Below are 220957 nucleotides of genomic sequence, written 5' to 3' on the forward strand. Positions count from 1 at the left end.
CATTGCTTTGGGGTCCGTGCATACTTCTAAAGAGACTCATTGACCTAAGTGGTGCATGCAAGCCCACTACAGTGCACCTTTGTGGAGCCTGTTTCTCATAAGCTTTCATTCGATCCTCATTTACTTGGAGACATGCCCATTTCCACACACCAGCCTGCAGGGAAGTTCCCTTCGCAGGCTCACAAAACTTATTGAACAGCAAATTTGACTTCATTCATTCAATCATCATTTACTTGGAGACATGCCCACTTCCACACACCAGCCTGCAGGGAAGTTCCCTTCCCAGGCTCACAAAGCTTATTGAACAGCAAATTTGATTAAGAATTGAAGAATTCAAATTTGGACGAACTCAAATTCAAAAGCATTCAAATCCATCCCTACAGACCGGCGCTGCCGAGCTGCAGGGGGGGGAGCGCCTGGCTGGCAGGCAGGTCATAACCCGGCAGCGTGGTGCAGCGTGCTCCGATTATGCTGTCTTTGCCAAACCATGAATTGTCCTGGTGGATAACGAGCTGCCCGTCCTTGCGATATGTTCCCAGGTGGCAGAACACAATCGCGTTGCGCCCCACAATCACTCCGTCCTCGGCCAGGGGCAGGTCAAAATCGTTGTGCGCCATGCTGCGTGCACAGAAGAACAGTGTGGGTTAGTCATCATTGGTAAAGCAGTAGTAACCCTCCTAATAAGTATGGCGCTTGCATGCCTAGTTGCAATGCAAAAAAGGATCACAGCAAGTGTGTGACACGAAGATTTCCAAAAGGCTGCTGGCGGCTTACCATGAGTCTGCAAACACCTCTTTCCCAACAGTCATGCCCCAGATGCGGCCAGAGACATTGTGCCAGAACGAGCCCCTGATTGCCTCAGCCTGCAGCAGTTACCCAAACATACTTATTAGCACCTTATCTGAGAATGCATTCTGCACTCATCAATTTCTGTGCAGCCGCCTCCTCAGAAAATTGACGATACTGTCAGGCACGCAGCCCTGCTAGCAATAGTTCTGGCAAGCCAACAGGCACGCTGTTCTCTGTACCTCATATAAGCTTGTCCACTTTGAAAGAGCAGGGTCAGAAGACTGAGCTTTCAACCTGAACACTACTGACTGTCACAAAGCAAAGAAGAATTTTGATTGAAATACGAGGGAGAGAGATGCTTACAAAGGTGTGGCTGAGGGGGATTTGGCTCATGAGCACAAGGGTGCGTTGCAGATTGTAGGCCTCGTTTTTCTTCCACACCCTTCCAGGCTGCAGCTTGCCCACCAGCAGGGCCTTGCACCCAGCAATCAAAAGAATCTGCAGCACACAGATACACTCAATCAGAAGCGCGCATCCAAATGCTTCAGCAGGATATGCAGCAACCATAGAGGCTGTGAGAAGGCGGGGCCAGTGAGCAATGTCCGTAGCAGCAGGAAAACAATTTGGACAATGCTCTAGAGGACAGAGAATCCCTCTCAGAGGACAAACCAACATTTTGACTGACAAGGTGAGATTAGCCCTCCTTCAACCTGCCCAGCAGCTTTCGAAAAATCCAAAGCTCACGCAGGATAGAGTTTCCAGGCTTTTAGAGCCAGTAATCATGGTTAGTATTCACCAAAAGATGAGTCACCTGGCCTGCCCCGAAGGCAGTGTACACAAGCGGTGCGAGCGCCAGAGCCACGTTGGGAGAATAAGCCAGAGCCGCGACGGCCGCTGCCAGAATCGAGGCAGCATGCGCTGCAATTGTGACAACCAGGAATGCGAGCAGCGGCTGCAGCAGGGGAGCGAACGCGAAGCGCAGCTTCTCGCCGGGAGTCGTCGCAGGGTCCATCACCTGAGATAGATAAAAATATTCTGCATGAGCCAATTGAGTTTGTATTTTGAAGTGGCGGCGTACATGTGCAGGCGCACCGGCCTTTCATTTCATGGAATATGTGTTGGGATGTCCGGACCTGTTCGTAGCCAAAGCTGTGCATTTGCAAGCAGCACACTCATGTAACTGGTAGAACCTTGACAAGCTACCTTGAACAAGCTGCAAAGCAGGCTCCAGAAGAAAACATGCGCAATGCCACTTGCACAGGGCATCTGGATATGAGGAATTTGCTGCAATCAAGGACCAGCCGAGAGCTGCCGATTTGCAATGACATTGAAGCAGCAAGGGAATGAGTGCGGCGGGCAAAATATACAAGGACACAACGCCATTGTAGCTGTAGTGCCATTTGATAGATTTGCATGGGTGCTTACCCCCAGGCGGACGGCGGTCTTGAACAGGGCAGTGGCGGGTGTTCCAAAGTAGAGCATCTGAGCCATGAGGTCAGCGCCCGGTTCGGCCGAGGCCTGTCCTCCCAACACAACTCCCTTGCCCACCCGAGTTGCTGGGCACAGCACGGACGCCAATCCCAGCATTGCCTGCACGAAACAAAGAAAATTCATTTCCAAATTCAAATTTAAATTTGAACATTAAAATTTACATTCAAATTTTCAAATGGGACGCATAAAGCTCAAGGGTGCAAACGGCTTTGATGCGGGCGCTGAAAAGGGGCGTATACATTTCCAGGGGTTTCAGGGTGCAGCTATTAGGGTTCAGGGGTCACAAGACAGCAAGTATCAATTGTCGGAAATTTGCATTTGAGTTTTTAATATTAGGGCAGGGCAAGCGCACCTGCTGCCCGATATCAACCTTGCCAACGAGGACTCGGTCTGCATCCAGCGCCATGGAAGTCAAAATGTTGGCCGTATCGCCGATGTGCACCCTGCAAATTTTTAACTTCAAACACCAGTTTAGTCGCATTCAGAATGCGCCTTGCGCATGCATATGCAAGCTTGCAGCACTGCATGCCTATATACCCTGCATGAGAAGCTTTTAAACATGCGCAACGTTCTTTTCAGGCAAGCAAGGGCAGTACAACAGTGAGAGCCGGAGCAACATTGAATATAAGCACCGTAAACCCTGCATCACGTCCCCTAACCTGACATCATATGAAGAAATGCGTTCCTCACCCTTCGGCAATGTCGAGCATGTCTGGGGTGAGCATCATATTGCCGAAGCGGATGTTGACCTCCTTTGCGATCTTGGCGCCCATGGCTCTGAGGTACACATTGATCGCCCACGTGCCCCTGCATGCCATCATCATATTCAAGATCTAAATTCAAATTAAAAAAAAACCCTCGACAGACACGAATTTGGTGCCTGGGAAGTTAAGCAGCCAGGTTTGCTGCATGTATGGCCACTCTGACAGGAGAGAGGATTGTGCTTGAGAAAGCGATTTGCCTTATGCTGAGACAGAAAATAAGGCGATGAATTACTGGCCCTGCTGGGGAGTGAAAGTAAGCAAAAGGGGATGGAAAAAATCACAATCATCGTATCATTGTAAGAATATTTGTTGTCGTTTTAGGAGGGATGACTTACATGCACATGATGGCGAAACGCTTGTAGCCCATCTCGACCGCCCTCTGGGCCAGCCAAAATCGCAGCCCATACTCCGACAGCCGCCTGCAGCCATCACGTAATTGCTTTTAGATACAAGTATCTGTTGCTTTCTTCTCGTGCGCAACACCCAGCAAAGACAACTCTCTTCTCAGCGAAGAAGTAATGCAGTGTCCTGGCAGTGTGTGGGTATAAGGATTACTGAAACTGTGTAGTGACAAGAAGCCTGAGGATAGGGCACCGGGAGCACACCTATGCCACCATGGCAAGCATATATATGCAAGCCCGTGAAGTGACTTCCGTTTGAGGAGAGCGCAAGGGTCCAAACCTTACCCGCATCATGGTAAGGTTGTACTCCCTGATCTCAGCACGAATCCTACACTTCCTTTGCAAAAACGCGCAATTCTGGAAGTCATGTGATGTCAGGATTCATAAGTCACTCGGGATGAAGACCCCACCTGTGAGTGCCAGGTTTGGCACAGCCCAGAGCGGCCCACTTGATGGCGACCATGGCAGTGCACAGCAGTACGCCGAAGATGACGTAGGCGACAGGCACAAGGGGCACGAACAGAAGCGCCGTTGCCGGGTGAAGGAGTGCTGCCAGAGCCCCGGCCTCGGCCTGCAAAACAGCTCATGATTCTATCTTCAAGTTCATCAATATTTGACTGGGTAGAGTGCAGGGATGCTGTGAGAATACGCTTTCCGGCAGTGCCAAGAAGAGCATGGGCTTCACAGGACGTACCCAACTTCATGACCGTTGATAATATGGTGCTGAAAAGCTGAGCCACTTACCGGCAGCGCCAGGAAGAGCATGGGGATGAAGAGCGGGGAGACCATGGCGGTCAGAGCGGCGACAGCGTAGACGGCAGGGGAAGTCATGAAGGGAAGCTGGAGTCCCAGGAACGCCATCGTGCGGGCGATGACAAACAGCGCTGAGTAGACCGCAGGCGCCGTCACCAGGGCGATGGTGTACATGCCCGCGACCTGTGCAGCACAGAACGTTGGCCATGTTTTGGCTGTGATTATCGGCTGTTTTCTTGCCGATGACTTGCTGGAAGCTGGGTCCGTGAAAAGTGCAGTGACCAGGATTGGTGATGCATTACAATCTCGCGACCTGGTCGAATACAGGAGGTTGCTCCAGGATGCCACATTTGCCTGCCACTTTTGAAGGCCATCTCTGCAGATTGCTCATAATGGAGTGACCGCTCAAATCTGGATCTGCGCAAAGTGTTGCAGTGCTTTGGATTTCCAATGCTCGAGGGCCCCATTCTCACACCAAGTGTGGTTCAAAAACTCGCTTCAAATTGTTGGAGTTTGACTTGACTCGATTTCAAATGTAGGAATCTGACTTATTGACTCGCCTGCAGCAGGGAGTGGGCAGTCGCCGATACAGCAGGGCTCTCGATGAGAGTCAGTGCCTCAACCATATGCGGCGACTGCTGCGCGGCGGCTGCCGGTCCCTTTGTCTTCCTGACGGGGGCGGCCTTGCGAGGCTTTGTGGCGAGCGCCGGCAGCTGCTCTCCCTTGAGAAGAGTCAGTCCCGGGCCTGCCAGGCTGAAAGGGTCCAGCCGGCACCCGTCCCCAATGTCCACCTGCAGATGCAAACATTTGTCATATTAGAAACATTACCGGTAACCTTGCGAATGGCCTTTCCTGCGAAAACGGGCAACCTGCAGTTCAAAGCTATCAGAATCCCATCGCTGGGTGAATTCGTTAAATTTTACCCGCTCTTCTGTGGGAACTGTGCTCAGTGTTCATACCCCCTTAGCAGATAGGGTTCATACTATTATTAAATTATCATTGGTATTACTGTTATTGCTACATGCTTCAGCTGCCAAGAGGGTACGTCTGCAGACAAGCTGCTGCCAAACATTTCCAAAAAATCAACTTTTTGATGACTCGCCTAGTGTTACCAAGACCCACGGTGCTCGGTACTTATACCAGCCTCCGCCAGCCGGGGCTATGGTTTATGTGTCATCATTATTGTTACCATTACACGCTGTTCCTGCCAGGGGCAAGGTGCGTCTGCAAATAAGTCCCATGTGAAGGCTGCCACATACTTTCCCACTGTGCATGTAAGGTTAAGTGTTATTGTGAGGCATGCATCACCTCGTCAAAGTGCAAGAAGCCGTCTCTGTAGTAGTGGCCCATGACGGTGGCGCCTTCACCGATCGCCACGTTGTCTCCGATGCTGATCAGGTCAAAGTCCGTCACATCCAGGGTGTCAATCACAACGTTCTCCCCAATGCGCGCACCCTACACGGCCAAAAAAAGAATTGTGAATATCAAACCTTCTTTAGTATGCCCCCAAACCTCTGAAACCCTACAGGGAGGGATTCTAATCATCTAATAGGGCAGGCTGCCGGTTGAGGCATTGCACAGCATGCTGGGTTGCAGGGTTGTTGAGGCTAGCAGTAAATCAGGGAATTTAACAAGGCGCCAAGACAAGTTCAATGTGTGGCGTGAGTTTTCTACATGCCAGTGGCAGGAAAGCAGATGGTAGCGTTTTGTACCATTGCTCGCAGCCAGGAGACGAGCAAGCCTGTGCTGCGCAGCTGGTCGGCAAAGATCATTGTTGTCACGCCCACCATCCTGTTCACCTGCATCAATGAATACAGGTTTGAATTCTTCTCTCAACAGCTGCTGTAGTGCCTCACAGCAATGCTTTACCCATAAACGAGCAGACACATCCAGCAAGCCCTTAGTGCAGGTAAAGACTCAGCATAGGGCAGCCACACGCACCAGCCAGCATCGCTCAATCAGCAAGTGCACTGCAGACCCTCTTCTTGAGCTGGCATGAAGGCACCGAGAAACATAATGTGGTATAAAATTTCAAGATTCGAGTTTGAAGCTGATCACTCACCAGCCACCAGCGAGCAAAGTCGCCGGAGAACATTTTGATGGGGTGGCGGGGGGACAGTTGAGGTCCGATATTGCGCTTGGTCAGCACGCATGCAAAGCAGAGGCCGAATCCGAGCGCCAACCAGACCATAGGAATGAGCGGCAGAGCCGCCCAGATGCCCAGCTTTACTCCAACTCCGGCGGCGGCGGCGAAGCAGGGAACTCCCACGGACATGAGCACGCATCCTGTGACACACCCATGCGTCATAAAGTCAGTCATGCATGCAGAATTGATAGCTGCAAAATGAGCGGCCAAGACAGGCCTGTACCAAGCGCGCCGGCGAAACAGGGGAATGCAAAATAACTGCTGGCCATGCTACTATGCAAAGATGAGATGGAATTATTTCTGAATTGCAATCCAAGCTACAGTGCTCTTCAAATTCAATTGGATCCTTCGGGCCAACCCGGCGTGCAATGCGACAGCATTCAGAACTTTTTAACATGTGAAAGAAGCATGCCATAGAACGTTGCAGGCAAAATCCTTCATATTTTCCCAAGAATTCTGTGCAGGGTGGTTTGGAGGTACACCCACCAATGTACAGAACGCCGATGAAAGTTGAGACGGCCCACTTGGCCTCACGCTGCCAGGGGCGCTCATCGGCGGCGGCTGCGGCGGCCGCCGTTGCTGCGGCGGGGGCCGGGCCCGGGGCGGTTTTTTGCGCGGCGGATTTTGGCGCAACGGCCGGGACCGGGATCTCTGAGTCAAAGGCAGAGTCCGTTGATAGGCTGCGAGCCGACCTCTTCCCGTCGTACGCCTGCAGAAATAAGACCAGAGTTGAAACACCCAGACGGTGCTGCAAACCTGTGGCGCGCAGCATTCCAGTTTCCGTGTATTACTTTTTGCAGGGGATGAGCGAACGAGAAGAAATTTCTCCATGCCGCTGTGATGCGCTCTACAGCGACAGCTAGCCAGTGTTATCGGCTAATTGGCAGCCGAACAATTCGATACATGCATGCTGCCCTAGGGTGAGCTGCACTGCTGAGATGAGCCATTGCGCGTGTTGCGCATGCGTTTCGCACCTTGACTGGCTTGGCCACAACCGGAGTTGTCAGCGCAGTCGGCGATGGTGGACGGGGAATGTTGGGCAGGCTCTGGCGGTCAGGTGTGCGCGGAGCAATCTCCTCTTTCTCTAGCGGCGGGGTGCTTGGGCGTGCGTCATCAGCGGGAAGCTTCAAGGCAGCTGCCACGGCAGCTTCCTGCGGCTCCTCAGCGGCCGACGGCTCGGCCGCCTCAGCCGGCGCGGTCTTCGACTCCCCGGCCTCCTCGGCCAACTCCCTCAGGCCCGCGAGGGTCAGCGTCCCGATCTGCAAACAGTCATTGAAAGGAGTCATTCACCCGTCATTGAAACAATATACCATATCGCTGACTTGCACACCAAACGATGCAGGAATAATGCTGATGCCCACTCTTGCACATCTCCCAAAGACCCACACTCTCCACAAAAGCCTGACATCTGCAAGTTCTGCGGTACTGCACAAGGCCAGAACCACAGTTCAGAAGTTTATAGGTGACAATTTTGGCAGGAAGTCTGTCCACTTAGCAGCTCAATGAAGGGGAGTGAAGGTATAAGAGTGCAGGGCTGCGAGTGCGTGCCTGCTCAAGAGGCAGAGGCCGTCCAATGGCGGTCTGGACCTTGGAGCGGATCTCAACCAGCTGCAGGGAATCCAGGCCCAGATCTGCCAGGCTGTCGTTCTCTCCAACTTCCCCCTCCTTCAGGCCCATCAGCCCCAGCACCGACGCCACCAGGCCCTGCCAGGATTTGAACGTGCTTTTTGGAATATTTTTCCAGATTTTTTTTTTCTGGTTTCTTTTTCTCTGGAAATATACACATGGGACAAGGCCCTGACACATGCGCACGTGTGTAGTCTGAGCCACACCGGACAGCTCTCTTCGAGGTCGATAGAAGTTCAGGGCGCCCAGCAACGATGTTTGAAAAGGGCAACTGGTCAGCGCACTGACGGCGACTGCGCAGGCAGGAAACTGGAACGGAAACATACAAAAGTGAAGACATAGGGAAAAAGTAGTGTTGAGGAATTTCTTACCTTGTCACTGTCACCGCCGGTGTTGCTGTACAGCTCGGTCAGAGTGGCATTGCAGCCCTGCACAGAGCCACTCTTCTTAGCTTATAGCTTATCTTTAGGGTCTAGGGGTATATTCTGGGTTTGGGGTTCAGCCAACAGATGCAAAAGCGCCTTCCCTTTCACAAGAAAAGTCCAATGCAGACCTCACATTGACAAAATTTGAGCTTGTTCCAAGAGTATTTTTGTGCCTTGATGGCGATAAAGAGACACTTGTTTCTGCTGAGGTTCTGGAAGAGGCAATGTATACGCACCATCATGGAGCTGATGCCAGGGCCTCCGCAGAGGAACTTGCCCAGAGCAACGAGGCAGTCCTCGATCGGCTGCGGCGGATTGATCTCAAACTTGCGTCCGATGATCTTGCCCTGAAATTCCAAGCACACAAGTGATGATACAACAAGTACCAATCAAAAATGCTCGCTGTCATTCCGCCCACAGCAGGCTGCAGTTTTCCAGCAGATGAAAAGTGGCGCCCACATTTCTAAAACAGGCAATGAAGTCACAATCTGGCATGAAATGGCCTACTGATTGCATGGCTCGTTGAGATCACCGTGATTCACTCCATGCCGATGCACGCATCAGGTCATCTTTTTGCAAAGACGATCAGTGCTGACTGGTCCTAGATACAAAGGTAATTGAACGGGCAGGTGCAATGATCATGACTCACATGCATGATCTCTTCGATGTACCCAACACCGGCCACTGCGCCCCAGGAGATGGCGAGGCCTGGCAGACCCACTCTCCTGCGCGACTCGCACAGCATCTCGCCCACCATATTCGCCCACGCGTAGTTGCCCTGGCCTGCAGGATTCAAGATTCCGTTCAAATTCAAGGCCTGCAAATTTTAAATTCGGGGTGTCCAAATTCCCCTTTCTTCGGACTGCAAAAAGGAGAGTCAGTCTCACAACACTCAAAACTTTCTGGTAGCACCATGCCAACAAACTGCATGCGTCCTGCCACCACTCATTGTAAATATCAGGCTGCAGCGGGGTTGTATATTGCATCACCCCTAAAACAATACCCGAGAAGTGTATACGAGCGAATGAAAAATGCCTCCTCTAGCCGAGCGTAAAGGGCGTCACTTCGTCTGTCTGTCAATGCATACTGCCGACGTTCCACCGTCATCAAATCTGCAATTGCATCTGAATTCGAAGTCACAACAGCGGCGCACCTTCGTTGCCGACCCACGCGACCTGGGAGCTGTATATGACAAAGTGCTCCAGGTGAGTCAGCCCCTGGCAGGCCATATCCAGGTGCAGCGCCCCCTGCGCCTTGCACTCCACCACCTTCTGCCAGCTCTCGCCAGTCTGCGATTTTAGACAAACAGAATGATCAGTAACCCTTTGTGCGTAGTAATTTGTCCCCTGACCAGAGCGCATGCCAAACAAGCATACTGCCTAAACCATTAAGGCATCGCTGTTTGTGCCCTTGCTAATTTGCATCTCAAGCATGCACACTCCTTTCCCGCCAATTGACAGTCTACTTTCTCCTGCTTAGCATTCCCACTTTCAGGTCCTGTCCCCTTATCAAAGCACTTCTGTGCGCACCAGAGTGCAAGTATTCTATGCACTAGAACCAGCTCAAACGCTCTCCCCTCCTAACCCAGGACTTCCTGACAGTACAAATTTCCAGGAGCACAACCAGGACATTTATGATGCCTGTAGTAACTGCAGTTTAATCGGCTGCACCTGGTTGGTCAGGAAGCGGTCGCTCAGGATCATGGCGAGGTGGAAAACGCCGCCGACAGGCGCCTGGCTGTCTGCGAGCTTGATCAGTGCATGCGCCTCGTTGTGGTTTGCCACGTCCAAGGTTGACACCGCCACCTGCATGCATGCATTGCTCAGGCTTCACGCACGGGAAAGGTAATGCATAGGATCAATTGCATGTGTTTCCCAATTCCCAGGACTAGATACGTCAAGCAGCAACTGAATGCTTTCTTCTGCGGGCTCGCTTGTTCTTGCACACCTCGCCCGTTCTTGCACACCTCTCCCAGACCGAATTTGCAAGACCAGTTTCTGTTATTCTTATACGCTTTCCGGCCGAAGGCAAGGTACATCATGCAGATTACATCAATTGCCTCGAGGGAATGCCTCATGCAGATATTGAAAACCCCAGCCAAGTGGTGACTTTCACACTCCCCAGCTTCCCTTCTTGAGCCGACCAAGGACCCATTCCTGCTGCACCAAAGTATTTCACATCAACATCTAATTAGCTGATGATCGATTACCTTGGCGCCAAAGCTGTCGCGCAGTCTCTGCACGCAGGCAGCCTGCTCGCCCGTGCGCATGCCTCGCTTGGAAGTCAGCACCAAACTGCGAGCGCCCTTTTCGGCCATCCAGGTCGCCATCGCCAAGCCAAAGCCACCCAGTCCTCCAGTGATCACATACGTCCTGTCGGGCCTGCAGCACGATAGCAAAAGTTGCTCAGATGCTCACACAGCGGTTTGTCTGAGTCTCTGATAAGTTATAGTCCTCCGCTATAAAAGAAAAGAAAGGCTGCCGGCGCTCACAGGCTTTCATGCAGCATACACTTGAGGCGTATTTGGGCAAACTTAGGGTGTTTTTGGGTATTGGCAGCGAAAGCATCCCCTGACACAAGCAAAGGAAAGTACTCTGTCAGGACAAGGCTCTGGCAGTGAGTTTTCAAGACGTGCAGGAGTAAGGGGCGAGAGCGATGTCTCACCTGAAGCTGATCTGAGGCACTGCACTGAGCTCTGAAGAGGGAGCCACCTCATCTGTCCCTAAGGTTGGCTGCACCAGGACCTTCCCGATATGTGTGCCTGGGAATAGACACACAGGGGCTTGGACTCTGACTCACAAGGAGACTCTTTTGGCGTAATAAATAAAATGTACAGTGTGGCCCTAATTCCTGATCATCATGATGCGTTCCATGTGTGGCTTTATGTGCAGTCGCACATGGCAGACGGTTCTGCTGTAGCAGAGGAGGTACTGGTAAAATTGACAATGAGATTTTGCCCTTTGCTGTTTGCTGTCGCCATCGCTAATTCTATCCCAAACACTAATTGCTTTTTTTTTCTGAAAACAAGGTGCAGTTGCAAAGAGAGGTGTCATCTCAAGACCATCTTGGACCGTCATTGGGCCACTACGAGATGTACCTAGATCAAAGATATCTGGGAACTACAATATATAAGAGATGGTGATAAGAATGATGGGCCCGCACCTGAGGCCATGTAGCGGAAGGCGGAAGGTACATCATCCGCCTTGTAGACCTTGAATGGCAGCGGCTGCACCTCGCCTGTGCGGATGCCCTCATTGACAAGAACGCTCAGTTCCGCCATCTGTGCAGACCGAAGCATCACACACGTTAGTGGCTCTGATGTATCATCAGGGCTGCCAATCAACTTCAGACTACATTTTTCATATCTTTTACTTGTATGAGAAATACAATTTTTTAGTAATCTTAATGGAAAGAGTAGAAGCCTTGTAGCTGTAGATTTGTAAGCTTACAAAACTGGAGTGCGAATGCAGGAGCAGACAGCAGAGCAATGGGCCTCTGATTTTGCAACTTTCTTCATAGGTTCAGGCTCAGGACCGTCGTAAAGTCTACGAATTTATCTTTTGAGTCTCCACCATCATCATGATGGCGTTGAATCAATGGCATTGAACACGCAAGCCAATGATTTGCAGCAGCAGTGAGATATGTTTTCAGGTTCTAGGCAAATTTAATGTTTGGAACTCGGTTTGTAGGGAGTTAGTCACCTGCGCGGGGTCCTCGCCATCGTTGAAAACGCGGTCGAGATCGATCCCATGGAATTCAATGTTGCGCAGCAGTGGCCGCATGGAGAGTCCGGTGCCCTTCAGGATGTCATACTTGCCGATCTCCAGCAGCTTGCCGTAGCTAGCAATGCACCGTACGCTCGCCTGCAGACAGGTTTCATAATGTTTACTCTATGACCCCTGATAATGAGGCGATTGACACACCCTACATGAAGCACAGCATGCAAATGCATTGTGCGATAATGACAAGTCTTCTCACAGCGGCACTGTGTGCGGTAGTCAAACTTGTTGTTAGCTCAAAATTTTCCAGCCCCAATTTTCAGGTTAGCTCCCTATACACGGCTTGCATTGCAAAAGCTTGTTGCCTGGTCATCGCCATTGCCTGGATTCTTGTCTCTTACACTGACACTGACAACTGCCAAAGTCTACAATGCCAAGTACACTTCGAGTTTCTGGAGCCACCCAGATTTTAAGTCAACAAAAGTATTCATGTTTTCAAACTCCCATTATCATATTTGAAGCGCCAGAAATCTTACCTGCAGCTTGTCGCCTGCCAGGGAGTTGAGCACCATGTGAACGCCGGCCCCCTTGGTGGCGCGCAGGACGAGTGCCTCGAAGGAAGTAGAGCGGCTGTCGCCAATGTGGTCTTCCTTGAGCGCCGGGAACCTCTCCATCATGAATGCCTTCTTCTCTGCAGAGCCGCACGTCACAAACACCTGCATGCGTCATTACACCCCCTTCAGCCTGATAAACTTGTGATGTTGGGGCCCCAGCTGGCAGGGGCAGTAAAAAGGCAAACGTAAACACCTGCATGCGTCATTAAACATCCTTCAGCCCTGATGTCGTGCCGGTGCCAATATATTTTTTCCAGTCAACAATGATCAAATGTGCAGTCTGCAACGAAACTGTGGCTGTACCGTACTACGGTAGCTAGCCAGGAATCGCAAGGGCAAGAAAACAAGGAAATAGTGGCAAACGGGTGAAACATGCAGCTTTGCCAGGATTGCTCAGCACATGTCGCGCAGACTGCAGCCTTGCTGTCATACCTGAATTTTGAATATATCTACACGCTTTCCCTGCCAAGGATCCGAAGCCACGAAAAGTTCTACCAAGTTAAGATGAATTATATAACGACCCAGTTTTGCTTACCTCGCAGCCGCGGTGCAGGCAGATAGCGATGGCCGCCAATCCCACGGCGCCGCTGCCGGAGTGTATCAGCACGCGCTGGCCGGGGCGGAGCCGGCCGCGCATGACTAAGGAATAGTAAGCGGTGCAGTAAGCCACGGGCACGGTCGCGGCCTGGGCAGCTGTCCAGTCAGCCGGGTAGTCCCATAGCAGCTCGCCACGTGTCGCCAGGCGAGTGGCTATCGCGTTCTGGCCCACGCCCATCACGCGGCGTTCCCCAACCTGCAACATTGGTACTAGTCAGCAAGCGCTTGCATGCAAATTGAGCGATGACCCTTGTTGCTGCATGACAAGTGACATTGCTAGTACAGGCTAGAAGGCATGCTGGAGTCTCTAGCACTTGAGAAGCTTCGTCTCAAAATGAGATGAGCAGATTTCCCATGCAAATTGTGATGTAGTGGACAGAATAGGAGTGTTTGACTCTCATCAGCAACACCTAAACCACGGGTTTGGTCTGCCTTGTCGGTCAACTTCGGGTCAGATACATTGGAATTTGATACAAGAAAGAGATTTGAATCAGTATTCATACCTTGCCGGAGAATTCGAGGCCGATGTAGTCACCCCCGCCCTGGCCGTTCTTGCCATGCGCCATCAGGTCGCGGCTCAGCTTTCCATACGCAAGCATCACATCGCGGAAATTGAGCGCGCCTGCGCAGCAGCCGCCGCTTGTTATGACTTGCCAGTAAAGCCGCGGCAGGCATGACACTAATCTTTGACTTTCAGCTGTGAATCACATGTGCCAGACGCATGCGATGCTGTTGAAAGCAGACACTTGAAACACAGACAGGCTCTTAAAATAAAACCACTGGCCGGGGATGATTGCACCGTTACCACTGAAGTCAAATAATAGAAATCCCTAGGAAATTGGTTTACTTTCTTTGAACGCACCGTAGTCAACGTCGCAGACCACATAGCCGTCTGCTGAGGAGGGCAGAGGCAGGTTCTGCACCCAGCGCATGGAATTGAGGTCCCCATAAGTCTGCACCTGCAGATGCGCGCCCTGAGGCACCCCCGCCCTTGCTGACAGCTTGTCCCATCTGTCAGCCTGCACGCAGCACCAGAATTAGATATACAGTCAATTTAGGGCGGGAGCTGACACGCGTGGTGGGATACCCTAGATTGAATTTTATACTGAATCCTTGGTTCTGATTTCGAAGTGGAAATCGTACCGGCATGGGAATTAAGCGGTAGGCGCCGTGGCGGCCGTCTACAAAGACATTGAAGGTCAGGTCCAGCTGGCGGGCTCGCTCGACCAGAGGCGCCAGGTCAGCATCGCCATCGCCGACATCACCGCGCCTGTGACATCAGCAGAACCAATACAATTGGTGCTTGCTTAAGGGGAAAGCAGAGACGGAGTCCGTGAAGTCCTGCTCCGAGCACGTGGCTCACATGATTATAACAGACAGTTCTGTGTTGCAGTTGGGATTATAATGCACCATAAGGCAGCACAGAGCATCCCTGACTCAGGCTCAGTGATATTTGGCACTACTTTGATTACCACGCCCCATCTCTGTGGTCTAAACAGAAGATAAGCAGTAATTGTGTGCACCTGTCGCCGGTGTGCAGGCTGTACTTGGAGGAGGCATCCATAACACAGCGCAGGGCACCGCCCCGGGGCTCGGCTCTTGCGCACTTCATGAGACCAAGGATTCCTGCGTTGCTCTGCAGCGTCCCTGTCAGCCACAGCCGGCCGGCCGCCGCCGGCTCCTGCGCGTCAAAAGAAAGAATTCAAATATAAATTACGTTATTCATCTGCTTGAATGCTCGTAAATGACCCCTGTCTCTCGTGAGCCTTGCCCACATGTGATGGGCGTTGCTGACATCAGCGCTGCACAAAATTAGGACCTACACTTACCATTATTCATCCCCGTAATGACCAGGAGAAGTGGGATTACTGACGGCGTCGGGTGCAGGCGTTACCTCTTCCTTGGGGCCGCCCGTAGCAGGCATCCCGCGCTCTGCTCCTGCCACGCTGTCGAGTGAGTCAGTGTAGTCATGCAGCCAGGTGTCCATGGCAGCCTCTGAGGCGCCGATGCGTGGCGCCCTCAGGATTATGTCATTACGGGCTGCCATGTCCGGCTTGCGGTAAAGGAACATGCACCCGCTCGCGTCAGGGCACCTGCGAACACATATTTTGTGTTCGACTATAAAATGCCGTTCTTGCGAGATATCTGCAGATAAGTTGCAGGACTGGCAATATCTTTGCAGTTTGGATAGACCGTAATATACTCCCTGGAAACCCTCCCAAGGCGAGGGGAAACGGCAAGAAATGTTACTAGCGCACAAGTGCTCGGAGACCATGATAAATCAGATAGCTGTCAGCTGCGCGGCATATCAGCAAATGTGCAACAATTTTTACTGTGCTGCAAAAGAGGGTTTGCACATCACATGCCTGCTCCCGACTTGGTATTCGAGCCAGGGCACTGGGATCACAGCATCTTTTTAGAAGGGCATCTTCATAACTTCGTGAAAAGGTCGACACAAGTTGATTTCAAGACGGATGCAAGTTGATTTCAAGACGGATGCAAGATGAACCAAAGACTGGACTGCACAGCTTCAAGATGGGTCTAAGAACGGTATAGGGTGAGTGCCGCTGCCTGTGCATACAAAATCCAGCCAACAGTTGAGGGTGGCATATTTGGGAACGCACGTGTGCTCGGAGACCATGACTAGGCCGGCGGCTGCCAGCTCTGCATGCCAGCGCTGAGGACTCATCCAGAGCCCGTACTCGCGCTCGTCTGTGAAGTTCCAGGACACCTTGTCCAGGCCCCAGGCAAGGGCTGGCAGCGGCCGAGTCCCTTCGAACGCCAACAGGAAGCCGCCGGGCGCCAGCTGCTCGGTGATGTTGGCCAGGCCCACTGCATTTCAAAATTAAATACAAAATTACGACATTGTAAGTCACAAAACTTTGGCAGCCAGCCGCCCGGCGCCAGGTGAGCCGTGATATTTGTCAGGCCGGCTCCAACTTAAAGTAGGGATTTTGGAATCCAGAAGTTCGAACACAAAAAAATCCCGGGCATTGAGAGATCCAAAGCCAGCTGCACATGATATATTTTTGAGCTCAGATTCAGAGCCGGCCAGGGTATTGCCACGAGGCAGCGCTCTGTGGGTGTGGCTGCACGGCAAGGGAGGGTTTCTTGTGTATTCAAAGGTTCATCTTCAGATATGCGGTCTCATGCAAGAAGCAAGAAGGGTGCTTGCATGCAACCTGCCATTCAGAACCTTGCCTGCTATGTTGTCACAGGTGTGAATTGCGTTGGATGCCAGGATGAGGTCAAAGGGGCCCTCCAGCTCTTTGCCTGCCGGCTTGTTGATATCCCAGACCTGCAAAAAGGCAAGCACTCAATTTAGATAGGCATGGAATCCAGTCCTTTTATACCGCTGTTACTGGTATTGCAGGTCTCTTCCTGCGAAGAGGTCAGATGCGTTTGCAGACAAGCTGCAGCAGAAGGCTGACACAGGGGTAAAGTGCATCTGCAGACAACCTATGCAGATGAAAGTTTGTATCCCCAACAGACTGACCCAAAGATATACAGGAGACCCGAAAATGAGCTCACCTTGAACTCCAGGGCCGGGACCTTGAGGCTCTTTGTGAGAGCGGCGCCCCAGCTGGCAGACACGTCTGTGGCCACATACTTGAGCAGCTGCGAGTAGGGGCAGCGATCCAGCTCATCGATCACCTAAGCGCATTGCACATCCCTCTGTCAGATTGTCTCTTCGAGAGAATTCTGCAACCACAAGAATGCGCGCGTGGGCTTGATCAGCTTGCCAAGGACCTGTGCAAGCACAAGGGCAGCATTCTACAATGCTCCTTGTCTTCTGGAACCAAAGGCCGGCAGCGGAAATTCAATGCAATGCGCGTTTCATAATGTGGAAAAATGCATTTTAGAGCTCAATGGGGTCTGCAAAGCACCTACTGCTTGCTTATTTGTTGAGGCTAGACCTAGAACCATAGAACAAAGTGACCCAGAATTATAATCTACATATGAAGCCCTGTAGGGGTGACGACCTGTCAACAAATGACTAATGTGGGCCCTGACCCTGTGAGGAGAGTGATGACCAACCTGCCGGGTGAATCCGCCGGTGCCGGCGCCGACCTCGGCGCAGCGGAAGCCGTCGGTGGAAACATTTTCTTCGACAATGTCTAGCATGACTATCAGCACCTCCTTCTCAAAGCCCCTCAAAATGGCATCATTTGCATACAGATCCTTGTGCTCAGGGTGCTGCACAATCGCCTTGTTGGGATCCTGCAGACGCAGAATAATGTCAAGAATTGGGTGCAGTTTATGTTATTTCCACAGAAAGAATATGCTTTCAAATCACGAGCACGGTCCCTGTGCTCTCGAGTGCTGCACGATTGCCATGTTGGGGTCCTACGGAGTTGCTGACTCATCAAGCAAGCATGTGTTTAACACCTAACTCCCTGAACCTAAAATTGAATGCTTTCTGACCCGAGTGCGGTCCTTCTGCTCTGGGCAAAGCCATCAGTTGCCGTCTGTAATGAATCGTTTCATCACATGCAACCACATGCACATGCCAGACTTGAGGCACCCGGAGATCCCATCACTCTGCGTGATCAGAACCCCTAGATACACCACTGGCACCACGAATAAAATTCCCTGAAAAAACAGGAATGCAACGTGCACGTACCGCCAGGGTGGCCTTGGCAGTCTCCTCGTCCTTGAACAGGTCCCTGTAGAGGCGGGCCAAGATGTGGCATGGTTCTGCCAGGAAGGCTTCCTCCTCTTCTGCGCTCGGAGGCTCATATGGCACCGCATTCACCAGCTTCAACACCTGCGCAGAACAGATTCAAAATGCTCAGGATTATCTGTGTGTTGTAGACGCAAGAGATGAGAGGGGAGATCCGCAGAATGTATCTGCGATTCTGGGGGATGCATCTGCCAAATCACGTGCCCGCTTGCCAACTTGCCCGTTGTGGCGTGCTGACAGTGGAAGAAACACTGGGAGTGCTTGACAAAGAGCATGAGCCGCAATGAATGATCAGCAGCAACCCCGTGTTCCAGAGCGTGGAAGTCTTGTTTGGTCAGGGTAATTATTCCTGCTCTCGCCCAAGCAAGCTCTCCTATGCTGTGCAGAACCTTCCAGCGGCAGGTACAGCATTTGTTCAAAATCTGATATAAAACTAGACATCAGAAAAGCATGGGGCACACCTTCTGCAGGTGATCAGGCAGGCCCTCCTCACTAGCTTGCATGGCGACCAGGTGGGGCCTGATGGTGGCTGCCAGGAATCCCTCCAGCTTACGGTAGTAGGCCAACCTCTCTGTGTCCTCGCTCACCTGCCAGCATCAAGGGTCATCAGTGATACCACTTCATGTTTCTGCACTCATTGTCATTGTACTTTCGGATGGAGAGTTACGGGAGGGTCTGCAGTTCAGGAAGGACAGAGAATTTACGCACAGCCTTTAGATGCCCATCCACCAAGTAGCATTCTAATTGCAACCCTGCAAAGAGCGCTGAATCTATTGCTGTGCTGGCATTTGCACCAGAGGGGCTCACTTGCTACTCAGTACTCACAACAAATGATCATGAACGATCAGATAAGAGGATAAACAAAGAGCTTGCCTGCACGTCGTAGGGCACGAATCCAGACTGTGTTGAGACTGGGAGACTAGACTTCGTGCGTTGAATCCTTTACCCCAAAGGCGGAAAAAGAACAGGTGAAAAGGGCTTGCCTGGACACCATAGGGCACGAATCTGGCTTGGCGCTCGACGGTGTGGAAGTTGGGGGGCCTCAGGGGCGCGACGCCAAGCTCAACCCCAGAAATGTCCGCCATGGCGCAAGTTGTCAGGCCCAGCACTGAGTCAACCTCCACCGCCACTGCAGCACAGGATACAGGAACTTTCAGATTCGAGATGTGTATACGAGATATTGGAAAGTGGGTTTCACAATTGCCTGCCATGATCCCAGACTGGGCAACAGCTGTGCTAAGCACTGTCCATGCCTTGAATGGTGTTGTAGGGGCTGTCAACCTACGTCCACTGGTGTACACATCCTAACAGCGCAAGCCTGGCTCGAAACAGCTTGCCACACAACACTCGTGTGGCGCATGTAGAGCCCAGTCCAAACAACCTCCCTGCTTACACATGAGAAGGGGCTCCAGCCTAAACAAGACTAATTCTCTTGCAAAGCACAAAAGCTACCGAGTACTTTCCACACCTGTGCTCTGAACCCGCCACAAATATGAGTCCACAATAAGTTCCCCCTCCTGAACATATTTCATTGAACATACAAGCATCGGCAGCGCGCCTTCTGAGCCGGTGATTGAGGCTGGGTTGGCATCCTTGATGAGAAGGCGGCGGATGCCTGTGGGCACTCGCAGCTGCGTGTCGGTTGCGTTCAGCGCCCCTGCCTGCAGGAGACCGTCCAGCAGGCGGATGAAGCATGCGTCCCACCTGCGCGCACATGCCGGCACATGCATCAGTAATATTTCTTCATCGACCCTAATAAATTGGGCCAAAGAAATGATTTCTGTGCACCACTTGGGGCCTGTTTCTGCGTGCTGTCTTGCTCTCAGCTGTCCATACCTCTGCTGTCCTTCACCGGCCGAGCAGGATAGCATGCACAAACATGCTTTCAAGATTATTTGGAAATACTTCACAGATAAATATTGGATTTTGAATGAAACAACGCAGACCTGAGGACGGCGGCTGAGCCGTCGATGGTCTTCTTGACGAGCATTCTGAAGTGGGGCCCGTAGCGGATCCCGGTCCGTAGCACCTGGCGGTAGAATGCGGGCGCCTCCATCGTGTCCAGCGCCCCGTGGCTCCAGTCAACCTGCGCCAGATTTCAAATTTCAAATTGCATTTTGAATTTAAACGCGGCAGCAATGTAGCGAGCAACGTGCGGTCTTGTGTCGGAAACTCAGATGCACATGATCAGGACGAAACAGAACATGAGCTACTGATCTGGGCTGTTCAATGAGAATGAAGCAACGGGGCAGGCTGTGATGACTGGAGGAAATGATCCCCTTGTCATTGAATGGTGCAAAGAAAATTTTGCAAACAACAATGGGCTTCAGGCTTGCAAAAATCTTATTACCTCGGTTGGCTCTGCCTCGGCGTCTGCGTCAGTTTCAGTTGGAATGGTTGTCTCCTCGGCAGCCACCTTTTCCGGCGCTTCTTCCTTCTCTGCCGCATCAGCTGTTGGCTTTGGGCCCTCCTTCTGGTGGACAACAGAGATCTTTCCCTCTGCGATCAGGTCCCCGCCTTGCGTCACCTGCGCAGAATAAGTGCTGATTTTCAGAGGAGCACGTCTCCCTGCGTTCCAACATCCCTCCTTGTCTTAAGATGACCCTTGTCCAGTTGGCACGAGCATCGCAGGTTGAATCCCCTTAAGAGAGCGCGCATGCATTAATCCAATTCCTTGCAAAAGAATAAGGAGATGCTAGGGAGATGCTAGAGAGACGCTGCAAAGTTGCTGCAGGCATGTGAAGACGCAGCACTGCAATAGCACATTCACTACCGTACTTATCATTAGTTGTGTCGCTCAGAACATTATTTCGGCACTGTGTCGGACGTAAATTTACAGAGCAGCTGGGGGCAACAGGCACAGCTTCCTAACATAAATTTGGACTTTTACTTTCAATTTGAGTTCAAGAAGCAAGGGCTTGCCTGGAATCCGTGGCTGGCGTCGAGCACAACCGAGAGAGTCACAGAGCCGCCAGGCGCAACTGGCACCGCCTGAACTATGCTGACGTCTTCAAACAGCACGGGCAGCTCGGACATTTTCTTCTCCTGCTGCGCTGCGAGCGCCTCCCATGCTGTGACCAGGTAAGAGGTCGCCTGCGCGCACCAGCAGACACTCAGCTTTATCTTCCGCTTTTCTGTTCCGCCTCAGAGAAGGGCACACAGTGGACGTTGGCATTTTGCACTGGTTGCCAAATGCATGGCAGGTTTCAGCACAGAGACTCCTGACGAGATCTTTGCAAGGTTTGCCTGCAATGGAGGAATCCTGAAAATAGTGCATGAATGCACAGAGGAAATCCAAATCGGCAAACAAGTTTGAGATTCAAAGCGCATGTGCTAACAACGAGGGCATGGTTCAATATCAAATTGAGAATCATTGCCAGACCAGGCATCTTACCGGCATGAGGATGCGGCCGTCCACGTTGTGGTCTGCAAAGACTGTCCGAAAGCCTAAATATACCCCCTCAAATCTACTTCGTTGACCTCAATCTCAAGCAACCGCAAAGGCAAACATCTTACCGGCATGAGGATGCGGCCGTCCACGTTGTGGTCTGCGATGAAGGCGTGCTCGGGGTCGTCGAGCTTGAATGTCTTGGTGAAACCAGCGGTGCCTGAGGAGAGCCATGCGTTGGGCAGGGGATAATCTCCGCTATGGTCCCAGCTCACCAGCGCAGCCGCCACCTCAGCAGGCACTGAAGCAGTGCATGCCTCTTGGTCAGAAGAATCGAGATGGGGCCAAGTCGGGGCCCTTTAAATAAAACGGGCCAGGCACATGGCACCAAGACAAGGGGAGGCAAAAGACAAGCCTGGCGTACTGATGTAGTCAGAGCATACCAGGGGGATTGTTGCACAACATTGGGCAAGACAGACTAGGATGGCATCCAGCAATGTGGCGAAAGTAAATTCTCACTCATTTAGACAATGTGTTTGCTTGGCAAAGCAGACGGTAGCACGGAATTGTTGCCAGCTGCATGTTTGGCAGACGGCAGCGAACGTCCGAGAGAAAAGGACACATGCACACATTTCACAGAATGGTTTTGAAAAGGAGAACAGAGGACTCACGCTCTGTGGCTTCCTTGCTGAGTTTTTCAACCGGCCAGGAGAGGGTGGCGCCCTTGCGCCACAGCTCGCAGACCGAGTTTGGCACTGTCAGACTTGCATTGCTCTCCTTCTTGATTGTGGCAACATAGGGCACCTGCAGGCAGACACAAGAATCCACGTTAAAGTGGCCTGTTTCAGTGCATTTCTCCTCCAGTTGGTGCCGATACTTGTATCTCTTGGGTATTTGGATGCCCTGCTGAGCGCAGAAGTGACGAGCAGAGTCAGGCACTAATCACCCTCAATTTGATTACGAAGGGTGCAATGCAGGACCCTCTAGAACCTGATGAAAACCCGTGCGCCAATTGGATGCGCAGAACATTCCAGTTGTGTCGCTGAGACTTTACAGGCGAACATGAAGCAGTGATGCAGATCACACAGGGAATCGGCAGACCCATCGAATTATAAGTGAGCCACCTCCGGGCGGCACTGGCGCAGTGGAGAGCGCAGCACTCCATGGGGTCCGACTTCCAGCAGGATGGCGTTCTTGGGAACCGCGGCAGCCGCGTCAGTAAATTGCACCCGGTTGCGGAAGGCGTGCACCTGCGCAGCAAGAGGAGCTTTAGTAAGTCACCCTCACCCTATTCTATTTGACATGTATTACCTTGCACCTGCATCCGTTATCAAGATCTGTATTACCAATCTAGATCTCAGATAGCAGCTTCAGCCACCAGTGGCCAAATGATGGTCTGCATGCGTCCACACTTCAAGCGAGGACGAGTTTGGGTCCAACAAACAAAGAGCCCTTGGACATCACTGGCAGGCCCTGAGAATCGTTGAAGAGCTTCTTGCTGAGCCATGTAAAGACACATTTGAGAGACCTGTATCGCACCTGGTAGGCTGCGGAGCAGAGGAGTGCGTCGGGGTCTTCGGTGCCGGCAGGGAAAGCAGCGGAGACCCAGCGCTCCGACCGCGGCTTGGGGGTTGGAATGAGCGCCTCCAGCGCTGTACAGCACAGAAATGACAGACAGTTACGTACAGGTTTCCAAAGATTCAGGGTCAAAGTATGAATGCAGGCCCAGATTGCCTGCTAGCAAGCATGCCCTGACAAAGTTGCGGACATCAGGGTCTCCGAGATAAGCCTACCGAATAGAAGCTTCCCAGTAAGGCTCCAAAAAGAAGTCAAAGCCCCACACTTACAGGTGGCCCAACGCCTCCAATGAACACACCTCACGTGGGTCAGACTGCTCAGGGAGAGGGGGGATTGGGCCAAGCACTATATTTATCAACAACGTTTAGCGCAGGCACTAACGCTGATGACTACTAGGACTACCAGGACGCTGATTATGGAGGGTGACTAACCTGCGCTGAGCTGGGGCAGCACGGGGTCGAGCAGGGGTGAGTGGTAGGCCACTTCGCAGGTCGACAGCGCACGCACAAACACTCCTTCTGCCTTCAGAGCGTCCAGCACCGGCTGCAGCTCCTTCTTGGGACCTGAGGGGAGGAAGTAAGACATTCAGATTTGCACACATGAGCATGTGTCATGTGCCATCAGCAGTGCTAGACAGGGGGTTTTGTCTGCCGAATTGGTTTACATCACCAGGGAAATGAGTAGAGTGCAACTTAGTAAGCAAGGGAATGCACACGTGGCGCACCTGAGAGAGTTGTGCTGGTTGGGCTGTTGTCGCATGCGACTACGCAGCTGCTCAGGCATTCCCTTTTCAGCCGCTCGGCCGCGGCCGCCGCGCTGAGTCCGGTGGCGGCCATGAGGCCCCCCGCCAGTCCCCCATCCGGCCACTGCCGGGCGCGGTGGTACGCCACCAGCACCGCCTGGGGGGACCCCGCCAGAAATTGGTCAGCATATTAACGGATCCTAATAGAACGGTGGACGACAACGCAGGGCAGCAAATGGGCGAATGCCATGATTTTTTGCCGCAGAGCTGAACATAGTCTGAGAAACTTTTGGAACATCGCGTTTGCACAACATGCCAGATAGAAGTGTCCCCTCACATGACTCCAGGACGTGGAGATGCAGAGCAGAAGCTGGTGAGGACATTAAACATGGCACAGCCAGAACTGCATGATCAGGTGTAAGAAAAACAAAGCACCTGCTCGCGGGTGAATCCGCCGTCGGCGTATCCGCAGGCGATCTCTCCCGCAGAGTGGCCCAGGAACCCGGCAGGCACAATCCCATACTCCTCTGCCAGCATGTCAGTCAGGCCGACCTGCATGCATGCAATTCTTCAGGGGGTGCTGCTCAGAGCAAAGTGCGAGCTATATTGCAGTTGTTATTGTTAATGGAAAGGGGTTTGAGGCTGTGAGGTTCAAGCTGACCTCCATGTGAGCAACTTTCTCAAGATTTGAGTTCATGCAGAGCAAAGTGCACTTGCGCCTGTTGTCTTGATCCTGAATGACGTCGATTGTAAAAATTCAAGTGATTTCTGGCAACACAGATGTCATGCAGAGTGTGATCCTGGGCTTTTCAGAGGGAGCACCTGGAGAGCGATGAGCCCGACAGCAGCCAGAATGGGGTCTTCAGAGAATCCGGCCTCGTCGCTGAAGGCAGCAATGAGATTGATGCCAAAAGGCTGGAGTGCCTCTGCGCACGCCTTGACTCCCCTGCTGTACGCTGGCGACTCGGAGAGGAGCTCCAGCCCCATCTTGGGCCACTGGCTTCCGTTGCCTGCACATTTCATATTCAGATTGGATTTTGAATGCTGTGATTTGAGCTGTGCGCGGCATGCGGCGAATCTGCAGGCAGCACTCTGCTTGCAGAACACTACTTGTGCCCCAGAGTCGAGACAGCATGTGACTGTTCAATGTAGTGAGTTGTGCACCACGCCACATCAGCATCGTGCATGATTCCCAGGCAACAGCCTTCTGGGTTTGGAATCTTTCTTTCTGTGTTGCATGGAAACAGACTGGCTCTCAAAAATCTGCTGCCAATACTGAGTGCATTCGCATGGCAGTACAGAATTGAACTTCCTAGGGGCTGCAGAAATGGTCGGCCAAACTGGACCGGGCGTGTAGCAGAAATATGATGCTTAGAAGTAGCATACTAAGGCGCACCTGAGAAGGCGAACCAGATGGGCGCATTGGCCGAGGAAGCAGTGGCGGATTTGGCAACTCCCTTGTGAAGAGTCCCGCGCACAGTCAGCTTGGTTGAGTCAGCGCCCACGCTGTTGGCAAAGCGGCGCATCGAAGCCGCCACGTCTTCAATCAGCCCTTATTTCACCAAGCAGCATAGTGAGATAATATCGAACGAGTAACTCCAAGGTGATTCTGTAGTGTCCTTGTGTCGCTGCATCAGCATACAATAATAAATGACATTGCAGCCTCTGGTAGAGCAAATAAGTGTAGCCATGCAACTAAGCTTGCAGTCTCTTGAACCGTGCAATGCAGCACCAGGGAGGCCTTGGGAGAAGGCTTTGGCAATTATGCTCAACAGCAAAAGTCCTGCAAGGTGCAAGTTCTCAACTTTTTCATGAGTGTGCACGCAGAAGACGGCACCATGCATCCTCAATCTTGCCGGCACCACTATAAAAAGTTGGCAGGAATTTTGCCGGTGGAAATTGTGGGTCACTTATATCAAGCTGGGCGTACCAGGGACGGCCTGGATTGACTTGACGAGCGCTTCAAATCCCTGCTGAGTTCTTGCAGCGAGGGGAATGATGCCGTTGTAGCCAGAAAACTCCTCATCTGTGTCTCCCTGTGGCACCATACCAGCACAGCTGTCAGCTTCTGCCAATTTTTAACGCATGCATGTTTGCGCCATTCCCATGCATGCATGCATGCATGCATGCAATACAATGACAACAGCTCATTTATGCATCAAATTGATGATATTTCATGCATCTCCAAGCATGACAGTACAGCTGTTGCATGCATAGCAGCCAGGCATATATGTCCATTTGGTGTTTATAATTGCCCGACAGCCTTAGTGTAGGTGATTCTGCGGGACAAAATGTGTACCTGGCTGTCTGAGAGCGCTGCACCCTCGCCATCGGAGACGTCAGGGGTTGAAGGAGCAAAGCCGAGAGGCAGGCTTGGCTTTGGGCCGCCTTGCACCAGAAGGTGGACATTCGTACCTGCATGCATGCACCAGAGCTTTTAACCAGAGCTAGTACTAGAGGTCACAGGTGCTCCTGTGTGCACTGTCTAAGTCTGATTCCCTCTTCTGAAGTTGTCCCAGTTGCAACCGGGAGTCTGCACAACTCCCGTTTGACATTCACGCCCCAATAGATGAAGCTGTGTCAAAGGCTGTGTTCAAGCATGCTATGATGTCCCAAAGTGGTGCGATTGGCAACTATTCATTGACATTTGGAATGTTTGCAGGCTCTAAGACAGAATAGATAGTCTCCGGCTGCTCACCTCCAAAGCCAAAATTGGACTGCGCCACAATGCCCCCCTCCCAGGGAGTCGTCTCAGTCACAACCTGTGCACGGACACAAATCGGCATATGACTTTCTTCATTGACAGTTGCTTGTGATTAGGATTGCTCATAACCTAAAAATCGGAGGATTATTTCTGTAGACGGAATGCTCCCTGGTTCTGCAAATTGGGTTGCCACTGTCCTACTCTGCTTGATGCCACAGAGGCATGGTCCCGTGTTATTCATGGACATCTTCCTTACACTCAATGTGTGTTCATCCCTTTCCAAGATGCTTATGGAAACTGGGTAAGTATCACTGATGATGGGTAGTTGTTACCTTGATGACCCCTTCCTTGAGGGACTTATTGTTGGGGTTTGGCTCGTTGAAGTGCAGGTTGGCCGGCAGCGTGCCATGCTCGAATGACATCAGCACTTTCAGCAGCCCTGTCACATGCGAGCAAACGATTTTAACAAAATATCCGCTTGCTGCACAGATTATTCAGCACCCAACAATCGATGTCAATTGTTTGCGTGCTGCACAGAAGAATAAGCACCGAACGAACAGCATGCATTTTGCAAACAGGCTGGATGGCCAAATGTGTCAAGCAACCTCTCTGTACAGCACCCTTCCAACATTTTATTCCTTGTCTGTCAGCCACATTGCTGTGATATGCTCTCAGCCTTTCCTCACATGCTCCTCCCAAACGCGCAATCAGCACATTGGTCAAATTGATCTTGACGAGAGATACGATGCTCATCTGAAACAATTATGGTGTTTCCCTACCCCTCCAAAGATTGGTGCACTTTTCTCACCTGCCAGGCCGGAGCAGCCTTCGCAATGGCCCATGTTGGACTTGACAGACCCAATCAGCAGAGGCTCTTCCACAGTGCGCTCCCCCTGCAAGCAAGCAAGGAAATCACACATCAATGTCCGGATGTTCCAACCGTCACAGGTCATTGCCAACAGCAAGCAGTGACAAAACCATCAGCGATTCTCCCTTCCAAAAATGGGCCAGCACAGAGGTTGAACGCTGTCAGAGTGATGTGTGGAAAACCCATCTCTTCATGAGAACAAGAACTCCAGGAATTAACTCAAGCATCTACGAGTCCAAGAAATAACACTTGGATTATTTTTCGGAAAAGAAAGTAATGGGAAAAAACACAGCACTGACCTTGATAGCATAGAACTCCTCGAGAGCGCCCAACTCCTGACCGTCGCCCACAACGGTCCCTGTGCCGTGTGCCTCAACATAGGCCACCTGGCTCGGCTTGATGCCGGCTTGCGCGCACACCTGCAGAATTTGCAAGCCTTGTTCCCTCTGTGCTTGAAACTTTTCCCAGGACATGCAATGCGGTTTGGGGGAAACCTGCAGGTAAAAAAGGGCAACATGCTAACAGCACATGCAACTGTTTTATTCTGCGTCAAAACTCACGGGTGCAAAGAGCTGACCACCTAGGCTTCTGCATGCATACATGCACTTGAGAAGTGAAATTTCACCCCAACACCAACACCCTTAAATTATAACATTCCAGGGGAATCGGACCACTTCGGCGAGGGCGCGCTGCGCGGGGCCGGAGGGAAATGTGACGCCCTCTTTCGTGCGCCCGTCATTGTTAGTCGCAATTGCTAGAATATCTCCCCGGGGCGGCACCGGTGCGAACTGCGGCAGAGTGATCCCCGGCCGAGCTAGCACGATTGCCACTATGCCGTCTGCCCGCGCGTAGCCGTTGGCGCTCGCGTCGAAGGACTTGCAGTGGCCCTATCAGCACACAGTCCAGTCAGGACAATTTTGAAAGCCACAGGTCCTCGAAAATGCACTTGTGGCCCGCAAACAGAGTGGATGACACCTCAGACGCTGGCGTCTTGGAAACAATTGAAAACACCTTGGGACTGTGGTTGTCAGCAAAAGCCCTCGGCAAAGAACGTTTTCCTTAATTTGTGGCAAGTGTTGCTTGACATGAACATGCGCAAGCCAAACAGCACCTGCAGAAAGCTAAGACTTTGCATCTGGCTAGGAGGCAGCTTCTGAGCTCACCTCTGGCGATAGCTTCTCGGGCTTGCCAGAGGCACAGAAGCTTCCCGGGCTTGAGACAGGATCAAAAAGTTCACTTTAGCCAGAGAGATAGTAGATTTGAAATCAAGGCCCCCACCTCGGGGGACAGCATGTTGAGCTTGCTGAAAGCGACAGAGGTCTGAGGCCGCAGGATGGCGCTTGCACCTCCAACCACCGCATAGTCAATCACTCCCGCCTTGATGTCGCTGATGGCATCGTTGAGAGCCACGAACGACGAGGAGCACGCTGCAAGCATAGAACGCACCATTTCTTCGTTGAGGTCATCTTATTCATCTGAATAGTCACCTTAGTAATAGCCATCATGCTATAAATGGATGATGCTGCAGACCAGGTATCAGGTTGCTATGAATATATGTCAACAAGGGAGGCAGCGGCATGCAAATACCACAAGACTTTGGGAGAATCGCAATTGGGCCTCCCATCAAGGACACTCACAAAAGGCATCAAGTAAAGCAGATTGGCATGAGCAAAAGGAACCAGTGCGGGGACAGTACAACCTCATCCCAGGGATGAGCTGCGACTACAATGGCCTGTTTGCGGTGGCTTTCAAAGGATATCTGAAGAAGACAAAAAAACGAATTACACATCTGATTCCGGCAGGCTGAGCTGCACCTGTGTCGACGATCTTCGAAGGTCCTTTGAAGTTGTAGAACCAGGAGAGCCGGTTGGCAAACATGGACGCAGCGCAGCCGGTCTGCTCATAGCCAGTCACGCTGTCAACGTCCGCCAGCCACTGGGCATGCACCTGCGCAGACAGCGTGACTGATGTTGGTCACTACTGACCTCGCTGACATCAGCGCACCAAATGGACTGTTGACTCAGAAAATTTCAAACCGCAGTGGGTGATGTCTAGTCACCAATGCTTGCGACCCAGGGGATAGGACTCGGACAGGTGCATGTCAAGCTGGAGTATCATGCTCGACAGGACTTGCGTTGCCGTTCTGTGTCTCTGCAGCAAATGCTTGCGCATTCGCCGGCAGTCCAAGGTTCAAAGGGGTGCCTCTGCTCAGGCATTTGTCTCACATATGGCAGCTGTCTTCTTGCACAGGCCTTGCTGACTCAGGTGTCTCTGGAGAGGGCTTGAGCAGCTGACTTGGAACCTCTCAGCACAGTATGTGTGCAGCTGAGATCTCAGGAGAGGGTCTGAGCATAATGTCAACCTGTGTTTCAGACAATGTCAGAGCACTATCTTACCTCTGAGCCGCAGCAGCCGACGTATACTCCACAGCGCTCTGAGGGCAGGTCTCCGATGATGAGGCCGCTGTGAATCAGTGCCTCGTAGGACACTTCCAGCAGCTTCCTCAGCTGGGGGTCCATTTTCTGCATACAAACACCATTCTAGTTTGGAACGTCAGATTCAAATTGATCAATGTATCCTTAGTGCAGCCACTGAGCTTCTCAGCAGCACTGCATGCACAAATTTGGGGTAAATGATGTGATCTTCTGCAAGACCCTCTGGATAAGTAAAGAATGAAGGACCGACATAAAACGTAGCATGGAGTCATCCATGAGATCAAGGTTGGACTTGCAGCGAAATCGTGCCTCTGGTCATACTGTGGCACTCGAAGGGCGTATTAGGTCAGCAAAGGCTGCAGGCCGGAGCAATGAATGCTGCAGTGCAGACTCTTTGTTGACATGTCATTGTAAAGGCAAATACCATCTCTTTCTCAAGGCCTTCTATCAAAAGCAATGGGCGCTTCTTTTCCTGCCAGGTGTGTTCCTAATTAGCAGGTCAGACTGGCACCTTGGGCACAAGGTTAGAAAAAGGCAAGGGGAGACTCACATTTGCCTGCTGGGCATGCACTGTGAAGAAGCTGGCATCAAACTTGTCATAGTCTGGCAGCTTGCCGGAACGAGGCGGTGTCTTCAGCTGCCCCACTGGCCAGCGACGGTCGTCCTGTGTCTGCATGTCGACACCTGCATTTGACACAAGACATTGTCTGTCTAGAACAATCTTGAGCTGCAGAGAGTTGTGCAAGGCGTGGTGCCTTAAAAGAGCATGTAGGATAGGCGTGTTGATATCTTCTTGGCGCGAGAGGCCACATTGAGCAGGATGTGATAGTTCTGGCGGAAAGGGGGCGCACGGAGGGATTCACAGGACTTCAAAGAGACATTAACAAAAGGGTTGATCGTTCTCTGACATGCGTATGCTGTTTAGGGTTTTTTCCTTTGCTCAACGAGGACGCCTTTTGGGCCCATCTTGTCAAGGTCCAACAATCCGGGTCACAGAAGACATTCAGTGTGATCCTTCTGGCAAGGACAGGCGATCACTGAGCAAGAGCCAAGACAGCAGTTGGCCTAGCCGACATGCGCTGTCAGGAGACACTGCCTCAAACCCAAGAACGGCACGTTAGAAACATGTACTCCTGCCTTTGAAACGCACTGTCACACCGAAACATCGGCATTCTGTGTACAGGTATATAATATTTTTTTGTCTCACCGGTGAGGAGGTTCTCCCAGAACTCGGATGGGCTGCCGGACTCGGGAAGACGGCAGGAGTAGCCCAGCACTTGTGCCGCAGGCTGCGCCATCTCGGGTTTGCTATAGTTACCGACCATCCGTGTATTCGGTTGAGCAGACTGCACTGCGCATAAAAAAGCTAACAGATCGTGAGCTTGCCCCTGATGGATATCAAGAGGACGGCAAAAGCCCAACCGACTCTTTAACCACCAAAGAACCAAAGAAAACCAAAAATACAATTGGCCACAATGCTGTTTCCATACAAACGTGCCCTTTCACATCAAAAAGGACAATCCCAGTGATCAAGAGATGCAGAGACGGGGACAGTCACACCGCTGGGGTCTTGGGTCTTGGGTCTATAAGAAAGCTTTAAGAAGCTTGAATTTCCTAGAATAGGATTTCTGGATTGCCGCACTGTCCTCAGCGGGAGGTCAGCGCCGTTAACATCGGAACAGGGCCTCCCGGAACTGGGCCAGAACTACCCCGCATTGGAGCATTGCTGTGCATCAGGGCAAGAAAGAATGCGATCCATCAATAATACAACCCAGTGCCAATTTTAAAATCAATCGCAGGCTTCACAGTATGCGAAGGAAGGAAGGAAGGAAGATTACATCACTCCAGCCGCCTAGGGCTGATTGGATGAACTGGCAGCATCCAAATAATCAAAACAATCCATCACAAAATGTGCAACACCAACAATGTCCAACTGCCACATGAATTGCTGCATCGTCACAATGGCTGCACCAAACAGCCCAGGATATCTGTCCCGAACAGATTGCAAGGCAGGGCACTCAAACACAAGGTGGCGCTCATCCCCAATAACCTGCTGGGCACAACGCATGCACAAACGCTGGGGCCGGGGAATCCTTGCCCAGCGGCCCGAGACATTGGGCAGACTATGACAACCCATCCTGAACTTCAACAGTATACGCAAGCAACGGGCACTCAAAGGCTGCTGTAAGAGCTGGCAAGGGTGGCGCACACAAGCTGGCCTAGCAAACCATCTGTGATATGTACACAAGGTGGCATTGCTGGACGGGCAGGTCCTAGGGCAAATGTCAATGTCATCCCAAACCTGCAGTGCTTGCGCATCTAGCAGCTGCATCACAGCATCAACTTCCACAGGAACAAGGGTGTCAAACCGAATAACAAACTCATACCCAATTCGGCGCAAGCCCCGCATGAAGGCCCAAGCCCAATTCTTAACATTACGGGTTATGGCATCCCAACAATCATCAAGGGCCACTTGCCTGTGAAAATTATTTGCAGGCAAGGCAGCCAAATTGTTCCAGAACTTGATAATGCGCCGCCACCACACACAATCAAGGGTCTGCTGATTCAACTCCTTAAGCAAGATGGCACCATGCACAGAGGTGGGGACGCCAGCAATGTCTCTCAGAATTTTCAGGTGAGAGGAGGCCAAGGCAGCCCGGCCCCGCCGGCTGTCGCCACCAGGAAGGCTGCGCAGGCCCCACACCTCACAACCGTAGGAGGCAGTCGGCGGCACACATGCATCATATAGGCGCAACAACAGGCCAGCTGACATGCTGCAATGCAACTTCCCATATTGCTGCTTGAGCTGTGCCCACACACCCCACATGTTCCTGTGAAGCTTGCCAAAGGTGAGATTAATGCCTTGGGCACCGTCAAAAAGGGCACCCAGGTACTCAAACTGCTGAACCCAATGTAAAGGCGCACCACCACAAAGCCATTGAAAAGGTCCTGGCAAACTTGAAGAGAACACCACAATCTTTGTTTTGTCAACACTGATGACCATTCCCGTTTGTTCACAAAACTCAGCAGCTGCATCAATCAAGCGTTGCAAATGAGCAGGTGTGGTGGCGAGCAAAGCAAAGTCATCGGCATAGCCTAGATCTGGTACACAACTGCCAGGACGCAACTGCGGGCCAACCCCAGGGCACCTCTGCAGCAAGTGCCTGTGCAGGCCATCTGCAAACAAGCCAAACAGCGTTGGGCTAAGGGGGCAACCCTGCTTCAATCCTGTCTCAGAGGGCAAACTAGGACCCTTCCTGCTCCCAATCTTAATGGCAACCGTAGAATTGGCATACAAAGACTGAATGGCAGAGAGCAGGTGGCCATCAATGCCCAGGCGACGCAGACTCTCCCAGAGCAACACCCGATTCACTCTGTCATAAGCACCCTTCAGATCAAGAAAGCAACAATACAAGGGCTGCTTAGCATGGTTTTGCCGGTCGATAAAATGCTGCAAGGTGAATAGCTGGTGGGCCGTAGACAGTTTTGGCCTAAAGCCAGCCTGTGTGGCTGCACGCAATCCAGCCCCCTCTGTGTACTTCAGAATACGAGAATTCAATATGCCAGCATACAAGCGCATGATGGGCTCAGTAACGGCAATGGGTCTATAATTGAGCATGTCAAGCTTGCTGCCTTTCTTGTGCACAGGGGTGATCAGGCTACCATTCACAGAGGGTGGCACTTGCCCAGCCACAAATGCAGAGTTCAGCACAGCCACCAAAGCATGCGCCAGGACATTTTCCGGAGGAGGCATGCCTGGCGCCCGCTCATCTTTTGCATACCGAAACAGCTCAGCTGGTAAACCTTGCACTCCGGTGGCACGACCATTGTGTAAACTTTTGAGCCCAGCAAGCACCTCCCCAAGAGAGATGGGTGCATTGAGAGCATCAACATGGGCAACAGGAGCACTGGGCTGGACAGGGAAAGACAAGTGGGGCAGCTCAGCAATGAGTGGCAACTGCAAGTTTGCAACCCGCTTGAGATAGCCAGCCCACAATTGCACTGGCTTGAGCTGCTCAGGTATATCAGACTGCTGAGACTTGAGCCGCTTCCAGAAGGCTCGGGGGTCACTGTGCAAATCATCAAGCAGGCGGCGCAGTTGCGCGAGCCGGTGAGCGCGCCGTTTGTGGCGGACGGTGTTGTGGTAGGCACGCTCCAGCGCGCGCACTTCGGCTGGATCGCCCCCGCACCGCGCGCGGGCGCGGACGTCCCGTTTAAGCTGGCGGCACTCCGAATCGAAGAAGGGCGCGTCGGCACGCGCCTTGCGCTGATGGCGCCCGGTGCGGGCCGGCATGCTGTTCGCGGCTGCGGCCTCCCGGATCCCCGCCTCCAGGGTCTGAAAGGCTGCATCAAGTTCCCCAGCCACAGCATGGCCTGTGCAGGCGTCAAGACTTGCACTGGCAACATTGCGCAAAACAGCAGCATACGCATTCCTAGCACTGGGCTGCCATTTCACTCGTGACAATGGCGCCCCAATACATGGTAAGGGAACACTGGCAGCCACATTCACTTGCAACGTCATCTCAATAGGATGATGATCAGAGTCTTTTCTACCAGTGTTCACAACAAGATGAGAAATCAAGGGGAGCGCATCAGCGGAAACGAGAACATGATCAGGTCTAGTTGCCTGAGTATGGGTTCTGGCCTTAAAGGTAGGCACTGCTTCAAGGTCTCCTAGCACTCTGCCAGAGCATATGAGCATGTCAGTTTCCTTGCAAAAATCTAACAGGCGCAGCCCATGAGCATTGACACCTTCATCAGTGCAGCCTCGAGTATTGCTGTCATCAGCGTCAGGCAAATTTGACACACGAGCATTGAAGTCTCCTGCCAGGATCACATTGCCCTGAGCACGAGCGGCAACAACTTCTGCACATAAGCCCGTAAATCGACTGGTCAGGTCCACAGTCTGCAATTGCCGGGAACCCGCTGGAGGCACATAGCTGGAGCCAATCAGCAGCGGTGTAGAGTCCCCCTCAAACTGCACTTTCACCCATAAGGCACTGTCAGTGTCTGACACCCAGTCTTGTGCGTGGTAATCACGGTGCTTCCGAACCGCAACAACAATGCCTTCACCCGCCTTGCCCTCTTCACTAGCAGCCGTGAAAGTCACAGAGTGTTGAGGCAAGATCGAGTCATCCCAGGTCAAGCAACGGGCCTCAGTCAGAAGTACAATATCGAACTGGTCAAGATAGGCTGCCGTGTCCCACAAGGATATTTTGCTAGCATGTAAGCCATTGACATTCCAGGACAATATACGCAGCGATAGGCGGCTGGAGACTTCCTAGCGGCGCACTGCTTCGGCGTAGGAGTCGGCGCGGCCGGGGGAGGAAGGCGCGGCCTGAGAGGGCCCGGCAGTGGCAGCACCCGGGGCGGCAGCGGCGCCCGGCGCGGCAGCCGGGGGAGGCCCAGGCACAGGCATGTGCTCACGCACGCGGTCGCCCTCCCGGACGAAGAGGCGCTCCTCGCGCCAGAAGGGCTGCTTGCCGGCTGTCTTCAGGGCGACATAGTGTGGGCGCATGCTGACGCGGATGCGCTGCTGCTGCGGGGTGAGGTCGGGATCCAGGAAAATCTGGCGCTGGCGCAGGGCTTTGCTGTGCTTGAGGGCAGCGTGCTTGGCTGCCACGCCGCTGAAGCTGATGAGCACGGGGCGCGGCTTGGTGCGCGTGGCGCTGGGGGCACCGAGGCGGCGAGCTTCGCTGACAACAGCAGGGGGGCCGCTGTTGCTGTCAAACAGCGCTGCCACGCGGGCTGAGACATTCTCTGTGTTGTCCTCTGCCAGACCATGGCAGATCAGGTTGGCACTCCTGGCTTGGCGGGCCTGAGACTCCACCACAGACTCCAGATGGTGCACTTTGTTCACCACTGCTTCATCGTTGGAGGCGGCTCTGGTCTGCGTGTCCTTGGCCAGCTCAGCGCGCAGGAGAGGCAGCAGCTCTGCCTTCAGCTCAGCCACCACCTCATCCTTCAGCTCGGTTTTCAGCTCTGCCTTGAGCTCTGCCTTCAGCTGAGGGAAGAGGGCCCCAAATTTCTCGTCCAGCTTACTGTCAAGCTTGCTTTCCAGGCCGTGGATCATAGACTCGACCTTTGCAAGAAGGAGATCGTGGAGGGGCGGCTCCATCTCCTCATCTGACTGCCCTGGGCTGCCCTGCGCTGGGCGCTTCGACTGACTTCTGGTTCCCTGACTCATCGCCCAAGCTCGCCCAAGATCGCCCAAGATCGCCCAAGGTGTATGAGCTTGTCATGCTTTGTCACTGCGAAGCTGACAGATCTTCGTACACCGATCCAACCTTCCGAGTGAAGGGCGGATGACACGAGGGTATGTTGAGGGTTTTCTGGGTGACACGACCTTACATAGGGCGCACTTACAACCCTTCCTTGCTTCAGCTTTGCAAGCGTTTGAGTGCAATCAGCACTATGACGCGTCTCCTGACGTACGGATGCTGGAGAAGCACCTGGTAAGTAGCATGCATTGTCATGGGTTCGGCCGTGGTAAACAACCGCTAGACTAGCATGTTGTTCCGGCCCGGGTGTAATTCCTGCCTATCTGCCCGACGTTGTTTCCAATGTCGTGTCCGGCCAAACTTCACCTACAGATCCTGATAAGACTAAACGGTGGCTCGATGGGCAGTATTACTCGCAATTTGACGCCACCGAAGTTCCTTGCCAAGCAGATATCCGCGCGCCTGGACACGGGCGGTAAGGTCAACTTAAAGGTCGCTATGGTGTTCCACCTGTGCGAAGTCGAAGAAATCGCCGACATCAAATAGAATGTCAAAGAGGTGATCCGTTCTACCGATCTTCTAGAATTGCTCGATCCCCACCTGGGTTACACCGATGATGGTGCGTCAGTTGCAGAGTACATTTCAAGCTTCCTCAAAGGCGCGGTGCGAATGCATTAGCATTGCTGTACTACATCATGTTGTAGTTGTGCCTTTGCCGGGCACCAGCATGCGTAACATACGTGCAGATTCCCCTTCGACGCTCTCACCTGATGTAACCCCATGAAGGTGAAGTCCGTCTGACGCAGTTACATGACAGGCAAGGAAGGGATGCTCAAAGACAATTTTGCCGATTTGAAATGAAAATCCAGTGCCAGGACAGAACTTCCACAAAATTGTAGGGTTGGTAGCATTTTTATTTTGGCGACTTAAATTCGATTTTAAAATTTGCAAGTGGGCAGTTGCAACAATTGTGGGTGCAGGGGAGTTTCACCAGTGCGTTGAATGCGAGCTCAAACCAGAAGATGCTTTCCCCGAACATGGCATAGCTAGCGTAGACCGGCACAGAGCACAAGAATCTCATTCACAAGCACAACACACGCAATGCTAACAGACTGCGTTGGAACCTTGGACTTTGACCTGTCTCCTCAGACCTCAGCACAAGTAGAGCTTCAACCACCCAGAAGCAGCACAAAGCAATGCCACAAGGCTTCGTCGCAGACTGCCTTCAAGCCTGAAGGTAAGACAGTCTTTTGACTTCCACAGACCACACCATGAGAGAATCTGTTGAGTTTTGAGTCAAAGAGGAAGGTTGGCATGCCTGCAGGGCGGGGACTATTGGTAGGACTCTGTCAATTGGCGCCATGGGGGTGAGAGAAATGTTGGGCTGAGATGGGACCATCCAGTGACTCCTGTGAAGCACATACACAATTAGAAACCTCTGCAAAAAGTGCTCTTCGAAAAGTTGGCATGCGTGCATGCATTGAGACAAGACAAATGAACTCAAGGCAGCCAATTCAGGTGCATGCCACGCATGACACAGCAGCATTTGGGATACCCTCCTTACCCTAAACCCTAAAAGGCAACAGACTGTGTGGCAACAAGCACTGCCATTTCTAGCGGGCAAGATTGACTCTCAGGTAAGCAGGCGGATAAACATTTACATGGGCATCTTGTTGTTGTGCACCCCCATGAGGGGAAGATGAAGGGTGGGATGAACGCCAAGAAGAGGACCAGCAGCGCACCCACAAAGCATCAGCATGCCTTTCACATGATCTATCCACTTACTCCTTTTCACATCACCCTACAAGCATATGCAGCACGACACGCAGCACTAGCTCACTGGCAGGAGCTCTATGTTAGTCTCTTTGCAGGCTGCTTGAGACATCATGCAAGCCCGCACAAGCCAACACACTGCCAGGGCATCAAAGTTTTTTCACAATGGTCCGAAGAAACATGTGCATGACTCACTGAGTCTTTGGCAATGCGCAGGGAAATCTTCCTGGGCAGAGAGTACGAGTCCCAACCCTGCTCAGTCCAGACCACAGTTGCTCCCGACTCCACCAAAGCATGGTCCTATGGAAGCAAATTTCTTTATTAAGGCTTCTGTAAGAGCTTCACTGAAAGCAAGAGGCTGTCAGCTGCTGCGCATCTTGTACTTTTCCTGCCGGCTCTAGACTTGAGGATACAGCCAGCAAAGAAATAGAGAGTGGGTCAAATAACGTATCGGGCGCATAATCTTCTTAGCATGCTTGTCGGTGTCAGCTGACTGAATGAATTCATTCGTTTTGTAGGAGATTTCTCGGAAGAATTCAAGTTTGCATCAGGGGCACAGGGGCTCACATCTTTGCCATAAATGTGGTGGTCTGTGTTGTGCACTCTGCCCCATCCCGTCCACGCAATAAACTGCGCAGATCCATCTAGCCTCCTCACTAGCATGTTGGCCAGGCTGCTCTTGAAGAAGTTTCCTGCCGTGACAGCGTCGGCAGCAATCAGCCCAGTCCTTGAAACTCAGATCGGCCATGCCTTGTCCCAGTGTAGTGTAGACACAGCAGCGCAAACTAATCATCAACATGGCTTCTGGCAGCTTCCGAATGCAACGGGTGCTGCAAGATACAAAGAAAGGTCGTCTCTGCCACCGACAAGGGCTCTGCTGCTCCCGATCTGACGGGATGCGGTCGAGAATTGGTGTGGGCAGAGAGCAATATGTGCCTCTGGGGCGGAAAGACCTGCGCCGTACAATGGCAGCAGTCGTGGAAGATGATGAAGATGCGAACGTTCAGGCCCATCCTCATAAAAACGGCGAGCGACCACAGAGCCCAATTCTTGGTGTAGTAGGGGAAGGCGGCGTAGAAGCCGGCATAGAGCACGGCAGTTATGACCAGCGTCCGGATTGCCAGGTAGAGATCTGGCTTGGAGAAGTTGGCGACATGCTCCTTGACCTGTACGAGCCAATCCACAGGGCGTCAGACGGACTTCACCTTCATGGGGTCACATCCGATGTAAGTTACATCAGGTGTCGAAGAAGAATCTGCAGGTATGTTACGCATGCTGGTGCCCGACAAAGGCACAACTACAACATGATGTAATACAGCAATGCTAATGCATACGCACCGCGCCTTTGAGGAAACTTGAAATGTACTCTGCAACTGACGAACCATGATCGGTGTAACCGAGCTGGGCATCGAGCAATTCTCGAAGATCGGTAAAATGGATCACCTCTTTGACATTCTCTAGTTACTGTCGGCGATTGGTCCGACTTCGCTCAGGTGGAATACCATAGCGACCTTGACTTACCGCCCGTGTCCAGGCGCGCGGATATCTGCAAGGAACGTCGGTGGCGTCAAATTGTAAGTAATATGCCCCCTGCGCCACCGTTTAGTTTTATCAAGATCTATAGGTGAAGTTTGGCAGGACACGACATTGGAAACAACGTCGGGCAGATAGGCAGGAATTACATCCGATGTTCCGAGTCGGAACAACATGCTAGTCTATCGGTTGGTTACCACGGCCGAACGCACGACAATGCATGCTACTTACCAGGTGCTTTTCCAGCATCCGTACGTCAGGAGACGCGTTATAGTGCTGATTGCAGTCAAACACTTTCAAAGCTGAAGCAAGGAAGGTTTGTAGATGCGCCCTATGTACTACAGTAAGGTCGTGTCACCCAGAAAACCCTCAACACACCCTCGTGTCATCAGCCCTTCACGCGGAAGGTTGGATCGGTGTATGAAGATCTGTCAGCTTCGCATACTGTAAAGCCTGCGATTGATTCTAAAAGAGGCACTGGGTTGTATTATTGGTGGATTACATTCTTTCGTGCCCTGATGCACAGCAATGCTCCAATGCGGGGTAGTTCTGGAGGCCCTGTTCCGAGTTTACCGGCGCTGACCTCCCGCTGAGGACAGTGCGGCAATCCTTAAATCCCATTCTAGAAATTTCAAGCTTCTCGCAGCTGTCTTACTGACTCAAGCGGTGCGGTGTGACTGTCCATGTCTCTGCATCTCTTTTTCACTGGGATTGTCTTTTTTGATGTGAAAGGGCAGTCTGTATGGAAACAGCATTGTGGCCGATTGTATTTTTGGTTTTATTTGGTTTTTTGGTGGTAAATAAGTCGATTGGGCTTTTGCCGTCCTCTAGATATCCATCAGGTGCAAGCTCACGATCTGTCAGTTTCCCTTGCGCAGTGCAGTCTGCTCAACCGAATTAAGGGATGGTCGGTAACTACAGCAAATCCGAGATGGCGCAGCCTGCGGCACAAGTGCTGGGCTACTCCTGCCGTCTTCCCGAGTCCGGCAGCCCATCCGAGTTCTGGGAGAACCTCCTCACCGGTGAGACTAAAAGATATTATATTCCTGTACACACAATGCCGATTTTTCGGTGTGACAGTGCGTTTCAAAGGCAGGAGTATATGTTTCTAACGTGCCGTTCTTGGGTTTGTGGCAGTGTCTCCTGACAGCGCATGTCGGCTAGGCCTGTCTTGGCTCTTGCTCAGTGATCGCCTGTCCTTGCCATAAGGATCACACTGAATGTTTTCTGTGACCCGGATTGTTGGACCTTGACAAGATGGGCCCAAAAGGCGTCCTCGTTGAGCAAAGGAACAACCCTAAACAGCATACGCCTGTCAGAGAACGATCAACCCTTTTGTTAATGTCTTTTTGAAGTCCTGTGAATCCCTCCGTGCGTCCCCTTTCCGCCAGAACTATCACATCCTGCTCAATGTGGCCTCTCGCGCCAAGAAGATATCAACACGCCTATCCTACATGCTCTTTTAAGGCACCACGCCTTGCACAACTCTCTGCAGCTCAAGATTGTTCTAGACAGACAATGTCTTGTGTCAAATGCAGGTGTCGACATGCAGACACAGGACGACCGTCGCTGGCCAGTGGGGCAGCTGAAGACACCGCCTCGTTCCGGCAAGCTGCCAGACTATGACAAGTTTGATGCCAGCTTCTTCACAGTGCATGCCCAGCAGGCAAATGTGAGTCTCCCCTTGCCTTTTTCTAACCTTGTGCCCAAGGTGCCAGTCTGACCTGCTAATTAGGAACACACCTGGCAGGAAAAGAAGCGCCCATTGCTTTTGATAGAAGGCCTTGAGAAAGAGATGGTATTTGCCTTTACAATGACATGTCAACAAAGAGTCTGCACTGCAGCATTCATTGCTCCGGCCTGCAGCCTTTGCTGACCTAATACGCCCTTCGAGTGCCACAGTATGACCAGAGGCACGATTTCGCTGCAAGTCCAACCTTGATCTCATGGATGACTCCATGCTACGTTTTATGTCGGTCCTTCATTCTTTACTTATCCAGAGGGTCTTGCAGAAGATCACATCATTTACCCCAAATTTGTGCATGCAGTGCTGCTGAGAAGCTCAGTGGCTGCACTAAGGATACATTGATCAATTTGAATCTGACGTTCCAAACTAGAATGGTGTTTGTATGCAGAAAATGGACCCCCAGCTGAGGAAGCTGCTGGAAGTGTCCTACGAGGCACTGATTCACAGCGGCCTCATCATCGGAGACCTGCCCTCAGAGCGCTGTGGAGTATACGTCGGCTGCTGCGGCTCAGAGGTAAGATAGTGCTCTGACATTGTCTGAAACACAGGTTGACATTATGCTCAGACCCTCTCCTGAGATCTCAGCTGCACACATACTGTGCTGAGAGGTTCCAAGTCAGCTGCTCAAGCCCTCTCCAGAGACACCTGAGTCAGCAAGGCCTGTGCAAGAAGACAGCTGCCATATGTGAGACAAATGCCTGAGCAGAGGCACCCCTTTGAACCTTGGACTGCCGGCGAATGCGCAAGCATTTGCTGCAGAGACACAGAACGGCAACGCAAGTCCTGTCGAGCATGATACTCCAGCTTGACATGCACCTGTCCGAGTCCTATCCCCTGGGTCGCAAGCATTGGTGACTAGACATCACCCACTGCGGTTTGAAATTTTCTGAGTCAACAGTCCATTTGGTGCGCTGATGTCAGCGAGGTCAGTAGTGACCAACATCAGTCACGCTGTCTGCGCAGGTGCATGCCCAGTGGCTGGCGGACGTTGACAGCGTGACTGGCTATGAGCAGACCGGCTGCGCTGCGTCCATGTTTGCCAACCGGCTCTCCTGGTTCTACAACTTCAAAGGACCTTCGAAGATCGTCGACACAGGTGCAGCTCAGCCTGCCGGAATCAGATGTGTAATTCGTTTTTTTGTCTTCTTCAGATATCCTTTGAAAGCCACCGCAAACAGGCCATTGTAGTCGCAGCTCATCCCTGGGATGAGGTTGTACTGTCCCCGCACTGGTTCCTTTTGCTCATGCCAATCTGCTTTACTTGATGCCTTTTGTGAGTGTCCTTGATGGGAGGCCCAATTGCGATTCTCCCAAAGTCTTGTGGTATTTGCATGCCGCTGCCTCCCTTGTTGACATATATTCATAGCAACCTGATACCTGGTCTGCAGCATCATCCATTTATAGCATGATGGCTATTACTAAGGTGACTATTCAGATGAATAAGATGACCTCAACGAAGAAATGGTGCGTTCTATGCTTGCAGCGTGCTCCTCGTCGTTCGTGGCTCTCAACGATGCCATCAGCGACATCAAGGCGGGATTGATTGACTATGCGGTGGTCGGAGGTGCAAGCGCCATCCTGCGGCCTCAGACCTCTGTCGCCTTCGGCAAGCTCAACATGCTGTCCCCCGAGGTGGGGGCCTTGATTTCAAATCTACTAGACTTCTGGCTAAAGTGAAGTTTTTGATCCTGTCTCAAGCCCGGGAAGCTTCTGTGCCTCTGGCAAGCCCGAGAAGCTATCGCCAGAGGTGAGCTCAGAAGCTGCCTCCTAGCCAGATGCAAAGTCTTAGCTTTCTGCAGGTGCTGTCTGGCTTGCGCATGTTCATGTCAAGCAACACATGCCACAATATAAGAAAAACGTTCATTACCGAGGGCTTTTGCTGACAACCACAGTCCCAAGGTGTTTTCAATTGTTTCCAAGACGCCAGCGTTTGAGGTGTCATCCACTCTGTTTCCGGGCCACAAGTGCATTTTCGAGGACCTGTGGCTTTCAAAATTGTCCTGACTGGACTGTGTGCTGATAGGGCCACTGCAAGTCCTTCGACGCGAGCGCCAACGGCTACGCGCGGGCGGACGGCATAGTGGCAATCGTGATAGCGCGGCCAGAAATCACTCTGCCGCAGTTTGCACCGGTGCCGCCCCGGGGAGATATTCTAGCAATTGCGACTAACAATGACGGGCGCACGAAAGAGGGCGTCACATTTCCCTCCGGCCCCGCGCAGCGCGCCCTCGCCGAAGTGGTCCGATTCCCCTGGAATGTTATAATTTCAGGGTGTTGGCGTTGGGGTGAAATTTCACTTCTCAAGTGCATGTATGCATGCAGAAGCCTAGGTGGTCAGCTCTATGCACCCTTGAGTTTTGACGCAGAATAAAACAGTCGCATGTGCTATTAGCATGTTGCCCTTTTTTACCTGCAGGTTACTGTACCTCCAAACCGCATTGCATGTCCTGGGAACAGTCTCCAGCACAAAGGGAATAAGGCTTGCAAATTCTGCAGGTGTGCGCGCAAGCCGGCATCAAGCCGAGCCAGGTGGCCTATGTTGAGGCACACGGCACAGGGACCGTTGTGGGCGACGGTCAGGAGTTGGGCGCTCTCGAGGAGTTCTATGCTATCAAGGTCAGTGCTGTGTTTTTTCCCATTACTTTCTTTTCCGAAAAATAATCCAATTGTTATTTCTTGGACTCGTAGATGCTCGAGTTAATTCCTGGAGTTCTTGTTCTCATAAAGAGATGGATTTTCCACACATCACTCTGACAGCGTTCAACCTCTGTGCTGGCACATTCTTGGAAGGGAGAATCGCTCATGGTTTTGTCACTGTTTGCTGTTGGCAATGACCTGTGACGGTTGGAGAATCCAGACATTGATGTGTGATTTCCTTGCTTACTTGCAGGGGGAGCGCACTGCGGAAGAGCCTCTACTGATTGGGTCTGTCAAGTCCAACATGGGCCATTGCGAAGGCTGCTCCGGCCTGGCAGGTGAGAAAAAAGCACCAATCTTTGGAGGGGTAGGGAAACACCATAATTGTTCCAGATGGGCTTCTTATCTCTGATAGATTTGACCAATGTGCTGATTGCGCGTTTGGGAGGAGCATGTGAGGAAAGGCTGAGAGCATATCACAGCAATGTGGCTGACAGACAAGGAATAAAATGTTGGAAGGGTGCTGTACAGAGAGGTTGCTTGACACATTTGGCCATCCAGCCTGTTTGCAAAATGCATGCTGTTCGTTCGGTGCTTATTCTTCTGTGCAGCACGCAAACATTTGACATCGATTGTTGGGTGCTGAATAATCTGTGCAGCAAGCGGATATTTTGTTAAAATCGTTTGCTCGCATGTGACAGGGCTGCTGAAAGTGCTGATGTCATTCGAGCATGGCACGCTGCCGGCCAACCTGCACTTCAACGAGCCAAACCCCAACAATAAGTCCCTCAAGGAAGGGGTCATCAAGGTAACAACTACCCATCATCAGTGATACTTACCCAGTTTCCATAAGCATCTTGGAAAGGGATGAACACACATTGAGTGTAAGGAAGATGTCCATGAATAACACCGGACCATGCCTCTGTGGCATCAAGCAGAGTAGGACAGTGGCAACCAATTTGCAGAACCAGGGAGCATTCCGTCTACAGAAATTATCCTCCGATTTTGAGGTTATGAGCAATCCTAATCACAAGCAACTGTCAATGAAGAAAGTCATATGCCGATTTGTGTCCGTGCACAGGTTGTGACTGAGACGACTCCCTGGGAGGGGGGCATTGTGGCGCAGTCCAATTTTGGCTTTGGAGGTGAGCAGCCGGAGACTATCTATTCTGTCTTAGAGCCTGCAAACATTCCAAATGTCAATGAATAGTTGCCAATCGCACCACTTTGGGACATCATAGCATGCTTGAACACAGCCTTTGACACAGCTTCATCTATTGGGGCGTGAATGTCAAACGGGAGTTGTGCAGACTCCCGGTTGCAACTGGGACAACTTCAGAAGAGGGAATCAGACTTAGACAGTGCACACAGGAGCACCTGTGACCTCTAGTACTAGCTCTGGTTAAAAGCTCTGGTGCATGCATGCAGGTACGAATGTCCACCTTCTGGTGCAAGGCGGCCCAAAGCCAAGCCTGCCTCTCGGCTTTGCTCCTTCAACCCCTGACGTCTCCGATGGCGAGGGTGCAGCGCTCTCAGACAGCCAGGTACACATTTTGTCCCGCAGAATCACCTACACTAAGGCTGTCGGGCAATTATAAACACCAAATGGACATATATGCCTGGCTGCTATGCATGCAACAGCTGTACTGTCATGCTTGGAGATGCATGAAATATCATCAATTTGATGCATAAATGAGCTGTTGTCATTGTATTGCATGCATGCATGCATGGGAATGGCGCAAACATGCATGCGTTAAAAATTGGCAGAAGCTGACAGCTGTGCTGGTATGGTGCCACAGGGAGACACAGATGAGGAGTTTTCTGGCTACAACGGCATCATTCCCCTCGCTGCAAGAACCCAGCAGGGATTTGATGCGCTCGTCAAGTCAATCCAGGCCGCCCCTGGTACGCCCAGCTTGATATAATTGACCCACAATTTCCACTGGCCAAAATTCCTGCCCAATTTTATAGTGGTGCCGGCAAGATTGAGGATGCATGGTGCCGTCTTTTGCGTGCACGCTCATGAAAAATTTGAGAACTTGCACCTTGCAGGACTTTTGCTGTTGAGCATGATTGCCATAGCGTTCTCCCGAGGCCTCCCTGGTGCTGCATTGCACGGTTCAAGAGACTGCAAGCTTAGTTGCATGGCTACATTCATTTGCTCTGCCAGAGGCTGCAATGTCCATCTATTACTGTATGCTGATGCAGCAACACAAGGACACTGCAGAATTACCTTGGAGTTACTCGTTCGATATTATCTCACTATGCTGCTTGGTGAAATAAGGGCTGATTGAAGACGTGGCGGCTTCGATGCGCCGCTTTGCCAACAGCGTGGGCGCTGACTCAACCAAGCTGACTGTGCGCGGGACTCTTCACAAGGGAGTTGCCAAATCCGCCACTGCTTCCTCGGCCAATGCGCCCATCTGGTTCGCCTTCTCAGGTGCGCCTTAGTATGCTACTTTTAAGCATCATATTTCTGCCACACGCCCGGTCCAGTTTGGCCGACCATTTTTGCAGCCCCTAGGAAGTGTACTTCTGTACTGCCATGCGAATGCACTCAGTATTGGCAGCAGATTTGTGAGAGCCAGTCTGTTTCCATGCAAGACAGAAAGAAAAATTCCAAACCCAGAAGGCTGTTGCCTGGGAATCAGGCACGATGCTGATGTGGCGTGGTGCACAGCTCACTACATTGAACAGTCACATGCTGTCTCGACTCCGTGGCACAAGTATTATTCTGCAAGCAGAGGGCTGCCTGCAGATTCGCCGTATGCCGCGCACAGCTCATATCACAGCATTCAAATTTCAATTTGAATTTGAAATGTGCAGGCAACGGAAGCCAGTGGCCCAAGATGGGGCTGGAGCTCCTCTCCGAGTCGCCAGCGTACAGCAGGGGAGTCGAGGCGTGCGCAGAGGCACTCGAGCCTTTTGGCATCGATCTCATTGCTGCCTTCAGCGACGAGGCCGGATTCTCTGAAGACCCCATTCTGGCTGCTGTCGGGCTCATCGCTCTCCAGGTGCTCCCTCTGAAAAGCCCAGGATCAAACTCTCCATGACATCTTTGTTGCCAGAAATCAGTTGAATCTCTACAATCGACGCCATTCACGATCAAGACAACAGGCGCGAGAGCACTTTGTTCTGCATGAAATCAAATCTTGAGAAAGTTGCTCACATGGAGGCATGCATGCAGGTCGGCCTGACTGACATGCTGGCAGAGGAGTATGGGATTGTGCCTGCCGGGTTCCTGGGCCACTCTGCGGGAGAGATCGCCTGCGGATACGCCGACGGCGGATTCACCCGCGAGCAGGTGCTTTGTTTTTCTTACACCTGATCATGCAATTCTGACTGTGCCATGTTTTAATATCTTCACCAGCTTCTGCTCTGCATTTCCTCGTCCTGGAGTCATGCGAGGGGACACTTCTATCTGGCATGTTGTGCAAGCGCAATGTTCCAAAAGGTTCTCAGACTATGTTCAGGTCTGCGGCCAAAAATCGTGGCATTCGCCCATTTGCTGCCCTGCATTGTCATCCACCGTTCTATCAGGATCCGTTAATATGCTGACCAATGTCTGGCGGGGTCCCCCCAGGCGGTGCTGGTGGCGTACCACCGCGCCCGGCAGTGGCCGGATGGGGGACTGGCGGGGGGCCTCATGGCCGCCACCGGACTCAGCGCGGCGGCCGCGGCCGAGCGTCTGGAGAGGGAAGGCCTGAGCAGCTGCGTAGTCGCATGCGACAACAGCCCAAGCAGCACAACTCTCTCAGGTGCGCCACGTGTGCATTCCCTTGCTTACTAAGTTGCACTCTACTCATTTCCTGGTGATGTAAACCAATTCAGCAGACAAAACCCCCTGTCTAGCACTGCCGATGGCACATGACACATGCGCATGTGTGCAAATCTGAAATGTGTTACTTCCTCCCCTCAGGTCCCAAGAAGGAGCTGCAGCCGGTGCTGGACGCTCTGAAGGCAGAAGGAGTGTTTGTGCGTGCGCTGTCGACCTGCGAAGTGGCCTACCACTCACCCCTGCTCGACCCCGTGCTGCCCCAGCTCAGCGCAGGTTAGTCACCCACCGTCAGCGTCCTAGTAGTCCCAGCAGTCATCAGCGTTAGTGCCTGCGCAATGTTGATAAATATAGTGCTCGGCCCAATCCCCCTCTCCCTGAGCAGTCTGACCCACGTTAGGTGTGTTCATTGAAGGGGTTGGGCCACCTGTAACTCTGGGGCTTTGACTTCTTTTTGGAGCCTTACTGAAAAGCTTTTATTTGGTAGGCTGATCTCGGAGACCCTGATGTCCGCAACTTCGCCAGGGCATGCTTGCTAGCAGGAACTCTGGGCCTGCATTCATACTTTTTGACCCCGAATCTTACAAACCTATACGTAACGGTTGTCATTTCTGTGCTGTGCAGCGCTGGAGGCGCTCATTCCAACCCCCAAGACGCGGTCGGAGCGCTGGGTCTCCGCTGCTTTCCCTGCCGGCACCGAAGACCCCGACGCACTCCTCTGCTCCGCAGCCTACCAGGTGCGATACAGGTCTCTCAAATGTGTCTTCACATGGCTCAGCAAGAAGCTCTTCGGTTCTCAGGGCCTGCCAGTGATGTCCAAGGGCTCTTTGTTTGTTGGAGTGCGGGGACCCAAACTCGTCCTCGGTTGAAGTGTGGACGCATGCAGACCATCATTTGGCCGCTGGTGGCTGAAGCTGCTTTCACAGATCGGAGATCTAGATTGATAGTACAGATCTTGATAATGGATGCAGGAGCAAGATAATGCATGTCAAATAGAGTAGGGTAAGGGTGACTTACTAACGCTCCTCTTGCTGCGCAGGTGCACGCCTTCCGCAACCGGGTGCAATTTACTGACGCGGCTGCCGCGGTTCCCAAGAACGCCATCCTGCTGGAAGTCGGACCCCATGGAGTGCTGCGCTCTCCACTGCGCCAGTGCCGCCCCGAGGTGACTCACTCATAATTCGTTGGGTCTGCTGAATTCCTGTGTGATCTGCATCACTGCTTCATGTTCGCCTGTAAAGTCTCAGTGACACAACTGGAATGTTCTGCGCATCCAATTGGTGCACGGGTTTTCATGAGGTTCTAGAGGGTCCTGCATTGCGCCCTTCGTAATCAAATTGTGGGTGATTAGTGCCTGACTCTGCTCGTCACTTCAGCGCTCAGCAGGGCATCCAAATACCCGAGAGATACAAGTATCGGCACCAACTGGAGGAGGAATGCACTGAAACAGGCGACTTTAACGTGGATTCTTGTGTCTGACTGCAGGTGCCCTATGTTGCCACAATCAAGAAGGAGAGCAATGCAAGTCTGACAGTGCCAGACTCGGTCTGCGAGCTGTGGCGCAAGGGCGCTACCCTCTCCTGGCCGGTTGAAAAACTCAGCAAGGAAGCCACAGAGCGTGAGTCCTTTGTTCTCCTTTTCAAAACCATTCTGTGAAATGCGTGCATGTGTCCTTTTCTCTCGGACGTTCGCTGCCGTCTGCCAAACATGCTACCGTCTGCTTTGCCAAGCAAACATTGTCTAAATGAGTGAAAATTCACTTTCGCCACATTGCTGGGTGCCATCCCAATCTGTCTTGCCCAATGTCGTGCAACAATCCCCCTGGTATGCTCTGACTACATCGGTACGCCAGGCTTGTCTTTTGCCTCCCCTTGTCTTGGTGCCATGTGCCTGGCCCGTTTTATTTAAAGGGCCCCGACTTGGCCCCATCTCGATTCTTCTGACCAAGAGGCATGCACTGCTTCAGTGCCTGCTGAGGTGGCGGCTGCGCTGGTGAGCTGGGACCATAACGGAGATTATCCCCTGCCCAAAGCTTGGCTCTCAGGCACCGCTGGTTTCACCAAGACATTCAAGCTCGACGACCCCGAGCACGCCTTCATCGCAGACCACAACGTGGACGGCCGCATCCTCATGCCGGTAAGATGTTTGCCTTTGCGGTTGATTGAGATTGAACTCAAAGAAGTAGATTTGAGGGTGTATACTTAGGCTTTCGGACAGTCTTTGCAGACCACAACGTGCACAGCCGCATCCTCATGCCTGTAAGATGCCTGGTTTGGCAGTGATTCTCAATTTGATATTGAACCATGTCCCCATTGTTAGCACATGCGCTTTGAATCTCAAATTTGTTTGCCAATTTTGATTTCCTCCGTGCATTCATCAGGAGTCCTACATTGCAGGCAAAGATCTCGTCAGGAGTCTCTGTGCTGAAACCTGCCATGCATTTGGCAACCAGTGCAAAATGCCAACGTCCACTGTGTGCCCTTCTCTGAGGCGGAACAAAAAAGCGGAAGATAAAGCTGAGTGTCTGCTGATGCGCGCAGGCGACCTCTTACCTGGTCACAGCATGGGAGGCGCTCGCAGCGCAGCAGGAGAAGAAAATGTCCGAGCTGCCCGTGCTGTTTGAAGACGTCAGCATAGTTCAGGCGGTGCCAGTTGCGCCTGGCGGCTCTGTGACTCTCTCGGTTGTGCTCGACGCCAGCCACGGGTTCCAGGCAAGCCCTTGCTTCTTGAAATCAAATTCAAAGTAAAAGTCCAAGTTTACTGTGCCTGTTGCCCCCAGCTGCTCTGTAAATTTACGTCCGACACAGTGCCGAAATAATGTCTGAGCGACACAATTAATGATAAGTACGGTAGTGAATGTGCTGTTGCAGTGCTGCGTCTTCACATGCCTGCAGCAACTTTGCAGCGTCTCTCTAGCATCTCCTTATTGTTTTGCAAGGAATTGGATTAATGCATGCGCGCTCTCTTAAGGGGATTCAACCTGCGATGCTCGTGCCAACTGGACAAGGGTCATCTCAAGAAAAAGGAGGGATGTTGGAACACAGGTAGACGTGCTACTCTGAAACTCAGCACTTATTCTGCGCAGGTGACGCAAGGCGGGGACCTGATCGCAGAGGGAAAGATCTTCGTGGTCCACCAGAAGGAGGCCCCAAAGCCAGCAGCTGATGCGGCAGAGAAGGAAGAAGCGCCGGAAAAGCCGGCTGCCGAGGAGACAACCATTCAAACTGAGACTGACGCAGACGCCGAGGCAGAGCCAACCGAGGTAAAAAAAATTGCAAGCCTGAAGCCCATTGTTGTTTGCAAAATTTTCTTTGCACCATTCAATGACAAGGGTATCATTTCCTCCAGTCATCACAGCCTGCCCCATTGCTTCATTCTCATTGAACAGCCCAGATCAGCAGCTCATGTTCTGTCTCGTCCTGATCATGTGCATCTGTTTTTCCAACACAAGACCGCACATTGCTCGCTACATCGCTGCCGCGTTGAAATTCAAAACGCAATTTGAAATTTGAAATCTGGCGCAGGTTGACTGGAGCCACGGGGCGCTGGACACGATGGAGGCGCCCGCATTCTACCGCCAGGTGCTACGGACCGGGATCCGCTACGGGCCCCACTTCAAAATGCTCGTCAAGAAGACCATCGACGGCTCAGCCGCCGTCCTCAGGTCTGCGTTGTTTCATTCAAAATCCAATATGTATCTGTGAAGTATTTCCAAATAATCTTGACAACATGTTTGTGCATGCTATCCTGCTCGGCCTGTGAAGGACAGCAGAAGGTATGGACAGCAAAGAGCAAGACAGCATGCAGAGACAGGCCCCAAGTGGTGCACAGAAAATTTTCTTTGGCCCAATTTATGAGGTCGATAAAGAAATATTACTGATGCATGTGCCGGCATGTGCGCGCAGGTGGGACGCATGCTTCATCCGCCTGCTGGACGGTCTCCTGCAGGCAGGGGCGCTGAACGCAACTGACACACAGCTGCGAGTGCCCACAGGCATCCGCCGCCTTCTCATCAAGGATGCCAACCCAGCCTCAATCACCGGCTCAGAAGGCGCGCTGCCGATGCTTGTATGTTCAATAAAATATGTTCAGGAGGGGGAACTTATTGTGGACTCATATTTGTGGCGGGTTCAGTGCACAGGTGCGGAAAGTACTCGGCAGCTTTTGTGCTTTGCAAGAGAACAAGTCTTGTTTAGGCTGGAGCCCCATCTCATGTGTAAGCAGGGAGGTTGTTAGTACGCCCAATACTGAAGGGGTGCAGACGGAGGTGGGCAGCAATGTGTTATGGCCTGCCCAAATTCCCAAATTCTCAAATCTGAACTGCCATTGCCCTCCCAATCCCCATGTGCGTACCACACTAGTTTGGACTGGGCTCTACATGCGCCACACGATTGTTGTGTGGCAAGCTGTTTCGAGCCAGGCTTGCGCTGTTAGGATGTGTGCACCAGTGCACGTAGGTTGACAGTCCCTACAACACCGTTCAAGGCATTGACAGTGCTTAGCACAGCTGCTGCCCAGTCTGGGATCATGGCAGGAAACCCACTTTCCAATACCTCGTATACAGTTCTCAAACCTGAAAGTTTCTGTATTCTGTGGTGCAGTGGCGGTGGAGGTTGATTTAGTGCTGGGCCTGACCACTTGCGCCATGGCGGACATTTCTGGGGTGGAGCTTGGCGTCGCGCCCCTGAGGCCCCCCCACTTCCACACCGTCGAGCGCCAAGCCAGATTCGTGCCCTACGGCGTCCAGGCAAGCCCTCTTCAACTGTTCTTTTTTTGTGTTAGGGGAAAGGGATTCAATGCATGAAGTCTAGACTCCCAGTCTCAACACAGTCTGGATTCATGCCCTACGGCGTGCAGGCAATCTCTTTGTTTATCCTAATATCTCATCGTTCGTGATTATTTGTTGTGAGTACTGAGTAGCAAGTGAACCCCTCTGGTGCAAATGCCAGCACAGCAATAGATTCAGCGCTCTTTGCAGGGTTGCAAGCAGAATGCTACTTGGTGGATGGGCATCTAAAGGCTGTGCGTAAATTCTCTGTCCTTCCTGAACACTGCAGACCCTCCCGTAACTCTCCATCCGAAAATACAATGACAATGAGTGCAGAAAGATGAAGTTGTATCACTGATATCCCTTGATGCTGGCAGGTGAGCGAGGACACAGAGAGGTTGGCCTACTACCGTAAGCTGGAGGGATTCCTGGCAGCCACCATCAGGCCCCACCTGGTCGCCATGCAAGCTAGTGAGGAGGGCCTGCCTGATCACCTGCAGAAGGTGTGCCCCATGCTTTTCCAATGTCTAGTTTTATATCAGATTTCAAAGAAATGCTGTACCTGCCGCTGGAAGGTCCTCCACAGCATAGGAGAGCTTGCTTGGGCGAGAGCAGGAGTAATTTTCCTGACCAAACAAGACTTCCAAGCTCTGGAACACGAGGTTGCTGCTGATCATTCATTGCAGCTCATGCTCTTTGTCAAGCACTCCCAGTGTTGCTTCCACTGTCAGCACGCCACAGCGGGCAAGTTGGCTAGCAGACACGTGATTTGGCAGATGTATCCTTTTTTTCTTGCGAATATCCCCTCTCATCACTTGCGTCTACAACACACAGATAATCCTGAGCATTTTGAATCTGTTCTGCGCAGGTGTTGAAGCTGGTGAATGCGGTGCCATATAAGCCTCCGAGCGCAGAAGAGGAGGAAGCCTTCCTGGCAGAGCCATGCCACATCTTGGCCCGCCTCTACAGGGATCTGTTCAAGGACGAGGAGACTGCCAAGGCCACCCTGGCGGTACGTGCACGTTGCATTCCTGTTATTTCGGGGAATTTATTCGTGGCGCCAGTGGTGGTTGTAGAGGTTCTGATAGAGATTCTCCGCATGCCTCAAGTCTGGCATGTGCATGTGCTTGCATGTGTTGAAACGATTCATTACAGATGGCAACTGATGGCTTTGCCCAGAGCAGGTTCAGAGAGTTAGGTGTTAAACACATGCTTGCTTGATGAGTCAGCAACTCCGTAGGACCCCAACATGGCAATCGTGCAGCACTCGAGAGCACAGGGACCGTACTCGGAATTCGAAAGCAATTTTTCAATGGAAAACACATAATTTGCACGCGATTGTTGACTCGAACCTGCGTCTGCAGGATCCCAACATGGCGATCGTGCAGCACCCTGAGCACAAGGATCTGTACGCAATCGATACTTGTGCGAAGGGCTTTGATAAGGAGGTGCTGATACTCATGTTGGGCATTGTCGGTGAGAATGTTTCCACCGACGGCTTCCGCTGCGCCGAGGTCGGCGCCGGCACCGGCGGATTCACCCGGCAGGTTAGTCATCACTCTCCTCACAGGGTTTCAGGGCCCACATGAGTCACTTGTTGACAGGTCTTCACCCCTACAGGGCTTCATATTTAGATTATTATTCTGGGTCAGTTTGTTCTATGTTTCTAGGTCTAGCCTCAACAAATAAGCAAGCAGTAGGTGCTTTGCAGACCCCATGGAGCTGCAAAATGTTTTTTTTTCACAAATGAAACGCGCATTGCATTGAATTTCCCTGCCGGCCTTTGGTGCCCGAAGACGAGGAGCATTGTAGAATGCTGCCCTTGTGCTTGCACAGGTCGTTGGCAAGCTGATTAAGCCCAGGCGCGCATTCGTATGGTTGCAGAATTCTCTCGAAGAGACAATCTGATGGAGGGAGTGCACTGTGCTTAGGTGATCGATGAGCTGGATCGCTGCCCCTACTCGCAGCTGCTTAAGTATGTGGCCACAGACTTGTCTGCCAGCTGGGGCGCCGCTCTCACAAAGAGCCTCAAGGTCCCCGCCCTGGAGTTCAAGGTGAGCTCATTTTTCGGTCATATCTTTGGGTCAGTCTGTGGGGGATACAAACTTTTATCTGCATAGGTTGTCTGCAGATGCACTTTACCCCTGTGTCAGCCTTCTGCTGCAGCTTGTCTGCAGACGCATCTGACCTCTTTGCAGGAAGAGACCTGCAATACCAGTAACAGCGGTATAAATAACGACTGGATTCCATGCCTATCTAAATTGAGTGCTTGCATTTTTGCAGGTCTGGGATGTCAACAAGCCGGCAGGCAAAGAGCTGGAGGGCCCCTTTGACCTCATCCTGGCATCCAACGCAATTCACACCTGTGACAACATAGCAGGCAAGGTTCTGAATGGCAGGTTGCATGCAAGCACCCTTCTTGCTTCTTGCATGAGACCGCATAGCTGAAGATGAAACTTTGAATACACAAGAAACCCTCCCTTGCCATGCAGCCACACCCACTGAGTGCTGCCCCGTGGCGATACCCTGGCCGGATCTGAATCTGAGCTCAAAAATATATCATGTACAGCGGGCTTTGGATCTCCCAATGCCCGGGACTTTTTGTGTTCGGTTTTCTGGATTCCAAAATCCCAACGATTGGAGCCGGCATGACAAATATCACGGCTCAGCTGGCGCCGGGCGGCTCGCTGCCAAAGTTTTGTGAATTACAATGTCGTAATTTTGTATTTATTTTTGAAATGCAGTGGGCCTGGCCAACATCACCGAGCAGCTGGCGCCCGGCGGCTTCCTGTTGGCGTACGAAGGGACTACGACGCTGCCAGCCCTTGCCTGGGGCCTGGACAAGGTTACCTGGAACTTCACAGACGAGCGCGAGTACGGGCTCTGGATGAGTCCCCAGCGCTGGCATGCGCAGCTGGCAGCCGCCGGCCTAGTCATGGTCTCCGAGCACACGTCCGTTCCCAAATATGCCACCATCAACTGTTGGCTGGATTTTGTATGTACAGGCAGCGGCACTCACCCTATACCATTCTTAGACCCATCTTGAAGCTGTGCAGTCCAGTCTTTGGCTCATCTTGCATCCGTCTTGAAATCAACTTGTGTAGACCTTTTCACGAAGATATGAAGACGCCTTTCTAAAAAGATGCTGTGATCCCAGTGCCCTGGCTCGAGTACCAAGTCGGGAGCAGGCGTGTGATGTGCAAACCCTCTTTTGCAGCACAGTAGAAATTGTTGCACATTTGCTGATATGCCGCGCAGCTGGCAGCTATCTGATTTATCATGGTCTCCGAGCGCTTGTACGCTGGTAACATTTCTTACCGTTTCCCCTCGCCTTGGGAGGGTTTCCAGGGAGTATATTACGGTCTGTCCAAACTGCAAAGATATTGCCAATCCTGCAGGTTGTCTGCAGATATCTCGCAAGAGCGGCATTTTATAGTCAAAAACAAATTTTGTGTTCGCAGGTGCCCTGACGCGAGCGGGTGCATGTTCCTTTACCGCAAGCCGGACATGGCAGCCCGTAATGACGTAATCCTGAGGGCGCCACGCATCGGCGCGTCAGAGGCGGCCATGGACACCTGGCTGCATGACTACACTGACTCACTCGACAGCGTGGCAGGAGCAGAGCGCGGGAAGCCCGCTACGGGCGGCCCCAAGGAAGAGGTAACGCCTGCACCCGACACCGTGAGTAATCCCACTTGTCCTGGTATTTTGGGAATGACTAATGGTTAGTGTAGGTCCTAATTTTGTGCAGCGCTGATGTCAGCAACGCCCATCACATGTGGGCAAGGCTCACGAGGGACAGGGGTCACAAGAATGTGATACTGAAGACCTTCCCGCAAGAGGTTGTTGGAGAAAACGGTCGCCCTGAAATCTCTGCCCTGGACCTTGGGTTCGTAAGGCTTGAAGACTAAGGCTTGAAGAAGATGACACCTAGCAATACTCTTGGTGCTGCATGCACTGCAGGCGCCGGCTGTTTAGTTGTATTGGCATTCAACCAGATGAATTAAGTAAATTACATATGAATTCTTTCTTTTGGCGCGCAGGAGCCGGCGGCGGCCGGCCGGCTGTGGCTGACAGGGACGCTGCAGAGCAACGCAGGAATCCTCGGTCTCATGAAGTGCGCAAGAGCCGAGCCCCGGGGCGGTGCTCTGCGCTGTGTTATGGATGCCTCCTCCAAGTACAGCCTGCACACCGGTGATAGGTGCACAAAATTATTGCTCACCTTCTGTGAAGACCACAGTGATGGGGCGTGGTAATTTAACCAGTGCCAAATACACTGAGTGTGAGTCAGGGATGCTCTGTGCTGTCTTATGGTGCATTATGATCCCAACTGCAATACAGAACTGTCTGTTATAATCATGTGAGTCACGAGCTCGGAGCAGGACTGTACGGACTCCGTCTCTGCTTTCCCCTTAAGCAAGCACCAACTGTATTGGTTCTGCTGATGTCACAGGCGCGGTGATGTCGGCGATGGTGATGCTGACCTGGCGCCTCTGGTCGAGCGAGCCCGCCAGCTGGACCTGACCTTCAATGTCTTTGTAGACGGCCGCCACGGCGCCTACCGCTTAATTCCCATGCCGGTACGATTTCCACTTCGAAATCAGAACCAAGGATTCAGTATAAAATTCAATCTAGGGTATCCCACCACGCGTGTCAGCTCCCGCCCTAAATTGACTGTATATCTAATTCTGGTGCTGCGTGCAGGCTGACAGATGGGACAAGCTGTCAGCAAGGGCGGGGGTGCCTCAGGGCGCGCATCTGCAGGTGCAGACTTATGGGGACCTCAATTCCATGCGCTGGGTGCAGAACCTGCCTCTGCCCTCCTCAGCAGACGGCTATGTGGTCTGCGACGTTGACTACGGTGCGTTCAAAGAAAGTAAACCAATTTCCTAGGGATTTCTATTATTTGACTTCAGTGGTAACGGTGCAATCATCCCCGGCCAGTGGTTTTATTTTAAGAGCCTGTCTGTGTTTCAAGTGTCTGCTTTCAACAGCATCGCATGCGTCTGGCACATGTGATTCACAGCTGAAAGTCAAAGATTAGTGTCATGCCTGCCGCGGCTTTACTGGCAAGTCATAACAAGCGGCGGCTGCTGCGCAGGCGCGCTCAATTTCCGCGATGTGATGCTTGCGTATGGAAAGCTGAGCCGAGACCTGATGGCGCACGGCAAGAATGGCCAGGGCGGGGGTGACTACATCGGCCTCGAATTCTCCGGCAAGGTATGAATACTGATTAAAATCATTTTTTGATATTAATTTCAATGTATCTGACCCGTAGTCGACCGGCAGGGCAGACCAAACCCGTGGTTTAGGTGTTGCTGATGAGAGTCAAACACTTTCCTATTCTGTCCGCTACATCACAACTTGCATGGAAAGAGCAGGAAGTGTGCTTATCTCATTTTGAGACGAGGCTTCTCAAGTGCAGAGACTCCAGCATGCCTTCTAGCCTGTACTAGCAATGTCACTTGTCATGCAGCAACAAGGGTCATTGCTCAATTTGCATGCAAGCGCTTGCTGACTAGTATCAATGTTGCAGGTTGGGGAACGCCGCGTGATGGGCGTGGGCCAGAACGCAATAGCCACTCGCCTGGCGACACGTGGCGAGCTGCTATGGGACTACCCGGCTGACTGGACCGCTGCCCAGGCCGCGACCGTGCCCGTGGCTTACTGCACCGCTTACTACTCCTTAGTCATGCGCGGCCGGCTCCGCCCCGGCCAGCGCGCGCTGATACACTCCGGCAGCGGCGCCGTGGGAATGGCGGCCATCGCTATCTGCCTGCACCGCGGTTGCGAGGTAAGCAATACTGGGTCGTTATAATATTAATCCTCAAAAGTTGGTAGAATGTTCCGAAGCTTCGGATCCTTGGCAGGGAAAGCGTGTAGATATATTCAAAATTCAGGTATGGCAGCAGGGCTGCAGTTTGTGCGACATGTGCTGAGCAATCCTGGCAAAGCTACATGTTTCACCTGTTTGCCACTGTTTCCTTGTTTTTTTGCCCTTGCGATTCCTGGCTAGCTACCGTAGTACGGTACAGCCACAGTGTCGTTGCAGACTGCACATTTGATCATTGTTGACTGGAAAAAATATATTGGCACCGGCACGACATCAGGGCTGAAGGATGTTTAATGACGCATGCAGGTGTTTACGTTTGCCTTTTTACTGCCCCTGCCAGCCGGGGCCCCAACATCACAGTTTTATCAGTCTGAAGGGTGTGTAATGCCGCATGCAGGTGTTTGTGACGTGCGGCTCTGCAGAGAAGAAGGCATTCCTGATGGAGAGGTTCCCGACGCTCAAGGAAGACCACATTGGCGACAGCCGCTCTACTTCCTTCGAGGCACTCGTCCTGCGCGCCACCAAGGGGGCAGGCGTTCACATGGTGCTCAACTCCCTGGCAGGCGACAAGCTGCAGGTACGATTTCTGGCGCTTCAAATTTGATTATCTGAATTTGAAAATATGAGGACTTTTGTTTGGAATCAAATTTGGGTGGCTCCAGAAACTTGAAGTGTACTTGGCATGTAGACTTTGGCAGTTGCCAGTGTCAGTGTCAGAGACAAGAATCCAGGCAATGGCGATGACCAGGCAACAAGCTTTTGCAATGCAAGCCGTGTATAGGGAGCTAACCTTGAAAAGTGAGGCTGGAAGATTTTGAGCTAGCACCAAGTTTGACTACGGCACACAGTGCCGCTGTGAGAAGACTTGTCATTATCGCACAATGAATTATTTGCATGCTGTGCTTCATGTAAGGTCTGGCAATCGCCTCATTATCAAGGTCATCAAGTAAACACCCTGAAACCTGTCTACAGGCAAGCGTCCGGTGCATTGCTAGCTACGGCAACCTGCTGGAGATCGGCAAGTATGACATCCTGAAGGGCACCGGACTCTCTATGCGGCCACTGCTGCGCAACATCGAGTTCCAAGGGATCGATCTTGACCGTGTCTTTAACGATGGCGAGGACCCCGCTAAGGTGACTCACTCCAGTCCGAACACGAATTCCAAACATTTAGGTTTATGCCTAAAACCCAAAAACATATATGCCTGCTGCTACAAATCATTGGCTTGCATGTTGAATGTTGGCGGAGACATAAAATAGAAAACTGGAGACTTTACGATGGTCCTGAGCCTAAACCTATGAAGAAAGTTGAAAACAGAGGCCCTTTGCTCTGCTCTCTGCTCCTGCGTTCGCACTCCAGTCTTGTAAAATTACAGGTCTACAGCTGCACGGCTTCTACTCTTTCCTTTAAGATTACTGAAAAATTGTGTTTTTATACAAGGAAAAGATATGAATATATGTAGTCTGAACTGATTGATTCTTTGGCAGCCGTGATGATACATCAGAGCCAACAATGTGTGTGGTGCTTTGGTCTGCACAGATGGCGGAACTGAGCGCTCTTCTGAATGAGGGCATCCGCACAGGCGAGGTGCAGCCGCTGCCATTCAAGGTCTACAAGGCGGATGATGTACCTTCCGCCTTCCGCTACATGGCATCAGGTGCGGGCCCATCATTCTCATCACCATTTCTAATGTATTGTAGTTCCCGGAGATCTTTGATCTAGGTACATCTCGAAATGGCCCAATGACGGTCCAAGATGGTCTTGAGGTGACACCTCTCTTGCAAATGCACCTTGCTTTCAGAAAAGTTTAGCAATTAGTGTCTGGGATAGGGATAGCGATGGCAACAGCAGACAGCCAACAGCAAAATCTTCTGATCAATCTTAGCAGCAGTACTTCTTCTGCTACAGCAGAACCGAAGCCACACATGCAATGCATCATGATGATCAAGAATGAGGGGCGCACTGTACATTTCATTTATTACGCCAAAAGAGTCTCCTGGTGAGTCAGGGAGAGTTAGCTTATGCCCCTGTGTGCTTATATCCAGGCACACACATCGGGAAGGTCCTGGTGCAGCCAACCCTAGGGACAGATGAGGTGGCTCCCTCTTCAGAGCTCAGTGCGGTGCCTCAGATAAGCTTCAGGTCAGACATTGCTCTCGCCCCTTACTCCTGCACGTCTTGAAAACTCCTTGCCAGAGCCTTGTCCTGGCAGAGTACTTTCCTTTGCTTGTGTCAGGTCATGCTTTCCCTGCCAATACCCAAAAACGCCCCAAATTTGTCCAAATACGCCCCAAATGTATGCTGCATGAAAGCCTGTGAGCGCCGGCAGCCTTTCATTTGTTTCATAGCGGAGGACCGTAACTTATCAGAGACTCAGACAAACCGCTGTGTGAGCATCTGAGCAAACAGCAATTCATTGCTGCAGAGACTCAGACAGAATTATGTGAGATCATCTCAAAATTGCTATCTTGCTGCAGGCCCGACAGGACGTATGTGATCACTGGAGGACTGGGTGGCTTTGGTTTGGCGATGGCGATCTGGATGGCCGAAAAGGGCGCTCGCAGTTTGGTGCTGACTTCCAAGCGAGGCATGCGCACGGGCGAGCAGGCTGCCTGCGTGCAGAGACTGCGCGACAGCTTTGGCGCCAAGGTAATCGATCATCAGCTTATGAAGATGTAAAATACTCTAGTCCAGCAGAAATGGGGCCTTGGTCGGCTCAAGAAGGGAAGCTGGGGAGTGTGAAAGTCACCACTTGGCTGGGGTTTTCAATATCTGCATGAGGCATTTTCTTGAGGGAATTGGTCTAGTCTGCATGACGTACCTTGCCTTCGGCAGGAAAGCGTATAAGAGTAACAGTAACTGGTCTTGCAAATCCGGTCTGGGAGAGGTGTGCAAGAACATGCGAGCCCGCAAAAGAAATCATCCAGTTGCTGCTTGACGTATCTAGTCCTAAGAATTGAGAAAACATGCAATTGATCCTATGCATTACCTTTCCTGTGCGTGAAGCCTGAGCAATGCATGCATGCAGGTGGCGGTGTCAACCTTGGACGTGGCAAACCTTGACGAGGCGCATGCACTGATCAAGCTCGCAGACAGCCAGGCGCCTGTCGGCGGCGTTTTCCACCTCGCCATGATCCTGAGCGACCGCTTCCTGACCAACCAGGTGCAGCCAATTAAACTGCAGTTACTACAGGCATCATAAATGTCCTGGTTGTGCTCTTGGAAATTTGTGCTGTCAGGAAGTCCTGGGTTGGGAGGGAAGAGCGTTTGAGCTGGGTCTAGTGCATAAAATACTTGCACTCTGGTGCGCACAGAAGTGCTTTGATAAGGGGACAGGACCTAAAATTGGGAATGCTAAGCAGGGGCAATTAAACTGTCAACTGGCGGGAAAGGAGTGTGCATGCTTGAGATGCACACTAGTAAGGGCACAAACAGGGATGCTTTGGTTTAGGCAGTATGCTTGTTTGGCATGCGCTCTGGTCAGGGGACAAATTACTACGCAAAAAGGGTTACTGATCAGTCTGTTTGTCTAAAATCGCAGACTGGCGAGAGCTGGCAGAAGGTGGTGGAGTGCAAGGCGCAGGGGGCGCTGCACCTGGATATGGCCTGCCAGGGGCTGACTCACCTGGAGCACTTTGTCATGTTCAGCTCCATGGTCGCGTGGGCCGGCAATGAAGGTGCGCCGCTGTTATAAATTCGAATTCAGATACAAATGCAATTTTGGTGACGGTGGAACGTCGGCAGTATGCATTGACAGACAGACGAAGGGACGCCCTTTACGCTCGGCTAGAGGAGGCATGTTTCATTCGCTCGTATACACTTCTCGGGTATTGTTTTAGGGGTGATGCACTATACAACCCCGCTGCAGCCTGACATTTCCATACTTGACCTTTACAATGAGTGGTGGCAGGACGCATGCAGTTTGTTGCCATGGTGCTACCAGAAAGTTTTGAGTGTTGTGAGAATGACTCTCCTTTTTGCAGTCTGGCAATCACTGCAGTCCGAAGAAAGGGGAATTTTGACACCCCGAATTCGAGTTTTGCGGGCCCTGAATTTGAACGTAATCTTGAATCTTGCAGGCCAGGGCAACTACGCGTGGGCAAACATGGTGGGCGAGATGCTGTGCGAGTCGCGCAGGAGAGTGGGTCTGCCAGGCCTCGCCATCTCCTGGGGCGCAGTGGCCGGTGTTGGGTACATCGAAGAGATCCTGCATGTGAGTCATGATCATTGCACCTGCCCGTTCAATTACCTTCGTATCTAGGACCAGTCAGCACTAAATCGTCTTTGCAAAAAGATGACCTGATACGTGCATCGGCATGGAGTGAATTACGTGACCTCATCCAGACAAGCAATCAGTAGGCGATTTCATGCGAGAATGTGACTTCATTGCCTGTTTCTGAAATGTGGGCGCCACTTTCCGTCTGCTGGAAATCTGCAGCCTGCTGTGGGCGGAATGACAGCGAGCAATTTTCATTGTCACTTTTTGTTTCATCACTTGTGTGCTTGGTAAATCAGGGCAAGGTCATCGGACGTAAGTTTGAGATCAATCCGCCGCAGCCGATCGAGGACTGCCTCGTTGCTCTGGGCAAGTTCCTCTGCGGAGGCCCTGGCATCAGCTCCATGATGGTGCGTATACATTGCCTCTTCCAGAACCTCAGCAGAAACAAGTGTCTCTTTATCGCCATCAAGGCACAAAAATACTCTTGGAACTAGGCTCAAAATTTGTCAATGTGACGCTTGCAATGGACTTTTCTTGTGAAGGGAAGGCGCTTTCTGCATCTGTTGGCTGATCCCCGAACCCAAAATATACCCCTAGACCCTAAAAATAAGCTGTAAGCCAAGAAGAGTGGCTCTGTGCAGGGCTGCAATGCCGCTCTGAACGAGCTGTACAGCAACACCGGCGGTGACAGTGACAAGGTAATACCTCAACACTAATTTTTTCCTATGTCTTCACTTTTATATGTTTCCGTTCCAGTTTTCTGCCTGCGCAGCCGCCGTCAGTGCGCTGGCCAATTGCCCTTTTCAAACTTTGTTGCTGGTGGCCCTCAACTTCTTTCGACCTTGAAGAGAGCTGTCCGGTGTGGCTCAGACTACACACGTGTGCATGTATCAGGGCCTTGTCCCCTGTGTATAATTCCAGAGAAAACAAACCAGAAAAGAATGGAAAAATATGCCAAAAAGCAAGTTCAATTGCCTTCAATTCCTGGCAGAGCCTGGTGGCCTCGGTGCTGGAGCTGATAGGCGTGAAGGAGGGGGAAGTTGGAGAGAACGACAGCCTGGCAGATCTGGGCCTGGATTCCCTGCAGCTGGTCGAGATCCGCTCCAAGGTCCAGACCGCCATCGGACGGCCTCTGCCTCTTGAGCAGGCACGCACTCGTAGCCCTGCCCTGTTATACCTTCATTCCCCTTCATTGAGCTGCTGAGTGGAAAGACTTCCCGCCTATATTGTCACCTTTAAAACTTTGAGCTGTGGTTCTGGACTTGTGCAGTACCGCAGGACTTGCAGATGTCAGGCTTTTGTGAAGAGTGTGGGTCTTTGGGAGATGAGCAAGAGTGGGCATCAGCGTTATCCCTGCATCCTTTGGTGTGCAAGTCAGCGCTATGGTATATTGTTTCACTGACGGGTGAATGACTCCTTTCAATGACTGTTTGCAGATCGGGACGCTGACGCTCGCGGGCCTGAGGGAGTTGGCCGAGGAGGCCGGGGAGTCGAAGACCGTGCCAGCTCAGGCGGCCGAGCCGTCGGCCGCTGAGGAGCCACAGGAAGCTGCCGCAGAAGCTGCCGTGAAGCTTCCCGCTGATGACACGCGCCCCAGCACCCCGCGGCTAGAGAAAGAGGAGATTGCTCCGCGCACTCCTGACCGCCAGAGCCTGCCCAACATTCCCCGTCCGCCATCGCCGACTGCGCTGACAACTCCGGTTGTGGCCAAGCCAGTCAAGGTGCGATTGGCATGCACAACACGCGCAACGGCTGATCTCAGCAGTGCAGCTCACCCTAGGGCAGCATGCTTGTGGTGCTGTTGCCGTGCCAAGATTCAAAAACAGCCTATTATTCCCGGTTGTTGGCAGTACGCATGTATCGTATTGTTCAGCTGCCAATTAGCCGATAATACTAGCTAGCTGTTGCTATCAAGCACGTCACAGCCGCATGGAGGACTTTCTTCCGGTTCGCTCATCCCCCGCAGGAAGTAATACACAGAAATTGGAATGCTGTGCGCCACAGGTTTGCAGCACCGTCTGGGTGTTTCAACTCTGGTCTTACTTCTGCAGGCGTACGACGGGAAGAGGCCGGCTCGTAGCCCATCAGCGGACTCTGGCTTTGACTCAGAGATCCCGGTCCCGGCGGTTGCGCCAACATCCGCCGCGCAAAAAACCGCCCCGGGCCCGGCCTTCGCCGCGGCAACGGCGGCCGCCGCAGCCGCCGCCAATGAGCGCCCCTGGCAGCGTGAGGCCAAGTGGGCCGTCTTAACTCTCATCGGCATTCTGTACATCGGTGCGTGTACCCCCAAACCACCCTGCACAGAATTCTTGGGAAAATATAAGGAATTGTGCCTACAACGATCTATGGCATGCTTTTGTCACACATGTCAAAAATTGCTGAATGCTGTCGCATTGCACGCCGGACTGGCCCGAAGAATCCAATGGAATTTGAGGTTTGAAGAGTATAGTAGCTTGGATTACAATTCACAAATAATTTTATCTCATCTTCACATATAACCAAGGCCAGCAGTTCTTCTGCAGTCCCCTGCTTCGCCGGCGCGCTTGTTACAGGCCTGTTGTGGCCGCTTTAAATTTTGCAGCTATCAATTCTGCATGCATGACTGACTTTATGACGCATGGGTGTGTCACAGGATCCATGCTCATGTCCGTGGGAGTTCCCTGCTTCGCCGCCGCCGCCGGAGTCGGAGCGAATCTGGGCATCTGGGCGGCTCTGCCGCTCATTCCTCTGGTCTGGTTGGCGCTCGGATTCGGCCTCTGCTTTGCATGCGTGCTGACCAAGGGCATGATCGGACCTCGACTGTCCCCCCGCCACCCCATCAAAATGTTCTCTGGCGACTTTGCTCGCTGGTGGCTGGTGATTGCTCAACTTCGAACTTGAATCTTGAAATTTTAGACCATATTCTGTTTCTCGGTGCCTTCATGCCAACTCAAGAAGATGGTCTGCAGTGCACTGGCTGTTTGAGCGATGCTGGCTGGTGCATGTGGCTGCCCTATGCTGAGTCTTTACCTGCACTAAGGGCTTGCTGGATGTGTCTGCTTGAAATGGGTAAAGCATTGCTGTGAGGCTTTCATTCGTGTCTTTTATTCTTTGATGCAGGTGAACAGGATGGTGGGCGTGACAACAATGATCTTTGCCGACCAGCTGCGCAGCACAGGCTTGCTCGTCTCCTGGCTGCGAGCAATGGTACAAAACGCTACCATCTGCTTTCCTGCCACTGGCGTGTAGAAAACTCACGCCACACAAACTGAACTTGTCTTGGCGCCTTGTAAATCAGAATTCCCTGATTTACTGCCAGCCTCAACAACCCTGCAACCCAGCATGCTGTGCAATGCCCCAACCGGCAGCCTGACCCCAGATAGACTGCCCTACTAGATGATTAGAGTCCCTCCCTGTAGGGTTCTAGAGGTTTTGGGGGATACTAAAGAAGGTTTGATATTCACAATTCTTTTTTGGCCGTGCAGGGGGCGCACATCGGGGAGAATGTTGTGATCGACACCCTGGACGTGACTGACTTTGACCTGATCAGCATCGGAGACAACGTGGCGATCGGTGAAGGCGCCACGGTCATGGGCCATTACTTCAAGGGCGGCTTCTTGCACTTCGACGAGGTGATGCATGCCTCACAATAACACTTAACCTTACATGCACAGTGGGAAAGTATGTAGCAGCCTTTACATGGGTCTTGTTTGCAGACGCACCTTGCCCCTGGCAGGAACAGCGTGGAATAGTAACAATAGTGATTACACAGAAATCATAGCCCCTGCTGGCGGAGGCTGGTATAAGTACTGAGCACCGTGGGTCTTGCTAACACTAGGCGAGTCGATCAAATTGTTGATTTTTTGGTAGCGTTTGGCAGCAGCTTGTCTGCAGATGTGCCCTCTTGGCAGCTGAAGCATGTAGCAATAACAGTAACAACAATGATAATTCTTATAATAGTATGAACCCTATCTGCTAAGGGTGGTATAAACACTGAGCACAGTCCCCACAGACGACTGGGTAATTTTAAATGAGTTCATCCAGCGGTGGGATTCTGGCAGCTTTGAAATGCAGCTTGCCCGTTTTTGCAGGAAAGGCCATTCGCAAGATTACCAGTAATGTTTCTAATATGACAAATGTCTGCATCTGTAGGTAGTCATTGGGGACAACTGCCGGCTGGACCCTTTCAGCCTGGCAGGCCCGGGACTGACTCTTCTCAAGGGAGAGCAACTGCCGGCGCTCGCCACAAAGCCTCGCAAGGCCGCCCCCGTCAGGAAAACAAAGGGACTGGCAGCCGCCGCGCAGCAGTCGCCGCATATGGCTGAGGCACTGACTCTCGTCGAGAGCCCTGCTGTATCGGCGACTGCCCACTCTCTGCTGCAGGCGAGTCAATAAGTCAGATTCCTACATTCGAGATCGAGTCAAGCCAAACTCCAACAATTTGAAGCGAGTTTTTGAACCAGACTTGGTGTGAGGAATGGGATTGGGGCCCTCAAGCATTGGAAATCCAAAGCACTGCAACACTTGCGCAGATCCAGATATGAGCGGTCACTCCATTACGAGCAATCTGCAGAGATTGCCTTCAAAAGTGGCAGGCAAATGTGGCATTCCGAAGCAATCTCCTGTATTCGACCGGGTCATTGATGCAAATGTGGCATCACCGATCCTGGTCACTGCACTATCCACAGACCCAGCACCGGGCAAGTCATCGGCAAGAAAACAGCCGATAATCACAGTTAAAAAACGGCCAACGTTCTGTGCTGCACAGGTCGCGGGCATGTACACCATCGCCCTGGTGACGGCGCCTGCGGTCTACTCAGCGCTGTTTGTCATCGCCCGCACGATGGCGTTCCTGGGACTCCAGCTTCCCTTCATGACTTCCCCTGCCGTCTACGCTGTCGCCGCCCTGACCGCCATGGTCTCCCCGCTCTTCATCCCCATGCTCTTCCTTGCGCTGCCGGTAAGTGGCTCAGCTTTTCAGCACCATATTATCAACGGTCGTGAAGTAGGGTACATCCTGTGAAGCCCATGCTCTTCTTGGCACTGCCGGAAAGCGCATTCTCACAGCATCCCTGCACTCTACCCAGTCAAATATTGGTGAACCTAAAGATAGAATCATGAGCTGTTTTGCAGGCCGAGGCCGGGGCTCTGGCAGCACTCCTTCACCCGGCAACGGCGCTTCTGTTCGTGCCCCTTGTGCCTGTCGCCTACGTCATCTTCGGCGTACTGCTGTGCGCTGCTATGGTCGCCATCAAGTGGGCCGCTCTGGGCCGTGCCAAACCTGGCACTCACAGGTGGGGTCTTCATCCCGAGTGACTCATGAATCCTGACATCACATTGACTTCCTGAATTGCGCGTTTTTGCAAAGGAAGTGTAGGACTCGTGCTGAGATCAGGGAGTACAACCTTACCATGATGTGGGTAAGGTTGGACCCTTACGCTCTCTTCAAACGGAAGTCACTTCACGGGCTTGCATATACATGCTTGCCATGGTGGCATAGGTGCGCTCCCGGTGCCCTATCCTCAGGCTTCCTGTCACTAGACAGTTTCAGTGGTCCTTATACCCACCCACTGCCAGGACACTGGATGACTTCTTCTCTGAGAAGAGAGGCATCTTTGCTGGGTGTTGCGCACGAGAAGAAAGCAACAGATACTTGTATCTAAGAGCAATTACGCGATGGCTGCAGGCGGCTGTCGGAGTATGGGCTCCGATTCTGGCTGGCCCAGAGGGCGGTCGAGATGGGCTATAAGCGTTTTGCCATCATGTGCATGTGAGTCATCCCTCCTAAATCAACAGAAAATATTCCTACAATGATATGTGATGATTATGAACTTTTTTCCATCCTCTTTTGCTTGCTTTCACTCCCCAGCAGGGCCAATAACTCATCGCCTTGTTTCTGTCTTAGCATAAATCAAATTGCTTTCTCAAGCACAATTTCCTCTCCTGTCAGAGAAGCCATACATGCAGCAAATCTGGCTGCTTCCAGGCACCGTATTTATGTTCTTCCTCTGAGATTTGAAATCAGATTTTGAACATGATGATGGCATGCAGGGGCACCTGGGCGATCAATGTGTACCTCAGAGCCATGGGCGCCAAGATCGCAAAGGAGGTCAACATCCGCTTCGGCAACATGATGCTCACCCCAGATATGCTCGACATTGCCGAAGGGTGAGGAACGCATTCTTCATATGATGTCAGGGTTATGGGGCGTGATGCAGGCTTTACGGTGCTTATCTTTAATGTTGCTCCTGCTCTCACTGTTGTACTGCCCTTACTTGCCTGAAAAGAACGTTGCGCATGTTTAAAGGCTTCTCATGCAGGGTATAAAAGCATGCAGTGCTGCAAGCTTGCATATGCATGCGCAAGGCGCATTCTGAGTGCGACTAAACTGGTGGCTGGAATTAAAATTTGCAGGGTGCACATCGGCGATACGGCCAACATTTTGACTTCCATGGCGCTGGACGCAGACCGAGTCCTCGTTGGCAAGGTTGATATCGGGCAGCAGGTGCGCATGCACTGCCATAATATTAAATACTCAAATGCAAATTTCCGACAATCGACATTTGCTGTCCTGTGACCCCTGAACCCTAATAGCTGTACCTTGAAAACACTGGAAATGTATACGCCCACCCTTAATTCATGCAAGTTGCGCCCCTTTTGAGCTCACGCATCAAAGCCGTTTGCACCCTTGAGCTTTATGCGTCCCATTTGAACAGTTGAATGAAAATTTAAATGTTCAAAATCAAATTTAAATTGAAATTCGATTTTTTTTTCATGCAGGCCATGCTGGGATTGGCGTCCGTGCTGTGCCCAGCAACTCGGGTGGGCAAGGGAGTTGTGTTGGGAGGACAGGCCTCGGCTGAACCGGGCGCTGACCTCATGGCTCAGATGCTTTACTTTGGAGCACCCGCCACTGCCCTGTTCAAGTCCCCCGTCCGCCTGGGGGTAAGCACCCTTGCAAACTTATCGAATTGCATCATGCAACTATAATGGAGTTTTGTCCTTGTGATTTGCCCGCCGCACTCATTCCCTTGCTGCCTCAACAGCAAATGTCATTGCAAATTGGCAGCTCTTGGCTGGTCCTCGATTGCTGCAAACGCCTGATATCCAGATGCCCTGTGCAAGCGGCATTGCGCTCCTTTTCCTTCAGGAGCTTGCTTTGCAGCTTGTTCAAGGTAGCTTGTCGATTTTCTACCAGTTACATGAGTGTGCTGCTTGCAAAGCTTCAGCTACGAACAGGCTCCTGACATCCCAACACATAATCCATGAAATGAAAGGCCGGTACGCCTGCACATGTATGCCGGCACTTCAAAAGTCAACCTCAATCAGCAGATTTTTTCTTATCTATCTCAGGTGATGGACCCGGCGACGACTCCCGGCGAGAAGCTGCGCTTCGCGTTCGCTCCCCTGCTGCAGCCGCTGCTCGCATTCCTGGTCGTCACAATTGCAGCGCATGCCGCCTCAACACTGGCAGCGGCCGCCGCGGCTCTGGCTCCTTCTCCCAACGTGGCTCTGGCGCTCGCACCGCTTGTGTACACTGCCTTCGGGGCAGGCCAGGTGACTCACCTTTTGGTGGATGACTGTCCACAATCACTGGCTCTGAAAGCCTGGAAAACACCATCCTGCGTGAGCTCTGACTTGTTGAAAGCTGCTAGGCAGATTGAAGGAAGGCTAACCTCACCTTGTCAGTCATAATGTTGATTTGTCTTCTGAGAAGGATTCTCTGTCCACTAGAGCATTGTCCAAATTGTCTTCCTGCTGCCACAGTGCCTCACTGCGCCCGCCTTCTCACAGCCTCCATGGTTCCTGCATATCCTGCTCAAGCATTTGGATTTGCATTTCTGAATCAGTGTATCTGTGTGCTGCAGATTCTGCTGATTGCTGGGTGCAAGGCCCTACTGGTGGGCAAGCTGCAGCCTGGAAGGGTGTGGAAGAAAAACGAGGCCTACAATCTGCAACGCACCCTCATGCTCATTAGCCAAATCCCCTTCAGCCACACCTTTGTAAGCATCTCTCCCTCTCGTATTCGAATTTTTGTTCTTCTTTGCTTTGTGACAATCAAAAGTGTTCAGGCTGAAAGCTCGGTCTTCTGACCCTGCTCTTTCAAAGTGGACAAGCTTGTATGAGGCACACAGGACAGCGTGCCTGTTGGCTTGCCAGAAATATTGCTGCGTGCCTGACTGTATCGTCAATTTACTGAGGAGGCAGCTGCACAGAACTTGATGAGTGCCCAGGAATCCGTTCTCAGATAAGGTGCTGATTAGTATTTTTTGTGGATATTGCAGGCTGAGGCAGTCAGGGGCTCGTTCTGGTACAATGTCTCTGGCCGCATCTGGGGCATGACTGTTGGGAAAGAGGTGTTTGTCGACTCATGGTAAGCCGCCGGCAGTTTTTTTTTTAATCTTCTTGTCACCCACTTACTGTGATCTTAATTTTCTGGTGGTTCTTCAACAATTAGAGCCATGTCTGGTACTTTGCTCTGCCACCATGCATGCTCTTGAAAACACCAAATGCGCTTTGAAACGTCTCTGGGTACGTCTGTCCTGTGCATGCTGCGCGTTCAGCAACCCTTTCTGCATTACAACTAGGCAAGCATTCGCCTCTCTCATTTGGAGGTTTACTACTGTTTTACTAAAAATGACTAACCCACACTGTTCTTCTGTGCGCGCAGCATGGCACACAACGATTTTGACCTGCCTCTGGCCGAGGACGGAGTCATTCTGGGGCGCAACGCGATTGTGTTCTGCCACCTGGGAACATATCGCAAGGACGGGCAGCTCATAATCCACCAGGACAATTCAAAGTTCGGCAAGAACAGCATAATCGGAGCACGCTGCGCCACGCTGCCGGGTTATGACCTGCCCGCCAGCGAGGCTCTCGCCCCCCTGCAGCTCGGCAGCGCCGGTCTGTAGGGAGGAATTGAATTCGTTTGAATTCGAATTCTTTCAAATTTGAATGAATGGAAGTCAAACTTTGCTGTTCAATAAGTTTTTGTGAGCCTGCGAAGGGAACTTCCCTGCAGGCTGGTGTGTGGAAGTGGGCATGTCTCCGAGTAAACGAGGGTTAAATGAAAGCTTATGAGAAGCTGGCTCCACAAAGGTGCACTGTAGTGGGCTTGCATGCACCACTGAGGTCAATGAGTCTTTTCAGAAGTATGCATCTCTTTAGAAGTATGCATGGACCACAAAGCAATGCAACCTTCCTGAATTCTGGAGATTTGAAATTCTTTACCTGTGTACCATGGTTTCATAGCCATGCCAGGCAGTGCCTTGATGTCTTTCAGTTCGGAATTTGTGTCTGCGCGTACAGCTGGCATTTAAGGCTGCGTGTACGTGAAGCACGGAGGCTTTTGGGGTTGCATTCGAATGCATTCGTTTCAAGAGAGTTTAGTTCGACGTCAGAATTTCATTCCCGCTGCCGACGCAGCCCTTGGGTGCACTGTACATTGCATTCAGTAATGGGTGCAGAACGCTCAGCAACGACCTAGTTTGATTGAAAAGAGTGTTGTGTACATCCTGAATCTAAGCTTGAAATCCATTTTGAGGACTTTCATTTTCCTTTCTTAGAACTAGTGTAATCAACACACAATGTAACCATGCAGTCGTTAAAAACCCTTCCAATTCAGAACTTGGGAGACGATCTAATCCCTTGTTCTCAATCGAGTCAGTGGCCATGCACTGTTCTGTGCTGAGTCAGAATCGTGCAGTCGACAAAAATCCACTTGAGGCTTGGATTGCTCTATGCTATTGTACTCTAAATGGTGACTCCCCGTCAGCAAATTTTGGCCAAATGCTCAGATCCTGGGATAGGGTTTGCGCACCGCAGGGTCTTGTCCTCTCGTGTCATCTGACGAATTCACTCTCGGGAAAGAAACTTTCGAGGTTTATTATGTGCATGTCTCGCGGTCCTTCACAGTGCAGCCTGCCCTCTCTATTGCAGCGTCCGACCAGGCGAATGAGGTCGACGTCCTGATCCTGAGTCGTGAATGGCCACAGCACAAGCCCTCTAAATCAACGTGAGCGCCCCTTCTACCGATAAAGCTTCCTCATAAAATCAGACTGGATGAGGATTGTTGCGTTGAAATACCTGGGTTTTCTGCTGACATTCCTCGTAGGCTTCCAAGTAGGAAGTTTGTCCGTTTCTGTTCCGGTGAGTTCTGTTCGTGGTTCAAATACATTGACTAAAGTCGGTTCTTGTGCGATCACAGGAGCAACATATCGCTTATTTGCCCACACAACTGAGACGGCGGGAAAGCACCGCAGTGTTGAACGAGTGAGCTCTTCCTCGATGGAAGCCCTCCAGCAGAAGCCAGCGCCACTCGCCGCATGGAAAGGTTGTTTGTATGATGATGAACCATTACCTTGCCTAAAAGATCAAGTGAGTCCTATTCGGAACCTTGACCGGGTGGTCGTCGTCACTGGGGTCTCATCGGGAATTGGTCTTGCCATCACAAAGGCGTTGGTTGGCCACCAGTGCCACGTATTCGGCAGGTGCGCTTCATACCAAGTGTTCATTACAACACGATGCTTCCATACCGCAGATGACGGAGACTTAGACAGATTTCAACTCGTGGTCCTGCGCTTTGCGTTACTGCAGCGTGCGGAAGGAGGCAGATGCAAAGCGATTGCAGGCGGAGTTTGAGGAGTATTTCACTCCGCTTCTGTTCGATGTGACCGATGAGGCTGCAGTCCACCACGCTGCAGCGTATGTCAGGGCTCTCATGAACGGGCACACCCTGATGGGGCTCGTCAACAATGCAGGCGTGCCCTTCCGAGCCGCCCTGGAGCCCCTGAGTGGCAATCTCAATTATTTTTCTTTGCGTGTTAGGAGCCTTCGTCGTAGAGTCGAAGTTGGCGTAGCCCGTCCATGTGGTCCCACTCCGCAGAGGCAATGGGGCATATGAAATATGACTCAGCAATCTGCTGAGGGGGTCTCTGTGGTATGCAGGCATTCATGTGGGCTTGTATGCAACAGCGGAAATGCCCATTGGCCAGCTGAGGCAGCAGCTGGAAGTCAACATGGTTGCACAAGTATCAGTAATCCAGGCAAGCACCAAAGCATGCAGCAAATCAGCTGCAATCTGATGATCTTGCGAATTAAAAATAAAGCAAATTTTGAACACAGGAAGCTCAGAGCATGGACGTTGCATGATTCATATGAAAAGGTGGACAGTTGTCAGATCAGATGTCCTGGGGAAAAGCACGACCAGGTATTTATATGCTTTAATGTTTTAGGAACCTATTTTTCTTCGGCCCGGCTGGCGGGAGGCAGCACATACTCAACACTTTGCCCACACTCAATTTGGTCTTTGAACCAGGGGAGTCCAGCAAGGAAAAGGATTATGGCATTCTTTACCTGCAGCTAGTCTGCAGACGCACCTTGCCCCTGACAGGAATAGCATGTCCCACTTACATGTAATACACTGATTCCTGACATTATCTTGTTATCTTAAAGTGGCTCTGCTGTGCGCGCAGGCGTTTCTGCCACTGCTCGGCACGGACCTGTCTCTGCGCGGCAGGCCTGGCAAGATCCTGAACAACTCTTCTGTCTTTGGAAGCTACACCCTGCCCTTCACGGTTAGTCACTAGTCACCCACCTCTGCCTGCCCACTGCTGCATGCCTACAATCTCCTGCTTAAACAATAGTAAAGCTCTTTTGCCAATGGTACCTTGGCTTTAGCACAAAGGCACTGAGCTGTTTATTGCCCAAGACCAGATTTTGGAAGCAATAGGAGCCTGACACAAAATCACTGACTTGACAGTGCTCTGAACCGGCCATGCACGAGCATATCAGACCTTTCGATTTTCAGTTCTTTTGATTCTCCATGAAACTGTGGGTCTTATGCTTGTGTGTCTGTGGGTGTTGCAGACTGCTTATGCTGCCAGCAAGGCGGGCCTGAATGCCATTTCAGAGGGTCTTCATCGAGAGTTGAGGCCCTTTGGCATTGATGTGGTTGTCATTGCACCAGGTGCTTTTCCACTGCTGCACTGGGAAATGAAAAATGAATTGCAATCCTGCGGAAACCAGGCACTGATCTTTCACATTGGCTTACATTGCTGACTCAAAGTTTATAGGTGGATTGTTCAATGCCCCGGCTTGCTGAAATGTTATAAATATCAAGCACGGAGCCCGCGATTGCAAATCAGTGGTCGAGTCTTGCCTGAATCTGGCAACTTTATCAAGCTTTTGCACATGAGGCAGCCATACTCTGCGGCTGTCTGCAGACAAACCTCGCATTCTTGGCAGGAACAACGTGAAGTAATGATATTTAGTGGCATTTAGTGCCGGGTTGTGTTGTGAATTAATCTGTGCAATTTGCATTTCTTTGCAGGGCCAATTGAGACAGAGATCTGGGAAGATGCAGTGGGTCATGAGGAGCAAATTGGGCATACCAAGAGCCCGTTTTACTCCTTCTTCAAGAACTTCCAGACAAAGGCAAATGCATTGACCAAGGAGCCTCACTGGTTCCTGCCACCTTCAGCCGTTGGCAAGAAAGTTTGGCAGGTCAGTTCATACCTTGTTCAAAAGCTTCGATGCTCATATCATTTGCAGGTCGTTTCAGTTTAGGTGATTGACAGCAAAAGGCAACAATAAGAACACATGATCAGATGCTGTCAATGCTGCAGGTACTCAATATGAGGAGACCTGGATTGCACTATGTGATTACCCCCAACTGGTGGTCCAACTGGTTTGGACCAGTGTATTTTCCTAGGAAGCTTGTCACCAAAGAAGTGGCACGGAGGTTTGGCCTCACCAAGTGAGTCTTCCACCTCTTCACGCTATGATTGTGATTGATTGTGTTTCCTTATTAAGAACACTGCCACAAGACTCAGCTGATGATTTAGGCAGCAATCTACTTATTCTGTGCTATGTTATTGAGATTTGCGTAAAGTTTTGGGCTCTTTTGCAAGGCATTCCTGAGCTGCCGTGCGGGATGAGTTTGAATGCCTATATGAATTCAAGAGATTTGCGTATAAAATTTAAATTTTCAGAGCCTGCGCAGGAAGGTGCAGAGGGACTGCACAGCGACAACAAGGAAAGGGTGACTTTGGACATCAACAGTAAATTACTCTTGCCTTGAGCTCACGAGCACGGGCACGTTTGAATGCAGGTGTGCAGTCATCCGTGACACCGGTGAGCAATAATTTGGCATCACTCAAAGTTTCAATGGCACACATTCCCGCTCGCTGAAAGCAGCCAGAATTGTAGCTGGCCTTCAAATTTGCGTTCAAACCTATGTGCGCAAGTATGGTAGCGGCAGCACTGAGCTGCGCTGTGGGCTGTCACGTCAAGAGTCCCTGTGGCAAACGTTGCATCGATAATTGGGTTCAAAATATAGCGGCACACGGCCTCATTTCCTGGATGCTTCCAGGATTGCAGCAGGTCTTTTGACCGCTGTTTCGGGAACGTTAAAATCAGCACTGAGTTGCGCTGCGATTGCTTGTATTGTGAAAATTTGAGATTTTGATATGGGAGGTGCCTCCTATATGATGGACACATTGAAATTCTCCGGGTGGCACCAAATTTATACCAACTTCATTAAGCCTGCCTTTCTTCTGCAATTTTCCCCGGGGGTTCCATGTCTATATTTACTGAGATGATATAGGACCCCCTGAATTTTCTTACTTAGGGGTACAAGGAAGTGTGAGGAGCCATGCCGGTTGCTTCAACTTAATCACTTGTCTTGTCCTAAATTGGTTTAAAACGTAGCTTTGGACTCTTCCAGACCTGCCTTTCTATGTGCATTAGCCGAAGCGCAGCAAAGAAGCAGTGGCTGCTAGTGTGCTACATTGCATTCACTGACACTGTATGTATTATTATTGTTCATTTAATTATTTGTAAGGCATCTCCTGCTCGTCAAACCTTTTCAACCAATGCTGCAACCCCACTGGTCAAATGCGCACCCAAATGATGGCGTCAGCATCCAGTCACCCAAGGCGCCCCCTCGGGTGACATGAGAACGTCCCCACGAAAATCCAATTCTAGAGTTGCTCGGGTATTAATCTTCTCCAAGAACCACATAATCTCAACGATTGCTAATCGACCAATTGCTTCGAAATTCTGTGCAGTGTCTGAAAGGACAACATCAGGCGCTGTCCATCTTGACCGGAGCACCCACCCAAGGTCAGCTTGGATCGTGCTGCAATCTGATGTCACAGCTGATAATGCCATTTTCAATCTTTTATGCTGCATTGTCGTGTGAGATTCGTTTCTGAGATGTACCTTCAAACCTGACCTCCTGCAGGAATGGCCGGCAACAGCCTGCTTCGTGCTTGTTCGCAGCGGACACATGATGCAGCAATCTCCTTTCAGGTGCAAGGCCTTCTGTTGTATCTGAGAGAGTAATATCGTTGCTTATAATAGCAAGAGTCATGCGAAGTCGTCATGAGTGATGCCGCATCTTCGCTTTGCTTGATTCTGATATCGGAACGAACAACGGGTATAAGTGTATGCTTGCAGCACAATGGAGTTCTTAAGCAGTCTGTAGAGCCTCTGGGTCGCGCTCGGACAGGTAGAGTGGCTAACCCAATCCAACGCGTCTTGCGGATCAGTGCTGGGCCAGTCGTCCCAGCCCGCACAAGCAAGAAGGGAGTCGGCACTTTTGGTTTCTCCAACAACAGTCGAGCACTGGCGGACCTGCAGCCTTCCTGGTACTACACTTGGAGTGCAAGCCAGGACCACGCAGGGGTAAATATTTCACTCATTTCGAGGCCTGTCATTGCGTGAAGGCCAACATGCCAATGCCATGCATGCACGCCATGCAGGAGAGCCATCTCCCTGACCCAAGGCCTCAAATGAGGTGGTCCGCACGTAGGCCCTTGCTTTAAGAAGTCCTGTCGTTTTATCCATCTGTGAGTTTGCTATTAAAAACCTCTTGTTGAGCTCCTCGTTCCCTGTCTTTGCAAATTGATTTGCATTGGGGCAGGTCATAACAATGATGGCCCCAATTGTCAGGTGCTCTTCTAGATTGGGCAGACTAATCAAGCAGTTTGACGGTGTGCTGATCTCAAGGCGTCACTGCCATGTAGAGCTTCAATGCGCCTGGCGGGGAGTTTGTGCCTATGATATGGGGCCTTGACAACTTCACAGACAAGCGCAACGAGGGCAGGGAGTTTTTTCCGGAGCTCGGCAGGATCCCAGCAAGTGCTACCCACCTGCTCGGCTTCAATGAGCCTGACCTTGACACACAGTCAAACATCCCTGACCCCATTAAGGTGAGTCTCTCGTTTACAGTAGAAGGGAACACTGCACCCTTTGGTGTCACATATGCATACACCAGCTCAGCGTGGCCCCAATCTTCCTAATTTTCCAGGGGACTCTGAATTATCTACTAGACTAGGCTAGAAAAAGCCCCCTGAGCGTTTATCCACAAGGTGGCAGGTGCTAGTAACTTGTAGTCTCAGCGCTGCAGCTGACAGTATCCGATGTATGCTAGGATGCCATCAACATGTCCAGCTCAGCACATTCATCAGTGTGAATTAGGTTACTATTGCTGTACCCGGTGCCAAAGTACTCCAGTGCAAGTGCTTACATGTGTCATTACAAATTCCCCGCTTTCACAGAAGTTTTGTACCTCAATGGCAGGCTGTCGATGCGTGGCCCAAATTGACAGCAACGGGCAAAATAGTGGGAAGTCCTGCCACATCCAAGCGTGCTACCAGATCTGGTGGCTGGATGGAGCAGTTCATGAACGAGGTCTGCCCAGAACTCACTGAATGCCTTTTAAAGATGAGTGGTATTCATTTCTAAATATTAATAAGGGACTCCGCAGTGCTTGCAGACGACGTCTGCTCCTTTTAAAAGTAATTGCCTTCCTGCTATGTGAACCTGTAGAGGCCGCGTGCTGGCAGACAAGCAGCGAATTAGTCACAGAGGCCTGCACCGCACAGCAGACCTGTTTTCACCTGAATCTTTCTGGTTTTGCCATGTTCTGCTTTGCACCCTGTTGCTGACGTGCTAAACAGAAGAAACCAGAGGGTCATCAGAAGTTGCGCAAAAAGCCTTTCTGCTGTCTCAGAGGTCTTATTCATTCTTACATTTTTTTTGGTCGCAGGCTGCCCGAAGGGAACGCACAGACCCACGGTACCGAGTGGACTTTGTGTGCGTGCACTGGTACCCCGACCCAAATGACAACATCAATGTTTCAGATCCAAAGGTCGGAGAAATCGCCGCCCAGAAACTGGAAAGATACCTGATCGACACGCATGACAAGTACCACAAGCGCATCTGGCTCACAGAGTTTGCACTGATTGACTTTAACCACGGTAAAGATGACATCAGGCAAGCTTCCTTCAGCTTTTCAGATGTGTATCTGACTTTATGCTCTGCCTGCCTCTCTAGACTGCGTTCCTTCAAGTGAAGGACTTTAGACTGAAGCACTATGCATGCATGCAAGATGCTCCTCAAGTTGCAGTCGCACTTGAGCCGTCAAGGACCCAGGCTTTTGGATTGGCGATGTCTTGGATTGGTGATGTCTTTTCATGTGTGATTGCCAAATAGATTTAGACTTGTTACTGCTTTGGGGCGTATAATCAAGCTCTCATGAAATTGCTGTTACTAATTTTGCATGTGCTGCGGTGTGCGCCAGGTTCCCATCGGAGCCAGGCCAGAAGGACTTTGTGAAGGCGGCAGTGTACAAGCTTGAGAATCTGGACTTCGTGGAGCGCTATGCTTGGTTCAGTCTGCCTGACCCCAAGCTAAAAAATGGCAATGTCCACCTGTACAGCAGCTCTGGGAATGCAACCAGCGTGGGCACTGCGTACAGCTATGCGCACGGTTGAATGTGACGTTTGCTGATTGGATCTTGCTGTCCTTGCAGCGCAAACGAGCACTGTGAGCTCCAAGGTCCTAATAAAGTCTCCTGAAAATGACATGGTGACTGCCACGCTGGCATCCCCAATCAACATCATGATCCAGTGTCGAGCAAATTTTCAGCAATGCTTATATCTCGTATCTGATGGACGTATTGAAATTCTCCGGGTGGCACCAAGTTTATACCAACTGTTTTTAAAGCGTAACATTGTTATGCACATTTTCCAGGGGAAACCATACCTATATCTAAGTTCGATATTTAATCTCATTGTTATTACACGCTTATTCCAGCCCTCAGGGCTAGGTGCGGAGCAGCAACCTCTAAATAATTCCCTACCAGCATTCCCTGCCTTGGCATTTTCTCCACTAATGGCATGTCAATACCATGGATTTCAGGTCATCCCTCAAGCAATTTTTCAGGATCTGACAGGCCTGCCTCTTTTCCCAGATCCTTGTATTGTACCAGACATCAACTGTACTGGTAGCCTGTCTTCCTTCACCCTTGCCACGTGACCAAGCCATCTGAGCCGCCTATACTTGAGCGGATCAGCAATTTTGGGCATTCCACTCCAGTCTTTCATATTGTCATTTGAGTTTCTACCTAGAGCTGTCACACCATGAATAGAACGGAGGCAGCAATTGAAACACTTCCAACCTGTGAATGTCCTTTGCAGTGACAGCCCATGTCTCACAAGCATACAACAGTGCAGATTTTACAATGACTTTATAGATTGTCAGCTGAATCCCTTAAATCACATGGGGCTCAGTCCAGAGACGCACTTTTTTCAACTTGAAGGAAGCATGGCCAGCTTTGCATACCCTATTTGAGATCTCAGGAGTCAATGATAGGTCTGAACTACAAATACTGCCCAACTATTTGAATTGCTTCACCTCCTGAATGGCATGGCCTCTAACATGGCAAGCTTGCCCTTAAGGCTGAGGGGACCGGTCTGGAACTTCAGAGGGTCCCATCCACATCAGTTCTGTCTTATCCAAATTCAGTCAAATATAAACAGACAATTTTCCTGGGTTAGGGGTACAAGGAAGTGTGAGGATCCCTGCCGCTTGCTTTGACTGAATCATTTGTCCTAAATTCATTTGGAACCTGCCTTGGACTCTTTCAAGCCTGACTTTCTATGTGCATTAGCCGAAGCGTAGCAATCAAGCAGTGGCTGTTTGTGTGCTACATTGCAATCACTGACACCGTGTTTATTATGCATTCACTCATTTTTGAGGCATCTCCTGCTCGTCAAGCCTTTTCAACCAATGCTGCAACCCCACTGGTCAAATGATGGCGTCAGCATCCAGTCACCCAAGGCGCTCCTCGGGGTGACATGAGAACGTCGGTGACATGAGAACGTCCCCACGAAAATCCGATCGTAGAATTGCTCGGGTATTTCCTCTTAAGAGTCGTAATCGGGTCCTTCTTCGCGTCGATCCGACAGGATACTCGAGGCACTCTGCGAACCAGCAGGATCACCGACAGCCTGATCGCCACACCTCTGGATAGATGTGGCACCGCAGTGATGTTATAAGGGCATTGCCAGGGCTGACACTGCCATCGCTGGCAGCAAATCGCTTGCACGACATATCTGCAGCCCCCCGAAGCGTGAAGCCTCAGGTAATAGCCTTCGACAACACTTTGAACCACGCGTTCCATGAGCAGAGGCCTCTCTGTGAGAAGGATGTGGCACTGGACTATACTGTTGAGCATCTTATACTATTTCAAAGAGCAGCATCACTGAACAGGCCAGTTTTTTCTTAGTGCAGACTCAGAACAGAACCCTACTGTTGACGCTAGAAGAATTCTGATGCACTGTGGAGCTCTGCAAGCTGACCAAACACTTGTTTACCCTTGGTTCCTGCCTTGGTTTCTGCCTTGGCTCCTGCCAAGGAGAAACAAGCCTCTGTCACACGTCTCTTTCACACATTCTGTGATGTAGGCTTGCTAGTTGTCTGCATGATCCACAGACAAACAGCTGCTGTAAGACAGCTTGACACTCAGTGCTTGGTGCAGGAACTTCTGCGCAAGCCAGAGAAAGCTGATGGTCCTGGAGACACGACTTCTCTCACGAGCTCGGCCTCCTCCAAGGAGTACTGGCCCTCCAGGGATGAATTTCTATATGCCATCATGGCTGTAGACAACAACAAGCATGCAAATCCATATGAGGTCATGGGTCCGGGCCCAGGGGACATGGGTCCGGGCCCGAAGGACCTGCGATGCCCAGGAAAGTACTGCGGATGGAATTACCAGAAGATCAGCAAAAACAAGGGTTCCTTCTTCTACGTTATCGACGATCTCAACCACCAGGGTTCCTTTGACAAGAGGCGCGTTGCCGAGTGGGAGAAGCAGGTCCTGTTCGCCATTGCAATGCAGGTAGGGTCTCACTGTACATCTTGGCAGCGATTGCTCATGTGTTGTGTGAGATTTTTTCTGAGAGCACATCCGCATCCGTTTGCATCTGTTCGGCTAGCACATTCTTTCCTTTGTCTTGGCACCTTGACTGCTCTAAGGCTCAGATGGACAAAGGCTTTGCATGGCCTGACTGAGTCATTTGAATGTGGAGTCCATGCCTTACATCTCATTACGGCAGTGTCACCACCTCTCAAGTTATACTTGTGCGTGTACGTGTACAAGCATTGCTTATTAGGCTTAGTGCTGGTGCTGACCCGGTCACTGACTGATTGAGTCAACCATCACACAACAATATTGAGATCTGGCCTGCAGGAAACCGAGACAATGAGCGGTGGGGACCTAAGCAGATGCTGTGGCGATGCTGAGAATTTCAGCATCCTCAATGTGAATTGGAAGTGCCTTGACTTGGCGGGTTACAGCGGGAGCCAGGCCGACCTCAGTAAAAAAGATGACGAGGGCAAGCTGAGAGAGGCAAGAGTTTCCATCATCCAAGCTGTTCACACCAGAGCTTTTAATGGCCACTGTTGCTGTACAAGTTGTAAGTCACGCTTTCCAAGGTATCGGCCTTGTTAGCATGCCATTGTTGCGCATGATGTACTGCTCTCTGATTCCTAAACATCCTTCACTACCCGAGGCACAAGGCTATCTCATTCAGATCTAAGGATAGCAGCGACGGTGCAGGTGCTCCCATACTTTGTCAAGTGGATGAGGGGTGAAGCCAAGTACAGAAACAAGCCTCAGATTGGGGCAGACAAAGGACAGGGCCTTGCATCAGCCCTGAACTTTCATCGTGGGGGACCTTGCGGCTACTGCGACCCCTCCAATCCACAGCTGAACTGCCAGGGCTACAGAGATGCCATTGCTTCGTTGTTCTACCTCATCTCCAAGTACTCTGACAAGAAAGACAACATCTGGGACAACAATAAGCGCATCGGGATCGATGTGCCATACACCAACATCAGCTGCCCTGCAAACTGCTGAATACTTGCCGACAAGTGAGTTCTGAGTCACACCTCCCCGATATGAGATTGAAAATCTGTGTGTCGTGCGCTCTGTACCTGGCAGGGCTAGTAAAGGCCGCTTGCACGGTTGCTAAAAGTATGAAAGCTATGAGGAGCGTGTGCATCATCTTGCTGATCCTTGGCATGTTTGTAGCTTCCAGTCACAGTCGTCCCACTTTCAATGTCGAGCAGGGCCTGCTGCCAGACGACCTGAAGCTGATGGGCAACTGGTCTTGTGGCTGCTCAGGCACCTGCAAGAGCTCGTCGCTGATGAGGGGTGCCACTGGTTATGGTGCCAACATTGGCAGGCCACCTCCGCCTGCCAGACTCACTATGAGAAAACATGCATCAATGAAGGCGGTCTGAAGACCTATGTTGGGGGCACCTGTATTGAGACCTGAAACCTTGGCCAAAACTAAGTCAGTGCATGGCATAATAGCAGCAAATACTTTCCTATGTGCAGTATCCATGTGAATGCATCTCAAGACTTGGACGTGACGTAGAGGACGTGAGTGGCCTGTCCTATTTGTATTTTCAGTGTGGTCTTTTACTTGTCGGCTGGGGTATAACAGACTCATCAGATGCATCCTTTGATTAAGAAGCTTCATTCCAGTCGGCTGTAGGACTAACAGCTGCAGCACAAGCTTTAAGGGAACATACGAGCTGCAACTTGGCTGCCTTTCGTTACAGGTGGTACTGCCACTCTCAGGAGCGGCACCAAGATGGCAAGATGCTCGTCTGTCTTGTTCAACTGAAGCTCCTTGCAAGCAACTTCGAGCTACAAATTGTCTGCTGCAACTTTTCAAGCTTGTAGACAGCTGTTGCACCTGGCACACATAGAAACTTGATTTAGTGTCCCAAACCACCACAAGGCCAGCATTGCTTTGTTTGCAAAATTTCCTGATTCAAGCAGGTTGCTGCATTCCTGACACAAACGTCAAAGCAAAATTCAAATTTTGCACGATGTGCGTATCTGCAGGACCCGAGGTGGCCAGCGTACGGCTGCACCAAAAGAAAGCAGTTGAGAGGTATAAAGATGTCAGGTGATGGCTGTCTTGATGATTAACTAAACTCTAGAAAAATATATCACACTGCTCGAGATTTGACAGTGCTCGGGACATTGTGGCTCGCACTCTATTGATGTGTGGATCTGATATATCGCTGAGGTCTTCAGTCCTGACATGTCATAATCAAAAGTACTTTAAGGCAACTTACATTGCGAATGCAAATGGTTCCTCTGGCACGTAGTACACATCAGCCTGTGCTTCACAGTCACGATGACCTGTGCTCCAGAGCTTACACCTGAGGATCATGACGATCTGCACTTTTCCAATGTGAGCTGCTGGCTTTTTGCACCTGTTTTAAGGCCTTTCTTATCTAGGCGATCAAAGAAGCGCGTTAATTGCTGTTGGTGATGCTCGTATGATTTAGATATGCCACATGCAGCACATGCTCGCTGGAGCAGTCGCTGGGACGCTGGAGCACACCCTCATGTTCCCAGTGGATACAGTCAAGACGCGTATGCAGGCACTTGCACACCCAGGACAGAGGGTGGGAGCTCTGCCCCAGTGAAGTGGGCCCAGCTCCCAGATCAGCATCACTGAAAATAGGGCACTGGTTAGCATATTTCTACAAAAATACCGTGCTGTAGCTATCAATGCGCACTGCTTGAGGTAGCAATAATGACCTTGGTGCGGAATGATGTGCAGCTGCATGGAGTGCCAACCTTCAGGGCGGTGCAAGCGGTGCTCAGGAGAGAGGGCATTCGGGGGCTCTATGGGGGAGTGGCCGCAGCAGGCCTCGGAGCAGGGTGCGCAGCCCCACAATTGCTACCCATGCAGGAGCAGAACACTCCTGATGCAGATGTACAGAAGGGAGATGAAAGACATGCGAGATCAGAAGTCTGCCTCAGGGTGTGATCAAGGCAGGGGCTGCTGTGGATTGGTCAATAGCTCAGGGTGACCCTGCGCAAATGCAGCTTGCATAAGTCACCGAGCATAATGCGCAAGCGGCTTTGATCACTTGACTAATGCCGTGCCCACGCCCGCTGCTGCAAGCATGCGCTGAAAGATGCCACTCGGCCGGCGCCACCGATTTGTGTCGTCTCTTGCCATGACCGTGGCACATTCTGCGGTGCCATGGCAGTGCCTGATAACGCACAGTCGTTTTGTGCGCTGCTGACGTGGCGCTGAGCTGGCAGTTATTGCCTGAGCAGGCAGTCACATGCGGTGCAGCTCGGGTCTGGGGTGGCGGCCTGATGCTGACGTGTCAGACAAAGTCACAGCCTCCTGGGAGATGCGCGTGATGTTGGCTGTGTGTATGGGGAATGCACAGGCCATCGCATGCAGTGCATTTTGCGGTGTACGAGGCGGCCAAGCGATGGCTGGGCAGCAACGCGGAGAACGGATTTGCGGGCGCGGCTCTGTCGGGAGCGACGGCGACTGTCATTAGCGACGCATGCATGACTCCCTTTGACGTCATCAAGCAGCGGCTTCAGGTGCGCAGCCCCAACTCAAGATGCCGGAAGCACCCCAAGTAGGGGTTGGCTGCTCCATTTTTTTGGTCTGACAGGGCGTCAGGAAAGAGTCAGGAGGAAAGAGTCAAGAGGAAAGAGTCAAGAGGAAAGAGTCAAGAGTGGCCTCAGGGGCTGCCCTTGGTGTTCCTAGGAAGTTCTAGAGTTTCGCTACCTCCCTAGCACTTTGGGCACAAAATGGGAGGATATTCTGGGCCGACCAAATGTCCATCGCAAAAGTCAGGAGGCTAAGGCCATTTCTCATGAGAATACCCCAAACCCCCCTGCGATGGCAAGTCCCGCCAGGGATACTGTTCTGCAAGCAGGAGGGCTGCAGCATGTTGGTGTTCCTCCAACTGGCCTGCGAAAGGGGCCCTTTTCCAATGTAAGCTCGCTCTGTGCATGTCAGGCTCTAGGCTCTGTTTTACAGATGTGTGAAACAGCCTTTCATATATTCTCAGACTCCTTGGGGCAGTGAACATTCCCAGTGAACATTCAGAGCTTGTAAGCAGACGCTTTCTGGGCAGGTTTGGTTGGAGGCTTGATGTGTCAGGCCCAAGAAGTGATCAACTGATCCCTGGGCGTGGTGTGCACAGGTGGCACACAGCCCTTACAGTGGGTTCCTAGACTGCCTGAGGAGGACGGTGCAACAGGACGGCGTGTCAGCGCTCTTCAAATCCTACCCCACCACAGTGAGCAGCAGCTCTCGTGGTCTCATGCCTATTTTGCTTCCTGCACAGCCATATCTGTCTTTGTACACTCGAGTGGGCGTGAATAAGCTGTGAGGTATTTTCCATTTGGAAACGCATTCATGCTCTGTGGTCTTGTGCTTCTAAAAGCGCAGCTTGCAAGGGGGGGTATCACTTCTTGGCTCCTTGAAGCTTCAACTATTCCTGTGTCTATAATTGGATGAGCCTCCTTGTTGATCCTGTGCTGCTGTGCCTGCAGCTGCTGATGAACATCCCTTTCATGGCGATCTACTTTGCCAGCTATGAGGGCGCCAAGCAGGCGCTTATAGATCACTCGCGAGGCGAGGAGACGCTACTAATCCAGGTGAGATGCGATGCACTACCAGGCTGCAGACTTCTGTATGACCCGCAAATGTGGCTGCAGACGCCCTGCGTGTATGCCGTACGGCCTTTGGCTTTTGGGTTTTCGCCAACCTGAAATAATAACAATAGTATATACCACTAATCCAGGGCGTGGCGGGGGGTGCGGCGGGGGGCGCTGCGGCCGCTTTAACGACCCCTCTAGATGTCGTGAAGACCCGGCTGCAGCTGGAAGGCGTCAGCAGCCCCGTGCGCTACGTGTCCATGAACGTGGTGCGCGTTCCCTCCCCAAATACTAACCTGGTTTTAAGTCTACCCTTTGCCTAAGTTCAGGACTTCTGGTGTGCTGGCATTTTGCAAACTCTCACAGCCCTCCCAGCTGAGGAGCTATGCTCGCTGGTCAAGGCTACTTAGTGCACCTATGCTTGTTCGGATCGGCGTGCCCTCTGGTCCGGCATTAGCTGGGAACATGGCATATCCGTGAAAGTTTAGAAAGTTTCCATAACACAACGCAATCCCCTGCTGCATAGTTTCCAGGGTGTTGAAAATTGAGTCTATCGTATAGGAGTGTCGAAAAGCATAGAAGAGGAGCGCATGCAGGGCCAACCTGAGACCCATACTCTATGTTGATGTTGGCCTGCTCTTGACCTCATTTTTCTTGCCGAGTCAAGGTCAAGCAGCCGAGGAAGGGATCTGTGATGCAGGTGAGCACGATGCCTATCAGGGCAGAGGATAGGCAGTATGGGCAACATTATTGAGAACTGTTGTGAATACTCGTGCAGGTGAGCACAATGCGGCACATAGCGGCGGCTGAGGGGCACAAGGCGCTTTGGGCGGGGCTGCGGCCGCGTGTGCTCTTCCATGTACCGGCAGCCGCCATCACCTGGAGCTCCTACGAGACCATGAAGCTGCTTCTGCGCGACAGGAGCCTGACCGTTGTGTGACCGCTCATGTGTCGGCATGTGCGCGCATGTGCAGAAGGCATGTGCGCACATGTGCGGGCTGCAGGCGGTTGCATGTGACGGCGGACGGCGCGGTGGACCATTATGTCAGCCATGTGCGGGCTGTGTGGCATGTGTCGGCAGATTGCACGCATGACCGTTGTGGTTCCGTACATGTGACAACATGTGCGTGCAAGTCCCGGCAAGGGTGAGTTCTTCTTAGATTTATCTAGTCGGTGGTGCGTTCCTGGTGTTGTGCTTGATTTTACTGCTTGATAGAAATTGAAATTGAGCCCACGGATGCATGCCCCTTAATGAAGTAAAAGAGTGCTGTATGTGATGTCGGCTTAGCTGAGAGATCTATAGCGATTGAGTTGTAGGAGGCAGAACTTGTTGCTGAGGTTCAACTTAGTTGGAGATGACATCATGAATTTAAATTGCAGGCATGTCTCCCATCCGCATTGGATGTGTGCATTGCTGCCAGCGTCCTGGGCCCACACATTGGGGTGGTAGTGATTTGCCTGGAAAATTTCTCAGGGCCACAGAATTGAGCACCGAGTGCCATGCACTTCCCTTCATGTGTCCGCTATATCATGATGATCATGATGAACATCCCACAGGCAGTGCCGAAAGTCCCATGCGATCCTTGCCTGGTCATTACGTTTATGCATGCTGTCACTGCCATACTGGTCTACTGTTAACATGTTTCACAGGCAGCATTTAAATCAGTTGGCCAAGTCGGCGCGGGCCCAAACTATTGGGGGCCGGCAGACCTACACAACGGACTATTTTGCGCAACGCTCTTGAGGGCATCTTGCCCAAGCTGCATACACACGCATGATATGCAAAGGGCTGCTCCATTAGAAAGAGGCTGGCTCACTTGAGGACTCGGCAGGTCACAACAGCTGCAGCATCCGTTATGCCTATCTGTTTTCCTCCCTGCCTTCTGGAAGCAAGTGCACGTTCTAGAATCCCGCCTAGCACCAGAGCACTGCTTGCACCCCATAATAACTTCCATGCCCACTCAAGGCAACTCTAAAATATCTGCCCTCCAATTAAAACTCCCATATCTTTTGTTATTCAGCAGTATCATGCAGCAGATATCTCTCCTGCAGTTGCGAAGCCTTCTGGACTCCTCTCTTATCCCTCTTAATTGTCACAAAATACCCAGCCTTGCAAGAACCGGGTAAACTTGCCCCTCTGTCATTGTGCAGAATTTAGCCATGCGGCCGCGGCTGCCCAGAGCTACCAAGATCACTGGAGAGACTGCCGCTCCGGATTAGAATAGCCTCTCAGCTGCCATTAGTTTCCTCCTCGGCCTTGGCGGCCGGCTTGTCGGCAGGCTTGGCGCCGTTTGCCTCGCCCTCGATCTTCATCTGTTTCTTCTTGGACGCCACTGGGCCCAGCCCCCAGCGGCGAGGGTATGTGTCCCTCTCCATCACCACCCGCTTCACCTGCGCAGCGTGTATCTTTCTTAAAATTATAAGTTTCAAACTCTGTGCTGCGCTGGCAATGAGAAGGCCTCCTATCACTCGCATCGGACCCTTGCAACCTTTTCTTGGAGGCCAAAGCTGGCTGGGTATATGAGAGTTGCAACCACTTTGCAGCTGATCGCTTGGTTAAAACAATAAAAACCAGCAATTGCCAGAATAGGACCGTGATGGTCTCTTTCTGCAGTCACACAACTATCTCAAACTTCATTCAGAGAAATTAAACCCAAAAGGATCAAGTTGCGGCCGCACCTTGGCAGCGCAGCCGTGATCGCAGGTTGCAATTGTCGAGGTTGTCATCTGCGCAATACCAATGGCGATGGCCTCGCCCTTGGTAGTAATCATGACCACCTGCACGCCGCAGCCGCACGGGGTCAGAACCTGGCCCACCCTTCATAGTACATTTATTTCTTGGATAGACAACATCGAGTGACAGGTGCAGTACCAGCCGGCAAAGAATCTCATTTTTACCACCTCTATAGCCAGATCACTGCGCAGCGCCAGTTACCGGCACTTCAAGCATGCGGTTCGCAAAACATTGACCCCTAAACCCTAAACCCTAAACAGCCGCGCAGCCCCAGCATGCAAATTAGTCATTCTCGAAAAGGGTGTCCCATGGGCATATCAAAACCCCTGCTTTGCCATTTTTTTCAAGGAAAACAAGGGGGGAACACGGTGACTAAGCGCTGACCTCATCGTCGACCTCGATGCCGTTCTCGTAGCGCAGCAGCCCCGGCAGCATCAGCTTGGCGCCGTAGCAGATCGCGTTGACCGCGCTGTCCTTGACCACCAGCCGCTTGTACGTGGTCAGCACGGCTTCTAGGGGCATGATGGCGCGGCGCAGGTACGACTCATCCTGCATGAGTAATATTGCAGAGATCAGAAAGGTGGAACTATTCTAAAGCTCCTGGGCCGGGGGATTGTTCTGTTGGTGTTGCATGACGTGCACTTGCGAGGCAGCCCTCTGTCCTCTCGTCTGGCGCTCAATCTGCCCTGATGTCATAAATTACTCTAAGGAGGGCTTGACATTCTGAGAGCCCATGCACAGCGCAGAAACCACACCGCCTTGCTTTGAGCTCAACCACAAAGCTCTGTGGGCAGGATTTGCACCCACATCTTTCGCCAGGGTCGCCTTGCTCCTCATGCTCTGCCCTTTCCTCACTTATACAGGATGCCCTCAGGATGCCCAACTTGAACCATTGCCACCAACAGATAATTGATGAGCTGTGCCCACCTTGGTGTTGTCGTAGACCCACTGTGCGTCCAGGATGTCATGCATGGTCACCAGGTTGTCCTTCTCCCCCACGATGCCAGACCTCACACGCCGCAGCTCCTGCAAATCCACAACAACCCCACTTTTCAACAGGCTACTTCGATAGCAATATGTCTGCTCGCCCCACAGCCGATTCCTAACGAGTGGCGCAGTTGGGGGCAGGTGCAGAGGCCCCCATGTATGCTTGCAGGCACCTCCATGCATGCACACAAGCCAGAAAAAACATTCCAAAGACTGTCTCTCAATTGAGACAGCAGCCATCTCTTGCATTGATGGAAGATAGAGGTAGTGAACAACTGTGGAGGCACACAGTGCTGCAGTGAGTGGGATAGACAGCGGAGGAAGAGGCTGACCTGCATGTGAGCGCCCACACCCAGCATGAGCCCCAAGTGCACGCACATGGTACGCACGTAGGTGCCCGCCTCGCAGGAGATCCAGAACACTACGAGCTGCCTGTCCTCGTCGAACTCCAGCATCTTGCTGTCAAAGATGGTGCGCACGCGCAGCTGCCTTTTCACTGCTGAGATGAGGGGAGGCCGCTGGAACAGGGCGCCTCTGAGCGATGTCAGGGCGCGAGACACGGCTGCGGCTCCTCCTGGGACTTTTGAGTGCAGGCGTGCAATGCAGACGTACTCCTTGCCTGCCCCCTGCTGCGACTTTACTAGCCTGGTGGCCCTCTCCACGCAGACGATGAGGCTGCCTGTCACCTTTGGGTCCAGGGTTCCGCTGTGGCCAGTCTTGTTGACTCGAAGGATGCGCCTGATCCACGCCACGACCTCGTGAGAGGAGGGGTTGGAGGGCTTGTCCAGGTTGATGACCCCATATCTGACATGGTCCTCAAGAGGTCTGCGCAGGGGCGTGTGTCCGGCGGGAATCGGTGTGTAGTGTCCAGTCCTCACATTAAGCTTGTCATAGTTCTTCAGCAAAAGAGGCCACTTTGATGTGTCAAGCTTGGGTGTCACAGAGTCTGGCTTGATGTAAAGCTTGCTGGGATCCTTCTTGCTCATCCTGCAACTTTTAAGTCCTCAAGTCATTTTCGATCTTCTGATACAAATATAATGCTTAGATCCTTGAAGATCCCTGGATGCCTTTGTTCCGCAAGTTGAGCAGCCGAAATCCGAGACGTGAGCTGGTCATCACGCGCGTTCCCTGTCAAACCCTAGGGAGGGCTCCGCAAATCCCTTGCAGAGTGAGAATAGATATTTTAAGCAACGCCGCACAGGCCTGTGAATCACAGGCTGTGATGTCGCCCTCACCAGCAAATCCATCTGAATGTCTGCTTGTATATCTTGTCTGCGGTGAATTCAATCTACCTGGATCTTTTGCGGAAGGTTGTTCACAGATTGCGTAGCTGTGACTACCGTCTCAATATCTCAAATACATTCCTCATTATTTCATGTTTCAAGTTTCCCTGCCTCTACCTACTGGCATGACTATGACCAAGGACAAAGTAGTGTCAGCATGCTGTAAGCTGGAACAAGAAATGTTTCTTGTAGAAGACCTGCAATACAGTATAATTTCAAATCGACAACCGTTTTCTATACTTCCAGCTGCTGCGACAGTGCTCCTTATTTTCCAGAAGAATTTGTGACAAGTGCTCTCCCCCCAAAAAGCAGGGATGGATGTAAAGTAGAAATCAATATTTAGCGTGACTAATCACGCCGAGGAGGGGAAAGAAGCAGAGAGACTTGTCAACCGAGTGCTATAGGAAGTCAACCGCCAAAGTGCTGAGGTGGCCTGCGGGAGCCTCAGCAAGAATTGAAGCAGGAACTGCCACTGCCTTTTCACCGGCGCCTATTCTCATGGAAGCTGAAGCCAGGCGTCGTATACCTTGCACAGTCTATGCAGTGCCCGGCTTGAGCTGTATTCAAATTATCAGGGAGAGTGCAGACTCGTGGATATTTGGAATATCCATGGCAATGCAAGCTCCATTGTGAGCTCAAGTAGGGAGGAGCTGCTTTGCAGTATAGACAGGCTTGCATCAACAGCACAAACGTCTCTCGGCCCAAGAGAACTGAAGCATCGCATTGCAAACACGCATCCAAGTGTGGCTAGGAAGATTTGTATTTTGGTTTGAACTGCGACAGCTGGCAGACAGAGATGCTGGAGCCAACAGCCAGCGGTCATGCCGATCTGCTTCTTACGTACTTATGAAGTGTGATGTGCCTTCCAAGATTCGTGCTTTAGAAGACTCTAAACATGGCAGGAGGTCATGTGCATGCTCTTTGCTATAGCAATCACCCGGTGAGCCACAGAGAATGCAGTCGAGTACTGCTCTGCTTTGACATTAATGCATGATGGTGCACCTGCAGCTGCCACGCAGTTGGGATGGACATGTGCCTTTGGCTGGCCAGATCTAGATCTTCTAGAAGATCATTTTAATGTACTGAGCGCATCCAAACTTGAATGATCAAAACAATTCATGGCAGAAATGAAGGACGAATATCCATTAATGCCTATTGAGCTTGTGCATGCGCCCACTTTGAGAGAGAGAGAGAGAGAGAGAGAGAGATAGAGAGAAATATTACATCGTGCCAGCCAACAAGACTGATCAGATGTAAGTGAGTCAGGAGGTACAGTGACCTTATTAGGTCATCCAATCAGGCCCCTTCCAAACCCCCTCGAATCTCGAAAGAAGATATGACACAAGGGTAAAGTCACGTCTGACATCACAGACAGACGCGTCTACCTTCAAACAGGTCCAAGCAAAACAGGTGCACCAGCGATGATATCCGCGCAGGCGAAGGCCACGCCCTGAAGGACTCTGGCTCGGACGCAGCGGGACGCGTCTTGAAGTAGCTAGACTTGCGGCCCGTCACGATCGCAGGTTTAGCACTGGCACATCCTCAAACTATTGGGATGTAGGCGTGGATTATTGATCGTATCACACCAACAGTAGCATTGAGGGGGCTCCTTGGAGGCTTTGAGCGTGTGCCAGGGTTTGAAGTGGCATCCAACTAGACGGCGCCTGGCGCCTTTATCTGCCTTTCACGCTTGTGGCAATGCCATAGATGGAAAACCTGACTTTTTCAAGAAGATGCAAGGGCTGGGACAAGCCATCGAGCAGACCTTCTGCGAGTGACCATTCTAGCGGTCCAGAGCTCAATACTGTGGCTAGGGCAAACCCAGTGTTCTAGGATCTCCAGGCGTCCTTATTATCTACAAAATACCTTTGGATTGTGGCGGGGCCATTCAGGAAGCTCACGGCAAATGTGTGACCGTGCACTTCTTCGCAAGTAGACCACTCCACGGATAGAGCTGGGTTCAATCGATATCTTTCCAGCGGAGAGAGCATTTAATGCTGCTTTGTTTTCAAGCGGCCCAAAACTTAAATAGATACCGTTTGGTCCTTTTCAAAAGATTTTTCGTACACCTGACAGAAACGAGGGTTTGTCGTGCAGGGCAGTGCTCTGGGGGATCCATCACGGTCAGATCCAATGAAGGCAAGAGGAGACGAGGAGCAGCTCAACAAGTTGTGGGGCAGTCTCAGCGTCCCAGGTTGGCATGACGGCAGCCACCCCGAATCCCTCGACGACCTGGACCTCCTCCCGTGGGAGTCGCCTGGGCAGCCGATGACCGAGACTTCCCTGCTGTCGTCAGCAGACATCGACTGTCTTGCTGACGACCTGCTGCCCACGATGCGATTCCTCATGGAAGCATCGGATGTGTCAGGCAGCAGCGCATTTCCAGCCAGCTGGGCAGCTGACAGCGCAGAGAGCTCCCCAATCTCATTTCTCAATGCTACGATCCTCCTTGACCAGCCCCAGCCAGAAAACCAGCCTGCCAGCAGGAGCCAGCACCCTCTCCGCAGTTCTCCTGCAGCCACTTGCACACAGCTCATCCCCGAGACAAGCCCGGCACCCTTGCCGGGCGGGACGCCGATGATTCCAATCGCAGTGGAGACTCCCAGGCGCGAATGCGAATTGCCGGCCGCAGCCATGCGCAGCACAGGTTACACACTACTCTGCCGGCCAGCCGACGTGGGCATGCCGCCAATCCCATCCCAGCTGCCCCGGCAGTGCTGCTTGGACACCGGAGAGATGGGCGCCCAGCTGGACGCGGCCGCCCTGGCTGTCTGGGAGTCCTGCACTGGGGGCGGCTTTGACACGTACAACACACCGCAGGACCCAGCGCGCGACTGTAGTGCCGAGCGCATGGGCAGCACTGCCAGCGATGACAGTTTCACCTTCACAGTGGCACTGGCGCCTGCCGCGCCGGCCGGAGCCGCTGCAGCCGCATGGGCCTCTTTCGACACGTGCGCCGCCGATTTGGCGCCGGCTGCGGTCGGCAGCGCCGGGGCGCAGATCGCGCTGGAGGTCTCCCCTGCCGGCTGGCAGGTCAGGCGCCCCGCGTCACGCCCCCTGACGGCCGCCACGGCCGGCCGCCGCCGGCCGCACGCCCTGAGCGACCCGGACTATTTCCCGGGCGCTGCGGCGGCGGCTGCGCCGCAGCGGGCGCTGCGGGCCGGCGCGCCGGCGCAGGCTCGCATCGCGCGCACGCGCGGCGTTGCGGCGGCTCCGGCGGCGGCCGCTCCGGCGGCTGGCCGGCGCACTGCGGCAGAGAAGAACCGGGATGTACAGCGGGAGTATTTGCAGAGGAAGCAGGTGCGCTGCAGGACTCAGATCCATGAAGACCAATTGCCAAAGAGCTTCTAATTACAAATGTCACCTGTCGGGAGGAAAGAATTGTTGAGCCGTTGCATGCCACGTGATGCCTTTGACAGGGCATGCCAGTTGGAGACACAAACTTTCTTGACAGCTGACATTCCTGTGAGCGTTGCAATTGCCAGCGCGTTGAGTGTTGCGGTGGAATTGAGCCGACGGCTGTGTGTGCAGGCGAGGACGGAGGCAGTGCATGCGCAAGTTGGCGATCTTGAGGCGCGCAGAGCAGAGCTGCTGGCTCAGTTGGGCCCGCTGCTGACGCGGCACGAGCAGCTGACTAGGAGTCTGCCCTGGCACAAGCAGCAGGTGCCTTCTGCCGTTTTAGCCTCCCTACAAATCAGCATCCCTGGCACACTCTCCTCTTCAAACAACGTCTCCAAGTATGACCATGCATACCTGAGCGGCAGCACACAAAGGCTTTTATCTTTCAAGGACGTGACGTGCAGTGTCGCTAGGCAATAATTGTGTATCCTGGCAGCACGTCCCAAATATGGACAGGGCAACAAGATCGCCCATAAGCTGGGCTATTGCTCAGCTCTCAGATGGGCTTCACTGGGCACTAGAGGGGATAGCTTGGCATAAATGCTTGTGGTCGCTAAATCTGCGTTCTGGTTCACTGCAGGAGGAGTGGGGCTTCATGGCGGAGATTGCCAGCTGTGCGCCAGGTGGCGCTGACTCAGCATGCCCGCCTGATCTGGCGCCAGCTGCAGACCCCATCCAGAGCATGATGCTGGTGCGATAAAATTCCATGTCTTTCTTTTTGGACAGAACAGCCATGATTGGCCTGAACAGTGCTCTATGTTTCATGTTGTTTCATCCCTGAAAAAATGATGCCTGCCTGTGGCCACTAGAACACTCTAAAGATCCCATGAGGGATCGTTCGGTCTGGTGTCTTGGCCATGCACTGCATGCATTTCTTGAGCGTCACTGAAAAGTGTAATATCAATTGGACGGTGACAAAATTGGTTGCATATGCACAGGAGCCAGATGCAACTGTGGAACAGCTGTATGCTTCGGCAGGCCTGCAAAGCAGCATAAAGGTGACTCATCCAGTCCAAAGGAGCCATGCAATAATATAGACAACTCTGTCCTTCAAGAGACTGCCAATAAAGCCACACACACCTTGCCTACAGGAAACGATGGCGACCAAAATTACCATTAAAATCAGCGTTTGCTCAATGTGGAATGTGCTAAGACAATAGTTTTGCGCTTCCAGGATGAGGCAGCCCCATTCAAGCCACTTTGCCTGGCACCTGCCCCTAAGGATGCCGCCAAGTTTGATTCAGCCCCCTGGCAGCGCCTTGTGGTGAGGCCTCTGCTGTGCATGCCCTGAACATTCAAAGTTTGAATTTCAAAGTTTTGAATTTCAAACATTTCTGTGACTGCTGGCTGTTGCCTTACGCATATGTTACGAGCTTCTGCTGCCCCACATGAGAACAGTTTCCAAGTGCTTGCCTGGCCTTGATCAAGGTGTTGTTTTCGAACTTGCAGGCGCGGCTGCGGCTGACCAAAACACAAAGGGAGGGGATCGCGGCAGGCTATAACAACCACATCCAGTCAGAGGCGTTCCTGCAAGAGGACTGCCTGGGCATCGCTGCAAAGCTGCAGGTCTGCCAAATTCACTCGCAACCGCTTTCAGTCTCACAGAATCATATCCCACCGGCAAAGCACAATGCACTGGTACTTCACACAGAATCTTGCTCTTAATATCACATCAGATTTCTCGAGGGCGAATTCATTTCGGTGCCTTTCGCGCATGCTGTTGTTCAAGGCTGTTGCTCTTTCTTCCCATTGCACTCTCTCGGCAACAGTGCAGCGCAAGATTGGCATGTATTTATTTATTTAGTGATGCTGACAAAGGTGTGTGTTTGTCTGTTGCGCAGAAGCTGCCAAAGGTGGTGGGAGAATTGAGCAGTTCTCTGCAGCCAAATCTGGTGACGCACCTCATGGGCTGCCAGCTGGCGGGCATTTCCAAAAGAGGCGACGAGCTGACTCAGCGGCTGACGCGCACTTGCTTCCAGGTATTACTCCACTTTTTACTGTTTCTTCATCTCACATGCTTGCTTCTCGGTGTGCCGCTGAATGTGTCACCCTATGACAGCTAGCTCATATCATACAACACACCACCTGTAACCTTTGCCTTTGTCTTCCTCACAATTCCCTTGCTTCAAGCTAGTCGGGGTCAGCTTGATTTATTAGTAATTAACATTGTATTTGCCAGAGGCAAGGCGCGTCTGTAGACAAGCTGCATGTACAGGCTGTCACATATCCTGCTACTTGATGGACTCGCCAGATCCAAGCAAGACCCAATCATCCATGGGAACGGTGCTCAGTATTTATACTGCCCCCTGCCAGCCGGGGCCGGGCGTCGCAATATGTGCGCGTATATCACAATTGCAATTCCGCACTGTGCATCTCAAGACATAGGTGAGCGGATCTGATGCTTGGCACTGCAGGTATTCAACAAGGCGCAGATGGACATTCTGCGCGAGTTGATTTTCACCATTCCTCTCGACATGCGCGCATTGTGCCGGGAGATCGCAACTGCCGGGCTGAGCAAGGGGCGCGCAAGATCTGGCGTCACCTCAGCGCTGACTAACCCGCCCAAGAAGGTATGCCTTCAAAATCCAATCTCCCTGCACCTGCTGTGATAGAAAGATTTATTGCCCCTCGTTTTTTATCGAAAAGCAGCATTCGGTATTTATGCTCCCTTCAAAGAGCCATGCGATCTCTGATCTTGCTCAAAATATGTCACCAGGCTTACCATTCCATTCAACAATGGGCATTGGCTGTGTCTATTTGGAGGGTTCTGCTCTGCCCTACAATTTCTGCAACTCATAGAAATGGGCCTGCATGTGCGCAGAGGCCTGCGGTGAGGGCGCCAGAGGCAGGACAGGATGACATCAGCGCTGATGTGGCGCGTGACATTAGTCACAGAAACACCTCTGACTCTGTCCCTCGAAAACGCCGTTTGGCCGGCCCCTCACCCTCACAGGTGTGTGTCTTGCCTCTACTGAACCGATGCAAAGATCTGTGAGTAAGCAGTCCCTCAAGCTAAAAGGAATCAATAAAATTATCAATAATAATAAAACAATGCACCATGAATCAAAGGAAATTAGCAAGCATCTCCTGCCTTTTGCCCTTCGTTGCTCTGCAGCTGACCAGCGGGGAGAATGCATGCATTCTTAGCGCATAATTGTGCTTCACCAGCGTCACATCTTGCATTCAAGTCTATTTGTGACAGCGTCGATAATGCCCGCGAACAATCATCCGAATATCACACAAATGATACAGAACGTTGCCGTGGGGTGTACGTAGGGTGGACCCACTCGCAGGCGGCGCACAGCCGGGGCCGCTGCCGTGGCGATGTCAGGTCGTGCGGCCAAATCAGGCGACAATGCTGATGCCAGCATGGGTGCAGCTGCTGCGCAGCTTCCAAAAACCGGCCGTCAGCGGAAATGAGAAAGTGATCTCCCTCTACAAACGGCTTGCGAATATGTTCTCAGCAGTGCCAATAAGCATCATGTGCCAAGCCAAACGCCCTTTTGGTTTCCACTTTTTTCCCCAGAGAAACAAAGCACACGGCAAAGCAGGAGCTCAACTGTGTGCTTCTGCAGACAAGCATAAATTCTTCGCTTGGAGGCTGTGCCCTCTCAATTGATTGCAGCTCAGTTATATCAAGGCCATGGATTATTGCGCCTGAGTGTGCAGTAGTCACTGCGCAGCCTTGAAAATTGAGGAATAATGCAAGAGACAAAAAGCAGTACAAGCGGCGTAGGCACTTTGCTGCAAACCGCGAAGCATGGGTTCACCCAACGTAAATTTTCCTTTCACCACTTTCATTTCCCTTTCATGCGCGCAGATGGATATTCTCCTGGTTATGCAGGTATTCCTAGGGACTTCTCTTTTTTCAAATACTTAGCCTGGACGAAAACCTGCTTTTTCATTGAGAAAGTGAGAGGTTCAGTGCTTCAGAGTAGGCCCACTTTTCCTGTGAGCCGCACAGAAGTATACATCTTCCCTACTCATGAATGTATTCTCTTGTATTTTGTGAAGACGATCCTCATGTTTGAGGCAAGCTGGGGGTGCAACCGCGGAGCAGCTGATGCCTTTGCAAGTAAGGAGCGTTATCAAGATTTTAAGATTTCATGAGCAAGAGAGCAGCTTTCTTGAGTTGTTCTAAGTGCGATTATGCCACTCTTCTGTGGCATAAGCAAGAGAGGCCGGGGCCCTTACACGGGATACCAGGACCTTTCAAGGGGGTTTTATACACGTGATCGGAGAAGTGAACAATTTCGCCCGGTTTGTCTGAAGTTGAATTTGGAGCATGCTTGGCTGTGTGCCAATGTGCGCCTCTGCTGCAGGATGCAAAGCCTTTTCAAGATTTATCTCCTTGTTGGTGGAGTTATAATTCTCTCTGGGAAAATGAGCGCAGCTCTGACAGGATGTGGGAAGATTCATGAAGACTTGGTAGGAATGGGTTTCATACTTTGGCTATTTCTGACAATGTGAGTCAAGTGTTGAAGGAATTTTCCTTGTGTGTGTGTGAGAATACTTGAGGTCTGTGGGGAGGCGGGCTATATGCAGTTTTTTCATTCTGTTAGCAGACTTTTTACTTTGGAGCTGCGTTGCAACGGCGCAAGTTGAGCAGTTGTTTTGTGAATGAGCAGATTACTTAGATGTCCCTTTCAAGGAGACGGATGCTGGTCATTCAGGGCAGCACGGAAGTATTCGTGGATGAATGTCATGTATGTGGGTGTCTGTGCAGTAATACCTTCAGGATTGGGGCAGAGCAGCCATGTTTGGCATTTGATGAGGTAGATGGAGTGTCTTTCGAGTCATTTCAGTCCTTTCTATAAAAGATAGAAAGGACTGAAATATACAGTATACAATCAAATCATTTCCAGCAGATTGGGATCTGTTTTCACATGCAGACCAGCTGTTGCAAGAAGGGGCAGGCAGAGATCTGATATTCTTTTCTTGGCACACTCCTGTTTGAAACAATTGAAGTCTTTCTTTTGCACAATTGTGTTTCTAATGCTGCATTGCAGCAGTCTCTTGGATGTCTGTCTGGTGTGTCTGAAGCCTTTTGCACGGAGAGTGTGAACCTCAGATTTTAAGGGAAAGGCTCGTTTCATGATGTCAACTCTTTTAAAAGTATTCTTGATGTGTACTGGTTGTTGGGTGATACGGGTGAATTATGATTGTTTGAAAATACTTGACCATGGCCGTTTCAAGCGTCACTTGTCTGAGGTTTTCACTCTGACACTTCTGCCGACAGTGTGCTTGAAAGGCACTGGTCTTGAGTAGACTAAAGGGCAATACGTTTGGCAAACGCCAAGTGACAAAATGGGAATGCTGATGGGTGGTGAAATGGGGTTACTACAAATAGAGTTGTTTATCTGCTGCCATGCTGAGGTTCACCAGAGTCTGCCAAAGCATATCATCTTCTGCAGATGGTGCTTTGTGCTCCGTGTGATGTTTTGTATCAAAGAGGCTGGGTCATGTAATATGGGTACATGTGGGGTTTGAACTGTACTGCCATCCTCAGCCCAAAATATCAAAAGTTGCTCTCACTGTACTGTGCATCTTCCAGCGCCAACAGTTACTGCAGCCTACATCTAATCAGCCACTATAGGGCACACTGTGGCCCAAGCTTAGGCATCCTCATGCTCACCATGTTAGCAAGGCTGGTCAGAGCTGTCTACCCATGCAATTTCTCAAGAAGCATACCGAGAGCACTGCTCATACTCAAAGAGATCAGTGCAATGCGTAATATTATTTCACATTTAATCTTCAAGAATTCTCGGATGTCAGTATCTTGACTCCAGCATGCACCAAGTGGACCCGCACCAAGTGAAGCTGTCAAGGGATTCAAATGCAAAACCGACTCACCACATCGTTGAGAGCACCTCAAGATGACGCATGGCTGGCGAAACCCTCAGACCCTCGATTCACTCCCTCTCTCTCAGGTATTCTCAGGGGGGTTGTCCTCCAACCCCAGCACAAAGTCCCACTGCTGCCGCGTGACCGGCTGCACCGACAGCCGCCCCTTAGTAAGCAGCGCCATGCCCTTCAGCGCCCCTTCGCTGTGCCGCTTGAGCTCCTGCAGTGATATCAGCCGCGCCAAACGCCGCACCTGTGCAGCGCCATATCTGGCTTCAGCAACAGGGTGGTAAGGCTCAAGGCGAAAGCTTCAAAACTACAGGACGCAGCGCCTGTCAGGCTGTTTTTACTGGACACGGGCGGCATGCTATAGCATGCACATCCATCCCCTTGGAGGCTGCAGAATTGCTGCAACCACCGCTGTCTAGATCAGTGTGCCACTTCCTGACACCAGCAGCTTTGCGTTTGGATTGACGGCAAGGGCAGGCATGAGTGGCAAACACAATCATTACATGGGCAAGCTTCATCTGCGGACAAGCTGCAGGCTGCCAAAGACCTGCCCCTTGGATGGACTCGCCAGATCCAAGCAAGACCCAGTCAACCATGTGCAACCAGTTTTACCGGCCCCCGCCAGCCGGGGCAACATCTACACCCTGTACACCAGGACCTCAGATGGGATATGGCCGCACCATTTTGACATCCACCATGTACCAGCGGGGTTCTTCTGGCGTGGATTTGGGGTCGTGCTTCTTGCTGCTGGGATCTAGCGCTGTGCTGTCTGGGTACGCCTCCCTGGCCACCTCGCAGATCCCCACTATGCCTGGCTGAACAGCCAAACCTCCTCTCAAGTCCCCATTGAGGAATCGACATGCGGATGAACGCTTCTAGATCACGAAAATTGACTTGCAGCTGTAGAACTCATGAATCTTATTGAGTGATGATCAATATGTCTGCTGCTCTCTGCCTCGAAAGTCCCCTCTCTGCCGCCTCACTTTTGACACTGTGTTGCAGACAAGAAAAGTGCATGCAGATTAGAGTGCCGTCTGGGGATCTGCAATGCCCTGCAATCATCTTACTGCTGCTGCATATCAGCCACAAGCATATGGGGCACCAGGTTGTCAGGTCCTTGGTGCAGGGATCCTCTTTCTGCAGAGGCGTACCTCCTTGCAGTTGGAATGGTAGTAAAACGCGCGGTCACCCACTCGCATCCCTCGCATGATGTTGCGAGCCTAAATGAAAAGTTTGCGCTCAGCGATGTAATCTCTACTTCAACTCTCCTTGCATGCGCAGGAGGCCGCCACCAAGCAGAGCCACAAAGATGTACGCGACCAACAAGGCACATGCGGTTGAACATCAACGAGCGATTTTGAAGAGTTACAATGGGTTAGGATGATTGCCTGATAATTCCGTACGCCATCCCAGGGCTCTGTCTGACCTTTGGCGGCAGCTAGATCATCGATTGAGAATTCGTGGGGCTCGCTCTTAAAAAGATAGAAGCTTTCAGACTCACTCTGCACTTCTTCCTGCGGCCACTCAGCTTGCAGTAATGACCAATGTGTGCACATGCGCCGCCATTCTTCAAGATTGACAAAGAGGAGCTGCTGCTGGTAACAAGGTGGGAGAAGGATCATTGCAGCACCTTTTCAGGCTGAATAGAGATGGCCGCTTTAGCTCTCTGGCTGCGCTTGGGTGCAGCTTCTACTTCTGCACCTGTGTCAGCCTGCCGCTTCTGCATCGGCGGAAGGGATTCAAAGCCAAGCATGATAACAGAAGGCTTCCATCATATCAAGAAGGCAGCAGGGATGGGCATATGTCGATGTTGTTCTAGGTATGCAAGAGGATGTGTCACCTTCCTCGCCATGCTGCCAAGACGGGAGACGCTACAGGGATTGCTTAACCTCGCACAGCCCACTATTGGAGCAATAATGATTGAAGCTGACAGGCGAAGAGAACACATGAAAATTTCGGCATCTCTAGAAAACTTTTAGAGAATAGAGCTTTCAAAAAAGAAGTCATTGACGGAATTCCTTTATTTCTTCCCTTCATTTGCTCTGCGTTATGCTGCCTTTGATCTTCAAGGACTTGGCACCTTTCTGACCCCGCCGGCTGACGTCACCGTTTCACGCACAGCAGGGCTTTCGGCCTACTGCCTAGTGGCCTACTGCCCGGGCTCATAGAGCTCTTATGTAGATTACGAACGTCCAATGTTGAGTATTGTATCAATCTACGTGATTGCCTTTGCAGTATTTCAATATCAGGGATCAACGTAACCCCTCCAGCAATAGTGGGGCATTCGAGATCGCTTTTGGCTATGCAGCGGAATTTCTACAGGGAGTAATGCATGTCATATGGTAGTTTCCAGTATGATTGGAGAGTCTGATGACGAGTGGTTGGATGTGGACTGGTAAGTTTCTCAGATGTATTGTATCTATGTAGTTGCAAGTGTTAAATATGCTGGTTTCAGCTTTAATTATGCTCGAATGGCGTGCAGCGTGCCGTTGACGCACTTGCAACATATTAGACCAACAGTTTGCCTGCCAAGTTCATCGAGACTAAATATAAAGCGTCATTCTGTCAGGGATAGGCTGGAAGAGGCTGCCTTGCGGCAGAGGAAGGAAGGACAGGCGAGCCGCAGACCCTCGTCTGATCCTCTTGTCGTGATATCTCCTCCAGCACCAAGCTCGCAGCGGAGCTCACAGCCTCCAACTCCCAGCGCATTCACGCTAGTGCAGCCTGCGCCATCCCATGCCCCTGGCACCTCCTCATCTACTGAGCACACCTACTTGCAGCCTGGCGCCTGTGGGATTGCAGCCATGCCATCATCAGGGCATGCGTGGCATAAATCAGGACTTACTCAGCAGGGCCACCTGCTTAACTCGCAGATGAGCTGCAACTCAAGGGCCATCGTTCTAGACATGCCAGCCCACAGCAGCGCGCCTTCTGTGCCTCAGGCCCACAGCAGAAATGAGCCGGGAGGCTCATCACGGAGCAAGAATGGCCATCCTCCTCAGAGCCATGCCTGGGGCCAGCCCATGCCATCCTTGCCAGATACAGGCGTCAGCATCTGCCAGAACAGCTCTGGGGAGTGCACAGCACACGGCCTAGCGGAAAGACGGCTGTCAGGTGCCGGCGCCGGCTGCTCTGGCCGCGGACAGCCAGGCATGTCATCCCCGCTAAGGCCGTTGACAAACGGCTACCAGTCTTCACATCGCAGTGGCCTTGCAAGCCCAGGCCACCACCAGCTGCCACAGCAACAGCAGGCATGGGGCCATCGTGGCGCCCCTGCCTGTGTCAGCGCTCCAGCGCAGCTGCAAAGACATGGCGGACCGTCCGCAACGCAGTGGCAGGATGCAGCACTGCCGAGGCAGCAGCCTCCCACGCAGCACCAGCAGAGGGAGGGAGGGGGCCTAAATGCGAGGAGGGAGTCTTTTGGGAGGCAGCAGGGGGTGACAGGGGCGAGCGGCAGCGAGGCATGCATGACGCCTGCCGACTTGCATCGGCGGGTGCATGATTTCAGGGAGCGGCTGCCGCACCTTCCCATGCCGCCCTCCTCTCATGCCAAGTGCGCCGTTGCTTCACTCAATGAGCACACCAACGAGCACACCACTCTTCACTTCCTTCTGTGGTGGCTCAAAGAACACCTGGCATTGAATGAGATAACATGGAGTGAGTCTGAAGGGCCTTCTGCATCATCCGGGTCCGCTTCAGGAAGATGCGTGCCAGCCAAGACGTGGGTTCTCTCCCCGAACTCTTAATCAACGCCTCTTGTCATGCAAACCCTAAAGGGTGCGTGCGCGTAGGTGCCCGGGGGTCTTCAAGGTGGCGAGTGAGGCCGGCTGCGGCGGCGCGCTGCTGCCGCGGTGCCGCACGTTCCCGGCGGCCGCCCCCGGCGCGCCGGACATCGTGGTCGAGTTCTGGGGCTGCGAACGCTGGCCGGAGTGTGACTTCAGGGACGTGCTGCCCAAGCGGTTACTCACCCCGCAGCTCGCTCTCGAGGCGGCACCGTCAGACGGCTTCAAGGTAACACTTTGCAAAAAAGACCACTGAAACAAAAGTGTCCAGACTTGAGCCATTGCATGCCCTTGCCTTCATTTCAAACGTAAGCACGGACAAATGAAGCTTGGTCAATCCATGATGGATCTTTCTGTGGAGAGAGATGGATTCAGCATTGGAAACCAATGTCTTTCCACCTGTCATGGCATGCTGATCTCTTACTCAACATACACGTTCTTATTCTTGTGGCAGTAACTTATTGCCGTATGCTTCTGCAGGTTATGGCAGCGCTGGGCGCAGAGCAGGTGATCCAGCACTGCGGGGGCATGCGCTCTCTCCTGGGCGCCATCCGTGTCGACCTCAGCAAGGCTTTGACCGACGCTGAGAGGTGCACACACCTGACCTCTGCCGCCCATCCACATTTCACACTTCAAAGGGACCCCAATCATCTGGCACGCAACAAGATTATCATTCTGTCTCATCTGAAAGCTCCTTGGCCTGGTACGAGCTTCAGAAATATATACAGAAACACATGTCATGTCTGTGGCGCTCATGCCAACTTTTTGAGTCTTCTGTTTCAGCAGATTGATTTGGCAACAGAAACACTCTGCAGAGTGGTCGAGGAAGTTTGTTCAGGCTAGAGGATTTGTTCAGAGCAGGCTTTGTTCAGGCAAAGGCATTTGCTGCGCAGTGAGGAGGAGGAGGGAGTCAAGCCGGCGGTGCTGATTGGCTGGGAGCACTACGATGCGGTGGTGGCTGCTCTGAGGAAGAAGAGCCACCACGGCCTGGACCTCATCGGACGCGCCAGCCTCATTCCAGACATCACCCTTGCTGCCCACAAGTGCGCAGCCACTCATCTTTGTGCAGCAAGCAAATCTGCATCTAGCACGATGGCCTGCCAAACTGCGTGCTTCAAACCAAGATCACCGCGACAGACATATTTTTCAACATGCACCGCATGGCATGCATGCACGCATGCATCGCCACAATGCTCACAGCTACACACCGAATGTGCAGCTAATGCACCTCTGAAAGAAGAAAGTCAGGACTTTGATTGCCGGTACAGCTGCCATGGCTAGGAAATTGGAGATTGTCAACAGGTGGGTCCCATCCTCCGCTGTTTCATTGAGCTTGCAATTGATGCGGTAGGTTTTAGGCATGCAACTGTTGGATTATTTGACTTCTCTGCAAAGGTCTAGAGAGCACATCTGCAGCTGTCCCCCCAGCTGGGGTGTAATCACTGGGATGCCCACCAGTCACAGAGGCACATGTTATCTGAATGCACCTTCGCGCAGGGTCCTGCCACGCTGTGTGCTCCACACAATGATCATGGCAACAGTAACATTCCCCTGGAATGCTTGCATTATTGCATACAGCAAGCTTGAGCCACCTGCCTCACAATACCACGACACCTCAGATCTGCAGAGAACGTACAATTGTCACAGCTGGAGATCCTTGTTACAGCTGCTATTCCTCCTTGCAACTGGGTTTTACGTCTGAGCCGTCTCCCCAAACCGGGCCCACCGTGCCTCTCCCTCACGGTTCCTCCTCACTATCGGTCACCCAGATCGGAAAGCAATGCAAGCCATTCAGCAAAACGCCAAACCGTTCTGTTCACGTTGCATGGTGAAAAAGCAACTATATGCTCGACGGATTCCGTCCCTTCGCAGATGCTGATGGGGACGTGAGAGCTATGAGTACAATCCCCCTGGAATGCAACCCTCGCAGGGGTCGATATGAGAAGGCGAGCGACGCTGAGGTGGAGGACCGTTTCGGACGCATGGCGCCCGTGCTGGCGCGTGCCCTCCTGCCCTTCCAGCGGGAGGGCGTGCGTTTCGCGCTGCGCCGCGGCGGCCGAGCGCTGATTGCTGATGAGATGGGCGTCGGCAAGACCGTGCAGGCCATCGCGCTCGCCTCCTGCTACCAGGTAAACAATGTGAATCTAAAACCCAAACGTTTAAAAATCCACTTTTTAAAAACTGGAATTGGATAAACAAGTTCCCGCAGGGCTTTCCCGCACGCTGGAAAGCTGAGTAAATCAGTCCACAGGCTCAGTATCATTATGGAGTGAGGATGTTAGAATGAGCACTACCTTATCTTGCGCACATGCTATCCGTACATCCTCCGTTGTTGCAGCTGTCTCGAATTGTGTGCATGCAGGGCGCCCTTGCTGCATATCCTCCTGCCATCGCACGGAAGTCATTCCCGATCCGCCCAAACTGTTCAAAATGTTCAGAGGTGCCAGTTGCTCGTATTATATGTGCACGCTGCTTTTGCGAGCGACGAGAAGTCCAATGCGTGCAAAACCATGACAATCTGGATTTAAGGAAGGTGCCGCGTGGAAATCTAACGTCAAACGGGAAATGCGCATCACATTATAAGCCAAAGTCGGTTGGCTGAGGTGCCTCTCAAGTCCAGCAGAGCACGCATGCCCTATGCAACTGCCGTCACATCGGGAATTTGAAAGTTCGAAATCCTGGCTGCAGGAGGAGTGGCCTCTCCTGGTGGTGGCGCCTGCAAGCCTGCGCCTGGTGTGGGCGGAGGAGCTGGCGCGCTGGCTGCCGCACCTGCGCGCATGTGCCGTCCACGTCATCGAGGGCCGCACCGACCGCCTGCAGGGAGGCCCCGTGCCCCAGGTTCGTTTCCCTCCACGCTTGTTCTGCTGCGCTTGGGCATGCACTATAACTACCAGAGATGGAGGTACAGTGCACTCTACTGTATCTTCATCTTGCTCATTTCTACAACGTTGACCTCTGCTCTGCTGAAGTCACCTGAATGTGGGATCAGGTGAAAGGTTGGCCTCCCTTTCAAGCCTCACATGCAGCCACCCTCCACGCCTTGGACATACACAACCTAGGTGTGGCAGCTGCAGGGAGGGTGCTCTGAGGCCTGAAGGGAATCCCATTGTGGACAGAAAAGCAGCAAACCTTAATAAGATATGGCTTTAATCGAGATGCTGACATGCGCAGGTGGTGGTGACCAGCTACGAGATGCTGGCCAACCTGACCTGCAGCGGCTGCTGCGCCGGGGGACCCGCTGCCAATAAGACCAACAAGTGCGCTGGCGCCGACCACTGCATGGCAGCGCGAGGCTTCAAGGTGCGACACATCTGACTAGCTCGACGACTGCTGTGCGGTGCAAAGCAACCCGCGCAGGAACTGCTACTTGGTGCCTGCACTACAACAATTTGCGAGTATCTGAATGCGATGCCATGGTAGGTAACGCTGTAAGTTGCTGGTTGTTACACCGCTACCGTTAATAATCCAGGGGCTTCTTTCTCCTAACGGGTTGAGAAGTCGTCAGGAGATCGCTCCATGCAGTTTTAATACTTATCCTTTTGAAGCGCCCACTCAGGGGAATTTTTTTCTAAAGTGCTGGCTGCAAACTGCCGAGCAGGTGGTCATTGTAGACGAGAGCCACACAATGCGAACGCAGGACCGGCCGCCCGACTCGCGCAACACCGAGGCGGCTGTGGCGGCCGTACGCGCGGCCGCGCGCGCCGTGCTGCTGTCAGGAACGCCCTCGCTCAGCCGCCCCTACGACCTCTTCCGCCAGGTGGCGCCCTGCCCTTCATTCTGCCACGTTGATGTCGCATCCACGGCAACCCAGGAAAGCCCCGCGCCCTTAAGTATAGTCTCCTTTTGCTCCCAGTTGGATATTGGTGGACGTCTTATTCGGTCTCTACTGCTGTTGCTGGGCGCCAGGTGCTCCTAAGCAAACCGAATTCCGAGAAGGGTGCCTATGCTGTAGATGGTGTTGCAAACCCTGCTTCAGGATGCACCCAGTCAGTGCATGAGAGCACAATTGGCTGCATTGACATGATACAGCTCAGATTGCACCAAGTTGGGAGGAGAGAAACAATCGAGATGAAGCAAGCAAGAGCTCTTTGTTGGGACAGTCCTGGATTTGCTGCCAGCTGAGTGATGTTTCTGATCCATGTGCGCTGCCCAACATAGGTTTTGCCAATCACAGCTCCCACCTATTGCAGAGGCGCCTTGCACATGCAAACAACCTACAAAAACCCTCAAGACAGCGTGTAAGAAACCAGCACGCCGAATAAGGAAAAGCTGTCAAGAAATTGTGGTGCTGCACCAGGTTGATGCGCTGCGGCCGGGTCTGCTGGGGCCAAACCGAGAGGCGTTTGCGCACCGCTACTGCAACCGGCGCCTCGTCCCGGTCTTTGGTCGCGGCGGCGCTCAGCGCATGAAGTGGTGCAACACCGGCCTCGCGTACGCCGCCGAACTCCACGCCCTCCTCAAACAGGTGTTGCTGGTGTCATCATAGAGTTGCCAGGGCTGGTGCATTGTTACATGAGCGGTATGCTGTTTTTCCTGTTTACCTTCTGTGCAATCTAGATCTCGACTGGGTGAAGAAGCTCTTCCCTGCTCTTCGAATCGAGACTGGTGTGCAGAGGCTGCTGTGCACATGCGCAGGAGGTGATGCTGCGGCGGCTGAAGAGGGAAGTCATGGCGCAGCTGCCGCCCAAGCGCCGCCAGGTCGTGCGCTTGCCGCCGCCACTCAAGCACCACTGGCCGCCCGAGCTACGCTCCCGGTCCGCCTCGGGTGTGTTCCCTGGAGTCTGATTGTTATATTATCACTATGCATGTTTGCTCCTGCGTGCATAACTCTTTTAAAACCGCTGCCTTGCGGACATTTCTGTGGTGCTGTTCAGATACCCCTCGTCAAGATACTCCTCCGTCCAGTTTACTGATTTATTACGTTATGCTATCTTCGATTCTGTAATTGATTCTGTCAGTAATTGGGGACATCACTGCCTGCATGCATGCTTGCGAGACTTTTGCTAGCTCTGTGCAACCACTGTGCAGACGCATCAATCCATATGTGTTTATGTCAACATGCGCAGGTGAAGGCGGCTCGCAGGATGATGATGACGAGGATGATGATGTGGACGCTGACAGAGATGCTGACATGGACGCTGACGGGGACGGTCCGGCCGGGCAGCCCTCGGCGATGAGCGTCGGGCAGCGCACGGGCCTTGCCAAGCTGCCCAACGTGCTGGAGTGGCTCCGGCACGCGCTCGGCTCCACCTCGGGCCGCGCCACTGCCGGCCAGGCCGCTGCGCAAGAGGCGCTGCCCAAGTTTCTCGTCTTTGCCCACCACAAGTCAGTATCTGCACCCCCGCTCCTCGCTAACATTGAATCATAATCACGATTACAAAAAACCTGATTCAGGGCAATCCTGATCAGCCTTGGTGGCTTTTAGTATCTGCTTGCAAATGATACAGAGCTCTGGATTGGTGGCTGCTGGGGTGAATGCGGACCACCGACGTTCACTTCAAAACTGAAATTCCCAAATCATCGCATCCACTGCCATTGCGCCCACTATGGAGCCAGATGGAACACCAATGTCTTGGCCTGATCACCGATTGTCATCCTGAAGACCACTCAAAATAGCCACATGTTGCAGCAGAATATAAGGAGCGAGTCTTAATGCACCGGTTTCCAGAATGAAGCCCCGGAAAGGATCAGGGAATCTGCATTATTTTTTAAAATCCCGAATTTTATTATTTTGCAGGTCGGTGATGGCGAAGCTGGCGGCCGCACTGGAGGGCGAGGAAGGGAACGCTGACTGGGCGGGCGCGGAGTACGTGCGCATTGAGGGCGCCACCGATCACCGCGACCGCCGTGAAGCATGCGCGCGGTTCCGGGACGATCCTTCCGTGCGTGTGGCGCTGCTATCGGTCACCGCCGCCGGTGCGCGACCGTTGTTTTTGTCGCTGTATGTGTCGGCTTTTCCGTCAAAAAGAACAAGAACAAAAAGGAAAAGAAGAAATGAAATAAGAAGAAAGACGGCACCGGGACCGCCGCGAGGCCTGCGCGCGCTTCCGGGACGGCTCCTCCGTCTACGTCTTGCTGCTTTCCGCCACAGCTGCCGGTGTGGCATTTTGGCTGTGGAACCCTGATGCATGGAGTTAGTTTCAATGGGTCTGCAGACCCAGAATTTGGGCACATGGGCAAGCATTGCTACCGCACAGGCCTGATGGTGACTCATTTACATTCGATGTAAGCCTGTTTAGAATAGATTGAAGATTGCTGCAGCATGCGCACTCATGCCAACAGACCCCTCGGTAGGAAACTTTGGACCAGGCCAAGCCAGCACTGAGGAGCCGTACATATCTAGTTCCAGGCTGTCACAACTCGTTTGGGCTGCTGGGGCCCGGGTGCGTACTTCACAAAGGCCCAACACTGCTTTGCTTTCTGCTGGGGCTGGACTTCAGCGCGGCGGGCGCATTGGTGCTTACTGTGGCAGGCAGTCCTGCACTGTGTATTGGTGGGTATTGGACACGTTACCTGGATGTGAATCAGCCCTTTACGTCAACATATCTGCACAAATAAGAGCGGTGCTGGCGTAGGCACGGGGCTGGACTTCAGCGCGGCGAGTGCGGTGGTGTTTGCAGAGCTGCCGGAGGAGGTGTCCTCAGTTCGGCAGGCCGAAGACCGCGCGCACCGCCACGGCCAGCGCTTCCCCGTCAACGTCTACTTCCTGCTCGCGCGCGGCACCTCCGACGAACGCAGGTGGCCGTATGGATCCTAGTTTTATTATTGTTATTAGGGTTTAGGGTTTGACCCTTGAAAAACACAAGAATGTACCAACCATGCATAAAGGTACGTCCTGCAGGCCAGCTGCACTTGAAGGCTGCCAGGATCCTATCCCTGTTGGACTCGCCAGATCCAAGCAAGGCCAAATCAACCAGGGGCACGGTTGATTTAATTTTGATTTAAATCGATTAAAACTGGTACTGCAGAAGTGGACAGGGTCTTTATTTTTTCAGTCCGGCGGCAAGCAAAGGCGTGAAAGTCAGATCAAGAGCACCTGGCGTCAAGGAAGCAGTGGAGACCAACTCTTCGATACTAAAACCCATGATAAGCATGTACAGCAGTATGTTGTTTTATCGTCAATTTTCACATCTATTGGTGCTAAAGCCCACTGATCCTGCAGGTGGCAGAATCTCAACCGGAGCCTGGAGCGCGTGTCCGCGGTGCATGACGGCGGCGGCGCGGCCGGCGCGGCGGCAATGGCGGGCGGCTCGGCGCCAGGTGATTCTGCCGGGATTGCGCTCGACGCCGTGCGCGACGTGGGCGGCGGCCTCGGCTGGGGCTGCACCCAGGCGCTGCCCAACCAGCCGCCATCACATGCTGAGTCTGAGCCGGAGGTGGTTGCGGCTTTTGCCCAGGTGAGGATTCGGCGCTGCGTTCAGTGGACTCTATATGTGACTGGTTTGGAAATGCCTCCAGCACCGCTCTTTCTCCTTTTTTTTTATATGGAGCTGTCCCTGACAGCGTCAGCATAGCCCCACTCTTTTCTGGATGTTCTTGAGATTTTGTCTTGCCCGGGAGAGAATATTCCATGGCATGAGAAACAGTTGCTTTGCAGTGGCAAAGATGACCAGGATGTTCCCCTGCCCAGAAGGAATCTTTCTTGCCAAGTGTGGGACTGCACATTTTCAGCAACTCAGACAATCAACAGTTTCCAGCAACTGTTGAGATGGAAGAATGGAACCCCCTGCAAGATAGTGCTATGCCTGATGGGGGATGATTTCTGTTTTGCAGGCAGCCGTCAGTGCGTCAGACCCTGCTGCTGCGGATCCAAAGTCACAGCAGGGCGGTAATATTGACATTGCTGACGAAGACAGCAATGAGGAAGCCATGGTGGTGCCAGACTCCGATGATGACGAGGATTGGGTCCCCTTGGCGAGGGGGGTACAAGCCCCCCCACCGGGGGGCACAGGGGGGCCCACCGGGGGATCCTCTCCTGAGCCTGATCAGGCAGCAGCGCCCAGCAACTCTGAAGAGCCTGATGCAGCAGAATCAGCTCCCGCGCCGGATGGTGCTGATTTTGGCAAAGCTCTGGATGATGACAGGCCCAAGGTATGTCATGCGCCGCACTCCTCAGATGCAGGGCCGAAATGCATGCATGGGAATATTTGTTCAGTTCTTACAAGTTGTGGCTGGATGGTCTCTGGCACCTCTTGAATGTCTGGCTGAGCTGTGCCGTAGTGCCCATGTATCTAGAGGGAGAAGGGGAAAAGGCGAGAGGGGATCGTTATCGATTCCAGCGTGTGGGCTGCCCCAATTATATCCTGGCATCTAATCAATGTGTGGCTTCAACAATTTTAGGTGCTTTGGTGCTTCTTGGCAGCCGCTGCCCGCTCATGCGTCCTTTTCTGCACTCACATTGACACTCCATTCAGAAACATGAGCTGTGTCCGCTTGTTCAGAATTGCCTTTTCAGAAACGCAGTTTGGAACATATGGAAATTCAAGTGAACATGTGCTGCGCACAGATGTGGTTAGAGGTCGGTCGCCACACCATGTGCGTGCACATAACGACTTTCGGGACTAAACTTGTCCATTCCAGGAGGAATATGATGATTCAACTAAGGCCAATTAAGCATTGTTGTTGGCACCTCGCGTTGGAGGTGTCTGGGCAGGTGTGGTTGGAGCTCAGCCGCCACACGAACCGCTGTGTTTTTGAGATGTCCGCCCATTCGTTACAAAAGTCAGCACCAGGACAGTGGGCTCCACTGTGCAATATCTCAGAGGCCAATTGAGAGGCGCTGGCGCACAACGTCAGGCATTCGTGTCTTTATTCGCCTTTTTAGGGGTCAAAACAATAAATCATTTTACCCACGGCGTTGTGTGCGCAGGTGTGGTTTGAGGTAAGCCGCCATACGAACCGCGTGCACTTCCACGGCTCGGCGGGCGGCAGCGACATGCTGGGCCTGTCGCTGCCCATGGACTTGCTGACTGTGCCTGAGGACCAGGGAACGCCCCAGACCATCCTGGACCTCCTGGCTGCCGTCGGTGACAGGTAGCACGTCCTTTTCACCCAGATACATCAGTGAAACACTCACAGCTTCCTCTCTTTCCGTGGCTGCAATTAGGATCCTTGGGGATTTTTTGGGACTCTCAAGTCTGCCTTCTCGCCAGACTATGAATGTGAGCAGAATGCACGCGCAGCTCAATCTGGCAGCCCCAGCATTCAGACTCGTGGTGAGGTCTGCTTCATGCATGCTTACAACTCTCAAAGCAATGATTTGGTTGCATGAAACTTTTGAGAAGTGTAGTGTGGATAAGATTCTTGCGATGCGCAGGGAGGGCGGGAAGGCTGTGGTGGGGCAGGCGGGATTGCTGGCATTAGGGCCAGGGGTGGATGCAAAAGAGGTGTTGCGATGGATCGGGGAGGCGCGCGAATTTGCGGCCGAGTGGGGCGAGCTGCGGGCCCTGCACCAGAACCAGCTGGCGGGGACCCCCATGCGGTGCCCACTGCAGGTGCGGCAGAGGGGGGACCCCACTGGCTGCATTGCTTTGCATCCAGAGACATCTAACCAAAATCACCCAATCTTATTTCTCAAAGCCAAGGCATTACTGCCCTGAAGGGGGCACTTTAGTAAGTGCGACAAAGCAGGGAACAATTTTGAATCAATTGCTGATTTTGAATGCCTCATGCTTTGTCATGATGCCTGGAATTTTTGTGTGTGGAATCCTTTGGCATTGTTCTACTTCACTTCATGAATTATTACAGTATTATTATTACAGGTCGGCAGACCCAAAGCCAGAGGCCATAGGGCAAAGAATCATGAATATTGCGAATAGTTCATTTTTAAAACGTTTTGCCTCTTTATTGGCCTGATCGAGTTGAGCGCAGCCTGCAATTATCCCTGGGACAGCAGTGCAGAAGTGACGTTCCGTGAAGGCGTGATGCAAGGACACCCTTGAGAGCCTTGCACCCACCTGAAAGAGCGGCTATAAATCTGCCATGTTGTTGCAGGACGCGCTAATTGTGCTCGAGGAGAAAGCAAAGGCGTCAGGCGCATATGGCATCAGCACAGACCGCCAGCTGGACACAGGCCGGCCGCACATGGCCCTGCCATCTGGAGCTGAGCTAGCGACGGTGCATGTGCGCTACGTTGGGTGCGCATCTGCTTAGGACCCAGCATTGCCTGTTCCAGAAGTTGCCCACAGCAGAAGATCTCTGAGGCCGGACCTCTTTTCTGCAATGCCAGCCACCCGTGTTCACAATGTGCAGCTGTGTTGTGCTGATTCTGTCAGCAGCAGGACTGAAGGCCACTCAACAACGCACATTCTTTCAAGCTGTGCACTTTTTTTGCAACGCAGAACAGACTACTGAGCATGATCACACATGGTCACAGGACGCAGTTATATGACAAGTAAACAAGGAATAGTTAAAAGAAAATGAGCAGCTGCACTCGCCTGCAGGCGCGGCAACACAGTGGCGTACAAGCAGGCCTTCACGGGCTCTGGTGCTCGTCTGTGCATCCACTGCATGAAGTCGGTGGAACTGAGCACCCTACCGCCCAGCGTGAGCGCCCATCCAAGTTCAACAAGAACAACAATTTGAAACCTCCTGTATTATCTGCGCCCAGCACGACTTGTGTTTGCGCGTGCAACTTTGGGGGCATATGTGCGCCTTGGAAGACTTTGATTGCTCGGCTGATGCATGCCCGACTGCACCATCTTTCTCGTGAGACCTGTGTGAATGTGTGAATTATTCTCCCAATACAGGCGATTGGCAAGGTCACATCCGTTCCCTTGACCTCTAAATCCTAAGGGGTCGTGAATGCGCACGCATGTGGTTCATTCACTTGGCCCTAAACCCTGAAGGGTCGCAGATGCGCGCAAGCAATAAATTTCCTCTACCCTAGACCCTAGAGGGTCGTGAAACCCTGAAGGATCGCGAATGCACGCGCAGGCGGTGCTGGAGGGCGCTGCGGACCTGTTCTGCGGCGTTTCCTGCGAGACGGCCTACGCGCTGCGCGCCGGCGGAGGGGCCCTGCGGCGTGCGCTGTTCCGGCTGGAGCGCGGCCGCTGCCAGATCTGCCGCCTCGACACCGCCAACCTCCTCGCCCGACTCAGGTGCGCAGTGCATGAAGAAATCGTTGGTCCGCCCAATCTAGAGGACCACCTGAGGAAATAGGGCCAAAGAGATATGGCCTGCCCAAATCCAAATTGAGCTGCAGATTGAGGGGTTGAGGAGCTTTTTGAAACAACAGACACACAAATAATGTACCGTGGACACTAGGGAATCTTTAAGCAAGCTCCTACGTGCGGACCACTCTAATTCCCCACCTGTCGCAGTTGTGCTGAAAGGGGGCAATTGCGCCAGGGTGATAGAGAAGGGGACGCGCAACTGGAAGGAGCGGCGGCAGGCGCGGCTGGCGCAGCTGGCGCCCGGCTTCTGCACGCGCGGCTTCAAGGCAGCTGCCGAGAAGCTGGTGAGTCAGTGCATGGAAGGGAACGCATGGCACGCCGACCATACGCGCCCCGTCTACAAGGGCGGCGGCCTCTGCCAGCTGGAGAACCTGCGCACGCTCTGCGTCCCCTGCCACCAGGTGACTCACCGCCGAGTCGCTCCGGATTTGTCATTGTATCAGCAGTGTACTACAGAACGGCAGAGTGGACTGGCCTTCTCGTTCTCAGCCCTTTCTGGAGTGCTCTTCAAGAAGCGGGTTGTTGCAATCTGGACCGTGGAGCCTGTGTATTGAGCTGGCATTTTCTTGCAAAGTTCAGCTAAGCAATCCCAGAGTGTGTATCATCTACTGAATGGAGGATGTCTGCCCAGGTGGTGACAAAGAAGCAGGCGTCGGAGAGGGCAGCCGAGCGGAAGCTGCACAAGCAGCACACCCTGCACTCCTTCATGGCTGCCGCCCACCAAGCCGCCTTAGGCGATACTGAGCAAAGGCGGGAAGGTAAGAGGAGCTGACAGTTCTTCTGATATGACCTTTGCAATGTCTCAAGATCCTGGCTTCTATGTGGTGAAGTTGTCTGGCTCCGTCTGCCTTTCTCTTGACCACCACGGCATGCAAAACGGCCTTCACAGTTGAGCTGCCATGCCTTGAGCAAGCCCCTCCTTCAGCCAGGAAGCATGGGAAAGAGGAGCCGAGTCCGAGCCGGCTGACAAGAGAGGCTCTTATGAATACGGGAGAGGTAAACAGCAGTTTGTCATGCGTGCAGGCGCAGGCTGTGCCAATGCTACAACAACGCCTGCGGCGGCTGAGAAGCCGAGGCGGCAGTTGAAGCGCCTTTACACAGATGAAACTGCGGACACGGATTTCCAGTCGCCGCCACGGGCCAAGGCCGGTGCCAAGAAGAAGCCTCGATGAGTGATGTCAGGGATGAATGGAGACTTTCTGAGAGAGTGTTACTGGTGACTGTATGCCGTACATGATCATGGGATGTGATGATGATGATGATGATGCTGTCATGCGGTAAACATACCAAATATGTATTGCAATTGCAATTGCATTGTACCGGTAAATTGCTTTACGCGCAATTATGCCTCGGCCTGTTCAGGGCGGCCGGTCGGTGATACTGATATACATATTAGGTCAACCATGCAAGGTTGACCATTGCAATGGATTCTAGGTCATGTATTGGGATCAAGTAAGTAGTAAACCAATTGCCTAGCCCAACGTTGGTTAACCAGAGGTTGACTGTGTACGTACATGAAGTCAGCTACTAATAGCAGTAGCTACTAATATTATAAGCAATGGCCGGCCGGCCTGCCATGACTGTGGTCCACATGTTTGGTACATGAGGCCCTGCAACGTATAGAACCGTTCAAACTGTGGAGTGGCAAAATGTTCAGAAAACGTTGGCCCAGCTCAGCACAGGATCCAGAATATCTTTGCCTAATTCGAAGCCGTCGCAGACAGGGCCAGCTGTTGGCCGATGACACCAACGCGCTGACGTCTCGCACTACAGTTTTTGCGCTTTTGACGTGAGGCTATCTGCGTGTCTTCAAGAGCATTTCGTCTCTCTGTGTGCGTGCTCTGACTAATCGCCGAGAGAACGTAGAGTCAAAATACCACTGGGTGCTGGGCATGTCTGACTGAGAACACATCCCTGGCAGGGGTTTCCAACGCGGATATCTATGTGATGCGGCTGCGTATTAACCTCTGATGCCATCATCGACGTTTCATGTCAGCTAGAGAAGACGCATCCGTCAAGGCGAACGTGCCCTCCCAGAAGAGTCTGGGCAAAGGCGCTGTGGGGTCCGGCTCAGCAAAGAGCAATGGAAGCAAGGCAACCGCTCATGAAGTCTGTCAACAACCGCCCCTCCGCCTTCCTCTGGTGAGCTTATGTTGCGCTGGTGTCTGTTGCTTCCCCACTCAGAGCTTTTGACCGCGTGTAGACCTTCCCATTTTTGTACTGCTTTCTTGCTGTCTTTCTGAATTGTTCACCTACGAAGCAAATGTACTGCCATTCCCTCATTCACAACGACACGTGCTCGCAGGGCACCCTTTTGGTGGAAGTAGCTCTGCTGGTGGTGCTGATATGCCTCTCAGCTGCGCCCCTGGCTGGAGAAAGGGAGGGATGGTTTTACTTCTATGGGGAGGATATGGACACGAATTACCTCCGAAACCTCAATCTGGTTCCCTGGGACCACTTCATCGAAGTTGGATATTATCAGGTTGGCCACTCTACTTCCTAGCATGACACCCTCTGGCACCATGTGCGATGGCTTTGGTTTCTGTTCGTGGCTCTCATTTTCCTACGTTGCAAATATCAGGATATGGTGCTAATTGCTGCCTGACTGTTGCTGCAGCACACAAATGCTGTGCGTCGATATGCGGCAGAACGGCACTGGGTTCTGGCCGGACGGAAGATGACACATTACGCGCTGATCTGGGTGCGAAGAACTCCCTGCTGTGCTGCAGCAGATGCAGATCTGTAAATCTTCCACTAGGACCATGTCACCTCTTTTTGTTTTTATCCTCTAGCAGGCATGATTGCATATCTGGGCAGCCGTCAACACTTGCCCTCTCAACAGCTATCACCAGTCTCCTTTGTTTCTGTTCTGTTCTGCTGAGCAGATTGTACTTTCAATGTGTCACATATCAAAGTGGACTAGCTCCCCTGCTGCAGCTGACACAATAATGTGCACCCTTGCTTGCATGTCCGCCTGACAGCTTCCTGATCCTATGCTGCACATGTTCTTGGTCGGCTATCACTCAGGCTTCCAATCATAGCCAGCACCTTTGGAATTGATGAGCATGAACATGGAGCTTGATTGCGACAATTGTGCCCTGCCGCAGGATAATTTTAAGGACGGGGATGCCGCGCAGCTGGTTGGCGGCTACATGGCAGCTATGCTGGCAGCTTCATGCGTGCTGGCAGGGGTGTATCTGGGGGTGTTGCTGCGCTGCGGACTTTTGCTGCAGCGGCAGCAAGCGATGGCAATGGGGGCACCAGGGGAGCTGAGGCAGGCGATAATTTCGTCGAAGAAACTAATCAGGCCTCTGGGGCCCTGGCTGTGGCCTGCCGCCCTCACCATCATGTGCGTCTTGTGACCCCTTTCAGAAGACAGCAAAGGAACATAGCCACAAAAAGCCTGCATGCCTGCACTGATTAGATGCCTCCTTGCTTTCCTGCATGCTGCATAGCTGTCCGTCCCGTATGTTCGTGAGATGATCTGCAGTGGTGTCTTTGTGCAAGCATCTCACGAGTTGTACAGCTCATGGTCTTTGCCGAGATGTCTGATCCAGAAACGCGCTGCCGGGGGTTTTTTGTGCTTCTGATTCTCACCACCGCCAGACCTCTCTGGTTCTTCAGTAATGATGCAGTGATGCAGATCAAATTTGCAGATCACACAGTGCGTTGAACAAGGACCTCTCTGCTGTCGTCTGTGCAATCAGCGAACATCCCACTTGATGGTGCACAGTGGTGTACAGTAGAATCTTGTTATATTCACTCTCGGTATACCAGACACGTTATTGTCACAAATTCTTTGGGAACCGTTGGTTCTCCTAAGAGTCCTGCTTCGTTTTTGTCACATCACACTCGATAGTAGCACAAGGTTTCCCGTAGAAGTTCCCAGTGATTGGGACTGCATTAATGGATCAGTAAGATTTCTGCTAACGTCAGTCATGCCACGTCAGAGCCACGTGATGCCACATCAGCATTAGTTCTGCCACATCAGCAGGTCGATTAGTTTGGCCTATTGTATATTAGCACAACACGTTGTAGTCACAGATTACCTGGTGACCAGGGGCGTGATTGTTATGAGATTCTACTGTATACCTTCGAGAGGAAGATGGCAGTCTGGAGCGGGATCTGGACTTCGGCCAACAGGACTGCAGCAGACCTGTATTCTGCTCTTACCTGCTCTATTGTGGGTGCAGGGTGGTTTTGGCTGCACTACTGGTTTCGTTCTACCTGCTGGTGCAGTCGTCCTTTGGGTACCAGACTACGCAGCTGGTGCCCGGAGTTCTCTGCCCAGTCCGGCCCTCCTGGGCATTTTGGACCGCCCTTGCCGCCATCTTCTGCTGGCTTCTTGTCCTGATCCTATCAGCGATAGGTGTGCCTCAGCCCCTGCCATTGCGTGTTTCTTTGAACGTGCTGGCCTTACTTGAGCTTGAACTGGAGCAAACAAATACACAATATGCAAGGAGTGAATGCTTTAACACAGCCCAGGCTCGGTCTGTGGGGCACTCAGTCACTTTTGAGCTCTGGCTGACAAGAGATTGGGAGAATGTGTGCCATTGCATTACTGACAAGCAGGTAGAATGCGTGAAAACCACTGCTTTTCCTGCAAGCGCCTGGGTTTATGACATGGCTGCACCTTTGGCCACATGCAGCCAAGCCTGCAGCCTCTGTGACCGCTTCGAAGGCCTTGCGTGTCTGTGCATAGGGGTAATTTGGAGACTTGGAATCTGGAGGTTGTCAGCATCTGTGACGTGGTCTGACTCGACGTCTGTGTGTGCTGCTGCAGAGGCGTGGCAGCAGAATGAGGCATCAGAGCAACAGAGGCTGTGGCTGGCTGCAGCTCAGCAGCAACACACCGGCCTTCCTATGCGAAGCCGGCTAGCACCCAACCAGGGCAGTCTAGTGTGACAGCACTTGCAAGACCCGCTGGTTTCGTTGAGTGGAAGTATCCGTCTGAGTCTTGTCATGTGCCGCCAGGGCGGTCTCTTGGTTTTTTTTGTTTTTTTTTGGTTCCCCTGTTGCCCAAGGGAGCTAAAAAAGTTGGGGGCTCAGCCCTGCAGCTCGGCCCCCAGCTCCGACACAATAGCAGCAGTATTGAGGGCTAAGGAGTCAGCTGAAGGTGGCCTTTACATCAAGAAAGAAAGCGGCAGCGCGTATCGGCAAAAAACGTGCTGCAGTGCATCGGGAAACATGCTCTGCTGCCTTCAGACAGCCAGGGCCGCCGTATAGCTTGATCACACAATGGAAGAGCCAGGAAGTCACTAGATGCAAGATAACTGCCCTGAGATGAGCAGGAACAAGGGGTGACAACAAAATACTGCATGTGTGTTGTTAGAATGGGATATCAAGCCATGGCCATATGAATTGAGCCCTGGATGTTCACGAGGGGCTTCTGAAATAGCAGTAGTTGATTAATTTTGCCTTGGATAGGATACGCTTTATTGACAGCAGGTCAGGAAGTAAGCTGCAAGCTGAGTCTTTCAGGTTCAAGCTGAAAGAGATGTGTTTTGAAAGTGATTTAGAGTTCGATGGGGGCAAACACAGGAGGCATTTGGGATAGCGATTCTGGTCAGCATCCGCTTGCGTGCACATATGGAGAAGTTTGTCACTCTGTTCAGGAGACTACTGCCCTAGTGTGACGTTGGCATCTCTGCATTAGTGCGACCGGCAATTTTGACATGGTTCTCTGGTTAAATACTGTCTGGACTTTGTCTGACAGCTTAGACGTCTCAGACATGGCCCGTCTGAGTGCATGCATCTTGACTTCTTGGGTTATGGCTGGGGAAAGCCGATTAGGTCTGATGGTGTTTCCTGATGAAAATAAATGTGCACTTGCACTTCCAAATTGGACACCCTTCCCATTGTTGGCGTTTCGTGACTGGTTAGTGACTGATCAGAGGCTGCACAGACTTGTAGGAAGAGGTTTCTGATGGTGTTGCTGCTGCTGTTAAAAGTATAAAACTTTAAGACTCTAATTGCGCAAGACCCATTTCCTGGCCAGGCCTTTCCAATTGGCCTTTGCAAAGCCATTGACAAACCCATCTATGTTGCTATTTATCAATGATATCAACTCATGAGTGATCACACGAGTGTACACGTAAATACTTTATTTTCATGAGACAAGACTATGCGCAAGTGACTTGATACAACCGGTGCCTGATTTGGCCGTTACTCGTGGGATGTGACATCAGTGTACCCATGGCAGATGCTCACTAGCTGTAGCTACCGAGCGCTTCAAGCTAACTGCACGTGCCCTGCTGGCAGCGCTGTGATCACCATTGCAATGTGTACACTGTCAATGCGTGCAATAAATTGCAGCATGGATCAATATGGATATGCACTGGATCATGTACGATGCTGTCACGATGAATAATGTCCTGGTGCATGTGTGATACTGTTGCACCCTTTCCACGTCACTTACCGGGACTTTGACAACGCCACGAACAGGGGTCCCTCTTTCAAATTGCCCTGCAGCAGAAGAAGTCAGTGAGTCGCTGACAGTGACCTCAGGAAAACCTGCAATTGCAACAATTTTTGTTGAAGTAGCCACCGTGTCACTAGATGCACGTAAAAGTGCAGCACTAGTGTAGACGGCAGGGCCATCGGAGCGATGGGAGGTGGCATGAAACTTGGAAGTAAGTTGGTGCATATCAAGGGTTGTCCTGGCTTTGCATGAGATCTGCACTGTTACGTACGTAATACTGTTTGAGTGATGCAATTGGAATGTGTAACACAGTGCGAAGACGAGAACATCAGGCAAAGCATCTGAAAGACCCATCAAACACTCAGACTTTACAACCTATTCACGAGTCCGTCGGTATCTGGCAAGCAGTCCTCAGTCTCGTGGCTATTACTATCTTAAGCCCGGGACACCCCAGACAGCGGCCTGCTATTCGCAGGAGCCTTCGCTCTGGTGCTCTGCGCCTTTCCCTTTGCCAATGCACTTCTACCGTCGGCGAGCGCTACAGGTACATTTAATTGCATCCTGCAAGCGTGCATTTATAGTTCTGGGCTTTTGATTGCATTTCATTTCCCTTCTGCATCTAATGGACTGCATACGTCGTCCTGCAACCTGCAGTGTTGCAGCAATGTACTGCCAGTGCTTTTACATGAATTTTCATGCTTACATTTATATTCTTATCATTGCAGAACGTATTAGCGAGGTCTCTCTCAGCGCTTCAAGCGGACTTGCAGATGCTGTTCAGGTGAGACATCTCTGACCGGGAACTTTCAGGTAGCTCTTAACAACGTTGCTGAGCATGGATCTGCATCCATTCCTAGAGAAGTCCCTAGAGATGTAAATGGGGATAGCAGATGCATGTCGTGCAGTCTTTGGGACCATATACACCTCCACTTGTAATGCGACACGGCCAGGGGAAATGTTGCCTTGCATTTACGGAACCATGGAGGCTGTGCAGAGACAGGATTGCAGTATGTCAGGAGTCCTTAGCGATCTTATTTGCGCTGCACAAGATTTGGCAAAGCTGAGCATGGTCAAAACAGCTGTTGTTCCTCAGCTGCCATACCTCGAAGTTTCAATGTATTAAAGGTAGAGCTCTGCAACAATATGTTACTCGATACAACCGGGGCCAATCGTTGATCGATGAATGTATTGCACAGGATATAGTGGCAGACATTGCGACAGCTAAGGGTGATATCTTGGGCATGCTTGGCGCCAAATTCAACCGGCACCCACTATGCCCTCGGTGCCACCGACAAGCGTTCTACCAAGCACAACAGCTCTCCCACAGACAACTCCTCTGGCGACAGCAGGTGCCTGCACCAATTTTCAACAGATCAACATTCAATGTTCAATGTTTGACAAGATGGCATGTTGTACCACTAGCACTCTTGGCCATCCTGACCACTAGTTGGGAACCTGAAGTGACTGGAGTCCGACCATTTGTTGGTTGCATCTAAGCATTCAAAGCTTTTAATTTTGGTTTGACAATTAGATAAGTTGTGGACTTTATTTTGGCTGGAGTGCATGCAGCTATTCCGCTCGTAGCCGTCACCTTCCTGACCAGGATTACCACCTTTACACCAGCCAATTTCACAGCGGACTTCCAGGCGCAGTACATCCAAGGAATCCAAGCCAGCGCGCCAAACATACTCCAGGTATCACTGACTATTGGCACATTGCCAATTGAATTATCACTTGCTCCTAGCAGTACTCTGGCTGACAGCTCCTCTCTTTGAGTTGCAGAGGCGCATGACATTTATAGGCCAGTGATCACGCGTCACGCGAACGGTTGCAAACAGAAGATGCTCTGAATTATATGAGTTCAACGGGGGGTTGGTCAAGTAAGTTTGTGAGTGAAGTCTACATGCATGCCCAGGTGATCATCAACAGCATCGTGGCAGGGACTGTCATAGTCAATACGACAACCGTCACGACGCAGCAAGACGCGCCGATGGTCGTCCAAGCCGCGTCCACAAATTTCAACGAGACCTTGCCGCCGCAAACCTTCGGGCAGCCCACCGTGTCGCAAGTCACCGTCGCCCCGGTGGCGGCCGCGGCGGCTGTGCCCCCGCCAGTCACGCTGGCGGCGCCCCCGCCGACGACGACTAAGGCGCCGGTGACTACGGTGCCGGTCCTGACAACTGCCCAGCCCATGGGCCCTGGCCCCGCGCCCACGCCGCCGCCCACCACCATCAACAACTCGAATCAAACTGTTATCATCGGGGGCTAATTTATTGGGGCTGACTGCCATTGCATGCAAGCAGACTGCGCAGTGCACATGCGCAGATGTCATCATGACACTTCTTGGATATGTTGGACTGAGCACAGATCATCATTACTAGCCTCCATGATGAACTTCATCTTGAAGGCTGCCGATCTATATCAATATTGACTGCCAATGAACTGGTACTGGTATCAATTCCAGTGACTTATCACTGATCATTGCATGATTAGAGCATTGGGAATGTCTTGAGTGCCCAATTGTGTCTGGAACCTCGGCTCAAAGCCGAACGTCTCAATGTCACATGGCACGGTGCTACTCAGTGGGCTAAAAGTCATTGACATCAACATTGGCGCCAATGACGGCCGGCCGTCAACAGACAAAAGGCGGCATTGTGGCCTTAGCACTAGCTTTGAACGTTAACACAATCGCTATAAATATTGAGATACTAGCACCAGACTGGTGCCACCAGTACTGCAGCAGGAGATGAGAGCAACTTTTGGAGATTGTTGAATGCACTGTCTTTGGCAAAGACACAAATTTTGAGGCGTGTGATGCTATCTGTAGTATGTCAGTAATTGCAATGTGATTCCCAATGCCACAATTGCGGCAATTGTCGTAGAAGGACACCAGCATCATGCCACCAGAGTCATCATCATGACTGTTTAAAACCTTCCTGCCAATGTACTTTACTTTCCACTTTATGCCAACCTGTCATTGCAGCTGAACTAGCAATTTGGAACTGCAATTTGAAAAAAGTGATTGCCCCATTGGAGTCATCGAGGGCTCTGGAAGCTTCCCCAGGGCCTAAGCAAGACGGGTGGATGCATATATGTCAACGTTTTACTGCAAAATAATGGTGACTAGCCTACTAGGCTATTCAGCTGAGTGTTGCGGAGAGAGATTTTTTTTTGAATACAAACAGTGCGCACAAACAGTGAGCATGCTCCTATAGGTATTCTTCTATATTGTAATATGTCCAATGGCAAGGGGTGGGATACAAACCAGGCACCACAATCTCAAAGCAGGCAATACAAAACGCCATCAGGTTGCAAGCAGTTCCTGCTTAGTCTTCCTCCAGGACTCCAGCAGCTCGTTGGCATGCTGCTCAGCCCGGCCCTGCACCCGACAAGTAGCTGCTGAGCATCAACTGTTGGTGCCAACAGCGCAGGGATGCCTCGTGGGCGTTTTCAATGTCCACAGCTCTTTAGGCCAGAAGAGATCCCATGCATGAAAGCCAGGGTGAAAAGGAGGAGGCCCCTAGGGGGGCTAAGGAGGAAGGGTGCCGCGCAATGGAAGAACTGAAGCATGAAATCCCTCGGCCTAGGAGCACACTGGCACCTTGTAGGGTTCAGCAGCACAGTTTTACAAGACCAGTCCTGATGACATGGGCTGTGCATAATGTCAAAGTCAAACATGAGTGGAGGCCCAGCTGCGCACCCGCACGCGTTGCATGAGCAGCTCGCACTCTGATCTTAGGTGCTGCTCCACAGTGGTATGCTCCCTGAAGGCGGGTATCAGCTCCACAGTCAGCAGCGAGTCGCTGCCGAAGAGGATGATGTCTCCATCCTTCAGACGCAACGCGATGCCTGTAGCACACGGCTGGCCATCAAATTGCACCATACAAAAACCCCGCCAGAGCAGCTCTAGAAGATCTCTGCTTCACAAAGTCAAGTAAACTTGACTGTAAATAGGACTCGTCTAGATACAGCGCTTGCTAGTTCACTGCTGACAGCTTCAAAAATGCAGGGATCAGAGGAACATTGCCTTCTGCCAGCTTCTTTCCGTTGACTGCTGTGCCATTGGAGCTGCCAACGTCGGTCAGGTTCCAGTGGCCGCCTTCCCAGCGCAGCTCAGCGTGCTTCTCAGAGACTGCACTGTCCTTGATGTGCAGCTTGCTAGCGCGAGTGCGCCCAACAGTGAGCAGAGGGCCTGCTTTGGAGTAATTGGTGCCTTCACAGGGTCCTGCAGTCGCTCTCAGTGTCAGTGCTGCTGGAAGTTCTTCCACTGCTGCCTGCACAGCATCACGTAGGTGTAACGTTGGAGACGTTGAACTTAACATCTTGCAATATACAAAAATCGTGAGGGGTGCTCGTCCAACCGAAGGCTTAGGGACCTTAAGCCCATATATCCATCACTGTATCAGGCGAAATGTACATTACATCCTGGTCCCGCTTCAAAACTGTAGCCTCCTGGGCAAATGGGAGGAATGCGGAAACTTACCTCACTGCCCATTTCCTTGTATTTGCTTTATTTGCCACCAGTACGGAGCTTTAGTGGGAGATTATGGCTACTGACGGACAGAGATCTCTTAAATACAGCTGTACTCTCAAATAGCTGGCCTTAGCCTTTTGCTTTGTCTCGGCCACAGCTTTTTAAAAGTGCGAAGAATGCTGTCAGTGCACGTAACTTAAGCAGACGCTCGTTCTTTTTGGTCAACCTGCAGGGGTTCGCTGCTTTCCTGACACTGGAAGCGAGAGTGCAATAGCACGGCGAAGCCATGGGAATGACTCACCGCAAGTCAGCACAAGGTCAGCATCATGACGTCATTAGGTTTCCATAGAAAACTGGGTATCTTAGGGTGGAGTTCATCAAAGCCGTGGGCGTTTGCAGAGCTGTCATGCCTGGGGCACACCAGGGAACATAGGTCCGCAGCTGTCCATGGACTGGCCAGTGCTACAGCTGGGTGCCATGGCAGCTGCATCATGCCCTACATAGTATGGCCCTCTGGGCTCGCCACTCATAAATATTATTATGTTATTATTATGCATGTGTATATTGGTAGCTGCGCAGCATATGCATATTATAGGGCGGAGAGTGCACACGTGGCGCCACGCTGGCAGTTGACATCTGCAGTCCTGGTGTTCTGTTCTGGGGAGAGCGCCCAGGAATGCAATGGCCATCTGCAAGGCCCCAGGTCAGTACTTTTGTATTCTTTGTGACACTGCAGTCATCAAAATGACCGTTGCCAAGCAGTGCTCATGCCATTTTGGTGATATAGAGAGGGCCACAACTGTGACAGTTGAACGTTCAATTGTTCCCGTTATCAACGTTCACTTAAGTAATTGTCTCCAGCTGTCCGTGCTTTGCATGTCATGATCCAGTATGCCCCACTTACAAGGTATCTGAGGCCAAAGGTTCCATGCACATGCGTCGCTTAGCGGCTGCAAGGACGCAGTCAGTGCAATCAAGACGTTTCTCGAGCGCTGGTGAAAGATGTGTGCTTATAACGAGGGTGAACTGCAGGACTCCTGGGTGGCAACAGCCCAAGCTTGGTCCAGGCCCAAAACGGGCCCTTAATTCATAGTAAATGGGGGATGCAGCTGACATCCGCGTGCGCGGCATTCTGGAGGCTTTTACTGGGTTTGAGCTGTACTGCTCGGGTGCAGGTGATGGTATTTCTGCCTCAGACTGCTCAAGTGTCTGTATATATACTACGTAGTGCCCCTTTGCCCGAGCCAGGCCTGTCTTTTCCGCATCCCTGCTATGCATGCTGTGATAGGGTGCCCCATTCAGAATGATTCAGAGGTCATCTGGTCACCAATGATCTGAGGAATTTATGATGCTCCGCTCACTGCCCCTCCTCAGCCGCCTGTGAGTAGAAGGAGGCAAGCAGCTCCACAGCAGGCTCCACTTTTGCAGCCTTAGTGCGCCTGCAGTACATTTGTAACATGGCTCAGATACCCCTCATTATTATTCATATTACAGGCTTTTCCTGCCATCAAGTGGTCCAAGCAAGACCCAATCATCCCAGGGCACGGTGCTCAGCATTTGTACCGCCCCCCCCGCCAGCCAGAGCAAACCTCCGTGCTGCCAAAGAAGTGCCAAAGAAATTCTTGCACAGAAAATTCCGCCACAAAAAGCTGCAGATTTTATTTCATCCAGCAACAGTAGATCATTCCCCCAAATTGTGCACGGCGGTGATAACGCTGCAAAATGAATCATGGACAGGATGTCAGAGGGCGTGCCTGTCGTAGGTGCCTCGCTGCATCTCCATGCTGTGGCCCATGTAAATTGCCAGCGCCTCCAACTCCCTCTCGCTCGCACCATTCCCCCTGCGTGCACCATTGCATGCAGCTCATTGCAAACGTTAACGGCATCAGGCACGCCACCCGAGGCAAGCAGCAAGGGCCCGCCCCTCCTGGATGCCTTCATCCCGCATCCTCCAATACTTAAAAAGGGGAGGGAAGCAGGTGACCACTAGAGGACTACAAGCCCCAGCCCAAACCCATCATTACACGCTCTTCCTGCCTGGGGCGAGCTTCATTTGCAGCAGAGGTTACTGTATCAAGACTTCCTGTTCTCAATGGACAGACCGGGTCCAGGCAAGGATGACTGTGGACACATTGCTCTGTCCCGTACCGTCACAATCTTGCCCAAAGGCAAAGTTTGTGAATCAGGTAGCAATATTGCCTGACACAGTTTTGCGCAACTTGAGATTGGAGTTCTGCCTGGCACCGGCGTTGACCTTGCAAGCTCGGGGATAATGAGAGTCAACGTACACATCTAAATAAACATTCTGCGGCCCAGGTATGTGACGACTATGTTACGAAAGAGGTGGGATTGGGTTTTTTGCCGGAGATGCGGAAGGCGCTCACATGCTGAACCCTAACATTCGTTCCCTGAAACCCCTGAAAACCATATGCTGTATTTTTTAAGCACCTCACGCGCACCGCAGATAGGTGACCACCATGTCGCAAACCAGGTGGGGTTTCCGCTTTTCCAAAGATGACGAAGTTTCTCACCGCAAATTTTGATCCCCAAAAACCTGAACAATCCCAGACAAAGTCAACATATATATATGTAAGCGCACCTGAGATAGGTGACGACCATGTCGCGAACCAGGTGGGGGTTGGTTTTTTTGCCGGAGATGCGGAAGGCGCTCGTTTGGAACATTTTGTGCAGCCCCTGCTCCGTGAGCGGCTTGCCATTCAATTGCGAGAACACCAGATTGTGCGCCGGCTGCAGGAACTGGCGCCAGTGGCCCAGGAACGCCTCCAGCTGCGTGGCATGCAAAGTGCACAGTAAGACTCCCCGCTCTTTCAAGGGAGGAAAGACTGTCATTCCCTGAACCTTGCAGTAGACATTCTAGTGGTTTGGGTTCTTGAATCCCCCGGCTAGGGCCCATATGCAGGGTTTCAAGGGTCTATTTTCCCTATTTTGTACAGAATCCCCTGCACCTCAGGGTAGACGTGGGGCGCGATGGCCATGGGCGGGCGCTCGCCGTAGGAGCGGCCGGTCTTATAATCGCCCGCCTGGTGACGAATCACCCACTTATCGCCTTCCCTGAACAGCGTTCGCCCATACTTCAATTCGCGCAGCGTCCGCTGCCGGTCTGCGCGGGAACAAGCCAGCTCTTCAGAATACTTTCTGAGAGTAAAAACACATTGAGGTACGTGGTGAGAATTGCCTGCAGCAGCTTGCAGTGCTGCAAGCCTTGTGCAATATTTGTATGCAGTGTGGCATTCAGCGACCATGGGCTTGGGTTGTGTGCGTAAGGCACCAGTTCCTGTCAGTGCCTGTTTCTGGATCATGGACTGATTTGAGTAGTATGCTTCAAGAAGTTCCGTCACTGTATCAAGGCCTTCAAGATTACAATCAACAGGGGAGCAGGAGGAGAGGATGCAATCAGTCAGCATGCCAGCAAGACGCGTCCACGTGAACTCTGTATGCAGAAGTGAAAGATCAAGTGTCCTAGCTGAGAACCAACAGAGCCGCACCTGGGATGCAGGAGAGGATGGCGAAGATGAGGTAGCGCTGCAGAGACCAAGCAACCGCTGATCCCTCCCTCTGCCGCCCTTGAGAGTCTCGGCCTGCGCACTCCTTTCTCAGCTCCTGCACCACCTGTGCAGCCACAACAGGCAATTGTATTCAGAGACATCAAAATGAGACTGCAAGCAATGCTTGAATTCCCAGATTGCCTTGAATCCCTAGACTGCACAATGGAGCTTTAAGGTAACACAGGATGTGCTCTGACTCGGGGGAGCATGGCATTGTGCCGAAGGACTCACAGGCAGCAAACAAGGCTATTGGTCGAGCTAAGATAAACCATCATCATTGCTGCTATTAGACGCTGTTTCTGCCAGGAGGCAGGGTGCGTCTGCAGAAACGAGGCTCTCGCAAGTTGTACACCTTGCCGGATGCGCCATATCCAAGGAAGATCAATAAACCACCTTGGGCGCAGTAGAAGTGTAAGCGACAACAGCCTTGAGCGCACCGTGACAAACTCGGGCCACTCCAGCCACTTGAGCTTTTCATCGGCGCTGCGCGGCGCAATTTTTCCGGCCGCCTTGCTCTCGTTCGCCATCTTGCGCAGCTCGCGCACCACCATGAGATCGTGGTCTGCCCGCCACACGGCATTATACATCACATACTCGCTTGCAGCCCAATTCCAAGCAGCACAGAAGAAATAATGACATCACAAGCACGCATGCATGCGGAGCTCACGCAAAATTATCAGAACGTGGTCTGCCCGGTCATATGACGCTCTCATGGCACGTCACTCGACATCTTTTACCTCTTTCCTAAGCTACCACTCCAAGGGACATTGCAATGGCAAACCACAGTGGGAAACAAGCTTTCAACTGATAAAAGGGAGGAATGGGGCTTACAAGCTTTCTCGCCCTCGTCAGGTCGCGCCTTGGACTCGTCCCTGTAGAGGAACTTTGCTGCCTGCATGATGGACCGTACCGCAAGGCCTGCAGCACACAGAAGATCTAAGGACGTCAAAAATATTTTTTCTTGATGACCCCAAGGTGAGCGCAGTGCTGTTGAGGTGTATATCATTGCATTCCAGTATTAAGAGATGGGGCATGCATGCATTGGCCTGGGATGCCAGATCTTAGCCAATCTTGTGCTCAGGGCATCCCATGCATGATCACAGACAGGTTGAGGTTTGACAAGGTTCGCCTTGGGTGAAATCGCTGACGCTGCGTTCAGTGCTGCTCCAATCATTGTAGGAGAGATGAAAGCGCGCAGTGCATGGTCAGGGAACCCCATCTCCCATGCATGAACACGAAATGGTGGCGTGGTATTGAAGAGAGCCCAAGTTGTTCAATACATGCAACCACATCAACTGGGTACAGTTCTTCTCACATCTAGCGAGGCCCACCTTGGGTGAAAGCGCTGACGCTGCGTTCGGTGTTGAGCCACTCGATGTAGTCGAATGCCACGGAGACGCCCGAGCGTTCTGCGCTGGGCAGCGCATGTCGCAGCCGCAGCTCCGCCAAGGGAACGCCGTGCTCCTTGTACAGCCAGCCCAGCACCCGCCTGCCACATCAGCGCTGATGTCAGCATGGCCCAGCATCACTCACAACGTTATCTGAGCAGCAGGAACAGCATTATCATGACGATTACACGCTGTTCCTACCAGGGACAATTTTTTACGTATGCAGACGAGCTGCAGGTAAAGGCTGCCAGATGTCATAATCCATGATGGACTCGCCAGATCCAAGCAAGACCCACTCAACAGCGGGCATGGTGCTCAGTATGTATGCCGCCGGCCGGCGACCATTAGCACTAAATCATGGTAATATTTCACCGTAGAAACAGCAGAAAGCTGAGTGGATTGCTATCACTTATTGGACTCCCAATGATCTGGTTTGTAATTTAAGCTGGACTGTTTTGCCTCTGCTTACTCCATACCCTTGAAGAGCAAGCAAAGGAGCAGAAGACATGCAGGGCGAGAGTGGCAGATTGGGAGTGCGGGTCCTCACCTGAGGTGGTCAACGTACTTCTCAGTGGTCACTGCAGTGATGGGTTCGTGCTGCTGCTGCCAGGAGCGCTTCATGCAGAAGCGGCGGAATTCTGCCAGCTCAGCGCGCAGCTCATCTGACATGTCAGCCTCCTGCACAGTCAGAGCCTTTCAGCATCCGCCCTATGTTGCATGTATATGTTATCATTCTTTTCTAGCAAGTCCAGAGACAAGGGGCAAAGAGCATGCATGAAGGGCGTCTGCAGCATATCTGCAGGGGCCCGAGTAGTTTGCAGCGCTAGCACTGACAGATACACGATTGTTGCAACCTGTACCGAATGACAGACATGCATGCCCTCCCAGACTGGCATGCTCCTGAAAAATCAACTTCAAGGGATGGGACAGCATTGCATGGATCAGTTCAGTGCATGAATGCTGATCAGGAATCATGAGCATAAGGGTTGTCCCACCTTGATGGCGAAAGGCAGCGGCCTGGCTTTCTTCGTGACCTGCACATTACAACCAGCACATCCTCAAGCATCTGTCTCGAGTCTGCCTCCCTGATTCTTCGCTGCTTGCGCAGGTTGATATGACGTTGTGAATATCAACTCAGTCTAATACCAAAAAAGCTAGGCGCATTGCAGCGAGATCTCTAAGGTTTCCTCAATTCCTCCCTGTCTATTCAGGATGATATGCATGTGTGACAATGCCCACCTTGACATCATAGGAGCTGCCGTTTTGGAAGCGACTTAAATTCGGACACCGCCTGGCCATGATGGCATCCACGTACCCCTGCAGCACAGGGTCCACCTGCGGACCCCCCGCTGGACCCCCCGCCGGATCCCCTGCTGGAGCCCCCACCGCCTCCCCTTGCGGTCCCCCCCCTGATGACAAGATATCATCTGCCAGTGACATGTCAGTGTGCGCTGCAGGGATCTGCTCTGCGGCAGCCGCCGCTGAAGTAGGGGGCGGCTTCTGCACACGGCGGGACCGTTTGGCTCCAATTAATTTTGAATCTGAATCTGAGCAGCTGGTGGAGGCTGCTGCGGAGGAGGCCAGCCTGGTCTCCACTGCGGAGATCTGGTCCAGGGTAGAGTCGTCCTGTACATCTCCACTGAGAGGTGCTGGCATTGTCTGCTGTGCAGGAAAGCATGGTGTCAGCTTCGATCTGAAGAGGGCACTGCTGAGATCTGTATTCCCCAGGACCCGAAGCCCTCAGATGACCTCCAAGCTGACCTCCATGATGACTGTTGTTACATGGCAGCTATACAGTCGTCTGCAGTCTCAATCCGCACTGTCTAGGAATTCTCAACAGAAGCTTCAAATTGTGCATTGTGACGGAGGCCGTGGCATGTCATACAGGGAGGAGTGTGGGAGGCTAAAGATGACACTTGTGACCAGGCGCCCATCATCTGCCACACCTGGATCATGCTGGAGTCTGCCACAGCCAGGTGGGATGCTCCTATAACAGAGGGTATGCCTGGCATCGACATGGGTATTGCTGCAGGCTGTGCTGTGCTCTGGAAACCAGCTGGCTGCACCTCCCCCATGAGCAGCCGTAGCTGCGCCAGCAAACGCAGTGGCACGCGCATCAAATTTGCCTCTGCCTGCGCAAAACAGGAAATAACAATCAGTGAGATAGTCTTATGTGGCCAGCGGCAGCATGTGCAGGGACGCCAGGCTGGACTATGGGCAAGGTTGGAAGGCATCAGCGAGCAGTGTTACTTTGCTAGCGTCTTACCTCTGACATGGCTGCCAGGTCTCCTGCTGTTACATACCAGTTGGTTCGCAATTCTTGGACCTGCATAGACTCCTCTTAGTATCAGAAGAAGCTCAGGCTGTATGCATTGAGGGCTGAGGTGAACAAACGGATGGGGGTTGATAAGTATTACCAAGGCGATCTCGACTGGGCCCATTTCCCTGTCCAGTGATAGACAGCATGCCTCCACAGCAGCATCAATGCTTGTCTGAACACCGACAGCGGGACTCCGAGAGGTCACCATGGCTGCAACTCGTACATCTGTGGGAACAAAAATCCTTATCTGACCGCTCAGCTTATGCAAGTGATTGCACTTATTACAATTAATAGGTTTTGATCGAATTTCTATTTTTCCGAGCGATTACAGGCAGCAGGGACAGCTGTAGCTGGGTGCATCGTCACCTATACTTTTGCTGGGCTGGCGCAGAAGAGAAGAAAATGATCTCGGTCTCATGAGCATGGTGAGGGGGTAACATTGATGGATCAAGGCCTTCATGTTGTTGCACTGCTTCAGCAGATCAGGTGGTGCATCGACTGATTGCTTCCTCAATACTTTGAAGCCTTTTCTTACCAATAATGTAAAGTTTCGGCGCCAATTTACCATGCCTTCTAGGAATCAAATTCATACTAGCATCGTCATGCCTTCTACTTAGTTTTGCTCTTCATCGAAATCCAGGATGGCATGCACCGTCCAATTGTGACGTCACGCAGCCTCTCCAAAAATACAAGACACCTGGCTCGATGGAACTTGGTAAAAAGTTGTTTTGATCAGGTGTTCAAAGACCAGAACGAATGGGAACACATTAATATGATCGGTCGTTCTTTGTGCTCCTGACTGCGTTTGCTTATGCATGCTTCCTTTGTGAATAGTAGCCTTCGCTGTCTGTCTCTCAGAAAGCGTGCGTATGGGGGCAATGGCGTCTGTTGTTTAAGAGGAAGTACACGTCCCAGCATTCTCCCCTTAACGCACAACATGAACAGAAGGCCTCCAAAAATGGAAACTCATCGTCGCCTCGCTTCGGCCAGCCCACGAGAGGACACAGATGAGCAAGCCATAACATCCACGAGGTGCATGTTTTCTCTTCCTTGTCATCAAGATCCCTGTGCATTGAAAATGAAGCTTCTGATGTCTCCTTGCAGTCACTTGATCCTCGCTTGCTGTTCACCAGATCACCAGCTGATAAGTCAGATACAGTGCTGAACGTCGAAAGCAACGGAGCATCCACATCAGAGACGGCAGGACTGGTGAACGGGAAGCAGAGCTTTCGCTTCATGGGGCTGGAGCCTTCTCCAGAGCTCGTGGCCATATCAATGGGTGAGCCACACCCACGAAAGTCAATTGGAGATTGCAAGCTTCCCTTGAACTTTAAGTTCAGCAGTATGCATCACCCTGAGCATGACTCTGATTATGTGTGTCCTGCTCGCAGTGTATTTTGTTCAGGGCATCCTGGGATTGTCCCGCCTGGGTGTATCATTCCTGTACAAGGACGAGTTCCACTTAGAGCCAGCTTCGGTAAGCCCACCACTCTCAATTGCTCCATACTAGCTCACTACTGCATGCAGCATGCATCACTTTTCATTCATGATAAAACAGTGCTGAATTGGATTGCGGGCTTGCATGCTTGCAGGTGGCATTCCTCACGAGCTTTGCTGCATTCCCCTGGGTGGTGAAGCCGTTGTACGGGTTCCTGAGCGACACAGTACCAATCTTTGGCTACAAGAGGCGGTCCTACCTCATCATCTGCGGCCTGTTAGGTGGGCTGCTCTCATTTACATCCGTTCGTAGTGGAGTGTGACACACTGAGACCAACTAGAAGCTGAGACCAACTAGAAATTTGCATCAGACCCTCAAACAGAGCCATGGGTATTCCTTCTGAGGCATGCAGCTCGAGGGCTTGGTCACCATTTTCTGCATCAGATCAGGCTAGCGTCCTTATACAGGCAGTGTCTGATCGGGTGATCGATGGCATGTGATGTTTCCTCGCAAGCTTGGGGGGCATGCATGACACGTTTGAAGAAGCCTGAAAGTCAGCCCGCAAAGTGGGAATGTGGCCAGCGCGGCTGCATCCTAAGGAGGCTCGTGTGCATGCAAGAAGCAAGGCGATCATACAGTATTGTGGAATCAAAAGATAAAAATGTATGTAATGCCCTATAGCAACACCACCAGGGACCACATTCACACGTGCAGTACCGGAACGGTCGAGCAAGAATGCCTTCTCACAGTCTAACCCCCGAGCTTAATTGCCCCATTGAATAGTTGAAAGGTTCGCTGTGTGTGCATGCGCCCTGATTAGGCTCGTGTGCATCAAACATAGAGTAGGCGCATCCCGAACAGGCTCGTGTGTGCATGTGTCCTGAACGCGCTAGTGTTATGGCGCAAAGAGGAAGCGTTTGTTGAACAGGCCTGTGTGTGCATGCATCTTGAACAGGCTCATGTGCATGCAATAATCCGTAGCGCGTCATGAATAGGCTTGTGTGATTTGATCACATGCAGGCTCGCTGTCATGGCTGGCGATGGCGACGGTGGTGCGATCACCAGCGGGTGCGCTGCTGGCGACCGTTGTCGGCAGCCTTGGTACCGCCTGCTCCGACGTCGTCGTCGATTCCATCGTTGTGGAGCGCTCGCGAGGCGCGCCGCAGGTGCCTTCCCCATCTTTTTGGCAATGCACACCTGGCAAGTGGAAGAAAACAACTCCCTTGCACGAGCTTCCGTGGAATTTGCCGGGTGCAAGGCTGCCAGCACATCTGTGTAGTGGTGAAACTATATGCTCCGACGTCATCGTGGACTCCACTCTCGTGGAACGCCCACGAGGCGCGCCGCAGGTGGCTTGCTTTCTTGTGCAGCTGCCAGGTCGTGAGATTTGCAGGCGAAAATCTACTGCTTGAGACTCCCTATGCTGGATACTCCCTGGACAGGGGCGTAGCCCCTGTGTAGCCGAAAAAAATGCCATGCTCTTCATGGAAACGATGAGAAACTCAAGATGCTCCATATTGTCAAGGTGTGGAGGGCATTGGCGCTAATAGGCTGCTTTCGTGCCTCGCCTGGGATGTAGTGACAGCAGTGCTGCTCTCATATCTTGCGCGGCACACAGGCGGTCTCAGTGAGTGCATCAAGAGCGCATGCATGTGTTGGGAAACATCCTTTGCTGTGGGAGGCAATCCCAGTATTTCCCTCTCTGAGTGTCAGAGTCATACAAGCGTGATATTTTTGATCTTGTGGGGTCAAGGGCACATCGGGGTCGCTGCAGTGCTGGCATTCGTTTGTCAGCAACCCCCTAGATCACGGCATCTTAAGATTTACAAAGAGATGCTATCATTTGCGGGGACTTATTGCAGGGCACGGCAGGATTGCAGCAGTTGCTGCTGGGGGTTGTCCGTCTTTCTATTGCAACATTCTAGGAATCTCAACGCAGGTAGATCATGTCATGTCGGGGTCCCTAGCAAACTATTCAGAGGTCACTGTGGATATATTGCAGGGCACGGCGGGGTCGCTGCAGTCGCTGTGCTGGGCGTCGGCAGCACTGGGGGGAGTGGCGAGCGCGTACTATTCAGGCTCGCTGGTGCAGTCGTGGGGGCCCCGGGGGGTCTTCGCCCTGACTGCGGCGTTCCCTCTCGTGGTGTCGGCCGCCGCTGTGCTCATTGCCGAGCAGCCCGTTGGGCCAACCAGGCTCAAGGCGGACCAGGCCTACCTCGGTGCGCTGCTGTGATGTGTCTTAGCAAGCACTGCAATTAAGTTTACCCTGAGAGAATATACATCATCAGTCGGTAGCACAGGGCATTCCTGCGGGACTTTGGCGGCACATGTGTCCCAGCCCAATATCTGTGTACATTGTTGCACTGCTGTTGACATGCAGCAACGAGGTGCATGCATGCCTTATTAAAACGCTGTGTGATTGCCTGGTCTATGCGACAGCGGTGTAGCACAAAGTTGCATTCCCACTGGCCACTCACAAACCGTGGCGTCGTCTGGTCTCGCATGCATGAAGTTGGTTGGCTAGATGGCAGATGTGATGTGGCATACACACAAGTTGCCATCATCTATTGCATGTACCCTCACTTGTGTCTGAGTGTCCGAAATGGAGGTTCTGTCCTTTCCGCAGGCAACATGGCACGGAGCCTGGAGGTGCAGGCAAGGGCGCTGTGGGGCGCAGTCAACCAGCGCTCCATCCTCCTGCCAGCGCTCTTCGTCTTCCTCTGGCAGGCAATGCCCTGATGTATATGCACACCTTCCCTGATTCCTGCAATTCATGGCGGCCCTTCAGGGCTGTCTTGGGTGCATGCCAACTTGACGCCCAGTCTTGTCATGCCAGTGTCTTTCAGGTTCGATTAAGTCAGAATGTCTCCTAGAATGTTCCTGCGGAGAGGACCTTAGAGAATCACACGGCATGCATGATACATCTGCTGCGCCATTGCATCGTTTCAGACTCAGTTTGGTCATGGCATGCACATGATGCAGCCGAGCTTGTCATCTCTGTGCTGAACATCCTCTGCCAGCGCCATTATGGTAAACACCTTGAGCATATAGAACCTTGAGCAAATTTGCTGTTTCCTTGCAGGCGACGCCGACGGCGGAGACGGCGATGTTTTACTTCCAGACCAACACGCTCGGCTTCACGCCCGAATTCCTGGGCAAGGTGCGGCTGGCCGGCGCTCTCGCCTCTCTGGCCGGCGTGGGAGCCTACAACTTTGCGCTCAAGGTAAGAAGCTCTTCTGCCTCTTCTCCAGCACGGATCAAAGTCTTCAACAATGGGGAGCATGCTCTACTCCAGGCAGAACTCATCTGCTAGATCCACAATGGCCATGGTTCTGCACCAACATTGCATCTATGACAGATGCTTATCACTCATCCCTGCCACTCTCCCCTGGTTGTAATACCCAAAATCCAAGCCGAGGTCCAGCGGATTACAGGTGGTGTATTTGGATAATGCTGACCATGCATATGAATATTGCCATGCTGTGCTGCAGGACGTGCCGCTGCGCAAGATGTTTCTGTGGACGGCCGTCGTCGGCACGGGCCTGGGCTTGACACAAGTCCTGCTCATCACCGGTGCGCCGCCACCCCTTGAATGAGGGTTGATACAAAGGGCAATGAACAAGGGTTTTGTGGCTGGGAGATACTTGTCGTGCCGGAGCTTGTTCTGATCATTGTTGTGTGCATCAAGCCCTATCTCAAAGTGCACACTGTTCATTTGCACTTACATGCTGGATGCATAGTTCCCATCCTCAATTTCCCTGTCGTTGACCCTGCAACACTTCTGCACAGAGCCTTGCCCTTGACCCAAGCTGGTCTCCTCAATGATCACAGAACCATCACAAGCGCTGTCCGCGGTCTGGCAAGTGTGCTTCTGCAGAATTGAAAGACTTGTAATAGAGAAAATACTGACAGAGTATGTGCGCGTGTGCAGGCACAAGCAGGGCGCTGGGGATCAGCAACGAGCTGTTTGTGCTGGGTGACTCAGTGATACTGACTGCCCTGGGCCAGGTGGCATTCATGCCCGTGCTCGTCCTGGCTGCCCAGCTCTGCCCAGAGGTGTTGCCCGCCTGCCCGCTGCATGTGCCCGCGCATGGCCCCAAAATTCACCCCCTTGACAGTGCATTTTCCAACCACATTATCTGCGCACAGTGTGATGTTCTGATCCTTTGCCATAACACTGCCAGCCTGCCCGCTGCATGTGCCCGCACATACCCCAAAATAGACCGTCTTGACACAGCTTTTCTCCCACCAGATCATCTGCGAACCGTGTGATACTTCAACACATTGCCACAATCGCGTTGATTACAGAGTGCACCTTCTTGCAGCTCTTCAACCTTCCCACCTGGGCATCTGACAACAAATTGCAGCAGGTTATTTCTACTGGATGCACCTTCGTAGACCAGATGTGTACTTGATGCCATGGTCTCGACACTGCAACCATTGCATCAGAATATGCTGCGCTGCATGCACAGGGAGTTGAGGCGACGCTGTTTGCGACGCTCATGTCCATTCTGAATGGCGGCGCCTTTGTCGGCTCCGCGCTCGGCTCCGGACTCACAGCCGCGTTCGGCGTGACGGCAACCGACTTCACACACCTTGTGCCCCTTATCCTGGTGCGGCCAGCTCTTTACGATGTCTTGAAATCCATTTTGCAACAACCATATGATAGGTAACTATCTACTACATGTATAGTCTTGAGCCACGGGAGCATCTTGACATGGGCAGATTTGGGATGAAAGGGTAATGATTTCTAAATGTACCCCTATACCATAGTGGACATCTCAGGACCAAATGGGCGACTGTCAATATCCTCCTTCTGCAAATCCGACCATGTCAGAATCAATTCTTTGCTGTGTGTGAAACACGGCCAGGGACATTCTGCCCATTGTGGACCATCACTCTGAGTTAAGGCTGGACAGAGGTACTCAGCATCCTATTGCGGTCGCATCCTTGAAAGACCATTCATTCTGTGTCTTGTATTTGAAAGAAATTGACAATCTGCTGAGCCACAGGGCCGGCCCTGAGCTTAAGGAATTGTCTATTCAGAAGAGTGAGACACTTTTCCTGTTTTCCCCGGGGACTAATCTGGCTGAAGCTGTGCAAGATCTCTATCTTTTGATGTGACCCAGCACAGAACTCTCAATGCAGAGAATGTGTAATGTGCCTGAAAGCTAGCAACCGCTTATATCACATGCAGTGATGCAAGAGTTCTAAAGTGAGCCCTGAGTGTCAATGGGCGTGCTGCAGGTGTGTACACTGTCATCGCTGCTGCCTCTGCCGCTGCTTGGTCTGGTGCCCAACACCACAGGGGCTGACGAGATTAAGCGCAAGGCAGATGCAGAGAACGAGCAGGAGTGACTACTGTAACATACTGTATGCATGTCGACACCAGACATCGATGTCTGGTCTGAACTGAAATTCACAATGGCCCTGTGTGCAATTCTTTTTTAGTCTGTGAGCAGTGCTTGCTTTTGCCTGATGAAGAAGGTTGGCCTCTGATCAAAGAGGGGAGTGTTAAAGTGGCAAGGTCTAAACTTTGGACTCAAAAATCTTCACTATTACAGACTGCTTGCGAGCAGCTTGTGTGTGTAATTTGATGCATTTTGCAGACATTGACACCCCTTCCCAGGTATTGGGTACTTTTGAGAGCTCGGCGCAGAGTCATGCACACGCGTGGCCCTTGTCTGGTGCCATCTGCGTGCAGCCTTGCTGCTATTCCCCACTGTTCTCTAATTCGTACAGTCCAAAACATTGCAATACATGCCATTTCACACCAGCTGTGAGCACATTGTTGCACTTCAAGCCAGCAACACTCCTGCACCTGCCTTGCCCTGGCCCCAACCTGATTGGTATCAGTATTATATCACATGCACAGGGTCGCAGGAAAGCCATGTCAGCCGGGCTCTGCTGCTTTTGTTGGCGACCCTTTGGACCCCTGCCTGGCCTCTCGAGGCGGCCGGCGGCGGCTGCGGCTGCTCTTGTCACTGCCAGTACTCGCCTTCTTGTCATCGGCAGCAGATTCGCTCTCCTTGCCTGCAACAAGGGCGTCACTTCATTAGGCAGTTTGTTCCGAGACCACCAGCACATTCTTGCCACAGAGTGCCCAGGCTCAAGGTGGGATGACAAGCCAATGCAAGTCATCAGTTGTCCCTGGCCGAGTCTACGAGTGGAACAGATCAGTGGGGCGTATTTCTGCTGCAGCAAACCTTTTGATCGCAGCTCCTGACAGCTGGCAATTCACCACAGCATCCCCGATAACCGTCAATGCAATCTTGACCCACATCACGCTGCATGAAGTTACAGAGGCTGACACTCACAACAACAACGGACCAGCGCACCTGACTTGGCAGCACTGGGCTGAGCATCAGAGGCGGACGATTTGGCGCCGCCTCCTGGTTTGGCACCGCCAGATGCTCCGCCTGATTTGGCGCTCTTTGCTGCAGCGCCTGGTTTGGCCATGTCCGGCACATGCGCGGGGGCGTTGTCATCTGCGCTGCTGAGCCGGCTGACGCGCGGCTTGGGCTGGTAGACCTGAAAGCCGGCCCTCACTCGCACCGGCTTGTCCTCTGCAGAAGGCTCTCGCTGTGCAGATGAGCCTGCTGCCTCAGCTCTCTCCTGCTGCGCGCTGTCGCCCTGCAGAGCATGCAGCCACCACTGACTCAGCACTATACAAAAAGGGAATAGTCTATTGATATGGAATACTCTTGAAATAGTGTCCAGTTGAACGCTTAGATATATGGGTGCGTGTTCTAAGACCAAATTGTGGCCGTCAAAGGTTTTTCGGGCAGCGCTTGTGATGCACCGATTGCTGCTGGGACTCTCAAAAGGAATACTCCATGCAACACAGCTGAGCCGTGCTTCACATCAGCAGTTGCAGCAGCCTGCCAGAAATAAGTAAAGGCATGCATGCATGCGCACCTGCGCTCTGGTGGCGGCTGCGGCGGATTTACTGGGTCGCCGGGAGGAGGATTTCGTGTCCCTGGCTTCTTTCTCCACCTGTGGCTCCCTCCGTTCCTTTGTCAGTATCCTAGGAGTGGCCCTGCTGTAGTCCGGATCATCTCTGCCCCCTGACCCCTTCTCACTCGTCCGCCTCTGTTGTGCAAACACATGCATTTCACGGTTTAGTTGCAACCCCTGAAGACCTGGCAAATACGCAACTCCCATGACCAGTGCTAACGTTGGGCTGCTGCACTGCTCGTTGCACTATGGGACACTGCAATCACTTCAGTGTGTGCAAGCTCTGAAAAGAGCTTGCGGCGGGTCTTAATAAAACAGTTTCATGCTGTTTCCTGGGTGTGCCATGGACCCTCCAATGCACCTGCTTTCCCAATCCCAGATGTGACCCATTTCATTCAGGGTCCTGGACAACACAATCCGCAACCCTTCAATCGCGCATGTTTGCGATCCATGCAAAGGCGGGACCCAAGACTCACTCTCTCAGTCTTAGCTTCACCCCTGGTGCGTGCCACAGTGACAGGCGCCCTCTTCTTCAGCGAGTGCTTGTCTTGCAGGTATGCCATCAGCGCGGTGACCTGCGGACCACCCTCCTGCCCGGCTCGCTGCCCAGAGCTGCCCGCTGCCTCCGCTGCGGGCAGCGCCTCCGGCTGCGCATTGAGGCTCTCCACAAATGCCAGGTACTCCGGGTCTGCGCACGTCCGAATTGTGGCATGTCAGACTTATTCAATCATGATGGGCATGATCGGCATGGTGCAGGCTTGCTGTGTACTGCAATTGAATGCCTCGGGGCTGCTCATGACAAATTTACAAAAGAAATGCCTAACGAGGCATCCATGTTATGATATTTCCTGCAGGTTCAACATGATCATTTAGAAGAGTACTCTTAAGCATGCAACATTCAGTGCGTGCACTGGCAGCATGGCTTCCAAGGTGCTGGCTAATGGTGCCTTGTGTGTAAAGAGGTCAATACACGGGACATGACGGAGGGCACAGGGACGAGATGTGTAGACTAACCTTTGTCGAGGGTGCCTTCGCGGGGGTCTCGTTTGGGCTTGCCCTGGGGGACCTTCTGGAAGGGTGCATACTCCACGCTGCTGCGGAACTGCGCGCCTCGGTCTGTGACGAACGCATGCGCCTCCACCGCCGCCTTGAACGCTGGGATGTCTGATGGATCCTCAAAGTTCACGTAGCAGCGCGAGTGCACCACCTTCCTCACACTGCGTGCATCATGCCGCACGCTGAGTGAAATGTAACTTACTCAAGAGGCGGACCGGTGTCCGATTATGTATGTTTGACTGAGCATAGATGTGGTCTGGACTGCAGCATTGAATGCAGGGCAGGAAGAATATGAGAAAGAAGGGTGCACCTCGTCTTGCCTTGCACGAAGCTGAACCAGTTGTACTTGACGTTCGTGCTGTCCACAAGCTCGCGCACGTCGGCATCTGCTATGCTGGGAGGCAGCTTCCTGATCACCACCTTAGTCCTCTCCATGCTTGAGCCTTGGAAGTGTCCCAGCAAAGAGGAATCTATCTACCACAGACAATGGATATAAGACGTACAAATATATGTCCGATATGCGAACAACCGCTCCGAGATCCTCACTAGTGTGTCCCACAACTCTTGGCCACGCTCATCGGGCAATAAACAAGCTTTGCGTTAATAAGCTAGATCAAACAATCTAGGCAGGCCACCAGTGACCATTCTAATACTGCACAGGAGATACTGTGATTTATCTACCCTCAAGTAAGAATCCTGCTACAGAGGATACATGCTGCATGCCAGATCGCGGATTTGCGTGGTTGCGTCCCCCGCTGTCTCCAAGCTATTGCGGGTGCAACATGCCAAGTATTCTTTTCTCTCCTCACTTGAAAATCGTATTCCACAACTGCAGGACCTCTCTGAGATTCATATAAATTATCACGTGGGTCTGCCATGCTGTCACGTGCAAAACTTGCCTTCATTTTGCCGATCACACCTCTTTGCGGATCAAACAAGCGTGTGAACAACAACCAAAGTGTTTATAAACGCAAGAAAAGAATCATCCATCTTTTAGAATGGGTAAGAAGCGCCCCAGAAGCAGTAGCGGCGGCAAGCCAGCCAAGGCGCCACAGAAGAAACCAAAGAAGGCACGGCAATTCACACTTATATCGACTGAACAGTCCAATCATTTGGAATATTCCTTGCTGCGCAGGCCAGGAAAACCTAGCCGTAATGCTTGTTCTTTTGCTGTGAGACTTATCAGGTGGCTGCACGATCGCTGGCTCTTAGACAAGTGTTCGTTGAGATATAAAGGGTCCAGTCAGCCCAACATCCCTTCCAATTATTGTTCCAGGTCAACGAAGCACCCCTACCGGATGAGCCAGATGAGAGTGATCTGGACGTCAGCGAGGAGGATGTCCAGTTCGTGGACGAGTATAGCAAACGCCTGGGCTTCCTCACCTCCCTCAGCAAGGAAAAAATGGACAAGTAAGCCATTCTACCCACTGCCTGAACGCAATCGTGGTTTGCAGCCACTCGGCATTCTCAGCTGACAAAACGTTACTAGGCGAAGATCTTCCCCTTGCCTGATTGTAGGTCGAAAAGTTGGATACTGCGGCACAGCATCTTATGTTGTCATTCACCACGCAGGTCCTTGCAGAAGCCAAAGGAGAAGAAGGTCAAGGAGCCACCTCCAAAGGCTCCAGAGGCAGATGAAGCCGAAGAGTATGAGCAGGTGCCTCGAGGGAAGCTGAATGACAAGGAAAGAGAGGGTCCGAGGGCAGCCCCCCTGCCCTTGAAAGTGGGCGGCCAGCTCGTGTACCCAGATGCCAAGGAGGCTGCTGCGCCCAAGCCGGCACCGGTGCATGCCTACTCCATTCCCTGAACCTCAGCTTCATGTATTTCATTGCATGACATTGCAAATTGCCATTGTTCTGCTTTGTTGTCAGCCCAGTAATGCAGAGAGTTACTGTCCCTGTCTACATCCTATCAGGTGCTAACAAAGGAGTAAAGAGGTTCATTGTGGGGTTGGCCGACGGCTGAGGAAGCTGTGCATTGCCAGGTTCCCCAAGTGGCTGGGATTACAATAGAGGAGGAAGAGGAAGAAGAAGAGGCAGGCAGTCCAGTAGTGTCAGACGATGAGTTAGCGGACGATGAGTCAGCAGATGATGCAGACAGCGTTTTGGTGACGGACGATGATGACTACGAAGGGGCATCAGACGAGGCAGGGGAGGATATTGGGGCGCCAGATGAGGCTGATGAAAGCGATATTGAGGAACCAGCTGCCCATAGAGCGCCGGCGACGCGGCAGCCTGGATTGCAGAACGAGTTGCAGGTATGCAACTATGTTACATGTTCATTTAAACCCCCAGCTTACATTCCAGACGGCTGTGCAGGCTATCTCACTTGTCTCCATGTCATGTCCAAACATTACATGACTGTGGCTACTGGTGACTGTCATGGCAGCAAAGTGCGGCGCAGCTGAGTCCATGCGCAAACATACTCTCTCCATAGCGTCACCGTGAGAATTTCAGACTCCTGCACAGCTGGGTGTAGGCCTGCTCATGGCATGTATAGACATAGCGCCTCTGCAGACGACAGCCGCACTTCTACGCTGGAAAGGTCCTGTTGTGGCTGAATCGGTGCTTCCAGAACTTGCGCAGGTGGCAGGAGTCTTGTGATCACATGTACAATGAGTCTTCGTGGGAAATCGCTCAAATTGCAGGGATTTGTGGCTGCAGGAGTACCAGAGGGGGGAGGAGCGGCGGGAGGAGTTGAAGCAGCAGATAGCGCTGACGGCCACGCGGCTGCTGCAGGACCCCGAGCAGCACGCGCGCGAGCTCACCGCCCTCGTGCAGCTGGCGCGCGACCGCGACGAACTGGTGAGCAGCGCTTGTATTTTCTCTGGCTGCGTGCGGATGCTGCCAGATCTGGCTCTCATGCATTTGTGTCCTGTTGCAATTGATTACCTGATTTTGGGTCCTCACTTGATGGAGTCAGGTCTCTCATGCACCTGCGCCCCGATTTGGCTCTCATGCACGTGGTTGCCTGATCTGGGTGACATGCAGATGGCATGCTTCATGTGGACAACTTGCTGTGGCAGTTATCTCATTGCATTGTTGAAAGCCCTGGCGTGTGTGGGCGGTTTTGTTGTGTGTTCATTGTTGCACACGGAATAAGCAGCAACCAATCATATTTGATATTATGGCCTCTGCGGCAGTAGCGGTGATGGCTGGCATAGTAGTCATGTAGGCTGTATTCAGAGGGACATCCGCCACACTTGTAGCTGTCTTCTCGTAGCTCCCACTCACGTGTTCATGGCCTGGGCAGCAGAATAGAGTTGACACACGCACCTGATGATGCCAGGTGGCTCGGCTGGCGATGCTGTCACTTGCGGCGGTGTTCAAGGACATCCTGCCGGGCTACCGGGTACGCTTGCCCACCGAGAAGGAGCTGGCCGTTGCTGTGTCCAAGGACGTCAAGAAAGTTCGCGATCACGAAAGCGCCATGCTGCGCGCCTACCAGGTTCGACCCTGCTGGTCGAAACCGATATCCTTACTGGGGCAATTTGGTGTCAAGCCGGACAGTCGCTGGTGGCGGACCTATTGTTCCCTTCCTGTCGCTGTAGCGGAAGCACTTATTGCCACAGATCTGTGACAGCCAAGATAACTAGCAGGGTATCATCTGCCACTGTGTTGCCCATAGCAGGAAACCTGCTTAAGATAGGGACTAATGCTGACTTGAGGAAGGATATCTTTATTTTTATATTTGGCTGCGGCCTGCAAGTGGGGCTTGCAAGGGATTTTAGTTTTTTTTTACCTGTCTCAACAGGCGTACCTGAAGGCGCTCTTGGATGCCTGCAACGCGGCCGAGCGCCGGCCGCGGCAGAACGGCACGGCCGCTCCGGAGCCGGCCTCAGCTGCGCCGTCTCTGGCGACGCCGCGGGTGGCGGTGCGCTGCCTTGCGATGCTGCTCACCTCCCTGCCGCACTTCAACCACGCCAGCGACGTCCTGCAGGTGCGTGATTCTACTCCCTTCTATCTAGGATTACATCCTTTGACTTTGTCAACCCAAAAGTCTGTCGATTGTCTATGACTGTGTGAGAAAGATGCAGCACGGCTCAGTATCAGCAACCGGGCATGCAAGACAAACGGTGTGAAACAGTTGCACAGAGCAGTCCGTACAGAAGAGGTACTTTCATCTGCCTTTCCGGTGGTCGCATTCAATTGACACATAGGAAGTGTTAACCAGCTATTACTGTTTCTCGCATGCAAAGAGAACAAAGAGTATGTAACTCAGCATGTGCCCGGTGCGCAGGCGGTGGTGCCGCGCATGGGCCACAGGGATGAGGCAATCGCGGCGGAGTGCTGCGGCGCGGTCGGGCGGCTGCTGGCGGCCGATGCGGCCGGGGACGGCTCACCCGCGCGCGACGCCGTGCAGCTCGTTGCCGACCTTGTCAAGCTGCGCAGGCGCGTTCCCTCTTCTTTCCCCATATCCGTCCTCCGTATTCATCCTCTGACTTTCCTCACATGGGACTTTGAATGAGTTGACAATCACTTGCGGCCAAGCCGTCCCCGCCCGAGCGAAACGCCGTGCAGCTAGTAGCCGACCTCGTCAAGCGGCGCAGACGAGTGCCTTGGCGTTCCCTCTCCTTCTTTCCTTCTGACATTTTACATGAGAATACAGAGGCCTCACCTGCACAATCTCTGCATTATCTTCAGTGTTGACAGGCTAATCTGCACTTTCTATTGTGCCAGTCTGCAAGCCAGTAATCCGGCTGTTACTCTCAGCCCTTCCAAGCCTTGTAGTCAAATACTTCCAGCCATTGTGTCATCCCTAAACGAGTTCATCTGCAGTCATCTGCTTTTGATAGGGCCGTAGGGTGCGCGCAGGTGTGTGGTGCGTCCGGAGGTGGTGCGCGTGCTGCTGGGCCTGCAGCTGAGCAGCGCAGTTGCAGCCGACGTCACGAGCGGCGGTAAGCATGCACATTTCACCTTAAATCCCAGGACATTATCATGCCCAGGGCATGCAGTCTATGCGCGCCTTGAATCTGCTGAAAGTTTCGTCATATCAGGGATGCCTGCCCTCTGGCAAGAAACATCTCTGTGAAGGCAATGACGGTCGGGAGGAGTTCTGTTGCAAAGTCAAAAGGGTGCACAGAGGTGTGGGAGCCATCAGGATATTGATTCAGCCTGGTGTGCATGCAGACCAGCGGGAATACCGGTCGCGCAAATTGCGCAAAAAGAAAAAAGGCTTTATCGAACACGGGCAATGAATGTGAGTTTCTGTTGCGCGCAGATCAACGGGAGTACCGGTCGCGCAAATCGCGCAAAAAGGAAAAGAAGGCGCGGAAAGGCCGAGGCGAGGACGAGGTCTCGGCGGCTTTCAAAGAGGCGGCTCTGTCGGCCGACGCGGAGCAGCGGCGGCGCACGCAATCGGAGACGCTTGAGGCTCTGTTTGAGATCTTCTTCCGCGCCCTCAAGCACTGCACCGCCTCCGGCCTTGCCACAGCTTCTCACAGAGGTGTTCTACTACCTCCTGCCAGTCTGCTTTCTGGGAGGATATGTAGAAAGTATGGGACTATTTTATTATCATGTGTTTTCATTTCATGAAAGCCGAGACTGTGTTTGAGACCTTCTCAAGCACTGCAACGCCTCTGGCATCCCCGCCGCATCACACTCTGGTGTGCCGGTAGACCATGCTTTTCAGTCTTTCGGGAAGATACTTGAGAGCAATGCGTGATCACTTCCTCATGCTGACGTCCCTTTCTAAGCGTGGCTGAGCCTCACAGTCCAAGGCGGTTGCAATGTTAAATGGTGCTGCAAGAAGGCTGTCACAGTTGTGGTGTTGCACCTCTTGGGATGTCTTGAAGTGAACAGCAATGTCAAATGGCTGCTAGGATTGCAACAGGGAGGACCACCACTTTAGGCTGCAGGTTTTTCTAGTGGTCCAATGTGCTGGGCTGCAGGCCCGCCGGTGAGCGAAACCCAAACCCTGATCCGTAATTGCATATTTGAAAAACCCTAAGAATTTTGAATTTCAAATATACCCTGAGATATCTAGGCAATCATGCAGGCCCGTCGGTGAGCGATGCACGCGCGGCGAAGAAGTTTCCACTCCTGGCACCGGCCCTGGCGGGGCTCAGCCGATACGCGCACCTCATCAGCGTCGAGTACTTCTCAGACCTGCTCGCCGTCATGGTGCAGGTGCGTTTGCCCCGTTGCTTATCTACCCCACTGCATTTAGGGTTTTAGGGTGTAGAAGATGTTAGGGTATAGGGTTAGGGATGGTATGTGAGATTGCCTGGCTCTGAATTCTCGCCAAAGTATTCCACGTTCCAATCTTGCAGTCATGCTGAAGGTTTGGGCTTGTAATTAGGGCTGCAGCCAGCCTGCATTCCTTTGTTGCATTTTGTGAGACAACACAAGATTGTTCTTCCAAACAAATTCGCCAAGCTTAAATGTGGATATGAAAGGGGAATTGACAGAAATTGTCTCTCACAGGTGGCGGCTGCCCCGGGGCTACCGGTGCGCTTGCGCCTGCATGTGCTGCTCACTGCGTCCGACATCCTCAAGTGCGCATGCCACCCTGATCGCTTTCCAGGTCACGTAAGCTTGTGTGGCTGCCGGGAGAACATCACAGAGTCAGTCTAATGCTCAACTCCATGCCAGCATTTTTTTTGCCATGATTTGAAATCTCCCGGGTGCTCCGCAGGGGACAGGGGGATGCACTCAATGTAGACAGACACGATTTGTATCAGGCGCTCTACTCGACTATCGCAGCAGCGCCGCTCGGGGATCTCGAGCCGTTACGGCAGCGGCCGGCTGAGTCAGCCGCCGCGCCTGATCAGGCGGCTTCCGGCGGAGGCGCCCGTAATGGGCCGAGCGGTGGTGCCCGTATCGGGCCGTGGGATGGGAGCCAGGTCAGGCACCGGGGCAGGAACGCTGCTGCAGACGTGGCCCCTGAAGAGCTTCCGCTGGAAGTGCTCCTCGTGAGAGTCGCTAACCAGATGCTGGTCGAGCAGGTGTGGCCGCTTCCGCTCAATGCAGCACCCTAAAACCCTAAAACCCAAAACCCTAAATTAATGGCAGTTCACAACCTGCACTGTTAAGCGGATACCACTCCTCGAAAGATTTGTGGTTATGTGACTGCAAAGAGGCTGCCCAAGAGACCCATGCGCGAACTAGATGAGTGTGCGGCCATGATAGCTGTGCTTGCATGTGACCTGAAGCGGGGCGTGTCTTGTTGGCTGGAAATAAGCCTTCAACGCATGGCCTCCTTCGCATCGTTTGCAAGCTTGGCTTTCTTTGCTGCACACTCGAGAGCTGAAGCTATAAGTCCTGGATAGGCTCTGAATATGCTGCAATGGTTGCCATGCAAGTCCATCAAATGACAATGTTGGGGATTTAAACTCTCTGCCTGCAGTCGCGAGCGCTGGACGCGGGGCGTGCGGCTGCATTTGCGCTGCGAGTGGCGGCGACCGCGCAATTCATGGATACCGGGGGCGCCCTCGGCCTGTTGGCAGTCCTCGAACGCATGCTCAGGTTAGCCGCCCTCCACAAACACTTCTCAGTGAAGATTTTGGCTATGGTTGCCTTTTGTCTTCTTGTGCTTGGCAGCCCTTCATCCCTCTAGATAGATCAGTGTGCTCCATGCTTGCGCGTTGTCTAGGAACCACTCGATTGTAGATCCTAGGAGAAGTACCTGAATTGTGCCAAACGTTGAAGAATATCTGTGAAATGTTCAAGCAGTTTTTAGGTACTGAAAGGTTGTTTTGTAAAGGATAGTGTTTTTTTCGCGTGCGCAGGCAGAACCCCCGGCTGCGGGGGATGCTGGACATGGAGCCTGGGGGACCGGTCCCCCCGCTGCCGCGCACATCGGACCCCCACAATTTGATGGAGGCCGCGCGCACGGCGCTGGGGAGCCAGTTCTGGCAGCTGCGCGCGCTGAGTCAGCACCACGCATCGTCAGCCGTCCGCCAGAGCGCCGCCGCCGTGGCCGCCATGCCGGCCGACGGCGGTGTGCGCCATTACATCTTGGTTATGTTTTTTTATGAATTTTTTGTTGATCGTTTGCCAGCAACAGCATCTTGCTGCATAAGTGACACTTCTACAGCTTGCAGAATTCGTGGCATGGTAGAGCGCAGCAAACAGTGAAGATGCTCAGATGTCCATGCGCCCCGCTGCAGAGATCTGGCCAAGATTTGAACCTGGTATTTTATGGCATCAAGTAGGCGTGTATGCCCTGGGCGTTCTAAATACAGATTCGTTAGTCTGTGAAACAATAATGATAGTTATGCTTGGCTGGGTGCAGGGGCGTCGGGGCACCATATCGGGCTGTTTGCGCGGCCGGACGGCCCGCCCGGAGTGGCGGCTGCCCACAGCCGCCCGGCGGGCAGCACTGCGGGCAGCCCTGCCCTGCCCGACAGCGAGATTAAACGTCTGCAGGCACGAACCGTGCTCCTGCTGCACCTCTTGAGACCACACTATAATGAGTTCTTGGTCAGATTCTCAGCTTGAGAATGATTTGTAATCAGGCTCCGGCGCTGCATGTTAGATATTACAGCCAGATTTGACACTCAGGTTCACACCCGGGAGCCTTGCTTCGATGCTTGCGCTCTGTGCCATTCTGATATTGGAGGCCACACAAAGATGTACAAGAATCTGCACGGCATCTCTCGCTGCTGAGATGCCGAGGATTGTTCTTCTTGCAGGGCTTGCTGGACTCGTATTACAGCAAGGCCATGGCGACAGGGGAGGACGAGAAGAGACAGGCAGAGTGCACAAAGCAGGCAGGGCAGATAGTGGATGCATTTAACGAGCTGCTGCCAGTGAGAGCGGCCGAGAAGCGCGCTTCAGCTGCTGCGGCTGCTGCACATGCCAGCTCCAAGAAGGGGCCAGGCAAGAAGCATGACAGGAAGGGAAAGAAGGGTGCAGAGGCAGGAAACCTGGGTGAAAAGGGGCCAAAGGGCGGGAAAAGAACGCTGCCGCAAAGCAAGCATGCAGGCAAATAAGTTGCGCTCGTTGTGAAGAGCTGGTAGGGGGGTTCATCATGAGACTCGGGAGTGCGGCTGCTGCGTTTCACGAGTGTTCCAATTGAGTTCGGGTGTGACTTTGCCAGTGCAGACTTTAGAAGTCCGCAAAGGGGTGAAAAGGGAGAGAGAAAAAATGTTGCAGCAAAGCAAGCATGCTGACGAGATTCGCAAGTTGTGCACGTCTTTGAAAGCTGGTAGGCGGTTTCATGAGAGTTGCGAATGTGGCCGCTGCATTTGGCGAGTGCTACTCAGTACAAGCTGTGAGTGCAAGTGTGAATTTGCAAGCCCAGTGAATTCATAAGTCTGGTCAGAATGCATCAGTCATGCAGAGGCTTTTACTGGACCCTGCATCGAAAGCCTCTGAGAGACCTTCAAGCACCTGGCAAAACAAGCTCAAATATCTCCATAACAATTTTCTCCCTGGGAAGTTTTCCACATCGTGTCATCTTCAGGACTGTCGTACATTTGCACTTGGTATGACCAGAATCAGGAAGTTCAAAATCAATCAATCTGCAAGGTCTTCGACAATTGTGCCTTGCTGATACGAACAACAGCACCAAAGAAACTATGTTTTCTCTACACGCTTCTCTCTTCAGTTGACCTCCTGTGACAAGTAAATCAAGAGAGAATGCAAGACACGAAAGCGGTGAACATCAGTAATTTCAACCCTACTTTGGCACTTGCTCTGCCGAAATTGTCCCTTTCTCTTCCAAAGAAAAACTACAACAAAAACAGATAGTGTTTTCGCCCGCTGATCACTTCAATATGTGCAACTCCTCATCGTGCCTAGTAAATTCCTGCAAGCATCCATTAACGTACGTGTTGCATCTCTGCTCTACCTTATTCTTCCCAGCTTTGTTTGGTACAAATGAAATGTTTCATACACTCATGTCTGCTGTTGATAGGATCATGGCAGTCTTCTGATCACACGCAGCATCAGGGCTCTCCCTTTCTATGTGTACTCTATCTTCTGCAATGCAATGCTGCACTTAAAATTGGGCAGTGCATTTGTGGGTACCATGTCTACCTGTTGACTAGTCTACAAAGAGTGGAAACTCAGGCGATCCAGCTCCTGAACCCTGCCACAACAAGCGGTCACTAGTCAGAGCTCCATTGGGATCTCTTTTGCAAGCCATCATACTTGTCTACGGCTTCGGGGGCAGCCCCCAAACTTGCTCAAATTACTGGCATGGCAACTGTCTGATGAGTTCTAGCACTAAACCGGTCGCCATTGCATTTGTAAAGCCTTGTTTCAGGAGGACACCACTGCATGCCCCAAGAGCTGGCTGCTGTCGGGGACCCTTTGCTCCATCTGCATGGCTGCCATCCAAGACTTTAAACCCAATCCTGAACCCCTTGAAAATAATAAGACCCTAAACCCTAAATATAGACCTGAGCCACCCACAGGGCCATGGCAACAGCAGCAATGTACAGCAGAGTGCTTAGGATATGCATTTTTGAGGGTTTTCTGGTAACCCCTTTATTATATGTAGGGATAACCAACCCTAAACCCTATACCATATATTCTAAAATAAAGATAGTGGCCAATAGCTTACTTGTCTTGCTGGGGGCGATCGGCCGAGCTGGCAACACTTCCAACAGAACGCTGGACAGCGGCGGCCGGGGGCGCCATTTTGACATGCCACAGAGGAAGGTACTCCTGCGGCCAACAAATTTTAGAAAATACTCAGAGCTACTTTGTTTCTGCACCACCTTGTTTGCATGCAGAATCGGGCCAGATTACGGTAGTTTTAGGACTGTCAGATTTCCGAAGGATTGCAGGCACATGAGAAGAGCGATAGGAGAGGGGCAGTGACAGACTGCCTACCAATGAGCCCCAAGTGACTCCCAAAAGGTCTCTAAAATGCAATAATTAAAAACATAAAATGAACACAATCAAACATCACACGCATTTTAGAAGATCTTTGTTCCCCTGTATTAGTGCGTCATGCATACCTCTGCCAGCAAATGTCCTGCAGGAAAGCTGACACATAAAAAATCTACATAACAACCCTGAGCCCTAAGTATACATCGACATATACACCCTGACCCCTAGAATACAAAAGTGAAGGTACACATCTACTTTTATATAAACACAAATACAAGGTGATAGGAAGAGCAGAGGTCTCACATGTCCCCAGACGTCCACAGTGAGGATGGCGGTGGCTGCGTAGAAGCAGATGAAGGCGACCCACATGCCCCACCAGCCGGCCACCTTGTTGCAGGTCTCGCTGCGGATGCCGCCGGCCAACAGGAAGAAGAGAACCATGAGCGAGAAGAACACCACCTGGAGCACGCGATTGATGCGCAGGGTCTGCGAGGGGCACGCAACATCTAACGTCATGGTTTGCCGGGGGCTCGCAACATAATAGAGGTCTGTGAAATCTCCGCACAGCTACAGCGCTTTAGGTCTGATCTACACCGACACGAGTATTGTAAGGTTACTATTCTTTTCCAGATGACTTCCTTGCAACAAAAGTCTTACTAACGGAATTGTGTGGTTGTTTATCTGTCTGCAGCGCACATCCAAGTTATGCACAGGGTCTGCGGGGGCACTTAGTATTGAATGTCAGGGTTTGCCCTGGGTTGACAATGTACAACTCATTGGGGCATTTGCGCAGGCAAGTCTGAATGAAGGTATGGCCGCCTGCGCTTGAAGTGTGGCTGCCACTAAAAGAGGGTGCGCAGACTTGGCATGCAATGTTGCTTCTGTCTGATATGAAGCCAAAACCGGCCAGTGTTTTTTCTAATGCCTTTCAAAAGTCAATGTGGCTTGAAAGAAAGATTCGTGGCCTTATAGAAGCTTTTGAATGTTCCTTTGGAAGCCACATATTGGCTTTGAGTAAACAATTTGCTGCTAAGCTGCGCAAAGGCCACATCTTGCCCTTTGTGGAGCCAGAATGCCCTAAAACCCACCCGTTTGCGCTAAGTATCTCTTCAGAAACCTATCTTCAGTCACTTTTGTGGCTTCAAAAAAAGTAATCGAAGGCAGCTTCAACGCCACATGCGCTTGAGCCAAAACCCCAAAAGAAACACTGAGACTGACTGACAGGCAGCCGGCAGGGGCGGTGACTGCACGCCACTCCACAGATTCGCAGCCAAAGCCTAGAGAGTGCCACAAGAACTGGGCACAGTTTGCATCACAGGGGATCACATGATAGGCACCTGAATGAAGAAGCAGAAGGTGATAATGCCCCACAGGCTCAGCATCATCTCCTGAGTCTTGATCAGGCTGTAGTCTGGAATTGGCGTGTTACTCGACTGGCCAGTCCATACATTCGCCTTCAAACACACATTCACCCCATCAGCGCAGTTGTAACAAGGGACCTTAAACTGATCCAGGTAAGTGGTTAGTTCAGTGGCTCCTGGTTGTAACACATTAGTAATGCTTCATAATGCTATGCTTGCCCGCCTGCACACCAGTGTCTGCGCAAAAGTTTGACGGCTGTGCGCGAAGCAGACAGTATACAGGATTGGCAAATTTGTGACGGAATGCATGCACATGAGAAGTTTTGCAATGAGGAGATGGGCAGTGACAGACTGCCCACAAGACCAATGAGCCTCAGGTGGCGCTCCCAAAAGGCCTCTAAATACTATAATAATAATAATAATAATAATAATAATAATAATAATAATGCGCCAGACAAGCAATTGGGATTTAGCGGAAACTGACCGACTTGAGGATCATGTAGAGGCCCCAGCTCAGCCAGAAGCCACCTGCAGCCCAGGCACGCCCTCAAACTTGCGCCACTTTGCATGTCTCCTTCTCATGTCAAAACAACAGCACCATGTAGGCCATGTAGGCAGGAGTCCACACTCCAGCTTGCTGTTCACAGTAGGGGTTGTATCATCAAAGATTTAATATTATAAGACTAGGCACGTGGAGATAACAACAAGTGGTGCCCGCAGCGGCCGCAAGGTCATTCGACCTTTTGGGGTGCACCCATTTCGGCTGGCTGTGAGCAGGGGTGGATAATTATTGCAAATTGACACCTGCTCAATACTGTTTGACCCTTACATCACAAGTGATCTGCCAAAAAGGTCAATCAACTTGCAGTACAATGGTTAATGCGGTCCAAAATTTTGAAAGATAGGAGAGGGCACACCATAGCTCATGAAGGCCACGGCTGCAAATGAGTTGTTCTTCCACATTTCCCACATTCCAGCAATAAAGGGCATGAGGCCACCTGCGATCAGAGCTAATTTTTTTTAGTAAGACAAAAAAGAGCGGGCCACTTTGAGGGCCACACACTTCCACAGAGGCTGTACTCACTACAACAACAACATACTTCCTTGATTGTACTTTAAAGGCTCTGAAACATCTTATAAGATCATAAGATGTTCTACTTCTGCATTAGTACTACTCCTGCAGAAGCTATACAGCAATCAGCCCGGCCTTTGCTCCTGCTGGCAGTGCGCAGCAGAAGGGACTGAGCACAGTGCCCATTGGTTCATGGGATCTTGATCGGGGCCTTGCACATATCTGTAACGGTGGGTATGATTCTGGGCAGTCTTTGCACGCAGGTGCACCCACCTCCTTCAAAGTTAAAGGCACGACAGCAGTATATAAACTCACACCAGGCAGATGCTACATTATGATGAGGCACACTTTCAGTCAGAAGGTGCCCTAGAAGTCATGCGACAGAAAATGGCTTAAGCGGTTCCGGCCTACAGTGTGCATGTGGAGTTGAAGCGGGACTGCTTTGCAAAGAGGGCTTACCAAAGAATATTGCAAAGCAGGCGGTAAAGTCCTTTGTGGGCTGATCATCTGTGATCTTGGTGGTGGCACCCTGGAATGGAAAACAAAACAAAATGACAACCCTGAATATTGATCACCAGTTCATTCGTTATTGAAGCACCACGACAACATTGGACAACAAAATCAACTGTCCTAGTCAGTGCTATTTCTGATGATGCATGTGCAGATCAAGCAAGAATCAGGGCATGTCCAGTCCAATCTCCCAGAAGGCTTCAGAAACTCTGATGGAGGGCGACAAATATCCTGATTATAGAGAGGTCTTGGCAGCATGCTAACCTGTAGGAAGGCCGTCATGAAGCCAAAAGCGAACAAAGCCAGGGGTGCCGGATTGGCGACCTACACCAACGTGACAAAAGAATTAGATGACCTCACACTTAATTCAGTTTTCCAATGGTCAGCTTTACACATGCATTTCTGACAGCAAAAGTAAAGTGAAGGTCAATTTGGCTGTAGAATGCAGTGACAAAACCTAGGGATCGTTATAAACAGTAAGAAACAATTGAGCAAAACAGTCAAGTTCATGCGAAGGTCCCTTGGACGCTCGTAAGCCACTCGGACGTTCGTAATGCCGATGGCGTGTACAGCAAATTGTGCAAAGCAGTGCGGAGCGCTTACAGGTGCATTTGCAACGATCTTTGTAGCAGTATAGCGCTCTTGTCTGTAAATGGCGTCTGCAGCATTGAGGTCCAGATCGCCACCAACATGCCTAGATCAGCACATGGAGTCAGTTGTAAACAGTGACCATAACAAAAAGGTCATACTTGAACTCCGGAGCCGCCAGTCAAAAATATTCAAAGGGGCTCTTGTACACATACCAGACCTTCCACGAGGGACCAATCTCGCGTTCATCAGGGGATTCAACGTCCGACATGGACCGAATCTCGTCCATTCTTGGCTCGCAAAATGCAGCACCTTTCAATCTGTATGTGCGCCGGTGACAGCCTAAGTTGTTTCTGTTTGGAGAAACATCGAAATCACGAGTACGCAGCCGACGTGTATTTCGTGATCAAGTGTGCGCTCCGCCAGTGTCTTAAGAAAAGTGAAAGGCGAAGTGAAGGGCCAAGAACGGATGTGCGCAGACCAGGCATCTGGCTGACACAAATTGATATCAGCAAATGTATCCACTCGATAAATGACTGCGGAATCGCTTTGTGATGGCCACCATGTTGAACGAAAGGAGGGACTTTTATGGCCTGCCGTTGCCCAAGGTCCCGCCTTCTGTGCAGCGCTCCGGGCAGCCCGTAGTGCCCAACAGAGATACTGCAGCACCTCCTAAGACGGTGTTGTATTGCAGATGAATATAGCATAGTGTCTCACAGAGGCGCTGTCCATTAGAAGTGGCTTTTGAAGATGCGGCAGTCGTGACTCCTTGACTGAATGTTCTCATGATCGTGACCGTGCCCTGTGTCCTTTTTGGCAAGGCAGGCAAGCAACACTTCGGCAAAAACAGTGATCAAAGTCACTTACGGTAAGCTTGCACGGCCCTGGCCCACTGCCACTCAAAAGCTGCCCGCATGACGAGGACAGTCTTTCTTTGCATGGTTTGCTGGACTCGTATTACAGGGGAGGGCGATTGCTGCTGCTAGTGAGAGCGGCTGAGAAAAGTGATTCAGCTGCCGCAGGCGCTGCTGCTGCTGCACATGCCCGTTTCAAGAAAGGAAAGGAAAGAAGGAGGCCCTCGGAGGCAGGAACGAAGGAGGACAGGAAAGGGAAGAGGGATGCAGGGGTTAAGGAAATATGGTTGGGAAATGGGCGGGAAAAGAAAGCTGCAGCAAAGCAAGCATCATGCTGGCTGATAAATTGCACAAGTTGCGCACATTGTTAAGAGCTAGTAGTCCATGAGAGTGGGGAGTGTGGCTGCTGCATTTGACGAGCGCTCCAATTAAGCGAAAGTGAGTTTTTCAATGCTGTGTATGTGGGTAGAAGTGTCACACGGTGTGGTTGGAATCCATTAGATACGCAGATGCTGTTGCTGAACATGCATGTGGTGAAAGAGACCTTGCAGCGCCTAGCAAAATCCGTTCAAAGATCTCATAAAATATTCTTCCCTGTGAAGCTTTCCACATCATGTCATCCTCAGGACTGTCGCACATTTGCACTTGCTCTCTATTTGCCTACGGGCTGTCACCTTTTCTTCTTGGGCCCTTTTGCCAAATATCCTCAGCAGGCGCCTGCAACCCAAATTGATTGTTACCCGGAGAGTTCCTAGAGACATCTTGAGCGCGCTCTACCTGAGGTGAGATTCCTGACTGCGCGGTCGTCCACTTGAAAAGTGTCAGGTTGTAGGGATGGGTGGTTGTCGGGTGCGTTTTCTGGTCAAAACGAGCCGTCATATGGTTATTTTGGCTAGAAGAATGATCATAAAGATCGCTGTATCATTTAAGATTTTGTTTCAAGAGCTGTCTGCGTAAGCGCCACCTGTTCTGTAATCGTACATTGAGGTTTGGTGAGAACAACAATGCATGAGGCCCTGTCCAATGAACAACTCTTCACTTGCCAGATTTATTCCTAATTTTGTAACGACAGATTTGATCTTCTGTGATTTTGCTTCTCTGAAAGCCTGCCGTCACCCTTGAAGATCTCTTGATGCTGCTATGAGTCCTGTCGAGTTCGTGCGACTGCCCTGCTGATAGAGTTGCATAGCCAATAATCAAGACGCATCAAAATAAAAAGAGTTGTGCTTGACTCGCTGGCAAGGGAATGTTTGAGACAGGCCACCTTCGAGGAGAACTGTACGGCAGGCATTCCACGTTCTGAACTTCTCCGGGAGAACCCTTTGAGATGCGTTGCAGCGCCAACAAACTATTAAAAGGCTTGAGTATTGTCTGCAGGATTTACTGGGCTGATTTAGGGTCTTTGCACGGCTCCAATGAAGATGGCGTCTCGTTTCATGCCGTCTCTCTGCGTGTCTCGCCCAAGCCTGCTCTTGGCCTTGCCAGGCATGGGTGCGACTTGTCCCTCATCTTATGGCAAGTACTATATCGTTACGAATTGTTGACGCAGTGCCGGGTCATATGTCGCCGCTATCGCTACGTCTGCTTGAAAGCTAGGGCTTTTTTACTCGAATGCAGGGAGGCTGTCTTCGGCCGTCAAGCCGCGGAATCCACGCAGGCGTTTGGCCACTGTTGGAGGCACGCTCTGCCCATATGCCATCACACAAGATACATGTTCATTTCACACCTGTCCTGTCAGCATGGATTATCAAATACCGTGCCCACATTTTGAAAGGAAAGCTCCCGCTCGCAGCAAACTAGTGTGATCACAGTAGAACACATGCATAGTTCTGTGTGCGTTGTGTTGAGCTGTGTTCAAATGTGCATTGCACAGATTCTTAGAGAAAATAGCGAGCCTGGCATTTTTAATTGCAGCGCTGCACTCGCTTGAACCAGCCAAACCGGCACCGGGGCCTACCAGGATCAAAGAACCCAATGCAGAGGTGCTCCAGACCCCCTACACTGCAGCCCAGCTCGCCCTGCGCTATGGCTTCCCTGTCCTGACGGAGCCAAGCAAATTTTGGGTAGCCATCATTGAGCTCAGCACTCCCATGGGCACCGGCTACTCCCCAAAGGATGTCACCAAGTACTGCAAGCAGGTGCAGATCATTCCATGTATACCACTTTTGGTTCTGCATTTTTAGGATTGGGGGTTTTAATGTTCCTCATGCATGAATGCTACTTGACCTCTTGCTTGCATGCGGATTAACACAGGTATAGTGCATGTTCCAAAAAGTGCTCTCGATACAAAAATTCATTGAGAATTTGTTACTTGCAGCTCTTTGAATGGCACATGCCAGGCACTGCCAGACAGTGGGACCTGATTAAACACATGTACAGCAGCTGGCTCATCAGGAATGCTTGAATTGCAATCATTCTTGTCAAAGAACATCAGCCCCCTGTATCTCAGCACTGTGCCCCTGGCTGATTGGTTCCTGTCTGAGTCTAGCAAATCTAACAAGGGGCAGCTATTCTTGTTGCTTCCAATTGTAGCTTGCATGCAGAGGCACCTTGCCTCATGAGAGGCACAGCATATATATTCCTGGACCTTAGATATGCATAATCAATTTTCATCTGAAGCTATGAAGCTCTGATATGTGTGCAAATGCAGCTGGGCATCAAGGAGCCTCCCACTGAATCAATTGATATCTTACCGGCGACCAACAAATTCACCGGCAACAAGCCCGGCAGCGCCGATGGCGAGTACGCTCTGGACATCCAGGTCCGTATTCTAATATCCGTCATCCCTTCTTTAACCCCTTATCCTACAGCTCTGTAGAGGTTCAACCTCTACAAGTTGTTAACCCTCCATGGACCCTTACCCACGAGAGAGGGGCAGTCAGGATGGCCACTGGATTTTGTATGTAACGTGAACCCTTAAAGTTTTTATTTCCTCACAGTAGTCAAACCCCAGTTTGCCAGTGGTTGCTTTATGCATTGGTCTTTAATCAAGAGCCTATAGCCCCCCCTCAGAACCACCATTGTGCTCTGGTTGATGGGTTTGGCAGTGATTGTCCCTGGAAAGGCCTTTGACTGGGGTCCCTGAAGCCCAAATGGCCTTAATCTACAGCAGGTGGCATATGCTGTTGGTATTTAGGTTGTGGCCGGGGCAACTCTGGGCAATGTGGGTCTGCTGCTCATCAATGCACCCAATCGGGGCGGATTCCAGGTGTGGCTTTTATGAGTTGCTGGGGGCTATTGACATGTCTAATTGATCATATATAAAAGCCCCATGACAAGCGCTGCAGGGAGAATAATGTCTCACTGAGCGATGGATCTTCCTGTGCACTGGCAGGGAACTTTTGTGCATCTGTCCTGACTCAGGCAGACATCTCGGGGGAATCTCTGCAACTCTGTTTTTTTAGGCCCTGTCATATCCCTGCTTCAAGCAACTGTTGTATGTATGCAGAAATCTCTGAAGAAGCTTCTGACGTACAAACTCCCGGATGGCGGCCAGCTCAGCGCGGTATCCTATTCCTGGGGCCTCGACGAGCGGAACAATGACCCCGCTGACATGAAAGCCTGTGATTCGCTGATGGAGCAGCTGCTGGAAAAGCATATCACTACTTTCACTGCCTCAGGCGACGACGGCAGCCGGGATGACCCCGACGGTGCGCGAACCCTGAATCTGAAAGTATTGAAATTTTTCAAGGGTCTCAACTAAGGATTTCTTATCCATACTGTCCTCTCAGATGCCCCTACCCAATGGCGTTATCTTACGTCACCCTTGCCCAGGGTTCCAGGGGCGGTACCTTATGGATAACATCTTATCATTGTATTATACGCTTTTTCAGCCAAAAGGCAAGGTGCGTCCTGCAGACAAGCTGCAGTGAAAGGCTGCCACAATCCTACCCCTGGTTGGACTCGCCAGATCCAAGCAAGTTCCAATCAACCCTCGGCACGGTGCTCAGTATATGTACCGGCCCCCGCCAGCCGGGGCCAACATCATAGAAGATCTGATTAGGCCTTAGCCTACCCTGAATGGGAGGTACTCACAGGAGACACACTCCCAAGGACCGTGCCACATTAAGTTTCTGACACATTCTTGCTTGAGATAATTATGTAAGTGGGATTTGGAGTGTATTGGGTTATCATTGCATTGGTGGAGTCAGTGCCACGACCGCACATATATATATATATATATATATATATATATATATATATATATATATATGCTAAATTTGATACAGTGTTGCTGGTCATACCTAGATCCCAGATGCCTAGGAAGTGGAAAATGCGTATAAAAATAATACTACTTCTTGCTTGGCATGTCTGCCAGGGAGCTTCACCTGGCACTGATAATGTGGTTCCTGCTGTTGTGTTTTAGGGGGTTTTTGACTCATTTGCGCTGTCTTTTCACCCTCTCTTCCTTGGATTCATGATTCAAGTGCAATGCACTGGGTGGACTGTGATACAGGCAACAGCGGGCAGCTCCTGAATGTGGATTACCCGTCATCTTCGCCCTACGCCTTCGGCTGCGGCGGCACTACCATCACTCCAGAGTAAGGCACTGCATTCTGCCATTGGTCTTCAATCACTTGTTTGTGTTATTTTGACTTGAACTTTATTGTCTGAGCAGAAAGATGACTTGAACAAAATTGACCATTGCAAGCATCATGGAAGGACAAGAATGACAGGGCAGCAGGCAGAAAATAATCCTATGCCAGTCATTCCAGTGATCTACCCAGCAAATTTATGCTCATCTAAGTGATGCAGAACAGACCAGATGCGACTGTACATGTGCCCCTCCCTATTGCAGCTACCTGCCCAATGTTGGATTGGGTGGCTATCAATTTTTAGTTGACAAAAAATATATCTGATCAGGAAATCTGCATGCCTACACCAGGGACTTTGACACAGAGATTGCATGGACTTATGGTGGCGGTGGGATTTCCCAGGTCTACGATGCGCCACCCTGGCAGGTCATTCCTTCAGCTTGGATTTGAGTTTGCATTTAGATTTGCATTCTATATTTGTTCTTTGGGCTGGTGCTACTTTTGATTTCATGTCATGAAATCTTGTGTTTAACTAACACATGCGTCTCAAATAGTGCATCCGTACTGTCATTTGAGATCTACACCTTCCTGCTTGAGTGAACAGCAGTAAATACACTAAAAAATACTATTGGATAGTCTGAACAGGTGCGTAATTTTGCCATGCAGGCTCCTATCGTCGCAAATGAGATTCCAAAATCCAACGGCAAACGCTGTGTGCCAGATGGCGCCATGGACGGTATATTTCGGCCCTTCTTTCAAGTTGATTTTCAAGTTTTGCCATTATTTTCTCACATTGGGGGTCAAGATAATTTTATTCTATTGGTTAGTCAGATACTGCCTTGGGAGCGCAAGCCAAGCGTGCGATGTCCTGATTGACGCACAACAGCTGTTTCATATTTTAATTCTAATTTTATTGTTGCTTGTACCAGTAATCTACCTGCCCTTGACACTTTCTGTGCTGGCCTGTAAAACTAACAGCTAACCGATATTGGTCAAACCAGAATATCATTATGAGATTGATAAAAGTTTTTCTTGAAGCACACTCTCACCAACCTGTATTCTGATCGGCTGCTGTGCTGGCGTGTGTAGCTGACCCCAACAGCGGGTACACTATCATCCTGAACGGGCGCCAGTACATCTTTGGAGGGACCTCGGCCGTTGCCCCAATGTGGGCTGCATGGAAAGCTGCTACTGACGCCGTTGCTGGAGAGAATCTCAAGTTCTCTGCAGAGGTGAGGAAATTTTGAGCTCTTATTTGCAGCGTGGCTGCTTCGTGCATATCACACCTGTGCAAGTGGCCTTGTGAGTCAGCATTCAGCCTGTGCAAGTGGCGAGGCTCTGTATTGTATGTTGGTGAATAATTTGCTTTTGTGGTCCCAAAAGTCCTATGGGAGAAGGGTCATAAATAATGGAGCTCTGTTTGTTTGGAACCTCCTGAAATGCTGTCTGAAGGGACTTTGTCTGAGTTTCCAGAGTCTGAGAGGCTCACATCAACTGCGTCGCTCATTGTTCAATCTAATATAAGGAGGCTTTGCTGTCCTTCATCTGCAAAATGCATGCACGCTACATTTAGTAATTTTATGTCAATGTCTTTATTTTGTTGCAGGCTGCATATGCCCTAAAGGGGAAAATGACCGACATCACAGAGGGCACCAATGGCGCATACAAGGCAAAGATCGGCTGTGATCTGTGCACTGGCATTGGGGTGCCAAATGAGGCCTTCACCAAAGCCTGGCTGGCTGAAAACGGGGTCACTTACAGCCCTAAGAAATCCAAGGAATGAGCTTCTGATGCAAGAGCCGTACAGGCGGCACTTCTGACCTGGCTCCCTTTGAGATACTGATGCAAGCCAGGTCCAATATGAGTACCTGGGAATTCCTAGCTGTGCTATGGACGCTCTCCTGGTACTGATTCAGTTTTCAAGAGGTTACTTTTGCTGTTTGGCTGATTGTTTGTTTCTGCTCTCTGCTCCGCTCTGCTGATTTGGCAAGTTTAGTCAGCTGGTGCCATTGCACTGCTCTGGCAAGGCCATTGGCTTGCCAGAGCGGAGGCTGACATATCTGTTCAGGACATTGACTCGGCTCTGCAGTGCCAGCCAGCCATACTGAGTATTGCATGTGTTTGTTGTTGTGACATCTGACCAGTCTGACGTTGGGATTAACTCTAAGTCACATCTCGATTTATCAAGTCTTGTGCCATTTTAATGACAGTCCAGTCGGCTTTTGAGCAAATTTGGTTTTCTGTCTAAGATATTTCTTAGCTTTGCTGGGGGATTGGGGACAGACCTGGATGCAAAGAGAACATTATTGCTTCTATGTGCTCTTTTTAACATGACTGTACAACATACGTGTACGGGGTTGTCTGTAATGTCTCTGTGGGGATGATTTCTATTTGCCAAAGACATAAGAACACTGCAAATCGAACATGAAATATGCACACAATGTCGTCTATTCTATATCAGGCGCGCTGTCCTATCTTAATGCATGCAGCTAGTGCAACCAGAAAATTACTTGTGACGCGCTCTAGAGCTTTGAACTTAGCGCTAGCCTCTTCTTCGTGCACATGCTGCGAGACTCTCACCAGAAGATTTCAAATTTGTGCAGCTCATCTTGAGTGCTATTTGAGACGGGTCAACTGGAGGAATGGGAGGACCACTGGGTCAAAGAAGTCCACGTGTTAGCATGCACGTGGCAGGGCGTTACAGGATTTTTAGGGCGGTACAGAGTTTCTCTCATTCACGAACTTCACTTAGTCTTCTAGTACCCACAGCAAATGTTCAATTGTGCCAGAGGGTTTGATAGAACTCATTTCGTTTGTCGGTAATACAAGTTCGTGCTCAACTGTAACGCACGGTCTGCCCGTTGCGCAGCAGCACGATCCCTCTTAATCGCTAAACATAGTCTTTCCAAACATATTTTGTAGATTATTGATACCGTATTCAGTTAGAGCGAAAGCCACAGCGACGTGGGTGCAATCGTACTGGTGCGATCCCTTGGCATGTTGCCATCTCCGCAGCCTGAGGCCGAAGCACAAGGTTTACCTGATTTACTCGTGTGAATCCTAATATGATACCGCTTTGGGATACTTATGTTCCAATTCCATTCGAAGAGATCTCGGTCTACTCATCGTCCGAATTACCGTCCGAGGTATCTTTGGACGTTCAGACCCGTGCAACAGTCTGGACAACAATTATGGAGATTTGTGTGCCGGGATTTTTTTCACTACATGGGAATATGATGGTTATGTGACCTTTCAGGTGGTCAAATGCAGAGCATACAAGAAGCTGTGGACCCGGAATACCAGCCGATGGGAACCTGCAGGAGGCTGCTCACGCACGTTCCCACACGTCCCGTTCCCGGAACCCAAGGTACTTCAGAATTCGACAAACTTTCCAATTCTCCTGTGTCAAGGAATCCCTGTAGTTGTCACTTCGAACCACCTGCACTAGCATCGGCTCTGCTCGTCGGAGCCTTCAAAAGACCTGAGGTGCTTGCGTGTGCCTGTGCTACAGCACCGTCGATGCCTACAATCGGGACAGACATTCTCGAGTGGCCGGGGAACGAGTTGAGAGGACCCCCCAGACCGCCCCCTGTGGTGCCGTGGCTTCAATGGAAGACCGCCAGAACAGCCAAACACTCATCGGAGCCCAGATTGGATCACATCAACGCAGCCAACCCGACAAGGTGCTGCCGTTTGGCAAGCTCCAGTGGACACTTGCCCAATAATTCATGGAACAGATGTACTTCACAATTATATTGCTGCTGCATTGAAAACAGCTGGTTGAAAGAGCAACCTGAAACTCAATCCAGTGGGCACTTGCTGCAGATGTCAGCAGGATGCATGTGCACAAGCTTCCAGTTGCAGTGGCTCCGGCTCGGATGACAGCGCAGCAGAGACAGATCAGCAAAGGGTTGCAAACAGAGACAGGGGTGGAGGAGTGAGGAAGCGGCTGCGACCGGGGCCGGTGCCAAAGCTTGAGGCCATGACTCTGCAAAGCTTCCAGGAGGGCGGCTACTTTGACATGCAGATCCAGGTCAGCCCGCTGCCATGAATTTCTCTTTTCCACACAATGGCTGCTCGCCAAATTCATGCTCAGCAGGAAAAACTCAGCAATTGATCGCTACATAGTTTGTGCAGCTCCTGCTGCAGTAAGTTTCATTTCTTCAAACAATTAAATATAACATGGGTGGCCTTTTACCTGCAGCTTGTCTGCAGACGCACCTTGCCTCCGGCTAAGTCGTCAGGAATGGCATTTAAAAAGGGCTAATATTCAGACAATCACGCCCATCCTCTCTATCTTCACATCTGCACAATGTTTCAGCAGTGAATTGCGCCACTGCTCTGTATGAAACATGTGAAGCCTTGCTGGTCTGTATGAAGGTGAGTTTGTCATTGCGCAGGAGGCGACCGCGCGGTTGGGCGTAGGGCGGACAGTGCTGACTAGGCGGGTGAGACAGCTGGGCATATCGCGGTGGCCCTACCGCAGGCGAGCCTCCATGCGCAAACTCATTGCCAAGACCCACCACTACTTGGTAGGCGCTCTGTGCAAAGCTGCTCAACGGCTAGTATTCTTAACTGTGCTGCAAAAAGCCACCACTTCAATCCCCCACTTGTAGACATCAGAAAGGGAATGCTTGAAAACAGTAAGACTTGTACCCCACTGACAAGAGAGATATATGGAAGGCCTTGGTCGTGAAACCTGGTCTAGGAAAGGCTTAGGCCTTCTTTCTCCTTGGACCCCTTGACCTCACAATTCAAGGATGAAAGGTTTCAAAAGGCAAAGCGTGCTTTTAGATTTGCACAGCATGGAGCGATTCGGTGTGCATGAGAATTCTGATAATGAGTTGGTGGTACTGAGGTGATGTCAGCGGCATGTGACGGCATGTGACAGCATATGACAAATGCAGGACCAAGGTGAGGCAAGGCGGCAGAGGCAGCAGCCACCAACGCGCAGCATAGTCGACCTGCTGCACCAGGAAATGGATCCCTGCAAGGTGGGTAGAGTTGCTCTGCAAAATACACTCTTCAGCCACGATATATACACACCGAGGACAACACAGCCTATTTCTTGGCTAGAAAATTTCCAATGCACATTTGGCTTCTTGGGGGAGAGCAACATGGCATGCGCAGGGTTGCGTCTGCCTTTCACCTGTCTGAAGTCCTCCCAATATATAAAATCTGCGATGTGTGCTGAATAGCATGTTTCTGGTGTCTGTTGAAAGCTCTTCATATTGCAACAACTGCTGCTGGTGGGGTGCAGGGCGCGAGAGATGCTGTGCTGTGGGATGCGATATGGAGGTATCGGCAGTGCTTCTTCAAGCAGGAGCACCTTGCTAAGAAGGCAAAGCCCTGCAAGCAGGGCAATAGCACTGGCTGATCAGCAGCAGCTGTAGCAGTTCCCTGCTCTGATAGTGTATGATATCTTGCTGAGCTCCCTGCAAGATGGATGACCAAAGGATTTGCATTGAAAGGATAATTCAAGAACTGCTGCCAGTGTGATAACCACGAGTTACATGATACTTTCTGAACTCCACCTCACGGTGCCAGATCTGGCTCCATGTCCTTCCTGATCCTTGGACATCCAAGGATCGTCTCGAGAGCTCATGCAACATGTTCCCCAACAGAATCGGATGCATTATCCTGCGTAATGTTTTGCTGAAAGCCAGTCGTCAAAGTCCTGCGAGACCCACGATGGTGTCTCCGGCATTGCCGTTCCTGTTCATACTCGGGTCAGCTGCAGCTGTCGCGTTCCCACCAGCAAAGCCCTGCTTCTGCCATGATCTCGACTGCCCAGATTACAGCCTTTGGGAGAAAACAAGCGTGTTCGAACGTCGAACGTATGCTCCGGGTAAGAAGACCGTACCTCTAGTTGTCGTGCTCCGAAGAAAAATTGAATACAGGAATAGGAATAAAGTTGCACTGAGGGATCGTCAAAGATGCGCTGCAAGCCTGAACTCATCTGCGTAATTTGTCACAGCAACGTGGGCTTCCACGAAGATCCACGGCTACCTCTACTCTGCCAGTTTCTTGGAGGGGTACAAGGTACGCTGGCTCGAACACTGTGTGACGCAGGACAGATTTTCTCCTGTTTTCTGATCGTCCTAGGACGACTGCTTGTCAGGCTTTCTGATTAACGGCTTTGACACACTTGCAGCGCCTTCTTGGATACGTCGATGGAGATAATGCGGATTCAGTAAAGATCACCAGGACTGTACCTGTGCTCACAAAAGTAGAGCGGGGAGCGGGGCCTTTCTGCAAAAGCAACTTCACAGTTTCCTTCTTCTTGCCATACCTCAGCATGGTAAATCTTGGCAACGTGCCTTGCAAGCAACAGCTGAGGACGATTAAATCTGCCCATCAAGGCATGCCAAGTCTTGGAATCACATTTTTAGAAAAAGAGTCTGGCCCATGTTGCTTGAATATTCTGTTGAGCAGGCTCAAGCCCCGGTGCCAAGAAGAAAAGATGTCTTCATTCAAAGGCCATATGGTTCACCGACGGTCTTCGTGTCTTCATATGGCGGATTTGGCGTTGACGACTGCACGATCTCAGCGCAGGTTGGTGCAGAAGTATTGAGCCAGTAACTGGCTGCTAGCGTATCACTACAATATTGCGCATGCAAATCTGTAGTTCATGTAAGGCAGAGTTTCTCTTGCACCTTCAGTGTATATTATTTAGTATCAATTCCCTTCTCATGAGCAATGCAGCGACTGGCATTTACACGGTGCCACTGACAGGATTGCTGTGTTCCCATGCATCAGGCCGCGAAGCTTGCAAAGAATCTGACGTACCGACAGACTCTTGACAGTGTCTTCTGGACGGCTGGCTACGACACGCCGTGGCGCCTTCTCAACAGGTGCCACAAGTGACATCCTCTGTGCAGTGTTTTCTTTGATCTTGAGAGGAGGAACCAGCTGTAACTCGCTCACCTCTATGATGACCTTCAGAGTCTTCATAAACTGCCTTCCTGACCCGCTGAGACAAAGTAGGAAGACCCGTCGAATCCTTTAATGAGAGAAGTGTTTTCAGCCGGGTTGTTATGTGCACTGTAGAGGCACGCTACTAGCAGTCTTCCAAGGTGATATGGCCTGGCATTTGTGTGTGGCAGGCACAACGAAATCTGGATCAATATGAAGGGCACACCTACGATGACCTGATAACATGCATATGCAAGCCGCTTTGGATGCATGCGCGGGCGGTGGCGCCACGGTGGCGCCAGTCAATATCTGCAATGCATTGGGACAGGTGGACAGTTTGTCCTGTGACAACAACAGTTGCACTGCAGGACATCTTGTCTGGCAGTCTTAATTGGAAGGGCTTGCGTGGTTTTTAGTCAATGGCTTCAATCAGTCCTGAAATTGACGGTGGATGCTTCAAGTGAGAATCCGAGTCCTGCTGCACCTCACAGACATGCAGGAAAGCAGTGCCTGATGTGAGAACAAATTTGAACACAGCCTGTTGGGCAAGACCAACATACCTGCTTCTAGAACGATGGTACTACTGGTAGTGCTCAGCAGTGTGCAGCTTGAGGTGCCACCAGCAGCCTGAGTACAGTGCAGACACTGCCCTTGTGTGAGAGCCCTTTGGGCACCCTAGTCTCTGAAGTCAGGCTTCACGTAGCAGGCAGCCCTAGCTCTCAATTTGCCAACACATGTTACGCAAAAGAGAATGAATGGGACGCTCAGCAACTTGGCTGGAGCTGCAAAGGATCAAAACATGCATGCATTGCGCATGCATGATGACGTGGATGCTGATTCAGCACTATCAACTCCCGACCCAGATTCCCTCGACAAGGGTTTATCTGTTTTCTTCAGCGCCGAGCTCGAACACGGTTAAGTCGCTCAATCTACGCTACAAATAGCTTTTGACATTCACTGGCGTGCTTGATTGTGAGACTTGCCAACTTGGAGCAGGCAATCGCTTAACGAGGAAAACCTACCTGACAGGCATCTCTCGACGCTACCCGCGAAAACCCAGACTGCACTATTTTTCTGGCCTAATATTACTTAAAAAATCCCAAATTTCCACGGTGTGACGACAGGTCCTCAAGGACTTCCTCGTGTGCGACAAAATGAGGAGCGACATCGCACACCTGGCAGCTTGGCCAGCTCTTCTTCTGCTCGTCTTTACCGCTGTAGCGGTCCAGTCTCGTGATGGTGTGCATATGTTCCTCTTACTCCGTTACGTTGCTCTGCCATCGCCTGGGAAGGACATTTTGTGCACGGGATGCCTCTAGCGTTTGGTGCTGCTGACTCGCGAAAAGCCCATACTTGTGCCATCCAAAACCTGTGATGCTCTATGATCATATTTTATGTGCATGTTATGACTTGGGGGTCTGTATTGTTGCTGATGCAGAGGGTTTTGGCGAAACTCCTCCTCTTACATCCGGCGCATCGTTACCAGCAAGGAGGCAGCTGATTGAGGACACTGGGCTGTGGACCTATCCCGCTTCACCATACAACAACACAGGATACTATGCCGCTACGATCGCACGACAGTCGCTCTCACCCGTAAGTGACTGAGCTAAAACGAGTCCCCATCCTGACCTGCGACCTGTGCTCACCTCAGACTGCAGGACGAGGTTTACGCTGGTAATCTTGCACTTGTGTAGAGGTGTTACTTTTGTAGTGCAGCTCACTACCAGGAGTCCAGCAGTTCCACTTCACGGGCTAGTCTGCTAGCACATTTCCTCTGAGTAGCATTGTGACTGCAGGGCGCCACATTCAACGTGAGCATTGCTCAGGACGAAAGCAAGCTGCTCGAGGACGTGATAGTCAGCGCCTCGTCTTTCAAGGACCCATCAACAGATATTTCTGGGTCTCCCAACATCAGTGTCGCCTGCACCCCTGGCTATGGGGAGCCCCTCCTGAACGCCACCCCTCAGGCCTTCTGGTGGGCGGATGAGCCCTACTGGGAAGCAGGTATTTCTAAATACCTCTGCCCTCCACTCTTGCTCAGCTTCAGCTGATCTCTTTGGGCACTGCTAGAGTCCTGGGATCCTGGCTCTGCAGGGGCTTGCCATGATTGCTGTTGCTGTTGCTGTTGCTGTTGCTGTTGCTGTTGCTGTTGCTGTTGCTGTTGCTGTTGCTGTTGCTGTTGCTGTTGCTGTTGCTGTTGCTGTTGCTGTTGCTGTTGCTGTTGCTGTTGCTGTTGCTGTTGCTGTTGCTGTTGCTGTTGCTGTTGCTGTTGCTGTTGCTGTTGCTGTTGCTGTTGCTGTTGCTGTCGCTGTCGCTGTTGCTGTTGCTGGTTGCTGCAAAGCACATGCTGTGTTTGGGGCACGGCATACAGAATTGAGTAGCCAAGCCGTTGTTGACGCGAGCAAGCGAGCAAGTCAAATGCAATTTTAAGTTTTCGCCAGCACCGCGCATGCGTCTTTGGCCAGTGTCAGAGGGGAAAGTTGGTGCACAAGCCTTTCTGCTTACTTGTGCACTCTGTGCTCCAGTTGATGCCTGTAGGAATATGCGCCTAAGAATGTCTGTGTTCTGCGATTGCAACAGGTGCAAGCAATGGAACTGCAAATACAGGCTTGAAGATTCGAGTTCTGGACGAACGCCATCTGAGGGTCGAACAGGGCATTGCCTTTCGGACCGGCACTGACATTGGATCCAATATCACAGTTGTAAGAGGCGTCATCTGCACGGTGCAGCCCTGGCCACATCTCAATCTGGATTTCTGAATTCTAATTTGCCTGAGATCAAGAACGGGGCATCCTTGGTGAGCACGTGTGTGTTATGTGTGTTATTATGCCAAATCTTTTCCATCACTTTTCCTTCACTTGCTGTCATTCAAGAGGCGTAATGTCTTTTCAGATGTTTCTGCGTTCCCATCTCTGTACGGCACCTGGGACTCCAAATTCAGTCAAGTATGTCCCCATGCAAAACCATCTCAGACTGGAACCACGCAGCACAAGCCACAGCCTTCTCCGGCCGCAACAGAGCTCGCTTTGAGGAGTGACATTTGCTTGTTGTACCGGACGCTGATCACAAACAATAAATTGTGGTCAATAGCCATTGCCTCAGTGGTCATCAGGACTGAGAGGTGAAGTGTTTGTCATGCATGCACAGATCACCAACCAGGGAGAAGTGCCCATCAAGCTTGATGTAACTGTCTCTGTCGATCCCAGCACCCGATATGACCCCGAGGAATGGACAGAGCCCGGAGCCCTGCGTGCCATCTACGGAAGGTGCCATTCTGCTGTCACCGCATTTTCTCACCTGTAATTGCCTTGACCATTTCCAGCACCGTCATTTTCCCTGCGTTGTTGTTGCTGCAGAAGTGCTGCGGAATGTTCAGGACCCCTGCGTTACTCCCCTTAACGTTTCCGTGCAGTGGACATGCACTGCAATGTCAAGGTTCTAGGATTACAGGACTTCAAGCACTATGTGTTTATGTCAAGGAAGATTTTGTAGGCAATACAGAAGCTATGGTGAAGGGGACTGTGACGAAGGTCACTGAAATATTCACTTTGTGTTTGCAGCTGCTGCAAGGGCAAGGCGGCCTGCCCTGAGTGGAAGGCAAAGAGCGAGGAGCTTGTCTACGTGCCATCCCCAGAAACCAAAAAGATCTTGACCGACTGGTGCCAGTTCCCGGGACAGACCTGCCACGCCAATGGATCCCTGGAGACCATGGACTTTTCGAATTTAAATTTGCAGTGCAGCTTCCCCTTCTCCCGTCTGGCGGCGTTCCCTTCCATCACCTTCCTCACGATTAGTGACAACCCCGATATGACGGTGAGTCATCACATTGTTTTCAGCGGGTCTCTCATTCCTGGCAATTGCCTTCTTGCTGAACCATTATATGCATGCATGCATTTTTTTGCGTGCAGATGCAAGATAGAACCCATTTTGTCCAGAGACCCAGATCGCATCATCGATTATTATTTTGTCACATAAATGTCTGCAAGGCTGCGGACTTGTCTGTGCTGCTGCTTACTTCCTGCATGCGCCGCTACATCAGCACGTCCCTAGAAGTCAAGCAATGTAGCTGTGTATTTGACTTGTTGCGCCTGGCGAGTTAGATCTGGGCTTGCAGCAGTTCAAGATCCCCGTTGGGTGTCTGGCCGTAGCCAGGGCCTCCATTCAGGTGTTATCATGAATGGCTTTTATGCCTGTACTCACATTCAGCTCTTTGTACTGTCTTAGCTGCTCTCAGTCTGACATGGGTTTTTCTTTCTCAAACAGGGCACATACAACGACCTCTTCACAGCCGCAAATGACCTGCTGGCACTGGAGGGCCTAGCGCTGACTGGACCTCTGGGGCTTAAGGGCAATCTGGCCCCAGACTATGTCGACCTGTCCGACAACACAATGGCGGCCGATTCGCAGATCTGTGAGTTAGTCAGCGCTGAGTATAATGGCGTCGCCGTGCTCACTCTCAAGGACCTTACAGGCCTGACTGGACCTGTACCTGCCTGTCTCTTTGAGAACACCTCGCTCTCTACGCTCTTCATCGGTGAGGTTTCTTGCTGCCAAGGAATGCCAGATTGCCTATTACCTGCTTGCATATGTGTGTGCTTCTATGCATGCTTACAAGTGTGCGCGCAGTCCAGAAACATGGAGTCCAGACAATGCTGTCAATGTGCTGGCATGGTTATGAATGTGCTGGCATGGTTTCTGGAAAGTACGGAATTATCTGGAAGAGCCAACAAGTGCTGGGTTGGTCGTGCTGGGAGGCAAAATGTCACCTACATCCTAAAAGCTATCTGTCTTGGATCAAGCGGCGGTGAAGACACAGCTACTGATGAGGACGATCGGAAAATCCCACACATGCGGTGCAAAAGGGCATGTTGATCGAGGACGACATGCAGTTAAAACCTGAGAGTGTATCTGCATATTGGCGCAGGTGGAACGGGCCTGTCCGGCCCGCTGCCTGCATACAAGAGCGGCACCATTGAGAATATGAATGTCACTTTGGCTCGTGGATTTTCCACCTGAAACGAGAGAGCAGAGGCCTCTCAATTGCTACAGTGAACACACAGCAAACTTTGGGATGGCCCCTGTTGAGCAAAGCACTGAAGTCTTTGAAAAAAAGAAGTGGGTATATCTGGGCTGATTATGAATTTTAAGTTTGGAGAGTTTATGAGGACCTGGCGCGGCCAGTAAGCAGGGGAGATTGATGGATATGCACCGGGCATTCATCTGAGACTTTGCCACTGCTTTCCTTGCGCTGCAAGCTTGCCAAAATCTGGCATGCTTAAGTCTCTTGACTGAAGTCAGAAGTGTGCATGTTGTGCCATTTAATTGGCCAATGTCACAGTGTTACATCTGCAAGTATCAGAACCAAGTCTGCGGGCGATTTAAGGGTTAACAACGGTGTGTCACAATGCTTTTGCTGCTGGTGGATTGAGTTCATATTGCTGAAGTATTCTGTTTTTTTGCAACGAAATGTGCAGTGGGTGTGAGGGGTGCTGTTTTGCAAAGTCTTGTGAAGTGGCTTTCAGGCGTGCAGTTGCAATTGTCATTTATTTGCGTTACTTTGTATCATGCAATCTTTCAGGAATTTGAATCAAGTATGGCAGCCATTTCTCACTTTCAAAGCAGGCCATTGGGCCCCCTCCAGTGCAAGAAGATACTTTTATATTTATGTAACTATCCAAGTTTATTCGACTTGTCGCACCATTCTTTGATAGCACAGTGATGCCATTTCTCGATCCTGAAATTTGCTTTGCTTTCAGCATGTTGGTGACGTGCCAATCTTTTGACATCAGCTGCTTAACCAGGTTCCTCGAAAGTATAAAACCTGAATTTCTGGTCAAGATCTCATCTCGTCGCTCTCCAAAAGCAACGCACCAGCTAGTGTACCTCTGAAACTGTCAATTTTATTGGCTTCAACAGGGCGACTATAGAGGCCTTTTTTTTAAATTGGGGAAAATCTGCCTGCTCTAAATGAGGTCATTGTGACCGGGCCTCTTGGCCTCAGCGCTTCAATAACCCTGGGATACCCTGATATCACCCCCCATGATGAAGAACCTAGGGTAGGCTGTAAGAGGGGGGCCTACTACAGCGCCTTTGACCCCATCTGCAACCAGGGGTGCATATGATGGGATCAAGGAATTCACCATAAAAAACCTTAAGGACCAGGCTTCCTGGCTCCTAAGGTTGCCATGTGCACAGATCTGCATGCGTTGCCTGTGTCAAGGCTTCATTACCATCTGTCACTCTGACATGCAGATGATCTCAGCCAATTCCCCCAACACACTGGACATTTCGTCTACGCCGCTAATGGCATCGCAATGATGCACTCTTCCGACACTGTTCTGCAACAAGTACACTCACAATGTGTTCTCCAAAAAAGGCCCGGCAGCCTTCAGGGTACTTGTACAACAATGGCATTTCCCCAATTGTACAAATTTTCACCGAGGCTTTTGCCAAACATGCCATGGGTTGCGCTAATTTCAGACCTGCACTCCTGCAATGGCAAACGCCAGAGGTAGTACAAAAGCCACGCTTGGAATGCACATCGCCTTTCTTTTCAATGCCTGACTGTGCGTGGCTGGTCAGCAGCCGATTTTCTAGCGACTGAAGGTGACTAAGCGGTGATGCCCATGTCTAGTTCACCGTTCCCCTGGGAGGCCGCTGGCTTCGTGCTGGAGAAGAGGGTGTTACGGCGCAGCCCATAGAAGCTAGCAGGGGTCAGCCGCTCACTCCTGCTCGTGAATTGCCACCCCTGCGCAAAACACAAGTTGAAACATGTATTCCTTGTGACACTGAGCCCGAAGGATCATCTCTAGAAGGGGCCATCTGAAACATGAGCTGCAATGCATGGTTGCGCGAGGACAGCCCTGGATTTTCCCCCCGTCAGCATTAGAATATGCCTGCAGAGAGCTATGCTGCAAGCCATCTAAGGAGCAATATGGGCAATATATGCCTCTGTGGGGCATCACAAAGTCTATAGGAAGAGTACACAAGTGCTGGCAAGGGAACAGCTGCCACAGCAGACTGCACGCAAACAAGCGCCGCCTAGCTCTGCAAAGAATCCGACATGAAAGGGCATGCACCTTTGCATGAGCTTTTGATCAAAGTATAAACTTCCATTGCGGAAAAATTGACAAGGTCTCCGCCAGGTGTGTCCCGCAATTGGCACAGAGCAGGCATGCATGCACAAGCCTTGCATGCGCTCCAATCAACAAATTGGGATACAAATGAAGGACATTACTCAACAGGTGCGTCCCGCACTAGGCACAGCGCATACAATGCTAAAAAAGTTGTAGGCGCTTCAACTGATGAATTGATTTCCACAAGTGTGACAACTCGCCAGCTGCATGCCGCACTTATTGAAGAGCAGACATCCATGCATGCATGTCCGTGCATGCATGTCCGGACATATGCCGCAATTTCTCTGCGCATAGATTGAGATGAATTCCCACAAAGATCAATCTGAATAATACTCACCAGGTGCGTGCCGCAGTTGGCGCAGACAGCGATGGTCCATGCATATCCCTTGAACCAGGAGTACTCCGCCGTGGGACGCCCCTGGAGACTGACCGACTGCGGCCTGATCTGGCGCAGCGCCACCAGGTCGTGCACATAGCCTGCCGCAGCAGCAATACTAAGCTTAGGAGCCACCTTCAGACAATATTTATGCTTGTGAAACTGACCTGCCTCAGGACCATATCATTCATAGGACCATAAGTGGCACTGAACCAAGGTTCCAGGGCAAATGGTGCAAGATCTGCGCATGCTTCACATTTGCGCATGCATATGCACGAGTGCACGAGTGCAGGAAGGAGTGCAAGGAATCTAGCAGCCTGCTTTTTAAGGGATGGCAAGCCCTGCATGCGAGGAAATTAAATTCCACGGTTTGGAGCGCGGACCTGAGTTGTTAACAAACATGCCGGCTGGTCCCTCATCTGTGATGCGCAGCGAATCCTTCGTCCGCCCAATCTGAGCAGCAAACAACACGCCGTCACCTTTCCGGGTAAATGAACAACCACAAACAACCTTCATTATTGGACTATCCCCTCCATGACACCAGACCGGCGCCACTGCGGCACTTCCTGATAGGCTGCAGAAGGTTGCAGGCCTTCACTTAGGTAAAAGCTCCACTTACTGTTCAGCGGTGCGCTACTAACATGCTACTAAAGAGAAATCTAGCAGGTATTTGTGGAGGAGAGCGGTCTAAGTACCCTAGCGACATTGGGTCCTGGGGCTACAAGGGGAGCCTTGTTTGGCAGCAGGCGTGCCGCAGTGGGATGAATCACACTCGGCTGATCACAGATCAGTGGCGGTGGTGACACACCTCGTGCAGGCAATCCCGGCAGAGCAGCCGCTCCCCGGCACCTGCGCGCAGGTGCGCCAGGATCGCACGCAGCCGGTGGCCGGCCGTCGGCGCCTCCAGCAGTTTTTGGCGCGCGGCCGGTCCCACCGGCAGATTTCGCGCCAGCCAGTAACCCACCGCCACCGGATCCCCTTTGAGCACCGTCACCTGCGAAGAAAACAACGCAGTCCACTTCAATATATTTTCAAGCTTAAAATTTAGTATGTTGTAACATGCTTGGCAACATGACTTAAAGGCCTCTGCCTCGGTACTGGAAGATGTCCGGCCTGTTCCCTGGTTATGCAGTCCTCTGTGCAGTGCCAGGAAGATTCACTGGGCTTGGGCGGGTCGTGCTGAAATGCAAAACAAAGGTCGATTTATTTCAAACGGAGGTCAGCTTACGTTACGCTGTGTGTTCCGCCCTTCCCTGTTGCTCGAAAACGAACAGCTTTCGAAAATGAGCCTCCAACGGTGCATCGATCATTTTGGTTCTCAACGAGATGATAAATTGCCAGAAAAACAGGACAATGGGGCGAAACTAGCGCAAACGATTGGTGTTATCTTCGCATCTGTCCTTGTGCCGACCTTGTTTTACGGGGCCAGAAGGCATTTCGGGAGGTGATCCTGTCCTCGACCTGTTTTTTGGCTAATGTTAGTACCTGCTTTGCGTCTTGATTGCACCGGTGGGTGAATTCGGTAATCCAAGAATAGCACATCCCGAGGCAGATGGATTTCCACACTGCAGGGGTGGCGCCAGCACACTCCTGACATCCTCGAACCATTGGGAAATGTTGCTGCAGGATGTGGAGGAGGGGCCGTTATCGGGCAGCAAAACACGCCGATGTGCATCAGAAGCGTGCCAATGCTACACCCCCACCTCTTGCCGCAGCTGCACCCAAGGCTGTGAAGAAACAGCCAGTTGGCTTGCATGCGCTTGCAGAGTCTAAAGATCTGGCTCGTGACTGGCTCAGCTGACTTTCTGATGACGCTGAATTTACTTGGAACAGCGGATCAGCTTCTGATGTGGGAAGTGCTGCTGGCAAACAGCCTCGAGTGCGAATGTGCTAAATGCTGAAAACCCATGTGCGCCTGTGTTATCACTGTCACCCAGATGCTATCCCTGGGTTTGCAGTGCGTCCTGTCATAACTGCACGCCAGAAGTATCCCTCCCAAGGGGACACCAATCGAGAATTCTTCAGAAGAGAAGAGTCCGCCCCTGGAGCAGGTCTTGAAAACGAAAGTTGTTACCTCTGGAGGGTTGTGGGCGAACAGCTGCCACAGCACGAGCGGTCACGACTCTGCTCGAAGCTCACATGGGCCCACCCTCTGACTCTCCTCCCAAAACCCCACACGCTCCCTGGCTCTAGCGTTAGACAGGTGGATACAGGGCAATGCACAAACATCGGTTGCGATCTCCGAGAAGAGCTGGCGCGAGGCGTCGGCGAGTCCCCAGGCGCCGCAGACCCTCTGACACTTACCCAACACAGGGCCGCCAGTTCTTTGGATTTGAATCCGCTTTAATGGGGCAGGGAAGGGCCCTCCTACCTCGGGTGCGATCTCTGAGAAGAGCTGCCGAGCGGCGTCAGCGAGCCCCCAGGCGTCGCATGCGCGCCACGCCCACGGCGCCCAGTGCGCGGCACCGTCCCGGGCGACTTCGCGCGGCAGCCGCGGCAACGGGGAATCCGCGCAGATCCGCACGTGCCATCGCAGCTCCGTCGATTGGGAATCAGCTGCCTCTACCACCTCGAACCGCTGGCAGCCTGCGGGGCAGGACACGCCGTTTTCAATTCTCCCTTCTTCGTTGTGGCTTCGTGGGCCAAGTGCTTCTCTAGAAATAATATACAGGCGAAGGCTTTGGTTTGAAGTATTTTGGCAAGAAAACTTCCCAGAATGTAGCTGCTTTCAGAGATCTGACGTGCAATCTGAAGAGAAAACCAAGCCATCAATCGCTCTGGCACAGCAGCTCCATGACACAGATGCGGGTCATGACGCTGTTGGTCCAAGCCTGTTGCAAGCCCCCTTAAGATTTCCAGGTTGACGCCACAACCGAGAATGAATGGAACGGGAAGCGCAGTCCAGGAGAAGCTCCCCTGCAGAGCACTGCGAGGCACATGCGCACCTGCGCTGCCAGATGCATGGCTCACCTTCGGCGATGACCTTGAGGGTGGATGGCCAGATGCCGTTGTCCTCGCGCTGCAGCTTCCTCAGAAGCGCTGTGCACCCGACCTGCCCATGCTCCACTCGCCGCTGCTGGCTGAACACCTGCATCAATCAAACTTCAGCTCTCACTGCCAGAGGTACTTCTCAGGACCCCCCAGTCCTTCAGATTCCCCTGCGATGACTGGGCCTGAGGGCGACAGAGCAGGGTTGCACCCGCTACGATTTTGTCCTCCAGAGGACTGAGCACCTTCAAAGTTCAGCACGACGCGCTCGAGTCGACAAGGAAGGAACAGGACAGGCACTCGAGCGGTCACAACAAGCTGAGTTCGAGACCCTGGACAGGTATCTATGTAGGACACTCAATATACTACGAAGGCTTGACAGTCTGTTGATGTGCCGCACCACAGCAATGAGGCATTTGTAGGGGGCGGGTGCCGCGAGGGCCTGCTCCACGACCCAGTGTGCGCGGCTGTTGCTGACCAGCAGCGGCAGCGTGCACCCAGGCATCACCACCACATCTGCATGCATGCACACATGCCTTAGTCATGCGTGCACAAGCACGCATGGATGTCCGTTCATGGTCTTGTTCATGCTGTGCACAGCCTGCATTATCAGCTTGACTTCATGTCTCAATGATGGCGCTGTGGAATGGCATTCATGGCCGGCACTTGTGAGTTTAGAATGCCAGTGTAGCAAGGGAAAGGACAGGCTTCAACATATGCAACGGCCTGAGTGCCCAGCGGATTGTTGGGCGTTGTGAGAGGAATTGGGCTGCTGTGCTCACCAGGGAATGTCAGCAAAGGCAGCTGGCAGACGTGAGCGTCCTCAAGCGTCGCATCTGAGTGGGCCAGGTCTTCGCAGTCTGTGTGCAGGATTAAAAAAATCACGCTAGGAATCAGGCACAGTGGTCCGGTAATTACAATTCGTGTCACGTAAACAGATCAGATATGCTTACCTCCCAGGTAGGTGTGCAGCCCTGCTAGGGAGGGATCCATTGGCACCACGGCTGCATTGCAACAGCAGAAGAGCGTCGATTCGACATTGTGCATTATAAAGGTGACGATAATATGTGTGGAGACGTCATGTGACGAATAAATTCACTCTCTCTCTCTCGCTATGCCAAGTAATGGTGCCTTGCAAAGGGGTATTCACCTCGCTCGTCCCCATCCTCTAGAAGGAACCCATCCTCTGACGCGCTCGAGAAATGGAAACTTTCAGATGATACATCCGAAGGTCCATCGTCTTCGATGCTATCGCCTTCCCCGTCCGGGAAATTGATTATGAGGTGTGCCATGTACTATGTGACATGGCCTGTGTACCACTTATTACTTTGCATTAAGAGCCAGGAAAGGACGGGGTAGCCTTTGATTTCCCAACGAAAAAATACTTTGGATGCTCCTAAAAGCAGATGCGGATTCGATTTTTTGACGAGTACTAGAAAATTGGCAGGAATGTCAGACCGATGTGGTCACTGCTAACAAAGCACGAGGGCTAGGCAAGGCCTTGGTTCTGGCTGATACAACATTCGCTTGCATCACAGTTGTAATATTTACAAGTCTCAAATGACAGTAATGTCCTTTGAACAGGGTCAGTTACTAACCCTCCAGCTCAACACACCCTTCATCTCCAAAGCATGCAGCCCAAAACTAATGCGAGGTGAGTTGGTGTGTGATTTGCTCCCTTCCTGAAAGCTCTCATTCTCCTACAACCCTTTGCGAGACAAAGCTTAATCCAAGATCGCTCTTTGACTCGGATTTGGCTACCCCATCCTAAAAGTAGACCTGTGAGGAGTCCTCACGGTCCTTGAGAGCTAGAGTGAATAAAATTCCCATGTCCTGTTCACATACAGCTGGCTTGCACAGGGCGTTAAGCTACTGTAAAATTCGGCTGGCAAATATGGCAGCCCTTACTCCGACGTTTTGGATGTCTGGCAAGCTAACCCTCCAGCTCCACCCCAGGCTCACCCTCAGCTTATAAGGCATGCATCACCACCTTTCTGTACAATCACATCTGCAACCCGGCCCAGCAAGGCGCCAGGCCACGTTTTCGAAAACAGCAAATTACAAGTTCTTCGGCCCTCGCGGCCATGTCTATTGCTGAGCCTGAGCCCTGACTCACCTCCTGCAGCATGCATCACAGAACTCGCCTGCACACAACAGTCTGCTCACTCACAGCCGCAGTTCGCCGCAGCGCGCTTGCGCAATTGCTGTGCTTCCAAAGCGCCATGCTACTTTTTTGAGAAGAGACTGGCGAGCTCCACAGCCCTACGGCCGGGTCTTTGGCTCTGGCAAACTCAGCGTTCAGCCTGACCCCTGACTCACCCTCACCTCCTGAAAGATGCACCACAACCTGCCTGTTCCCTCACAGCCGCATTCCAACGCAGCATATGTGATTCTCCGGCCCTCAGTAAACAGATGCCCTCTAGGAGGGGTCACCTATCACAACATGCGCAGCAGTTATTCGCGGATGGCAAGCCTTTGCTAACACAAGGCGCCAGGCTACCTTGAGAAATTGGCATACTCCCCTGCATACTGCACAGCCTCGTCCTGACACAGCACTTGCAAAGCACAAGTCTACTTTGAGAAGCGTGCGGCAGTTTTGCGGCTCTCGCGGCGAGGCCTGTTCACGCACAGCCGCAACTTAGGGCAGCATACTATGTTTGCACAAGGCGCCAGGCTACTTTTTGGAGAACAACCTGGCGAGCTCTGCAGCCCTCAGGACCGGATCGTCCGGCGAGGGCCGCAGCTGCGGCTGGCTCTTGTGCTTGGGGAGACTGCCCGGGCCCTTCTCCGGGTAGGTCGGCATCAGCGCCCGCTCCTTTGGCAGTGGCTGCTCCGAGAACCTGCGCGCACATGGCTAAATGTTGGGTTGCCGCTCCAGAGGTATGTCGCCAATCCTAGGCGAGGAGAAGGGACAGGGGGACTGAGTCAGCCATTGAAACACCAGAAAGACTGTGGAGTGCATTGATGATGCCAGGGCACAGCTCAGCGAGACTGAGGTCACCAAGAATCGCAGCCACGATCAACCTCAAAGCCTGAAGCAAATCAGCAAGTCGCTGCTGCACATTAAATTATACAGAGGCAATTTGAAAGTGGGCGGAGCTAGTTGGCAAGTCAGGCCGCTGAGTGATGTCCACAGGGATCACTAAAACCACCCCATGCTATTTCCAAGGCTCCTGCTGTTGCCCTTGGTTGTACGTGGAACGTTTGCCACACTTTGCTCTTCAAGTTCTTATCTGCAGCGTCCTGCGGAGCCTGAAAGGTCTTCAAGCCCCGCTATTCCCTTCAGGAAGCAAGGTTTCACCTCCGCCAACCCTTGGTCATGTGCTGACGCACAGCGTTGAATTTTCTTGTTCCAATCATTGGGGCTATCCAGGCTGCAAAAAAGAAGAGGCAACGCAGGGCGCACCAAGGGTGGTTGAGGGCTTCTTCGGCAGTCGGGCGGCGAGAGGGGTCCAGTTGCAGCAGGCCGTTGAGCAGTGCAAATCCCTCGGCCGACAGGGGATTCCGGCCGTCGTGCGTTGTGCCTGGCAGAGGGAATCGCTCGCGCAGCCGGTTGCGCGGCTGAGTCATGAAATTGAACTGCGCACAGCACACAGCAACGTTGCTTTTACGTTATTCAAGTAGAAACGCGCACAGGCATGCCATCCTCTATGTCGGGCAGCTCAGGTTGGGGGAAGGAAGTTGACTGCCCACAGAACGCAGCGCTAAACCCCTCACCACTGGCTCCCTGTGTTTTTTCGGAAGAACAAAAAATTTGGATATTTGGTGACAATCTACTCGAATTTCTTAATGAAAATGGGCAACGCGCATCTCAGGCACAGCTGTCCTTGCGTAGAAGCCTTGCCAAGCATAACTGCCTGCTGGGCATCCTCAACTGAAACGAGTGCTCTTTGCCTTGTTCTGGGCTGTTTTTGGGGTGCAAAATAATCGATGGGATGAAATATGCCAGAAAATAGCAGAATGCAATTCTGACCCACAAACATCTTTATAGCACTCTCTGCTGGAACCAGCGTCACTGCAGCTGGGAAGCATTATGCCAGATGCAAATTGCTGAAGTAGGCAGCCGCACCTTGTCCATGTTCTTGAGCTGTTTGTGGCCAGGCCAGTTGTCCTCGCTGGGCGTGCCGACGATGTCAAAGATCTTCTTGATCTGGGCAATCTCAGACCCGTTCTTGCTTTCCCCTACAAATAGTGTCTCCTTGGTGAGCAGCTCCGCCATGATGCACCCCAACGACCACATGTCTATCGGCGTGGAGTACATCTCAGTGCCTGCAGCCCACATGCGCACATCCTTCAATTTGCTGCACCATCAGTTGGGTTTGGAAGACATTCATGATGTCACCATGCATTCCAAACTCGGAATCACTGCATGCTGGAGATGCTTGAGCGTCGCACAGGCCAGACTCAAACTTGCCGCAAGATTAGATTCAAACCCGGCAATATAGAGGTACTGGAGGAAATGTGCCCAGTCAGTCGAAGCTGAGCAAGCATGCATGCGGCATCTGCCAAATCTAGTGCGCGCCAAACAGGCGGCAGAGAAGGGAAGCTGTGCAGGGTTGACTCACCCAGCAGCAGCTCAGAGGCGCTGTACAAGGTGCCACACACATGAGTCACCCACTGCCTCACTGACCTGATGCATATTAGTCACTTGTGAGTCATGGTCACTCACCCAGCAGCAACTCGGGGGCGCGGTAGTGGAGGGTGACGACGTTGTGGGTGTAGGGGCGCAGGGGGGACCCGAATTGGCGGGCGAGGCCGAAGTCGCAGATCTTGAGTTCTCCGCGGTTGCTGTAGAGGATGTTGCTGGTCTTGAGGTCTCGGTGCAGCACCCAATTGTCATGCAGGTAGGCGATGCCTGCAAACAGCTGGCGCATCAGGCACTTCACCTGCGCACATGCGAGCGATTTGCTGTGTCAGACATTTTAATTTTATATAAGACGCACATCCCTATTAGACACCTATTTCCCATTGGAACTAATTTCCTGTCAGATGCCTGTTTCCCGTGAGCCGCAATTTCTTGTAGATGCCTATTTCCTAATGGATGTGATTGCCTATCAGATGCACATTTCCTGTTAGATGTGATTGGCTATGAGATGCCCGATTCCTATGAGTTGCAATTACGACAGCCTACATTGAATGATGCTGGAGGCGCTTTCTGTGGCTGCAATGCAGATAAAATAAAAATATACACTCGGGTGATGGGATGCCTCTTCTGTGATCATGAAGAACTTTGCGGTGAAAGCTAGGTTGCATTTTGCAGAGACCTAGCTATCACGACAAAGATATTCTCGGACGCAAAAAAATGGTTCCGACTTCTTTCTTAGACATCCAGCACTTTTGTGAAATGCCCCGTGCCCCAAGGCCCCATGGCAATGAGTATGCGAAATGGCAAACTCTGAAAACATGCATGTTCAAAGTGAACCCGCAGAGTAGTATTGATAAGGCAGAAGCCAACAGCAGCCTACCTCGGAGACGGTGAATGGTTTGGACATGGAGTCCTGGAGGGCCTTGAGGTCATGTTCCATGTACTCCATCACCATGAATATGTCGTCCAGCTTGCTGCCCACAACCACCTGCGCACCGGTGTTCCCTCTCAATATTTTTTTACATTTTATCTTTTGGTTGCGGTTTGTTGTCTTTGTTTAAGTTTGCAAGCATCCAAGTGTCACCAGACTCCAGAACTCTGCTGAATAGCTGAACAGCGGTGTTGCCTCCAGCTACCTTCCTGACTGCCCCACAGCGCTGCCAAGGTCACTAGATGAGAAACGCCCTTCGAATGAGATTTATGAGCCCATCAAGACCGGGACGGCAGTTATACAATCCTCTGATGCTGCAAGTGGCTCTTCAGCCTTCCATGTCAGCAATCTGCTGCAAGGATGGAATCAGGCAAGCTACGACAGCGCCAGGATCAGACATGCACCTTCTGATCACTTCTGGCATGAATATAAACAGACATGCCTGCAGCCTAAAAGCAATGGACAGTTCCCGCCACGGGGTCCTCTGTTCCAGCCCATTATGTCGTAATTTTGAAATCAGTTGATGTCAGCGGGTGAGTTGGGCGCTGACCTCGCTGACGTCGACGATGTTGGGGTGGTGGAAGCTGAGCAGAATGTTGATCTCGCGGATGGAAGTCAGCGGGAAGCCCTCCTTCTCCTTCTCCATGCGCACCATTTTCAGCGCGCAGATGCGACCCGTAGTCCTCTCCCGCGCCCTGCCGCAACAACGGCTCAAATTGAGCCTTGTTCTAGAAGCTTCACACTCTAGCAGGACATACCAGGCAGTGCTGGGAATACTGAAGAGATTCTTGGTGCCCGTGAGCATGGGGTGGTGAATCTGAAACATGGAAGGCATTGCTGATGGCACGCAGCAGCTTCCTGGTGCATGCCGACTTGATAAAGTCATGATGCGGTAGTTTGGCAGTGCATGCCACTCTACTCGAAAGAAATTCAGTGTTCAAACAGCTCTACCCAGCAGCGGAAGAGGACAAAGGCCATGCATGGCAGCTGCCTGGATATTGAATGCCTCCCGGCAAAGCAGCATGCGGTGCACAAGGAGGTGCTCATCGTTGGGTCTTCTGTGCCTGGCAAGCCTAGCAAGTCCTCTCTTGTATGTGACTGACAACCTTATCAAGGCACAACATACACAAGGCTGCACGGCCGTTGCCCTCCATATACGGCCACAGCAATGCAGCGTTGTTTTCTCATGTATCATCAGCCATCTACCCTGGTCCTTATCCAAGGTGCAACCCCTAGAGCCAGCGGCGCTCACCGGTACACGACGCCGTAGGTTCCCTCAGAGATGCGGTTCAGCTTCTCGTACTCTTCCACGCGGCGGCAGCTGGCCAGCATGCTGATGTGGCGCCCGGGGGGACCCGCATTAGTCACCCCATCCAGACTCGTGTCGTCGGGTTCGTCCTCATCCGGCGGTGTAGCCTCCTCCTCTGCTGCCGCCTTTACCTCCACAATTGCCTGTCACATGGCGTGACTTTATGTCAGTACAATATGCCAGGCAGGTTATCGGATGTCAGCCCATGTCCTGTCTCTCAATGCTCAAATGTCTGGAGTGCCCCATTGACCGAGCCAGGCCTGTCTTTTACACATCCCTGCTATGCATGCTGTAAGAAGGTGCCGCATCTTGAGGTCATCTGGTTACTACTGACCAGAGGAATGCAGGATGCATCCGAGTGGCAGGTAATGGACCTGCCATTACAGCGCTGACACAGCTTTCTCGCACACGGCCAAGCAGTGATGAATGCTCGGGAACGCGTGACTGCGCTTGACCGTGTGCAAGAGGAGACATGGCAGTGTTGTTGGCCAAGATCCAAGCCCCATGTAACCCCACTACCGGCATAGTCTTGGCTAGACCAGAAGCAACTTGTCTCTGCGCAGAACACTGGCATTAGATCCTAAAAATGCCTTCTGACAAGAGGCCGATCAAGGTAGGATCCAGGCATCGGCAAACATGAGCCGGGAAGACTTCCACCATGCCCTGCATACGCTCATGCAAACACTGGCAAAAGAAGCATCAACCCAGCTCTGCCTTGCGCCATTGTGAGCTCAAACCCACCACATCTAGCTGAGCATAGAAAGTGCGCACCTTGCCAACTTCGTCAGCGTTGGGGTCCTCTTCCAGGTCAGCGTCCAGCCAGCGCGATGACATGGCGGGTCGCCGCGGCTCCCCACTGCCGACCTCACCCGCCTGGTCACCCGCCAGGTCTGCGCAGGCAGCATGATCAATCTGATACTGATGTGTGCAGGTCATCGATTTTTACCCCGTATCAATTTGCTAACAACCACATTGTCTGCGCAGCGTGCAATGCGTTTTTACTGAGCCGTCAGCGCACGCTCGGCAGACCAGCAAAACCGACGAGGAATCAATGCCCAAAGTCCAAGACAGGCCCGCTCTGGTGCCGCATGTGCAATCGTATGCACAGAAAAGAGTATGACATAAGCCAAGCCGAGACCCAAGAACTGCATGACATGGATCAATCGATGAGGTGATCCATGTAAGGACCGTGACTCACCGTGGTCCTCGCCGGATACGGAGGGCGACGACTTGACAGCTGGCGGCGCATGTGGGTCCACGTCAGCATGGCTCTGCCTTGCAAACTCCTCCAGCTCGGCTGCCGCGCGCTCTGCAGCCGTCATGGCCGCCGGCCCTGCGCACCAAATATTCCGTAACGCTTTCAAATCCATATCGTGACAGCAGAAGTTTACAGGATTGCGGGAATTGCACATCTGAATGCAAACGGTAGTGGTCTAAAGTAGGGTTCTGCCCAACAGATGAGCGACTGCTCTTGGCAACCCATGCCTCACAAGACGGCTTGAATCTGTATGCGCACCAAAGACACCTGAAGCAGTCCAAGATCACACAGAGATAGTAGAGAATAACATGATTGTCAGTATTGCACGCATCGGGTGTTTAGATCAAACGAAAGATGTGGGAGTAAATGACACTTCACAGCAGAACCAGCGACTTTCCAAAGATGGAGATCTAATCAGATGAGGCAGATTTATCTGTTATTGCAAAATTGCAGAAGGGAGCGTGCGACCAGCGCTGACAACAGAGAGGGTCTACATAAAAGCCTGCGTGATTGCAGACCCCTATGCACGCTCAGCACTGCATGTCTCCCACAAGAGTCTCATAGCTAAGCAACTTCACTTTCCTAAGTGTAAATATAAAAGCGGCTGGGGGCGGGCGCTCACTCTTGGGCGGCGAGGCCGTCACGGAGCTGTGCGTTCCCTCTTCCAGGCGCGTCTTTTTGGGCGGTGTGCGCCACACGATTGCGGCGTGCCTCTTGTGGCCGGCCGCCAACTCCTCAGGCTCGGCTTCGCCCTCCTCCCTCTCCTGCGCCCGGCTCTGCGCTCAGAATGCCTTTTTGCTTCTTGCTATCAGTTGAGAATTGCGGTACAGGTGAAAGGCCCCTGCTTCTACTTGGTGGCACGAACTTCACAGATCACGGCCACGCTGCCAGGAGGCATGTCCAGGATCCTACTGTCAGCAAACTTCCCAGCCATCAGGGGCTTCCACAAGTTTCCAAGAACCAAATGTGGCCATGATCATTGCTGCACAAGCAGATGAGGCAGTCAGCAGGTCCTGGCCTCCCAATGCATGTGCAACCTAGAGAATGACCACCATCGTATCTTTAACAAGCCAAGACCCAACAGTCTCAGCTGTGGCCACACTCGCCGCTCTGAACATGGGAAGTGTATGCAGAGCGCAGCGCAACCACCATCATGCGCTGCCGCACACCTGACCCCCAGGACAACATGCTATATGGTAACGAATAAGCTTCCCATTCCCTGAACAGAGCATTTGAAGATTGCCTGCAGAGCGCCGTACACCCACACAGTATCAAACCTAGACCTGCAGCATGCCATCTTCAACGCCAATCACTATCCCAGTTCAGGCCTAAAAGATTGTACCTCTCCGTCTTCAGGGGGGGACCGCTGCCGCTCAGCGTCGCGCTTGGCCTTCTGCTCGGCGGCCAGCCGCTCCGCCGCGATGCGTCGCAGGTCCCCCAGCATTCCACTGGCGCCCCCCAACACCGACGGTGAGGCCCCCGCAATCCCCCCGCCCCGGCCGGGGGGCCCAGGCGGCCCCGGCCGCTCGGCCTCGCCGCGTGCCGACGCCGGCCTCCGCGGATCCTGCAGAAAAGGAGTATTCCTCCGGCTAAGAATCATGTATAAAGCATGGCTTTAGCCTGTGTAGGGTGCATGGCTGCGAGGTGGAAAGTGCACTCGTAGAACCACAAAAAGGGCTTGTCATGTAGAGGCATGTCATCTAGTCGGCTATGCATGGTGCATTGTTGAGAGCAAGAAAAAACATCCCTCCATGTTGAGACAACAAATAAAGCATGTCTTTTGGAGACTCTGTATGGTGCAGTGTCGTGAGGCCTCAACTTACGTTGACCTACCAGAGATCAGGGAATGTCTTCTCAAGAAGGAATTGCAGGAATAGATGCAGGAATTGCACAGCTGTGAGGGGTTATAGCAGATCAAGAACTGAGCCCTGTCTTCTTGAGGCCGTACAGAGTACATTGCTGCAAGGGATCAGTATGCAGCAAGGTGCAGACAGAGGAGGTCGTAGCTGGAAAATGATAAGCAGTGCAAGTCAGCAGCCAGACAATTTTCAGTACCTGAGGATCGCGTCCGTCGCGTTCCCTCCTCGGCGGATGCGGCGGCGGCGGGCCGCGTCCAGACAGTGGTCCTCTCGGCGGCGAGCGCAGCTTCTCGTACCTTTCATATATCGAAAATCGACCTCAGAGAGATTTTCCAGGAATTAATAGTGACATGGCAGGACATGCAGAGATCAAATACAGGTCTTGCAATACAAAAAGTGTGTAGGATACAGCCAAAAGGCGTAGCGCACATGATGTCTGCAGAAAGGCAATAGTGACATGACAGATCATGCACAGCTCAGATACAGGTTTGCAAGACAAAACACACATAGAATACACATATGGACATAAGAGGTAGCACAGATGCTGTTTGAAGAAGAAAGACCAATAGGTGTAAGGAGCTGTGGCAGGCAAGAGCGGTGGCACTGGTGAAAGTCACCTGTCGTCCCGTCTGCCTGATGGGTGAGCAGTCCTGTCCCGCTCATCCCTTCTGTCAAGCTGCTGGGCACTCCTCACCCTGCATATAGCAACAAACCTGTCTGACAGTAGTGAACCACTTCCAACCAGCCCATTAACTATGATGTCGCTGGCATGGCAAAGAAGCCCCCTGGTCTCACATGAAAGAGCCCTGCTGACTGCTCCTGCAGGCCGGAAACGAGAAAAGTTTTCCAAAATCGTGAAATGATCCAAGATATTATAGCAATAAGCAAGCTTACCTATCGCTACCACCGCCTCGATCCCTGTCTCTGCGAGGAGGATCGACAGACCTGCTGCTGCCTCTGTCCTCCCTGGAATAGCCTTTCCTATCTTGCTTGTGAAACCCTTCAGAGCCACCCATGGGGTGCCCAGCAGCTTTGACCACACGCTGAAGCCCTGTAAAATTCGCAGACAGTCTTTTCAGAACATCTACTCTAAGAACTCCATAAAGGTTAATCATACCCTCGCAACAAGAAGCGAAGCTGGAAACAACGCAGATTTCTTTAACCCACTTCTGAGAGAGCAAGAAAAGTCAGTTATCAAAAAAATTCGCATTCATGCTCCAGCAAGACAGCTGCTTGCAGACCATAAGGAAGCCAAGTGTTTCAGTGGAGGGGATCGTCATCTGCCTTGCTGCAGAAGCTAGTCGTCCCTCTCAAGTACTCTCATGAATTAATCCAGCAGAAACTGCAGCGCCACGACACTCCCTTAAATGTGCTTACTGTTTACTGCACGATGTGCAAGGACACATCAGCTGAGGCGAGGAGAGCACCCGGCTCTTTACATGTAGTAGGTGATGGCCATCATATGTGTCACAAATAGACTCTATACACATTCCTTCTAATTGTCTTACACAATTGGCCTTCCTGGTGCTTTGCTCAATAACCTATGATGAAAGGGTATCAGCTGACCTGCAGGGTTTTAATTGGAAGCTTCTAACCGTCGTCATGTTTTAATAACTCGATGAAGATCGCGAAGAAATTGATCTTTGACTGTTGAAACACATCAAGCGGCATAAACGCATCCTTCAACACATGGGAGCCAGCTCCTCATATTTGCGGCTCTTCAATCCCGCTGTATTGCTGTTGCTACGCAATCGGAACGCTGAAGGTGGACCGACCGAACCCTGCCTAGCTTGCCACAGTTCCTGAAAACCTGAGCGATCGGTTTTGCTGTGTGAATAACATCCTACCTTCTGTTGCAGATATAGAATTCTAGCAAGGAAGGAAAGGAACGATCGGACTTGGGATTGTGTCGCCAGCAAAGGTTACGCGGACACTGAACAAGATCGCGATGAGTTCGGGGCGCCTGGTCATTGCGGCGTGTATTTTTGCTCTTTACACAGCCTTGGGTAATACCCCGGAACAGTGGACGCAATACAATATGGGATGGCAGGATCTCGAGCCCAACAGATCGCAATGCCATGCACCTCCAGGAATGCTTTTGCAGTGCAGATGCTGTTGAATCAGTGTGTTATATTATCTGATTTTCTGTCCTAAGAGAAGCAATGTTTGCCGGCGGAAGTGATTGCGGCAGTGTCGTGTGCTTTTGCAGGGTCTGCAAATGCTGAAAAGATCAGCGTGCTGCGCTCAGCATCAGAAAACAGCACAGCGCCCGCATCTGACATAATATTCATTGTGTCAGCAGCCAAGGTAGGTGACACATCGCTGAGGAACCAAGAGAATTGCTTGCAGCTCTATTCTATCTGAGTAGCAGTCTGAGAGTAGCCAATTTCCCACGCTCGATTGTTGGGTTGTCTTCATGTTTGCATTGATCTAGGCGTCAGATTGCAAGCGAATCACCAACCCTTTTCCCTGACTGTGCAGGCAACGTTGGCCTCAATCAATACTCTCCAGCTGGCAAATGTCACATCCACCGTCCAATTCAATGGGGCTGGTGAGTGTCGCAATCTGGGGATCTCTCAAAACTCTTGCATTTTCTATTCCTTTACCCCCCTAAGTGCAGACACAATTTCCTGCACTGCTCTCGGATTGTAGCAATCTGCTTCTCATTTGCAGGACCGCATGTCAGACTTTGAAGTGTTACAGTGCTGACAGCGCTGACAGAAAGCCGCTAAAGCACACCATCAGCGCCTCCTTGCATTATTGCATGTGACTTTTCAAATGTCAGCTTTGATTGGAGTGCGATATTCTTCCCTTGCAGGCGCTCGCACGGGCATCATCAGCATGCCCTACTTCATGAACGGAACCCTAGGGGGTCGTTACGTTAACCTCCAGGGGGACTGGCTCGGCGCCCCCGACGCCGTCTTGTATGGCATATCTGCCACCGGGCAGTACAAGGCAGTTCTGCTGTCCCTCAATGCGCCCAGCTACGACCCAACCACAGATGTGCGCCCCTGCCCTGATCTTTGAGAAGGCTTGAGTTTGACCTTGTCACAAGTTCTTGAACAATCACACCTTAATACATTTTAATACCTGAGACCTGTGAGGGCGGCAACCTAAATAGCTGTAGTGGAAGGTGGCAGGATCTGCCAAGACTGCAGGAGATAGCCTGCAAAATACTTATTCAGCTGACACTGTCTTCTGCAGTCAAAGCACAGCCCCCCACGTAATTGCTTCAGATCCACGCCTAGGATGCTCCCTTTTGGAACTCAAGTAGTAAGACAAATTACTGCAGTATATACAATGAAGATGAAGGCTGGCCGCCTGACTTTTCTGTGCCCGCAGGTCCTGGATTTCATGGTACGGGTGATAACTCCGAATGCAACTAATCCAGAAGCCGCCCTGAAGCTGTCTGGGGGCGCGACGAGTGCGGTGGCGTCCGAGCGCGGCGGTAGGAACGCCGCTGCAGCCCTGATCACTGCCATGGAGCCAAACCTGGCGCTGACAGACACTGCGCTATTCATAGACTCCACCGAGCAGGTATGCATGAGATATATCCCGTCTCTCAAATGCCTCAAGTGCGCCTTTGCCCGAGCCATGCTTGCCATCTCGCAACCCTGCTATGCATGCTGTGTTTTGGTGCCCCGTCTCGAGGTCATCTGGTTACTGAGGACTAAAGATATATTAGAACAGTAATCACCAGCCTCTTGATGTGAACTGTTCCTTCGCCCATTGTGAATTTGATGGCGTTCAACTTGACGAGCTGCTCTGGGGCATTGTGGTCACAAAAAAATGAACTGAGTACCATGCATTGCAGTGCAGGCTGCAGCTTGCATGATTCTGCATCAGTGAATGCTAGTATAAAGGGCAAGTTGCATGCTGATGTGAGCATAAAATAGATGAAACGTGTTGCAACAGGCGCTGTCTCCAACAAGTGTCACAAAATCGTTGAGTGTGGGCTGGGGCGGCTTTGGCGCCGGCTGCTCTGGGGGCGGTTGCTACGTCAGCTTCGGCCGCTAAAATCTTCATATTTGAAACCCTGCAAAAGTGTAAGCTGGGCGCCCTTATGGTGGGTCCAAAATTTGATGGCCTCTGGTCGATCTGGAAGGGGGTATGTACCTTCATGGCATACAGGGACTGCTATGTCACTGAGTCAGCTTTCAAAGCTGAGCTTTGTAAGTTCAGGTTGTTGCGGGTGTCAAGAAAGCACAAAGTGGTCATCACTCAAGCGAAGTATTGCATTGCGCTGGCATATGCTTGAATGCTGGCACGCTGTCAAGTTTTGGAGATGGCATCTTCTTGAAAGCTTCGAATTGCAGCACCCTCTGCTGAATGCGCAAATTCCTGCGACTATGCCACGCAGCCAATGGCAGCAGAGCTGTAAAGCTGACATCTGCAAAACTATGGCAGATGATGGTTGCCTACCTACTTTTAAGACTTAAAAGCCAGAGTAAAGAAGTGGGCACAGACACAGGTCTTCAGGGAGGGGGTCATGTCTTATTGTCTGCAGGCAGCTTCAGGCGTGTGTGCTGCTGCTACTGTGGCACAATGTCAGCTCACTTAACGGTAAGCTCCGAGCAGCTGTGCCTGTGAGAACAATTATACCGGCGTGGTTTACACCCACTGGATGGCTGTTGATGCTGTGACAAGAAGGCGCCAAATGATATACTACCAGGATAACACCAGCATTCCTTCTACCGCACTGATTTGCTCTCGAAAAGTTGAGATGTGTTTCTTGGTTGCGTGTCTTTGACTTTGATCGAGTGCCTTTATGCGTCTTGCATGCAGACTTTGTACCGTGGAAATGAAACTTCTCAGATGATTTTACATGCGTAAGGACAGCCTGGCTGATCAGTCATGACAGCGATATACTTTGACATGATGGCGATCTGTGATGCTAATCTATCTCGAGTACTCTCAAATTCTAATTTTCTCTTCCAGCTAAGTAGACTTGTGAACAACCGTGATATGGTGGGCCACTGTTTGATTTTCTAGTGCCACGTTGGTTGACCTCAGCATACATCCTAAGGTGCCTATAGGCAGTCACAGAATCTATTTAGATTCTGTGACTGCCAATGGTGCTGCGTCAACTTTTGCAGAACATGAAAAATTATCAAGTCAGTGCTACAATGACTATTCTTAGTAACATAGTGTCAGTCATAGCCTCACAACCCTGCCCAAAGGGCCTCTGCCACTAAATTTATTTCTAGTGGGTTTGACACACTTTCATGTGACACTATGCATGTTCTTGCAGCCTCAATACTCTCTATATACAGAACGTGAGCAGGAGCCGTTGGCCTCTCACTTAAGTGCAGTGCGCCCGCAACTGCCTGTTCCTATTCACCTCACCGTAACAATAAAAAGCTGGACCAGCAGAGTCCAGTGTTAGGGTGCTTTATTGGAGGCTGGAAAGAGTGCATCAAAGCCTTGTCATGCCCTTGAAGCACTTTTTTCCAGCATGCCACCGTGTGCCTCAGGGCCTTTATGAAAAGAAAGCCAGACATAAATGGCTTACTCCGATCGGGATGCATGCGTTTGCAGAGAGCAATCATCTGCCCCAAGCTGTCCAACTATTAGTAGCTACAGAGCTATTTGCAGCGTACATGTGTCAACCTCAAAACCGCCGCGGTGAAGTCTGACTCAAGCCTCGACCTAACGTGGGTTTGTAAACGGAAATATCTAGGAAGAGAGTCTGGAAGGGGAAACTGTTCTGCAGCCAGCTACTCTGTACCATGTCAGACTGAGGGCGTGCCTGCCAGTGGCAACCCTATGGGGAGATAAAATTATAAACAGGGAATAAAGGGAGTTGAGGGGTTATCGGCGCTGCAAGCAGCCGGGTCTTGGTTATTGGCTCAGCCCGGCATTGATCCACCGGAAGCCACGACAGGATTTGAGCATTTAGTGGGCTGGGGTCAATTGCTCCGGCCAAGGCGGCCTTATTTCTAGTTTGATGTGCCTGGCGTGCTGACTCAGCACTGCACACAGCACCGAAGATGCACTTTTTAGAAGCAGCTGGGCTGCTCCTAGCCGAACTGCTGCCGAACGTACTCAGCTGCCGCTTCTGATGCGCGCTCCACACTGTCTTCAATGTGCACCTTGTGTGCCATCAACCGGTCTTGCAGATTCTGCACGCAACACCAGACCTCACTTCCAGCAATCTAACCATTGCATGCAATGAAAATCAAATTCTATTAATGATAATCAATGGGGCATAAACCTGCAGTTTGACAGGCTGCAAGAGTTGCATACGGCTCCAGTCACATTGTCCGTTACCAGCTTTGGTGCATCCAGCTGCCGGTTAGGGTGACTGTGTGCTGACAGCAAGACAATGGCTGTGCTGCACAAATTAGGTACTGCGAGGCCGATCGACCCTGATAACCTTGTTGTGTATCACCCCTGGTATTGTTCATTACCTCTTCTCTCAGGGGTGCCCGTTATACATATTCCGCCGAGCCATATGATCACAAAGGCAAATTCATCTGAGGTCGGTTGGCTGACACATTATTATTTCCCCTAGTATCAAGGGGAATAACCTTGAGCTCGGGGTTGCTCCACGTCAGGGAGGCCAGTCACCATGAGGATAACCTCAACGGATTCTGCCAAATGGGAACAACAACAATAAAGATGGCTCTCATAGCATTCCTAGAAGCTGCAAACAATCCTAGCCGCAAGGATCCTGCAGCGTGCTGCCGAGCTATGTGAATTTGCTGGTGCTACGAATTGCCCAGCAACCATTTCTGCATTTCGATTTGCAATTTGGGCAGGCTACTTAATTGTGGTCGCACATTGGCGAGCACATCTGTAGTATTGGACGTACTAATACATCACGCCTCTTGAACAAGCTGCAGCCAGTGGCAGGCATACCGTTTTGGAGAGGGTGACTGGAGAAATGTCAACGCCCTCTGCGGTCGTGGCGGCATCTCCTGCAGCTGCAGCCGCGGTGCTGCCTGGAAGATTGCCGGTAGCTGAGGTGTCAGTGCAGTTGACCACCGACACCTTCAGACTGTTGGATGGAAGTCCAAAGCCGAGCACATCCGCGCAAGAGGCGCTGTTGCTGTATGTTCCTCCACTGAAGACAATGGAAAACATGTGGCTCCCTACGCAGCGCACAGCACAGCAGTTCAAGTCAGTGGTCAACAGACTGAGCCAGGCTTGCCTACACATCAAGATATATCCCTGTCTAATTATGGCGTCCAGGTCTATCTGGATTCTAGGCTTACAGAGCTTTCGATTGATGGGTTAGAGTCAGGCAGCAGCTGTGAAGCCGCAGGTGCATGCCCGTGGAAGCATGCAGATCAAGGCATGTCCGGCATGCAGGTAATGCATGCATTCACACCACCGGGGAACACTTTCATTGCAGATGTCCACACGTGTGGCTGGCAGCAATCTTTGCTTTGCTACCCTTTCAATCATTGGGAAGCAGATGCAAGAACCGAGTTTCTTTCTAAAGAATAGTGAAGTGATCTGCACACCTGGTTGCTCAGTGATGCTGGCTGGGATTGGCACAGTAAAATTGTCTGCCAGCCCTGTGGGGCTGTAGATGGCGTTGCCATCAACGCTGACTGTGATTGTGAAGGGTGGGTCATCTGTGCAGACCCCCACCAGGGAGTAGGCGCCAGAAAGGGTGTAAGTTGCGGCAGCACACAGGCTCGGGACTGTCCAGGAGGAGGCCAGCACTTTGGAGAGATCCACTTCGGCATTGTTGCCCAACAGAGACAGGCTGAAGGCCTGTGCATGACAAAGGGAGCTCGATTTTAGGGTTGTTAAGACTTGCAGATTGATGGAGGACCTGACTCGGCTGCAGTGCGTGTGATTTGCTGGAGGTTTCCCCGAACATCTTGGAAGTATGGTTTAAGATGTGACCTGGACTATGAGTCCAAAAGGTGCATGGCTCTCAGATGTGACACGAGAAGGCCCAGATGCCCTGTCAGTGCATTCATACTAAAATGGAGGAGAAGGAGAAGGGAGTCTCACCGGGCCAGTATCTGCACTTGCTGCAGTGCAGATGATCAAAGCTGCTGCAGCCATCAAGGCCTTCTGCGACAATGATGTGCCCATGCTGACCGCCTGCAGCCATGAGAAGGGTATACTGAATCTTCTTCACGTTCTGTCTCAAGCAAATTGACCCTCTTGAAGATTGCAGATTCCACGGGCCGTGAAGTTCAGGGTTGAATGGATAAAATATAGAGGCAGCCCTCTTGCAGATTCATACGATTACTCTTCAGAGAATTGGCATTCTGGTATCGAAGTTGTCCGAAAGCCGCCAATATCAACGTGCACGGGACAATGGCGAATACTCAAGGTGTTGGGGAACAATTTGCTTCCGGCATGCGGGCAGACCTGGAAGGGAGCAGGCACCCTGGCAATGCAGGAAGCTTGTAGTTGAAGACCGTCGATGCCCCACTCTACTGGATATCGGCTGTATAAAGTACGCGCAAGGCGAACAATTGTGTGCGTGGCGGGTGAACATCAAGGTGGGAAGGCCTTGCTGATGTCACGGGCAAGGTCACATGCATGGTCTATGACGGCTGATGACTCAGCACGGGCGCGTCACAGGCGGGAAAGCGGCTTGCTTGCTCTACTTCAACGCAAGTCCAGTTTTGGTAATAAAAGAGGGCACCAGGAAACTTAGTCGTGGGCATCAGTATCAGCTGAGGTATCACGCCGTGCCCGAAACAGGTGATCATCACCGCTTCCCAATCAACTTGTTTTGAGGCCGCTAGGACAGTCTCGCTTTCTCCTTCTGTCTCCCTGTCTCTTGGATACATCATGCAAACTCAGCAGGACGTATACAGTCTCCTTGCAAGCTCGGATGTAGAAATTGGTGCTGACGCGCATCATGCTTTCCAACACATCTTGTGGCACCCCGCTTTCCAACACATCTTGTTATGTTGTGAGGCTGCTTGTCCGGGTTGGGCAGTTCGCTTTCCCTTTATGTATTCTTACCACACGAATGGGTGGAAAGGAGACTCAAGTGGAATTTGAGTGATAAGTGTCCTCCCATCTAAGCTCCGGTTCAGCGGTTGGTGCTGACGCGCATTGCCGGCACCGCGCATTGCTCGACTTGCAGCGTCAAGGACACAACTGAGTGCAAATTTCACGACAACCAAGATGTGTAATTAATCCAGACAGATGATGTGCCAGAGCAAAGCACGTATCTAGCAGTCTCTTACTTTTGACACTGACAAGGCAACTGCTGAGCCTTTGAGGTTGTCGGTGCAGGAAGCCTGCTGGTACAGCGGCACGATGGCCATTCGTGGTAGAATTGCCACAGTGATCGTGGTATTGTGCGTCACAATGACTGTGAACACGGTGTCGGCACGACATGGTAAATTTTCTCACTATGCCCAACTATATTAGCGTATTTAGGAAGGCATCCGCGTGCTGGAGGCTGAGGCAGAGGCTGTTCAAAGTCTTGAATGAAGCCTTTGTCTGCGCTGGGTACAGGAGGAATCACGGTTGAAAATTTGGGAGCATCCGCCTCAGCCGTAAACCAGCACGGTGAGATCGCCCACAACATATTCCAACGCAATAATGCAGGTTATACATTGAATATCAGGTAGTAGAAGCATCATATTTCGCAGTGGTGGCAGCCAGGATCCCTGTGTTGGCCTCACTGGTAGGATAAGGTACTACAGTGGTCCACACGTACTACGTGTAGACACTTGTTCCTAGTGACCTAGTAGGCACTTCTTCTTAATCTATCCTGTTTGCCTGTCCATGTGCCTGAATATGCTGTTGTCTCAAGCTCTCGGCTCCTGCTTTTGCAGCTCAATTTGTTTTTGGGCAAGCTGTAACACCCTGGCCCCGGCTGGTGATATAAATGTTGAGCATTGTGGCCACGGTTGATTGGGTCTTCTTTGGATGTGGCGAGTCTCACAAGGGGTAGGATTATGGCAGCTTGAAACTGCAGCTTGTCTGCAGGACGTACCTTGCCTATTGTCAGGAGATTCGTGTAATGAAAACAACAATAATACCAACATTCTGGCCCTGCTTTTTCTCGTGCTCCTCTAGGTTGAGCAGACTATAAATCTGGATGAATTGCATGCAGGGAGCAAGTCTGCTTTGCGGCAGCTGCGCCAGGCCGACTCATTTGGTGACTCATCATCTGCCAGTGACAGCTCATCCAGGGACTCGTCATCTAGCAGCGACAGTGGGTCATCAGCCAGAGAGGACACTTCAGTACCAGTGACCAGAGATGACACCTCGTCAGCAGTGTCCAGTACTGACACCACCTCAGCCACTACAAGTTCTGACATTTCATCAGCCACCACCAGTATTGACAGCTCATCAGGAACTGCCAGCGGGGCTTCAACTGACAGGAGCAGGTCTCAGCTGTCCGACCAGGGCTACTTGCCCACTTCGCAGGAGACGACCCAGCAGAGCGCCAGAGACATGACAGGCAACACAAATTCCGAATTCACTGCCACAGCCACCGATGGCGTTTCAAAGCTCTGCAGTGACTGCTTCCAGCCGATAAAAGAGGGCACTCGCTACAATGCAGACACCAACACTTACCAACCGGCCTCAAATGGCAACCGCTATGGCGCGTACGAGCGTTCGGACATCATTGGAGCCACAATCACGACAGATAACCCTTTTGGGTCTGGAAATTCAAACCGCAATGACAACACCGGGGTCAGCTTGGGAGGCGCGGCGGGCGCCGGCGCAGATATCGTTAATTGGGTCGGTTGAAAATGAAGCTGAATTCAAATGACCGTGAAAATGGGCAGCGCTTATGCCAAGCTTGGCCCAGGACGCCTTGAATCCAATGGGGTAGGGGAACTGGTGTCATAACAGATCACATTGACTGACTCATATGGTGTGTCAGAGTCTGAACCACGTGCCGCACATGGCACATGGCAGCTTGCTTACGCAGACAATTTAAATTCAAAAATGACAGGTGCGCGCATCTAAGACCCCATGTGACTGTCATGCCTAAATAAAGTAGTCAAGCCGTTGACTCTTGTCCCAGGTGGCGGATGCCCATGCACCAGTGTGACTGACTTTGGAAGCGCTGACTAAGTATGTTCCCAAGTGACGTGAAACTTTAGCGGCCAGATTTCTCGACTGAGACACACACTGTGTCACACACACACAACGGTTCTGTTGCACAGCACCATATAAACTGAAACACTGATGAAATTAATAGGAAAATCTCATGAGATTTTCCTGATCAGTGCCAGTGGGTTGATTAATATGGGGTGAAATTTATGAGACATAAGGTATTGGTCACTTTTGAAGAATTTTCAATGCGTTAGGTTTTAAATTCAATTAATTTTCCTATGTAAACGACAGAGGTCTGTCAGGGCCAATCGAAATTACCAAACCCAATTTGCAAAAAGTTGCACTGCCACAGATGGCTTCGCTCGAGCCAGTGAGCCTGCCTCACCAAACAGTTGCAAACACACTCTCTGTCTAATTCAGGGCATTTTATTTCAAAAATTCAGCAAAAAAAAATTAAGTCGCCGAAAATCAAATTCGTGCAGAGCTCCAGGGCTCTGGTGTGATCTCTTCCTGAGACTCAGCTGGTCAGAGCATGCAAGTTGGCACTCTGAAGTACGCCGGTCATTTATCGTCTTGTTCTAGGTGCTGAAATGTCAAGACACCTCCGTGAGCACTGAAAATTGCCACTGAAACAGGCCGCCATAACCTTTCCCAGAGAAATGCAAAGCTGCTAAACACCTTATGTTGAAGAATACCGTATGATGTAAAGCAAAAACCTGTCTCCGTCTGTCATGTGCAAAATCAACACAGGGCTGATAAATTGTTCTTTTCTTTGCTGTGTGCACAATTGTGCGCGCTGGTGGCTCCAGCAATGCCTGGACCCCGCACCCGCTGTCAATTTGTCACTCTGACGCCGCCGTGATGGTGTTGACATGGCCATTGTCAGTCACTGCAACGCGGCCATGCCGGCGGTGACATGGCCGCTGATGCGGCCGTCTTTCCTCAATGCTAGGCAGCCACGCTGGCGCTGACATGGCTGCTGACATGGCCGGCTTTAGTCACTGCGCAGCTGCCATGCTGACGCTGACATGGCTGCTGACGTGGCGGTGGCGCATGTGCTGGAAGAAAAGCTTCTCGTCGCCGTAGGAGGAAGCCACAAATGGCCCCTGAGTCTCAAGGGAGCCGATGCACTCCAAGGGGTCTTCAAGGGTCTTTCTCACGTACACATCGTACAGCGTTATGCCTGCGGGAATCTCTGCCAAGGCTGCGCGCATGTCCTTGTCCAGGTTCTTAGCATATGCCACCTGACATAACAAAACGGAGTGAACGGCAAGCAGATGGGCTCATTTAAGCAAAATGTTCTGTGCGCTTGTTTCCTTGCAGTCTATGTCAAAACTTAGTGTGCATGCTCGTTCTTTGTGCATAAAACTCCAAGCCCCACATGCGGTCAGAATTACTCTACAAAATCACTGTGGACCCACCTGCGCCTCCCTGGTGGGCTGCAGCACCATCTCGTAGGGCTCATCGACATTCTCCTCAGGCACAACTGTCCCATCAGACTTCTCCTGAGCCGCCTCCAGCAGGGGAATGTGCAGAGTGTCTTCCGGCCTGCAAGGACAAACACATGCACATATTCAGCACGGCTCATTACATATATAAGTATACAGCATGTACAGCATGCCCTTTCACTGCTGCCACCATCTGTCAAACACTGATTGAAGCGTGTCGAGCCCTGGAAATTGGCAGCGCAACAAGATCTTTCCCGGCATACGTGTGATCAGCTTGATTGCACAGCTTTGCCGAAGTCAGTTGTCTGCCATGCAAAACATAGGATCAGGGACGTTCATTGTGGAAGCGTGCTCTCAGGAGCAAAAGCAGGCAGCAGGTTTTGGGGGTTTTGCACCTGTCCGCGGGGTTGGATGCCAGGGTCTTCACGCCGATGTTAAATGCGGCCATGAGCACCTGTATCATGCAGTGGACAGTCAATGGTAGCCAGGGATGATACCAGCTGCGGAGACTTCAGTGTGTTTGCTGGGCTTCAACCAGTAAGGGCGCATCAGGGAGCAGCAAACAAATGAGCACGCAACCAAGGACTTCTTGCATTAGTTGTATCCTGCCTAGGCCTTCCTTCTTGGCAAGAGAGAATGTGCAGCACAAGGCAGGCAGTGTGAAAGGACGCAAGGGGATGTAAGGAATTGTAATAAATTCCGTGGTAGGGTTGCAGGAGCAAAAACAATATACACCAGCAAGAAGGCGCACCTTCAAGATGGGGTTCTTGGGCGGCTGCAGGATGTTTGACGAGCTCCGATCGAACACGTTTTTATCATCCCCCTGGCCGTCCAGGCCCGGCATGCCATGAATGTTGATTGAGGGGCGGCCGTCGATCAATATCTTGAGCACGGTACCCGGCACGAAGTTTCCCGGGGTATTGTATCGCGCGTAGGAGATGCGCAGAAATCCCACTCCGCCGCTCGCAAAGAGGCCGGTGAACCTGCGTGACACAGTGTGATGTCAGCCATGCATGGGTTTCCAATGCTTGGAGTTCTTTACCTCCGCAGGATAGAGAATCATGACACCGTTAAACTCCTCAGACTGTCTGTGAGACTCTGATGATATGGTAACATGGCGGAACTGGCAGCAGCTGCTCTGTAAAGGATCAGGGTAATGTACTCAGAATATGACCGCTGTAAACTGCTGTGAAGCTTGCCAGTGACAGTGACAACACAGTGACATATACGACACTCTGGACACTCTGACATCAGCAGCACATGCAAAGGTCTACTTGTGGGGAGCAGAGATGACAGTTGGGCGGTTCTTCCTCCATTCAATAAGCCATTGCAAATCACACGCTCAGGGGAAAATTCAAGTCTAAATCATCTGCTGTTTCCCAGCGGTGGACTCAGTCTGCACATCTCCAGGAGTCATGCAAATGCACCTATAAGCCTCCCCAGTCTTAAGCTTGCCTGAAATATTTTGCTCTACAGTGAGCCTTCACTCTTCATGTTCGAGTTGACGGACCTCAAGCCATTGATTTTCAACCATTTTGCATTTCATGAGTTCTAGGTGAAGGTGCAGCGCGCGCCTGTCAGAGGACACATTCAAATGCACTTTAGCGACGCTGCCAAACGGGTGGATCAACTTGGTGCGCCCTTCTGGAAGCTCGTCGGAGGTGTGCAGCAGGGCAGGCCACAAGTAGGTGGCCAGGAACAGTTTCAAAATTTCGGGCAGCCCGGGATCCTTGGTGGGCAGCCCGCTTTCTGGGTAGGGGACCTCGCTGATGCGCGCCCACAGCTCTGCCTGTTTCTCATTGGCCCTCAGTTTCTCGTACTGCGCTGTGAGTGGCTGTTCTGCGCGACCCTGTGTCGCCACTGCTGCACATGCTGTCTGTCAGTCAGCCAACAATATTTTTGACATGAAAACGGGCAGTTAAAGACTGTTTACATAACCATTGAGCCTCAGTTGACTCCCTACAGGTCTCTAAATTGAATGCTTTAAAGTAAAAATGAAATTGGATTTCCTGCTTCTTCCCTCAAATTTCTCCTAAGTTGCTGCACATGTGGCAGCAGCTGAGGATTTCAGCGTTTCTGAAGGATTTCGTTTCCATAAATGTGGTGTCCAGGTCGAGGAGGGAAATGTTCGGAAGACAAAGTGTAATTGGGCAGGTCTCGAGGACAACGGTGCTTGCTTTCCTTGTGGCTAGTTGGCAGGAGCCAGGAGCTGGAGAGGTACCTGCCAGGATGGACAGAGCTGCCACGATCGCAAGTCTAATTCCGCGTTTGCGTAAATTCATTGTGCCAACTGACCTCATTCCTGCAAGCCAGTAAGCAACGATTGATACAAAGGCCCTGGTGATGAGCACCAAGATGGCAATGGTAAGATCGTCATTGAGCCTTGAGACCCAGCAGATATATCTTGTGTCCATCGACTTCTGTAAGTTTCATGTCTCAGTCATATGCACACTGGCGAACTGTGCAGCAACAGCACACCTTTCTCTGTCAGATCAATAACCCTAGATGGACGGCTCACTATACCCTGACGATATCGAGACAGAGGTCAAACAATCCGTACAACGTCCTATTATGCTACATATAAGCGATATTGGCGCGTCTTGGGTCCTATCGTGCAAATTTCTCCGTCCTGCAAAAGCTGCAGGTCTCATGTAACCCGGACACGCGAAACGGCTCTGTGCTCTAATTCCATTACCTGCAACAAAAGTTTGCATTTTAGGATTATTCTCACCTTCTTCTTGCAATCTTCGTGCCTGTGGTGCTCGAAGCTGATTGCTGTCGATTTTATGGAAGTTGAACTTGAGGGTGCGAAAGCTGTGCAACAGCAATATAGGTTCTTTGCCCTAGTATGCCCCTCAAACCTTTTGCTAATAGGTCAGGCTTCAAATTCAATCGTGACAGTGTCAGGCAGCAGCTTCACGTGATTCTTGAGCTGACACATGAGGTCTTTTTTTGCGAAACAATGATTTAGGTCGTCAAGAGATCTACTCCAGTGCGTAAAGGCTTCATGGCCAGCGTGTTGCAAAAATGAAAGTGTGTTTATATTCGCGCGGAATGCGGTATTGGGCAGCCATGTGAGTGAGCAGACGTGAAGACCTGCGCGTAGGTAGGTGAGCTGTTGGTTGCAGTCGAGATAGTGGGAGAGCGGTTTGGAGCCGATCCTCCTCGAATAGAGAACTCCGAGTTCGAATCCTGATGGGAATTTCTTTTTTCCTTTTGGTCTTCGCGCATTCAGCAACTGGCCATGAAGAGAGCATCGAGTAGATGTAATCACACATGATGTTCACCTCATATCATCTAGAAATCTTCTTGAGACTGCTATGACACCATTTATGTACTGAGCTAACACTCCATCTCTTTACCTCCTACTGACGGCCACATAAAGTAGCCAATTCAAACCTATGGTATACCCGGTCACACGCATAGATAAAGTGTGTCAAACTCACCCAGCTCGCTTCCGAGTTCACATGATCTTCCTGCTTTATTCCACTTCTTACAATTTTCTTCACTTCGAAGAATACTAGCTCGCGAGGATCTAGCCCCCAGCTTCATCCTACTTCACTTGCCAGCAGCTTCACCGAGTAGACTTCAATTCAATTTCAAAATCAAAAAGAGCTTCCCTCGCCGCCACCGCTGCAGCAAAAGGAGACGTTGCATATATTTGTCACTGGAAGGTAGACTTCAGGCGCCGCCGCCGCATGCCGAAGCAAGTGCAAAGGGGCTCAATGCCGGCGGAGCGGCATTGCCTGTCACCCCATCTGGAGGATAGTACGCCTCGCCTGCAAACAACCAACTGTAATAAAAATCATTCTATTTTGTATGCTCTTCCTGCGAAGAGGCAAGATGCGTCCTGCAGACAAGCTGCAGGTCTTATTACTATTGTCATTACACGCTCTTCATGCCAAGTGGCAAGGTGCGTCCTACAGACGATAACAATAATAATAATAATCTTTATGAGTGGCGAACCCAGAGCTTAGAGGGCCATAGGGCATAGACAAGCTGCAGTAAAAGGATGCCACAGTCCTACCCCTTGCTGGACTTGCCAGATCAAAACAAGACCCAATCAATTGTGGGCATGGTGCTCAGTATTTATACCGCGGTGATTTATCATAGAGTGAATGTGCCAGCCTGGTAACTGAGGTACCCCCTGGGCCCGCCCATTGCAGACCTCCCTTTGTTAAAGTATCTTGCATTGAGCGGTGACCTGTCTGCTACTTTCACATGCGGGCCTGCTAGCTACTAGATGTGCTACAGGAACCATGACCGGGGTATGGTATTAAGAGTGCCTATATTGGAAGAGAGAGAGGACAAAGTGAGCAAATCGAGAGGGAATGTTTGCAGACCTGGGTGTCGTCTTGGTTCAGCAGGCGGCCATCGGCTTGCACGCAGTGCTCGGCGTAGGCTGCGTGGTTCGTCTGCAAACACGTTCAAAAGAAAGATGCTGCTGGAACGTGGCTGCCAAGCCTGCGCAACTTGAACACCGAAGAATGGTCGAGAGCGCACAAGGGAAAGAACTCTCTGTGAAAGTATGTCGATAGTATTCTTTGCTCGGATCTGAACACGACAGCATTGCAGGCACAAGTAAAGATGTGCCTTTGTGACAGTATTTTCAACAAACTCAGCTCAGATCACCTCACTTATCAGTAATATTCCCGTGCACAGTCTGCAGATGATGTTCACACGCCAGCAACCCGAATTTCCTCCTTGTCTCCTTTCACAGTGTGCACAACTCCATTCTGTCCTGTACTCTCGGCTCCTGACCTATACAGTGCACAACCACGACGCGCGCAACGAAATTGCATTGTCACTAATCTCAACTCTCTGCATGTCATGAGCCCCCAATGCTCTAAAACAGTTCTTGAGATCAATAGCAGTGCTTCATTTTGAATTCACTTTCCAGCCTCTGCCGGGTCCCCCCACTCGTAGGGAACATCCAGGCCGATCCCCCGCGCCTCCATGCCGTTCGAATTCGAATTTGGCTTTGAGCGCGTGGATCGCCCCCCGACGGACGCCACCCGCCGCTTCCGAATCGTCAGCTTCCCTGACGGCTGCAGCTGCGCCGGCTCTGCTGCCGCTTCTGCCAGCTTCCTGGCAGCTGCTTTCCTCGGAGCACTCTTCGTGCTGCGGCCGGTAGGCTCTGCAGCTGCAGGTGGCTCCGCCTTGACCTTCTTGGCTGCTTTCCTCGGAGTGCCTTTTGCGCCTGCAAGCACAGAACCACCTCCATCAGACAGCTGAGTGTCACGCTGAAAGGCTGATTTCTTTCAGTCTGCCCAGGGCTTGCACTGATGCAGAGCCCTGTGCCCCCCAACACTGCTGGACTTAGTTTGCGAGCATCGCCTCAATAAAGACAAGAGGCTTGTCCTCATTTCTCTTGTCACTGATCTGCACTCCAGACTGAGTGCAGATGGCGATCTGCCTAGACCTTGCCTTTCTGCATCCACTTAGTGCCTAAAACCCCTCCTCAGCCTCTTCCTGGGGGCCTAAGAGTTGTCTATAGAATCTGCGCTTTTTCCTTGAACAGGCATTCGGTGCTGTGCTATAAAACCTCAGCATGAATGGCATAGGTGCAACCCAGAGTTGCGCGCCAGACGGCAGCCCCAGATATATGGACTGCGAGGCAAAGGCCCTTCAGATTTTCAGGAGTGGGAAAGAGGGCAATGACAAAAGTAAGGGTGCGTGCCTGTTTGGGAGTGTGTGGCGGCTAGTCCCAGCGTTCCCTCCGTCTCCAGCGCCACGTGCTCAACGTTGCGCCCCTCACCCGCGCGCGCCTTTTCAAGTGCCGCCTCCTGTTTCAAATTTGAACACTCGTTCATGCATCAGAAAATCATGCTGAAACTCCACACAGCGATCCAGCAAGCTAAAGCTCCTTGACATGTGCCGGTCAGCATGACTTGAACTGCGTGGAAAGTGGCAGAAGGTGTGAAAGTGAGCTCCGGGCCCCATCCGAATTGAGGTCCAAGAGGAACAAAGACATGATTCGGCTACGCTGCATGCTGCCAAACAAATGCTCGAGTTTGCAGCAGAAGTTCACAAACAAGCGCTTGTTATGAAATACAGGCAGGCTGTGTCCCTTGCTGGTCGTCCAGTCTACAAGTAGGCACTTAGCACCTAGGAGTGGATAATTAGCGAGAGTGATGAGCAGCCAAAGACAGCGGCGCACCTCGGCAGTGGCGATGTGGCCCAAGCCCTGTGTGCCCGGCTGCACTGCCGCCGCCGCCTCTGCCTTGATAAGTGCATTCGCACTTGCCGCCAGGTCCTCTGCTGCTGCCTCCTCTTCCTTATCAGTAGCTGCACCTGCAGAAGCAAGCACTTGTCACAATGAGTGCTCTCCAGATTGCTGCTTGTATTACTTCAATCACCGGCAGCAAGTGCATGTTATGAACATGGTCACGGCAAGGCCACACACTGCAGTACATTGTGCCACCACATCAGAAGGAAGGACAGTGGTTGAATCATGTGTACAAGGGCAGAACGGGTCTCTTGAAGGGCATGCACAACTACTTTCAGCTAAATTCAGCTAATCAGCTACACCCTCCATGTGCGCACCGTTGGTTGCCAGCGTGGCAGTCTGAAGTGCTGCGGCCAATCGCTCCACCAGCTGCGCCTGATCCGGCACACATGCAAATCTCAGCAATGACCTGCAAATAAAAGGACCCACTCTACATCCTTGAAAATTGTAGAGTGCACGTGGCTGCTGTCAAGGAAATATGAAAGGCACAGAATATGGCGTGCAAAGAATCCGCTCCCCACATGCAGCAGAACATGATGAGAGCAGAAGTGGTAAGGGGTCTTGACAGTAACAACAATCCGCTTCACAAGATTCTCAACATGCGAGTTGTGGTCTGCTGGGCATCATAGGCCAAAGAGACCAGAAGGGAGTCAGCTGTTTCAGCAGTGCCTCTCACCTTCTTTCCATCAAGTGGCTGGTCCAAAGCCTTGAGCTTCTCCTTGAGAGCGGCCACGGTCAGTTTGGCAAACGCAGTTGCCGTCTTTGAGGCTGCATTTGCGGCCGGCGGCTCCGGCGCGCAGTGGCTTTTGAACACCTAGAAGCATCGCCCAAATCTTTCAGTTCACACGGGCTGGGAGTCTCGGACCCGGACTGCCCCACCGACAAAGTCTCAAGAAATGCAGATCGCCTAAACACCAGAGCATTCAACAAGTTGTAAATCCCTGGAATGTAGGGTGGTCATATGCATTCAGTAAATGCTGGGGCGCGCAGTGACCCTTGAACACCTCCACAACACGATACCCACCCAAAATCTACATAGAGCCACTATAGAAGCCACTGACTGCGAGCTTTTTTTCTGTTTGGACCTGTTCCCGGCCCGGCCAGACAATATTAAGAAATGAAGGCCCCATAAACTACAGAGCGTACTCGAGTCCTGTGTCGAAGTATTGCAGTCTGCCAAGAAAGGTGGCGTGCTTGGTCTTTGTGAAGAATGAGCAAGCAGAGCAGATGAGGAAATTTTATTCTTCCCTATTCAGCGTATAAGGGACATAACTAAGTTTAGGTCCAGACAGGGAACGCCACCTTGGTGCCCGCGGCGGCGGCGAGGACTTTTGAACGCTCGGGCGACAGCTGGGTTTCGGGCTGCAAGGGCTGGCAGGTGAGGCAGGCGTAGCATGTGCGCGCCTGGATTATCCACGTGCTGATGGGAGAACCGCACCGCCCGCAGCTGGCGTGGTTGTAGATGTACCTGCGCCGAAGGGGTGCATTAGTAATCTACCTGCCACCCACGGGTGTAGTCATCCCAGTCTGGCCAAACGCAATTCTGAGCGTGTCCGCACCGACTGCGGGCTACCCCACTGCCTGGCATGTCAACATCTTTGGACCGTGGCATCCTGATGAGCTTTATATCTGCAGCAATACAGGGATGCAACAAATAAGGCCATTGGACCAGGTGCTCTCCAAGGGTGTTTGGCTCTTAATGGCAGCCAGGTATTCTAGCAGGAGTGATGGTGAGGGCATGCTGATAGGTTCAAAAGCGGAGCAACGAATCTTGCAGCCTGGGTATTGTTTTGATTCCTAGGACGAGCTCATTCCTGTGTTCCAAGCCCTGCACTTCTCCTATATCTGTTACTAATTTACTATACTAATTTTATGACTGAAGAGCCTACCTGCGCTGCCAGGGTGGCCCCAGGACCTTGGCCTCGTCAGCATCCACCGTAAGAATGGAGCCGCTCTTGAAGCCGCGCTGCAGCAGATCCACGCTGTGCCGCCAGATCAGCTCAAATCCCTCCCTGCTTACTAACCGCCCCGGCTCCTCCGGGTGTACGCCCGCCTGCCAGCCAGCACACCATGACATAATGTACAGTGAATCAACATGCACCTTTCACCCTTAAGACACATGCAGTTGAGCTTTCTTTACTGACCTTGCTTTGTCTTGCAGACTTTTTTCTATCTAGCGGCCCGGAGGCTGTCTGATGCGCCGGCACTTGTCTTGAATTACCAGACTTTTGTCAGGCAAACTGCGCCACCAAAAAAAAATGCACACGGCTTGTGACACAAGCAGATCCCATCCCATCAAGCCAGTCCAGCGTTCCGCACCAGCGTCAGGAACATGATGGGGGGACAGGGAATGCTATCTGCTGATGAGAGCGCTTGGACCACAAGAGAGGAGATACTGTACCTTGAACAATATCTCAGCGCGGTAGATATTGCCGATGCCTGCCACCGCGCTCTGGTCCATGAGCAACTGCCCGATGGACTTCTTGCTCTTCTGCATCACCTCCCACAGCCGCTCCCTGTCTGCATCCTCCCTCAGTGGGTCTGGGCCCAGCTTTGCCAGCTTCTCCTCATAGAGATCTGCGCGCAAACATCTTTGGCTCTCTGACGCAGACGTGCACATGATATCCACTCTTTGAACAAGGCTTGCATGCCTTGAGGGAGAGCCCATCAGGAAGTGGTGGCCCAGGTGACATTAAATGCAAAATAGCCTAGCTGTGATGCATGCAGCAGAGGACTCTGCAGCCAGAGATGGTCCCTTCTGCAGAGCTGCATAAAGAGCACTATATTCCAAGCGCCATGGTCCCTGCAGAGCCCTGACAATGGCACAAATGGCTGAACTATCCGTGTGTGCAGAACACTGTCCTTCTGCTTTTCACACCAGCAGAGTCCACCAGCGAATGCTCAGGCCGCTCGGGTGGCCAAAATTCGATGAAAGAATGACACAAAAATGTCGCACCCAAGCCACCGTGCTGCACGATCATAGCGCTGAGCAGTGCCACTACTTTCTCGCCGGTCAGCAGCAGGCGGGTGTTGGGAGTGGTCTCAGGCGGCGTCCCTCCCCGCGGCAGCGTTTTGAAAGCGCCGCTCATGCCAAAGTGCGCGTGCAGCACTACTGTCTCCGCACCATCCCCGAAGAAGTAGAACAGGTTTTTGCCGTGGCACTCTATGCGCGCCAGCGGCTGCTGGTTTATTGCTCTGGCTCCTGAACGTGGAGAAACAAACTCTTGAAAACTTATGCATTTGGAGTATCACTCCTGGCTGCCACCAGCTGGCTGTAAGTACCACTGTTGGGGGCAAGATCTTCAGCAAACGCAGCATGTGCAGGCTCTGTCTTGAGACTGAGAGTAACAATGCAACTAGTGCATAGCATATTTACCTTCCGTAAATTTGCCATTAGGAGACTCAGCTTTGAAGCGCTGGCCCAGGAGGACTTTCTTGTGAGCGTGGACCACCCTGTGGCACTGGTGGCCCTCCACCATCCGTACAGTCAAGTAGGAGAAGGGAAGACGCTTCAAAGGCCTGCAAAAAGCGATCCAAATGTGTGGCTGAACTGCAACAAATTGTGGATTGCATTCCTTGGAGGCGATCAAGTATTTCCAGATCCGGGCTTGGGTACCCTATCTCACTAGCGGCATCCAACTAATTCCGGACATGTTGAGACATCACCTGCAAGCCCCAAAATACTGATGTGATACCCTCTGCACAGAACCAAAACTGGAAATCAATGCGGTGTTTTGCTTCAAGATGTGCAGCGAACGACGGCCGGAGTTCAGCTTTATCAAAAATTTGCAACCGTTCACGATGCTTGCACAGACGGATCGACAGTGCATCAGGCTAAATGCTGCAGTAAATCTCTTGCGATTTATCGCTCTGGCCGGAAGTGCAGGACACGACAACCTATGACGTCAAGGAGTACCACATGGCAAGAGATCACGTGCCATGCATGGTACATGCATGCAGAGTCCCGAAAGAGAACAGACTCCTTGAGATGTGATCAACAGACGTTGGAAGTCAGTAAAATATTAAATTGCGAGTGATTCGAGTGGCATAATGCTGCCAAGGCAGCACGCCCGTGGTCCATCAGCAACTGATCTCTGTGCTCGTGAATGTTTCACTCCAAAAGCTATTTTTGCAGGAACTGGACGTCGAAAATTTCATATGTGCAGGTAGAAGACTTTTTGACCTGCAGGAAACTATGAAGGGTTAGCCTTGATTGATCACTTTTTGTTTGACGCTGAGGTCATCTGAACCCCAAGTACTTTGAAGATACGGGATTTCATAGACCATTCGATGTGCAGGGCACAGTCAGAGGCTCAGTACGCGTACCTGTCGTCTTTGGATAGCCTCTCGATACACCGATTGGGCACGGGGCACTACGTTGCACCTTTGCTGTGCTCGGACTCGCTGCCCTTTGCCGTTGCACTAGAGCTCTTCCTCACAGGGTGCAATGACGAGACTGCTGTCGAAAATTATGCGTCTGAGCTGCCAGCAGACAGCAATCTTCTATCTTTACAGTACATCCTGGATGGCCAAGGGCAGGTTTGTCTCTTGCAGCCTGTACTTCAGGCTTTTAGCCAGACTCTGTGGCAGGCTACTAGCCAGATTCTGTGGCAAACAAACATTTAAGAGCAGCTACACCACCTTCAGCAGTGATGTGCTTGCCCTGTTGTGCAGGTTTTGCAGCAAGACTCTCATGACACAATAATGGCGGGCGACAGCCTGCTCAGCTCAAGAGCACCAGGAGCTAAGCTCACAGCTTTCAGCAGCACAGAGAAACAATCTTCATCTTCCCATTTCTCTCTGCAGCCTGAGAGGGGGTCTGCAAGCGCCTATGGCAGCATGAGTTCTCGATCTGCAGCAAGCACAGCTGGCAGCAACGCAGCTTCAGGACCCACAGCCTCACCAGCAGAAAGAGAGGATGCTGTTAGTGGCAAGTCAGCAGGTGACTCAGCAGCCCTGCGGCACGGCGAAGAAAGCACCAGCCGCCGTGATGCAGGCGATGCAGGGAGCAGCCTTGAAGATGTGCACTGGGACCTCGTTGCGCTGAAAGTGCTCTTGGCAGATGACAGGCCTGGCTCAGATCACGGTGTGCCTCCCTGCGCGATTTTGCCTTCCAGCAGCATCTCTCCGCTATGTTTCCTGCGAACTGCTGCTTTGTGTTTGACAGCCCTCCGCAACACAGCATGAAGCAGCGATTAACCTGCAATTTGTGCTCTTATACAACATCCTGTGTCCGGATTGAATCGCCTTTTCAGTCACTACCCCACAAGTGGCTGATGCCAGATATGGCAAGGTTGGCAAGAGCTCTCATTTTGCCCATAAAGACGAGGTTGCACCTCTTGGGTGCCTTGCAGCAGGGGCAAGCGCCTGACTTGGCTGCTGCTTTGTTACCTGACCAGGCGCGGCCGAACTGGCGCATGCGGTGGCGATGTGGCGCGCCGCGCCGGCGACCGGGCGGCTGTCGGAACGCGTCGTGGCCGGCATCATCCACCGTGCGCGCGAAGCCGCAGCCGCTGCGTTTCCCTCTTTGCGCGCTCGCGCCATCAGCTCCAGTAGCGATGCTGCGCCGAGCGCTTATGCAGGTGTGCTGGAGGCTAATCATAGACAATCGTGCCGTTACGGCGAGTGGGTTATCAGGCATGCATGCTTGGGAATCTGGCACGCGTCTTGGAGAAGCACCATGCACGATACTGCCTGCATGCGACCCTGATAACGCGCCTCATTCCTATTATCAGTAATTGTGGTGCTGTTCTGGGGACATCTGCTCTGTGTTCAAGTATTTGCGGTGGAACTGGTTGATGCTATAGGCTTGTTGTTGCATTCTACATGCACTGCATGGACATTGGCATTGATAATGGCGCCCAAGAAAGTCATTGTCATGCCATTCTGCCCTCCCTCTTGCACGCGCATGCTGTGCAAGTGATGAAGCTGCCACCAGCCCATGCTGATCATAGAGAAGTTGGTGGTGCAGGAACGATGCAGTCAGAGCGGGTAACAATTCAGCAGGGAACGCCATGGGACGAAGCGCTGCCTGAGCCGCTGCGCGCTGCACTCCGCAACATGCCAGCCGACTTCCTGCGTTACATCCTGCCGGGCCTCATCGGCCGCTTCACAGCCGCCAAAACGGCGATTGCTACAGAGAGCACTTCACAAGAAAGCCGCTCAAGCGATGAAGCAAGCAGTGATGGGGCATCTGTTGCCAGTGAAAGCAGCTCCACAGGTGATGATTTTTGCTTTTTGCGTGTTATAGCACCAGATCAGCTTTGAAGGGGGTCAGCATTTCAATGTGCTGGGTTTTCCGGGGTTGGCAATTGACCATATTGTTCAGATATCATTGCATAATTGGTTTCAAATGTTGTGCCAGCAGTGCGCAAGCTGGCATTTCCGCCTGACTGCACAGCAGTTGCAGCTGCATGCCTTGACATAAGAAATAATCCCTTCTTTCTTGCAGCATCCAGCAAGGTATGCATTGAGATGACCCTCACCGCTCGCAGGCCTAAAACCAGCAGCAGTGCAGAAGAAGGGCCTGCAGGACCTGGCCGCGTATCGCCTGCCCAACCAGACAAATCGGCTGGCGCTGGTGTTTGACCCAATGGCAGACGGCGTTCCCTTCACCTTTGGCCTCGAAATATTCGAGCCGGGGCACAAGACTGCGCCTCACACGCACCCATCCTCCCAGGAGCTCTTCTTCATCCTTGCAGGTAGGTCCTGTTTTTTTCTCTTTTTTCCAGCTGACCTTTTCCCAGTTCTGCAGCAGCAATCATATGTTGTCACAGATACAGACCTGCCGAGGTGTGCCTTCCATGCAAGCGAATCTTGGAACTTGTTGGGGCACAATTAACATTTCTCCTCTGAAAAGAACATACTGTATTATGACGATGCACTAATGCGTTTCTAAAGCGGGACAATACTCTTCTGGGAGGGCTGCATATCTGCTAGGCTTTTTATTAATGTGAAGAACACAAGCGCCCACGAGCCAACGACCTCTTTTCACTGAGCTTCTCGTGTCATGAGTGTCTTGCTGATGTGGCAGCATTTTGTGCCATGTGTGTGTTGCTGACATGGCGCTGATGTGGTGCAGGCGACGGCGAGGGCTTCTGCGACGGGCAGCGCTTCCCGGTGGCGGCCGGTGACGCGGTGGCGTTCCCTCCGCGCAGCCTCCACGGCATCGACGTATCTCCCTCAGGTTTTGTCAACCCCCAAATGATGCTGTCAACTGGGGATTTTCTATCAAGTCGAATCCAAGAGAGAGGATGCAAACGTCCAAACCAGTGCAAGCGCGAATCAGGAAAAGGAAGGAGGGCTGCCTTGCAAACACAGTACTTACAGCACACAAGATGCCTCTGGCCCAGGAGAGGGGTCGTTGTCTGTTCATGTAATTAGCAATGGGTGGCTGGGTGATATGTAAAGAGGAATACTACAACAACTGGCTACCTCTCACCAGTCTTGGCGACTATATTTGTTGTGCTCTTCACTTAGACGATCATCATGATTTAATCTTTTGTCTTCCATTCTCCTGCAGGTCGCATGTATTGCCTGGAGCTCATGCAGCCCAACGACATGTTTGCCGAGTTTGTCAAAGCCGGCCAGCCGCTCGGGGGACTAGCAGATGATGATCTGTGCGTGCTGGCAGCTCTCGGCTGCGGCGGTGTTCTGCCGGGAGAAAGTAGCGCCTAATTTGCCAACCAGCTGGCAGTGATTACTGCATGTTTGAAGTTGATTGGGTTTGGGGTGCCAGTGGATTGCTGCATGCCAGGAGACCAATAAAGATGTGGAATTAAAAATTAGATGTAATGACAGCATGCTTGCTTGCACAGATCATGGAAATAAATTGCAATGTGGGTTGGATTTATTGAATGGGTGGCTCCATGCATCAGCTCTTAATTGATGACCTACAGAGTGTCCCTCTGGGGAAAAGACAAAAGGTGAGGTTTGGCACGTGCCTGGGGAAGGGTGACCTGAGCTGAACCGCTTAGATAGACGCTAAGCAACGATGTGCAGATCTCGATGATCGCAGTTAGTGAGCCATAAGCCAAGCAGCTGAAGATGATCTGTCAGCAGATTAAGTGCAGCCACCTCTTCTTTCAACTGATGGATATCGGTATGCGTCACTGACGGAGAACCAGTATGAACCCCTGATGTCGTGACAGCGTACTTGGTGTGCGGACATGAATTAGGCGGTTGCGCGCTTTGACACTCGGTTTGAATATCATAAATTCTAAAGAAGGCACCTTGGTGAGATCAGGACCGGGCAACGCTGAATGTCGGATTTCCACTGTCTGGTTTTCTAGCTGAGTTCGTGTGCGAACATAACGATTTTGATGTACAGCTCTTATTGACATGAATAAAGTGTTTTGCGTACTGCTGGTAGGAAATTCGGTGCGGGATTCGGTAGAGCTTTTTGCAGCCTTCCTGTAGTACAACTGACACAGATTCCCGCCCGACACGTTGTTCCGAAGGCCAGAGCTTCTGCGGTGCAGGTTTGATTCCATATACTGCATATGACGAAGCGAACCAGTTCCAAACTTCTATACGGAGTGATGTAGATACATTGCTTCATCCACAGATTGGCTTGCTACGTGAGCTTGAATGCCCAAAGGATAAGGTGGGCAACAGAAAGATTGGGCAAATCAAGGGCTGGTAGCAGTGATTATACTCGCGATAAAAAATTTTGTTCAGAATTCAATATCAGAGCACCGGCCTTCCTGCAGGTTTTCACCCAGGTGGGGCGTCAACTTGAAGACCGTGTCCATGTCCATGCTGACTGGTTGGCCTTGGTGCTTGAAGGTTTTGACTCATCCAATGCCAGGGGCCCATCTTGCAGCTTCCAATGGGGTAGCAAGCCCTCCAGCCGCTAGAGTTTCTCGAAGGCATGTACAGGCGAGATCTCACAGTCAACCACCCGCTAGAGTTCCTCGGAGGCATGTACAGGCAAGATCTCAATGCCAACTGTCCTGCTAATCTAGTTTGATTTGCCTTTCCACCTGAGTGCCAGCTCACTGAGCGTTGCACAATGCATATTGATGTAGCAGCACTTTCACTATCGCAAACTTTCTCAAGTCCTGCAGCGCTTGTCTGTCCGCATTACTCCATGTAGAGGGTGGCAAGGGTTGCTGTGAAGGCTGTCGTTGCGACACCATAAGGCTGCCTGAGATGGCTGCTGTGTTGCTCAGAACCCGGATCAATGGGAAAACGCCTTCCATGTACGTGACGGGCCCTTGGATGCCGATGGGCCGATCAATGACAGCGCGCTCATTACCGAAATCTGCAAGTATGGCGATCTGTGCGAGGTTACCTACAACAATTTCGTAACGGACGCCGCAGCCCTGAAGGCGTTTCAAAAGAGTGACCCCCTGCATGCCAAGGGGAAGAAAGTGGGCGATTTCAAGTACAATCCACCGGCTGTCATGGATCTTAATGGAGGGAAAGGGGCTGCAGAGGTATGCTCATGGCCCGAATCAAGTCATGCATCAACAATGCAAGTGAAATGATGAATGCAAAATGCACATCTCTGCATTGTGATCTACAGAATTAAGGGACTTTTCAATTGTGCATTGACATCCAGAACAGCATAAGAATGTCCCTGCAGGATGCCCTGATGTACTGCAAAGGCTGCCGAGCAAACTTTGAGGGAACGTTTGTGTGGGTTGAGTAAATGTTGTGCCTGCTGTTCTGCAGTTGAATGTTGCATCGAGCTCGCCAGCTCGGGACTACAAGATTGGCGTGCTCAAGGCTGATGGCAGTCTTGAGGATGATGACACCTTTTATTTGGAGGCAACATCCGGCTTCTACTCGGGGGAATTTGCTGGTTCCTTTGTTGATGACTTGGGCACCAATTGGATTGGCTATGTTGCAATCAATGGGCCTCCCAAGAAGAATGTCCCTTTGGACACGCCAGATTATCTACCTCCGGGCGGAAGAGACATTGTCGTGGCATTCCGAGGCACACAGGTGAGTCAAATATAATATAAAGTAAAATAAAATAAGTTTTTGTGTGCGTTGCCATTTACTGCTAGACGCCCAGTCACTGTCATGCTACAATGGAGTCACACTTTCAGTGTTTCAGAATTGCTTCTGTTCTTGAGCCATGTCCAGTCAGGAATGCAGACTTGATGCAGATTTGCTTACTATGACTGCTATCTCCTGCAAAGTAAAGTGAACACTGTGCCCTTCATGATGATGAATCATTTGATATGGCTGCAGGCCGAGACAGAGTGGAAGTCAAATTTCACAGCAGAGATGGTTAGCTGGGAGGGTGAAGGCAAGGTGCCCAAGTGGAAAGAAGTCCTGCGCTTCATGTTTGGGTCATACAGCTGCACGAGGATGGGATAAAGCCAGCAGTCACAAAAACAGAAGCAGAAACAGCAGCCACAGAGTCTACACCAACCAAGGGCGAGTTTGTGCCCCCAAACCCTCTGCTGGCAAAAGCGAGGGTTTCCAAGGGGTTTGAAATGATGTACCGGCGCTTCACGCAGACCCCCGGCAATACCCTCAGCATGCAGGCAAGTGCGCAAAGGCTTGTTTGATATATTTTTAAAAGTTTGATTCAAATATAAAATGACACATCGGATATTTTCTCTTGAAATTTCATTGGGGATCATCCATGCCATATTGAGAATACAAACTTTTTTGGCTGATGCACTTCAAGAGTGACGTGGAACGTTGTTTTAGAGGCAAAACGGTTCCGATTTTGACATTTATAATGCCAACACTGCTTGGTTCACAAGCATTGGCCAATTACATCAAATTTTTTTTGAAGCACCCACTTTCAAATGCATGAATCTTGCAGTCATTTATTCCCTTTTTGCAATTCAGTGTATCAACTGAGCCCTCACCAAATGAATATAATGTCCAGAGAGGCAGGGCCAAGTAATTACATGTAATTGATAATTAATAATAAAGCTGCCACGTATAATTGGGTCTGCTTGGATCTGGCGAGTCCAACAAGGGGAGCGAATTTGGCAGCCTTTGCATGCAGCTTGTCTGCAGACGCACCTTGCCTTCGGCAGGAACAGCTTGTAATTAAAAAATAAGCAATGGCCTGCTGTGCATCAGCTTTGTTTGGTGTGTCAGGGCCAAGTGCATGTGGCGGTGCGAAAGCTGCTGGCCTTCTATGGGGAGGAAGTGGGCAGCATAACAACCACTGGTCACAGCTTGGGAGGCGCACTCGCGCAGATGTGTGCCTTCGATCTGGTCGAGTCCAATGTGAATCACCAGACAGACAGGGTCAGTGGCAAGCTGCTGCCAATTACAGCCTTCACCTTTGAGTCTCCCCGAGCAGGTGAGATTACTCAGCGGTTACTACACCGTGCAAGTGTTAGTAATGCTGAGATTACACTATCCACCCATAACCCTCACCTCTTGCTGGTGTTACTTGTCCTGAGCATATGAACAGCAGCCCTTTTTGGTAATTCTCTAGGGGCCAGTGAGCAGGGTGCCAGCAAAGTGCAATCGTTTCAAAGAATCACAATTCATGATCGGTGTGGGAGACACTGCTTACCATGCCCATCTTCCTCTTTCTGTAAAGACATATATTGGGGAGGTGAACTTATGCTGATGCGCTTATGCAAGAGACAATGTTGGGTATGGGACGTGTTTATTAGTGACTCCAGAGTTGACCAAGGGAGTGATATTTGCAGGCAACTGGGCGTTTGCTGACTTTTTTGATAAGACTGAGGCTGACGGGCCATGCCACTTCCGAATCTGGAATATACCTGATGTTATCACCAAGGTGGAGCTCTGCCACCATTCTTTTAATTGGTAATATTTTTACATATTAGAGACTCTTTGGGAGCCATCTAAGGCTCATTGGTCTTGTGTGCAGTCTGTCACATGAAAGCAAGTCTTGATGACAAAATTTTGATGCTGTCGCTCACTGTCACACAAGCCCAGAGTATAAGGAGCTGTTGCTGTTGACACAATACAATGTCACAGCCTCAAGTTAAGTCTGTGACAAAGCCTGTTTTTCAGTGACACTGAGTTGCAGTGCTTGCAGGATCAGGTGGTTTGGATGCAGGTCACTCATGGGTTCATTGCACTCAAATCTTTTCCATGCTGTATTTGACTTCAAAGTCAAATCGGATGAATGCATGCAGGTGCCTTTTTTGGCATTCAGCGAGGGAGGGATCCTTGCGCACCCTATATCGCTGATCTGGCTGCTGCCTCAATACATCTGGCATATCTTTGGGGGAAACGGTGGCAGGACAACTCGACCTCCCAAGGTGTGATTCAGCCCCCACTGAAACACCCTTCCACCTGCACGGATATCATCTTATTCACCTGGAGTCCAAATGAGCAGGGGACTCTGACCTGAGGAAGGCTAGGCTAATTAAACTTAACTCCTAGATCCTAACTCGGTCTAAATCAAGTAGGTTTAAAA

The 220957-nt window shown here is 51.7% G+C and overlaps 29 protein-coding genes across 29 annotated transcripts; 16 read left to right on the forward strand and 13 right to left on the reverse strand.

The window, feature by feature from the left end:
• Positions 1–377: 377 nt before the first annotated feature.
• On the reverse strand, positions 378–31022 carry COCSUDRAFT_58179 (hypothetical protein; the record flags this gene model as incomplete). The annotated part of the gene is made up of 65 exons (XM_005644429.1): positions 378–618; positions 775–863; positions 1153–1287; positions 1601–1804; positions 2215–2379; positions 2633–2723; positions 2971–3087; positions 3380–3463; positions 3856–4016; positions 4190–4381; positions 4789–4989; positions 5507–5653; positions 5911–5997; positions 6261–6484; positions 6831–7053; positions 7319–7603; positions 7932–8048; positions 8342–8398; positions 8632–8742; positions 9045–9178; positions 9549–9684; positions 10066–10200; positions 10605–10776; positions 11060–11156; positions 11558–11675; positions 12097–12258; positions 12651–12830; positions 13264–13521; positions 13829–13947; positions 14188–14344; positions 14469–14595; positions 14849–15006; positions 15220–15418; positions 15950–16157; positions 16542–16623; positions 16857–16979; positions 17364–17546; positions 17950–18093; positions 18471–18596; positions 19011–19138; positions 19547–19713; positions 19956–20095; positions 20360–20536; positions 20974–21102; positions 21526–21698; positions 22069–22201; positions 22522–22647; positions 22937–23049; positions 23407–23538; positions 23700–23874; positions 24153–24269; positions 24540–24727; positions 25114–25269; positions 25648–25753; positions 26017–26132; positions 26416–26479; positions 26754–26860; positions 27230–27314; positions 27589–27708; positions 27961–28176; positions 28568–28716; positions 29104–29236; positions 29686–29811; positions 30275–30408; positions 30932–31022. The coding sequence occupies 65 exons, from the start codon at positions 31020–31022 to the stop codon at positions 378–380; spliced, it is 9450 nt and encodes a 3149-aa protein (XP_005644486.1).
• A 2934-nt stretch (positions 31023–33956) lies between these two features.
• Positions 33957–34708, forward strand: COCSUDRAFT_34132 (hypothetical protein). Its single transcript, XM_005644430.1, has one exon. The coding sequence runs from the start codon at positions 33995–33997 to the stop codon at positions 34184–34186; it is 192 nt and encodes a 63-aa protein (XP_005644487.1). The 5' UTR covers positions 33957–33994; the 3' UTR covers positions 34187–34708.
• A 5447-nt stretch (positions 34709–40155) lies between these two features.
• COCSUDRAFT_58181 (hypothetical protein) lies at positions 40156–78991 on the forward strand (the record flags this gene model as incomplete). The annotated part of the gene is made up of 74 exons (XM_005644431.1): positions 40156–40273; positions 40790–40923; positions 41387–41512; positions 41962–42094; positions 42482–42630; positions 43022–43237; positions 43495–43614; positions 43889–43973; positions 44337–44443; positions 44717–44780; positions 45064–45179; positions 45435–45540; positions 45920–46075; positions 46462–46649; positions 46823–46939; positions 47219–47393; positions 47555–47686; positions 48035–48147; positions 48450–48575; positions 48896–49028; positions 49377–49546; positions 49951–50079; positions 50496–50672; positions 50935–51074; positions 51316–51482; positions 52012–52151; positions 52556–52681; positions 53047–53190; positions 53543–53725; positions 54110–54232; positions 54462–54543; positions 54923–55130; positions 55640–55859; positions 56222–56379; positions 56632–56758; positions 56883–57039; positions 57280–57398; positions 57715–57972; positions 58409–58588; positions 58984–59145; positions 59552–59669; positions 60058–60154; positions 60490–60661; positions 61041–61175; positions 61554–61689; positions 62092–62225; positions 62528–62638; positions 62873–62929; positions 63223–63339; positions 63668–63952; positions 64283–64505; positions 64864–65087; positions 65331–65417; positions 65696–65842; positions 66363–66563; positions 66979–67170; positions 67344–67504; positions 67897–67974; positions 68262–68378; positions 68625–68715; positions 68991–69155; positions 69564–69767; positions 70079–70213; positions 70496–70584; positions 70882–71118; positions 72807–73003; positions 73158–73240; positions 73685–73786; positions 74079–74178; positions 74542–74714; positions 77240–77425; positions 77796–77906; positions 78265–78449; positions 78799–78991. 74 exons carry the CDS (start codon positions 40156–40158, stop codon positions 78989–78991), a joined length of 10827 nt encoding a protein of 3608 aa, XP_005644488.1.
• A 2204-nt stretch (positions 78992–81195) lies between these two features.
• COCSUDRAFT_58182 (hypothetical protein) lies at positions 81196–82419 on the forward strand (the record flags this gene model as incomplete). The annotated part of the gene is made up of 3 exons (XM_005644432.1): positions 81196–81399; positions 81751–81915; positions 82120–82419. 3 exons carry the CDS (start codon positions 81196–81198, stop codon positions 82417–82419), a joined length of 669 nt encoding a protein of 222 aa, XP_005644489.1.
• A 1060-nt stretch (positions 82420–83479) lies between these two features.
• On the forward strand, positions 83480–86923 carry COCSUDRAFT_25571 (mitochondrial carrier; the record flags this gene model as incomplete). The annotated part of the gene is made up of 8 exons (XM_005644433.1): positions 83480–83773; positions 83886–83990; positions 84149–84249; positions 84774–84936; positions 85548–85643; positions 85900–86004; positions 86151–86273; positions 86783–86923. Coding segments are annotated over exons 1-8 (891 nt in total), but the record flags the coding sequence as incomplete, so codon positions are not given.
• Positions 86924–88174: 1251 nt separating this feature from the next.
• COCSUDRAFT_25573 (putative rRNA pseudouridine synthase) lies at positions 88175–90777 on the reverse strand. Its single transcript, XM_005644434.1, has 5 exons — positions 90058–90777; positions 89666–89764; positions 89123–89287; positions 88684–88782; positions 88175–88395 (listed from the first exon to the last, which is right to left on the reverse strand). The coding sequence occupies exons 1-5, from the start codon at positions 90709–90711 to the stop codon at positions 88234–88236; spliced, it is 1179 nt and encodes a 392-aa protein (XP_005644491.1). The 5' UTR covers positions 90712–90777; the 3' UTR covers positions 88175–88233.
• A 2364-nt stretch (positions 90778–93141) lies between these two features.
• On the forward strand, positions 93142–97827 carry COCSUDRAFT_58185 (hypothetical protein; the record flags this gene model as incomplete). Its single annotated transcript, XM_005644435.1, has 10 exons — positions 93142–94308; positions 94540–94671; positions 94988–95098; positions 95346–95405; positions 95582–95671; positions 95857–95973; positions 96249–96386; positions 96822–96977; positions 97229–97360; positions 97684–97827. 10 exons carry the CDS (start codon positions 93142–93144, stop codon positions 97825–97827), a joined length of 2247 nt encoding a protein of 748 aa, XP_005644492.1.
• Positions 97828–99924: 2097 nt separating this feature from the next.
• Positions 99925–101468, reverse strand: COCSUDRAFT_48740 (DUF55-domain-containing protein; the record flags this gene model as incomplete). Its single annotated transcript, XM_005644436.1, has 3 exons — positions 99925–100504; positions 100941–101075; positions 101412–101468. The coding sequence occupies 3 exons, from the start codon at positions 101466–101468 to the stop codon at positions 100334–100336; spliced, it is 363 nt and encodes a 120-aa protein (XP_005644493.1). The 3' UTR covers positions 99925–100333.
• Positions 101469–103727: 2259 nt separating this feature from the next.
• COCSUDRAFT_48741 (P-loop containing nucleoside triphosphate hydrolase protein) lies at positions 103728–116388 on the forward strand (the record flags this gene model as incomplete). Its single annotated transcript, XM_005644437.1, has 23 exons — positions 103728–103813; positions 104052–104271; positions 104523–104632; positions 104936–105085; positions 105973–106171; positions 106731–106880; positions 107214–107342; positions 107641–107799; positions 108340–108507; positions 108678–108807; positions 109109–109367; positions 109780–109958; positions 110618–110780; positions 111205–111439; positions 111816–112133; positions 112912–113075; positions 113359–113536; positions 114036–114178; positions 114485–114587; positions 114978–115141; positions 115392–115617; positions 115848–115974; positions 116240–116388. 23 exons carry the CDS (start codon positions 103728–103730, stop codon positions 116386–116388), a joined length of 3909 nt encoding a protein of 1302 aa, XP_005644494.1.
• An 817-nt stretch (positions 116389–117205) lies between these two features.
• On the forward strand, positions 117206–120417 carry COCSUDRAFT_67650 (hypothetical protein; the record flags this gene model as incomplete). The annotated part of the gene is made up of 5 exons (XM_005644438.1): positions 117206–117358; positions 117522–117698; positions 118324–118565; positions 119410–119585; positions 120000–120417. The coding sequence occupies 5 exons, from the start codon at positions 117206–117208 to the stop codon at positions 120119–120121; spliced, it is 870 nt and encodes a 289-aa protein (XP_005644495.1). The 3' UTR covers positions 120122–120417.
• Positions 120418–120448: 31 nt separating this feature from the next.
• On the reverse strand, positions 120449–121192 carry COCSUDRAFT_34135 (hypothetical protein). The gene has a single exon (XM_005644439.1). It carries the CDS (start codon positions 120803–120805, stop codon positions 120593–120595), a length of 213 nt encoding a protein of 70 aa, XP_005644496.1. The 5' UTR covers positions 120806–121192; the 3' UTR covers positions 120449–120592.
• A 1718-nt stretch (positions 121193–122910) lies between these two features.
• Positions 122911–123906, forward strand: COCSUDRAFT_44350 (hypothetical protein; the record flags this gene model as incomplete). Its single annotated transcript, XM_005644440.1, has 3 exons — positions 122911–122986; positions 123207–123331; positions 123553–123906. The coding sequence occupies 3 exons, from the start codon at positions 122911–122913 to the stop codon at positions 123904–123906; spliced, it is 555 nt and encodes a 184-aa protein (XP_005644497.1).
• An 869-nt stretch (positions 123907–124775) lies between these two features.
• COCSUDRAFT_67651 (SMAD/FHA domain-containing protein) lies at positions 124776–126353 on the reverse strand. Its single transcript, XM_005644441.1, has 4 exons — positions 126121–126353; positions 125665–125911; positions 125338–125486; positions 124776–125016 (listed from the first exon to the last, which is right to left on the reverse strand). The coding sequence occupies exons 1-4, from the start codon at positions 126130–126132 to the stop codon at positions 124942–124944; spliced, it is 483 nt and encodes a 160-aa protein (XP_005644498.1). The 5' UTR covers positions 126133–126353; the 3' UTR covers positions 124776–124941.
• Positions 126354–127852: 1499 nt separating this feature from the next.
• Positions 127853–131734, reverse strand: COCSUDRAFT_19015 (hypothetical protein; the record flags this gene model as incomplete). Its single annotated transcript, XM_005644442.1, has 8 exons — positions 127853–127952; positions 128711–128898; positions 129078–129232; positions 129618–129741; positions 130115–130239; positions 130509–130595; positions 131009–131166; positions 131613–131734. 8 exons carry the CDS (start codon positions 131732–131734, stop codon positions 127853–127855), a joined length of 1059 nt encoding a protein of 352 aa, XP_005644499.1.
• A 2887-nt stretch (positions 131735–134621) lies between these two features.
• COCSUDRAFT_38018 (Biopterin transport-related protein BT1) lies at positions 134622–140181 on the forward strand (the record flags this gene model as incomplete). The annotated part of the gene is made up of 11 exons (XM_005644443.1): positions 134622–134664; positions 134777–134862; positions 134978–135104; positions 135844–135989; positions 136826–137042; positions 137450–137550; positions 137906–138046; positions 138315–138396; positions 138755–138879; positions 139296–139436; positions 140071–140181. 11 exons carry the CDS (start codon positions 134622–134624, stop codon positions 140179–140181), a joined length of 1320 nt encoding a protein of 439 aa, XP_005644500.1.
• A 535-nt stretch (positions 140182–140716) lies between these two features.
• COCSUDRAFT_44353 (hypothetical protein) lies at positions 140717–143271 on the reverse strand (the record flags this gene model as incomplete). Its single annotated transcript, XM_005644444.1, has 6 exons — positions 140717–140856; positions 141162–141456; positions 141742–141915; positions 142257–142468; positions 142795–142997; positions 143147–143271. 6 exons carry the CDS (start codon positions 143269–143271, stop codon positions 140717–140719), a joined length of 1149 nt encoding a protein of 382 aa, XP_005644501.1.
• Positions 143272–143548: 277 nt separating this feature from the next.
• On the forward strand, positions 143549–151771 carry COCSUDRAFT_44354 (hypothetical protein; the record flags this gene model as incomplete). The annotated part of the gene is made up of 17 exons (XM_005644445.1): positions 143549–143611; positions 144113–144246; positions 144409–144619; positions 144821–145093; positions 145500–145640; positions 146125–146283; positions 146590–146775; positions 147076–147231; positions 147670–147733; positions 148057–148281; positions 148834–148964; positions 149262–149332; positions 149473–149680; positions 150184–150302; positions 150566–150777; positions 151072–151214; positions 151472–151771. The coding sequence occupies 17 exons, from the start codon at positions 143549–143551 to the stop codon at positions 151769–151771; spliced, it is 2796 nt and encodes a 931-aa protein (XP_005644502.1).
• A 1573-nt stretch (positions 151772–153344) lies between these two features.
• COCSUDRAFT_44355 (hypothetical protein) lies at positions 153345–157440 on the reverse strand (the record flags this gene model as incomplete). The annotated part of the gene is made up of 8 exons (XM_005644446.1): positions 153345–153452; positions 153924–154106; positions 154958–155074; positions 155466–155509; positions 155899–155979; positions 156513–156582; positions 156828–156887; positions 157372–157440. The coding sequence occupies 8 exons, from the start codon at positions 157438–157440 to the stop codon at positions 153345–153347; spliced, it is 732 nt and encodes a 243-aa protein (XP_005644503.1).
• A 2125-nt stretch (positions 157441–159565) lies between these two features.
• COCSUDRAFT_58196 (subtilisin-like protein) lies at positions 159566–164323 on the forward strand (the record flags this gene model as incomplete). Its single annotated transcript, XM_005644447.1, has 10 exons — positions 159566–159584; positions 159920–160143; positions 160656–160766; positions 161142–161213; positions 161454–161655; positions 162462–162546; positions 162891–162966; positions 163207–163276; positions 163630–163772; positions 164147–164323. The coding sequence occupies 10 exons, from the start codon at positions 159566–159568 to the stop codon at positions 164321–164323; spliced, it is 1179 nt and encodes a 392-aa protein (XP_005644504.1).
• Positions 164324–166059: 1736 nt separating this feature from the next.
• COCSUDRAFT_58197 (hypothetical protein) lies at positions 166060–167917 on the forward strand (the record flags this gene model as incomplete). The annotated part of the gene is made up of 5 exons (XM_005644448.1): positions 166060–166223; positions 166405–166573; positions 166941–167072; positions 167448–167534; positions 167801–167917. 5 exons carry the CDS (start codon positions 166060–166062, stop codon positions 167915–167917), a joined length of 669 nt encoding a protein of 222 aa, XP_005644505.1.
• A 1788-nt stretch (positions 167918–169705) lies between these two features.
• COCSUDRAFT_58198 (hypothetical protein) lies at positions 169706–174471 on the forward strand (the record flags this gene model as incomplete). Its single annotated transcript, XM_005644449.1, has 9 exons — positions 169706–169783; positions 170580–170694; positions 170894–171048; positions 171252–171459; positions 172063–172178; positions 172603–172721; positions 173016–173268; positions 173719–173989; positions 174380–174471. 9 exons carry the CDS (start codon positions 169706–169708, stop codon positions 174469–174471), a joined length of 1407 nt encoding a protein of 468 aa, XP_005644506.1.
• Positions 174472–175931: 1460 nt separating this feature from the next.
• Positions 175932–181247, reverse strand: COCSUDRAFT_58199 (hypothetical protein; the record flags this gene model as incomplete). The annotated part of the gene is made up of 11 exons (XM_005644450.1): positions 175932–175945; positions 176095–176203; positions 176929–177068; positions 177351–177420; positions 177776–177961; positions 179339–179553; positions 179938–180055; positions 180356–180471; positions 180738–180815; positions 180909–180959; positions 181106–181247. The coding sequence occupies 11 exons, from the start codon at positions 181245–181247 to the stop codon at positions 175932–175934; spliced, it is 1239 nt and encodes a 412-aa protein (XP_005644507.1).
• A 1382-nt stretch (positions 181248–182629) lies between these two features.
• On the reverse strand, positions 182630–186803 carry COCSUDRAFT_19187 (Pkinase-domain-containing protein; the record flags this gene model as incomplete). The annotated part of the gene is made up of 7 exons (XM_005644451.1): positions 182630–182795; positions 183362–183534; positions 184025–184224; positions 184625–184841; positions 185421–185528; positions 186022–186166; positions 186724–186803. The coding sequence occupies 7 exons, from the start codon at positions 186801–186803 to the stop codon at positions 182630–182632; spliced, it is 1089 nt and encodes a 362-aa protein (XP_005644508.1).
• Positions 186804–191555: 4752 nt separating this feature from the next.
• COCSUDRAFT_67652 (hypothetical protein) lies at positions 191556–195678 on the forward strand. Its single transcript, XM_005644452.1, has 8 exons — positions 191556–191662; positions 191757–191903; positions 192107–192204; positions 192379–192448; positions 192716–192900; positions 193240–193434; positions 193813–194936; positions 194980–195678. Exons 2-7 carry the CDS (start codon positions 191846–191848, stop codon positions 193912–193914), a joined length of 708 nt encoding a protein of 235 aa, XP_005644509.1. The 5' UTR covers positions 191556–191662; positions 191757–191845; the 3' UTR covers positions 193915–194936; positions 194980–195678.
• Positions 195679–195917: 239 nt separating this feature from the next.
• Positions 195918–197952, reverse strand: COCSUDRAFT_44360 (hypothetical protein; the record flags this gene model as incomplete). The annotated part of the gene is made up of 4 exons (XM_005644453.1): positions 195918–196019; positions 196759–196991; positions 197367–197622; positions 197869–197952. 4 exons carry the CDS (start codon positions 197950–197952, stop codon positions 195918–195920), a joined length of 675 nt encoding a protein of 224 aa, XP_005644510.1.
• Positions 197953–200289: 2337 nt separating this feature from the next.
• On the forward strand, positions 200290–200896 carry COCSUDRAFT_58203 (hypothetical protein; the record flags this gene model as incomplete). The annotated part of the gene is made up of 2 exons (XM_005644454.1): positions 200290–200580; positions 200870–200896. The coding sequence occupies 2 exons, from the start codon at positions 200290–200292 to the stop codon at positions 200894–200896; spliced, it is 318 nt and encodes a 105-aa protein (XP_005644511.1).
• A 1003-nt stretch (positions 200897–201899) lies between these two features.
• On the reverse strand, positions 201900–204631 carry COCSUDRAFT_44361 (hypothetical protein; the record flags this gene model as incomplete). Its single annotated transcript, XM_005644455.1, has 6 exons — positions 201900–202145; positions 202323–202449; positions 202745–202803; positions 203101–203332; positions 203981–204209; positions 204571–204631. 6 exons carry the CDS (start codon positions 204629–204631, stop codon positions 201900–201902), a joined length of 954 nt encoding a protein of 317 aa, XP_005644512.1.
• Positions 204632–210463: 5832 nt separating this feature from the next.
• COCSUDRAFT_19100 (H2TH-domain-containing protein) lies at positions 210464–212057 on the reverse strand (the record flags this gene model as incomplete). The annotated part of the gene is made up of 4 exons (XM_005644456.1): positions 210464–210631; positions 210980–211144; positions 211554–211780; positions 211955–212057. 4 exons carry the CDS (start codon positions 212055–212057, stop codon positions 210464–210466), a joined length of 663 nt encoding a protein of 220 aa, XP_005644513.1.
• A 3050-nt stretch (positions 212058–215107) lies between these two features.
• On the forward strand, positions 215108–216255 carry COCSUDRAFT_19175 (RmlC-like cupin; the record flags this gene model as incomplete). Its single annotated transcript, XM_005644457.1, has 3 exons — positions 215108–215279; positions 215660–215764; positions 216101–216255. Coding segments are annotated over 3 exons (432 nt in total), but the record flags the coding sequence as incomplete, so codon positions are not given.
• Positions 216256–220957: the final 4702 nt, after the last annotated feature.

The sequence above is a fragment of the Coccomyxa subellipsoidea genome, assembly GCF_000258705.1.
Source record: "Coccomyxa subellipsoidea C-169, whole genome shotgun sequence".
Taxonomy (NCBI): domain Eukaryota; kingdom Viridiplantae; phylum Chlorophyta; class Trebouxiophyceae; family Coccomyxaceae; genus Coccomyxa; species Coccomyxa subellipsoidea.

Excerpts from the sequence above, each read along its gene's own strand:
- COCSUDRAFT_34135 (XM_005644439.1), bottom strand. The coding sequence starts at position 120,805 with ATGTGCACGCAAGCGGATGCTGACCAGAATCGCTATCCCAAATGCCTC.
- COCSUDRAFT_67652 (XM_005644452.1), top strand. The coding sequence starts at position 191,846 with ATGAGTTCGGGGCGCCTGGTCATTGCGGCGTGTATTTTTGCTCTTTAC. Across the intron at positions 192,205-192,378 it reads TCATTGTGTCAGCAGCCAAG|GCAACGTTGGCCTCAATCAA; the intron begins GTAGGTGACACA and ends CTGACTGTGCAG. Across the intron at positions 193,435-193,812 it reads TCATAGACTCCACCGAGCAG|GCGCTGTCTCCAACAAGTGT; the intron begins GTATGCATGAGA and ends GTGTTGCAACAG.
- COCSUDRAFT_67651 (XM_005644441.1), bottom strand. Across the intron at positions 125,487-125,664 it reads CGGAAAGAAGCTGGCAGAAG|GCATCGCGTTGCGTCTGAAG; the intron begins GCAATGTTCCTC and ends CGTGTGCTACAG. Across the intron at positions 125,017-125,337 it reads TGCTCATGCAACGCGTGCGG|GGCCGGGCTGAGCAGCATGC; the intron begins GTGCGCAGCTGG and ends TGTCGGGTGCAG.
- COCSUDRAFT_25573 (XM_005644434.1), bottom strand. The coding sequence starts at position 90,711 with ATGAGCAAGAAGGATCCCAGCAAGCTTTACATCAAGCCAGACTCTGTG. Across the intron at positions 89,288-89,665 it reads GGGTCTACGACAACACCAAG|GATGAGTCGTACCTGCGCCG; the intron begins GTGGGCACAGCT and ends TTACTCATGCAG. Across the intron at positions 88,783-89,122 it reads GCATCGAGGTCGACGATGAG|GTGGTCATGATTACTACCAA; the intron begins GTCAGCGCTTAG and ends TGCGGCGTGCAG.
- COCSUDRAFT_34132 (XM_005644430.1), top strand. The coding sequence starts at position 33,995 with ATGGCGCCCGGTGCGGGCCGGCATGCTGTTCGCGGCTGCGGCCTCCCG.